The sequence below is a fragment of the Staurois parvus genome, unplaced genomic scaffold, assembly GCF_062004578.1.
Source record: "Staurois parvus isolate SC_StPar_1 unplaced genomic scaffold, SC_StPar_1.0 ptg000596l, whole genome shotgun sequence".
NCBI classification, from domain to species: Eukaryota; Metazoa; Chordata; class Amphibia; order Anura; family Ranidae; genus Staurois; species Staurois parvus.
This window is the reverse complement of record NW_028318392.1, coordinates 2,052,159-2,340,516: the sequence shown is the minus strand read 5'-3', so window position 1 is coordinate 2,340,516 and position 288,358 is coordinate 2,052,159. Positions and strand designations below refer to the sequence as shown.

The following is a 288,358-nucleotide window of genomic DNA, read 5'->3' as shown; positions in this document are numbered from 1 at the left end:
TACTTTTCTTCAGCAGGGACAGGGAAACTGGTCAGAGTTGATGGGCAGATGGATAGAGCCAAATACAGGGCAATCTTAGAAGAAAACCTGTTAGAGTCTGCAAAAGACTTGAGACTGCAGGTTCACCTTGCAGCAGGATAACAACCCTAAACATCCATCCAGAGCTGCAATGGAATGGTTTAGTTCAAAGCATATTCATGTGTTAGAATGGCCCAGTCAAAGTCCACACCTAAATCCAATTGAGAATCTGTGGCAGGACTTGAAAATTGCTGTTCACAGACACACACCATCCAATCTGACTGAGCTTGAGCTATTTTGCAAAGAAGAATGGGCAAAAATTTCACTCTCTAGATGTGCAAAGCTGGTAGAGACATCCCCAAAAAGACTTGCAGCTGTAATTCTATAAAGTATTGACTCAGGGGGGCTGAATACAAATGCACACCACACTTTTCACATAGCTATTTGTAAAAAAAAATTTGAAAACCATTTATCAATGTCCTTCCACTTCACAATTATGTGCCACTTTGTGTTGGTCTATCAAATACAATCCCAATAAAATACATTTACAATTTTGGTTGTAACATGACAACATGTGGAAAATGTCAAGGGGTTCTGAATAATTTTTTCAAGGCATTGTGTGTATATATATATATATATATATATATATATATATATATATAGTATTATATAGCGAATACTGATTACTCCCTTAGACATCACAATTAATGAGAGTCATTGACAGAGCAGCTACTACAGTATCCCTTAATGGCAATATAAACATACCAAAAGAGAAGAGAACAGAAACATTGTATTGCAGACAAAACAAAAAGCAGCTCCAGAGCAGCTTGCTATCCTGAGGATTTACCCCCCTTAGTGACCAGGCCTATTTTTATTATTCAGCGCTGCACAATTATCTCAACTGATAATTGCACGGTCATGCAATGCTGTACCCAAACGAAATTTACGTCCTTTTTTTCACACAAATAGAGCTTTCTTTCGGTGGTATTTGATCACCTGTGCGCATTTCATTTTTCGTGCTATAAACTAAAAAAGACTGAAAATTTTGAATAAAAACTATATTTATTACTTTCAGCTATAAAAAGTATATAGTAAACTCAAAGTTAGTTATAAATTTAGGCCAAAATGTATTCTGCTACATGTTTTTGGTAAAAAAATCCCAATAAGTGTATATTGATTGCTTTGTGTGACAGTTATAGCGTCTACAAACTATGGTATAGATACTGTAATTTACGCCATTTTTTTGCTACTAGTTTAACTGACAATTGCGCGGTCATGCAATACGGTACATAAATAAAATTTACGTCCATGTTTTCACAGAAATAGAGCTTTATTTCTGTGGTATTTGATTGCCTGTGTGCTTTTTATTTTTGGCGCTATAAACTAAAAAAGTTTTGAAAAAAAAATATTTTCTTATTTCTGTCATAAAAAATAGCCAAAAAACTCAAATTTCCTCATAAATTTAGGCCAAAATGTATTCTGCTACATGTTTTTGGTTAAAAAAAATCCCAATAAGTGTATATTGATGGCTGTGTGTGAAAGTTATAGCATCTACAAACTATGGTATAAATAATGGAATTTACACAGCTTTTACTTTCTGACTGCCTACCACATTTCTTGAGGTGCTAAAATACCGTATATACTCGAGTATAAGCCGACCCGAATATAAGCCGAGGTACCTAATTTTACCACAAAAAACTAGGAAAAACTATTGACTCGAGTATAAGCCGAGGGGGGAGGAATAGTGCCCCATTGTTGGTGTCAGTGGGGGGAGGAATAGTGCCCCATCGTTGGTGTCAGTGGGGGGAGGAATAGTGCCCCATCGTTGGTGTCAGTGGGGGGAGGAATAGTGCCCCATCGCTGGTGTCAGTGAGGGGAGGAATAGTGCCCCATCGTTGGTGTCAGTGGGGGGAGGAATAGTGCCCCATCGTTGGTGTCAGTGGGGGGAGGAATAGTGCTCCATTGTTGGTGTCAGTGGGGGGAGGAATAGTGCCCCATCGTTGGTGTCAGTGGGGGGAGGAATAGTGCTCCATCGTTGGTGTCAGTGGGGGGAGGAATAGTGCCCCATCGTTGGTGTCAGTGGGGGGAGGAATAGTGCCCCATCGTTGGTATTAGTGACACCAATGATTGGGCACTATTCCTCCCACTGACATTAATGATACTTACCTTGCTGACCCCTGCTCCAGCCTGGGCTCGCTCTCTCCCTCCCTCTCCCATGGTACACACTTACCGGTCAGATGTCTTCCTTCTCCGGCCGCTCTCCTCCTCTTCACTCGCTCGATCATCGCGGTGCCGCTCGGCTCCTCCTCTCCAAGCTCCACCTCCTCGTCGGTGATTGGGCGCCTGTGTGCCTCTCCTGAGCTACAGTTCCGGTGGCCAATCACCGGCGAGGATTGATCCCGGGGGTGTGTCCAGATGACAGGGACGGCATGTCATCTGCAGACGTTGACTCGAGTATAAGCCAGGGGGCCGTTTTTCAGCACAAAAAATGTGCTGAAAAACTCGGCTTATACTCGAGTATATACGGTACCAGGACAGTACCCCCTTTCGGAAAGTAGACACCCTAAGCTATCTGCTGAGAGGCATATTGAGTCCATGAAAGATTTATTTTTTTCCACAAGTTTTTGGAAAACGACAAAAACATTTTTTTTTTTACACAAAGTCGTCATTTAAATGATATATTTCTCACACATGCCATGGGTATATGTGGTTTTACACCCCAAAATACTTTTTTCTACTTCTACCGAGTATGGGGATACTTTTTGGGAGCCTAGCCACATACAGGTGCCTGAAATCCAATGACCACTTTGAAAGCCTGAAGATGCGTAACTTCCTCACTACCTATCACAGTTTCGGAGGCCCTGAAATGCCAGGATAGCACCAAACCCCCCCAAATGACCCCTTTTTGGAAAGTAGACACCCCACCCAAGGAATTAAAAAAGAGGCATGGAGAGTATTTTGCAGATCTCATTTTTTCTCACAAGGATTTGAAATATAAAAAAAGAAAAGAAAAAATATGTTTTTGTTTTCTTTCTTCATTTTCCAAAAACTTGTGGCAACAAACGAGATCTGCAAAATACTGACCATGCTTCTTATCAAATTCCTTGGGGTGTCTACTTTCCAAAAAGGGGTCATTTGGGGGGGTTTGGTGCTATCCTGGCATTTCAGGGCCTCCAAAACTGTGATAGGTAGTCAGGAAGTGTAATGAGGAAATAAAGCCCTTTAAAAGCCTGAAGGTGCTTATTGGATTTTGGGGTCTTGTACTTGGCTAGACTGCCAAAAAGTCTCTTACATGTGGTACCCGCATACTCGGGAGAAGTAGCTGAATGTATTTTGGGGAGTAATTCCACATATACTCATGGCATGTGTGAGCAATAAATCATTTACTTAATAATTTTGTGTAAAAAAAAATATAATTTTTTTGTTATTTTCCAAAAAGCTGTGTTAAAAAAATAAATTCTTCTATTGACTCAACATGCCTCTCAGCAAATAGTTTGGGGTGTCTACTTTCCAAAAAGGGGTTGTTTTGGGGGGTGGGGGCATTTTATGCCCAGCAATAGAAGTTTATGCCGCACATCATTCACTCTTCTAACCATCTGAAGACCAAGCCTTTTCTGACACTTTTTGTTCACATGAACAAAATCAGTATTTTTTGCTAGGAAATTACTTTGAACCCCCACACATTATATATTTTTTAAAGCAGGCACCCTAGTGAATAAAATGGTGGGTGCTGCAATTGTTTATGTCACATAGTACTCGCGCAGCGATTTTTCAAATGCTAATTTTTTTTTAAAAATACACTTTTTTTACTTTTAGTGCACAAAAACACAATTTATTGGCCAATTATTTGGTAAAGTATAAAAGATGATGGTATTCCCAGTAAATAGATACAAAACATGACATGCTTTAAAACTGCGCATGCCCCGTGCAATGGCGACAAATTGCATACATTTTTAATATCCATAAGCAACGCTTTATAGTCCTTTACAAGCTACCATTTTAAATTTACAGAGGAGGTCTAGAGCTAAAATTACTGCCCTTAATCTGACATTCATGGTGATACCTCACATGCATGGTGCAACCGCTGTTTACATACCGGCACGGGGGGGGCGAGAGTGCTATTTTTTTTTTTACGTTATCTAGATTTTTTAAAATTATTTTTACACTGTCTCTTTCATTTTTTTTTAATCACTTTTAATGCTATCACAGGGAATGCAAATATCCCCTGTAACGTCAATGGGCATTGTCATATATTCTTTTTTTTTAAATCTGGGGTCTATCAGACTCTAGATATCTCCTCTGCCCTTACATTACATAATCTCACCAAGATCTGTGTGATCAGATGCTTTCCCAATTTACAAATGGTGCTGTTTATATCCTGCGAAACTGAAGTGATGAAGCTTTCGATTTCTTAGACTATAGAGATGATTGGCACCATTCCGGTCTCCACTCAGCTCTATGGTCAGCTGGCAGAAACACCAGCTGCATTTTCAGGTTCCCCTGATGGAACGGAACTGCCCGAGAAGGCCGTGGAAGGCAGCGGGGGGGGGGGGGGGCATTGTCTCCCGCTGCTCCGCTGCTTTTAAAAGCAATCCTGCAGCTAATTAGCCACTAGGATTGCTTTTACATGAATGCCAATCGCCGGCTGAAAAAAACAATTCCAGAATGATGCCTGCAGCTGTAGGCATCATCCTGGTATAACCATTCAAAATCCAAAGATGTACCAGTATGTCGCTGGTCCTTGGGTATATATGCTGTTTTTTTTTTTTTTGTATGCAGCCTGTGGGCTGAATGAAAAGAAGAGAAGAAGTCTCTGCCAGAAAAAGTGCGTGGTATGCCCACCATTAGAATATGAATGGGCGGGTGGACTCATATGCTGCCAACAATAGTCTCAGAAAATGAAGTAGCTGCTAACACCCGGCTTTACTATGATGTATAAGAAACTGATAAGGAAAATGGTGTAGCGCTGTGTATACTGTGATATACTTAAAATAAATGGTGAAAATCAATAAAAGATGTGAATAAAAGTAACTTGGTTCAATTATTGGTGTGACACTGTGTATGATCAATAAAAAAGATGTGAATAAAAACAACTTAATTCAAATATATATGAAGTATGGAGTGTACCATGATTCAAACAAATAGAGAAAAATTGTGAATGCATAAATGTGACATGGAGACACTTAAAGTGAAATCAACAGTGACCAAATCATACACCACGACAATAGCAATATTAAATTATATATCGCAAAGTCCCAAGGATAAATCAAAAGTGCTAGATTTCAAATCTTCAACCATATATAATTTGTGTGCTCAAAGCTTGTGCCAATCTATTTGTCACCATCTGGCGTGCGCGCTCACCTCAAATATTTGACCCTCAAGGAGTCATAGTGCATAATGTATCACCGGACGATCCCAGGCAGGATGGATCTCTCCCTCTGGCTGGACACAGGGTCAGCTCCCACCGTAATTAATCACTAAATGGTCAAACACCTTTAAGGGAATCTTCAATGGCTCTAGACCGACGTGTTGCATCACGCTACCACAAGACTTCTTCAGGGCCCTGAAGAACCAAGTTACTTTTATTCACATCTGTTATTGATTTTCACCATTTATTTTACGTATATCACAGTATACACAGCGCTACACCATTTTCCTTATCACCATTAGAATATACCACCCTGCATCCACCCACTTCTAATGATGGGCACACATTAGGTCGCACGGTGACATATGTGCCAATTCCAAGATTGTACAAATGTCTAAATAGTGGCACGCTTGAATAAAAATTGTCTACGTATAAGTGGTATCCCATATGGAAAAAGGATGACACCAAGTCCCAAACTATCTTGCCACTGCTCCCCAAGTAGTCTGGGCATCCGGGGGTTTCCACGTGACTATCTTTTCCCTCTTAAATCCGAAACTTATATGTATAGCCTGTTGCCCTCTCACAGGTCTTATACATCTTGACCCCATATCTGGCATGCTTGCTCAGGAGAAATTGTTTGAATGCAATGCCAGAAAAATTAATGAAGGACTCATTTTTGCTAGGGAGTATATATATCTGCAAATTTTTGGTTAAGGTAGATTACAAGGAGACGAATTTTGTGGAGCCGATCAAATTCAGGGTCACCCCGAGGACGACAGAGTGTATTGTCATTGAAATGCATAAAACACATTATACTCTCATATCTATGCCTGGCCATAGCAGCAGAGAACACGGCATATGATAAATATGTGGAACAATACAACAGCAATTCATTTTTTTCAGTAATGCCCATGTTGAGGGTGGGGCCCCAAAAAAATTTTAATTCAGAAACTGTAATGGGTTTCCATGCGAATGGTCTCGCAAGTTTTGAATTTGGGTTGGCGACCAAAGATTGTTGTGCATATAAATTGCTTTGATCCACAATCAATGCATACAGCTCCAAAAAAATCAAGGGGAGTAGTTAAATTTGCTGTTTTCACCTGAATTCCGGGTTGGGCAGTGAATGGGGATAGTACGGGTGCTGCAGAATTTCTGGGCTGCCAATCGGGATTTGCAAGCACATCAGGAAGGATACTAGGACCTCTACGGGCCTGTGTGTGAATTCTTGGTGGGTGACTATTTTTGTGCTCGCCACCACACCAGCTTGTATTGCACTTATGGGACTCACCATGTCACCAAATGATGCTGCAGTGCTGGTATGTGAAAGACCAGGATGTACTAGGCCGCTAGTGCTTGCCAGTTTGCCAGGTAGAGCAGCACTAGTACTGGCACTTTGCTGCATTTGAGAGTCATCAAAATTTACTGGCAAGTGCTAGCAGAGATCAGTCCTGATTCTGCGAACACTGCGGTTCTGTGTGCAATGTATCAAGTGATAGTGACCTACTGACACTGCACTTGCTAGGGGAGAAGGGAGGGGGTAAGCGTAGGGGCTAAACGCAGGTGCTGGGGCTGATCCCGCTAACGCTGTGTTTTTGGGGACACTATACTAATGTGAACGCTGGTATAGTGCTGATTTAATCAAATATATTGATACATTAATTAGGAACTCAAAAAACAAAAAGTCCTATCACCCTCATAACAGTTGTGCTGTGAGTGATTTCAGAGGGACACGATCCTAACTTGGAATCAATAGACTAATAGCTGTTCCAGGCAAACCAATCAGTAAGGAAAACTCCCTCTGATGGATAGCTGTAGTCAGTCAAGAAATTATTTTGCAGGAGGAGGTCTGTGTGAAAACATAGATTATAAAGTTGAACAGACTCAGCATGGATGTTCACTCAGATGGTAATTAATCAACTTGTCTCAAATTGAAACCATCAATCCACTGCATCAGCGGATAGTTAGGCTGTATAGTGGGAAAATAATTCACTCTCAGAGGCTCATCCAGCAGAGACCATCAGGGGGCTGTCACCCTCATAAAGGTTGTGCTATAAGCAGGGGCGGACTGACCATTTGGAAACTTGGGCACTGCCTGAGGGCCAGTAGGAGGCCCCATGAGATGCCCCTGGTACCTTTTTCATAGGCTTTTTTGAGTTTGGGCAAGGACACAGGGGCCCCATGATCCCCTATTGCCTGGGGGCCCCAAGAGTTGTCAGTCCGCCCCTGGCTATAAGTAGCTTCAGACAGACAAAGTCCTGGCTTGGAATCAATAGACTGATAAGTGTTCCAGGCAACCCAAGCAATGGGGAAAACGCCCTCTGGCGTGTGACTGTAGTCATTCATTAATAATTTTACAGAAGGAGGTCTGTGTGAGGAACATGGATTGTGAATTTGAACAGACCAGCATGGAAGTTCATTCAGGTTGTGATTAAACAACTTGTCATCAATTGAAACCATCAATCCACCCCATCAGTGGATAGTTAGGCTGAATGGTGGGAAAGCAATCCACTCTCAGTGGCTGATCCAGCGGGGACCATTGGAGGGATCAGTTAGGTATAGTTCAAAATAAATCCCACTTACATTGCTGCTGTCACCGTGGTCCCGGTATAGTATGCACTAGGTCTCCACACTTCAGCCAAGAGAGGATCAACACTTATCCTATATCAAGTGGCAGACATCCTCTGGAGACAGGTGATCCCACATGGACAATCCAGCACTCCAAGTGCAAATGGCCCCAGAGCACTCCTTCCGGGTCAAGGCAATATCAGACCTCCATACATGCAGACTGACCGAATCCCGTAGAGGGTTGGCAGGCTATACTGGTGTAATTGGACATCAATACATGATCCCAGGGTATCCTAGGAAGAAGCTACTGTCGACGCATTTCACCCTTTCAACTTATACACAGGCTTTGTCAAGACCACTTGGGGGCAACCTACATTTTCAATTTATTTGCTCAGCCTCATAACAAGGCTACTTCAGCATTAGATGGTGCCCTTGAGAAGCTCAGCTGCTATCATTTACCCTGATTCAGGTTATACTTATTTAACTATTTAAAAACCACAAGTTTCAAGTCAATACATATTGGCCATTTTGGGAGCAAAGGAATGTCAGCATGGAAAAACAGATTGGCAAACATCAAACACACAGGAATAGCCCACATCTCCATCCCAATGCAGAGAGGCCATCCCTGCAGGGGCAAACCATCAACCAAATGACAGTTAATTACCCCATATTTTAAAAAATATCGAAAACATTTTCTAACTCAGAGCCTACCTAGAAAAAAACACACCTACATTCATCTCATTATTGAGGCCATTTGGGACCAAAGTTCCTAATCTATAGATCCAACGTTTTTCTTGCTGGAGGAGTACTTTATCAAAGTCGCTACTTCTAGCAGATAATTTTAGGGCAAAGAACCCCTTAACTTTAAAGCCCTCAGTTGAGCCAGAATGATTTTCTTTGAAATTAAGTGCTAGGGTGTTCACTTTTTCTCCCTGTTTTGGATCACTTTTACTCCTAATGGCTCTAAGATGTTCACCAATCTGGATACGCAGAGATCTTTTTGTCTTACCTATATAAAATGTACTGCAGGGCATTCAATCATATAGAGTACCCTCTCCATAGAGCAGTTGAAAAGCTCTTAATATCATACATTTTCACACATCCTAGTTTTCTCAACAAAGGAACATATGAAGCAATGTCCACATGGGAACATTCCAGTAATAGATGGTAACCAGCTGGATGAAGGAATTATAACAAATTCTGAATGTACCAAAATATATTTTAAATTACTCGCTCTTTTAGCTACCATGGAAGGTTTTGGGCCTACAATTTGGGCAATAACAGAATTAGAGGTCAAGAAATGCCAATGTTGGGAGAGTATAGATCTCACCCTCCCCCATTGGGAACCAAACCTCCTAATAAATCTCGTCAGACCCTGTTTTAGAATTTCACCTCTTCTGGAAGCTTTAGTGGACTGTTGGAATAAGGCTCCACATTCCCTTCTTATGACCTTTTTTTGCTACTTTCAAAGTCCTATGTGAATATTCCCCGTTCACAAAATCTTTAGTACATCTGATTGAACTCATGCCTAAAATACCTAGAATTGTGTACAGTTCTTCCTAATATGAAGGAACTGACCTACAGTAAAGCATGCGCACATCACTCCCATACTCAAAAAACCTCCTTGGACCCCACTGACCTGAACAACCTTAGACCCATCTCCCTGCTGCCATTCACTTCCACGCTCCTTGAGCGCTTAATCTACAATCGCCTAAGCTCCCATCCACCTTACCAACCGCTCCTCTTCTGCCACCCCCCTCTGTCATTCCCTCCACTGGCTCCCGATTGCCCAACGCATCAAATTCAAACTACTAACACTGACATAAAAAGCCATTCATAACGCTGCCCCAAACTACCTCACCGACCTGATACCCAAATACCACCCAACCCGTAATCTTTGCTCCTCACAAGACCTCCTACTTTCTAGCTCCCTGGTCTCCACCTCCCAAGCCCGACTGCAGGACTTCTCCAGGACTTCCCCCATCCTCTGGAACTCACTACCCCAATCCATCAGACTGTCACCTACCCTCCTCACCTTTTAGGCGCACCCTGAAAACTCATCTCTTCAGGGAAGCCTACCCCACCCTCACCTAACTGCCGATCTCCTCCACTCCTCCTACCACTCCATCCCCCACAGCCACTTCCTCCTGTGCCACTATCCCCTCCCTCCTAGATTGTAAGCTCAAAAGAGCAGGGCCCTCGAACCTCTTGTGTATTGTTTTGTTACTGTATTGTCTCATGTACTGTCCCCCACTATAATGTACAGCGCTGAACAAAGCTTTTGGCGCTATATAAATACTGTATAATAATACCATAAGGACATCTTCGATGTGCCTGAACCGTGTCAATGCATGGGTCAGGAACAGATGAGAATGGTATACTACGTCAAGCTCCCATTTCCCCAGATGCAGGCAGGCATAGGCTGGAGCCCACGGGGCACCCATTAACGTTCCTCTAATTTGTTGATAGTAGGTGCCCAGAAATTGAAAAAAGTTGTTATAAAGTTAAAAATCAAGTAGTTCTAGAATGAACTAATTTTGGGCCCCAAAATCGAAATAATTAGTATCAAGGAAGGAAGCAACAGCCAACAGACCACATTGATGGGGTATAGAAATGTAAAGCGATTCCACGTCAATCCCCACAAGAAGGGCCCCTGGGAAGATCTCTAATTCCTGTATCTTACAAAGGACATCTGTAGTATCCTGTACATAAGAGGGCAGCTATGTTACCATGTCCTTGATGAGATTGTCCAGGTATTGTTCCACGATTTCTAGTGGGCCATTTACTGCCAAAACAATTGGTCTACCTAGCAGTTTAGTTGAATTTTTATGAATCTTAGGGATAACGTAAAACGTCGGTATGTTAAATGTTTCTACTCTAATATAGTCAAAGAGCTTCTTAAAGAGTAAGCCCGCCTCCTTGCCTAGTTGTAATTTATAGTTAAGTTGGGAAACTAAATGTGGAAATGGATTTGGTGATCATTTCAGATAGGTTGAGTGGTCCCCCAGTTGTCTATGCACGTCTGCAACATAATCAAGATCATTTAGTAGTACAACATTACCACCCTTATCACTACTTTTTATCACAACATTATGTGCATTTTTAAGTTCATTAAGGGCTCTCCGTTCATCCCGCAAAAGATTATAATATATAATGTCCACCAAAAGCTGAAGTTTCACGTTTGGATAGACTTGGCCTTTAAACAATGTTCAGCTTACAACTGCCACAGGCTGAATAAAATTATTGGGCTGATTTACTACATTAACTGTGAACATCCAGTCATGTGTAGATGAAATAAACAGAGATTTTTTTGGAAACCTCAATTTCTTGATTCTCATTTAAAGCAGAATTTTATATATATATAAAATATTATCTATTATTCCAGGCAGCTAAACATATGTAGAATTTCATTGCACAATTTAAAGAAAGCAGTTTAATTTATTGCTGCATGGGTTTATACCCAGCTTATCTCTATTGGAACTGCAATTCAGTCTTAAAACCCCAAGGACTATTGCGTATTTCCTGTGCCTTATGATGATAACAGACAAATATGAATCAATGTTTGATAAATATAAATGCCATTGAATGTACTGTATGAAAGAAGTTGCTTTTATAACTCTTCATTCAGTGTATGGTCAGAGTTCACATGTGTATACTTAAGAAATTCTGAGATTACCAAGTTATGTAAGCGCTACTTTATTAAGGTGAATAGATTTGTTATTGCTGTTTACTGCATGCTGTAAAGATGGAATAGTTTTGTGACTAAGGGCCTGAAAATGAACAAGAATAGGCATAAATTACTATGGTTTGCTTACATTGCAAGATTTTGTAAGGAAAAACAAAAGAAAAACACACACATATATATATATATACACACACATGTATATATATATATACACTATAATGCCAGAAATATTGGGACACCCCTCCAAATCATCAGATTCAGGTGTTCCAATCACCTCCATGGCTACAGGTGTATAAAAGCAAGCACCTAGGCATGCAGACTGCATCTAAAAACATTTGTGAAAGAATGGATCACTCTCAGGAGCTCAGGGAATTCAAGTGCGGTACGGTGATAGGTTGCTGCCTGTGCAATAAGTCCATCCGTGACATTTCCATGCTAATAAATATTCCATGGTCAACTGTTAGTGGTATTATAACAAAGTGGAAGCAACTGGGAACAACAGCAACTCAGCCACGAAGTGGTAGGCCATGTAAAATGACAGTGCGGGGTCAGCGCATGCTGAAGCGCACAGTGCACAAAAGTTGCCAACTGTCTGCAGAGTCAATAGCGAAAGAGCTCCAAACTTCATGTGGCCTTCAAATTAGCACAACAGTGCATAGAGAGCTTGATGGAATGGGTTTCCATGGCCAAACAGTTGCATCCAAGCCTTGCATCACCAAGTGCAATGCAAAGTGGTCGGATGCAGTGGTGTAAAGCATGCTGCTACTGGACTCTAGAGCAGTGGAGATGTGTTCTCTGGAGTGACCAATCACACTTCTCTGTCTGGCAATCCGATGCACATGTCTGGGTTTGGCGGTTGCCAGGAGAACGATACTCGCCTGGCTGCACGGTGCCAAGCGTAAAGTTTGGTGAAGGGGGGATTATGGTATGGGGTTGTTTTTCAGGGGCTGGGCTTGGCCCCTTAGTTCCAGTGAAGGAAATTCTTAAGGCATCAGCATAGCAATACATTTAAGACAATTTCATGCTCCCAACTTTGTGGGAACAGTTTGGGGATGGCTTCTTCCTGTTCCAACATAACTGCGCACCAGTGCACAAAGCAAGGTTCATAAAAACATTGATGAGTATGTTTGGGGTGGAGGAACTTGACTGGCCTGCACAGAGTCCTGACGTCAACCCGATAGAACACCTTTTGGGATGAATTAGAGCGGAGACTGCGAGCCAGGCCTTCTTATCGGACATCAGTGCCTGACCTCACAGATGCGCTCTGGAAGAATGATCAAACATTCCCATAGAAACATTCCTAAACCTTGTGGACAGCCTTCTCAAAAGGGTTGAAGCTGTTATAGCTGCAAAGGGTGGGCCAACTCAATATTGAACCCTACGGACTAAGAGTGGGATGCCAATAATGTTCATGTGTGTGGAAAGGCAGGCGTCTCAATACTTTAGGCAATATAGTGTATATAGTGTCTAAGAGAGAAGGTTTTACCATTGGAAAGAGATCTCTTGTTCTCTTGTGTCTCAAAGAAGGAAGTAATAAAAAAATCTCCAGAGTGAGACACTCTAATCAAATAAAAAATAAACTTGTTAGAGATTTTAAGTTTTGGCTGTAGAGATGTACTGTAGTAGGAGACCATGTTCATTTTTAAACACACTTTTTTTCTAGCTTAGGTGACACATGTGTCCCACTAGCGTCCTCTAGCATGGGACTCCCCAAGTTCCAAGCATTTCACCTGCAACAGCCTGGAAGTGAGTCAGCCTGGGGTGACCAGGACTCAGGGCTCTCTTCCAACTCACTAAAGCCTTAATATAAGCGGACCATATTTTGACCACAGTGCTCAGGGTCGTTTCCTAGAAAAGCTCAGTTCTTGTAGAATATGCAATCAGGCTACATAAGGAAAGTCTTTTCTGAATGTTTACTTAAACAATGGTTTAAACATAACAGTTCAGCCATCTATGGAGGGATGATGGCACATGGTTTCAATAGTGGCAAATAGTTCACAGTAAATTTAGATTCACAGAGAAAATAATGAGATTTTCTTTTGGTGCTTAAATTCAAACATGTATACAAAACCTTTTTTTTAAATCCTTTTTATTTTTTTATGTACATATAGTGCTTGGAGGTGTCCGTCCACGTGTCCAAAAGGCAGGTACCAGTTCATGTTTGACCATTACTTTTATACATCCTATTTTTTATCGATGGAATCCCTAATGGATACCATAAAATAAATGTACATAAATGGTAGGGGAGAATGGGGCACCAACTCTGGAGTCTTGGTTCATGTACTGTAACCACATGGCGCTGTCCCTTTGCCCAGTCCCTCTGGTCTGGGGTTTGGCGAAAAAGTAATAAGTGGCACTTGGTGAAGCAGGCCAAAAGGGTGATGTCTGCTTAAGCACAGCCACAAGCTGGGCAGACTGGCCAAAGCAATATTTCTTTTTCTTTCATGCAGGTTTTGGTTGCTCCTTTCAGCTGCCATGCTGCTACATGTGCCATGGGTATGCGGGATATCTCTCTTAACAGCTCTATCAAGGTGCTCCTGGAATCCTGTCCAGCTTTTACAACTCTAAAACTACTCCCGTGTTGTAATACAGTCTTCATGTATTTGGCAACAACTACTGTACATCAGTAATCAGTAGAGATATATTATTCAATAAGTAGATGGCAGTGTTTATACGTTTGTAGCTCCATCTATGATAAACTCTATGTCTTTTCTCTAAAATAAAGTTCCTGTTTCCTTTTAGCAGAAAAGCACATGTGGATTGTGCACTGTCTTTTCTGTAGGGCTATATACAGAATCTCTAACAGGCTATGGGCCCAGACACTCAGTCATAGTCTGCTACAGCAAAAGATGTACAAGATACAGGAGTAGAAAAAAGACTTCAACGGAATAAAAGAAAATGGCCAGTAACACAGCTGCAACAAAGCTTTCATTTGCAAAACTGACCAGAACTACTAGTCTTGGAAATTCTAAATGAAAATGCTGCTAATAAGAGAAGGTATGTGGAAATATTCTGTAGGACTACATACAGAATCTCTAACACCCCATATGGAGAAGTGACATAGGGCTGACTTACTGCCTACATGGTACTTTATATCAGTGGTTCTCAACCTTCCTAACGCCGCAACCCTTTAATACAGTTCCTCATGTTGTGGTGACCCCCGACCATAAAATTATTTTCGATTGCACGGGTGGGGAGGAGCCTGAGCATGGCGCTGAACGGGAGATCAAGGTAGGACCTCCCATCACCAGGCTCCCCCAGCACTCCGTCAGCCTGTCTGCATGAAGGGATAGTTGAGAAGGAGAGAGGGTAACTTGCCTGCCATTTCTATCGGTGGAGTGCGGGGTGTCCTGGAGCCCGGTCCGCTCCCAACTTGCTGGTGGTGCGGTGGAGCGGGCTGGAGCTTAAGGGGCAGGAGGAGGTGTTGAGCCCTGGACAGCTGGAGCCCGTAAGACGCCAGGCGGCCATGTAACCAGCCGCAAAGTAGCACTGGGAGCAGGAGCTGCCGGCCGGTCTAAGGGAGATCCGCAACCCCGAACACGCCTCTCTCCCTCACTCCATAGACTGAACACTATAGGGGACTGCTGTGGTTGCTGAAATTTTGCTTTCTCATAGAGGACATTGTCTGGGACTCCTGTCATGTGAAATAAGATGAACCAGAGGGACCATCTCTTACAGCCCCCCTGTCGGTAAAAAACCTTCTGTTGCCACCCCCCAGAAGTGAGGGCTAGGAGAGTGAGTGAATATGACAGACTGTGATAAAAGTGATAAATATGATAATTTAAAAAATTAAGGCTGAAATAAACTTGGCTGGATAAAGGTTGGGGGGTTGCTGGTGAGAGTCACCTGTGAGATGGCAGTCCTCATGCGGGGTTAATGAGGGAGAGGGGAGGATAGAAGACAATAGTCAAAGGAGAAGAGGAGAAGGAAAGATAATAATTTGGAAGAGTTGATGATTGAATCCTTTTGATATTGAAAATATATCAAAATGAAGAACAAAGGACTAACGGCAGGTTGGTCAATCAAGAAATATATACCGGGACAGGACAAACAGACCCCTAAGAGGCAAATTGGATTAAAGGAAAAGAGTATGATAGAGAACAGCAGTGATGAGAGCTCCAGATTATGCTTGGGAATGTCTATTACAAGTCAAAATCTAGAAGAAGCAGATACCGAGAAAACTGGTGGGGTGGAGACTATAGAAGATCAAGATTCACACCTGCCAACTAAATTAGAAATAGCAGAAATGTTTAAAGGTTTGGAAAGATCTATAAAACAAATGGGAAATGGGAAAGTTACATATAGACTAGGGGCAGGTGCTATCTAGAGTGGAGGAGATGGAAATAAAAACAAATAAGCACGCCCAAGTGATACAGAATTTAGAAAAACAAATGGTGGAACTGAAAAAAGAACAAAGGAATCTGCTATACAAATTAGAAGAGCAGGAAATTAGTAATAGAAAAAGGATACGAGGATACGAGGTCTCCCTGAGATTTCCCATGGAGAAGACCTGAAGGAAACAATAGAGAAGATGTTTGATATCAAAATGGACAGATCTGCAGCAGAACCCTATAAAATTGATGGGGTGTATAGGGTAGGAAGATTATATCAAGAGGGTAGGAATAGAAAATTGAGAGATGTTATTGCTCAATTCCACCATTATAGTGATAAAGATGAGATTTGGAAGAGGATGAAGGGAAGAGCGGTTATAAAATGTGGAGAAATAAATATACAGATCTTTGCTGATCTGGCTGCAGAATCACTGTGTAGAAAGAAAATCTTGAAACCATTAGTAGAACAAATGAAGAAGCAGAACGTTCGATATAGCTGGGGGTTCTCAGCATGTTTAATCGGTTGGAATAATGGGCGCTCTGCAAGATTAAAGTATCCTGAAGAATTAAGAGACTTTTGTGAGAGACTTGAGTTGCAGAATATAGATGTTCCTGGGTGGGGAGTGGGGGAGGTGGAGAGGAGGAATATGGATAATGAAAGGTGGCAGGCAGTCTAGCAGGAAGGTGGAGAGAGGAGGGAGGTGGGATGGGGGGAAGAGGGGTGTAGTGGAGGGGAGGGGGTGAGCCTAATGGTGGGGGATTTGTTTTTTTTTTTCCTCTCTCCCCCCTGATTTTCTCCCCATCTCCTCTACTTTGGTTCCCTCCCCCTCTCTTCCATTTTTTTTCTCTTCCTTTTCTTCTTTCTTTCTCCTCTTTTTTTTTTTTTCTTGTAGGCTGGTCTGGTGGGACGTTGGGGGAGGGTAAACAGGATGTGGTGTTCAGGCGCAGGGCTCCACCCTACAATTGAATAAAAGGTGGGACTTGGACCACAAATGATTCATAGGCAAAAATATGGCCTAAAAAGGGAAGGGGGAGGATGGGGGGGATGGGATGGGAGGAAGGGAGGTGGGGATGGGAGGGAGGTTGGTAGGGAGGGAGAAGGATATGGGAGGAGGAGGGGTAGCCTTAGATTTTGCAGAACAGTAGGAGATATATTAGTCTGGAGAAAGTCTGGAGAACGAAGGAAAAGGAATAATGAAGAGAGGGTGAGAAAGGTGATTTCAATTTGTGTATGGATCCACAGATGGATGTGGCCTCTCTGGTGCAGAGAGATAGCAGTAGGTCTCTGAAAAACTTGAAAAAAATGTTATTTCAATGTCAACTTGTAGATATTTGGAGAATTAAGCATATGAAGGAAAGAGACTACACGTTCTACTCTCATGCACACGAGATGTATTCAAGACTGGATTACATACAGTTGGATCATAGACTTATTATGTCACTGGCATGGCCTGCAAATAGTCCAGACCTCAATCCAATTGAAAATCTATGGTGGAAATGAAAGAAAATGGTCCATGACAAGGCTCCAATCTGAAAAGCTGATCTGGCACCTGTAATAAGAGAAAGTTGGAGCTGGATTGATGAAGAATACTGTTTGTAAATCCATGCCTCAGAGAATTCAAGCTGTTATAAAAGCCAGAGGTGGTGCAATAAAGTACTAGTGCATCCTTCAAGCAGTGTATTCCCTTGTGTGAATGTATAGTTTCCTTGCAAATGGCTCTGAAATTACATTCATGGTTCTGCATAGTGATATATCCTTGACAGAGAATATGGCATTCAGTCTATCACCTTAAGTTCAGTAACACTGTTATATGGACGATAATATTTTCTTTAACAAGTTAATAAAAAGCTACACCAATGAAAAATAACTATACATTTTGAGCTACAGTAAGTACCAGTACAAGGGTGTGTACAATATTTGTAGTTTTATGATAGGTGTGCAGAAGTAGGATTTGTTTTATGCTATATAGAAATTAAAGTGAAATCACACTGTACTTATAGACAGGAAAAAGGTTATATAGTCCAGTGTTTGTCAACTCCAATCCTCAATTACCTCAAGCAGGTCATGTGTTTAAGATTTTCCTCACTAAGTACAACAGTGGTTCTTACTGATCCAGTCAGTATAGGTTAAATCACCCGTGTAAGAAAAAGAAAATCCTGAAGACTGTGCAACTCCCATCAGAACAGGCAGAATGTAGTATGTTTTGAACCTGGACTAGGTGAGACTGCTGGACTTCTGTCTGGGCACACCATGCAAGGCTGGATGGGAAAACAATGAGCAGCTCATTTCAGAATGAGATACCCTGTAAAAGGAAAAGAAGATCATGTTCTTGGTGTGAGAAAGGGAAAGCTGAGGTCTGGACAGGTCAAAACCAGTCTAAATCTAGGTGGATGTACAAACACAAAGATTAATATCAGAACTAAAAGCGTAGCCAGCTCATTAATCCTAAACATACATAAAAGTCAATGGAAGAAATTAATTAAAGAGAGAAATCTTTTGATAAAATCTTCATATCAGATGCTCCATCAAAAATCTAGTGATGAACTCGCTTTGCTGCCCTCTTCAGATAGGGGAAATCCTTATGTAAGCTACAACAAAGCATACAAAAACACTTCAATATTTTGGTGTTTTACTTTTACATGCATACAAAAATACTGCACATCAGCCTTGTGCATTACCATAAAACAACTTTATTGGAATGAAACACGGAAATATACTCACAAACATACACTAGTATTGGAACGCCTGCCTTAACATGCACATGAACTTTATTGGCATCCCAGTCTTAGTCCGTAGAGTTCAATATTGAGTTGGCCCATCCTTTGCAGCTATGACAGCTTCAACTCTTCTGGCAAGGATGTCCACAAGGTTTAGGAGTGTGTCTATGGGAATGTTTGACCATTCTTCCAGAAGTGCATTTGTGAGATCAGGCACTGATGTCAGACGAGAAGGCCTGGCTCGCAGTCTCCACTCTAATTCATCCCAAAGGTGTTCTATCAGATTGAGGTCAGGACTCTGTGCAGGTCAGTCAAGTTCCTCCACCCCAAACTCACTCAACCATGTCTTTATGGACCTTGGTTTGTGCACTGGTGTGCAGTTATGTAGGAACAGGAAGGGGCCATCCCCAAACTGTTCCCACAAAGTTGGGAGCATGAAATTGTAAAAAAAAGAAAATTGTCCAAAATGTATTGGTATGCTGACGCCTTAAGAGTTCCCTTCACTGGAACTAAGGCGCCAAGCCCAACCCCTGTAAAACAACCGCACACCATAATCCCTCCTCCACCAAACTTTAGACTTGGCACAATGCAATCATGCAAGTACCGTTTTCCTTGCAACTGCCAAACCCAGACTAGTCCATCAGATTGCCAGACAGAGAAGCGTGATTTGTCACTCCAGAGGACACATCTCCACTTCTATAGAGTCCAGTGGTGGCATGCTTCACACCATTGCATCTGACGCTTTGCATTGCACTTGGTGATGTAAAGCTTGGATGCAGTTGCTCTGGCACAAAAACCCATTCCATGAAGCTCTCTATGCATTCTCTATGCACTCTTGTTGTGCTAAACTGAAGGCCACATGAAGTTTAGAGGTCTTTAGCTATTGACTCTGCAGACAGTTGGTGACTTCTGTGCACTATGCGCTTCGGTATGTGCTGACCCCGCTCTGTCATTTTACGTGGCCTACCACTTCATGGCTGAGTTGCTGTTGTTCGCAGTTGCTCCCACTTTGTTATAATACCACTAACAGTTGGATGCAGTTGCTCTGGCACGGAAACCCATTCCATGAAGCTCTCTACACACTCTTGTGATAATCTGAAGGACACATGATGTTTGAAGGTCTTTAGTTATTGACACTGGAGACAGTTGGTGACTTCTGTGCACTTCAGTATACGCTGACCCCGCTCTATCATTTTACGTGGCCTACCACTTCATGGCTGAGTTACTGTTGTTCCCAGCTGTTTCCACTTTGTTATAATACCACTAACAGTTGACCATGGAATATTTAGTAGCAAGGAAATTTCATGGATGGACTTATTTCACAGATGGCAACCTATCACGGTACCACACTTGAATTCACTGAGCTCCTGAGAGTGTTTCACAAATGTTTGTAGAAGCAGTCTGCATGCCTAGGTGCTTGGTTTTATACACATGTGGCCATGGAGGTGATTGGAACACCTGAATCCAATGATTGGAGGGGTGTCCCAATACTTTTGACAAAATTGTGTACACTCACTGGCCACCTTATTAAGTACACCTGTTCAACTGCTTGCTAACACAAATTGCTAATCAGCCAATCACATGGCTGCAAATCAATGCGTTTAAGCATGCCAGGCATGTTTGCAATAAACAACATGAAGGCATGAATCCATCCTGCCTTGTATCAACTGTTCAGGCGGGTGGTGGTGGTGTAATGGTGTGGGGGACATTTTCTTGGCACTAGCAAGGTGTACCTAATAAAGTGGCCAGTGAGTGTATGTAAAAACAGAGCAAAACTCTGCACTGATTATTAGGGTTTTGCCCTGGAAACACATTAGCCTTGCTCCATGCGTATGGGCATCACCTATACATTGCATTGGAACGTAATAGTTGGATCATTGATGTGCCTGTGTTTACATATGTTTGTGAGTATATTTTCACGTTTCATTCCAGTAAAATGGTTTTATGGTGAAGCACCAGGCTAGAGTGCCCTCTACTTGTGTGTTTTGTTGTAGCTAAATTTATGTGGATTTAAAGGCAATCTGCCATCAAATACTGCCATTGATGACATCTCTGTCTGAAAGTGCTAGTTGCCATTGTAACCATCTTGCTTCAACACTTTTAGCCACTGACATAAAAGACTTTTGTTTTTTCTCTGACTTTTTGTTATTTGCACATTTGTTCTATGTGAGTTAAAGTATTACTAATCCCAGGACCCTGCATTCACTATATTTAGTCTCCTAAAGTACACAGAACATGGAAATGCAATTATTTTAGTAAATATAAACTGCTAAATACCTTTTTTCATCACCTTTTTGTCCTGTGACTTCTATCAGTGTCCAGCAGAGCACTGGTTAATGCTTGTAGGAGGAGTTTTCATTCTCCTCTGATTGTCCTATGTGGCTGCAGTACCCCCGACCCTCTGTCTGTACAGTTCTGATTAGCCCTGTTCTGATCACATGCACTCTCCCAAGAAAAAGAAAAACTCTCTAGCAATACACACCAAACTGTGCATATGCAGACGTCCCCTAGGGCTCTGTACTATCAGCAGATGGATTGGGGACTGTGGAAGAAGGGGAGGATCAGAGAAGACAGGATCAAAATCCTTTTTACACAATGTGGAGGACTAACCCCTTAGGTTCCACAGTGAGTATAAAAAGCATGATTTACTGCATATACAGACTGATTTTACTGTTGTGGGTTTAGTAACACTTTAATGCAGAAGAAATTAGAGCCAGAGAGTCTGTAAAACAACCAAACAACTAGCTTTTTTTTTTAGAAAGCAGCAAACTCATTATACTTACAAGACTGGATTATATTACAGACATTTCTTTTAATTGAGGAAGTAAGCAATCTTGGTTAGTATTTTAATGCATTGAGTATATGTGTGTGCTTGTGCACTTCTAAATCCTCACACACATACACTAAAGAAAATCATAACAGGGTATATATATATATATATATATATATATATATATTAAATAAATAAAATATATGTGTGTGTGTGTGTGTGTGTAGTAGGTATAGGAGAGGAGTGCAGACGATGTGATGGTGAAGATTAGGGGAGGAGTGCAAAAGGTATGTCTTCAGGCAGTGCATGTAGGAGAAAAATATGGAGGGTATAACAGGTACCAGCATATGTATGAGAAGAATTTGGAGGGCATGACAGTGAGTAGTAGGTACAGGAGGGGAGTGCAGGAATCACTAGGTATGATAAAGGAAGATAGGTGATAGAAGTGATGTGAAAGGGGTATGATGGACAGTATGTGCAGGAGGGGATGCAAAGGGTATGAGCATGTGCATAAGAGAAGTGTATAGGGATAGAGAGAGGACAGGTCTAGGAGAAGAGTGCAGAGGGTATGACAGGGAATAGTGGGTACAGGAGAAGAGTGCAATGGGTATGACAGCATTTGCAGGAGAGGAATATGGGGAGTATGAAGTCAAGCAGTATTTTCAGGTAAGGAATGCTGAACATATAACAATGGGCAGTCTGTGGATGTAGGGCCACTGGGCCAAATTTAGACTTTGGGGTCCCAGGGCACTTTAGGTTTAGGGGGCTCCTCATACACAGAGTTGGTTTACTTTCTCAATGACAGTCATACATTTTCAAAGTTAATGACACAACATCATTCTGAGGTCACGTGTGCAAACACACACACGATCATTGGCTACATTCCTAAGAGTGTGTGCTTCGCTTGAGCTGCCAAAATTCATTTTTTAAAGTGATACAACAAACCAGTCCTGAGTAAAAAAAATACATATGATTGTAGGCAATATATTATTTCCCAAGATACATTTAATAAAAGAAAGTACTTTTTATTATTATATATTTTATTTTTGTATTTTTATATTGTTAGATACGTTTTTGTATTGTTTTATATCATTTTTGTTTGGAGGGGGGCCCATTCTGTCAAGAGGGCCCAGGGCAGTTGTCCCTTTTTCCCCTTATAAATCTGGCACTGTGTGAAGGGCACACATATGGAAGGTATAATGGCTGGTATGATTGATTTAAAATTAGTTGATTATTGCACTTTTTGTTTCACTCACTACTTTAAAGTACTTAAAGATTTTTAAATGGTAAAACAAACAAAATAAGATGCCAATGCTCTTTTTCACAAACTTTTTTCTAAAATTGGCATCACATTCATTGAAAAAGATAAAAAAATAGATTTTTACATAATGTTATGCTAGCTGATACTATCACCACTAAGCTAGTTAACCTTAAACTTTGGTAATCTCTTTAGAAAATTAGAAAGGATTATTTCACATTATCTCCAGGATAAAATAAGACTACCTGAGGAAAGGACATCAAACCCAGGAATTTAAAAATCCAGATCCCTGTCATGTCACCATTATTATTATCAGATTACAAAAAGATAATAAAGTGGTGCATAATAAAACTGAAGATTTGGAAAGCAGGCCTTACTGTAATAATTTGAGGTTGTGGAAATTCTCTTGAAAGTGAAAGGTAATGCGTTTAATGACATTGACCACCTAAAAAAAACTACCCACTAATCTATTACAAAAAGATTGTATTCTGATGTCCATAAGCAGTTCATACATGTAAATGTTAGTATCCAGTATATAAAATGAATATAAGTGGTGCCAAGAAACTTACAATACAAGATGTAAATTATACCAGCTGCAACATAATACTAAGGTGCATCAAGATTCAAAATAAACAGACTGTGCTAGTAAAGAATATATAAATATATATAGTGAGTGTCCGTGACAAAAAAATATTTATATCTAAACCATATAACTCATATAAAGTCCCAAAAAAATGATGTATCAAAATCATATAAATCATATAAAAGTCCCAAAAAATATATAGTGATATTGATGGCAAAAAATTCAATTCAAAGGACGTCGATGACAAAACACGTAGGGCGGGGCTTGAGTGGTGTGACTTCAGCATGTTCCCAGTGGTCGGTACAGCGCATGTGCGATGAGGCTGGGTCTGTTTGCTTACATCTGATTATGCTGATTGTGCTGGTGTCGGCTGGGACACTGTTTTTTGTAAGTGTGATGAGTATTTAATAAAGTAACGATTTTAGAGGTACTGCACCATGAGCTTTTGTTCTATATATTCCGAGTGGCTATCCTAAGACTTTATGAAAAGGGTGGTGTTTCAATGAAGTGGATCCACAGAGTCACAGATTCTCCTGCAGAGTATTGCTCCAAAGGTAGTGGAGATCGCTTTCCAAGCCAAGCTTTATCTCAACATTCTACAGATCATTGCTCCCAGAGCAGAAAGCGCTTATGCTGATTTATAATATGATCAGCATATTGCTCTGGTGAGTTTATTCATTTTATTTGGTGGCGGATACACTTGGTGGATTTAATTTGAATTTTTTGCCATCAATATCACTATATATTTTTTGGGACTTTTATATGATTTATATGATTTTGATACATAATTTTTTGGGGACTTTATATGAGTTATATGGTTTAGATATATATTTTTTGTCACAGACACTCACTATATATATTTATATATTCTTTACTAGCTCAGTCTGTTTATTTTGAGTATCCAGTATATGATTTTTCTTTTATTTCATATGCCATTATTTATATATTTCTTCACACTCATATAGAAATCAAACTATTCATTAAAATTTACAATGGCTAGGACAATCTATAATACTATAAGAGTGCTTAAATCCTTCCTGACAAGTGTGCGCATGTACGCAGCCTCACTGAAGTGGATCATCTTTCATGGAGCTGTATATGTGTGTAAGTGTATCAGTACTGGCAGCATGCTACCAACAAAGAGATGTATAAAGATATAGCCGGCAAAACGATAATTTCTTCATGAACAATCTTTATTAGTACATCACAGAAATGATATGATCCATAAAAGCTAATGCGTTTCAGCCAAAACCTTCCTCAAAGCATACATAAGACAAATAAAATCCAAGTATATATAACAAAAACAGCCCCCTAATATAGGGGACGGTATCTTAATTAAAAACATTAATTGGTTAATTAATACCAGATTGAGATGAAAGCAAAGAAAACCAAACAGGCGTAGAAATCAGTCTCACTGATACAGGAAGCAGATATTTAAAATTATATAAAGTGCATACAGATATTCCAAATAAGGACAACTGAGACTTTGTTACACCTGCCACTATCAGAAGAGAAAATATAAGAAACTCAGTTATCAAAAACACATGCTTCTTCTCAAGAGATACATAATGTTTATTTCAGAAAAAGATTGATGCCCATCCTGCTATTTAGGCCAAAGGTAACCCTAGTTTTGAGTGTATGGATCCACCATACCTCACGCTGGAGTAAAATACAAGTATCACCCCCTCTTTTTGGATTTATCTGTTCAAGACCAAAAAAGAAAAAGAAACAAGATTACTTTGATGTACCTCTTTAAACTGTTTCAAAACATTAGAAATATTTTTGGCATGTGAATTATTGGTATCGTTGAAGTGCTCTGATATTCTAGTATGTAGGTAGCAAACAGTGCATCCCACGTATTGAACATGACAGGCACTACACCCAACAATTAAATCACTGATTTAGAATTGCAATTAATATAGCACTGCAGAGGTTATGTTTTTCCTGTTGAAAAGGAGGTTACCATTTTACTCTTCTTATGTCTTCTACATTGTCTACAAGCAGGGGTGTAGATAAGAGGGGGGTCAGGGGGGTCTGAAACCCCCACAGAGGAAAGTTGCCAACCATCCCTTATAGGGACAGTCTTTACAAAACAGTGGGCCCAATTTCAATCCAGTCACTTGTACAGTGTGCAAGGGGTATTTCTGATATCAGCCAAGGTCGGAGCACTGGTGGTCTGTCATGCAGCTGCCTGCACCTCCCCCTCCCTCCAGGCTGCTTCAGATTACATCGCTCCTCTGCCCAGAGGTCCCTTGGTTTTCTCCTCTTCCTTCACTGTGGCCGGCTAATTTTATTACAGGTGAGCTCCATTATCCCTGTTTCTCACTATCTTAAGCTGTCTTCACTGCACCCTCCCTAGCATCCTCCTTTCCATCTCAGCCACTGTCCCACCCTACTCCCTTTCATCCTCAGACACTTCCATCCATCTCTGCCTGTCACACTGCCCCTCTCTCTCTCTCTGATATTTTTAAACCATCGCTCCCTTCTCCCAGCCAGTTTGTTTGCCGACGTCTAGCATCTGATTTACAGCCTCTTCCCCACAGCCAGCCAGAATATTACTCTTGATGACAGTTTCTGGGCAATTCTCCCTCCAATTCCAAAGACATTTCACCTTCACACAGGTGTGTGTCCCAGGATCCCCCCAACACTGTCTCTTTACTTCCCAATGGAGATCACACCCTCTTCCCTCCCTGTCAGCCTTTTTGCTTTTATCATACTGTGGCTATTCCTTACCAGCTGACAGTATTCCCCATGCCCATCCCTCTTCAGTCCCCTTGATTCCCATCTATTTTCCTCTCCTCCCCCTTCCTTCAAACACAAATCCTCCCCTTTTTTTGTATCCCTATACAGACCAAGATCCCCTAGTTTCACTCCATTTCTTCTCCACTCATCCCCCCATCTGCTACCCACACCCCCTCTTTTTCCCCTCGCGTCCATGGTTCCCAGTCTCACCCCCCCCCCCAATTTCTTGCAGGTGGACAATTGCATGGTCATGCAACACTGTACCCATATGAGATTTCTATCCTTTTTTCACACATATAGAGCTTTTATTGGCAGCATTTAATCACCACCATTTTCATTTTGCTAAATAAAAAAATACCAAAAAAACTCACAGAACCCCCCCAGAAAAAAAATTATCTACAGCCCTGTCTACATGTGTTTGTTCCACATGGCTGGTATCCACTAATACGCAACCAATCACAGGATCGGCGAGGAGCCTGTGAACTGAATAAACTAGGTGATAACATATTACCTTACGTGGGAGCTTTTCTGCTGGAAAAATTGCAACCTTGTTTCAAAATATCATATAAAGCTCTATCTGCATACAAGATTGGCAAACAGTGTTTAATGATGCCAACAATCTGGTTATACTGCAAAGAGTATGTGGTAACAAAATGAATCTTACTATTTGGTTTGGATCTTCTTGTTCTACAATGACCTAACGATCTATTGATTAAATTATCACAATCCCTCCTCATAGCTGGCATTTTTCCTCGATCTATCAGCTGTTTGCTAAATCCCCGCTCCCTTAATCTATCAGAAACAATCATGCATTCTTTAGGAAAATCCAACTGAGTAGAACAATTTCTTCTTGCTCTGACAAATTCACCTATGGGTAATGCTTTAATTGTGAGCATGGGATGGCAGCTGGATCCAAGCAACAAAACATTACCAGAACTCTCCTTATATTCTGTAAGAGTCAAATCCAAATAATCTATACTCTCCGTATGAAAATTGTGTGAACTCCAGGTTCAGTCGATGCTTATTTAGATATAGAACTAATTTTTCCATCTCCAGGACAGAACCAGTCCTCACAAAGATCAAGTCATCAATGAAACATCAGTACCAAGAAATATGGGTCTTAAATGTATTTTCTTGGGAGAATAGAAAAATCTCCTCTCGCCAATCCATGAAAACCCCAAATCCACAATCTCAGAAAATTAGAATATTACATGCAATCAATAAAACAAGGATTGTACATAGAACAATATCTGACCTCTGAAAAGTATAAGCATGCATATGTACTCAGTACTTGGTTTGGGCCCCTTTTGCAGCAATTACCGCCTCAATGCGGCGTGGCATGGAAGTTATCAGCCTGTGGCACTGCTGAGGTGTTATGGAAGACCAGGATGCTTCAATATCGGCCTTCAGCTCTTCTGCATTGTTTGGTCTCATGTCTCTCATCTTTCTCTTGGCAATGCCCCATAGATTCTCTATGGGGTTCAGGTCAGGCGAGTTTGCTGGCCAATCAAGCATAGTAATCCCATAGTCATTGAACCAGGTTTTGGTGCTTTTGGCAGTGTGGGCAGGTGTCAAGTCCTGCTGGAAAATGAAGTCAGCATCCCCATAAAGCTCGTCTGCGGAAGGAAGCATGAAGTGCTCCAAAATCTCCTGGTAGATGGCTGTGTTGACCCTGGACTTAATGAAGCACAGCGGACCAACACCAGCAGATGACATGGCTCCCCAAATCAGCACAGACTGTGGAAACATCACACTGGACTTCAAGCATCTTGCAGTGTGTGCCTCTCCATTCTTCCTCCATACTCTGGCTCCTTTGTTTCCAAATGAGATGCAAAAGTTGCTCTCATCAGAAAAGAGGACTTTGGACTACTCAGCAACAGACCAGGTCTGTTTTTTTTTTAGCTCAGGTAAGACGCTTCTGACGTTGTTTGTTGTTCAGTAGCGGCTTGACAAGAGGAATATGACATTTGAAGCCCCAGTCCAGGATCCGTCTATGTGTGGTGGCTCTTGATGCACTGACTCCAGCCTCAGTCCACTCCTTGTGAAAGTCCCCAACACTTTTGAATGGCCTTTTCCTGACAATCCTCTCCAGGCTGCTGTCATCCCTGCTGCTTGTGCACCTTTTTCTTCCACACTTTTCCCTTCCACATAACTTTCTATTAATGTGCTTTGATACAGCACTTTGGGAACATCCAACTTCCTTTGCAATTACCTTTTGAGGCATATATCCATTCCCCTTTTTTCCAGCATGTTTTAATATCATTGAGTATAAAGAATATCAACAGTTCATAGAATTACGTGATTGTACGTAGACCATACATTTAGGTCTATATCAGGGGCAGACTGACTATTTGAAAACTCGGGCACTGCCAGAGGGCCCGGGGTCAGTAGGGGGCCCCATGAGATGCCCCTGGTACCTTTTTCATAGGGTTTTTTGAGTTTGGGCAAGGACACAGGGGCCCCATGATCCCCTATTGCCCGGGGGCCCCATGAGTTGTCAGTCCGCCCCTGGTCTACATATAATATATATTGCACTTTATATGCTGGTCTGCCACAAGCCCGTTTTAATAGCAATGGACATACTGAACACTAACATTCGGTACAATTTGGTCTTTTTACGTAGACCATAGACTAAGGTTTATATAAATTGTAAAATATATATGATATTTTGTGAGTTCACAACAGTTTGTTCAATATGGCATTTTATTGAGACAGTGTACTAAGATTGGTATACGATGTGTGCTGCATTTATATGGGTGATTACAGTATAGTGCCCTCATATGCATGTAACAACGCATCCACACATTTCACAAATGTTTGTAGAAACAGTCTGTATGCCTAGGTGCTTGATTTTATACACCTGTGGCCATGGAGGTGATTGGAATACATGAATCCAATGATTTGGAAGGATGTCCCAATACTTTTGGCAACATAGTGTATATTTTTCAACCAGTAGATGGCAGTGTTTATAAGTTGGTAACTGAAATCTGTGCTCTTTTCTCTAAAATACAGTGCTTCCAGAAAGTATTCACAGCGCTTAGCTTTTGCCACATTTTGTTATGTTACAGCCTTATTCCAAAATTATTAATTTATTTCAGGTACTTATATAGCACTGTCAATTTACGCAGCGCTTTACATATATATTGTACATTCACATCAGTCCCTAACCCTCAAGGGGCGTACAATCTAAGGTCCCTAACTCACATTCATATACAAGGGCCAATTTTAGACAGGATCCAATTAACCTACCAGCATGTCTTTGGAGTGTCGGAGGAAACCCACGCAGGCACAGGGAAAACATGCAAACCCCAGGCAGGAGGTGCCGTGGCTGGGATTCGAACCAACGACCCTAGTACTGCCAGGTGAAAGAAGTTTGTTTTGAAATCTTTGCAATTTATTAAAAATAAAAAACGAAAAAAAAAACCACATGTACATAAGTATTCACAGCCTTTGCCATGACACTCAAAATTGAGCTCTAGTGCATCCTGTTCCCACTGATCATCCTTGAGATGTTTCCACAACTTGATTGGAGTCCACCTGTGGGAAATTCAGTTGATTGGACATGAATAGGAAAGGCATAAACCTGTCTATATAAGGTCCCACAGTTACAAATGCATGTCAGAGCACAAACAAAGCCATGAAGTCCAAGGAATTGTCCGTAGACCTCCGAGACATGATTGTATCAAGGCATAGATCTGGGGAAGGGTACAGAAAAAGTTCTGCAGCATTGAAGGTCCCAATGAGCACAGTAGCCTCCATCATCCGTAAACAGAAGAAGTTTTGAACCACCAGGAATCTTCCTAGTGCGGGCTGCCCGGCCAAAATGAGCGATCGAGGGAGAAGGGCCTTAGCCAGGGAGGTAACCAAGCACCCGATGGTCACTCTGAAAGAGCTCCAGCATTTCTCTGTGGAGAGAGGAGAACCTTCCAGAACAACCACCATCTCTGCAGCACTCCACCAATCAGGCCTGTATGGTAGAGTGGCCAGATGGAAGCCACTCCTTAGTAAAAAGCAAATGGCAGCCTGCTTGGAGTTTGCCAAAAGGCACCTGAGGGACTTTCAGACCATGAGAAACAAAACTCTCTGGTCTGAGGAAACAAAGATTGAAATATTTGGCCTGAATGCAAAGCATCATGTCTGGAGGAAACCAGGCACCGTTCACCACCTGGCCAATACCATCCCTCAGTTAAGCATGGTGGTGGCATCATCATGCTGTGGGGATGTTTTTCAGTGGCAGGAACTGGGAGACTAGTCAGGATCAAAGGAAAGATGAAAGCAGCAATGTACAGAGACATCCTTGATGAAAACCTGTTCCAGAGTGCTCTGGACCTTAGACTGGGGCGACAGCCCACATAACAAAGGAGTGGCTATGGGCCAACTCTGTGAATGTTCTAGAGTGGCCCAGCCCGAGCCCAGGCTTGAACCCAATTTAACATCTCTGCAGAGATCTGAAAATGGCTGTGCACTGACGCTCCCCATCCAACCTGATGGAGCTTGAGAGGCACTGCAAAGAAGAATGGGAGAAATTGCCCAAAAATAGGTGTGCCAATCTTGCAGCATCATACTCAAAATGACTTGAGGATGTAATTGGTGCTAAAGGTGCTTCAACAAAGTATTGAGCAAAGGCTATGAATACTTATGTACATGTGTTTTTTTTTTTTTCGTTTTTTATTTTTAATAAATTGCAAAGATTTCAAAATGAACTTCTTTCACGTTGTCATTATGGGGTATTGTTTGTAGAATGTTGAGGAAAATTATGAATTTAATCCATTTTGGAATAAGGCTGTAACATAACAAAATGTGGCAAAAGTTAAGCGCTGTGAATACTTTCTGGATGCACTGTAAAGTTCCTGCCTCCTGTTAGTAGAGAAGCAGCAGATAAACACCTGTGGACTGTCTGTTCTGTAGGGCTATATACAGAATCTCTAACAGATTATGGGCCCAGACATCCAGTCATAGACAGCTACAGCAAATGAGTGCAAGATACAGCAACAGAAAAAAGACTGCAACAGAATAGAGGCAAAAATGGCTAGTAACTCAGCTGCAACAAAGATTTCATTTGCAAACCTGAACTACCAGTCTTGGAAAAATGTAAATTCTGCAAATAAGAGAAGGTATTGGGAAATGTATAAATGACGTCAGGCTAGAGCACCCTTCAGATGAGTGGATAGAGAAAGATAAAAAAGCTCAGGGCACAATCTCTCTTAGCATAAAAGGTGATCAAATCATACATATATGTAAGTACGAAACTGCTAAAGAAATGTGGGAAAGACTACAAAACGTACATGAAAGAGCTAATCTAAGCAATAAACTGTACTTGATTAGAAAGCAATGCCAAACCAAGGTGATGAAAGGTCAGGATATGCAGGATTACATAAGGCATACCTTGGAAATGGTTGAACGCCAGCGAGGTATAGGAGAAAAAAAATTAAAGATTTTCATGTCGCAATACTATTACTTAGTGGTTTACCAGAAAGATATGAAATGCTTGTCACAGCATTTGATGCACATCCAGATGATGAACTGACATTGAATTAAGTTAAGGACAATCTTGTGGATGAAAAGAAGCGTAAAACAGAAAGATGGTGACAGTACTTCTATCACAGAATCTACTTTAAAGACAAAAAATAGGAGTAAAAACAGTAATATGCAACAAGAAACACGTGAATGCTTTGTGTACAAGAAACAAGGTCATTTAAAATTAGCAGATTGCAGAATCAGGAAAGCTAGAATGCAAAAACAAACTAAACTACAAAAAGGCCAAAATTGTGAAGGAAGGAACAGAATTTTCTTCAGATAATGAATATGTTTTTCAATCCAAAAGTTGCACCTCATGTTTGCAGACACAGTGGGGTTTATTTACTAAAGCTGGAGAGTCCAAAATCAGACTCCCTTCTGCATAGAAACCAATCAGCTTCCAGGTTTCATTGCCAAAGCTTCATTGAACAAGCTGAGGTTAGAAGCTGATTGGTTTCTATGCAGAAGGGAGTCTGATTTTGGACTCTCCAGCTTTAGTAAATAAACCCCAGTGTGTTTATTCAGGACCTACAAGTCACATGACAAATGGTAGAAATTTCTTTATTCACCTTGGCCAGAGTAAAACAGAAAAAATCACAACAGCTAATGTGCAAATAATGGAATCAGAAGGAATAGGTGACGATTTTCTACTGTCCTATTTCCACCAGAAAGACATCTGTGAAAAATGTCCTGTATGTTCTTACTCTTGAAACTAATCTTTCATCAATGAAGAAGTTTACAAAACAAGGCAATGTAATGACCTTCCAAGATGGCAGTTGTGCCATCACAAAAGGGGATATGTTACTTGAAAGGCTAAACTTACAGATGAACTGTATCAGCTGAACTGAAATAAGGTGGTTAATACTGCCAAGAAGGAAAAACATTCAAACTGCATTCACACATGGCACAGATGCCTTGGGCACAGACGTCCTGACATAATAAAGAAATATGCAAGTGGAATAAAATTTAGTCCATCTGATCAAACAATGAAATGCACCAGCTGTTTAAAAGGAAAAAAGACAAGGAAAGCCTTTCCAAAGCAGAGTAACAGCAAAACTAAAAAACACTCTGGACTTAATTCATTCAGATCTTTGTGGTCCAATGGAAATATTCACTCCAGGAAAGAAGCAGTATTTTCTTGCTTTTATATATGATTACTCCAGTTATACTACACTATATCTGTTACACAACATAAATGAAGTACCAGAGAAACATGAACAGCATCTGGCTCAAGTAAGCAGCAAATTAGGCAAAATGCCAAGTGTATTGTGCACAGACAATGGAATCGATTATACAGGTGATAACACACAAGTGATTCTCAGAAAGCATGGCATAATATTTCAAACTTCTGTACCATACAATCCAGAATAAGAGAAAGTTGCAGAAAGAATGAACCATACACTATGTGTGAGTGGAAGAACCATGCTGTTTGATGCAGATATGCCAACCACATACTGGTGGGGACCGCATGCTATCTCCAAAATCGAGTACCCGGAAAACTATGTATGAACTGTGGAATGGAAAAGCCTCAAAAATTTTAACCATCTACCCATTTTTGGAAGCAAAGCCTATGTGCATATCCCAAAAGTAAAACATACACAATGGGATGCTTGCGCAAAGGAAGTTGTACTTGTGGGACACAGTGAAGGCATGAAAAAGGTAACTGTCAGGGCAGGAGCTGTGGAATGGACAGGCAGGCCTAATGGCAGGGTCAAGCATCGTCTGACGACAACCACCACCCACAGACCGGAGTCCCTCAGGGCGCAGAGTCTAAGCCCTAGGCTGCCCTTCACCAGGGCCCCTGATGGTGGGGATGGACTTGACGCAGCCAGGGACCAGGTCACGGCCCCCAAGAAACCCCAGCTGCAGTAATGGCCGCCGCCAATGGTATATAGCTGGTAGGAACCAAATAAGAACGATAGCGTAGTCGGACAGGCCGGGTCGATAACAGCGGGACAGACAGTACAGAACGGTAGACAAGAATACACAGGTCACAAGCTGGGTTCAGCAACGGGAAGTCAGATAAAGGGATAAGGCTGAGAATAGTCTAGACAAAGCCAAGTCATTTTCCAGGAGAGCCACGAGAGTAGAATAAGAGCTTGCAACAACACTATCAAACAGGACACGAATGCAAAGAGCAAGTGCATACAACAGGCTTAAATGTGCTCAACCACACCCCTCTGGGGGATGGACCGCAGAGGCCTGAAAGCATAAAAGGCTCCCACCATGTTTTGCAGAAACCCAAGATGGATGTCAGCACATGGAGCAGCATAACCTCTGGGAAAAGGTAGGACCTTGACAGTAACCAGCAGTACAAGCGTAACTATCCCTGAAAGTTCAGTGTGTTCAAAATTTCATGAACTAACACAAATGCTTCAAACTGAGGGAAATTCCACATCAGTGTCACGTGAAGATAAGCAACAAAATAGAAAAAAAAGAACCAGGTTACAAGAGATTTCAATCAGGAAATCCACCAGAAGCAATCCGAGTTAAACATCTGGCCTATGTTGCTCACATAGCATTAAAACCAGAGCCAGATTCATGGGATGAGATGCAAAGACATCAAACCTATGAGAAACAAAAGTGGATCAAGACTGGGATCCCGTGCATTAAAATAGTGAAGCGCTCCCAAATTATCTAAAAAATTATTCAATAAGTGAAGAATTACATAAACACTTCTAATAAATACCCATATACTATTAACTCATAATAGATCTGTGATAAAAATACCAAAATATACAATTCATAAAATATACCCAAATAACAGTGATAAAACCAATTGACATAATACTGCTGATTCATAAAAATGTGACAAATCGTGATACTTGTGACACAACTGAATATCAAAAAAAATATATAGTGATACTGCGATAAGTAAATACATATATCTGTGGTGAACCCTATAACAAATTTAGAAAAAATTGCTTCTTAGATCAAAAAAATATTTTTTATAAATAAATAAATAAGTAAACTCAGTGTTTCAAAAAAACTCAAATAATCCATGCAAAAAATGTGAAACACTCTGTGATCTTCACTTCTAGTGCTCAAGAAAGGAATCCTCCAACGGCAGAAATGCCTGCTCACCTCCCCTCCTCGACCCACACAGGGCCAAAAGGCAAAAAGGCTCTCCTTAAAGGCAATCCTTTCCTCCAGGCAACTCAGGCAGGAACCTCAGGACTTCCACTCCACCTCCTCTCACCACGTCATATAGGGCACAAACAGAAACTTCCCATAGTGTAAACAGTGTTACACTATGGGAAGTTTCTGTTTGTGCCCTATATGACGTGGTGAGAGGAGGTGGAGTGGAAGTCCTGAGGTTCCTGCCTGAGTTGCCTGGAGGAAAGGATTGCCTTTAAGGAGAGCCTTTTTGCCTTTTGGCCCTGTGTGGGTCGAGGAGGGGAGGTGAGCAGGCATTTCTGCCGTTGGAGGATTCCTTTCTTGAGCACTAGAAGTGAAGATCACAGAGTGTTTCACATTTTTTGCATGGATTATTTGAGTTTTTTTGAAACACTGAGTTTACTTATTTATTTATTTATAAAAAATATTTTTTTGATCTAAGAAGCAATTTTTTCTAAATTTGTTATAGGGTTCACCACAGATATATGTATTTACTTATCGCAGTATCACTATATATTTTTTTTGATATTCAGTTGTGTCACAAGTATCACGATTTGTCACATTTTTATGAATCAGCAGTATTATGTCAATTGGTTTTATCACTGTTATTTGGGTATATTTTATGAATTGTATATTTTGGTATTTTTATCACAGATCTATTATGAGTTAATAGTATATGGGTATTTATTAGAAGTGTTTATGTAATTCTTCACTTATTGAATAATTTTTTAGATAATTTGGGAGCGCTTCACTATTTTAATGCACGGTATTTTTTGACTTGTTGGTTGAGTTTGAGTGATTGCAGCTAGTAGATAGGGACCTACCCATATTAAGCGCAGGAGGATATCCCCCCTTATTTTTTGTTTGTAGTTACCATCTTACCTTTTGCAGCTAGTATGGAGATTTTCCGGTTTGTTGAAAATAGGATTATTAATTTAGAAGAAATTTTTAATCATACTGAATATGCCCCTATTAATGATCTGGACACCTTGTATAGGAAATTAGGGCACCTGATGGAAAAGAAGCTGTCTATTTGGTGGGATATGACCACCTTTGAAAAATATCTTAAGGACAGATTGGTGCCCAGGAGGTTTAGGTGGGATATTCCCATTTGTGACGGGTTAGATGATACAGAAGCAACTGAGGAATGGTTTGAGTTCTTCCATGAAAAGGGTTTAGAACTCATAAAATTTTTGCTTAAAAGGAAACAGAGGAAATTAAGGAACATAGAATCTCAAATAGGAGAGATTAAGCAAAAACTTGAAGTAATGAAAGATTCTGTGGATTTAGAACCATATAACAACAGGGTGAATAAAGACCTAGAGAAGCTTGATCAAGAGATTAAACATAGGAAAACAAAAAAATATCAGAGAGATTTTAACGATTTTAAAAAGGAACAAGTTTTTAAATGGCAGAGTTCCCCGGTTGAGACAGAGACTGCATCTAATAATACCACTCCAGTCAAAGAACAAAAGGTGGACACAAATAGATCCCTTCCAATGCCGCCTAAAACAGTTAGGAATAATGATGAGCAAAAGACTAACCATTATGGTCCATCATACCACACTCCCCATAATGGATGGAGGCAACAACCGAAAAATGGAGGACCTCCATATAATAATAAAAAACCCAAAGGAAAAAATGGAGGGAATGGGTGGAGACCCCAGTGGAATCCACAGTGGAATAGACCTAACAATTATCAGAGACCTGATTATTATGGTCCACCTAGACCTGAGTATTATCCGAACAAAATGTACAATTATTATCCAGAAAGAAGCCCGAGATTTTATCCACAAGAAAGATGGTATCCACCCAATGGAGATGGAAGAAGTCCGGTGGAAGTGTACAATAGATATGAGGTATTAGGAAACGAATTACCACAGAGAGATTTTTTAGACCGGAACAGGAGTCCAGAGGGAGTGAGATGGAAAAGCCCTCCAAAAGGAGGGGGTGCAGGGCAGGGTGGAAACAGCAAAAGAAAAAGAGAACAGTAGGAGAAGGGGTTTTCAATATCAGTGGATGTGATCTCACTAAAGAAGAGCTAATGGCTCTAGATAAGGGCTTAAAATATGCACCACCCAAAACAGCTAATAAGTTTGACATATATGTGGATACTCAAAAATTCGTTCGGAAATTGAACATAAAAAAATATTTCTTAGGGTTACCAGGGGCTAGGAGCAATATAGCTAGTGGTTCTAGTAGTGATATTTTGCACAGTCATTTTAGAAATAAGTCACTTTTTAATCCGCAGGTATCTAATAATCACTATACAGAGGTTTTTAAACGGATGGTCAATCATGATTTGGAGAGATTGATAATCCCAAAGGTGACAACTAACATTGGTATCCAAACAGGAATCAATAGGCTCTCCAAAAGAGACAATATTGTAATCAGACCTGCTGACAAAGGAGGTGGTATTGTAATTCTGTCTAAAGAATATTACTTGCAAGATCTAAATAAACAATTATCAGATACCACCACATACAAGGTTATTCCTAGGGATCCGACACTTTCATATAAAAAAGTTTTAACCAAGCTTGTACAAGAAGGAGAGAAGAAGGATTTTTTGAACAAAAAGGAGGCCAAATATCTGTTACCAGAGGTGTGTAGAATACCCATAATTTACACAATACCTAAAATACATAAGAATCTCAGTGAACCTCCAGGTAGACCGATAGTGAATGGGGTACAATCGGTCCTGGCTAGATTAGGCCAGTATGTGGATTTTTATCTGCAACCAGCAGTCAAAAGGACGAAAGCTTATTTAAGAGACACTAAGCATTTAATTCAGTTATTAGAGAAAATGGAGCTTAGTTCGGAAATTCTGTTGGCAAGTGCTGATGTGACATCTTTGTATACAATCATTGATCATGATGGGGCAGTAGAGGCAGCTACATGGGGGCTTAGAGAATATACCAATATAGGGTGGCCCCAAAGGAAGTACATAGTGAAGTGTTTGGAATATGGCCTCCAACATAATTATTTTTGGCACGATAAGACTTTTTTCCAACAAGTGAAAGGAGTCGCAATGGGGGCTAAATTCGCTCCCAGTGTGGCCAATCTATATATGGCCCACTGGGAGGAAGAGGCAATTTATAAACAGACTCCTGAGGAGCTTTTATTATACTCCAGATATATTGATGATGTCATTATCATATGGAAAGGCAGTAGTGAGTCACTTTTGGGATTCCTGAATAGAATGAATTCTAATAATAGGAATATACATTTTTCCTGGACATATGACAGTCATGAAGTTAATTTTTTAGATCTCAATATTAGAAATGAAGGAGGTAAAATCATCACTAAAACGTATTTCAAAGAGGTAGATAGGAATGGCTATATACCAACAGACAGCTGTCATTTCCCCCCATGGCTATATAATATTCCAAAGGGCCAATTGGTGAGATTGAAAAGGAACTGCTCAAGTCAGGAAGAATATATTAAACAAGCAAAAATGATTGGAAATAAATTTATGGCTAAAGGATATTCACAACAAGCACTTGAAAAAAGTATTAAAGAGGTTGGAAAAATAGAGAGAGAGTCATTGGTAGTGGATAAAAAGAAAGTTGATATTTTTGATGGACATATGGCCATAGTGTTGGACTATAATGTCCATTACAAGAAAATAGAGAAGATTTTTAGTAAATATTGGCCAATTTTAAAATCAGATCCCTTGTTGAATCCATTGTTAGGAAATGGTCCGAAATTTATTTATAGGAAAGCACCAACATTGAAAATGAAGTTGGCAAAAAGTATGTTGGATCCACCTGATAGAGAAAAGAAAGGCACGTTTCTTGACCAATCTGGTTTTTTCCCATGCAAACAGTGTTATGGGTGCAGGGAAACTAAAGGGAAAAATAGTAAACGGAAAACGTTTAAATGCAATATCGACGGCACTGAATTCAAGATCAAGGATTTTATTTCATGTCGTACAGAAGGTGTTGTATATGGTTTAGAATGTGAGTGTGGCCTGCAGTATATTGGAAGGACGAAGAGACCACTCTGGAAACGTATCAGGGAACATGTCCAAAATATAAAAAATGGTTTCCCAAAACATAGTGTGTCCAAACACTTCCTTAAACGACATAGTAAGGATCCGTCGGGTTTAAAATTTTGGGGAATTCAGAAATACACCAAACATTGGAGGGGAGGTAGTAAGGTCAAATCTTTAAGTCAAGCTGAGTCCCGATGGATCTATACTATGCGTACGCAGGCACCGTATGGATTAAATGTGGAATTTGATCTAAATTGTTTTATTAGTGACTTTTAATTTGGTTTTAGACTGTGCATTTATATATAAAAAAGTTTGTTTTAGAAAAATTCTTTTAATAATTTTAATATAATGTAGTGATTGATTACTGATATATGCTATGTATCCTGTATACTCGGATCATGGGCTTATTCACATGACTTATTAGGAATTCGTTTGGGTATTGTTGTTTTTTTCAATCATAGGTAAATGGTCGGATTGGGCGAAGTGAGGTGTGACCTAATTAACCATATATCTATTTGTTTTTATATATGGGATTTTTTAATAAACAAATAGGTTTTTTAGTTTTTTGTGAGGATTTAGAGGAATCAAGTTAGGGTTTGAATAAATGTTTCTATTGGAAATTATTAAATTGTATGGTCTATATGGTTTTATTGGTGTATATATATATATACCGGTATACTATTTTTAATATTAAAGGTAGCAATTTTATTAGATGGGAGTATCTATTTTTATATTCATGTAATTCATTGCTGGGTCTCATTTACCTTTAAATAATAATTTTCTTCTGCCCCCCTCTTTTTGGTATTGATTAACTAGTATTAAAGTTGGGGTATTTTGTGGGTTTTTAATATTAATATTATATTAAAAGATTAGTTACATTGTTTATATATGTTTTTCTGTGGGGAGTGGTAATAAGTATATGCCATATATATGATGGAAGCTGATGGCTCCTATTTATAGCACGGATTGAGTGCTGTAATAGGATGTCTTCTAGCAATGGGGATAGCAGTGAGGACTCCGGTAAAATGGCCGCCGGGAGTCCGCCCTTCAATTAGGTATAGTGGGCTGACTTTCCCATATATAAATGAATCATGGCTCTGGGGGGCGGTACCCTGATGAAGTCACGACGCACGTGACGCAACGCGTCGGAACGCCATTCCCAGCACGATATTACGTCACTTCCGGTCACGTGGGGACGTTTTTTGTCCGGACGCAGCGGCCATATTGGTTTCCCTCCCTGCATGAGAGTACACCCATGATGTGAGGTGAAAAAGCGCTGTATCCAAAGTTACCATGTGAGTTGGAAAGTTTGTTATGCCATATTATTTACAATAAACGGTGTTACACTATGGGAAGTTTCTGTTTGTGCCCTATATGACGTGGTGAGAGGAGGTGGAGTGGAAGTCCTGAGGTTCCTGCCTGAGTTGCCTGGAGGAAAGGATTGCCTTTAAGGAGAGCCTTTTTGCCTTTTGGCCCTGTGTGGGTCGAGGAGGGGAGGTGAGCAGGCATTTCTGCCGTTGGAGGATTCCTTTCTTGAGCACTAGAAGTGAAGATCACAGAGTGTTTCACATTTTTTGCATGGATTATTTGAGTTTTTTTGAAACACTGAGTTTACTTATTTATTTATTTATAAAAAATATTTTTTTGATCTAAGAAGCAATTTTTTCTAAATTTGTTATAGGGTTCACCACAGATATATGTATTTACTTATCGCAGTATCACTATATATTTTTTTTGATATTCAGTTGTGTCACAAGTATCACGATTTGTCACATTTTTATGAATCAGCAGTATTATGTCAATTGGTTTTATCACTGTTATTTGGGTATATTTTATGAATTGTATATTTTGGTATTTTTATCACAGATCTATTATGAGTTAATAGTATATGGGTATTTATTAGAAGTGTTTATGTAATTCTTCACTTATTGAATAATTTTTTAGATAATTTGGGAGCGCTTCACTATTTTAATGCACGGTATTTTTTGACTTGTTGGTTGAGTTTGAGTGATTGCAGCTAGTAGATAGGGACCTACCCATATTAAGCGCAGGAGGATATCCCCCCTTATTAAGACTGGGATCCGAAATGGGACCAAAATAAGGAGTAGTTGTTGAGTGGGGGTGTTGGAATACAGTGTTCATGTGTTTTGTCCAACAACTACAGATACAGATATATTCTTAAACCAGTAGATGGCAGTATTTATAAGTTTGGAGCTGATCTCTGTGGTAAACTCTGTCACACAAAGACACGAGACATCAGAGTCAGATATTACCTTCCTCTGCAAGCGCAGATGAATGAGAAGAGATGGGCTGGAACTCCACAGTGATCAGCAGCCACCAGCCGGCTTGCAGTACGGGACTGAGTCTGAGAGGAACACTGGAAGGAGCAGCAGCTCAGCTGCTACACTAGCCCCAGACAACCAGCATCTTCCTCAGTTCTCTCTTCCTCCCTTTTGCTGCCCCTCCCCTCAGCTGAAGGATCATTCATGATGTGGCGGCATCCCACACAGAGAGAGTGCCGACCTGTGCCGACCAGGCGCCCCTGGGTGGCACTACACTTCAAGCACCTGCCTAGTTTGCCTAGTGAAGGCCCTGGTTCCCACAACCGCTGCTGCAAACTTGCCAAATGCAGTCTTGGGGCCCATCTACCCTCTGTGAGAATGCAGTGCTGAGAACAAAGCAATGCTCACTGATGGCATCACTCGGCTCAAAGAAGATTATTGAGCAATACAAATGATACAACATGTCCTTACCTGGAGACGTCCATCTCTGACATGTTTCACCCTTATGGTCTTAATCATAGAGATTATCAACAATGATACTTTGGATTCTTAAATCCCAAATCTGAGCAGTGTTTATAGATAGCGATTGAAAGATATATTTACAGGTGTAAGGAGGCAGCTGAAGAACAGGGACAGGACATGCTACATATGCCCCTTGGGCATACAGTATGTAGCATGCCTGTGATACAAGAATGTTTATGTTCCTTGACTCCAGTCAGACCCCCAGGCTGAAGATGACTGACATGATTGCTCTTATCTATATACCACGGTATCTGCATACGCTTTGTCTATATGTCTGGATACCAGCCATATGAGCTACTAATAAAAAATGGTTAACCACCTTTTATTTTTACAGACAAGCAGGTGCTAGGTCTTAATTAAGGAACATAATAAGACAAAATTATTTGTATGTTTTCTTCAGGATCCAGAGATCACAAAGTGTGTACTCTGTGTGTGAAACAGCTCTTTTGGTGGCATGATATTTTGTTATTAAACATGTGCAGAACGAAAACATTTGTTTTGTTTCGATTAGTTACGTTAACTAACTTTTTTACATTCGTAACAAAATTAATTTTATTTAGTTTTGTTTTGTTTATTAATCTCAAACAGATTCAAATTTTTCCAATGAATGTGAAATATTCAAATCGAATTCGAATAGAACATAAAGAATCGATCTGAATTATTTTCTTCTTCTTCTTTTTCTATTTTCTATTCCATTCTATTCTATTGTGTTTTATTCTATTGTTTTATTTTATTTTCTATTCTGTTCTGTTTTATTCTATTCTTGTATTTTCTATTCTATTCTGTACTGTTTTACTCTATTCTATTATTTTCTTTTCTATTTCTTTATTTTCTATTTTATTTTATTCTATTCTTTTATTTTTTATTCTATTCTATTTTGCTCTGTTCCATTCAAATCTGTTATTTTTTTTTTCTATGCTACCCTATTCTTTTTTATTATATTCTATTCCTTTATTTTCAATTCTATTTTTTTATTTTCTATTCTATTTTTTTCTATTCTATTCTGTTTATTCTGTTCTAGTATTTTGAAAATTCAAATTTCGAAAGATAGCTATGTTCTAACACTAGTACACATAGTCTTTGAAGGAAATCAGCAATATGTTTATATTTCAAATTTGGTTTGGAATTTAGATTCTTTTTGAATTTGATTTGAATTTCAGACAAACTTTTATGTTGTTATTTCATAATTGCAGTTTGGATACATCTGAATCTCCAAATAACAAAATTTTTGTCCAAATTTCGATTCGGAATGAAACAAACCACACATTTATTTGTTATATACTTATAAACATCAAAAGGGTTTTCAGCTGTAGAAAGTCCATTTTTCTTTTCAAATGTTTTTGTATAATTTTAAGGAATTAAAGGAGGGGGAGAGCATTAGTGACCCCTACCTATGGGAATGGGTCAGACCCTGAGTGTCAGTTTAAAAAAAAAATGACAGTTTTAAATTGATTAGTTACTTACCTGTCTTGAAATGCAACCATTGGTCAGGAGTCTATAGCAGAGCCTATAAAAGGTGAAGAAGTCGTTAGTCGTTAGAAGCAGCAGTGACAGAGAAGAAGAACCACCCCTCCCTCTCTGATGTCGCGGCTTAATATTGTGTGGTTTTGTCCCTTCTAAGGAAGGGGACAGTTTTGGACAATCTATTGTTAGTTCGAGATGTAATGGCTGAACTAATCTTTAGGTTTAATTAACAGTTGGTTTTAGTTCTTTTATTAATTAAATTTTTTGATACATATTATATATATGTTAATACCAACAATAAAAGGGCCGCGGCCAATTCATACCATTTGTAAGGTTTGTTGTCTATTTTTTCATTAATGTTTGATAATTCAGGTTCTCTCTCCAGTCCCATTGTCTTTATTGTCCCAGAGTTAAATCACATTTAAACCTGTCCTAGAAAATAACTGAATCTAATTGGTGACAATGTGTGTGTTTTTGGAGATGGAAGCACCTCTCTGACCTACATCTAATACAGGAATGGGCAACTGTGGCCCTCCAGCTGTTGTAGAACTACAAGTCCCATGAGGCATTGCAAAACTGACAGTTACAAGCATGACTTCCAAAGGCAGAGGCATGATGGGACATGTAGTTCACCAACAGCTGAAGGGCCACAGTTGCCCACCCCTGATCTAGTATAATTTTGCCCTACGTTCTGGAGGGCCCTTCTACACAAATGGCATGTCAGCTGCTTAATTAATATTAGGCTGTTTTAGATTTGCTGAATCAGTTTGCATATGTAGCAAAAGTGATTCTCTGGCCTGGTGATATCCTCCTATGTAAATCATGAGAGATGCTGCTCACATGTATGCTGTCATGTAGTAGATATTTTAGCATTTTCATAATAAATCATTCAAATCAGAATTACAGAAATAGATCTCACAAATCAACTGTTAAAGCTGAACACAGAGACATATTTAGCAGTGGCGAGCAGCAGTAGAAGATAACAGTGCTTGGTTCAGCTTTTGTAATTTCTCCAAATATGGCAATCTATGGTGCAGTCACAGCCCTATGACTCTTTCCTATGAACACACTATAAATTACCAGTCAGAGCTGCACGGAGCAGGACTGCAGATGGATCCGTAGGTGATGCCATTGATCATCAATCTCAGTGAGGCAAAAGAAGGCAGCAGGTCATGGGCACTGCTGAGCACTGGACTGGATGCTAAAACTGCTATTTTTGTAACGTGTCTTTTAAAAGTAAATGCACAGAAACTTTGAAGTGTGTGCGCTGTTGTTCATTAGGACCATATAGGGAGTCTTTATTATTTGCTTAATACATTACATAACAACGTTGTCACGCTTTTTAATAAACCCATAGATTACATGGCAATATAAAAATGTTTCCGTGGCTAGGGTACTGAACATTTAACCATTCGTGTGTATGGCCAAGTTATAAAAGATCAGACCATTACCTGACACTGTTTAACACAGATAGGTAAACTTATGAACTTCTTAAAGTTTAAATAATAAAAAAGCACTGAAGTACAGAGCACAAGCTAACGATGCGCTTCGCTGCCTTTTAGTTGTGCTCTTTAACGTCACTGCTTGAGTAAAACTATCCATGCAGTAAATGTTTCTGGGGCAAAGTAACAAACTGGATGTGCTATAATTGCTTAATAAATGGTTTCTCTGATCTGTACTTAGCTATTATCCTTTCTAATTTTGAGTCCAGTTTTTTTTTTGCTTCTTCTTGTCAAATACAGGTGTTTATGGTATCTTTCCATTTACATTTACTGTAACAGACACTCTGATTGCTCTTTAGATCGAACAAATCTTTTTCCTTTAGTATAATGGAAAACTATGGCAATATTCAAGTATTTGTAGCGTACACTTTCTTTAATACATTGCATAAATAGATCACCCTCTAAAGCAGGGTTTCTCAACGAGGGGTCCATGGAACCCTAGGGTTCCTCCAGAGGTTGCCAGGGGTTCCCTGAGCAATGAGCAATTTTTGCCTCTCAGGCAAGTTCCCACTGACACCATTGATCTTTTTAGCTATCTGTAAGGGGGTAATTCTTCCCAATGATCACAAGTATAAGGAGCATTCTTACCTCTGACTATCACACTAATGTATCATGAATTGTAGATATAGTAATTTTTAGCAGGGGTTCCCTGAGACTGAAAAGTTATGTCAAGGGTTCTTCTACATTGAAAATGTTGAGAAAGGCTGCTCTAAAGGCTTACCTCCAGCCAAACAGTTTCTTGGTATTGGTATTTTTTGTTTTAGATACAATGGGGTAAAATAAGAAAAACAATTTGATCTGCTTTCTGGTCCCACTGTGATTAGATTTTTATACTTGCTTTATGTCTGGCATCCATCACCTGGACAGGAATTGAAAGAAGTCACCCTAGAGAGCAATGAAAACCTGCTAAACCCTACGAAAAAAACCCCGTTTGTTGATGGTAGCAAGCTGTCTACACATTCTGACAACTAAGCATTGATGGCTTACTCATACTACAAGCCAATTGCTCTGGAAATTCTGCATGCACGATTTGTTTTATATTCCTCAACTTAATGCCATGATGCATAGATGGGAAACTTGCTGGATTTGACCCAGCAATTCTGGAATTTAACTCCAGTTGGATCATTTACAGCACTGGAATTGCTATTATACAGTTGTGTTCAAAATAATAGCAGTGTGTTAAAAAAAAAGGGAATAAAGCTCAAAATCCTTCTAATAGCTTTTATTTCCATACACACAAATGCATTGGGAACACTACACATTGTATTCCAAATCAAAACATGAAGAAAAATATATCAAATGCGTGCTGTTCCTCTAAAAAAATTGAAGAAAAGTGAATATTAGACTGTTCAAAATAATAGCAGTGTTTGTATTCTTCTTTACAAACTCAAACATTCACTATATAAACTGAAAAATGTTTGAAGATTTTGCTTTCCTTTGAATCACTTAATTAATATTTAGTTGTATAAGCACTGTTTCTGAGAACTGCTGTACATCTGTGTTGCATGGAGTCAACCAACTTCTGGCACCTGTGAACAAGTATTCCAGCCCAGGATGATTGGACTACATTCCACAGTTCTTCTCTATTTCTTGGTTTTGCCTCAGAAACTGCATTTTTCATGTCACCCCACAAGTTTTCTATTGGATTAAGATCCGGGGATTGGGCTGGCCACTCCATAACGTCAATCTTGTTGGTCTGGAACCAAGATGTTGCACGTTTACTGGTGTGTTTGGGGTCGTTGTCTTGTTGGAACACCCGTTTCAAGGGCATTTCCTCTTCAGCATAAGGCAGCATGACCTCTTCAAGTATTCTGATGTATTCAAACTGATCCATGATCCTTGGTATGCGATAAATAGGCCTAACACCGTAGTATGAGAAACATCCCCATATCATGATGCTTGCTCAACCATTCTTCACTGTCTTCACAGTGTCCTGTGGCTTGAATTCAGTGTTTGGGGTCGTCTGACAAATTGTCTCTGGCCACTAGACCCAAAAAGAACAATCTTACTTTCATCAGTCCACAAAATATTTCTCTTTAGGCCAGTCAATGTGCTCTTTGGCAAATTGTAACCTCTTCAGCACGTCTTTTTTTCAACAGTGGGACTTTGCGGGGGCTTCTTGCAGATAGCTTGGCTTCACATAGGCGTTTTCTAATTGTAACAGTACTCACAGGTAACTTTACACCTTCTTTGATCTTCCTGGAGCTGATTGTTGGCTGAGTCCTTGCCATTTTGGCTATTCTTCTATCCATTCGTATGGTAGTTTTTTGCTTTCTTCCACGTGTTTCAGGTTTTGGTTACCATTTTAAAGCATTTGCGATCATTTTAGCTGAGCAGCCTATCATTTTCTGCACTTCTTTATATGTTTTCCCCTCTCCAATTAACTTTTTAATCAAGGTACGCTTTTCTGCTGAACAATGTCTGGAACGACCCATTTTCCTCAGAATTTCAGAGAGAAATGCACTGTAACCAGCATGGACAACATTTCCTGCCTTCCTTCCTTAAATAAGGGCAATAATTTCCACCTGTTTTTCAAAGAATGAATTACCTCACTAATAGAACTCCACACTGCTATTATTTTGAACATGTCCCTTTCAATTAGTGATTCAATTACACAGAATCAGCAGCATGCATGTCATGACTGTTGGGTCTGTTGGATTTCTATTACTCTGCTACACCTGCTAGTAAATTATTTGTCATGTAGAAATATAATTTCTACCAAAAACAGTGATTGATCAGGTTAGTGATGTCTGACTGCTATTATTTTGAACACAACTGTATATAAACAATGCAGGGAGTGTTTGTCACTTATTTGAGTCACATACCCTGCGATCTGCTGGTAAATACCAGGGGAGGCAGAGGGAGGGAGAGTAGGAGGAGGAGCTGTGCCTGTGCCAGATTCAGAGCATAGTGAACCAAGAGGAAGTGAGCTGCACCTTGAAGGGAACAAATGTCACCAGCAAGAGTAGGGACACCGGGGACTTACAATGTCTCCAGAGAGGAGCATGTTTGATCGTGTATGCATGTGAATGTATGTTGTATGCAATGTGTACAGTATGTGGCTCAAGTTTTAAGCCCCTCCCATTGTTACACACTATTTTGCCATACCTACCATTCATCTCAGCACACTAAGCATGCCACTATTAGCCCTGCCCCCCCCCCCCCATTCCGCACCCTACTCCATCCAACACACAAAGGGAATGCTAAAAAAAAGCCAGCCTCAAATTATGTTGGATAGAACCTCAACATTTTCAGTATTGGCAACACAACATTTCTAAGTAAACTTAAAGTGATTCCATTGTTAAAAGGTACGCTGTAAAGAAATAGTAATAATACTATAAATGTGTAAACCAGCCAAGAAGATTTGCAGGCATTCAAAAGAATTTTCTCTTTGATTCCTATAAACATCCTATTTTTAATCCTAACATTTAAATATGTTATGTCAAGTCTTTATAATCCCAGGGGAGATTAATATCTAAAGATCACGTAAAGTTCCATTCAAACACTGTTGTTGCCTTTTATGACCCCCCAAAAAATAAATAGTTTTTCAAAAATTAATAGTGTGCTCTGCTATTCACCAAAACTGTTCTCATAAGTTACATAGTCTCAACTGTTACCCTAAAAAGCACAAACAGTGTTGTTAAGCATAGCCAATTTCCAAGAAGAAGTGCTTGTGACTCCATCTCCACTCTCCTTCAGGGTCACATCAGCTGAAAATTCTTTAGCATCCAATTGTTCTTGGAGTGTCCGATACCTGCACTCACTACAGGGCACTGTGGTTCTTCCTTTTTAGGAGGCATCAGAAGCTAAAGGGCCCTTTCACACAGGCTTTCTGATCAGGTCCACCAGTCAGTTTTTTAAGGCAGACCCAGGGGTGGACTGACCATTTGGAAACTCGGGCACTGCCCGAGGGCCTGGGGTCAGTAGGGGGCCCCATTAGATGTCCCTTATACCTTTTTCATAGGCTTTTTTGAGTTTGGGCAAGGACACAGGGGCCCCATGATCCCCTATTGCCCGGGGGCCTCATGAGTTGTCAGTCCACCCCTGGGCAGACCTTATCAAAGCTCCATGCAACCCTTTGGACAGCCAGATGCCAACAGACTTGTGTCCATTTACATTTGACTACCTCCAAGTCCATCCAGGTCCAGAAAAAAAAATAAGCAGAAAAGGGCTGCATTTTCATTTTTGCAGACCTAAACATAATGGATCAGAGGTAGCTTGGTGTACACAGACAATGGAGTTCGTTTACACCCTGCCACACATAGAGCTGTCACTGGTCTGTCTGTGTCCGCTGGGCACAAATTGACTGGGCAAAGATGTAAAAAAACCTGACAGCCGGTCTATTTCAGCTCTGATTCAGTAGGTGATCTACTCATGGATCCCCAGGTGATTGGAGCAGACTCCACTCCATGTGAAAGGATCCAAAGCGGCTGATGTAGTTCTACAAGAGAGCAAATAATAGAGTCACTTGGAGTAGAACTAGTAAGTATTATTACTCCTTATTTGTATATGGCTTTTAATTTTTTTTTTTGCATTAAATGGATCCCATGATTTCAGAAACTCCTCCGCAGCTTGATATGTCCACCTTAAATCTGTTCCTCCCTTTCAGGAGAACTCATAGTACAAAAAAAACTTATGCTCTCAGACTTTTTCCATGTGAGGCAAAATTAGTGATGAACACATTTTCAAGCTGTCATCCAAAAGAAAGTTTTTTTCAATATTTTTGTTCAGGAGATTATGGGTGTTCTGGTGTTGCTTACTCCATTTGTTTTTTGTAGTCTATGCATGAACAATTAACAACCTGGATCATCTTAGGAAACATTTTTGGCACTTGTGTCATGGGTGATATCCTGCTTTGGGTATAATTTCCTGTTGTGCAGTATAATCTTGCAGCTAATCTTGGTAATAATTTATCCAAATGAATAAAGCATTACAGCCCAAATTTTTGTACATGGCCGAACTTTGGTAAGATCAGTTGAGCAACAATGATAATGTATTGGCCGACTCAGTTAAGCAACAGGAAAAATGGTTTGAGGTAAATAAATCATGAAGAGACCAAACCAGTCCAGCTAAAGCTTACATTAAGACACACAGATACTGTATTGCCTATATGAATGATATCAAAGCATTTTGAATATTTTGTCATAATAATAACTGGGTTAATTGACTCCAGGCATCATTCAGTCTCAAATAGGATTGACGATGGAGTGGAGTGTCTGCTGGGGATAGCATCAGAGAAGATCTGAGTATTGAAGGGAAAAGCTTGAATTGTGCTTAATATTTATTTATTTTATATATGCCTGGAACTGAGCCCAAAAATATTTAAAGTCAGCAGCTAAAAATACTGTAGCTGCTGACTTTTAAAATTAAGGCACTTACCTTTCCAGGGATCCAGTGGTGTCCTCACCCCCAGCCGACTCTTCAATCGGCTGTCGGGTGCTGGTGACGCCACCTTGACTAAGGGAATCACAGTTGGTTTCCTACTGCTCATTCGTGAAGCATGCTGTTCTGTGTGAATGGGCCGCAGTCCTCTGGGACCTGTGAAATGTCCCAGAGGGCTGCAGGGGAAAGGAGGGGGGGTCAAACTTCTAGCTCAGTAGGCCACTGTGAACTGAACAGGGAGTGAGAGCTTGTACCTGTTCTCCCCTCCCCCCAAAAGGTACCAAATGTGGCAATGGGGGGTGTGGGGGTGTGGGGGGTGGAGGCAGATAAATGGAGCTTCAACTTTTGTGTGGAACTCATAAACATGCTATAAACCATGGTTTATTCTTTAGAGAATCTGCAGTGCCAATGTTTCCTAAGTTGATCATCAGGGAACACTTTGTTTAAGGTTTATGATCTGAAGTGGAGGTTCTTTATTTGTAGCCTAAAATACATTTAAAAGTCAACAATATGTGTAAGCTGTGTTATCTGCCAAAAATATTTTCAGTTACTTCTCTGATACAGCCTGATTCTGACTTAATTTTCCTTTACTTCAGTTAAAGTACACTATATTGCCAAAAGTATTGGGACACCCCTCCAAATCATTGGATTGAGGTGTTCCAATCACCTCGATGGCCATAGGTGTATAAAATCAAGCTCCTAGGCATGCAGACTGCTTCTACAAACATTTGTGAAAGAATGGGTCGCTCTCAGGATGAATTCAAGCGTGATACCACAATAGCTTGCCACCTGTGCAATAAGACCATCCGTGAAATTTCCTTGCAACTAAATATTCCACGGTCAACTGTTAGGGGTATTATAATAAATTGAAAGCAGCTGGGAACAGCAACTCAGCCTCCAAGTTGTAGGCCACGCAAAATGACAGAGCAAGGTCAGCACATGCTAAAGTGCACAGTACAGAAAGTCCCCGACCTACGAATATTTGAGTTGCAAACTTTCACAGATTCGAACAGACCTTGCATTACAAACATTCGTAGATGTGAACAAATCGTGGAAGTAGCTCACGTGTCTGACGGACATTGTCACAGCTGCACATTGTCACAGTTGTGCTGCTGTGTGCTTACTGTACAGTGCAATAGTGTACTGTACAGACCCCAGGATGTCTGGAAGCAAGAGGAAAAGCAGTGGTGATGTGGAAGGGACTTCTAGGAAGCGCAAAGCAATAACCATGGAAACAAAAGTGAAAATAATTCAGAAATTGGACCAAGGCAAAAAGATGGTAGACATTGCTCGTTCTTATAACATGAATCATTCAACCAGTGGCACAATTCTAAAGAACAAGGCCAAGATCATGAAGTCTGCTGTGCCAATGAAGTCTACAATAATATCCAAAAAGTGTGGCAAAGTGATAGAGGAGATGGAGAAACTTCTCAGTGTTTGGATGCAGGATCAGCATCAGCATCGAGTCCCACGCAGCTTAATGCTTATGCAAGAAAAAGCTAAAAGCCTGTTTGAAGACTGGGTGAACAGTGTGCATCTTTTACCGCCAGCCATGGATGGTTTAACAGATTCGAGGCTAGAGCTAACCTTCACAACGTAAAAGTAAGTGGTGAGGCTGCAAGTGCAGATACCATAGCTGCCCAAGAATTTCCAGCAACAGATAAATTAGATAAATTATTGATGAAGGTGCTTATTTACCCCAACAAGTTTTTAACGTTGATGAGACAGGTCTGTACTAGAAGAGGATGCCAGAACAAAGTTACATCAGTAAAGAGGAAAAGGTAATGTCAGGCTTCAAAGCAGCAAAGGACAGACTTACTTTGTTGTTTGGTGGCAATGCTTCTGGTGATATGAAACTAAAGCCTCTTAGTTTACCATTCAGAGAATCCAAGAGCCCTCAAAAACATAGCCAAGGGCTCTCTACCTGTTGTGTGTAAGAGTACCTCCAAAGCCTGGGTTACACAGGCCATTTTCCAGGACTGTTTTTTCCACCACTCTATCCCAGAGATAGTTAAATATTGTCTGGAGAAAGATATCCCATTCAACATTCTGTTGCTGCTTGCACCAGGTCACCCCCAATTCATGGATGACTTTCATCCCAACATCAAAGTAGTGCATCTGCCACCGAATACTACGGCGCTCATCCTCCCTATGGACCAAGGAGTTATTGCGACTTTCAAAAAATATTATTTACGTCACACTTTTAATTACGTGACACTATTGATGAAACAAGAACAACCTTGTGACAAATTTGGAAAGACTATAACATGTACACGTGTCAGAGGAAAAGACGAGGAAGCCCGGGCAAATGCGCCAATGCGCAATATGGCCACGCCAATTCACGCAAAGAAGTGCGCATGTGCATAGGCGGGCGACACGTAATAAAACATTCCTGTGCACGAAAACACACCAGCACACGCAGGGTGCACTAATTGCTGACACTCAGTGGCCTTTATAAGGACTGCAGCTCTGCTCAGTGATTGCTGGATTATCGTCAGCCCCTCCTGTTCCTGTGTTCCTGAGTCTACTGCTGATTACCCATTACTGACCCGGCTTGATCCTGACCTTGTTCCTGTCTGCTGCTCTGCGTATCACCCCGGCTTGTTCCTGACCTTGTTCCTGTCTGCTGCTCTGTATATGACCCCAGCTTGATCCTGACCTTGCTCCTGTCTGCTGCTCTGTGTATGACCCCGGCTTGTTCCTGACCTTGTTCCTGTCTGCTGCTCTGTATATGACCCCAGCTTGATCCTGACCTTGCTCCTGTCTGCTACTCCTCTGTGTATGACCCTGGCTTGATCCTGACGTTGCTCCTGTCTGCTGTTCCATATTGATCCTGGCTCTGACTACTGACTACTCTTCCCATCCTCCAGGATCCACGTGTTCTCTGGAGAAACGCATCCTGCAACTAGAGCACCCACGGGTTCCATCTCATCAGGCATTTCCAAGCAGCAACATCACTGGCAACCCCTGCTTCTTTGGGCACTGCACCTCCTGTTTCCACCTCCAGGGGCGCACTGCACTTAGCCATAAGGGGAGCCCTCTCTCTATTTACAGCCTCCAGTCAGGTACATGACAGTATAATCCAGCCATAATGTCAGAGGCTGAGAGAGGTGTCTCTCCGATAGAGGCTCTGTGCCAGCAGGTTGCCGCCCTCACGCAAGCAGTCAAGAACCTACAAGAGGGCTATTTCCAATTAGAAGGTCGCCTGCAGAATCTTGCCACTCCTTCAGCTCCTGCTGACCAAAACGCACCCAGGGCACCCTCTGTATCTTCCGCTGCTGTTCAAGAAGGCCTTGCAGTCACTCCCACAGTAATGCTACCTCCGCCAGAGCCAAAAGTACCAGTCCCGGAACGCTTTTCTGGAGATCGTCGAAAGTTCAGGGCATTTAAAAACGCATGTCTGTTATATTTAGCACTTCAACCCAGAACTTTTTCTTTAGAGTCTGTGAAGGTGGGGTTCATCATCTCGCTACTTACGGATGAACCTCAGTACTGGGCACATCCCCTCCTGGAGCAAAAAAGCCCAGTTCTGAACTCTGTTACTACCTTTTTCAATGTCATGTCCCAACTATATGATGATCCCCAACGCATGGCCACAGCAGAAGCTGCCCTTCACTCCCTCCAACAAGGTCGTCGACCCGTGGAAGACTATATGGTTGAATTCCCGGTCAGATACCAGTATCGGGTTGGTCTCTCTGAAGGACTCAAAGACGAATTAGACGAGTCGAGCCTCTTACCTCCCTTGAAGGCCTCATCCAGTTGGTCATCCAGCTACACAGACTCAGGCCATCAAGAATTTCTCTGCTTCGACATCTTGTGCTCCCCCATGTTCCCGATTATCCTTGGAATACCGTGGCTTCGGGCCCATAACCCTTGTGGACTGGCCTACAGGAAAGATTTCCTTCTCCTCCATCTACTGTCTACAACATTGCTTTCCCCCTGAACTCACAGACTCTTCCAGTTGCCTGACCGTTCAAACAGTGCCCGACACCAGTCAAATTGTGCCCCCATCCTACTATGACTACCTAGATGTTTTTTGATAAACAGAAGGCCGACACGCTACCACCTCCTCGGCCATATGACTGTCTTATCAAACTCCTTCCCGGGGCAGAGATTCCCTTTGGGCGAATTTTTCCATTATCCGAAGTTGAGCTGCAGGCTCTACGAGTCTACATTGATGAGAGTCTTAAGAAGGGGTTCATTCGCCCCTCTTCTTCCCCTGCTGATGCTGGAATCTTCTTTATGGAAAAAAAGGATCACTCACTCAGGCCTTGTGTGGATTACCGGGGACTCAATAAAGTGACTATCAAAAGTCGTTATCCACTCCCTCTGGTCCCCAAGCTCTTCCAAAGATTCCGTGATGCTCGAATATTTACAAAACTGGATCTCCGGGGTGCCTACAACCTAGTCAGAATCCGCAAAGGAGATGAATGGAAGACAGCTTTTAGAACCTGCTTCAGGCACTTCGAGTACCTAGTTATGCCCTTCGGGTTGTGTAACGCTCCTGCAACCTTTCAACACCTCGTGAACGATATTTTCCAGGAATTTTTGGATCACTTCTTGATAGTTTACCTTGACGATATCCTTATCTTTTCTGCCACCCTGGAACTCCACCAAGTGCATGTCAAAAAATTCCTAGCTACCCTAAGACAGCATGGATTATATGGAAAGGCAGAGAAATGCGAATTTGAAAAACTATCAATCCAGTGCCTGGGCTTGATCATTTCCACTGATGGCATTTCTATGGACCCCCAAAAGGTAGCTGCCATCACCAACTGGCCGGCCCCCACCGATAAGAAAGGTATCCAAACATTTGTGGGCTTTGCCAATTTCTACAGGAGATTTATTCAGAACTTTTCCTTTATTATTGCTCCCATTACCCAATTAACTCAAATACATACCCAATTCCAGTGGTCTCTGGAAGCCCAAGGGGCCTTTGACAAGCTGAAGACTCTATTTACCTCTGCTCTGGTGCTACAGCACCCCAACCCGACTCTGCCCTTTGTCCTTGAGGTCGATGCCTCGGAGATTACCACAGGAGCGATCCTTTCACAACGTCAGGGGCCCAAGGCTCTCTTGCACCCAGTGGCCTTTTTCTCCCAAAAGATGAGTCAACCAGAGAAAAATTACGATGTGGGGGACCGCAAATTACTGGCCATTAAATCTGCATTGAAAGAGTGGCGCTACCTCTTGGAGGGCGCTGCTCACCCTATCATGGTTTTTACAGATCACAAGAACTTGGAATATCTTCGAACCGTAAAACGGATAAGACCAAGATAAGCTCGATGGGCCTTATTCTTTTCAAGGTTCAATTTTCATGTAACATACCGTCCAGGGTCTAAGAACGGGAAAGCAGATGCCCTGTCCCGTATGTTCCCAGACACTCCTCAAATAGCTGCTCCCAGTACTATTTTATCCCCACATAATTTCCTGCTCATTCAGCCTGATCTAAAAGCAGCAATTAAACAAGCTTCACTTTCATATGCCGGGTCTGAGAGGTTAGCCTTAAGGAAGCATGGGGATTTCTTGTGGCATGAGGTCAAGATCTTCATTCCTCAAGAAGTCAGGCAACAAATATTTAAGATATGCCATAACCACTTGCTTGCAGGTCACTTCGGGGTGCGGAGAACAACTGAACTTGTCCAAAGTTCCTTTTGGTTGCCCAACCTGAGACAGGACTGTAAAGAGTATGTTAACTCCTGCACAACTTGTCTACGCAATAAGGGCAGCCATACCCAAGCCTGGGGCTTGCTGAGACCCCTGCCAGTTCCTGTACAGCCTTGGAAGATGATTTCTATGGACTTCATTGTGGATTTACCTTCCCCTGAGGGATTCACCACCATCCTGGTGGTAGTGGATAGACTGTCCAAAATGGCTCACTTCCTGCCCATGGTGGGTACTCCTTCCACTACTGAAACTGCACAAATATTTATTAAGGAGATAGTAAGACTACACGGGATACCCAACAATATAGTTTCTGACAGGGGGGTACAATTTACATCCAAATTTTGGAGATCTTTGTGCAAAACCCTGAATATCGAAGTATGTCTCTCTTCTGCTTATCATCCACAGAGTAATCGGCAAATGGAGAAGACTAACCAAACTTTGGAGCAATACCTAAGATGCTTCTCCACTTTCTCTCAGGATAACTGGGCATCTCTTCTTCCCTGTGCAGAATATGCCTACAACAACTCTGTCCATGCTTCCACCAACCAGTCTCCTTTCTGGGCAAATTCATGGGAAAAAAGGACGTAAATTTAATTTGGGTACAGCGTTGCATGACCGCGAAATCATCAGTTAAAGTAATGCAGTGCCATAACGCAAAAAATGGCCTGGTCAGGAAGGGGTAAATCTTCAGGAGGGCAAGTGGTTAAGGTAACTGTTAAAGTAAACATTGTTTATGTACTGTACCACCGGTTTAAGGAAACTGTAAAAGTAAAAATAGTTTATTTACAGTATTTTTGTGTGTGTTTGGATTTTTTATGCTTTACATTGTATATTTGTGTCAAAAGTGTACAAGACTCACTTTGTCGGACTTACGAACGACTCCAATTTACGAGCGTTCTACCGGAACGGAACTCGTTCGTAAGTCGGGGACTTACTGTACAAAGAAGTCGCCCGACTGTCTGCAGAATCAATAGCTAAAGACCTCCAAACTTTGTGTGGCCTTTAGATTAGCACAACAGTGCATAGAGAGCATGCATCCAAGCCACCAAGTGCAATGCAAAGCGTTGGATGCAGTGGTGTAAAGCACGCCGCCACTGGACTCTAAAGCAGCGGGGATGTGTTCTCTGAAATGATGAATGCTTCTTTGTCTGGCAATCTGATGGATGGGTTTGGCGATTGCCAGGAGAATGGTACTGCATTGTGCCAAGTGTAAAGTTTGGTGGAGGGGGGATTATGGTGTGGTGCTGTTTTTCAGGGGTTGGGCTTGGCCCCTTAGTTCCAGTGAAGAGAACTCTTAAGGTGTCAGCATACCAAGACATTTTGGACAATTTCATGTTCCCAACTTTGTGGGAACAGTTTAGGGATGGCCCCTTCCTGTTCCAACATGATAGTGCACAAAGCAAGGTCCATAAAGACATGGATGAGTGAGTTTGGGGTGGAGGAATTTGACTGGCCTGCAGAGCCCTGATGTCAACCCGATAGAACACCTTTTGGGATGAATTAGAGCGGAGACTGCAAGCCAGGCCTTCTCATCCGACATCAGTACCTGATCTCACAAATGCGCTTCTGGAAGAATGGTCAAACATTCCCATAGACACACTCCTAAACTTTGTGGACAGCCTTCCCAGAATAATTGAAGCTGTTATAGCTGCAAAGGGTGGGCCAACTAATAATTGACCCCTATGGACTAAGACTAGGATGCCATTTAAAGTTCATGTGCGTATAAATTGAATTTATTCTCTCTTGAGAAGAGGAGATTAAGGGGGGATATGATCAACATACATACATCAGTGGTTCACCCTGAGATTATCACAGAGGACAAGGGGGCACTCTTTATGTCTGGAGGAAAAGACATTTAATCTAAAAACACGGAAAGGTTTCTTCACAGTAAGAGCTTTGAAAATGTGGAATAGATTCCCTCAAGAGTTGGTTCTGGCCAGCTCAGTGGATCAACAACACACTGATTAGGTCAGCCATGTGCTCTCCTCCCAAGTCAACCAGTCAACCAACTTCTAATATACTGTGCAGTATGATAAAATCTTATTGGGTTTAAGCATTCCCCTTTTCTTAGTAGTACATGAGGCTAATACTAGGGCATATTGAGGTGCTACTAAAAATACATTGTGGGACTTTTTTTATAAATACATAGCCATGTAAATTGTTTAGCCATGGGCCAAATTGGTTGTTTTTCAGGCTGGCTGGTAAGTGTTGCTGGGAAATTTTTTGTTTGTTTGCGATGAGCATGTGACAGTCTTCTGGTTCCAACACATACTGAGCTTTTCTTACAGCCTTATATTTGGTAGAAAATAGGTAGGTCTCTGTTTCTTTTGGGAAGGGGGGGTGGTTTGTGTGTGTTTTATTTATTTATATATTTATTTTGTTGTTTATCTTTTTTATTCTTTGTTTGTGGATACAGTCATTTATTAATCAAAAAAATATGAAAGTGAGCGCTAGATACAAAGCTGCTATGCGCCAATAAGTACCAAAGGACTCTGCAAAGAACATATGAGAAGGGGCGCAGCGCTAAAATACAATATAGCTAATATACATGCATATATAGCAAACAGAATAAGTGATATAAATGTGCCAAGAACTGTGCATAAAAGCAATATAAGTCCTTAAGTAATAGATGGTGACTCAAAAACGTGCGTCCTCCGGTGATCAAATTAATTGAATCATGCACTCACCAGATGCATAATTCAAATATGCATATAGATGATATCCCGATATCCAAGCGGAGTTATCTCAAAACCGGATAAGGTCATCGTCTGGGTACATCAGTCCGTCCAGGTTTCTCCTTATGGATCGTGTGTTTCCACACTAAAACACCTCTCAGCTGTCCCCCAGGTGGCTCTGCAAGTGATGGACTCAGCAGGGTCCCAAGAAAGAAAGCCAGGATGGTGTGATATCGTTTTAAATAAAAATTTAATGATCCAAAACAAAAACAAGGACTGCATATACAAAACTGACCATAAGGGTGTACAAAGATGGCCGCCGCTCCATGCGGTGGCGTGGTGTCTGGGGTATGCTGCTCTTACCCTGACGCGTTTCGTGCCAAATGCACGTATTCATAGGGAGTGTGTCAGCTAACCAGACATCTACTCCAAGCCCTGTATAAGTAGTGTATGGCAATCGCATAAGCGCGCCCGCCATTTTCCCGGCGCCCTCGCGCATGCGCAGAGCAGACATCGCTACGACGTCTGCATCATAGTCCAGCGCCATTTTGTTGTGGTCTTAACTATAACCACCGGCGGCTACGATACCAGCCGCAAACACAGCTGTGTGATGAACACGATGTCATTCCACCATAGTCCATAGCAGCTGTTAGCCATAATAATACACACAGGGCAGGAATAAAACACAAAGGATACAGTGAAGACACCCAATAGATCCATACCAAAAGGTTATTATGAAAACTTATAAACGGTAAACATATATATACAGATGAATCAACATCAATATATGTTAAATGTACGTATGTTGGTAAATGCATATTCCTTAAAAGTATGCCAAACATTACATGTTTATAAATAAAAAATTGCAAATAACTATGTCATAGTCATAAGGTGTCTCCAGTGTAGATATACAATAAAATACAATTTAAAATAATAACACAAAATACATAATATATAAAATCAAAAAACACCAATATACATGGAATACATATTATCCATACAGACGAAAATGCATAAGTAAATAGAGGCTCGCAATGACCAAGAACCACATCAAGGTAAACCACATGAATAAGTGTAATATATAATATATAATAAAAAATCCATAAATACAAGGTTGCACTGTATTTACAGTTAATAATGAATTAAAAATTAATGCGTTATTTAAAAAATATATATAAAAAAATAATTAGGTATCAAGCGTTAAGTAATATGTGAATTCTAATAATACTAATAGTTAACAATGAGCTCATCAAATGAATACTAATAAAAATCCAGTATAAATTAATATGGAATAAAATAGCAAAGAATGAGTGACTTAATTAGAGTAGATGAAAATGTGAAATGGCAACATATATAAATAAATTGCCAAAATTAGCTGTTATCAATAAAACTGTTAATGTCAAACGTTACATTATGCCCTTTAGGATAAAAAGTGTCTAATTCATAAATCCACTTGGATTCCTTCTGCGAGACTGATCTCTTTTTATTAGTGCCCCTCCAATGAGTCTTAACTATATCAATTCCAGCAAACGTCAGTGAAGTGGGGTCTTTGTTATGGAATAAACGATAATGTTTTGACAAGGAATGCTCCTTGTACCCCTTTTTAATATTACTGACATGTTCTCTTAAACGATCTTTTAATTTCCTCGTAGTTCTTCCAATATACTGTTTCCTACACGGGCACTGCAGTAAGTAGACCACAAATCTACTATTGCATGTGATGAAGCCATCAATATTATAACTTCTTCCTGTTACTGTTGAGTTGAAATTATCAATACTCTTTTTTCTAATTCCATTACATCTACAAATAATACATTTATTACAAGGAAAAAATCCTTTAAGCCCTGAAAAAAAGGAAAAACTGCTAGGGGGATTAACAACATTGGGGGCTATCTTGTCTCGCAATGTTGATGCCTTTCTAAATGTTATTTCAGACTACAGTATATCAGGCAAGAAATCAGTCAAAACAGGATCGGCTTTCAATATTTTCCAATTTGCCTTAATTATTTTGGAAACAGCCTTATGTTGAATTGAAAAGCCAGTTACAAATGGGCATATTTTCTGTTGTCTCTGCATATTAACTCCATATAGAATTGAATCTCTTTCCAAATTGGTTACCTCTTTAATAGTACTATCCAATTTATTTTCATCATATCCCTTTTCTAAGAAGCGATCTTTGAGGATGGAAGCTTGGAGAAGAAACGTATTCTTGTCAGTGCAGTTTCTCCTGATCCTCAAAAATTGGCTCTTAGGTATATTACTCAACCACATCGGATGGTGGCAACTATCAAGGGGGATGTAGCTATTTCTGTCAGTAACCTTAAAAAAGGTTTCAGTAACAATCCTCCCTTCATGATTATACAAAGTTAGATCCAGAAAGTGAATACTAACTGTACTATACTCAAATGTGAGCTTAATATTAAGTGTGTTGTAATTCAAAGTATTAAAAAAATTTAATAACGCTTGTTCCTCGCCATTCCAGATTAAAAATATATTGTCAATATATCGTCTGTAAAATAAAAGCTCTGGCCAATCTCTTCCATAAATAATGTCTTCCTCCCACCTAGACATGAAGAGATTGGCCAGGCTAGGAGCAAACTTTGCTCCCATTGCAACCCCCTTAGTCTGTAAATAAAACTGGTTGTTAAACCAAAAATAGTTCTTGGTCATCGTGAATTCCAACAACTCAAGAATAAAATCTTTCTGTAGAATCGGCATCTCATTAAAATCATCAAGGTAAAACCTTACTGCTTCCATACCATCTAGATGGTTAATATTAGTATACAACGATGTGACATCAGCAGTCACTAAAAAGGTATCATGTTTAATACTGATGTTATTAATATCCTGTAAAACCTGTTTCGTATCACGTAGATAAGAGGGGGTACTCGTGACTAGAGGTTGCAGAAAATGGTCGATGTATTCACCTGCTCTAGATCCAAGTGAACCAATGCCACTGATGATAGGTCTTCCTGGGGGATTAGTCATACTCTTATGTATTTTCGGTAAAATGTAGAGTATGGGTAATCTCGGTGCAGAGGGGCATAAAAAATCTTTCTCTTTTTTATTTATGATCTTATTATCATAACCTTTATTTAAAATGGTTTTCAATAATTTTTTATACGAATAAAGTGGATTTTTCGATAAAAGAGAATAGGTATCATTATCACTTAAAATATTATTAACTTCATTGATGTAGTCAGATTTAGATAAAACCACCACACCGCCCCCCTTATCTGCTGGTCTTATCACCAGATCTTTATTCTCCAACAGAGTATCCATAGCTTTCTTACAAACTACATTGGTTCTCGCTTTCTTTACTTCCAATGTGTTAAGGTCCTTTAGGACTGTATCACGAAAGGCATTAATATAAGTTAATGATTGCGCGGGAGGATTAAATAACGAAGCATTCCTCAAATGAGAATTAATGCTAGTACTTGAGGGATCGTTACGTATAATAGGGTTAGTCAAAAAATACTTTTTAAGGGTTAATTTTCTGACATATTTCCTAATATCAATGTAAGTTTGAAATTTACTCAAAGTTGCTGTGGGTGCAAATTTTAAGCCTTTGCCAAGAAGATTAAGTTCATCTGGTGATAATTCCGTTCTACTAAGGTTAAAAATGCCTACTTCATTTACATCTTTCTTTTTTTTTGGGTTTGTTGACCCTCTGGCCTCCTCTTTTTCCTCTCCGTGGGCACTCCTTTTCTGTGCCCGTCCTGGGCCTAAAAAAGGCTGCTGTATTTGTTTACCCTCATTTTTCTGATTACCAGAATGGGAGGGGCCAGTTTGTGGGGTTCTAGATTGTTCATAATAAGGTCTGAAACCAGGTTTTTTAAAATTGCGAACATTTTTTCTTTTATTCCCTGAAACGTAAGGTTTATAATGGTATTGGTAATAATTATCATTATCACCACCATTATAATAATAAGGCCTTGGATAATAATTATCTCTATGTTGTTGCCAATAGGGGTGCCAATTGTTACTTCGTGAGCCTATGTTATAATCAGCCATAGGATCCAAAGCATCATACCTGTTAGATGTAGGCACATTAAATTCTGTACGACGTAAATACAGTGCAACCTTGTATTTATGGATTTTTTATTATATATTATATATTACACTTATTCATGTGGTTTACCTTGATGTGGTTCTTGGTCATTGCGAGCCTCTATTTACTTATGCATTTTCGTCTGTATGGATAATATGTATTCCATGTATATTGGTGTTTTTTGATTTTATATATTATGTATTTTGTGTTATTATTTTAAATTGTATTTTATTGTATATCTACACTGGAGACACCTTATGACTATGACATAGTTATTTGCAATTTTTTATTTATAAACATGTAATGTTTGGCATACTTTTAAGGAATATGCATTTACCAACATACGTACATTTAACATATATTGATGTTGATTCATCTGTATATATATGTTTACCGTTTATAAGTTTTCATAATAACCGTTTTGGTATGGATCTATTGGGTGTCTTCACTGTATCCTTTGTGTTTTATTCCTGCCCTGTGTGTATTATTATGGCTAACAGCTGCTATGGACTATGGTGGAATGACATCGTGTTCATCACACAGCTGTGTTTGCGGCTGGTATCGTAGCAGCCGGTGGTTATAGTTAAGACCACAACAAAATGGCGCTGGACTATGATGCAGACGTCGTAGCGATGTCTGTTCTGCGCATGCGCGAGGGCGCCGGGAAAATGGCGGGCGCGCTTATGCGATTGCCATACACTACTTATACAGGGCTTGGAGTAGATGTCTGGTTAGCTGACACACTCCCTATGAATACGTGCATTTGGCACGAAACGCGTCAGGGTAAGAGCAGCATACCCCAGACACCACGCCACCGCATGGAGCGGCGGCCATCTTTGTACACCCTTATGGTCAGTTTTGTATATGCAGTCCTTGTTTTTGTTTTGGATCATTAAATTTTTATTTAAAACGATATCACACCATCCTGGCTTTCTTTCTTGGGACCCTGCTGAGTCCATCACTTGCAGAGCCACCTGGGGGACAGCTGAGAGGTGTTTTAGTGTGGAAACACACGATCCATAAGGAGAAACCTGGACGGACTGATGTACCCAGACGATGACCTTATCCGGTTTTGAGATAACTCCGCTTGGATATCGGGATATCATCTATATGCATATTTGAATTATGCATCTGGTGAGTGCATGATTCAATTAATTTGATCACCGGAGGACGCACGTTTTTGAGTCACCATCTATTACTTAAGGACTTATATTGCTTTTATGCACAGTTCTTGGCACATTTATATCACTTATTCTGTTTGCTATATATGCATGTACAGTCATTTATTGCTGCAGTTCTCATGGATCTTTGTCTGGCCTAGCCTGTTGGCTCCTTTTTGGCTCTGGCTTGAACAAGCTCCTGTATAATTTACACAAGTGTAGAGAATAATCCATAAAAGTAGTCAGCACCACTGTTGCTGCTTTTAAAAATCTTTGTTTATTGAGAAATCCATGGAGTACAGATTATGATACAGAAAAGTTGACCCATTTCAGCCTACACAGCTATAGTCACAACTATTATTACTATACAAAACCACAAAATAAATAGTGGCAAAAAACAAAAGCTCCACCTAGCAACTGTCTCATTAACAGATAATTACAGAGAGGGTACAGCTGATAAAGAAATTCACAGAGCCCATGTGAAAACCACATATATCCAAAAACACATGAGGAAAACAAAAATCAAATAATTATAATAAAAAATAATAAATTAAATTAAATATGACTAAATGACAGTATGTTTACAAAAATAACTGGGTGGTGTAGAAAGGGAAAAAGACTACACGAAAGACCATGGGAAGTGAAGGTATAAAAGAAATCAATGCAGATGTAGATCCAAATCCCATCTTAAATGTAAGCCCTGAGGGGCTCTCATTCTCTGCTTAAAAATTCACCATGCCTCCTAGTTAAGTTGTCACAAATCTTTGCTGTTGCTGTCTGGCCCTGCCTGTTGGCTCCTTCCTGTTTGACCTAGTACCTGTATAGTGTACACAAGTGTTTTTAACAATTCATCACAGGCTACATCCTTATATGCAACCCCAATGTCGATACTTGCACTGTGTCTTTTTATTTATGAGTCTTACCTTCAATGTCAAGTTTCTGGGGTTGTCCCTAAAGAAGAGTTTCAGTCTCAAAACACGCTGGGCATCGGAACCACACTTCTTGGATTCAGATATAGTTCCCCATACTGCTGTCATGTACAGGGGTTCTCGATATACCTATACAGTGAATGAGGCTATTGATTTACAATTCACTGATTCTTAGCCTGTGCTATATATATATATATATATATACATATATATATATATATATATATAAAATATGTTCAATAAAGTGATAATGTAATGCAGGCCATAGACGGGGAGAAAACCGGCCTTTTTTTTTTTAGAAAAACGAAAAATTGGTCGTTCAATCAGCCGAAGTTACCACCATTGTTAGAAAAAAGTCAGCTGATTTTCGTCCCGTCTATGGCGGGCAATTAATATAATAGCAGTGTCCCTGCAGGGAGGTCCGCTATATTTGACATTTAAAAGAAGAAGAAATAGAATATAAATAATAATAGGAAAAAGTTGCAACATTGTATCTATTTGTATCCATTTCGGATACAGATGTTTCTATTCGGATACAAATAGATACAATGTTGCAACCCTTATACTTATAAATGTCAAATATCATAGCGGAGCTCTGTGCAGGGACACTGCTATTAGATTTGATATTTCTAAGTACTGCGGTTGCAAACATTGTATCTATTTGTATGGATACCAATAGATACAGATGTTCTTCTTCTTTTTCTTTGGTTACGGCTCATGCACATTTTTTTAATTGGGAAAAAGATTGTCCAATTTGCCCATCATTGCCGTGAAAATCGGCTGATTGGCAAAATCAGCTGTTTTTTCCCCAACATGAATGATTAAAAAAATGTGTCAAAATCAAGAAAACCGGCCGACCAATTCAGCCACTAACGATCCGAAAATCGGCCGATTATTTTTTTGGACAAATTTTCGGCCAGTTTTCTCCCCGTCTTTGGCCTGCATTAGTTTATAATTGTATGTGTTGTTGCTTTTAAAATCCCTGCCACCCATTATCCTTTGAATTTGATCCTTTGTGGGGTGGGCACTAATATGATCTCTTTTTACACCATTCTTGTTTGATACATTGTTGGTGTATTCGGCTGGCAAACTGATTGATTGATTCTTTTCAGTGGTGGTAATTAGGAACAATACCATTCCAAGCATAAACAATAGCCAAATAAAACAGGTAGTTTAATCCATAGATTAAATGCAGGTATGCTATAATTTTAATGAACATGCAGCTGGTACAAACAATGAAAGAAGTTAAACATGAACTAAAAAATTTTTACAGTTAGGACATACAAGCATCACTGAGAGGACTGAAATAGTAAACCAAAAAGTTAATCATTTTATTGTTTCTTTTCTTGGACATCCGAATTGTTAAACATATTCGGAGGCAGTGAATAATTGGCCAAAGATGTTATTGATGTGTAAAGCTTCCTTCCTCTGTTGACTTTGAGTTTCTAGTTTACCAGTGTTCCAAGGATAATTGAACACACTTCCAAGATTGAAATCCCTGCCTAGATTGTACAACAAAAAAGAACACACGTCAGTGCATAACTGAGAGCTTGTTGGCAGGATATTCATCTGGAGGTACTTAGGCAAGCTCAAATGCTTGCTTGACTTGAGTGTTTTTATGTGAGCAGCAATCAAGTATTGAGCCAGAAGGTGGTCAGACGTGTGTGGTGTGTCCAACTGTTTTTGATGTCCAGATGCACTTTCAAGAGGGAGAGCATGCAGATGAGAGTTGGTTAGCGATAGCAGATTACTAAACTGTATGCTAGAGAAAATGAGCTCATCTGTCTGTTTGTGGAGTGTGGTAGGTGTTTTTGATGAAAATTATGAAAAAAAAAATAAATTAAACAGGCAATTTATAAATAAAATCCAGGGGCATACAATTATAGCTATAGCATACCAGGCACTTTTTCATGTCTACTTTATTGACAACAAAATTGTTTATAGAGCACAATAACTCATGCAGAAACTTACAGAATTTACTGAAGAAGTCTGTGGAGTGACTCATCCCTTTTCAGCACTGTTTAAATAGGGCTTATGTAGTTTTAATCTGAGAGAGTCAGTCATAAATGCTCCAGCACAAAGAAATAAAATTAAGGCTCCATGCACACTGGGTGTTTTGATAATGATGGTAATAGCTTAGCTGTGTAACGTCACTTAAAAACCTGAGTTTTTCGGCTTTTTTTTAGCGTTTTTGCATTAGCGTTTTGCGACATTTTAGCGGGTTTTTTTTACCAAAAGAAAAACATTTGGGGGGTAAAAAATGTCCAAAAATGCCGGTTTGCTGTGTTTTACCAAGTTTTTCAGCATTAGAGCATTTTTACAGCTTAAAAACTCCTCTAGAAACCCACTAGTCCTGGGTTTTTCTTCCAGCCAAAAAACGTCCCTGCCAAAAAATGTTGATTACAGTCTGTGTGTGTATGGACACATAGGATAACATGCTGGGGGGGTTTACTAGCTGTAGAAAAAAAATGTCAAAAGCCAATAACAGCAGCTGTAAAAACATCCAGTGTGCATGAGGACTAAAAACAAACTACAATGGACACAAAATTATAATAGCTTTTCTTTAAAATGATTTGTATAAGTCCCACATCTGATAAACTAGAATCATGGAAAATAGCAATGTCTTCAAACCTACAAAGAATTATGAAGGGTCATCATTTTGCATGAACATACTGACATTGAGGTGAAGATTTTATGAATGAATGTTGTGTCATAAACTATGGCAATATTGTGGTTATTTGCTGACTTTCAGTCAACTACAATTGTTTCTCCCATGCATCATGCTCTCTAAGGCAGTGTATTCCTTAAAAGCTGTTCAATTTATTCTTAAAGAAAAACTACAATTATTCCTTACTGACCAAAGTATTGTAAATAGGTGGGGAAAAAAAATCAAAACTTGGGCCCTGTACTGTTTTGGATGCCCCCCCTCTCCTAGGGCCACATGTCTTCCCTGCTGCTTGCTTTGTCTAACAAGGTGGGTGGGGGTGGAGAGATTGGGGTATTCTAGTTTTTGACGTCCTTAAGAGAAGAGGTTTGGGGGTCTCCCCCCCCCCTTTTTTTCTCTCCTCCTCAGGCCATGTCCCCTAGGGGGTTGATATATACAGTATCTCACAGAAGTGAGTACACCCCTCACATTTTTGTAAATATTGTATTATATCTTTTCATGTGACAACACTGAAAAAATTACACTTTTCTATAATGTAAAGTAGTGAGTGTACAGCTTATATAACAGTGTAAATTTGCTGTCCCCTCAAAATAACTCAACACACAGCCATTAATGTCTAAACCGCTGGCAACAAAAATGAGTACACCCCTAAGTGAAAATGTCCAAATTGGGCCCAAAGTGTCAATATTTTGTGTGGCCACCACTATTTTCCAGCACTGCCTTAACCCTCTTGGGCATGGAGTTCACCAGAGCTTCACAGGTTGCCACTGGAGTCCTCTTCCACTCCTCCATGACGACATCACGGAGATGGTGGATGTTAGAGACCTTGCACTCCTCCACCTTCCATTTGAGGATGCCCCACAGATGCTAAATAGGGTTTAGGTCTGGAGACATGCTTGGCCAGTCCATCACCTTTACCCTCAGCTTCTTTAGCAAGGCAGTGTTAGTCTTGGAGGTGTGTTTGGGGTCGTTATCATGTTGGAATACCGCCATGCGGCCCAGTCTTTGAAGGTAGGGGATTATGCTCTGCCTCAGTATGTCACAGTACATGTTGGCATTCATGGTTCCCTCAATGAACTGTAGCTCCCCAGTGCCGGCAGCACTCATGCAGCCCCAGACCATGACACTCCCACCACCATGCTTGACTGTAGCCAAGACACACTTGTCTTTGTACTCCTCACCTGGTTGCCGCCACACACGCTTGACACCATCTGACCCAAATAAGTTTATCTTGGTTTCATCAGACATGGTTCCAGTAATCCATGTCCTTAGTCTGCTTGTCTTCAGCAAACTGTTTGTGGACTTTCTTGTGCATCATCTTTAGAAGAGGCTTCCTTCTGGGACGACAGCCATGCAGACCAATTTGATGCAGTGTGCAGCATATGGTCTGAGCACTGATAGGCTGACTCCCCACCCCTTCAACCTCTGCAGCAATGCTGGCAGCACTCATACATCTATTTCCCAAAGACAACCTCTGGATATGACGCTGAGAACGTGCACTCAACGTCTTTGGTCGACCATGGCGAGGCCTGTTCTGAGTGGAACCTGTCCTGTTAAACCGTTGTATGGTCTTGGCCACTGTGCTGCAGCTCAGTTTCAGGGTCTTGGCAATATTTTTATAGCCTAGACCATCTTTATGTAGAGCAACAATTCTTTTTTTCAGATCCTCAGAGAGTTCTTTGCCATGAGGTGCCATGTTGAGCTTCCAGTGACCAGCATGAGAGACTAAGATTGATAACAACAAATTTAACACGCCTGCTCCCCATTCACACCTGAGACCTTGTAACACTAACGAGTCACATGACACCGGGGAGGGAAAATAGCTAATTGGGCCCAGTTTGGACATTTTCACTTAGGGGTGGACTCACTTTTGTTGCCAGCGGTTTAGACATTAAGGGCTGTGTGTTGAGTTATTTTGAGGGGACAGCAAATTTATACTGTTATACAATCTGTACACTCACTACTTTTATGTTGTAGCAAAGTGTCTTTTCTTCAGTGTTGTCACATGAAAAGATATAATAAAATATTTACAAAAATGTGAGGGGTGTACTCACTTCTGTGAGCTACTGTACATTGTCTTGTTAATGTGTTTTTATAATATATATTATTATTGTATTATATATTATATACATCCTTTTGTTGTTGCTTTGGCCATCCTCTTCATGTATATCCAAGCAAGGATCCTGAAGAAGCAAGCCGCGCAAAACGAGTTGATCCTATACGCTACTATAATGCTATAATACAACACATGTCGACATTGGATCTTATGATTATGTTTTTAATATGAAGGTTGCATTTTAATCTTATTTTGTAATACAAATGATTTTGTTTTTACGTATGATTTTATTCTGTAATCCCTCATTTCTGGCACAATTCAAAGTCCCACTCTTTTGTTCTGGGAATTTATTCCTTTGATTCCTGGTGATTTTCCAGAAGGGCTTGAACACCAGATTTATGGTCAGACAAAATGTGTTTTCACCCCTGATTTTCAGTGTTTGGTTACATGAAAGCAGTAAACATTTGTGGTAGAAATTTACAGTGTATCAGTGTATCAACACCCAAAATCGAAAATCTTATATTGCAGCTTACCAGTCCTTAGATGTGGTGGATGCATTAGTTTACTTTTTTCAGCCTTATTTTCTTTATCTTCACCTAGTTATCCTACCAGTTGCACACTTTCCATCCTTGAATGACAATGTTTACTCAATGTACTGTATTTATAAAGGAGCACTGTTATTATCATAGGTTGCTTTTCAGATTTTGACTACCTAGTGATCCGTCCAGTAGCATACTTTCTGTCCTTCAATGACAATGTTTACTCAACGTACTGTATCTATAAAAGAGCAGTGTTGTCATCATAGGCTGCTCTTCAGATTTTGACTACAAACTCCTCCCCCTCTGCTTATCTTCATAACAAAGGGAGGAGGCATTGTGTATTTCACAGCAGGTAGGTTAGAAAGCTGATAACATTGTTTGAGATTTCAGTTCGAGGTACATGATGTTATGATACTAGATTTCTATCAGTATCAACAAGTATTTTTTGTTCTTGCAGAAAATGTACCTAGTCTGAAAGAAGACAACTAATGCAGTCACTGCATCTTAAGACTTGTAAACTGAAATATATCAAATTTTTGTTCTTGGGTTTAGATAAACTTAAGGGCATTATAATTGCTCAGTGTATGGCCAAAATTAAGGAGAGTAGTATGTAACATCACAGTAGTTGCAGATATTTTATAGCATGCTGGAATTGTTGATCAATCTGCATCAAGGTTAGTAGGATATGCTGACCTACTAGAGGACAATTGCATGTCAGTGTCCAGAGCCATAACTCAGCAGGTAGCTGGAGAAACTAGGTAGTTTGAGACTATTTTTCTTGGTTCTGTTTAGTTGTTTTAGATCAAACCACATTACTATTTGTACTCGAACCAGGGGCGTACTGACAACTCATGTGGCCCCCGGGCAATAGGGGATCATGGGGCCCCTGTGTCCTTGCCCAAACTCAAAAAAGCCTATGAAAAAGGTACCAGGGACATCTCATGGGGCCCCCTACTGACCCCGGGCCCTCGGGCAGTGCCCGAGTTTCCAAATGGTCAGTCCGTCCCTGACTCGAACATTCTAAGAAGTGATTTCCTGGAAAAAGCTACAATTTAGCAAGTTAATGTGAACAGAATTCAAGTTACGTAATGTAGTATGCACATTTATACATCTTAATTTACTTGTGTTATTATCCACATTACTATAACTTGCAATAACCCCAAGCAAGAATTAAGGGAATTAATCAACTGCTCACTAAATTCCAAGTACTAACCTGAAACAATGCACACTTTGTACTAGAAAAAGTTAATCATGCAGACTTAAAAACACACGTTATTACAAAGAATGAATCTTTGTTCTAAAGTACGTTTTACAATGTAAAATTGAAACAGTTTTACTTACATATTACACCTCTTTCCTAATTTTTGTTTTTAGGAAGATTGGAAGTTTTGTATGTGTCTCAGCTAGTGCACTCAACAAAAGATGTATTTATTTCTTGATCTATTAATCTATTTCCTGTTACCTATACTAGTAGTGCTCCACAAGCATTATATTGTCCACATGGAGAACTTTTGAGTTACCATGGTGACCCTCATGACAAAGGTTTAAAACATTTGTTAAAATAATTATCTTTATTGTACAGTACAGGACACATGAATCAATTAATAGACCATGGGTTATATGCTGCCACCTTCAGGTGACTGAACACTGAAAAAAGCTTCATTGGGTCTGCCCCCAGTGTATCCATATATAATGTATCCATATAACCCCACCCACTCCATTAGACTCCAGTTTTTGGCTATTGTCCTTACATGATGGATGCCTTCTTCCATTGGAGAATATTTGCCTACTTACAGGACTTTGTACCTTCTCTGATTGACACTATCAACATCTGACTACTTACTGCCCTCAAGGCTCATTAGCACATTCCGATACCCTCATGTACATCTTGAGAACTGTACTTGGACCCCATGGCAGCAGAGCTGGCCTGTACCGTTTGCCTCAGGCACTAGATCCTAAATTTGGTGATCACCTTGGTACATGGTACAATGAGTGAATTAGCTGAAGGATGCTTTACAAGTCCTGGGTTGTGTTTCATTCCTATGGCACTCAGACCCTGAAGACTCCTTTGAGAATTTGGCCACTGTAATGGTCAAAGTCTGGATTAGAATGGGACCAGCGATGTGGACAAGGTAAGAAAAGGATCTACCTGTTTCCTTAGACATACTGGTTCCAAGCTATACACATCTTGGTATCCCTGTAGTGTACGCTACGTCCTTATTTTTAAAGACCTGCAGCAGTGCTATGCACACGATTGGTTTGTAAGGTACAGGCATAGGGGGGATTACACTGTTTGTGTCTTTCCCTGTTTTTATTGTCTTATAGGACAGGTTTTTATAGCATTTACCTATACCGCCTGTTGACTATATCACCTGTTACTGATTTCCTCTATGACACAGCCGTCAGAACTCAATCAGGGTCTGGGTTGCTGCGCTTCTCTTAGGAGACACTGAACCTTTCAGATCTAGTTCATTTTATTAGTACCCCACAGGGGATACCCCTTATCTAGCAATGGTTTATTGCAGGCACCTGGGAGTGGAAACACAGAACAGAGACAGTGGTAGGTCTGTTGCAAGCTCTGAGGAAACTAAATTCCTCTCAAATTATTAGTGGTTCCCTCATAGAGGCACACACCACCACACAACCTGTTTGGCATAATTTAGTGTCACTATGTCTACTCTTTTCCAGAAGCTTTCAATACTACTGGAATCTGAGGGGGCTACCAGATGCAAGCACTCATCTTCCCCATTTCCCTTGACTATACTCATGTTGTAAAACCAGAATGCTCATGCTCATGGGCAGGGCAGACACTAAAGAGGATGGAGACATTCTGGCAGGAGCAGTTCAAGATTTTTCATCACTGTGTATGGAAAATCTCACATGCCTTCTCTGAATGCACTATCTACTGTGGACTCTTTAATTGAAGCAGTATGTATTACTTTCTGGAAAGGTGTGTGTAACACTGCTCAGCCCCATGTACTCAAAATGCACAAAAAAGAGGGTTTTTGCCAGAAAGCTCTTGACTATTCTGGATTAGACAAGTAGGGCCTTTTACTACAATTGGCCTCACTTGGAGAGGTTATACCCCTTCCTGACAACTTCAAAGCTTTGTATCCCACAGAACTTGAATTTATAAAAAGACAGGCTGTCCCTGCTGTGGACCTGGTCATTCTCGCACTGAATGACCAATCCACAATTTCTATTGAAGGTAGCCTCTCCTTTAAAGATTCTGCAGATAAGCATTCTTCTCTTCTAAGGATCTGCTTTGTGCTGGCAGGCCCTTCCCTACAGCTGGTCATGGCCTCCTTAGCTGTTAACAAAACCATGGCAAAATGGGCTGGATAAATCCTTACTGATCATTTTCCTACTTTAGATGATCCTCATCTTTCTTCTAAGATTTAGCTCTTGCCTAAGCCCTTTTATTCTGTGGAGAATACTATTTGTCAAATTTCCAGAATGTCTTTCATTTCTGTGCAAAATGTTTCCGCTCAAAGCCTAAAAAACTGATCCCGCGCTTTGATAGCGAGCTTCTTTTTGGTAATGCTTTTATTAATTACATTGAGATGGCTACTGAAGGAAGGAGATTTAAATCCTATTAACCAAGATCAGAATTACTTCTGAAATCAATCTCCCCTACTTTAGATCCAATCACTTTTCTTAGACACCATTGACTACTGTGGGTTTTTCTGGTTGTGGAAAACCTTCTTTCTCTAAACCCATCAAGGCTACAAAAAAGTTTTCCTTACATAAAAAAGTCCATGCCATGTGCCAGAGGCTAGGTAGCTGTTTGATGCTTACCTCTACCTATAAAAAAGAAAAGTCTGAAACCTTTTCTCTCATTTTATTTTCTGGCGAAAGTGTACAATTATTTTCCATCAATGTCCTCTCTGCTCTCTTTCGATCTTGTCCCTTCCTGCTCACTGCTAGGTAAGAAAAATATTTCCCTAACCCTGCTTGACCCTATAGGCACAAGGGATGTTTGTCAAGACATTTTATATCCCACATAGGAAACCCTGTCTTCTCTTGGAAGCTGCACATAGCAGCATGTTTGGGTTGTCTGGCTGCATCTCTATTCTAGTACTTGGCCTCACACAAGGTCCCTTCAAACCTAGACCTTTTCTACTCTATAGTTAAACCTTGTGAGAGTAAAACCCTACCCTTATTGCTCCATTGCACCAGGAGATATCATCCCTGGTATCAGCCCTCAAAATACTGTTCTTTCCCTAATTCATTCACAGTTGCAGATCACAAGATCACTCTTCTTAACTAGAGGAGGCTATCCTGAACTACCTTCTTAAGCCCTTGACCTTAGAATTGGATGATTTATTACTATCCTGCATAGGACAGGTTACATCCCCCTTTTACCAAGGGTTCTTAGGTGATAACCTTTCATATACAGTACATGAATGGGTTATACAACATAGCAGCTCAGGCACTTATTGGCCTTTCTCAGCTTCTTCTTTAACTTGACACCCTTTCCAGGAGGATTTCCAATATCTCTAAATCTTGTAAGTCCCGAGCTGTCATATCCCATCCCTTTGGTTAGATACCCCTTCCCCCAAGGCCCTCTTGCATGCAGGGTATGTCGTCATGCTTGATGGTCCCTGCTAAGTTATTTCCACCTAGTGATTTCATGAGGAAGTTAATCCTATTTGCCTTTATATATCCTCTCTGTCACCTTAGCCCTTTCACCACCAGGGCACTTTATGCTGATAGTGGATTCTTCCTGTTTTCCTGTGTGGACTCCTGCAAGCGCTAAGCTAGCTTAGCTGAGCGTTGCCCTTTGGAAGTAAAGGTTTTCTTCTCTTGGATGCAGATCCACTTGCCTTTTATTAGCACCAACAGTGGTATTTTTCTTCTACTATTCTCCTCCTTCTTCTGCTTGAGAACAAGGGGTTGCATAAAAGCCTAACCTCAAGGTGCTTTACTTAAGTTCTTTTAACTTGGAAATTTCTGTTTCCCTACAAATTCCTGCCTCATCGAATGACATCTCCCTCAGGGATATAGGGGTCAGGCAATACATCTATGGCTACATGCCATGTCTCCCCTGAAACCTGCCTCCTTTTCTCTTGTCCCATTCAAGGAGATCCCCAAAGGAGGTTTCCTCCCTTTCTTTCTTCCCAGATGGGTAGTCATCCTTTTTAGAGGGGCTTAAACCCACTGGGAATGGGTCATCCCTATTTGAGCCCATCCTTCTGTTGAGGTAGGGCTCTGGTGCCTCTGTAGCCTGGAGAGTCTATGCTTCACATTCCTTTACACTATAATTAATAAGTAACTGTTGAACCTCTGCTATAGGTTGCTTCAGCAGCAACATGTTTTGACTATTGACATTTTGCTTGGGTCTGCTGACTCTGCTTGTCTTCAGTTGGGCCTGTTGCTAGTTTAGATGTTTTATTGCCTACCCCATGATTATTGCTTTGGGACTTCCCACAGTATATGAACCCTTTCCTGTGTCTTGTGCTGTATGATAAAGAGAGGAGGAATATTGACCTGTATATACCATGTCTTGCAGTACAGTACAGCACACTGGTCGGTCACTGTTCTTCGCTGTTATCCTATCATTGCTTGCTAACAAAACTGGAGTTTCAATGGATGGGCAATGTATGGATACAATAGATGTCCAATCACCAGAAGGTAGTGAAAAATACTGTCATGGTCTATGTCCTTGGATTCAAGTGATATCATTGGGCATACATGGTCATGTCAGTGATATCACTAAGGAGATCTGCCCCTTTGTTTATATCAGCTGTCATCCACCAGACTTGTGAGAGTGAAGCGATGGGACTAGTTGTGTGTTGTTGAGTGGTGTTTTGTATTCCCTTCTGTGGGCATATTGATTGACGTGGCTCTAAAAATGTGGGATTTTCTTTTACTTTCAGTTTTGATAATAGCAGGACAAATAGAGAGGGTGAATCTCATAACTGGAGCATATACAGCAATACAAATTGACTGGTGTTCCAATCCCTCTCCACTAGATCCAAAACTAAACAAAAAAAGGTTTTTCCTTTAGTTATACTTGGTAGTGCTAGCGATTTCAATACTACCCCATCATTAAGTCTCCCAACTGACTGTGTATGAAAAGGTAAAAAACAATTGTGTTGCTATACCATCATGAAATGGGTTGCATTGATTCTATAAGATGCAGTGATGCACTTTCAATCACATGGGCAATACACATCTGGTGAATAAAAAAGACCTACAGTAGGGTAATTGTTGTATGTAATCCATAGATCTAGTGGGGGGGAGTAGGGGGAAGGTCTGTACTGGAGAATTTTGGCTGGGAGAGAGAATTTTTTTGTACCCTATCTACTTACTTGTGCATTACATGTTCCTGACCCCTGCAATATTCATTATGTGCCCCTGACTCCTGCACTCTGTGTGTTATGAACTCCTGAGCCCTGCCTTGTTTACATTGAGCTGTGTATGTCATACTGCTGAGCACTACACTCCATAAGCTGGGATGTACAGTATGTTTTATACTCCTGACCAATTTAACCTTTATATTGTACAACGGTTGCTGGTTGCTAAACAGTTAACAACTATGTTGTTACCTTCTTCGAGGTAGGCTGTGTGCAGAAAAATATACGTAAGTCAAGAGTTTCAGTTATTACAAATGGTTGTTGTTAGGTTTCCACATCTTTTAGACCCTCACTTCTAGTACAGTACTAAAGGGATATTTTGGGTGAAAGGGCTGTGGAATATGTTACTGTATACAATGAGTTGGCTTAAGTTTTAGGTCCTTTCCACTGTTAGCAATTTTGCCACACTTACAATTCGTGATTCTGAACCCTCCCTTTGAAAAAAAATGATCTGCGCCCTCTTTTATGAATAGTGTGCAAGCTGGCTCTTTTAGCCTTTCTGCCCCTAGCCTTGGCATGTCCTGTGAGACTATTATGTCTGATCTTGTTAATATGACACTAAGGTTAACAAGTTGACTGGGGATGGGGGCACAGGAAAGTGGTCTAAGGCTGTAGGAAGTATATCAATGTGGCTCTGATTTAGGACAATTATATAATGGATCTGTAATATGTGACTATATGACCTTAATAAAATGATATGGTATCCCCCTAGGGATTTTTTATAAATACCTGCGTCTTAGACATATATTTAACTCTGCCATGGAATGACTTGTATATGCAGTAAAGCATGCTTGTTATACTCACTTTGGAACCTAAGGGGTTAATCCTCTGCATTGTGTAAAAAGGATGTTTGATCCTGTCTTCTTTTATCCTCCCCTTCTTCTAATGTCCCCAATCCATCTGCTGATAGAACAGACGCTTGGGGGCAAGCTGCACATGTTCAGTTTGGTGTGTATTGTTATAGAGTTTTCTTCTTGGGAGAGTGCATGTGATCAGCACAGGATCAATCAGTGCTGTCCAGACAGAGGGTCATTTTTTAAGCAGCCTCATAGGACAATCAGGGGAGAATGAAAACTCTTCCTACAAGCTTTAACCAATGCTCTGATGAACACTGATAGAAGTCACAAGACTACTCTAACTGCTAATGAGAAAAAGGTATTTAGCAGTTTATAGTTACTAAAATAATTGCATTTCCATGTTCTGTGTACTTTGGGAGACCAGATATAGTGAATGCAGAGTCCTGGGTTTAGTAACACTTTAAATTGTCCCTGATTGTGCCCTTGCAACATACAACATGATTTTCACCTCTCTTTTTGCTTGATTTTATTGTGCAAAAACAAAAAAGAGATGCTTTTTTTGTAGCATTTTTGTGTGGTTATATGCAAAGCTGATTTTGAATTGTAAAAGATGAAGGGATTTTTTTTTACAGAACTATGTGATATCTTGTATCTCCTCAGAACACCCACTGCACCCTTATAGGTTACTCTTATAGGACAGCAGAGGCTAGAAGGTTGTGATTGGTTGGGATAGGTTGATGGAATGGATCCTGCCCATGGAAGACAGGGAGCAGGAAAGGGGGAGCAGAGTGAGACCAAGGGGAGGCAAAGCTGCGTTGGAGAGAGAAGCACACAGGAAGACTTGAAGCGAAGGTGCAGGCTTGAAAGGGGAGATCCAGTTTCTGTTCTTTCCCCCTGACCTTCAGAAGATGTGCCAGTAGTGCAGAAGCATCTAAGAATGGAGTGACGTGTTTTTCAGGCATCATTACCCAGACAAGGTATAATGCAGCCTGGGTTTCATCCATCTCCATCTGGTCTGCTGAGACAGTTATTAGACAACAGACTGCTGTTAACAGGACATCCAATGGACATTTGAGTGGTGTATTGAACCTGTTTACTACTGCGGGACCTTATTGCTACCAGTGTAAATCTATTTAAAGTGGTCCTCCTCATCCCTCCATTTTCAGTCACCCCAGAATAGTTTGTGGGTGTTATTATTATTATACAAGATTTATATTGTGCCAACAGTTTGCTCAGCGCTTTACAATATAACAGAAGACAATACAGCAACAATACAGTTCAATACAAGAGGGTTAGGAGGGCCCTGCTGCTTGGAGCTTACAATCTAAGAATGTTTCCTCATTATTGGTAATCCTATTTAGCTTAAATGTATTTTTAATGAAAAGTTATCACAAGTTATAACATGGTTTAGGCACAGAGCAATACTATACTGATCTCTTGGATTACAAACACTTTTATTTGCACTGTAGGCAGACTTTACATTTATTACCCCACTGGCCAGTGTTTGGATAAAGCATTTTAGGTAGGCTGCATTGTTATCTGCTTTCTCTTATAATTCAGTGACATTTACCTTTGTGACTGCTGTTACTATTGTCAGTAGAACCATTCCGTTTTGCTCATCAAGTGTTTTCAGGTAGGACCCCTTCCCAGGCAGCTAGAGGAATTAATGGCATTAACCTTGATTCACGTAGAATTGTCCCTGTGTTTGATATTGGTTAACCCAGTCATTGCTAAAACTGTTTAATCAGTACATCCCTTTTAAGGCTTATTCGTGCTTAAATAAAGCGTATTTTATTGTTATATTGGATTTATTTAGTGTGATGAGATGTCAAATCCAGCTAGTGGGGTCACCACTGAGATTGGCAAGGGACCCAACAATTCATCAGCTCCGGAGTCAATAGTGCAGAAATAATGACCTTTGAGTGTCTTCATACTACATAGTGTTAGTAAAATGGACCGTCCTTTATCTAGCTGAAAAAACATGATTACAACATATCTTAAAAATCTTTAATAGTACACAGACTTATCTCACAAAATGATTTACATCAACATTTAGATAGGGATTTCTTATTAATGTTTAACTTCCATACAGCTCTTCTGATATGTTATTGACAAAGTCAACCACTTTTTTAAACATATTTTGATGACTTTTCCAGCAAATGTATATACTATTTTTTATCTACAGCATTTTATACAACATTGCATATAATACAGTAACACATACTCCAGAACAGACATATCACCAAGGCCACGAAATAATACTTGACCGTAAGCTAAAAGAGCCCAAAGGAACAATTCTTGTTACTTATGATAACCAATCACTTTCTGTCATTCGTTTAAGTTGACATACAAAAGGAGTTCAGAATGTTCACTCAATAAATTGTGCAAATATTCACCTAAATTACCCAAACCTGTGAAAAGCAAATTCCAGTTTACCAATTTCATCTGACTAGGTATTTGAGTGAAGTGGTTATACAGGGATAATGGCTGCACTTGCAGGCACCAACTTGGTATCAAAATGTACAGCTGGCAGTGGGCTATTAACAAATGCAAAACACTTCCTGCTCTCTTCCTGAAAAGAATAAGACTGCAATTGCAGCAAACAATCAATAGATGGCTATTTTATCAACACAATAATAATGTAATAGACAGTCCAGTACGTTAAGCTATCTCATATACAATTGGATCAGTTATAGAGATCACACTTTCAGTGCTTAGTTTGTGGAAACAGAACAACCAGGAAGAGTGATCTTGGCAGGCACAGCACATATAGTAGTCAACCAGCTAAGAGAGATGCTGTGTAACGAACTTGTGAAGCAGTCCAGTGCCATGCTGGTTGAATGGAACTGAAATACAATTGTGCTCAAAAGTTTGCACACCCTAGCAGAAATGGTGACATTTTGGCATTTATATTGAAAATATGACTGATCATGCCAAATAACTTTCTTTTATTTAAGAATATTGATCATATGAAGCCATTTATTATCACATAGTAGTTTGGCTCCCTTTTAAATCATAATGATAACAGAAATCACCCAAATGGCTCTGATAAATAGTTTACATACCCTGGAATATTTGGCCTTGGTACAGACACACAAGGTGATACACACAGGTTAAATTGGCAATTAAAGGTGTATTTCCCACATGTGACTTTTTAAATTGCTATTAGTGTCTGTGTACAAATAGACAGTGAGTTTGTTAGCTCTCATGTGGATGCACTGAGCAGGCTAGATACTGAGCCATGGGGAGCATAACAAGGTAAAGGAACTTTATAAAGATGGAAAAGGAAATTAAAAGAGATCGAAAGCCTTGAATATGCCAAACAGAACTTTTCAATCACTTATTAAGAAGTGGAAAGTTCTAGGATCTCTTGATATCAACTGCCAGAAGATTTGTTCAATATTCAAAGAAAAACCCACAGCAACCTCAGGAGAAATACAGGCTGCTTTGGAAAAAGACGAAGTGTGTTTTTTAAGGCGCAAAATACGATACTTGAACAAAAAATGATTTCCATAGTTGAGTTGCTAGAAAGAAGCAGTCATATAATGTCCTCCCACAACATGCCTTGCACGTGGGCGTGCAGCTGTGCTGCTGGTGCGATCTGTCACCTACTGTATCCACTGGACACAGCCAATGACAGATCACTGTACAGGCTGCTGTTGGTAGCATGTGATCAGTGTGAGCAATCACAGCAGGTCACATGACAATTGCTAACTTTGATTGGTCACAGTGATCACATGGTACAGACAGGGCCAATCACAGCCCATCTGTACCATGTGATTAGCTGTGGCCAATCACAGCTAATCACAACAATGCTTACTGAATAAATGGAAAGGACGCCGCACATGCGCAGTAGGAGCCGCGGGCGCGCCTCGGGCGGCCAATGACAGCCCGGGGGCGCGTCCTGGACGGCCAATGACAGTGCAGGGCGCAATATTTAAAGATGCCCTGCACTGTCACTAATCGCCGCAAGGTCTATCTGTGATCTTGAGTTCCTGTACCTGCATTTGACCCTGATTGACCCTGACTACGCTGCCTTCTCCTGTGCTTTGACCCGGATTGCCCTGACTACTCTGCCTTCTCCACTCCTGATCCCCGGCTTGTTTGACCTATCTGCGGACTGACTTATCCTGCTGACCCTGCGTGTGACCTGACTACTCTTTGCTTCCCGATTTTGTACCTCGCTTACCCCACGGGACCGCTGCTTGTGACCCATCCTGCTAGGTCCCGCCGTCCTCCTCACATCTGGCTCTCCCGGTACCTATACATCCCCGGAGGTTGCCTCTGCCACTGGTAGGCCTGCTCAGAGGTCGTGACCTGGCCCTGGTCTGTTACAAGTCCATCCCCACCATCAGGGGCCCTGGTGAAAGCACAGACCGGGACTTAGATTCCACGCTTTGGGTAGGTCTGTCCAGTGGACTGCCAGAGGCACCACCTGGCGGATCCTAACAGAATGTTAGCACAGATTGTTGCAAACTACATGCAGAAGTATCTCATCTCCCTCTGTAGGATTGACTGCTCCCAGCTCCACAGCCTACAGACACCACCAGCCCTCACGGCTGCTCTGAAGATCTCCCAGGACAAGCATAAAGGGTTAAGCACAGTTCTGTCCTTTGAAAGCTGGCTACACATGGCAGTCTTTCCCCTTGTGAATCCCTGGGTGTGCTGATGTACTCACTCTGTCCATCTTGCTTCCACTGCTCCCAGGCAATGATACTGTATAACCCATCATGCTGAATGGATCTTCCTGAACCAGCCCAAGTCCAGCCTGCAGGCAAAGCCCCCCCCAGACCTAGGGGACCTCCTTGGCCACCGACAGCCTCCTCAGCACTCCACCGTCACCCGACTCTCCCACCAGCATGGCTCTGTCATATTTGTGGGCTAGTCATACCACACTACCAGGGCCTCCAAACCTGGGATTGGTCAGACTCCCATAAACATGCAGATTTAGATCTCCATCCCTCCCACCCACTGGCTTCCAGAAGCTTCCATAGTCCTCTAGAACCAGGTGGAGGTCAACCAGCCTGTCTTGCAGTAACCCAAACTAATTACAGGCTCACACAATTATCATGAGTCATACCATAGTAAATGTTACTTACACTAACACTAGAGGGTGCTACATTAGTAACTCCAGACATCTAGTAGTGTTTTAGCTGCCGGTGACTTACAGTTCATCACTGTGTGCTAATAACAGTCAGTGTGGCATGTCATATACATGCATTAAAAAAAACAATGCCTTATAATTCTAAATACAGTATAACTAGACCTATTAGCAGGCAGGGGAATGAGCACATCATTTACAGTAAATATCCGTACATAAAATGAAAGCTTTACACGGAAGTAATAATTCAACAATGAATAATTTTCAATATTTGTGGTTTTTTTTAAACTATAACCTTTGTCATTTACTTTAACTGCTGTACTGTATTGAAGGTTTATGGCCATGTACCAATGTGCTGTAGAGCAGTTTCCTTTCCTGCTTACGCAGTTTATGAAACATTCTACCACAACTGAGTGATGACTGAGTGTTTTTCACTGAGATGTCAAAGAGTAACTGTGCAGATTAGCATAATCTCATTTTTACAGACAAAAACAGGGCCATATCCCTCTATAATCTGCTTAATCATATCTTGTTTGCAATAACAGATTATGTTTGAAAGACCTTGTGCTTTGTAGTAATTAGTTGTATGTTCTTTTTGCAAATAGTACTTTTTACATTTAACCGTTCTTTCACTTGTGTAAATGCATTGGGTAGCTCATTTCTTCATCAATAAAAGTGAGTGAAATTTGAAGGTCCTCTTTAATCTAAATTTGATTGTAAACTCTGAGATGCTTAAAACATTTGTAAAGGATATACTGTACAAATATATATATATATATATATATATATATATATATATAAATTTTAAATATGTTATTAAACATGGTATTGCATAGAGCAACCCCTAACCTCTTATTCTCAGGACTTCTGCTGGCTCTCTGGGCTCCTCTGTGTGCCACCATAGGAAGCTGCTGCTTCCTATGGGGATGCAGCTGTGGCTCGCTCCCAAACCAGGCTGTCTGCATCTATTGACACACACAGAGCTGCTCAGCCCCGCCCCCTGCTCTCTGCAAACAAGATTTGATTGACAGCAGTAGGAGCCAATGGCTCCTGTTGCTGCCTCTGTGAGCAGAGAGAGAGAGAAGAGAACCCCTGCAGACAAACACAGTGCTGGACTCAGGTAAATGTAAGGGTGATGAGGGAGCGAAAAAAATTACTGGGACATTTTTTACCTTAATGCAGAGAATGCATTAATGTAAAAATTGTTGAGCCTTTGGAACCACTTTAATTGTTTAGTACTTAAAAGCTAAGTTCACCTTTAGGAGCATGTTACATGTTACACCCATATTTAGAGTGTAACATGTAACATGCTCCTATAATCATGCCTCTTAGTCTGTGACAGCGGGAAGGGGATCTGCTCTTGTACCCGCTTTCAATTTTTGAAAACAGTGTCACTGTTCACAAAGCTCTGCGCGACAGACTTTGAGAGTTTGAATGGGTTGCCAGCACTCTCATAGTTAATTTATTCTTCCTCTAATTTTGTACCTGAAAGCCCTTTTAGCACAATGCACACAAAGCTAGAGGAAGACTGCAGATCTGCTGATCACGGGTGCAATGCTATGCAGGCTCCAGTAAAAGAAAAACAATGCAAATTGTTTACCTGCAAAAATATGTGCATTTTTTTTTGTTTAGTAAAACAGCAAAAAAACTTTGTTTTTGGCTTAAACCCCTGACAACTGACACTCCCCAGCTAGAACAGCCCTGGGATATGCGCAGGCCATCAATGTCTTTGTGTAAATTGTGGTCTTGCTGGTCCTTCATTACTGCACTTGATGGTGTTAGAGATGAAGCCTAACCAAATCTTTGGGTTGTGGCTCTGTGGGACCAATTATCCATTCTGGAACTGACATGCAGACATAGCTGCATTGCATTAGTCTACTGTAGCCCTTTTGTTAGTAATCTATAGATCCTGGTATGCGTCTGCATGTCATGCAGGAACACACACTAAAGGTTCCGTGGTACGTTTCACATGCACAGATCTGCTGAAAAAACTAGTCACTTAAAAAAATGTATACCTAATGCCTGTCTACAGACTCTTTATTGAGCAATGTGTCTTTGTTAATGCAAAGGATTTTCAAGAATTGAAGGTAAATAAACATGAAGGAAAAGTGAACATACTGTTTATAGCACAGCTGCATTGATTGCTGGGTGGTGTAGCTCGTTTCACTTGTTGCTTGAAACTGCTGTATACATTGACCTTTCCTTATCTATTTATTCTATGTTCTGTAACCATAAAAGCATGCAAATTGTTAGAAAAGTATTCAATACTAAAGAGTACTAAATATGAGATCCCATATTCATCTGACAGAAGAATTTATACTACTGTTTATGTTGCATCAGTTCCGTCCAGTCTGATAGCAGGTTGTATACCACCTCCCTTCTTAAATCCTTCACAGATTTATTAGATGTATCTATGCAAATTATTATATGAATACTAACAGACGCCCTTAACCAGGCCATAAATTTTGCAATTTTCTTTCTTTCAACAACAGGTTGAAGGAAAGAAAATTGCTTGATTCCCCCATCAACACTGAGGGGGTGCCTTCCCACCAGCAAAATACAATGATCACTGCCAGCAGTGATTGTACAAACAATATCTGACAGGCTGGGCTGGTTGTATTGAAGTTGATGGATTTACTTCAGTACAACCAGCCTGCCCATAAATAGGTCGAAATTTGGCTGGTTCCTGCTGAACCGGCTGAATTTCAATTAATCTATGGCTAATTTAAGAAAATAATAGGCAGTTATCTACAGCAACCAGAATCTGCCCTTACTAGCCTTCCCAAACCATGCATGGAGAAGAGCTATTTACTGACTTTGCTATCAATTAAAAACAGTACTATAGGATTTTTCTTCAGATCACTGCTCAAATAATACTATTACATATGTGAATAAATTAAAAAAAATAAATAAAAACTGATATCACTAAATGTATAGTACTATTAGAAACTCATATCCCATGTGTGCTAAACTCCAAAAAATGCTGCTGCTTTAAATTATATATAATATTCACATAACCTGAATCATCAATACACCCAGTTAAGGCAACGCAAATACAAATAAAGTGCTGTAGTGTAATAACATACATACATAAATGATCCAAATAAATAAATAAAAAAGTAAAATTCATAGAAGTGAAAACCAAAAGTGTGCTGTGAATTCCATATATAAGTCCATCACATAGCTGTGTGTAAGTCCTCCTTTTCAAATAACCACCATGTGACTGAAAAACCTTCCAGAAATGTTAGCAATCAGCAAAATTGAACTCCAGTGACACCACGTGCTCCAAACAGATCACTCCCAATCCAGTGGAACTCACCAGATATTATGGCTTATCTAACATTGATAAGCAACAGCGCTTGTGGGTAATATAACTCACAATTTTTAGGGGTGCACCGAAATTTCAGTGTCCAAAACGTTTCGGCTGAAAACACCCCTATCGGCCATCGGCTGATATGAAAAAAAGCACCAATACAGGTTCCAAAAAAAACCCAGGCCCCTCGCCGCTGCCGCCCCTTGCCGTCACTCTCCCCTGCCGCCACCGGCCGCCACTTGGTATTTCTCAGCCTTACCTGAGAAACCACCGAACGATCCCAGTGCTGGGAATAGAGATTAGTGAAGGAAAGATGGCCTCCACTCATCTCTATGCCCTTGGAGGACCGGAACGATGTCACTTCCGGTACCGGCACCTTGTAAACAAGGCCATTTTTTTTTATAGCACTAGATCAATGCTTTTTTTGATCTAATGCTTTACATTGTAGGAGAGATGTGGGGTCTTACTGACTCCATATCTCTCCATAAAGAGGACCTGTCACTAATTATTTCTATCACAAGGGATGCATGCATCTTTGACTAGAATTTCCAGGTCTAGAAACTGAATACACTTAGTGTCAAAATTCCAAGTAAAATTAATATTCTTGTCATTACTATTCAGTTTATTTAGAAATTCCTGTAACTTTATTTCATCTCCTTCCCATATCATAAATATATCATCAATATACCTTTTAAAAACTCTAAGTTCTGTTGGAGAATGTTGATAAATAGCCTCTTCCTCCCATTGGGCCATGAATATATTAGCTATGCTGGGAGCAAAACGTGCTCCCATGGCTACACCTTTGATTTGCTTAAAGAAAGTATTATCATGCCAAAAATAATTATGTGTAAGGCAAAATTCAAGAGATTCAATAATAAATTTCTGTTGTTTCCATGTCAAGTTGCTAAATTCTCTTAATCCCCAGGTTACTGCTGCAAGAGCAGCTTCATGATTTATAATCGTGTACAGAGATGACACATCTCCACTTACCAAAATCAAATTATTCTCATACTTAAATCCTTCTAATACCTGAATCAGATGTTTAGTATCTCTGAGAAAGGACTTAGTACTTTTAACCAAAGATCGTAGATGAATATCTATATATTGTCCTGTTCTTACTAAAATGGATTGAATACCATTGATAATAGGTAGAGATGAGCGAATCGAACCTGGCGAAGTGGAATTCGTTTCGAATATCAGGAAAAATTCGATTCGCATCGAATCCGAATTTTAGCAAACTTCGGGTGCACGAATCAAATTTTTCCCGATCAGCCGGCAAAAGTGTCACTGCAGAGAGCACCGCTATTTCTGACAGTTCTGACAGTTCATTTACAGCGGTTGAAACATTGTATCTATTTGTTTCCATTTAGGATACAGATGTTTTTATTCGGAAATAAATAGATACAATGTTTCAACCGCTGTAAATGTGAAGGAACTGTCAGAGAACTGTCAGAAATAGCGGAGCTCTCTGCAGATACACTTTTTGCTGTACTTTAATTCTTCTTCTTTTCATTCTTCTTCTTCTTTTCATTCTTCTTCTTCTTCTTTTCATTCTTCTTTTCATTCTTCTTCTTCTTTTCATTCTTCTTCTTCTTCTTCTTCTTTTCATTCTTCTTTTCATTCTTCTTCTTCTTCTTTTCATTCTTCTTCTTCTTTTCATTCTTCTTTTCATTCTTCTTCTTCTTCTTTTCATTCTTCTTTTCATTCTTCTTCTTCTTCTTTTCATTCTTCTTCTTTTCATTCTTCTTCTTCTTCTTTTCATTCTTCTTCTTTTCATTCTTCTTTTCATTCTTCTTCTTCTTCTTTTCATTCTCCTTCTTCTTCTTTTCATTCTTCTTTTCATTCTTCTTCTTTTCATTCTTCTTCTTTTCATTCTTCTTTTCATTCTTCTTCTTCTTCTTTTCATTCTTCTTTTCATTCTTCTCATTCTTCTTTTCATTCTTCTTTTCATTCTTCTTCTCATTCTTCTTTTCATTCTTCTTCTTCTTCTTTTCATTCTTCTTCTTCTTCTTTTCATTCTTCTTTTCATTCTTCTCATTCTTCTTTTCATTCTTCTTCTCATTCTTCTTTTCATTCTTCTTCTTCTTCTTTTCATTCTTCTTCTTCTTCATTTCATTCTTCTTTTCATTCTTCTTCTTCTTCTTTTCATTCTTCTTTTCATTCTTCTTCTTCTTCTTTTCATTCTTCTTCTTCTTCTTTTCATTCTTCTTTTCATTCTTCTCATTCTTCTTTTCATTCTTCTTCTTCTTCTTTTCATTCTTCTTCTTCTACTTTTCATTCTTCTTTTCATTCTTCTCATTCTTCTTTTCATTCTTCTTCTCATTCTTCTTCTTCTTCTTTTCATTCTTCTTCTTCTTTTCATTCTTCTTCTTCTTTTCATTCTTCTTTTCATTCTTCTTCTTCTTCTTTTCATTCTTCTTTTCATTCTTCTTCTTCTTCTTTTCATTCTTCTTCTTTTCATTCTTCTTTTCATTCTTCTTCTTCTTCTTTTCATTCTTCTTTTCATTCTTCTTCTTCTTCTTTCCATTCTTCTTCTTCTTCTTTTCATTCTTCTTCTCATTCTTCTTTTCATTCTTCTTCTTCTTCTTTTCATTCTTCTTTTCATTCTGCTTCTTCTTCTTTTCATTCTTCTTCTTCTTCTTTTCATTCTTCTTTTCATTCTTCTTCTTCTTCTTTTCATTCTTCTTCTTCTTCTTTTCATTCTTCTTTTCATTCTTCTTCTTCTTTTCATTCTTCTTCTTCTTCTTTTCATTCTTCTTCTTCTTCTTTTCATTCTTCTCATTCTTCTTTTCATTCTTCTTCTTCTTCTTCTTTTCATTCTTCTTCTTCTTCTTTTCATTCTTCTTCTTTTCATTCTTCTTTTCATTTTTCTTCTTCTTCTTTTCATTCTTCTTCTTCTTCTTTTCATTCTTCTTTTCATTCTTCTTCTTCTTCTTCTTCGTCGTGCCCCGTGACTGCCCAAATGAGTGAAGTGTGCGGTGATTCTAAGATCGACGGCACTCATCTGCATGTCATACTGACTGACAGTATTATTTCTCTTCCCCAGCAGACTCCAAGGGCATTTAAATTAAAGGTACAGTGTTCTGCACTAATATAAAGGCTCTCTGAAGCCTAGAAACCCTTTTAATAAGTTAAATTCGCGGCGAATAAATTCGCATCGAATCGAATTTCTCCCGCAAATTCGGCGAATCAGCCGAATCGAATTTTTGAATAATTCGCTCATCTCTAATAATAGGTCTTCCCGGCGGATTAACAGCATTTTTATGAATTTTTGGTATAGTGTATATCAATGGTATTCTGCATGCTTCTGGTACAAGATATTTAGCTTCTTTTTTTATTAAGGATATTATTTTTTACTCCTTTCTTCACTATTTTCTCTAATTCCTTCTTATATTTGATAGTCAGATCTTTGTTCAATTTTTGATATGTCATATGATCAGCTAGTTGCGCTTGTAGTTCGTTCAGATAATAATTTTTGGCTAGGACTACGTCTCCACCCTTGTCTGCCAGTCTTATGATGATGTCGCCCCGTTTAGATAATTTCTTAAGACCGATTTGTAATCCTAAATTCCTTGATTTTTTAGGTGCATGTAATTTAGTATAATGTAGTTTAAAGTGCCCCCATGCTCGCACGTAGTGGTGAACGCATACGTAGGCCACGCCCACATATGTAAATGGTATTCAAATCACACAAGTGAGGTATAACCACGTATGACGGAGCAAGAGCAATAATTCTAGCACTAGACCTCCTCTGTAACTTTACACTGCTAACCTGTAGAAATTTTTAAAACATCACCCATGGAGATTTTAAGTACCATAGTTTGACACCATTCCATGAGCAATTTTAAAGCGTGACATGTTCGGTATCTATTTACTTGCCGTAACATCTTCTTTCATATTTTACAAAAAAATTGAGGTATATATTGTGTTTTTGTTTGTTTTTTTAATCAAAGTGTATTTTGTTCCAAAAAATATATATTAATTTTTAAAAACTGCCCATTTCAGTTTCAGTTTTCGGCCAATTGCATCTTAAATTTTCGTTTTCGGGACCAGACTTTTCTTTTTGTGCACCACTAATGATTATAGTTCTTCCTCCATAATGGCTGTGCCCATCAGTAATCACATGCTCATGTAATGGTAGGAAATCCTCTATAAAGATCACTCCGCCACAGGAAAGGCAATAAGGAAAAGCCAATAGCGTAATAACCTCTAAAAAACTATTATAACACAAGTAACATACTCGCAAAAGTATTGTTATTGCATGCCCAATATATTCCCGCAAATGGTGTGGTGTAATGCGTTTGCAGTGTCTCACTCGACCATTCTCGCTAACCGCCTAGCGTCGAGCGAGACACTGCAAACGTGATACACCACACCATTTCAATATTGATGTTGGGCATGCAATAACTATAACTTTGTGAGTATGTTACTGGTTTTAAAATATACATTTTTTTTTTTTTGCAGTATTACGCTATTGGCTTTTCCTTATTTCCTTTCCTGTGGCAGAGTGATCTTTATAGAGGATTTCCTACAATTACATGAGCATTTGATTACTAATGGGCACAGCCATTATGGAGGAAGAAGTATAATCGTGAGTGATATTCACCACAAGCGCTGTGGCTTATCAATGTTAGATAAGCCATAATATCTTATGAGTGCCACTGGATTGGGGGTGATCTGTTTGGAGCACGTGGTGTCACTGGAGTGGAGTTTTACTGATTGCTGACACTTGTGGACGGTTTATTCAATCACATGGTGGTTAGTTGAAAAGAAGGACTTACACACAGTTATATGGTGGCCTTATATATGGAATTCACAGCAAACTTTTGGTTTTCACTTCTATGAATTGGTCTTTTATTTATTTATTTGGATCATTTATGTATACATGTTATAGCACTAGAGCATTTGTACTTGTGCTGCCTATACTGGGTGTTTTAATGATTCAGGTTCTGTGGGATTACCTTTACTTAACCAGACCTTTGTTCTGAGCTGTCTATAGGTTAAAAAACAAACAGCTTTATTGCTACATAAACTGAATGGGTTAGCATAGTTGTGTTGTAGATATAAACTGTATTTTAAAAAACAGCTTTCTTTTCATTCCAATTGAAATGAAGGTATGCTTATGTCACACTTCAAAACAAGTGATTGTGTAATGCTTGAACATGGCTGGTGAATATGTGTTAGTTGTGTAGCCACAGGAAGTATAACTTGGAATGCTGCTTTCCCATGGTTAATGAATATCACACATACGGCTGTCTTCAATCATTATCCAAAGGGCAGGTGTCATTGTGCCATATAAAACTGCTGGATGAGAGGGAGCAGTAGACACTTGCAGCATCCAATCATGGAGATGAAAACAAATGTGTACACAATACTCCGATTCTCGCTCCTTGTGTTGGGCTTCTCTCTTGTCTGCCTTGGAGCTTTCTTTATATCTTCTAGCTACTCCTGTAACTGCAGACATGAAACAGTTGTGGCATACACGCTCATGCCACTCGGATTTCTGCTTCTCCTGAGTGGGATTTTTTGGAGCACTTATCATGAGGCCAACCACAAGAGTCTCTTCCAAACCATGATTAGACGAATTCATAGCCAGCAGCAAGTACATATTGAGACAGTAGACAGGTATAGTATTTAGTTTCACTTTTAACTCTCAATTTTTGATGTCACTGCAGAATACCTTTGCAACGCATAGCATGCATTTAAAAAGTAAAGCATGTATAAAAAAAGAGAAAATAAAAACTGACTACACAGCATTGTCAAAATAGTGCATAGACCAAAAACTGCATAACGTCATTTATCTCTTTGCACCTGGAATGATTAGTAGTAATTAATAGTAGAGTGTGCTTTGGGTGATGCTCAAGCACTTGGCCCTACTCCTTTTGCCATTCATATTCATGCAGGATAACATTCATTTACAGCAAATTTGTACCCAACTGATTGCAAAAGATGTTTTAATATACCTCTTCATATATTTTGCAATAATTCTGTTTGCACCAATGAACTTAAATGGAGGGAGAGCCATTTTACCATGGGTTTGAGGATGCTATTTCTATCACAATTTATCAGTAGTGATACAAGATATGTGAACAGCACAATGTTTAATTCATGGAAATTGTACCTAGATAATGTACATGTATGAGCAGACCGGAGTTGAATTGAACAGAACACTTGTACTTAACCCAGTGCATTCTTTGGTCAAATTGTACAAGTTCATGAATAGGTGATGGTTCCTTCTACATCAGTCAGTTGGATTGTAGCAGTTATTTTCAGTTCATAATTGTAGGAATTTAAGGCAAGCTGAAAATGTGTGATAATTTAAAGAATAACTTTCAGTCACTGCAATCTATAAATAGAACATTGCTATATATTAGGAATGTGTCATGAGCTCTGGTTTGCAGTTAGCACCTTAAATGTTGATAATGTGATTAATTAGGGGGAACATTAAAGGGAACCTGTCAGGGCAGTTGTAAATTGTAGACTTCTGTAAACAATGCTAACTCTTTGACATTACATGTTGCAGAGGTGTGTTCTGACATGGAAATAGCACTACTTACAGGAGTTGATCAAAGCCAGCCTTTAATGCTTCATAAGAGCCAGAGGTGTGTCAAGTCAAGTAACAACCAGACAGATTCTCTTTAATAAATGCTTGCTGGGCTTGGGTAGAAAATAACAGCTTCTTCTCTTATGCCATTGCTTAATTTGTATGATATATTCCTGTACCAGTTTTAAAAATCTGTTTGTCTTACCTTTCATGAGTTAGTGTCACCAACTTGGCTTACTTTTGTTTTCCAGGCCAGATTTCTACCCTCCATCATATGAAACAGCTCTTCATCATACTGTCCTGCATCCCAGTGCACATTCTTGTATTTATGTGGGTGAACAAGGATTCAACATACCTCCTCCTCTGTACACAGAGACAACCATGGATGTTGTGGATGAAACCTTTTTATGTGAAGACCCCCCACCCTCATACGAAATGTCAGTGCAGACTCATGCCTCTGATGCTGAAGATAATTCTGCAAGTGTGCCAGAGACTGAAAATATCACTAGTTTGGAGACAAATGACTGAGCCTGGAGATCTGAAAAAGAGTGATAGTAATTGATGTTGACCATGTACAATGGTACGTGTCAGCAATTATAGCTAAGCATTACAGAATGCATAAATACAGAAGGTGAGGCTTGTGCTGGCAGTTCTCTATAGCTGTGCAGTGTGATGTACTATGAGTTTGTAGAGTTCATTGACTAACACAAATGAGAGGCTACCCAGGTATCCACATCAAAGTACCATCCTCTGTAAAGCAGATTGTTATGTATTTATCTGCATGGTTTACAAAATAAGACCTCTGGTTTCCAGATATAGGCATATATCATGTAATCCACTGGCCTGAACTGGAAATAGTCTGTGTTAATGTCAAGGGCTCTCAAAGTGAAGGAGAATCTGTATTTTGTCAGTGTTTGTAAAAGGAATAGAAATGCAATGGTTTACCTTTATGCATTTTATCTTGGCCATACAAATAGGACTAAAAATGGGCCATACAACAAGGACTAAAAATGGGCCATACAAACAGGACTAAAAATGTTGTGCTTTAGATCCATGCAAAGATGTCTGCATTTTATATGTGTGTTTTTGTGATACTGGTGTAAGAATGATGGAAACACTATGTTTTACTTATTTCTAACAAGAGTTTTAATACTACACACTGGGATGTTTTGTGACAGTATTACATGCATTTTTCTTGTAATCCCAGTGCAACACAATACTTGGCATTTAATACTGGCTACTGTCATCCAGCCAGTAAGTCTGTATCCAGCAGAAAGTCTTGTTTGTTGCATATTACTTTGTTTATTTGTATGTTTTGACTGTCTTAGCTTTTTCATATTTTTGTTGATCTATTATGTTATTTTTGGGGCATATTTGTAAAATAAATATTGAACTAAAGCTTATACGGTATATTTCACTTATTTAAAAGATGGGTTATTAGAAGATAAATTGATAACGCTGCCTGTTTTAAACCCTAAAAAGCTGCACCACCGCACGGCCTCATTCAGTTCAGTACTGCCCACCAAAGGTGACAGGGGAATACTTTTTGCCATGCTGTGATGCAAAGCATTATGGCCACAGCCTGTGTGCTGCCTTTATTGCTGTCCTTGCAACTTAATGGGGAGCTGGTAAAAAACTATGTTTTTACCACCCCCATCCTGTTTGCTATATCTGTGATTTTTACATAAATACATTGCCATCTCAGATTATAGTAGGACTACAGTATATGGTACAGATGAGCTTAAATTTAGTAGATATAATAATTACTGGTAGAACCTTCATATCAAATAATGATTTTGTAATAGAATATTTTTAGAATTCATATGCTTAAACAATGCTATCTAATAGTCTATTTTGAGGGAGAGTGTACCCAGATATGATATTTCTAAAAAAGAGGGGAACCTAGAGACTTGATTCTGCCCCTGGCATGTCTTGACTACTCTAGCTGTGAAATCTTATTGCTATAATTCCTGTCTCTTACATCCACTCAATAAAATTTTTGATTCCACCACCATGCAAAATACTTTCAGTTGCATGATGTATGTGGGATTTTATACATAAACTGCCCATTTTAAATCCCTTCACAGCATTTTAATGGGATTTAAATAAGGGCTTTGGCTCTAATGTTTGCCTGTTGAAATATGTTGAAGAAGACAACAGTTTTTCATGGCTTGGTGTGAATGTCACTGTGATATAACCATATCACATAGCTGAAAAAGGGACCCCATTCATTAATGGTCAGTAGTGATGAGCCAAACCTATAACATAACATAAACCTATGCATAGGTTCACTAAACATTAATAAAGTTCGGGTTTCAAATCTGAACCCCTTTGAACTCCATTGTCAGAAATCTAAAATGCAAGGTGGCCTTGCGGCTTCATGCTTTTACCATGGGTGTTGTTGTCTTTGCTGTAATAGTTACAGAATGTAACTGAGGACCTTACCGATGTGGGTGATGGTATTGTATGGGTTAACATTGGGTGGTCTGATTCAAGTGGTGTTGAGGAACTGGTGGCCAACTGGGGATAATGCTGGAAAGACAAAGGTGGTCTTGTAGACAAGGATGACCAGAGCACAGTGTTGTTGTGGGTTAGGATGCTGGGTAAGGGTGGCCATGGAACTATTGCAGAAGAGGATGGTATTGTGGGTAAGAGTGACCAGTAGAGGGTGGGTGTTCTGGGTAAGGGTAGTTGTGGTCAAAGATAGCCAGCTACGGGTGGTATTGGAGGTAAGGTTGACAAAGGGTTGAGTTATGTGTTCGTGACCTTTTTAAGGTTAGAGTATTTCCAGGTAAAGATGGTATTGGGGATGTAGTATGTGGGGAACGGCTCCATGTGATGGTCCTGCACAACAAAATGGTTTTAAGGCCCAAGACAGAAGAGCCCGAAAACTTCTGCTTTTTCTTGCATAGAGTGACTGACCTATCCAGCCACACAATGCAGAGGCTGTAATTACCTGGCTTACAAAGCCTGCATCATCACATTCTCTTCCCCAGACAGCATGGCACACTGTGGATAAAGTATACACCTGACCTCAAAATCTGCTATTGATTTTTTCTGCAGATTGTTGACCACTAGTCTGACATCCATTCAGTAAAAGTCTGACATTAGTCTGACATCCTTTCAGTAAAATTCTTGAACGCTCCATTTCCATGCAAAATACCTTAAGTTAGGATGTATGTGGGATTCTCTGCATGAACTGCCCATTTTAAATCCATCAACAACATTGTTATGGGTTTCAAATAAGAGCTTTAGCAATGCATTGACTCTAATGTTTGCCTATTGAAATGTGTTTAAAAAGACAAAAGATTTCAATGGCCTAGTGTGAATGGCATCCTTATTGAATTACCCTTTATGTCACTCACATATGCATACAACATAGAGGGAAATGCCCCATTTGCATTACTGGTCAGTAATGATGAGCCAAACATACTCAGGTTGGCACTCTGGGTAAGTGTGGCCAGAGGTGGGGCTATAGTAAAGGTGGTCACAGAGCCACAGAAACATTTTAATGGGTTTCAAATAAGGGCTTTGACAAGCAACTGAGTCTAATATTTGCCTTTTGAAGTGTTGAAAAAGACACCAGATTCCAATGGCCTGGGGTGAATGGTATCCTTATTGAATCAACTCTTATATTTCACTGTCACATAAGCATACCACATAAAGGGAAAAGGGGCCCCATTCATTACTGGTCAGTAATGATGAGCCAATCACACTTAAGTTGGTGTTGTGGGTATGTGTGCCCAGAGGTGCGTGTGTAAGGTAAAGGTGGTTACAGAGCCATAGCAGATGAGGGTACGGGGGGGGGGGTAAGGGTGACCTCAGAGCCAAGAGAGAGTGCTGATGTGGCTAAAGATAGCCAGCTGTGGTGGTGTTGGTGTAAGGCTGGAAAAGGGCTGGATGATGTATGATTGACCTTTTAAGCTGAGGGTGTTTCCATGTGTAGATGGTATCGAGGACAGCTGGGTGTGGATGTAGTATATGAAGACTAGCTCTGCATGATGGTCCTGTATGACAAAGTGGTTTTAGGGCCACACATATCAGAGGCCTGACAAATCTGTAATTCCTTGGTTTTCCTTGGTTAAAGTGGCTGACCTATCCAGCTGCAGAATAGGCAATAGGATAGGTAGTTTTTGCCCAGCAGTCTCTGTCATCCACTCAGTGAAATTTTTGTCTTCTCCATACAAAATGTCTTCATTTGCATGGTGTATGTGGTGTTCTTTGCATGAACTGCCTGTTTTAATTTTTAATTGCTCCATATTAATGGAATTCACATAACGGCTTTGACTAGGCTTTTACTCTAATGTTTACCTATTCAAATACAATATGCTGAAAAAGATGTCAGCTTTCAATGGCCTGGTGTGAATGGTGTCCTTAGTAAATTCATCCTAATATGTCACTGTCACAAAACCATGCTACATAATGGGAAAAGGAGTTCCATTCAGTAGTGGTCAGTAGTGATGAGCCAAATGTCTTTGAAGTTTGAGTGCTGAATCAGAATCCAAGTGAAGTCATTAGGAGACAAATCTTAGAAATCAATAATGGCAATCTACTCAGCAAATAGGCTGAGGAACGTCAAACAAGTGGTATGGGGGCTGAACACTGTCCTTGGGAATATGCTGCTTCCTTAACAACTATTGACATGGGAAGAAGGAAGCTGTCATAAAGCATAGAGGCATAAAACCTGCCTGGCTGAGTTGTCACCATCTTGCTGGATTTAGCACATTAACATGTTTAGTTCAAGGGGGGCTACCAACAAACTACAGTGGGATTAAAGCAGGACCTGCAACTATTTCTTTTTTTGTGGGCAGGGAATGAGTGGCACTCCAGTGCGCCACTGTTACTGAAGCAGAGTCATATACAAATCTCTTTGTAGTGGATTGCTACAGTCATGTCAAAATTTCTCTAAAAGATGATGCACTTATTTTTTCTGCCCCTTCTTCTCTTCTCCAGCTCTTTCGTAATAAATAACATTTACTCAAAACCCCTCTGTTTAAATATCTTTGAAGTGCAGTTTTCCCACTGTCACGCGGCCTTTGTCCCAAAAGCCTCTGAATTATTAAATGTACTATCTGCAAACACACACTCAGGCCTTTATTTATTGCAATGGGAAGTCTAGGGGTTGACTTACTAAAGGCAAACAGGCTGTTCACTTTGCAAGGGAATTTTCCATTAGCTTAGTGAATGTAGTGGAAACTCACTTTGCAAAGAATATCCAATCACGTGCAAGTATTTTTGCTTTCACATGATTGGATAATGGAAGTCAGCAAAGATTTACCTCATTCAGTAAGCTAAGGGAAAATTTTCTGCACAGTGAACAGCCTATTTGACTTTAGTAAATAAAAAATAGGCTGCTTTTCAGTGAAGAGAATAGAGGTTGTGGCACAACTGGAGCTCTGCAAAATTCAGAAAATTTTGAAGGTCGTGCATGCAAAGCAGGATGCACAATACAGATCCTTGTAGGGTGTGTTCCATTTAATTATGACCTAATGTGAATGTGCTAGGGGAAGGGATAGAAAAATAATAAGTACATTAAAAAATCATTTATAAATTAAGGTAAATACTGTACTTATAAGTAAAAATGTGCTCCCTAAATGTACACAATACTTTCCCTTTAAATTAACAGTGAAAATATTACGCAAGCTGATTTTATTTTACTTTATTGGCATGTAATTAGAGTTTTAAATGAACCACTGAAAAAGTGAATGTCCCTCATTCTTGCAAAAGTAATATTCTAAATGACAATAAATGCAGTTAGAATGGATACTATAAAATATAGCCTTGAAGCACAAAATCCATCTTGATAATTAACTGGGTGAAACAAACCTACTGTATCTACAAACTGATTATATAAATGGAATTCAGTAGAATATGCAGAACGTGAGATGCAGCAGCAACCTAACAAGGGTGTGCACTGCTTTCCACTTACCGTACATGGCGACATTCTCATACTTACATCATGCCACCAAATATTGATGATAAAGAAGTTCTAAAGACACTGGGACTATATATATATATATATACAGTGGGGATCGAAAGTTTGGGCACCCCAGCTAAAAATTTGTATTAATGTGCATAAAGAAGCCAAGGAAAGATGGAAAAATCTCCAAAAGGCATCAAATTACAGATTAGACATTCTTATAATATGTCAACAAAAGTTAGATTTTATTTCCATCATTTACACTTTCAAAATAACAGAAAACAAAAAAATGGCGTATGCAAAAGTTTGGGCACCCTGCAGAGTTTATAGCACGCACTGCCCCCTTTGCCAAGCTGAGACCTGCCAGTGTCATGGATTGTTCTCAATCATCGTCTGGGAAGACCAGGTGATATCAAGCTCAAAGGTTTTAAATGCCCAGACTCATCTGACCTTGCCCCAACAATCAGCACCATGGGTTCTTCTAAGCTGTTGTCTAGAAAACTGAAACTGAAAATAGTTGACGCTTACAAAGCTGGAGAAGGCTATAAGAAGATAGCAAAGTGTTTTCAGATGTCAATATCCTCTGTTCGGAATGTAATTAGGAAATGGCAGTCATCAGGAACAGTGGAAGTTAAAGCAACATCTGGAAGACCAAGAAAAATATCAGACAGAACAGCTCGCAGGATTGTGAGAAAAACAATTCAAAACCCACGTTTGACTGCGCGATCCCTCCAGAAAGATCTGGCAGACACTGGAGTTGTGGTACACTATTCCACTATAAAGAGATACTTGTACAAATATGGTCTTCATGGAAGAGTCATCAGAAGAAAACCTCTTCTACGTCCTCACCACAAAAATCATCGTTTGAACTTTGCAAATGAACATATAGACAAGCCTGATGCATTTTGGAAACAAGTTCTGTGGACCGATGAGGTTAAAATGGAACTTTTTGGCCGGAATGAGCAAAGGTACGTTTGGAGAAGAAGGGGCACAGAATTTAATGAAAAGAACCTCTGTTCAACTGTTAAGCATGGGGTTGGATCAATCATGCTTTGGGGTTGTGTTGCAGCCAGTGGCACAGGGAACATCTCACGAGTAGAAAGAAAAATGGATTCAATAAAATTTCAGCAAATTGTGGATGGTAACTTGATGCCATCTGTGAAAAAGCTGAAGTTAAAGAGAGGATGGCTTCTACAAATGGATAATGATCCTAAACACACCTCGAAATCCACGGGGGATTACATCAAGAGGCGTAAACTGAAGGTTTTGCCATGGCCTTCACAATCTCCTGACCTCAACATAATTGAAAATCTATGGATAGACCTTAAAAGAGCAGTGCGTGACAGACAGCCCAGAAATCTCAAAGAACTGGAAGACTTTTGTAAGGAAGAATGCGCAAAGATACCTCAAACAAGAATTGAAAGACTCTTGGCTGGCTACAAAAAGCCTTTACAAGCTGTGATACTTGCCAAAGGGGGCAGTACAAGATATTAACTCTGCAGGGTGCCCAAACTTTTGCAGACGCCATTTTTTTGTTTTCTGTTATTTTGAAAGTGTAAATGATGGAAATAAAATCTAATTTTTGTTGACATATTATAAGAATGTCTAATCTGTAATTTGATCCCTTTTGGAGATTTTTCCATCTTTCCTTGGCTTCTTTATGCACATTAATACAAATTTTTAGCTGGGGTGCCCAAACTTTCGATCCCCACTGTATATATATATATATATATATATATATATATGCACAGGTGAAACTCGAAAAATTAGAATATCGTGCAAAAGTTCATTTATTTCAGTAATGCAACTTAAAAGGTGAAACTAATATATGAGATAGACTCATTACATGTAAAGCAAGATAGTTCAAGCAACTTTTACATCTCATTTGGAAACCAAGGATTCAGAGTATGGAGGAAGAATGGAGAGGCACACACTGCAAGATGCTTGAAGTCCAGTGTGAAGTTTCCACAGTCTGTGTTGATTTGGGGAGCCATGTCATCTGCTGGTGTTGGTCCACTGTGCTTCATTAAGTCCAGGGTCAACGCAGCCATCTACCAGGAGATTTTGGAGCACTTCATACTTCCTTCCGCAGACGAGCTTTATGGGGATGCTGACTTTATTTTCCAGCAGGACTTGGCACCTGCCCACACTGCCAAAAGCACAAAAACCTGGTTCAATGACCGTGGGATTACTGTGCTTTATTGGCCAGCAAACTTGCCTGACCTGAATCCCATAGAGAATCTATAGGGCATTGCCAAGAGAAAGATGAGAGACATGAGACCGAACAATGCAGAAGAGCTGAAGGCCGCTTCCTGGTCTTCCATAACACCTCAGCAGTGCCACAGGCTGATAGCTTCCATGCCACGCCACATTGCTGCAAAAGGGGCCCAAACCAAGTACTGAGTACATATGCATGCTTCTACTTTTCAGAGGTCCGATATTGTTCTATGTACAATCCTTATTTTATTGATTGCATGTAATATTCTAATTTTCTGAGATTGTGGATTTGGGGTTGAGGAAAATGCTCAAGACAATTGTCAACTGGACAAATTACCTCAATTTCTCCTCAATTCCTCTTCTGTTGACAACTCAGAATTTAGGATTTTCCCTCACTTTCAGTATTGGTGACAGTGGTTACTAGGACCACTAGTGACTCTGCCTAGCAAGACACAGAAAGCAATAAAAAAATTACCATCTGGGAATTTGCTAAAATACTTATGAAGAGTCATATCCAAACAGAGTATACATATTAACATAAATGTTCTGCTTTATTGAATGCATCAAAACTTTATAAAGCACAAGTTGACCATTTATTAAGAAAAAAACTCCACCTCCCTTCCATAGACCCCCTAAATACACTATGCTGAGCTATGTCTCCTGCAGAACCTTACTTACCTCCTCCAATGGCAGAAATCTGTTGTATTGTCTACAGCTCAGTCAGTAAAATCTAATTCTGGGCTGCCCACATGAGGTGTTGCTTCTGCAGTGAGAATATAATCCTCAGCTGGTAGAGAGAGACACAATACATTCACTCCGAAAGGCGTCATGTGATTCTTTTTGGTAAAAAACATTGCTAGAATACAATTTTGAGAGCAGATATTTGATCTGCTTTCAATGCAGAGACATTCTTCAATTGTACAACCTACTAAACAAGATAAAGGAGAGATAGATTTATGTTTCCTAAACAATTCACAGATTGGAATTTACTTAGTTACGTTTAGTTATTAAAGCATTTATTGATTAAGTTGGTTAAGATGCCAGCTTTCAGAAGGCCATGGATAACTTCTTCAGGCTTTTTACTGAACAATACTCTAACAGTGTTTCCTGAGCAATAGCCCTCGGAACATTTCCTACACCCTCTTTTTTCCTAAAGCTCTTGTTCAACTAATAACTAGTGCATTATTGCAGAATGAGCTCCACCAAAATCTTTCCTATACATATGGAAACAGGATGCTTCCCTATAGATTGTGTTATATAAATAACGTCCTACCTTTCTGTTGTTGAGGGTCTGCAGGATCTTTTCCCCAGAGATCTTGATCTCCACTTCTTGCCTCTGCTCATCTTTATTGATCCAACCAGATGCTTAAATATGGTTGTTTGAGCTTGGTAGCCACAGATAGGGTTGCCACCTCATCCCCCCAAATCTTTCCTGTACATATGGAAACAGGATGCTTCCATATAGATTGTGCTATATGAATAACGTCCTACCTTTTTGTTGTTGAGGGTCTGAAGGATCTTTTCCCCAGAGATCTTGATCTCCACTTCTAGGCTCTACCCATCTTTATTGATTTGACCAGATGCTTAAATATGGTTGTTTGAGCTGGGTATCCAGCTAGGGTTGCCACCTAATCCCTTTAAAACTGAACAGATATTAATTACACAGGTTCGGAGGCTAATTTAATTCAGATAAGGCACTAAGTGAGTTTAATTGCCACCTTAATCAGCCACAGAACCTGTGTAATTAATATGTGTTTGGTTTTAAAGGGATGAGGTGGCAACCCTATATCCAGCACTGCTCTTTCTGCTACCCTCTGTCCCACACTTAGTATGTGAAATTGCCTCCTCCACATTACATAACATGCCTCCATAATTCACCTCGGGCACCTGGAAAGACAATGTGACTTTCTTATTACTTGTTGCCTAATTTAGACACTGAGCTAAGCACATGCTGGAGAACAGGCAGTCAACACAGAATAGGTACACATGCACTGCATGGCCAGAGGTGGCTGCAAAGAGGTGAGGTGAGCTCAATGACTAAACAAAGCAGCAGACGTCCTTGTGTTCACATTGAATCCCCCTCCCGCACACACACACTTTCCCAGCTCTATTGGTGGATTTCTGTATAAATGTCCAATGACAACTTGAGGGAAACAATATTGCCTTGTCCCCTCAATTCTGCTACCCAGGGCACTAGCCCATGGGTGACATTATATATGGCCCTGCACACACTTAGGGGCCATGTCACATGTGAAACTATATAGAAAAGATAGAAAACAGCTACATACAGTACCTTCCTGGTTATTTCTCTGGCAGTTTCTTTCATGCAACAGAGTTGTTGCTACAGCTAGCTACAGCGTTTAGCTAATAAAACTCAGAAACTTTACTATTTATTGGTCATCAGCAATTACACTGGACAATGTGAATACCTGCTGAACCCGAGCGCTCCATTGCTTAGTGACAGTTAAAAGTCACTAGAATTACTGGAAATGACTGCAAATCAATTTTTCCAAGCAACAAAAAATTAAAGAACATGATTACAACATCAATTATATGATATGGTCTTCAGCGTTTCATGTAGAAAGCACACTGTTGTAATTAGTTGTAAGTAAGGATTTGTTTAGAATATGCTGATTATTATTAGCAGTGATCTTCAATTGAAATTCACACCTTAAACCGCTAAAGCTGGCCATACATTTCAGAAGCTGTCAGAACACCCATATAGCGACTGCAGCTGTTTGGGTGCAGCCACTACTCGGCAGTCTTTTCCACCAGCTTCTTTTGATTTTTTTGTTTGAAGCTTGCTGGGCTGGGGGGGGGGGGGGATAAACACGGTTACCCACACAGTTAATTTTGGCATCAAATTTTGATTTAGTTTTAGTCATAGTATTTTGACTAAAATGCCATTTTAGTTTTAGTCGGATTTTAGTTTTGAATTGTTTTAGTAGTTTAGCTGTAATTTACTCGACTAAAATAGTGTTAATTTAGTTGACGAAAATATGTTCATCAACAAAATTAACACTGGTTCCCCTTAACCTGAATTTCAGCTAAGTCCAAGGAATCAGGATGAAACTTGAGCTATGTATGACCAGCTTTACTTCTACCAAGAAGCTGCTGGATAATAGGAATACAAGCTACACTGGACAATTTCAAACATCATACTTTATTAAAATGATCAGATTAAACAAGTCCACCACCATTAAATGTTTTTTTTCTATATTTACAGCACACTACCATCCACTTGAGAAAGTATTGTTGGCAGGCAAAATTCCACTTTAGCTTTACAGGTATGAACAGGGGCCTTTTTGCCTCTGAAGTTTCAAAATGTCTTCATTATTTAGATTCGAAAGAAAGAGGAATTGATCAGTTTAAAAAATAGTAAACACAGCGATTTATCACAGTGATACAAACATTAAATACAGTAATGTGCATATCTGTGTTGAGTATTCATTTCTCAGTCAATGGCTGGCGTGTCACCCAAAGTGTCAATTTTGTGTAGAGTTCAAAATGCTGTTACTACATGGATCTGTCTTCAACAAAAGTGAAAAAGTGACTTAAACATTACAAGACCAACACCTTTACCTAGTACTAATAAATGTCTGTGTTCATCTTTTTGGTTAACCAGAAATGAACCTTGTGTATTTAAAAGTTTATGTGATGTGTATATTAGTGCTAATGGGAACCAGTAGCATATTCCTTTACTCTGCTACTTATCCTAGAAAAAATACAGCTAAAATTTGATTGGCTGATTGGATAACACTGACACTTTTTTTTTTTTTTATAAACAAGGCTCATTATCTAACTAAAGGGTACATGATTACCTCCATTTAGTATCTATGAGGAACATGAAACATGATTAGAAATTCTTCTGGGAATAAGTGTTTACTGAAAAATAATGTAGGTTATGTAACAAAACAGTAATAATCTCTCCCATTCAAACACACTTGTCTTTTGGCCCTGGGTGATTTCTGTAGGATGTGTTCAAGTGATAACTGTAGGTCCTTTCCGGCCAGTCCTCTCATGAATCTGGGAGAGCTTCAAAGCAATAGCTATAAGGGGACCCAGGACAGCCTATGGAAAGAATAGAATAACATTAATATTGTAGCCCAAAACAATGAAAATTGTACTACTGGGATGCCCCCCAAACCTTTATCAGTTGGATTAGCATGTGGATAGATGTGCAAGGCAGACGGGATCAGGCTTGCCATGTGTTAGTTGTCTTCAACAAAATGATGGCCATATGCACACAGACACCGACCCACGTTGCATAAATTTGACTGAGATGGTTAAAAGATGGTTCTGCTCCTGTTCTTCACATGAAGAGAACTCCTCAGATGTATTTAGCTCTTTTTGGGGCAGCAATGATTAGACCTCCAAAAAGCATGAAGAGAGTCTGAGTTCTCTACAGGTGGAGAACAGGAGCTGAAGCCATCTTTTACCCATCTCGTTCACATTTATGCAACAGAGAATTGGTGTCTGTGTGCTGATGGCCACCATTTTGTTGAACATTAATACTGCGTCCTTTTTTAGAACATAACTATCTAGTGCTTCTAATAGGATATTAGTAATCATATACTTTATTGATACATAAAGATTAAAATACAGCCCTGCTGGAAAAGCTGACATGTTTCAGTCCAAAACTACCTTAGTCATAGCTATGTGTTTTTTACACTGGATCTTTCCGTGATATGGACTATCTATTACTAGTATCCTATTGGAAGTGAGCTAGCAGATTCTACACACACCTTCCAAGCCAAAACTAGAAGCTTACACAGGGCTAGGACTCTCTCCCTTTCCCCATGTTGCAGCAGTGTTTGCCTATGCAGCCAAACGCCAGCCCTTGGAAGGAACGGGAATAAGTCACATGTTGCCCCATACCCAGCAAGTGCTGGGTATTTTTTTACACTCCCAATGGATAACCAAGAAGCGGGGTGTGGGGGTCATAGGGAAGGTAAGTATGTGCTGCTTGTGGGGCTGCCATTAAAATGGACCTGACGTAGGATCTGTGATTTTCCTACTCTACCCAAGAATAAAAAAAAATATTGCAGCCTTTACAAAATCAAATATTCATGTGTATTCCCCACAATGTAACCTTGATAACATCAATAAAACAAATTATTGAGATGTAAGCAAGCAATTCTATCGTTATGATGATCTTTTAGGATGGGCAGAAACATAAACTACTGAAAGAAAATCTAGCAACTGTGTCTAGTATTTAGGAAGCTAGTGAGTGATTCTTCTAACTAAAGCTGAACAAGTCAAATTTGATGAATAACTACAGGTATGGACACAATACATTCTACCTATTGACAGTTCTAATACAATAAAAATAATTTGTGTAGGGAATGGCTATTTAACAGTTAGGCTGCCATCCAGCCAGTTATAATCACACATACTGTACATTACCAAAAATTTGAACATGAGGTTTATTTATATTAGCTTAGTGTCACAGATAGCATTATGCATATCTCAGATATCTTAGTCTTGGTTATTTATGAATTTCAGTAAAAAATTTCCTTTTGGGTAGCTTAATTTCCTTGAGCTTTTGCAACACTTTCTGTAAGAAGGTAAATTAGAATGCCTGTTTACAAAGGTTATAGCATGTGGCCTTTATTAAGCAGGATCATTTCAAGGAGAGCAAAGCCAATGGGTTAGGGTGCAACTGTTTCCAGCATATGGGTGGAGAAGCACTTGTGGTTGCATGGCTGGCAGACACAGCAAGATACTGAAACAGTTAGTGGTTGTACAGGTGTAGCAGTTGGCTGGAGCAGCCACGATCTGATTTAATTTGTTGGTTGTCATGCTGAAATGTGCAATCTGTGAAAAAGGCAAACAAATGTATAACTAGACTTTAATAATGGCATATCTGCAAAGAAGAATTGGGATATTTACTTCTCCTGCTGCCTGCACAACTTGACACCACTCCACTAAAGAGTAATGCCTCGGTGAAGTCTCTTCCAAAACTGAGACTTCCAGCATTGTTGATATTTTGTGTTCCCTGGTTCCTTCCATTCACAGGTTGAAAGGAATCAGTGTTCAAAGGAGAAGTAGGGACTTAGAAAAAATAAACATACATACTCACCTCTATGCTGCAGCATTGGTCTGATGCTGCAGCTGTCCCCTGCTGGCTGTAAGCCTGAGAATTGAGCAATCACATGACTCCTGGTTGCTCAGTTCTCAGTCCACTCATTGCTCAGAGCAGTGACTGTCTGCATTGGCCATACTTCTATTTACTGCTGAACTCTAGATATGATTTTATTGCAAAGTTACATAGCTCAAGCTTGGATCAATTTGAGTAATTGACAGTCACTGTAGGAGGCTGGCAGCAGAAAAGATCACAGCTGCCACTGGCCAGCATGTTGTGGTATCATTATCAAAAAGGTGCTGATATTCCTTACTGATCTGGGAAACAGTGGTGCATGTAAGCAATTGTATAGGCTGGGGATAATGATACTAAATTTCGAACATTGTCAAAGCTTATATGCTATGGCAATGCCATGGAGGCACGTTAACAAGAAAAAAAGTACAATGGGGAGAGGGTGCCTTTAATTCTTTAATCACTTGACCTCCAGAAGATTTACCACCTTTCATGACCAGGCCATTTTTTGCCATATGGCACTGTGTTACTTTAACTGACAATTGCATTGTCAGGCAATGCTGTACATAAATGAAATTGACATTTTTTTTCAATATGTAATTTTTTCCCCACAAATAGAGCTTTTTGTTGGTGGTATTTGATCACCAATGGGTTTTTTATTATGCTATAAATGAAAAAAGACCGACAATTTAAAAAAAAAAAAATTTTTTTTACTTTCTAAAATAAAACATTCAATAAAAAAAATAAAATTCTTTTAAATGTCTTCATAAATTTAGGCCAATTTGTATTCTGCTACATATTTATGTTAAAAAAAATCTCAATAAGCGCATATTGATTGGTTTGTGCAAAAGTTATAGCATCTACCAACTATGGTATATATACTGGAATTTTTATTTATTTATTGTTTTTATACTTTTACTTGTTATACTTTTATGCTTGTTTACATAGGCAGAGCTGTGTGCTGTCTCTCTCCTAGCGGTACATGCTGATCGACTTCTGCTGTGACTAATCACAGTAGAAGCAGCGCACTGGGAGCACTTGCGCTCCCCCTAAATCAGAAAGTGCAAAATCATGTACAGTATATATACAACTGCTATAAGGCAGTCGGGAACTGGTTAATGTGACTTTGAATGTGATATGTAAAAAACACAGATCTTTTTAGTTGCATAATTGGGAGATGCTTTTAAACTGTATGTGGTGTTATGGCACAGCACAAAATCACGTGGTGGCATCTGGTGTAGTTAATTTTTTTACTATTACATTTAGCTACAGCAGTAGCATCTCAGTCTGATTATTTTCAAGGCTTTTTAAGGTAGTTTTGGCTGTGACACCTGTTTTTTTTACTAAGCAGTAATAGGCCTGAATTGACCGGTGGAAGTAGCAACCACAGTAGGTCTAAGAATATGTTCGCACAGATGATTTGATTTGATATGCATGGCAATTACTTTTTGTGTAAACAGCCTGTCACTGAAGTATATAGGATCGGCTCCTGCAGCTAGCCGCTCACAGGTGGCAAAATCAGCTGCGGGAATCAGCAGATTTCTGCTGCTGCCATTTGCACTGTGCCACATCACTGATGCAAATGTAGCCTAAAAGCTATAGGAAAGTTTAAAAAAATAAAGCTAAAACCCTCAACGTGGTACACATTGGCCAATAACACAACAGTTCTTTTTAGGACTACCTTTTTGTGTGAAACAGAAACAGTTGTAATCTAGTTGCTGACTGGGTTTATATCTTTTACTTCAAGTTTTTATTTTTTGCTAGGACTATTGTTTTAAATTTGGAGTGCCAGTGTACACGTGTTGCCGACACAGGCAAGGCTGCACTTTGCTTGCAGCATGTCACTGTATTCTTGTGTATAGCTGCCAATACATTTAGGCAATGCAATTAAGCATACCACCTTAGTAAAAATGTCAGGTAGGCCTAAGAAGCAGAGGTAGTAGGGGGAGAGCTGATTCCACAGGATAAAGTAGTGGTTGGGCAGCACTATCTAGAGACAAGGTATGTTTACCTTTTCTCAGAGTGGTGATACAGCTACAGCACACACAGGAGGTAGTTGAGTGTTCTGACAAAGCCTTTCTCTTCTTCCTTCTCCTAGGTGCAGAGTGGCCAGTTATTTGAAACTGCTGCTAATACACCCTCTTCTTCCTCCTCCTCTTCTACTAATGCCACCATAGTCCCACAAAAAAGCAATGAGGAGTTGGCAGAATTGTTACATGATCACTGGCCGGTGGGGTTTTTTATGCTCAAATGTCTCTGCAAGGACCCCAGGATTCAGTTAATCAAAGCGTGGGACAATTATTGGGTGAAGACCCTCTCAGTTCCCTGATAAAAGGGTAAAATTACTAATCTACTGCCACCATCCCAGAGGGGACAAAAAATATGGCATTGTCACGTACCTAATGGAGATGGAATGGAAGATAAGACTTCTCTTACACCTATTGTCTAACATACCTGGTAGTGGTGATAGTGGATGTGAGGACACAGTGTGGCATGAGGGCCAGTGTTGTAGGCAGCATGTGTTCAGATGGCAGGAGAGTAGTCAGGACACAAGCCATCAACCACTGGGCAACAAGGTACCGAATCAGAAGGCAGAGAGTGTCAGGATACAGGCCAAATTAGCAACACCCAGGCAGCAAGGTACAGGAACATGAAGCATAGGCAGTGAAAGGATACAGGCCAAAGTCAGTTAAGAGGAAGGCAGAAAGTGTCAAATCAGAAGGCAGGAAGCAGAGCCCAAAACACAAGCTGAGGTACACAAGGATCTAAAGACAGGTCCAAAGCAAGTTGTTATGTACAGGATGCAGAAGTAGCAGGTCAGGTTGTGGATTATTCAGGAACTACTCCAACTTATATGGGCCTTTTGGCCAATAGGTTACTTGCCCTTCCCAAGAGTGAAGCCCTGAAATTCAAAGTAACACTTGTCATCACCCATCCCACTGTCTCCAATAAAAATTTTCCCATGCTAGGTTTTTGCTGGAGTGGAAAAAAAAGTTCCCAGAGCTCCCAGACAAGCAGAACCTGCATGCCAGCTTGGCTCTGCCTCCACACCAGCTAAGAAAAACAGCTCCCTTCTTCTAGTTTATAGCATGTTCCAAACCGAAATAAGCTACTTTGTCACCATTTATAAAAGGCCTGTGAAAAAAGCTGAATTATAGGTGTGGACACATTGCACTAAAAGTCGAAGGAACTAAAAGGATAGGGTCCAGAGTCTACAGCAAAATACAAATCTGTATAAAAAAAAAAACACTACTGTTTTATAGGCTACGGCAGACCTCCCCTACTAAGAAGGATATGTATATATGAACCAAAAATTACCAGTAGGAAAAAAGTAAAAGTAGAACCATTACTCGTTAGACATATTTATTAGCAATTCTATTGCTGGTGATGATGAATATTAGTCAGCAGCAGCAGAGCAGCAGGCTTTCTTGTTTTCTAGGCACAGACTCCTTACTAGGTTAAAACAGCACAGACTCAGTCACATGCAGTCCACACAAAAGATACCATTTCAACAGGGTGCTCCCCCCATTCATTTAGTCCTGTTTACAAAAAAGGCTGTCTTGCCAAATTGTCCTGTTGGCTTGCTTTGCTCCCCCCAACCACTGCACCACTAGGCCCATTGCCAGCCACTAACACTTCTCCCCCTCCCATTACAGTAGCCAGTGCCACCCATCAGCCCATCACAGTCAAGTTTCTCAGCTCCTCAACAAAACATCTCTTTGCCACTGAGTCAGTCTCTGAGTCAGAGTATACTGACAAACATCTCAACATCACCAACATGTGAAGTCTATTAGAGGAGTAACAATGCAATGCACTCACAAATGATCTAAAGGCAAAACTTTTTTTTTAGCTTTGGATACAGTGCAAAGGGAATAGAACCCCTGTCAGTTTTTATTGTGACCTGTGCCCCCATTGGGGAGATTCATCCTGGCTAATTGTTCTGTTTACCATTATCATTGAAAGTGAAAGAAAAGAAAATACCACATTATGGGTTGTCCCAAGAAAAGTAATAAAGGGGAAATGTTCCAATGTGGACACTAATTCTGGTGACCTGGGGTCCCTAAAGGATTCCTTTAATTTGCAGGGATTTCATCTCACTTCCTATTCAGCTATAGGACAGGAAGTGATGGGCAATCTCCAAAATGGGTCACAGATGGTGGAAAAAATTCTGACCGTGGTTATAACCCTCCTATGCTCTGTCCAAAATTAAACAAAAAGTTTGCCTTTAGTTCTACTTTAATGCGAGTGTTAATATTAAATCCCATACTCATGCGCGCCATCCTTCCTCTCTGTCAGCAGCAAGGTTACTTTGTCCCAGCCACCTATCTCTACCAGCTTTTGAATCCTCACTGGCTGGTACCAGCACATTCTGGATGCCCTCTCATGACTCTGTGGATGTTGACTCACAGAGCACTATGCCTGACTCACAGAAAGTATAGGAATCCCAGGAATTTTAAAGGAAGCCATAGATGATACCATTTTCTTTCCTTCCATCATGGGTAGAAGAAAAGAAAATCACTTGATTCCCCCTTCAACACAGTCAGTGTTGATAGGGGAATCCCTCCTGCAGTACCATTGTTTTCTGCTAATGGGAAGCCTTACATGCTGGCAGAACATAATGATAACTGCTGGCAGCTATAGCCACCGGCAGTGATCGCATGCAAAAAATACGACAGGCTGGTTGCACTGACAACCAGCCTAACCATAGATGGATGGAATTTCAGCCGGTCCCCGAGGAACCAGCTGGGATTCAATCCATCTATGGCCGACTTAAAATTCTGATAATAAACTTGCAACCAGATCATAATTCTGGCATTGCCAGGTCAATACCAGCAAGTTTCCTGGTATGCCTATGAAGTTTGTCAGAAGCATTTCCCAATCACAGATTAAGCCCATTTTCAGTATGGCTGATATGATATCTCCTTTCTATAGTGAGCTGGCTGATTTATCCTTTATTGGCCCTAAGCAGAGAGGCCAGTGCATTATGGTTGCAAAGAATTCAGTCTAGTGAATTCCTGCATTAATTTGCAGGTACTGTGAACCAGGGGCGTATCTGCCGTGAGGCAAACAAGGCATCTGCCTTGGGAAGCACTTTTCAGAGGGGCGACACCGCCCCCAGGCAGAAGGGAGCAGTGCTGTTGCTGCAAAGGGCTGTGCTTGGCCAGGGGGGCGTGCTTGGGTGGGTTCGTGTGTGTGCTCGGCGGCGAGGATGGGTGAGGAGACAGAGAACCTGTCAGCCATGGAGCCGGCTGGAGAGGGGGGCCGGGCGACACATAGAGGACCGTGCATTTCTCGTTTGCTCTATGTGCCGCCAGTCACCTCCCCTATCCATCTCCTGCATACGGTCAGCTACTGTATGCTCCCCCATGGCCACCCCCCCTCCCTCCAGCACTGCAGGGGATCTGTCAGCATATGCAGTCCCCAGTGCTGACAGTCCCCCCCCTTCCCCTCACACAGACGGGAGAGGAAAGAGAAAGCTGCCCCTCCTCCTCCCGTCCTCTCCTCCTGTGTCTGCCCCGCCCACACTTCCAACCAGCCTTGTGTATTCTCTCTCTCCCCCTCTCTCTCTTCCTTTCTCTCTCTCCCCCCCTCTCTCTCTCTTCCCCCCTCCCTCTCTCTCTTCCCCCCTCTCTCTTCCCCCCCTCTCGTTCTCTCTCTCCCTCCCCCTCTCTCTTCTCTCCCCCCTCCCCCCTCTCCCCCTCTCTCTCTTCCCCCTCCCCCCTTCTCTCTCTCCCTCTCTCTCTTCCTCCCTCTCCCCCTTCTCTCCTTTTCTCTCCCCCCCTCTCTCCCCCCTTCCTCTCTCTCGCTTCCCCCCTCTCTCTCCCCTCTCTCTTCTCTCTCCCCTCCCCCTCTCTCACTCCTCTCTCTCTTCCCCCATCTCTCTCTTTCTCTTCCCCCCCTCTCTCTCTCTTCCCCCCCTCTCCCTATCCCTCTAACCCCCCTCTCCCCCTTCTCTCTCTCCCTCCCTCTCTCTCCCTTCTCTCTCTTCCCCTCTCTCTCCCTCTCTCTCTTCCTCTATCCCTCCTCCCTCTCCCCCTCGCTCTCATCCTTTCTTGCTCCCCCCTCTCTCTCTTCCCCCCCCCCCCTCTCTTCTCTCCCTCCCTCCCTCCCTCCCCTCTTTTTCCCTCCCTCCTCTCTTTCCCCCCTCTCTCCCTCTCTTCTCTCACTTTCCCTCTCTTCTCTTTCTCCCCCCTCTCTCTCTCTCTTCCCTCTCTCTCTCACTCTCCCTCTCTCTCCCCCTCTCCCTCTCATCTCCCTCCTCCTCTCTTTCTCCCCCTCTCTCTCTCCCTCCCTACCCCCTCTCTTTCTCCCTCCCTCCTCTCTCTCTCCTCCTCTCTTCTCTCTCCCTTCCCTCTTCTCTCCCCTCTCTGTTCTCTCTCTCTTCCTCCCTCTCTTTCTCTTCCCTCCCTCTCTTCCCCCTCTCTCCCCCTTCTCTCTCCTCTCCCTCTCTCCCCCCTCTCTCTCTCCTCTCTTTCTCTCTCTCTCTTCTCTCTCTCCCATCTCTCTCCTCCACCCTCTCTCTCTCTTCTCATCTCTCTAACCTCTCTCCCCCTCTCTCCCCCTCCCCTCTTTCTCCCCCCCCCTCCGCTCTCCCCCCTCCTCTCTCTCTCTCCCCCTCCCTCCTCTCCCATCTCTCCCCCTCCTCCCCCTCTCTCTCTCCTCTCTCTCTCCCCCCCTCTCTCTCTTCCCTCTCCCTCCCTCCTCTCTCCCCCTCCCTCATCTCTCCCCCCCTCCTTCCCTCCCCCCTCTCTCCCCCTCCCCCTCTCTCTCCCCTCTCCCCCTCTCTATCTCCCTCCTCTCTCTCTTCTCTCTCCTCTCCCCCCCTCTCTCCCCTCTCCCTCTCTCTCCCCCTCCTCTCTCTCCCTCTTTCCTCTCTCCCTCCTCTCTCTCCTTCCCTCCTCTCTCTCTCTCTCTGATTGGTGTTAGTGGGAGGAATAGTGCCCCATCATTAGTGCCAGTGTGGGAGGAATAGTGCCCCATCATTGGTGTCAGTATGGAAGTAATAGTACCCCATTGTTGGTGTCAGTGGGAGGAATAGTGCCCCATCATTAGTGCTAGTGTGGGAGGAATAGTGCCCCATCATTGGTGTCAGTGGGAGGAAGTGCCTCATCATTAGTGCCAGTGTGGGAGGAATAGTGCCCCATCATTGGTGTCAGTGTGGAAGTAATAGTACCCCATCGTTGGTGTCAGTGGTAGGAATAGTGCCCCATCATTAGTGTCAGTGTGGGAGGAATAGTGCCCCAACATTGGTGTCAGTGAGAGGAAGTGCCCCATCATTAGTGCCAGTGTGGGAGGAATAGTGCCCCATCATTGGTGTCAGTGTGGGAGGAATTGTGCCCCATCACTGGTGTCAGTGTGGAAGTAATAGTACCCCATCATTGGTGTCAGTGGGAGGAATAGTGCCCCATTGTTGGTGTCAGTGGGAGGAATAGTGCCCCATTATTGATGTCAGTGGGTGGAATAGCGTCCCATCGTTGTCAGTGGGTGAAGCTCTAATAGGAAGAGGTGGAGCCTAAATAGGAAGGGGTGGGGTTTACAGATGAAGGGGTGGATCTTAAAAAGGTAGTGGTGGGGCAAATTTAGATGAGGGGGGGTGCCCGATTTTAGTCTTGCCTAGGGCAGCACAAAACCAAAATACACCACTGCTGTGAACCTCAAACCCATGGTAGTGGCAAACCCAAATCCCACCATTGAGCAGAAAGCATAGCTTATATCTTCAAAGTGTATATTGTTTGGTTTCACTTTTACCAAAAGAAGCCTCCATAGAACATTTGAATAGGTTTGTTTTTTAACATTTGCTGTGCATTGAATAAAATGCCTGAAATGGTGTTTAATATGCAATATATAAAATTGTTACACATTCTAACAAGTTGGGAAACATACTAAAATTGCATTTGTTCTGTAATCTTTTAATCAGTATTCAGAATCCCCATCCCTTCAATAAAAGCTTTTAGCCATCCCATAATAAGATATAACAACACGAGACAGCTGTATCCTCTAACGGATATTAAAGGAAATTTCGTTTACCTGCCAACATTCATGATACCGAGCTTACAATTGTTCTAAGTCAGACAAGAGTGTAATTATATGTCTCAATGATGACATTTATTACTGCTTAAAGTCTTTATCTGTTCTTATCTTATACTGCAGCTGAGTTCAGACCTTTGGTATATGACCCAATAATCCGCATTTTGGCAAGTCCTTTATCCAACATTCATTTTGTAGGACAGCAGTATGTACTTATTGCCTTTATGAATACAGAATAAGTAATTAAAATATAATTCTCTCGAAATGTAGTCAGTTATCTTGTTTTTGCACTTTTGCCTGTATTTCTGTAATTTTTCACCTACCTCCTCTTACTTGTCTACAGAAGACTGATAATTCTAATTGCCAGATGCGGTTATTGTCTACATATCTGGAGAGATTTCCACTCACTTGTGTCTATGGGACTGGATGTAAAGGGAAATCTAGCCAATAGGACATATCATAAACAAACCTAATAAAGCTTTTAACCATTCCCTACTGTATTCAATCCATTCAAAACTTATGATATACTTTAATGCTTTTAAAACTGCAAAATCCATAAATATAATATATATGTAACACCCTGCCATAATACTGTTTGTAGGATGTTAAATGGACACAAGATGGCAGTGTCCTGCAGCCCAGTCCCAAACTTCGTGGGATTCATAGGCTGATTGCAGGACTTCACTATCCGACATGGAGCTAATAAACTACTACATGAAGAGCAGTTGTTAGGAGAAGATTGTGCGGGATGCCGGAGGTCCCAGCTGGGCCAGGCCGCAGAAAGTGGAGGAGAGAGGAAGAGTTGCTGACCGCTGACACCACTGACAAGTTTGGCGAACAGCTCTGTGAGTGGACGAGCTGGAGTGCTGGTGTCCAGAGTGATCTCTGAAGGAGGAACCACCAGGAAACAGGGGCCCCTGTCTACACAGAGAATTTCCGCCACCTGAATAAAGGCTACAGATCAGGTGAGAGAGTTCCATACTCAAGCCATCTAAGTTGTACATGACATTACCAAATCCAGTTACTTACTACTGAGCCTGACTACTTTAGTTTTTCAAGTTATACATGTTAACCTCCCTAGCGGTCTGATTATGTCCATATTTCTGTGCTCAAAGCGGTAAATATTTTGCATGGAAATATGTAGTTTTTTTATTGCAGGCCTGTAATTTTTAGGAATAACTCACTGAAATCTGTCCGAACAAGAGTCTAGTAAACATCCCGGGTATGATAAAATTTGAAACACAAAATCATAAAATATAATATAATAAATAATCATAAAAAATAATAATAATATAATAATAATAATACATTTAATTCAATAATATAATCAGACCAAAAACACTGAAATTTGAAAAATAGCGCCAAGTTCGCACATCACTGAGCAAAGTCGCAAAATCGTTTTCAGTGTCTGATGATGAATTTCCCCACAAATCATTATCACTCAATTCTGCAAGTGGTTCTGATTTACTATCGCTGTTTTCTAGCTGGTCTAAAACCGCTTTTGACATAAAGAGACGCTTTTTGGATGCCATGGACTTTTCTCAGTTTCAAGGCAGAAAAAACAGTAAAATGCAGGCAGGGCACAGGACAAGCACTCGGGACAAAATGTATGTGAAATGCTTTGATACAGTAATGTTTTACTATGAGATTTTAGTGTATTTAGTGAATGTAACTTTTTTAAATATTTAAATTTTCCACCGGTTCCGGCCCCCGTACGTCCCGACGCTCACAGGGACCGGAACCCTGAAGACAGATGCAGGCATCGGCCGGAGGAGATGGCCGGGGATGCTGCAGGGGGAACATCGCGGGAGTGCAGGAAAGGTAAGTGAAACAGGGAATCCCAGAGCAATGCTGCAGGGCAATCCCAAGTATAGCTCAGGGTTACCGCTTTTGGCACTGATAATTAACCCTGAGCTACACTTGAGAATACCGCCAGGGAGGTTAAGGCCCAAGTTGTTCGGCCTATTAGTTATTACATTCCCAGCATATCCAATCACAAGGGTCCACTGCACGATCTACCCTCTGCAGGCCCAACTTGTTTGTTACTTCCATTACAGTTTGCCCATTTGCCAAGATGTTCCTCCACTGCTGCAGTTTACTACTGTGGCTCAAGGAAGAACCAATTTCTACAGAAGTGTGTTTTGCCCATATTTAATCTCTGCAAAATCCTACATCCCACCCTGTGTGTGCTAAAAGGTTTACTATTTAAATGAAACATCAGGTAAGGGGGCAGCACCCTTCCTTTGTTTTTACCCTCTATTAGGAAATTATACCCTGTGCCTCAAGGAGGATTTGAATCCTTATGACCAACTAGGGTCCCATCAAGTGCGCAAAAGATCAGACACTGCAGTTAAAAAGACATTAGTCTATGTAAATGAAGAGCTCTTCTTTTCCTTAGAATTAGCCCTCAGCCACAGAGCCCAAAGTGAGTTAGCCGCTCCGCTTTGAGTTTTTTTTTTACTTACTGGGGAAGAAACCTCTCAGGATGGGGGCGATCATTTAAATTCTGAATTGCAGGACCTCTAGAACTGATTAAGATTGTGCTGTGTTGTGACCTTTACCTGAAGTTGCTAGGGTGACAGCTGTTATGTTATGCACATATTTTTTCTGTTGCTTTACTGTGCCTACATTTGATCTCAATACAACCAAAATATCAGTTCACTCTAAATTGTGTGTGTGTATATTTCATGGTTGCAACCCGAGGATCTTCTGGCCAGAGGTTTAAGCAAGGGTTGGGCTTCAGGGGTTGGGCTTCCAGAGCAAGGTCAAGAAAGACAGGGAACGTGAAAATTACTCCTGAGGCCCCTAAGGGGGAGGTGCTATATACAGTATATATAGTATACTATATATATCAGCTACCACATCTGGGGACTGGTAAGATGCAATATGTAAGCTCCAAGCAGCAGGGCCCTCCTATCCCTCTTGTATTGAACTGTATTGTTGCTGTATTGTCTCCCTGTATATTGTAAAGCGCTATAGAGCAAACTGTTGGCGCTATATAAATCCTGTATAATAATAATATGTATACAGTATATATATGAGTATATATAAAACTCCACAGATGAGCAGCATTGTCAAGGCAGCTCAAAAGTTACCCCCTTTAGCTGCAGAGGGTATACACATGCTGCAGCCATGATACTTTGCATCATGGCTGGTGCAAGAATAATACCCTGTGTTGCTTCTGATGTGTGCAGTGCTTGCTGAATGCAACCTATACAAGTAAATGGGGCCACAATGCAAGCACCCTGCAACCATATGCAATGCATGCGGTTCAGGTTGTCAAAAACAGGCTGTGTGCTGGTGCTCACTCCTTTGTCACCTTTTTTCTCTTAATGTCAGGAAAACTTGTCAGACGTGACTCGTGCTGATAGGAGAGGAATGAAGCAGCAGCCAGAAATGGCACTTAGTGCTCTTAATTGAGACAATTACACAGGTATATGTTTTGTTCATCAAATTTCATGCCTGAACGTTACAACCACTTTAAATGCTTGTCTAGTCTATGGGAGGAGGCAGGGCTGGAGCTATCAGTAGCCAAACTAGGCAGCCACCTAGGGTGCACTGCTGCCTAGTGTGCAGCCATGGCTGCTGGTTTCCCTACTCTCTGCCATGGCCAGATCTAGGGGGTGCTTGGGTGGGCTATGCCCCCCCAAATTTCAGTTGTGCCCCCTCAGGCCCATCTTTCGATGGATGCTGTACCGGACCTCTGAGTGCCTTCCCCCATCCCCACACTCATGGCTGGGACAAAGCCTTCAAAGGAAAAATGATAGGAGAGAGGTGGGAGGTGCGGGCTATGCTCTCCTCTGTCAGTGGAGCGATTCTCCATGAAGCAGATGACACAGGATCGCTGTTACGTCGGCATGTTTGATTCCTTCCCTGGCACCCTGCTGTGAGAGATGAGCGGTCATTGCAGGAGATAGGGAGTGGGGTAATCCAACTGTGTACAGCCAGATCCAAGAGCAATTGTGTGTCAATTGCTATATGGAGGATCACTCCATTGACAGGAGGAAGAGCACAGCACAACCCACACCTCTACCTGGTTTCCAGCCTGTAAGTTGGTGAGGGGGTCGCTCGCAGGCTGGGGGAACTGTACACAATGAATGGGGGGGGGGGTAACAATCATTTGTGCTGAAATGAGAGGTTTGTACAGGAGGGGGTGGGGGCTACTTGAGCTGGGAAGGGTAATGGGAATGATGGGGGGGGGGGGGGATTTGTGCTAGGAGAAATAATTGGGGGATATGTGCTAGGATTAGGAGGGAGGTTTGGGGGAAGGGGGGGTTAGCAGGGATTTGTGCTGGGGAGGGGGATTTGGGTAAATTGGGAGAATTTTAAGCTGTGAAGGGTCCTTTGGAGGGGTTTTAGCTAGAGGAGGGATTTGGGGGAATTTGTCCTAGGTGGTGGGTTTGAAGGAAGCGGATTGGTGCTGGGGGGGGTAGAGGGAATTCATGTTAGAAGGGGGGATTGAGGGGGTGTTTGCGCTATGAGAGGGGATTGGGGGAATTTGTGTTAGGAGGAGGGATTGGGGGGGAATTTGTGTTCAGAGTGGGGTTGAGGGGGATTGGACTAGGAGGGCGGATTGGGGGGGAATTTGTGCTAGGAGAGGGGATGGGGGGGGTTGTGCTAGAAGGGAGGATTGGGGGAGGGAATTGTGCTTAAAGGGTGGATGGGGGGGGTTGTGGTAAGAGAGGGGATTTGTGCTAAGAGAGGGGATTGGGGAACATTAGAGGTAATTTGTGCTGGGGGGAGGAGGTTTTGCTAGGAGGGGGGATTTGGGTGGGGAGGAAGGATTTGTCCTGGGAAAGACAGGTAATTTGGGTAATTTGTAGGGGGTTGTGCTATGAGGAGGGATTTAGGGGGATTTGAGCTAGGAGGCGAGGTTGTGGGGTGTTATGCTAGGAAGAGGGGATTTGTGCTAGTAAGCGGGATTGTGGGAATTTATGCTAGGAGGGGGATTTGGAGGAGAGGATTTGTGTTAGGGTGGAAAATTTAAGGGGAAAGAGGATGTGTGCTTGGGGGGTGAAATAGAACTACAGGTGAAGTTTTATATTTTGTGGGGATGAGGGGGTGCAAGTAGCTGGTCTTGCCTAGGGCGCAAAATAGTCTAACACTGGCCCTGGGGGAGGAGTGTGTAAAGTAGGGAATACTTACCTTATTCATCACTCCCCTAACAGCTGGAGCTCTTCAATGTACCACTCTAGCCCTGGAATGTTGAAGGACCCTTGATGTCAACAAGGAAGTGGCTGCATGACTGGCGCAGAGGACTAGCACAAGGACTGATCATCTATCCAAGTACCACTGGGAAGAAAGCCTTCAGGAAGGGGGATTAAGATAATCATTTCTTGTCTTTATACCCACTGTTGCATCAACAACAAGCACTGGACCCATGCTATATGGGGGGGCACACAAAATGTATTTTTAAAGGCTGACCAGAATTCAGCTTTAATTAAGGTAGGCCTTGAGTGTATACACACTTCAGTTTCTGAAACATTGTCATTCATTTTAGTAACCCACCCAGAATCATATTATAGCAAACAATGAAAGCCGGTATCTAAAATAGAATGTCATCAATGTAAATACAGCATCTTTGGGTTGTATGTAGGAATCCACTTAGGGAGCAGCAGGGCTTGCGATTGACTCTCACACCTCTGGTAATAACTTACTTCTACAGTATTTACTGTATGCTTCTGTATTTATCTAGTATAGAACTAGTTATATCTCATGCAAAGCTAACCATTTGTAAAAAAACACAGTAACAAAACAACATGCTCTTTTTCCCCTAAAACATGTCATAAGTTCATTTATTAACCACTTATTTCATGTCACAGAAAAGCATAACAAGTAATGTGGATAAGAAAGAGTCCAAAGGGCTTCTTAGCTATAGCTGCTGTTACTGTGATTGGAAGAAAATGGCAAGCAGCTTGTCAATTTATGAGCGGCAGAAATAGTAAACATGGGAGACACATTCCACACTAAAATGGTGTATTGTAAATCACCAACATTAACCACTTGCTCTCCTGGGGATTCACCCCCCCCCCCCTCCTGACCAGGCCATTTTTTGCGCTACGGCGCTGTTACTTTGACTGACAATTGAGCAGTCATGCAACACTGCACCCAAATGAAATTTAAATCTTTTTTTTCCCACAAATTGAGCTTTCTTTTTGTGGTATTTGATTGCCTGTGCATTTTTAATTTTTTGTGCTATAAAAAAAAAGACCGACAATTTTAAGAAAAAAAACAGTATTTTTGACTTTTTGCTATTAAACATGTCCAGTAAAAAAATTTAAAAATCAAATTTCGTCATAAATTTCTGCCAAAATGTATTCTGCTACATGTCTTTGCTAAAACAAAATCCCAATACATGTAAATGAATTGGTTTACGTGAAAGTTATAGGTTTTACAAATGGTGGTATATATACTGGGATTTTTTTCAGCAATTTATAGCGGGACTGCGGTGGACATTCTGACACTGGGGGAAACTGACTTGGTGTCACTGACATCCCCAGTGACACCAATACATTAATCAGTGCTAAATAAAAAGCACTGACTCTGAACTAATGGCACTGGGCAGGAAGGGGTTAACATGAGGGGCGATCAAAGGGTTAACTGTGTGCTGGGAGTGTTATACTAGGGGGCGATGTCAGTGTGCTTCCCTGTAATCACACTGCTTTGGATATCTATGCTGTGCACAGCCATCCAAAGCAGTGTGCCCAAGCTGAAAAGGAGGAGAACTGTTAGTAAACGAAACAGTCCTCCTCCCCGTCGGAGATCCTCGATAATCACCGGGCGCAAGCAAGTAATCACTGGCCAGGACCCGATGATTGACAGTTGCGGCCCGCACGCCCCCTACCCAGAAATGCTAAATCACATATATATATGTGATTTGCGCACCCGTGCTGCCCTGTAGAAGTATTTCTGCTATAGGGCAGTCGGGAATATTAACCTCCCTAGCGGTCTGATTATGTCCACAATTCTGTGCTCAAAGCAGTACATTTTTTTGCATGGAAAAATTTATCTTTTTTATTGTAGGAGTCTATTAAACATCCCGGGTATGATAAAATTTTAAACATGAAATCATAAATTATAATTTAATAATCAGAAAAAATATTAATATAATAGTAATAAATTTGATTCAATAATATAATCAAACCAAAAACACTGAAATTTGAAATATAGCGCCAAGTTTACACATCACTGAGCAAAGTCGCAAAATCGTTTTCAGTGTCTGATGATGAATTTCCCCACGAATCATTATCACTCAATTCTGCAAGTATTTCTAATTTACTATCGCTGTTCTCTAGCTGGTCTAAAACCGCTTTGACATAAAGGGAAGCTTTTTGGACGCCATGGACGTTTCTCAGTTTCCAGGCAGAAAGAACAGTACAAATGCAGGCAGGGCACAGGACAAAGCACTAGGGACAAATGTATGTGAAATGGTTTGATACAGCAATGTTTTACTATGTGATTTTAGTGTATTTAGTGAATGTCACTTTTTGTCAAATTTCCCACCAGTTCCGTCCCCTGTATGTCCCGACGTCTCAGGGGACGGAACCCAGAAGACAGATGCTGGCATCCGCCGGAGGACCTTACAGGGAACACTGCAGGGGGGACATCGTGGGAGCGCAGGACAAGGTAAGAGAAGAACAGATCCCGGAGCAGCGCCACATGGTTAGCCCGAGTGTAGCTCGGGGTTACCGCTTTTAGTACTGAAACTTTACCCTGAGCTACATTCGGGAATACCGCCAGGAAGGCTACACACATCACTGAGACTTCAGTAAAGCAAGATAGATACAAATTATGTAATATAAGGAAATAAGGAAAAAGGAATGTAACCTGTCCGATATCATACATTTGACATTTGTGGGGGGGGGGGGGGGTGAGCCACAGCTCTGTGTGTGAATGGACACAGGGAGCACCGTGTGCCCCTATAGCAGGCTGCTTGCTGTGGGGGCACCCGACAGGAGGGAGGGGCCAGGAGCGCAAGTGGGGGACCCGAGAAGAGGAGGATCCAGGCTGCTCTGTGCAAAACCACTGCACACAGCAGGTAAGTATAGACATGTTTTGTTATTCTTAAATATTGAATTGACTCCCTTCAATAAGAGGGGCACTCCATCAACCAAAAAATGGGAAATAAGTGCACTGCAAACATCTAGAAGAATACAATCAAATATATATTGTATTTATTACTCATATAAACAGAGTAAAAGCAAAGTTTTTGCTTAAATACCTCTATTAATCTGTGGTTATAAACCTAGTACCTAATACAAAACCCCATAAGCTTGATTTACCAAAACTGGTGAGTGCAAAATCTGGTGCAACCCTGCATAAACCAATTAGCTTTCAGCTTTTTTTGTGTTAAAGCTTAATTGAACAAGCTGAAGTTAGAAGTTCATTGGCCACCATGCACAGCTGCACCAGATTTTGCACTTTCCAGTTTTAGTAAAACAACTCCCATGTGTTAACAGATAAATAAACACATGCTAAGGATGTTTTACACATGGTATACGCTCCTCTATCCACTAGGGATCTATTACCACCTTTACATTTGAGATACTTTCTCTTTTAAGGTTGGGTGAAGTAAACAACCATCATAGGCAAGTTTGTTCCCCCTAATCAGGGAAAATATAGGCTGTGCGCTGCTGTTACTAATAGCCAAAATAATTCAGTTCCTCCTAAGGCTTGGTTCACATATATACATTTTGTGTTTGATGCTTTCTACAGTGCTTTTTAGCGTTTTTCTACACCTGTTTTTTTACGCGTTTGTGATGCGTTTTTTACGCGTTTGTACCACGTTTTGCATTTTGTTCAGATTTCTGATTTTTTTTTTTAAGTGGGATTTTCTTTTTGTCGCTGGGCAGAATAAAAATGCAAAACACTGCAAAAACTCACTACCATGCATTTCAGCAGCTTCTCCATTGAACTATATTGTAGCAAAAATGGTACTTTTTGCTTTTAAAAAAGTCCCTGAGCCTTTCCAGAAACGCAGCAGATCAAGAAGCATAGATGTGAACATGTTCCATAGGAAACCATGGTAAATAGACTTCAGTGCATTTCTGCAAAAAGCAAAAAAAATACATTGGTTGTAACGGAGCTTTAAGGGTAAGTACATAAATTACCCTGGGGACCATACATATCCCTTGGTATAAATGCAAGAATGTATCACTCATGTGTATAGACTTGCAAATAAATTGTCATATTGTCTCAAGTTGGAAAATGATTTTACACTGCTACTTAGTTTCATATAACGTATGTTCTTAAAGTGGTTCTAAAGGCTCAAGGTTTTTTACATTCATGTATTCTATGGATGAAGGTAAAAAACCTTCTCTGTGCAGCATCCCCCTCAGCCCCCTCTAACACTCACCTAAGCCCCCTCTCAATCCAGCAATGTGCACTGGAGTCTGGGCTAATTTTGGGACTCCCTTCCTCATTGGCTCCCACTGCCGTCAATCACAGCCAGTGAGCCAATGAGAAGAGGGGGGGGGGCGAGCCTCAGCTCTGTGTGTGAATGGACACACAGAGCAGCGGGTGTCCCCATAGCAAGCTGCTTTCTGTGGGGCCACCCAACAAGTGGGGGGGGGGGGCCAGGAGAGCAAGTGGGGGACCCGAGGAGGACCCAGGCTGCTCTGTGCAAAACCACTGCACACAGCAGGTAATTATAGACATGTTTTGCTATTATTTTTTTTTAAATAAGCCTTTAGAATCACTTACAGTTGTGCCCATATACAATTTATCCACCTGGCTATGTTTTGAAGTAATGGAGTCTGGAAGCCTGGTTGCTACTGGAGATTTAACCATAAACCTTTCTCCCTTTGAGCCAGAGCAATAAAACTTCAAAAATCCTAAAGTGGCTGGCGCTTTTCCTTTGTCATGTAACGCTCTACACTGTGGCCATAGATCCACCCTGAGGTAATGCTAGCCTTCTCCTTCCTGGAAGTGAGTCCACTCTCTCTCTCCCCATGCAGGACAGGTGCTACCTTTGCATCTTCTATTACACATCCAATACAGATATATGGAAAGATTTAATCCACGGTCATATCAGAACTAATGACATATGCATAGTTGAGGTAATTGCCATTAGCTTTCAAACGGGTCGATCAAAATGAAGTCTTTTTCCATAAGCATTAGAGACTTCCTAACTATGTTCATTTAGCAATTGTCTAGATAGCTATCACAACAATTTATTAACCACTCCTTCTCATGCATGCTGGAGTTACATCGTCTAGACACTCAACTCCATTCTGGGCATCTCACAGATGCCAGGAGTGGGCTTGGAGAGAGCGCTGCACTGTGAATGAGCTGCTGTAACATTGTTAGGACAAAGAACAACTGTTGTCACCATCCAGATACCCACCCTGAGAATTGATATGTAGCAGTTACCAGAGGGCATGTAGACAGAAAGGGGTTTATTTACTAGAGCTAGAGAGTGCAAAATTATAATAATAATAATAATAATAATAATAATGTAGGCAGAAAGGGGTTTATTTACTAAAGCTGTAGAGTGCAAAATTATAATAATAATAATAACAATAATAATAATGTAGACAGAAAGAGGTTTATTTACTAAAGCTGGAGAGTGCAAAATAATATTAATAATAATAATAATAATAATAATAATAAAGTAGACAGAGAGGGGTTTGTTTGCTAGAGCTGGAGAGTGCAAAATAATAATAATAATAATAATAATAATGTAGACAGAAAGAGGTTTATTTAATAAAGCTGGAGAGTGCAAAATAATATTAATAATAATAATAATAATAATAATAAAGTAGACAGAAAGGGGTTTGTTTGCTAGAGCTGGAGAGTGCAAAATAATAATAATAATAATAATAATGTAGACAGAAAGAGGTTTATTTAATAAAGCTGGAGAGTGCAAAATAATATTAATAATAATAATAAAGTAGACAGAAAGGGGTTTGTTTGCTAGAGCTGGAGAGTGCAAAATAATAATAATAATAATAATATTAAAGTAGACAGAAAGGGGTTTGTTTGCTAGAGCTGGAGAGTGCAAAATTATAATAATAATAACAATAATAAAGTAGACAGAAAGGGGTTTGCTTGCTAGAGCTGGAGAGTGCAAAATAATATTAATAATAATAATAAAGTAGACAGAAAGGGGTTTGTTTGCTAGAGCTGGAGAGTGCAAAATTATAATAATAATAACAATAATAAAGTAGACAGAAAGGGGTTTGCTTGCTAGAGCTGGAGAGTGCAAAATAATATTAATAATAATAATAAAGTAGACAGAAAGGGGTTTGTTTGCTAGAGCTGGAGAGTGCAAAATTATAATAATAATAATAATATAGACAGAAAGGGGTTTATTTACTAAAGCTGGAGAGTGCAAAATAATAATAATAATAGTAATAATAATAATAATGTAGACAGAAAGTGGTTTATTTCCTAAAACTGGAGAGTACAAAATAATAATAATAATAATAATAGTAATAATAATAATAATGTAGACAGAAAGTGGTTTATTTACTAAAGCTGGAGAGTACAAAATAATAATAATAATAATGTAGACAGTAAGGGGTTTATTTACTAGAGCTGGAGATAATAACTGCTTTCCGACCACCCTATAGCAGAAATACTGCTACAGGGCGGCACGGGTGCGTAAAATCACATATATATAAGTGATTTTGCATTTCCGTGTAGGGGGCGGGGGCGCGCACGCGCCCTACCCGTGCTGCCATTCACGGCCGCAGCTGTAAATCACTGGGTCCCAGCCGGTGATTACTCGCCGACGCCCGGTGATTGCCGAGCATCTCCGACAGGGAGTAGAACTGTTTGTAAACAAAACAGTTCTCCTCCCTGTTAGCTCGTGCACACTGCTTTGGATGGCTGTGCACAGCACAGCCATCCAAAGCAGTGTGCTTACAGTGAAGCACACAGATACAGCACTTAGTAAAACCGCACACAGTTAACCCTTTGTTCTCCTCTTATGTTAACCCCTTCCTGCCCAGTGCCCTTTAGTACAGTATCAGTGCTTTTTTTTTTAGCATTGATCACTGTATTGACGTCACTGGAGATGTCAGTGACACAAAGTCAGTTCCCCCCAGTGTCAGAATGCCGCCGTAGTCCCGCTATAAGTCGCTGTTCGCCGCCATTACTAGTAAAAATTAAAAAATAAATAATTCCAGTATATATGCAGACATTTATAGACCCTATATCTTTCATGTAAACAAATAAATTTACAGGTATTGGGATTTTTTTTAGCAAAGACATGTAGCAGAATACATTTTGGTATAAATTTATGACGAAATTTGATTTTTTAATTTTTTTTACTGGACATATTTAATAGCAAAAAGTCAAAAATATTGTTTTTTTTCTCAAAATAGTCAGCCTTTTTTCTTTTATAGCGCAAAAAATAAAAAACGTACAGGCGTACCATTGAGAGAAAGCTCAATTTGTGGTAAAAAAAGGATGGAAATTTAATCTGGGTGCGGCGTTGCATGACTGTGCAATTGTCAGTTAAAGTAACACAGTGCCGTAAGACAAAAAATGGCCTGGTCAGGAAGGGGGGTAAATCCTCAGGAGGGCAAGTGGATAACAATAGTAATAATAATAATAATGTAGACAGAAAGGGGTTTATTTACTAAAGCTGGAGAGTGCAAAATCAGGCTCACTTCTGCGTAGAAACCAATCAACTTCCAGGTTTTATTGCCAAAGCTTAATTGAACAAGCTGAGGTTAGAAGCGGATTGGTTTCTATGCAGAAGTGAGTCTGATTTTGCACTCTCCAGCTTTAGTACATAAACCCCAAAGTGGCTTCAAATAGGTTGCAGGAAATAAGCAGTATCAATGTGCAGCAAAGGATGTAAAAAAAATTATGAAAACAGGATTTTATTAAAGTATATGTAAACCCTCACCTTGTAAAACAACCCATTCAGTTTAAAATAGAAATGAAAAGCAAATCATTTGTGTATACATATAAAAAACATTATAGACACATGTTCCCCTTTTACAGGTGATCACATACCCTCTGTTCTCAGCTGCATAACAAAGGAAGCAATACAAAGAGAACAGGATACTTTTTTATACAAGTACATAGTACAGCAGGCATATCAGGAATATGAAATGTTGGTTTACATACTCTTTACAAAGAAATATGCCACATTTTACTAAAACAGTGCTTTAGCAAATTAAATGTCTTTCTGTTTACATTGACTTTAAAGGCAATAAAATATTGTTATGAACATTTGCAATATTAATATTTACTGACGCATGTAAGCGTATAGTGAACATTCAGCTACCCACAATTTGGCATGCTCAAGGACAGAAGTAACCTTAATTGTTCAAGTATACAGTTCATGAAAAGTGCACGGTATTTCCCCCTTTTGGTAAACAGAAAAAGTGAAGGTGGTGCTAAAAGCAATTAACCGGCAATCACTCTTCAGTCATAACTTTTAGTAGCAGATCAGGAATCTGATTGGATGTTACAGACAACACCTACATGTTTTCTTCCCTCTACTTGCTATAAACCCTAGTATAGTTAAATAGTGGGTATGCGCCATTAGTACTCTGAAAACACGTCATATTTGTTGTTCACACAAGACACCACTATGAATGATTTTGCTGCTGCTGTGTTTCAGGGGGTTATTTTTGTAACAAGTATTAACATTATAATGTTCCCATAGAAGTTCATACATCCCAGTTCAATGGCTTCTAGAAATCATTGATTGAACATGGAAGCTGGTAATGAATAACTTTATTTTCCTAATGATTCCTTAAGTGGCGTCAGCTGTAACAATTACTCAAAGATGTTCCGTTCCAGTGTTTGTATTGTATCATGTACAAAAAATCTTCACGTGTTCTCAGTTTCTCGGATTGCATTGAACTGCACCTGCTTTACAGATGGAAACATTCTGTCACGTCACATGTCCTCTATTCATCTGTGTGACATTGTTTTTTAAAATACTTTTAGCAGGTATGAATTTACATTGTTAGAGTTTCATCCAAATTTGGATTCCTATAGCAGACTCCCGCTGCAAGAAGACAGGCTCTTTTCTTGGAAACCTATCTGCCTGCTCACTGGGGTTGATTTACTAAAACTGGAGAGTGCAAAATCTGGTGCAGCTCTGCATAGAAACCAATCAGCTTGCAGGTGTTTTCATCAAATACTGCCACAGGGTGGCAGGGCTGCACAAAATCACATATATATATATATATATATACGTGATTTTGCATTTCCATGTAGGGAAGGCAGCCTCAGCTGTCGATCACTGGGTCCCGGTTAGTGATTCCCCACTGGCACCCGGTGATTGCCTAGTATCACTAACAGGGGAGAGGTCTGTATGTACACAATACAGATCTCTCCCCTGTCAGCTCCTGTGTGAGATGGGGAAACAGCTCTCATTGTTTGAACACTGTGTGGAAGTAAATTGATGTTTTGACTGACATTCTGCGGTTTAGCCACAAGATGTCACTGTTTTTCTAACACAGGCTCAGACTGCATAGATATTTGTATATTCATGAAGAGGTGGAGTTTTCACAGAGAGTTGGAGTTGAGGAAACAGGAGGAGGAGACAGGAGCCATGTTCTGGAGAATGCTAAATGAAGGGGCCGTGTGAGCTTCAGCTGGGTGAAGCTGATGAGATTGCTGCCAGGAAGCTGATGAGATTTCTGCCAGGAAGCTGATGAGAGCAGAGGAACAACGCAGCATACACTGCAATATCGCAGGCCTGTTGGAGAGACATTTGTTCTGTTCAGAGTCACCAGCGGATGCAAAGCAGACCTGGTTCGGTAAGATCGTGCACGCATCTCATTTCAGTGTTGGCGCCTATAGACTGCGACCAGGCCTATAAGTTAGTGTCTCTGTTTGTGTTAGGCCACAAGTGTTGTTACTGATTATTGGAAGGACTCCACAACTTAAAGTGACATTTCACATTGGAGAGCTGATAAAATCCTACAAACTCAAGCCAGACTGGCGTTTTGCTCAGAAGGAATACTCAGGCACGTGCTACAGGACCAGTTATGGGAGGGGGAATACTGTAGATTTATGTAAGATTGTAAGCTGTTGTGCTGCACCGCAGGCTAGCCCATACCGTACACCCATACACTGATTCTTGCTCTTTTAGGGTAATAACAGGTAAGGTGTGGCAGCTTAGTTGTGCCCACCAGTAGGTAAATTACTTCACTTTCTACCTTCATCCATCAGAAGGCGCTGTGCTGTGCAGCACAAGGGTCTCAGCCTTTGGGCTGGGTGTATGTAAATTTATTGTATGTTTCCAGCATTTGTGCTTGTGTTTATTTGCCACATCTAAGTAAAATTCTGTTGTGGCAAAAGCTGGTGTTGAGGTTGCTTTCCTCATTCGTGACTTCACTGTATCCTGGGGAGCCCACCCCGGTACATGGCTTACACCTGCACACTGCGTTGTATTGCTCTGCATAGCTACAGCACACTGCTTTGTATTGCTCTACAAAGCAGAGCAATACAAAGCAATGTGCATACACAGTGAAACACATAGCACACATATTAAAACAGCACATAGCACACAATTAACCCTTTGATTGCCACAGATGTTAACCCCTTGCTGCCCAGTGTCATTAGTACAGTGTCAGTGCTTTTTATTAGCACTGATCACTGTATTAGTGTCACTGGAGATGTCAGTGACAGTTAGTCAGTTCTCCCCAATGTCAGAATGCCCGCCGCAGTCCCACAGTCCCGCTATAAGTCACTGTTTGCTACCATTACTAGTATAAAACAAAAAAAAAATCCAGTATATATACAGTCATTTGTAGATGCTATAACTTTCACGTAAACCAATTAATTTACACGTATTGGGTATTTTTTTTAGCAGACATGTAGCAGAATACATTTTGGCCTACATTTATGATGAAATTTGATTTTCTAATTTTTTTTACTGGACATGTTTAATAACAAAAAGTCAAAAATATAGTTTTTTTCTCAAAATTGTCGGTATTTTTTTGTTTATAGAGCAAAAAATAAAAACCGCAGAGGCGATCAAATACCATCAAAAGAAAGCTCCATTTTTGGAAAAGAAAGGACAAACATTTAATTTGCGAGCAGTGTTGCATGACTGCGCAATTTCCAGTTAAAGCAACGCAGTGCTATATCGCAAAAAATTGCCTGGTCAGGAAGGGGGGTAAATTCTCTGGAGGGCAAGTGGTAAATTGAACAAGATGAAGATAGAAGCCGGATGGTTGCTATGCACAGCTGCACCAGATTTAGTAAATAAAGCCCACAGTGTTTATTGGAATGTACACTGAGGTGCACAAGTGCAGCTCAGTTTACATTCTGGCACAGTGCCTGTGTGCTGGGATGACTGCACTCCTTTGCATGCGCAGTAGTAACATCTCCTGAAAGAAGCCAGGTAGAAAATGCAGGTGTCAGTGAGGGATGTCAGACCACTGAAATAAAGGTAAGTATAGCAGCATTTAGCTCCTCTAAGCACAGCCACTAACATGACCCATACCTGGCAGCCTGCAGTGCATACTGCCGGGAGAGGGTTGGAAATGATACTTGCCGATCACATGTGAAAGCTGTATTTTGACAGCATGCTGCTTTGCATGATGACACCCTTGGTACATGTTCTGGTCCCATGTATTATGCAATCATTATTTTAATAAAACTTAATAATAGAATGTGCTAGAAAGGAAGAGTATTATCTGCTCTACAGGCCCCTTTTAACTGTACAAGCAACAAACCAGGGAAAGCAGGGATAGTTTTATGTTTTTTGACCTGTAGTGAATCTTCTGACTACTCCAACATTCCAGACATGACCTGAAGAAAGAACTAACTAAGAAATAAAATGATAAGTTCCCAAGTATTGAAGTTTAGTGTTGTCCCCCTTACCCTGCTGTCCTAGTCACTGCCTCACCTTATTGCGAATACAGTTCTGCAATTTGTTACTCTCAGCTCCCTTTGATGTTACCAGAGGAAGGCACTTAGGGCCTAGAGTGTCTCCTTTTGATGCTATTACTGTATGTAGAGGCACTAATATCCAGAGCTTCAGTGTTGCAGCTTTCTCAAACTGGTCTTGGATGGGAAAGATATTTCCCTCTATTTGGCTTGTGGTCCCTTTAAAGGAGAATTCAGGAGACATTTTTGAGTACCCAAGGGGTCACACCCATGCAGGGTGAAGGGAAGTCTAGTTGGAGAAAAGCGGACTCATATACAGTTCCCGCAAGATTGCTAAGTCCTCATGTGGGACAGAATTTGAAGGCCTAGAGAGACTTTGGATGGGAAGGAGCCTCCATGATTACAGGGACATTGGTCTGAAAAAGGGTTTACCCATCTGCATGAGAGTCCAAAAAGGAGCAAGAAAAAAACAGCAGGTGCCTGTTAAGTGGAAAGGAGTAGTTCACAACTATGAGCATCCGATCAGCTGATTCTGCAAATTGTGTCATCAGTCCCATTGCAGCGATCCATGGTGGCATTAAGATGGGGGAGGATTTAAAAGAGTTTGAAGCCCTAGGACAGTTTACAGACATACAGCAGCTGATCTGTTTTTTATACCATGAGTCTGTTATGAATTTTATATCAATTACACTGTACTGAGTGCATATATTGTTGGTGTTGGTGGTAGATTTATGTAAGGAGGAAATGCAAAGGAGAAAATACTCTGGCTTTTTTTTTTACAGGGGTAGCAGACTTTACTGCCCTCTGAAATGCAACACTGCACATCTGTTTTTTTTACCCCCAGGGGAATTTATCCTGTCCCAAGGAGGATTTTACATTGAAATACCTTGCCACAACCACCATAACCATAGTGTGCTGCATTCCCATTTAGTTCAACATGCAAGTTTGACAGGCATTGCTATGTGCTGGGTTAAATTGCTGCATAGCAAAATGAAACATTGTGGCAATGTGTACTCCCCCTTATTGGCTTCCATATAAATTTGGATGTGGATGGTAAAAACATGGATCAGCTGCCTGGTTTTACCACCCCTCCATGGCCAGTATGAACAAACCCTTTGAGAGCTGGGAGTAACTTGAGAGTCTTGAAAGTTGTGTAGCACCTAGCATGCTCAACTTTGAGTACTTCCAGGTTCAGAGCCGTCAGATCTTGGCTGCTCTGGCTAAGGTAGAAGCTGATCGAGCACAGTCACAGTCAACTGAATGCAGTGGTGATGTTAGGAGTCTAATAGCACCCAGGTTGTCTCATTAAAAGGAACCTGCTATCTGTTATTAAATGGCAATGGGCAGCACAGTGGCTAAATGGTTAGCACTTCCACCTGGCAATACTAGGGGCGTTGGTTTGAATCCCAGCCACGGAACCACCTGCCTGGAGTTTGCATGTTCTCCCTGTTTCTGCGTGGGTTTCCTCAGGGAACTCCGGTTTCCTCCCACACTCCAAAGACATGCTGGTAGGTTAATTGGATTCTGTCTAAATTGGCCCTAGTATGTGAATGTATGAATGTGAGTTAGGGACCTTAGATTGCACGCCCCTTGAGGGTTAGGGACTGATGTGAATGTACAATATATATGTAAAGTGCTGCGTAAATTGACGGCGCTATATAAGTACCTGAATTAAATTAAATTAATAAAAAAAATTAAAATGTAATAAAATTAATTTTAAAATCTTCCCAAAAATGTTATGAATCTTAGTTTCTATGTACACGCACAAACAAACAAACACTCATGTTGGGTTTTCATTGGCACAAAAATTATAGCACCACACATTTTACATAGCATTGCACATTCCAGAGTGAAACAATAATTCTAGGGCCAATGTTCAATGTTAATTCTATAGTAATGAGCTGCAAAGGCAATTTTGGGTACCAAAGTTGTTCACTATTTTCTAGGCACACACAATTTTAAGGCTTGACATATTTGGCATCTACTGTATTTATTCAACACAGCCTCATCTTTGATATTTTACAAACAATAGGTATCATATTGTGTCTGTGAGTGTTTGAATTCATTTGAGTGTATTTTTTACTAAAAATATCATTTTGATCAAAAGTAGCGCAAATATTTCAATTGCCACCATTTTATTCTACGCGGTCTTTGCTTTCAAAAAAATAATGTTTTGGGGTTTTAAGTAATTTTCAGGCCTTAAATGTGCATTTTATCATGTGTGCAAAATGATGAAAGAATTAATCCAGCACTGAAGGGTTAAACCATATGTACTAAATTTGCCCACCATAAATCAGCTAATTTAGCATAATGAATGAAGATTATATGATACAGTCTTATAGAGAGGTAAAAAGAATGACTATTTACCTGTGGCTCCTTATTGTGTTTGCTTGGATCTTTTTCATAGCTTTCAGCATAAATTCGCAGAGTGGTTCCCACAAAGCCTGATGCACTGAGTCGAAATATAATCCTTGATCCATCTGCAAATATAATTCTGAGTCCCTAGAAAGCAAAAGCACAGTATACATTACATTAGGCAGAATGATATTTTATACCCATGGAGGCTTTGTAACAGGTTATGTTAATTTCTTTGAATGAATCAAAAGTTGTATTTTTTCTAGATTTCAACAAATAACATCCATTGGAAGAAACATGTTGGGAAGAGTTCATAAAGCTGGCCATGCACGATTCCATTTTTTTTTTCAGCTTATGGGCTGAAAAAAAAGTCAGCAGCTAAAAATACTGTAGCTGCTAACTTTTAATAAAAAGACACTTACCAGCCCAAAGATCAAGCACTGTCTTTGCTAGTATTTGGGTCCCCAGCGCTGCCATGTTGACCGTGGAAAGCTGATTGTGACTTCCTGCTGGCTCACAGCAGGCTCCCCAATTGCACTGTAATTTTTGAATGGTCCTGCAGCCTCCTGGGACCTGTAATGTGTCCCAGGAGACTGCGGGTGGGGAGGGGGGGGGGGGCTGAACATCCAATCTGGTCACCTAGACACGCTGAGTGGAAGTGTGGGCAGGTGCCTGTCAAACATAGCTACCTGCTCCTTAAAAAAAAAAAAAGTTTACAATGAGGAGAGATGAGGGGAGGAGGAGGATAAGTGGAACTTCCCTTTTCAGGTGAAGTTCCTCTTTAAGGATACAGTCTGCCACTAGCATTGTCAAAGCAGTCTCCCCTATAACTTTTAACCTGGTGATCCTGCTGTTATTTTCAACTTCCTGTAACAGACAGAGCTATACAGAAAAAGTGGAACCTAAAGGGCTGAGACAAACCATTTAAAGTCAACAGGGGTGCTTACAATGCTCACCTTTTATTCATTTCTAGAAAAAAAAAGCTTTTTCCCAATGGGAAAAAAACGTTTGCTGCACTTGCTTAAAACGTGTTAGCTGGAATTAGGCTTTAATTTTACTTTAAATCTACTGGTCCATCTACCACACTACTGTCTCCAGACAGTGCTGCTCTCCAAAGGTGTCTCTGTTACTCCTCCATAGATAGAGGGGACACTCTATAACAGGAATTATGTTACTGGCAAGATTACCAGGTGAACAAAACCAGAAAATGAATGCAATATGGACATTTATAGATTGGTATGCTCAAATATATAACATTTTTGTTTTTGGGTTTAGATATGTTTTAAGTACTAGTTTATTGTCATGACTATACATGAGAATTTTATTTCTGGCACTGGCAATTCTAACTGATATACAGTAGATGGCAATGTCTGTCTTTCTAATAAACAGCTAGACGCACTTGCTGGGGAGGGAAGCAAAAACAAAATCTGAGTAGGTAGAGTTAAAGCCCCACTACATGTTAAAATGGATAAAGAGGAGAACATAGGGAGTATCCAGGCCCGGACTGGCCATAGGGCACACTGGACATTTGCACGATTGGCCGCAGCCACCTGGATAGGAGAGGCAGCCAGGCGGCACAAAGAGGACCGTGCATTTCTTGTCCTTCCCAGCCCCTCCTATCCATCTCTTGCGTGCCGTGGGCTCCTGTATGTTCTCCCCACGGCCACCCCCCCCATCTCTTGCACCACTGCGGGGGATGTTTCAGAATAAACTGCCCCCAGTGCTGCCCCCAGTTCCCTGCCCACCACAGACAGGAGAGAAGAGAGACAGCTGGTTCTGACCCTCCTCCTCCCATCCTCTCCTCCTCTGTCTGCCCCACCCACACTCTCCGCCAGCCTTGTATCTTCTCTCCCCTCTTCTTCTTTCCTTCTCTCTTTCTTTCTCTCTCTCTGTCCTTTCTTTTTTTCTCCTTATTTCTCTCTCTTTCTTTCTTTTTCTCTCTGTCTCCTGTTTCTCTCCTCTCTTTCCTTCCTTCTTTCTTTCTTTCTTTCTTTCTTTCTTTTTCTCTCTGTCTCCTGTTTCTCTCCTTTCTTTATCCTTCCTTCTTTCTTTCTTTCTTTCTTTCTTTCTTTCTTTCTTTCTTTCTTTCTTTCTTTCTTTCTTTCTTTTTCTCTCTGTCTCCTGTTTCTCTCCTTTCTTTCTCCTTCCTTCCTTCTTTCTTTCTTTCTTTCTTTCTTTCTTTCTTTCTTTCTTTCTTTCTTTCTTTCTTTCTTTCTTTCTTTCTTTCCTTTCTTTCTTTCTTTCTTTCTTTCTTTCTCCTGTGTCTCTCATTTCTTTCATTCTGTACTATTAAAACCAACTTAGCAAAGGTGCCTCTCATATTTATATGTTCACAAGTTTACTTTAAATAAACCCTTTAGGCTCCCATATAGACATTTAAAGTAAACCTATCAGCAACAAAAAGTTTAAAACTAAACATATAATGAAAAATGCATAAACAGAAATTTCCTCGAATGAAAACTGTGTTACAGCTTTCAGGAGATCCAGGGATACAGGCACCTGTATCTTGTTATATGCAGATACAAATCCATTACTAATCCATTGCTAATAATTTTGCCTGAGGTAGAATCTGGTTTTGTCAGACCACAACAGGAAATTAGAAGCTGACAAATCAATAGGTATTTTTCTGTACTTGCAGGGTCTTCAAAGGAAAAAACATGGGAAAATTTACATGGACTGCATAGATGTACTTCATGTTTTTTTCATCATTCTTCCCTGACATACACTTTAAATGTGGGACAGTTATACACATTCCTATGTTGAGATTCCGTTTAGTTGGAAGTAATAATACTGCCAAAACAAACATAAAAAAATGTTTGCACAAAAAAACTTGAGCCATTTACTATCCATAGATGTCCTCCTGGGACACCACAGCTTTTTTCAATAAAGAGTTTAAATTCTTAAAATGGTTGTAAACTGTAAATTTTTCTAATGCCCCTCCCTGCATTATTATGCCATAATGTGGTAGTATTGCACCGCATAATAGTAGCAGAGTCTCTAAATGCTGCATAGTGTCGCTCTTGTCAACCTCTGTATCCCCAGCTGCTGCATAGTGTTGCTCTTGTGTACCCCTGTATCTCCAACTGCTGCATGGTGTCACTCTTGTGTACCCTTGTATCTCCAACTGCTGCATAGTGTCGCCCTTGTGTACCCCTGTATCCCCAAATGCTGCATAGTGTCGCTCTTGTTGACCCCTGTATCTTCAACTGCTGCACAGTGTCGCTCTTGTGTATCACTGTACCTCCAACTGCTGCATAGTGTCGCCCTTGTGTACCCCTGTATCTCAAACTGCTGCATAGTGTTGCTATTATGTACCCTTGTATCCCCAACTGCTGCATAGTGTAACTCAAGTTTACCATTATATCCCCAACTGCTGCATAGTGTTGCTCAAGTGTATCCCTATACCTCCAACTGCTGCATAGTGTTGCTCTTGTGTACCCCTGTATCTCCAACTGCTGCATGGTGTCACTCTTGTGTACCCCTGTATCTCCAACTGCTGCATGGTGTCACTCTTGTGTACCCTTGTATCTCCAACTGCTGCATAGTGTCGCCCTTGTGTACCCCTGTATCCCCAACTGCTGCATAGTGTCGCTATTGTGTACCCCTGTATCTTCAACTACTGCAGTGTCGCTCTTGTGTACCCCTGTACATCCAACTGCTGCATAGTGTCACTATTGTATACCCCTGTATCTCCAACTGCTGCATAGTGTTGCTCTGATGTACCCTTGTATCCCCAACTGCTGCAAAGTGTCACTATTGTGTACCCCTGTATCTCCAACTGCTGTATAGTGTCACTCTTGTGAACCCTTGTATCTCCAACTGCTGCATAGTGTCGCCCTTGTGTACCCCTGTATCCCCAACTGCTGCATTGTGTTGCTCTTGTGTACCTCTGTATCTTCAACTGCTGCACAGTGTCATTCTTGTGTATCACTGTACCTCCAACTGCTGCATAGTGTTGCTATTATGTACCCTTGTATCCCCAACTGCTACATAGTGTCACTCAAGTTTACCATTATATCCCCAACTGCAGCATAGTGTTGCTCGAGTGTATCCCTGTACCTCCAACTGCTGCATAGTGTCGCCCTTGTGTACACCTGTATCTCAAACTGCTGCATAGTGTTGCTATTATGTACCCTTGTATCCCCAACTGCTGCATAGTGTCACTCAAGTTTACCATTATATCCCCAACTGCTGCATAGTGTTGCTCAAGTGTATCCCTATACCTCCAACTGCTGCATAGTGTTGCTCTTGTGTACCCCTGTATCTCCAACTGCTGCATGGTGTCACTCTTGTGTACCCTTGTATCTCCAACTGCTGCATAGTGTCGCCCTTGTGTACCCCTGTATCCCCAACTGCTGCATAGTGTCGCTATTGTGTACCCCTGTATCTTCAACTACTGCAGTGTCGCTCTTGTGTACCCCTGTACATCCAACTGCTGCATAGTGTCACTATTGTATACCCCTGTATCTCCAACTGCTGCATAGTGTTGCTCTGATGTACCCTTGTATCCCCAACTGCTGCAAAGTGTCACTATTGTGTACCCCTGTATCTCCAACTGCTGTATAGTGTCACTCTTGTGAACCCTTGTATCTCCAACTGCTGCATAGTGTCGCCCTTGTGTACCCCTGTATCCCCAACTGCTGCATTGTGTTGCTCTTGTGTACCTCTGTATCTTCAACTGCTGCACAGTGTCATTCTTGTGTATCACTGTACCTCCAACTGCTGCATAGTGTTGCTATTATGTACCCTTGTATCCCCAACTGCTACATAGTGTCACTCAAGTTTACCATTATATCCCCAACTGCAGCATAGTGTTGCTCGAGTGTATCCCTGTACCTCCAACTGCTGCATAGTGTCGCCCTTGTGTACACCTGTATCTCAAACTGCTGCATAGTGTTGCTATTATGTACCCTTGTATCCCCAACTGCTGCATAGTGTCACTCAAGTTTACCATTATATCCCCAACTGCTGCATAGTGTTGCTCAAGTGTATCCCTATACCTCCAACTGCTGCATAGTGTTGCTCTTGTGTACCCCTGTATCTCCAACTGCTGCATGGTGTCACTCTTGTGTACCCTTGTATCTCCAACTGCTGCATAGTGTCGCCCTTGTGTACCCCTGTATCCCCAACTGCTGCATAGTGTCGCTCTTGTGTACCCCTGTATCTTCAACTACTGCAGTGTCGCTCTTGTGTACCCCTGTACATCCAACTGCTGCATAGTGTCACTATTGTATACCCCTGTATCTCCAACTGCTGCATAGTGTTGCTCTGATGTACCCTTGTATCCCCAACTGCTGCAAAGTGTCACTATTGTGTACCCCTGTATCTCCAACTGCTGCATAGTGTCACTCAAGTTTACCATTATATCCACAACTGCTGCATAGTGTTGCTCGAGTGTATCCCTGTACCTCCAACTGCTGCATAGTGTTGCTCTTGTGTACCCCTGTATCCCCAACTGCTGCATTGTGTTGCTCTTGTGTACCTCTGTATTTTCAACTGCTGCACAGTGTCATTCTTGTGTATCACTGTACCTCCAACTGCTGCATAGTGTTGCTATTATGTACCCTTGTATCCCCAACTGCTGCATAGTGTCACTCAAGTTTACCATTATATCCACAACTGCTGCATAGTGTCACTCAAGTTTACCATTATATCCACAACTGCTGCATAGTGTTGCTCGAGTGTATCCCTGTACCTCCAACTGCTGCATAGTGTTGCTCTTGTGTACCCCTGTATCCCCAACTGCTGCATAGTGTCACTCTTGTGTACCCCTGTATCTTCAACTGCTGCACAGTGTCGCTCTTGTGTATCACTGTACCTCCAACTGCTGCATAGTGTCGCTCTTGTGTACCATTGTATCCTCAACTGCTGCATAGTTTTGCTCTTGTGTACCCGTGTATTCCCAACTGCTGCATAGTGTCACTATTGTGTACCCCTGTATCTCCAACTGCTGCATAGTGTTGGTCAAGTGTACCCTTGTATTCCCAACTGCTACATAGTGTCACTCAAGTGTACCCCTGTATCCCCAACTGCTGCATAGTGTCATTCTTGTGAAACCCTGTATATTCAACTGCTGCATAGTGTTTCTTTTGTGTATCTCTGTACCTCCAACTGCTGCATAGTGTCACTATTGTGTACCATTATATCCCCAACTGCCGCATAGTGTTCCTCTTGTGTATCTCTGTACCTCCAACTGCTGCATAGTGTCACTCAAGTGTACTATTATATCCCCAACTGCTGTATAGTGTTGCTCAAGTGTACCCTTGTATTCGCAACTACTGCATAGTGTCACTATTGTGTACCCCTGTATCTCCAACTGCTGCATAGTGTTGGTCAAGTGTACCCTTGTATTCCCAACTGCTACATAGTGTCACTCAAGTGTACCCCTGTATCCCCAACTGCTGCATAGTGTCATTCTTGTGAAACCCTGTATATTCAACTGCTGCATAGTGTTTCTTTTGTGTATCTCTGTACCTCCAACTGCTGCATAGTGTCACTATTGTGTACCATTATATCCCCAACTGCCGCATAGTGTTCCTCTTGTGTATCTCTGTACCTCCAACTGCTGCATAGTGTCACTCAAGTGTACTATTATATCCCCAACTGCTGTATAGTGTTGCTCAAGTGTACCCTTGTATTCGCAACTACTGCATAGTGTCACTATTGTGTACCTCTGTATCTCCAACTGCTGCATAGTGTCCCTACTATATACCCCTGTATTTCCAACTGCTACATAGAGCGGCTCTTGTGTACCCCTCTGTCTCCAGTGTACCCCTCTGTCTCCAACTGCTGCATAATGTTGCTCCTGTGTACCCCTGTATCTCCAACTTCTACATAGTGTGGCTGCTGCACATTTTCGTTCCTGTGTACCCCTTTATCTCCAAGCACTGCATAGTGTTGCCCTTGTGTACCCCTATATCTCCAATAGCTGCAAGGTGTTGCTCTTGAGTACCCCGGTATCTCAAAATACTGAATAGTGTCACTCTCGTCTATTCCTGCTATCTCCATCTGCTGCATATTTCCGCTATTGTGTACCCCTGTATCTCCAACTGCTGCATAATGTCACTCTTGTGTTTCCCTGTATCTCCAACTGCTGCATAGTGTTGCTCTTGTGTACCCTTGTATCTACAGCTGCTGCATAATGTTGCTCTTGTGTACCCCTGTCCATCCAAGTGCAAATCCGTGTCACAACATGGTGAATGAAAATCTCAAAAGAAAGAATGAAAATCCCAAAGAAATAATCTGTGAATCCCTAGATTGACAGAAGATGTCCGCTCACCTTATTTTGTGGACCTTTAAATGTATTTCTTTATTGTTAGAGCAGTAAAAATGTGGAACTCCTTCCCCCAGGAAGTGGTACTGCCCGAGAGTGTCAACAACTTTTAGATGCGTCAGAAAGCAGAACATACAGGGCTATGGTAATACGTGCCACTAATAGGAGATAAAGAATTAATTTAGTTGATTTCATGGGAATGTCAGCGGGCTGCAAATGAAATAAAGCTACTTCCGGTGATCTACGAATGTTAATTCCTGTTACCGAGTAAATGATGTTAAACATTTGGATCCAAAATCTATTTACTACTGGACATTTCCACCAGATATGGAGCATAGTGCCCTCTTGTCCGCAATTTCGAAAGCAATTAGGTGATACTGGTGGAAACATTTTAGCAAGGCGTGTAGGAACTAGATACCGGCAAAGTAGTGTTTTATAATTGGATTCGATAAGAGCAGTATTAATCTAAATCTTTGACAGAATATGGGCCATATTCCACCAAATGTCCAGGTCTAGTGAGCTATTCAAATCCCTTTACCATTGAGTCATGTAAGATCATTTAGTAAGTGGATCGACAAGTGAAGCATAGATAATGGACAAACAACCTCTCATCATCCCAGTAGCCCCACAGGAGATCTCTAGAGAGTGTGCAAGGTTCTACGAGTAATTTGAGTTTACTAGTAATAAAAGATATAAGTTGATGGTAGCGGAACAATTCACTGGAGGGCATCTGATAATTTGTCAAAAAGCATTGGAGAGAACGAGGACGAAGTCCATCCAGGAAATCTCCAATACGCAGTAAACCCTTATTCATCCACCATTGAAATGCAGATGGTGATAAGCCAGGAACAAACTCAGGGTTATAAAAAACTGGAGCTAATGGGGTATGTAGAGAGCAGAGAGGTTTGTGTGCCCGCCATCTATCCCACACCATTAATGATTAGGACAATGTAGGACACAGGATAGGAGGACGCTTAAACTGTTTTTTAAATTTCTTTAGTTACTTCCTAGTTTCCATGCCTAGGCAAATTATGTCATAATCTCAAGAGTCTTCAGGAAAATAGGAGGGGCTTTCTCAGCTAAGCACACCCTCCTGCTTGTATGTGTATCTGTAAGGGCAAACGGATTCCAGGAAATAATTGCTACATGAATCATCTGCCCTTACTCAAGATGGCCACAACCAGAAATGCTAGGAGGGCTGTTTTTCTAAGTGATTTCTCAGCAAAATAACATATGGAGACAAGGATGGATGGGTGAGTTTGCTTTGAATATTAAAAATGTATTAAATAGTGCTTTTTTCGGGCACAGGTCCTCCAATTTAGAACATGGGTGAGCACAACAATGATCCCCTTTCTCTAGGGGTTGAGCTATTGTATTGTTTACAGTTTGGTTATATGTTAACTGGCATAATGACAGTTCCTTGCCAAATTGTTTAATGTGTTCACTTTAGATGCATTTGATCTGCGTCTACATTTGTTCAATGTACATTTTCTTATGCATCTATTATTTGCCGATGTGACATTTTGGATGTGGTCACCTGTATTTAGAATATTTCTCTGTGAATGTACCTTTATTTGCATATACTCAATAAAAGCGAGTTTTAAAAAAAATTGTGCTTTTGGTTTGGGGTGCTCAGATACAGTGTAGTCCCGCTTTAAATATCAGTAATATCAGATTTTTATCAGCCTCCTTTTCAGGTGGAAACTCGGGCCTTGGGCATACTGTCAGCCCAAACGTCATTGCTGGCCACACTAACTGATGCAGTGTGAGAGAATTGGAAAATGCAAAAAGTACAGTGCCAGGGGGTCACTAGTCTTGGACGACTCTTAAACATTTTAAATATTTATCTGTGTATTTTCATTTCTAAGATATTCTCTATGAGCATTGGGTGCGTCTGGAAAAGACCTCCTAAGGAGGTCCATGTGGAAAAGATTGCTCCTATGTTATTTGTGCAGCTATAGCCCATAGAGGAATCATTTAGCAAAAAATGTTCTTACTGGTGGTTGATCCAGGAATTTCTTATCTACAGTGAGTCAACAGTTTGATTTTTTTTCCTACAAGCTGTGTTTCGTGTAGATGCTTTGGGGATTTAATTTGCCAGGCATCCCACATTGCTCTAATGTCTGGCTTATTTAGGCTGGTTGGCAGAGCTTCCAACTAAAATACAGTTGGAATAGATGCCTTTTGAGGGAGGTAAATTGTTTAGCATGACCTTAGAAACTTTAATTCACATGATTTTTGGCAATAAGAGTACCTTGTTCGCCCCTGAAGAAAAAGGCTGTTCTTTTTGCCACATTTAGGTCTAATGTTCTGAGAATAAGAAAAATCTCATGTTCATAGGAAGAACTGAGCCACAAAACAAACAAAAAAATCTGAAGATAAGACAACTTTGCTGTCAAGTAGACCCCACAATAAAACATGCCTATTTGCATCCCATATGAAAAACTTAACAGCGTTATTTACGTTTCTCAGTAGAAGGGCAACAATACCAGTTTGTGGCTCTGCCTTTTGGTCTTTTCAAGGCACCTTGGATATTCACCAGGGTACTAGCCCCAATCTTAGCTCTTTTGAGAATAAAGGGGATCCTGATTGTAGGGTACCTGGACAGCCTGTTAGAAGAACAGTCGAGGCACAGATTGGTCACAAACATTCAGGGGACACTGCAGGTACTGCAGAAATTCAGGTAGCTCTTGAATCTTCAAAAATCAGTGTTGGTCCCCACACAACACTTGGAGTATCTAGGCTTTTCAATGGAAATGGTTCAAAACAGGGTGTTTGTGAGGCTGCGTTTGTTCCCTGGTGCAGGTTTGCAAAGGACATCATTGCCCACCAAATGTTTTTGCTTTAGGGCACTGTGTCTGATAAGAGCCACTTTCAAAGTGGTACCATATGCTCAGTTTTACACCAAGAGGTTGCAGTGCTACATTCTGTCAGCGTTCGACAAATGGCTACAGTCCCTAGATTACTAAGTAATGTCTCTGGATGCCTCTGGATTGTTGGATTCTCAGCTTGAAGCTTGAGCAAAGGAAGTCATTCCTATGAGTTCATTGGGAGATTTTATCTATGGATGCCAGTCTGATGGGCCAGTGTACAGTTTGGAGGTCCCTGATGATTTAGGGTAAATGGTAGTCAAGGGAGGCTTAACGTCTGATCATCATACTGGAACTAGGAGCAATTTGTTAATCATTACAATGCTGGCCTTTCAGCTTCAGGTCATTTTGTTGGGCTCTAATTGTATAATGCAACCCCCAAAGCATACATGAATCTTCAGGGAGGTATAAGGAGTCATGAGGTGAACACCAAGACATTCTACATTCTGTCTTGGATGGAGCATTATGTTCTGGCACTCTCAGCAGTACACATTCCTGGGGTGAAGAATTAGAAGGTGTACTTTTTAAGTCTCCAGCAGCAAGGAAATGGTTCTTACATCCATAAATATTTCAGCAGATATGTCACACATGGAGACTCCAGATTTGGAGCTGCTTACTTCCAGATTCAACAACAAACTGAACAGATTTGTAGCCAGAACAAGAGTTACAAGGATTTTAATTGTGGACACACTAGTAAATGCATGGAATCAGTTTCATTTGATATGCATCTTTCCTCCCATTGGATTACTGCTGTCTTTACTGAGCTTACCAATCTAGTACTTGGACATAACCAGATGAGTGGTGGAGCTCCATGGGCTCCTCCATCACATTCAGGCCTACTTTCAGAAGGGCTAATACTACATTCTACTTTACAATCACTAGCTTTGATGGGCTGGCTGTTGAAACCAAGGTCTGAAGAGACTGTGGACTTTTGCACTTCATCTATTATTGAGGTTAGAAAGCTGTCTTCTTGCAGGGAATACCATCACACATGGAAAGCATATATTGAGTGATGTGATGAGAAGGGATTATATCCTAGAAAATATGCAGTGAAGCACAACTTGGGGTTTCTCCAATCAGGTTTGAATCATTCTTTGGTTCTAAACACTATAAGAGACCAGATTTTGGCTTTATCTATACTTTACCAGAAACTGTTGGCTTTGCATTTGCTAGTAAGAACATCCATGCATGGGGTGGGACTCCTGGTGTATGTAAACCTTTTGCACCATTGGACCTGAACCTAGTATTAGCGGCTCTTCAACATTCTCCTTTTGAACCTGTGGGTAGTATCTCTCTCTGATGGTCTCTTTCTGGTGGTAATTTTTTTGGCCCGAAGAGTATCTGAATTGGCAGCCTTGTTTTGTAAAGTGGCATTCTTGGTTCCAAACTAAGATAAGGTTGTCCTAAGGTCTAAGCAGTCGTTTTTGTCTAAAGTTATATCGTCTTTTCATAGTAATCAAGATATTGTCTTATCTTCTTTTTGTCCACACTCTAAATAACCAAAAGCAGTCTCTTTATATTATTTAGTTGTAGTTCGAGTTATAAGGGCATAACAACAGTGCTTTTGTGTAGGTTGTACTCATGGTTTATTTTACTAAATGGATTGTTAAAGAGTTAAGCTGACTTTCACTCTATTGATCAATCTCTTGTTAGATGGATCAGGAAGGTTATTATTCAGGCTTATAAACTGCAAGGGGAAGTTCATCCTTTCCCAGTAAAAGTGCATTTTACGATGGGCATAAGCACTTATTACATATTTCAACATTGGACCAGTCCACCTTTCACTTTGAGTGTCAAAGTCTATTCACCTAAAGGTGGCAGTATATAACCCAATAGTAATGATTAGAAAGTACTGTGTCCTGTGATGTGTTTTAAGAAAAGGATTTTCCAGGTAAGGCAAAAATCTTGGGTTTTCTTTTACTCTATCCTGTAAAGTTTACTAAGACTAGAAGAAATGTGAATATATCCTTTTCTCTTAATCTGAATACATATTATAATAATTAGCTGTTCAGATAACAGGAATGCTATGCTTAAGATGGAAGTGAGCATATTTAAACATAAGAGTTTAAACCCTAGCAACAGTAGGAGTGATAAGTTTCCACATCCTGATATGCCAAGAAAAACAGTTACAGCTAGAAAGAAATAGACATGCTTTTTAAGAGGTTTTTGATAAAAAATAAAGAGTTGATTATTGAAAACAGGCTAAAAAGGCCTGTACATTAATACTTGTTCCCTAGTATTGGCATTAAAGTGATCACAAACAGTTGAAGGAAATCTGTGTAATTAAACTGCCCACCCCAGGTCCCCTTACTTTATTATCAGGAGCCACACTGCTCAAAGCATACCATAAGATTTTGAAGTTGTTGTGGCCAATAAAGTCAAATTGAAATATCAGCTTAAAGTGTAATTTCACCTTTGACAAAAAGCACACTATACTATAGGTAACTAAGCACAATGTGCAGAACCTACCTTCCAGTCAGGGCTCCCTTTCAGTTTAAAGAGTGCAGTTCAAAATCACTTTTTAAAAAAGCCCTCTTAAAATCTTCTGCAGCCTGCAATGGCTCCATCTCAGGTTGTTGTATGGATGAAGCAGTTGTATGGATGAAGCAGCCGTCGGGACCAGCGCCCCCCTAATACCATGGGAGGGAGTGCTCTTTTGTGCTACTGATGAACAGGATGGCACTCCCTCACATGACACTAGGGTTCTGCTTTTTCAGTGAGAAGAGAACAGTGACTGTCAGTCCCCGGCTCTCTGCTCCGCCCCTCCAGCACTCACTGGAGCTCGGGGCTGTGGAGGGAGCGGGAGTAGCTGGCTAAGGCTCTCAGCGACTTGCTAAGAGTTTGAGCCAGCTGCTGGTCAGGAATCTAGGGGGATCCCGAATTCAAGTCAGGATCTCTCCAGACCCTGGACCAGCTCAGTGATGTCAGCTGACAGCAGGCTTTAGCCAGTTGTCTGCTGAAAACGGGTAACAGGAGTGCAGAACACAGTGCACTCCTGTGATCCATAGGAGAAGTATAGCCCAAAGAGCTTTGGCCCTATTTCTCCTTTAAATACTGAAACTGAATGTTAAATTGAACATCAAGAAACCCTCTACCCAATGACTAGCTGAGATGGCATGTCACCCTGGATGATATTGCACATCAAGTAAACTACATATGTGCTTTCAGCATAGTTGGAATGGTTAAGTTGTGGCACAGGTTCTGAAACTTAACACGCAGGTATTACATGATCTGCCTCTACCTACCTAAAGTAAACCTAAGAAAATAGGAAAAACTTGAAGCTGCCATTACTGCCCTCCTTTCGAAAATATTAAGTTTCCTTAACTGAAATATATGGGCAGCTTGGTGCAATCAGAAAAATTTCAGAGGTTAGTTTCTTTATACCTACTCCCAGCCAGTATTTTACAGTAAAAAAAGTGAAACCAAGGGTTAGCTTTACAACCTGGAAACTAGCATTTTCAGAAGGAAAGTTAAGCAAGTAATGGTAGCCTCCATTTTTCTCTTATGCCAAATTCCTGCTGTGCAGGGAATTACAAGCAACTAAAGCTAAAGACGTATCCAAAAATATACTACTTTTGTTTCATCTGTTTTGTATACCTGCCTGAGTATTAGCTTTAATCACAAAATTAGGAAAAATTGGTCTGCGCTCATTTCAAATACCCAGTCTTCTTCACCCATGTGAAGCAGAATCCCTATTTTTTTCTAAATTCCCCTGCACATGATTGGAGGTTTGAAGTGACACACATTCATTTCACCTCACTACAAACTGTAGTAAATCAGGCATACTGTGAGAGAAAGTAAAAAAAAAATCAAAATTAAATATAAAAATTGTTGTATTTATTGGTGTATTACATAATTTTCTCAGCAATAGACATCGCTAAGAAGATAAGAAATATGAGCATTTTAAAACAGGCATGACCTTTTTGACAAGTAATGTATTTATAGTGTTGCCCACACACACACCAGTGCTTTACTAAAGGGATGTGACATCTGATATTTTGCTACAGGGCTTGAAAGCTTGCAAAGACCACAACTGAGTATACATGAAGAAGATATCTTAAAATCATGTTAGACTCTGCTGCTAAACACAGACCAGAATGACATCCAGAAACCATTTATCAATTGTAGGTAATAAATAAGCACACTTGTCTTCTAGGAACAATTCTAGAAACAGCTAGGACCTATCGGTCTGCAGCTGAGGGTCATACTGGAGTGCTCATCTACACTGTAAAAGTAAAAAATAATTATTTTTCTTCCACAATAGGTAACTTCTCTGGAGACTGTTAATGTACAGGTTATAGCTTGTAATAGGTTAAAGGATGCCTTGGCTTCAGAATTTTTTAAATAATATACCTGAACAAGCATGCAGGAACAGCAATCTGAACTCCTGCAGAAGCAAATATTGTCTACATCAGTGGCCTCCAAACTGTGGCCCAAGGGACGGATGTGGCCCTTTGCTTGCCCTTATGTGGCCCTTGGGGCACTATTATATTGGAAGAAAAAGACCATTATGGACTTTATAGGCACTACAACAATGATTAATAAAAGAATATCACTTTATTATACATAGATATGCGTAAAATAATACATACAATTATAAAATTTCTACAGAGTATATACTACCCCTGTAACATACAATAATGTATAATCAGTGCAGATCCATGTACTGCTAATAGGTCCCAGAATGAAAAATATACCATAACTCGGCAAAAAGTAAGAGAGGGTACTCTGTTAGTGGTAAATGTAGTAGCTCGATATGTTTCACGATAATATCGTTTCTTCGGGAGCTGTGAGAAGACTTCTTAAAGTACATGCATCTGCACGAGGACTATGGAGGGGAGCATTCGGCCATCCCATGAGGGGCCAATCAATGAGGGGATCCCCACAAAAACAAAGGGGCAAACGACATGCCCCAGGACAATATTTGCATACAATAAATCAGAGACCCTAGGTGAGCTCCTAATGGTGGCAGTATAATAATGTTCTTTTTGGGATAGCCTGGTGATTTGGAATATGGCCCTTCCATACAGCTCACATTCCCCAGCCAATCACGTATCAATCTGTTTACAGATGCAGAAGTGCATTGACTGTGAGAGATCTTAAAACCGCCAAGGTGTAAAGAACGCCACCACCACATCGTACAAGGGGTCCCAGAATATGCTAGAAATGTGTAGCGCCATAGCCTATGGTGGTGGCGCTACACATTTCTAGGCTATTCTGGGTCCTGTTGTATGACGTGGTAGTGGCGTTCTTTATTCTAAATTCAATTGGTGATTGAAGGGTATAAATACGCTCTTCAATACGGCGGATTGTGTACTTCCTGAACACGATCTATTGGTCGAAACTAGTCGAGGGCTTATGACACAACTTCCGCTGATGTCACTTCTGGTATTTGGAACACATGCTGGAATGCGGCGGCCATCTTAATTCCCATTCATAATATACAAAGATGAATACACCTAGTGCCAGGAAAGGCACTTTTTTTGTGAGTGGCATTTCTATTGTTTGACCCCATATTAAAGTTTTATACAGTTTTACACTATGGGATGTCTGGTTTTGTTTTGATTTATGCTGAAAATGTGAAATACTGCCTGTGGAGGAGAAGAGTTGCCTAACATCGATGCAGATCTAGTGGAAAGTTATTGGTTACTACCAGCAACCACGGTTATAAGGGCGAAGGAATATCGGCCATCAGGACCAGATAGTCCCAAAAAGCGAGTGTGACTTACCTAGAGATAGGTGGTCATGAAATGACGGTGAGTTTACATCTATGTGGGGCACCAGTGTGAACACAGTGAAGCACTTTCATTTCAGTATGGACTATCACCATTAAAGATACAGCACCGTTGTGCCAATTATTCACATGTTGGGACTGAATATTAATATTTTATTTGTATTTTGCTCAGTGTTATCACTTTAAAGATTGCACAGTTTATTTTGTCAATTTGTGACCTTAGCGTGGTCCAATTTTGAAATATATAAGATTTTGTGTTTAGAAATTCACATTTATGACTGCTGCTATATAGGTATTTTATATATAGTTAATTCTTTCACATATATGTTAATTTTTTTCTAAGCACAACAGTACCCCCTTTTATCTTTTAAACATATTTACACTTTTTGTGTAAGTGTAGCCTGCGCAGAGGATTAAATGAATAAATTGGTTGCTGCTAGTAATACCACAAATGTGTGTTAGTAGACAATTGTGTGAATAGACCATAAGTAATTGCTGCGCTGCCTCTAGTGAGTGAATATACCACCCTATATACGTGTTAGTCACCCACAAAACATACGTATTCCTCTATACCATAGGTCTAAACAAGATGTGCCCCTTCTTCCCAGTAACTTAATGCATCCCTTTGTTGAGGAGAAAATCATTATATGTAAATACCCTGCGTGCTTCAACCAACAAGTGTACCAAATGAGTGAAATAAATAAAAAATGAAACCATAAATATAAATATAGTGCACTTGTATACAAAATATTTCACTTGTATACAAATAATAGTAAGTCCCAATCAGCGTTCAACCATTTAAAGTTCCAACATGAAATAATATCCCCATCCACATCCAGTGTAAAACTAGGTAATACAGTGATTAATCTTATCCATAAAATTCTTTGCCCTGGAGGGGAAGCACTAAGTGGAGCACTTAACACAAAGAACTTTATGGATAAGAAGATTATTCACTGTATCACCTAGTTTAAGCCTGGGTTCACATATATGCGGTGCGGTACATTGCATGTGATTCACACAGGAACCGCACTGCATTACTGTGCAAATCACATGCGATTTTTATGCAGAGTGATTGGAGTCATACATTTTGTATGGCTCTATTCGCACTGCACCCGCACCAAAAACGTGCAGGATCCTTTTTTTGGTCCGCACTAGAATCGGATTGCAAGGGTATTCATACCCATGGGATCCGATTCTGCACATCGTACCACGTTTTGCGGATCGCTTTTCAGGTGCTGTTAACTTAACATACACACCCGCAGCGGTTCGCATGAACGGGGTGCAATTCTGATGCGGTGCGGAATTTGCCCTGAAAACGCTGTGAATTCCGCACCGCATCAGCGTGAACCAGGGCTTACATTGGATGTGGATGGGGATATTATTTCATGTTGGAACTTTAAATGGTTGAACACTGATTGGGACTTACTGTTATTTGTATACAAGTGCACTATATTTATAGTTTGATGGTTTCATTGTTTATTTATTTCACTCATTTGGTACACTTGTTGGTTGAAGCACGCAGGGCATTTACATGTAATGATTTTTTCCCAACATAGGGATGCATTAAGTCACTGGGAAGGAGGGACACATCTTTTTTAGACTTACTGTATGGTATAGAGGAATATGTAAGTTTTGTTGGTCACTAACACGTATATAGGGTGGTATATTCACTCATTAGAGGCAGCGCAGCAATTATTTATAGCCTACACTTTTGTTTTTACCTTTCTGTTATATTTAAGAAGGTAGAACTTTGTGGATTTTAATAGCAGTCACCACACTCTCTAACATGCTAGGTTTGGGACGCTGTATGCAGTCCTGGTTATCTGTTTTTCAACTTTACAGTTTTCTCATATCTTTTAACAGAAGGGGGGCTTTGGATACTGTTAGGGAGACATTTAATGTTTTCCCAGAAATAAAATATGTTCATTTCTCAAGGGATACTATGGAAAAAAGTATCTCCATCGTCAACTTCCTGAATAAAGTTTTTCCTAGTTATGTTTATAAGTTGACAATTTTTCAATTTGATCTTAATAGAAGTTAGTGCTAATATTTTATGGTATTTTTTGTATGGGTATATTTTACAAAAAATAATATTACTTCAGATTTGTAAAACTCATCAGAAAAGGTACTCAGTCAGATAGGCACTGCAATAACAGCCTCCTTTTTCATAGTGTTTCCTCCAGTTACAGCAGTTGTGCAGGGTATCTAACTATAACTGCACAGTCTAATAGGTGCCGAAGTTAGAACCAGCGCATTGTGAAATCAGCACTCAGTGACTGTACTTGTCCAACGTTCCTTGTCCTTCTCTGCAATACAAGTTTGTGTGAGGACACTTCTGCTGAGGAGTATGGCTGTTGCCTAGATATGCCAACACAGAGTACTTGAGAAAGGACAAAAAGCAGCATTTTATCTGGGATAAAAGATTATTCTAAAACATTCCTAAGGCTGCTTTCACACTGAACCGTTTTTCTTCTGCGTTTGTGTTAAAAAAAACACACAAAAAACATTTGACCATGTATTCCTATGGAACTCTCCACACTGATCCATTGCAGGTCTGGTGCATTTTTTAAAAATCAAATAGAAAATGCACCCGCGTAGCGTTTTTGGTGCGATTTTTGAGTCACATGTCCTGTAAAAAATGCACCGCAAACACAGTAAAAACGCAAATGCATATGCTTTTTTGCCAAATTTCAGTGTGAAAGAAGCCTAAAGGAAAATTAGGCAAAAATCATAACATGCAGGAATTCAGAACAGCACAAGAAGTACATGGGGCTCAACTGGGACTTTCCTTAACCCATGTATTTTTTTTCCTGTGGGAAAGCTACATTCTTCCAGACTCACTCCTACTATGCAATAGAAAAAATCTTCAGCATTTAGCATTGTACTCAACAGAAGTTGGGTCTGATACTGAGAAGGCTGGGCTTTCTCTTCCTCTCACCTTAACCACTTGCCTACAGGGCACTTATACCCTCTTCCTGCCCAGGCCAATTTTCAGCTTTCAGCGCTGTCATACTTTGAATGACAATTGCATTGTCATGCAACACTGCACCCATATGAAATGTTTATCTTTCTTTTTCACACAAATAGAGCTTTGGTTTGGTGGTATTTAATCGCCACTGGGTTTTACATTTTTTGCACTATAAACAAACAAAGAGCAAATTTGAAAAAAAAAAAGGTTTTCTTTTTTTTTTTTTATAAAATTTTGAAAACAGGTAATTCTTCTCCTTCAATGATGTGCATTGATGAGGCTGCACTGATGGGCACTGATAGGCAGCACTAATGGGCACTGATGAGGTGGCACTGATGAGGTGGCACAGATAGGCAGCACTGATAGGCTGATGAGGTGGCATTGGTGGGCATTGATGAGGAGGCACTGATATGCAGCAATGATGGTCACTGATAGGCAGCACTGATGGGCACTGATAGGCAGCACTGATAGGCAGCACTGATGGGCGGCGCTGACTGACAGCACACTGACAGTTCTGACTGGGAGCACTGACTGGCAGCATTGACTGGCAACACTGCGTGGCGGCACTGCTAGGCACTGATGGGCACAACTACTGGGCAGCACTGATGGGTGGCACTGCTGGGGGGCACTGATTGGTGCCACTGCTGGGCACTGATGCATGGCACTGCCGGGCACTGGTGGGAGGCACTGATGGGCACTGGTGGGTGGCACTGATCATCAGTGCCCTGATCATCAGTGCCGATCTGCTCTGTGACAGCTGCTGGTTATCGGCAGTACTTCCCTCACACTGTGACAGCGTGAGGAAAGTGCTGCCGATAAAGGGCAACTGTATTTACGCCATGATCTGCTGTGTTATTGGACACAGCTGATCACATGGTAAAAGGCTGCTGTGATTGGCCTTTTATCTCATTATGTGATCGCTGGGTACGTGCCACTGAGGGCACGTTCTGGGAGGATGTCATTAGACTCCCTCCCAGAACTGGATAACTGCACTTTAGCCATCATTCGGCTATAGCATGGTTAGCAAGTGGTTAAACTGGGAACCCGAAGCCAAATTGTTTTTTTTTAAATGGTGTACTCCCCCCCAAAATCATGTTAAAGATTTGGACCTACCTGTTTCTTTGCTACAGTTCCATCCACGGGGTCCACATATTCAAAGCTGTCAGCTTTCTCTACACTGTACACGTTGCTCCCCACAGCAAACTGCTGATTGGTAAAAGACTTCTCTGTTATTGTGGTCTCCAAGTCCTTCATGATAAAAAATGCTGTTCTGGGTTCTAGACCATCATAGTCAAATCTGTTATGGAACAAAATATCTTTTGTCAATATACATTATAAGTAAAATAGCATTTGCATTTTAGAGTTTTCATTATTTATAGTACTGTATATCACATTTTCTGGCCTTTCCTTTTCAAGTTTAATTATAGAGTTCAACACAAAATTGAGGTACACTACTAACATTTGAAACCGCATTTAATTATTTTTATTAAAAATGTTGCTTTAGTGATTATTTTTAAATCTTCTACATCCAAAGATGGGATTGTGGTGACCCCTTATTTGTAGTTTCACATTAAGTATGACCTTTTATTATGGAAATACATAGGCTCTGATTGCCAACTCTAAATATTAGTGTTTTAATTGGTTAGCTGACATAGGTTTGTAATTTGATAAGGATCACAACCATTAAGTAACACTGCAAAGCTGGAAGCAGTTCCTGTGGAAATATTGCTGCCCTAATTACAAATTATATATAGACACGAGGTTCATTAAAAAGGATTTTGGACGTTACTGTAACATCCTTTTCTTGGCGTACAGTATAGGACACAGATTCCTTTAATCATAAACCTTGGATTATATGCAGCCATCTTCAGGTGATTGGACACTGGCAAACAGAATTGTGGGGCAGCCACTATAACCCCTTCCCACCCCTCAGTTTTTCAGCAAGCCATAGGAGGACCGCCCAGGACAGAGGATAGGGTGTCCTGTATTGTGCCACATGAACATGATTTTGTAGGTAATTAAAAAAAGCTTTATTTCGTAATTGTACAATACAGGAAACCTGCTTTTTTATCAAAGACCCTGATACATCCCCAAGCAAGTAGCAAAATGGAGCAGAAAACAACAACACTGCGGACATAGAGTGGTGAGGAGGCAGGGAGAGAATTCCAGACAGGACACTACATCCCAGTCCCAAAAATCCAAAATGCCCTAAGTCCAGGTAGCCAAGAAGGGCAACAGACATCTCCCCACTTGTAGAAGTGGGGGCACCCTACAATTGCGAGGAGGGCTTGGCACGAGACTTGGCTCAATTGGATGTCCAGGACTTATAAAGGAATTGAGAGGAAGACTTGGCTTGGGAGCAGAGGTCTGGATGGGACAATAGGAACTCTTCTGAAATCTGGGAGGAGCCATAGATTGCATGGCCACACTCAAAAGTTCAAAGGGGGCTTTAAAGAGGGCCTGCAAAATTGTGTCCACAGGGATTTTAAAGACTAGGATGTCCTCAGCAGAACTGTTAGAGATTTATTGCGGCAAACCCACCCTGGAACTTTCCACTTCTTGTGGTAAGGCAGACTATACATAATTAATTTTTTTTAGTTCAACCAGCGGGTTGAAAAAATGAATCTCTTGCTCCATCCACACATTCGATGTGGATGGGGGAATCCTTCCTGCTAAGCTTTTGTATTCTGCCTACAGGGAGTCTTCCCTGCTAGCAGAATACAATGATCAGTGCTGCTATCTGTAGCCGGCAGCACTGATCGTTCTTGAAAAACACAACAGGCTGGTTTTTACACAAGTTGATCAATAGACTGACTTGTTTACAGCCAGCTATCATAAACGTGGATTGAAATTCAGCCAGTCCCTGCTGAACTGGCCAAATTTTGATCCATGTATGGTCAACTTAAGAGGGTACTGCTGACCAAAACGCTTGGGATGAGAGTATGAAGGCCATGGCTTATATACTGTACTAGCAGGCGGACTGGAAAAGTCCTAGTAAACTTTTTGGATTTGGGTAGAGATCGTATATGGGCTACATTAGGCCCCAAATAGGTAGTTTCAATTTCAAACAAGTGCACTTATGTTATATAAGCACAACTATGGGGAGATTTACTAACACTGAAGCATGCAAAATCTGGTGCAGCTCTACACAGAAACCAATCAGCTTCCATGTTTTATTGTAAAAGCATAATTGAACAAGCTGAAGTTAGGAGCTGATTGGCTACCATGCACAGCTGCACCAGACTGATTACTCCCGTTTTAGTAAATCCCCCTCTATATGTATTTTATTATTTTTTTAATAGTATTCAGTACTACACCATTGGATTAAATTTTATGTTTTATCTTTCCCACATTGAGTGGGAAGTATATAGAGGAAAGTATTTATGGGGGATGGAGTTGAAATGATGGAAAATTGATCCTTTATGAAATAATTGGGCATTGCTATCAGACTGTTTTTCAAAAACGTGCATCTCACTTTAATTTGAGGTCCATCTCACCTGGTGAGCTCATTTGATGTGAAGTTCAGAACACACACAATGCTGTGGAAACCTGGTTAAGGGCTTGTTCACACAATACTGCTGCTCCTCAGAAAAGGGATTCATGGTGGATCTCTTTTCAGAGGGCAGCATTTGACAGATGATAGATATTTTACCTCCTTACCACCTGTTTTAACCCTAAAAATGCCAACCCAGCACTCCACAAACACATGCATTACACATGCAGCTTCAAGGCATTTGCAACGCAGTCCCATTTACTTGAATGGATCACATTTGGTGGCAGTACCACATGCCAAATGCCACATGCCCTTTTCTTTTTGTGAAGCTGGAAAACAAAGCTTTGCAGCTGCAGCATATGTACAGCCCTGAGTGGCTGCATTTCTGTGTATGGGTGGGCAGTCAGTAGGCAGTAAAACTGTGGTTCAGTCACCTGCTTTTACTGATCTCTGGCTGCCTGTCTGAATGAGCTGTAAAAAGTAGTGGATCCATTTCTAAGGCCATTCTTTGTGTGGTGAATGAAACACAGATACACAGGAAAATCATGGACTCTGTAACACTGCATATATTTGAATTTTAGCACTGGTTTTGAGTATGGATAATACTATATTTATTTTCACAATATAAGGGTGGCTTATAAGAAGTGTTGATTTGTTGCACAGTACAGCTGTGGGGGATATATTATAAGTACTCACACTGCCCACCCAGCTGTGCTATAGAAGCAGGGACCCAAGGTTCAGGGACTACCCCCTCAAATGGGGCCATTTTTCATTTATGTGGTGAGGTCTGAGTACAGCTCCAGAGACTGCTGCTGCTAAGGGATACCTCTCCAGAAGCTACAGGAGATAGTTGGGCTGTTGTAGGTGCAGCTGGGTTTAGAAAGGGATCCCCTAGTGTGAAGATCAGCAAGGAATTGTCTAGTATTCAGGGTGAAATTAAGAACCAGAAACCTGTTCTCAGCAGAGAGACGTCATCCATCACCTAAAGATGCTACAAAAAAAAAATGAAGATTGCTGGAAGCAGTAGGGGTTATATGGGCTGTTCTACAATTCTGTTTGCCAGAGTTCAAGACCCTAAAGTTAGTTGCAAATAACCTAGGGTCCATGATTAATGGAGTACTATACAATTAATTATGCTTACAGGTCACAGAGTACGGGCTCATTCGCACAGGCAAAAATGCTGGGTTTAGATGCACACATCGTATAGTACTGCATGTGTCTAAATGCAGCACTATAGTATATAGTATAATATATAGTATATATTAGTATGCATATACTGTATATATACAGTATATACACTATATAGCCAAAAGTATTGGGACGCCTGTCTTTACACACACTTGAACTTTAATGGCATCCCAGTCTTAGTCTGTAGGGTTCAATATTGAGTTGGCCCACCCTTTGCAGCTATAACAGCTTCAACTCTTCTGGGAAGGCTGTCCACAAGGTTTAGGAGTGTGTCTATGGGAATGTTTGATCATTCTTCCAGAAGCGCATTTGTGAGGTTAGGCACTGATGTCGGATGAGAAGGCCTGGCTCGCATTCTCCACTCTATTTCATCCCAAAGGTATTCTATCGAGTTGAGATCAGGACTCAGGCCAGTGCAGGCCAGTCAAGCCACCTCAGATTCGCTCATCTATGTCGTTATGAACCTTGCTTTGTGCACTGGTGCACAGTCATGTTGGAACAGGAAGGGGCCATCCCCAAACTGTTCCCACAAAGTTGAGAGCATGAAATTGTCAAAAATGTCTTGGTATGCTGATGCCTTAAGAGTTCCCTTCACTGGAACTAAGGGGCCAAGCTCAACCCCTGAAAAAAAAACCCACACCATAATGCCCCCTCCACCAAACTTTACACTTGGCACAATGTAGTCAGGCAAGTACCATTCTCCTGGCACCCGCCAAACCCAGACACGTCCATTCTTTCACAAATGTTTGTAGAAGCAGTCTGCATGCCCAGGTGCTTGATTATATACACCTGTGGCCATTGAGGTGTTTGGAACACCTGAATCCAATGATTTGGAGGAGTGTCCAAATACTTTTGGCAGTACAGTGTATATCTATCTATCCATCTATCTGTACATACACACTACATACAATATATATATATCTATATATATATGTATATATATATATATATATATATATATATATACACATGTGTATATATATACACATAGATCTATAGGCAAAAATGTGCACCATGTTTAGACGTACACAAAAAAGCAGGACACAGCTGGATCCTCAGCTGTACAAATCTGCACATTGTATGCATATATGTGCAGTAATATGTGTATACAAATGTAAATGCTCACACACACACACGTACGTATAAGCCATTAAAAGAATTGTATGCATCTAAATTTGAGTACTTAAGGTGTGTATTTTACGCAGGATTTACTGCTAGCTCTGCCAGCATGAACCTGCATTCCAAGAAGACAATATCCTGTGTGACAGAAGCCTTAGCCATTGTCAGGTACATAATGTCAATGCAATGAAACAGTTTTTGCCTTAGATCTGGCTACTGAGAACACAATTCTCTTAAGAACTACAAGCAACAAAATATCCCTGAAATATTGTTTTGTATTATAAAGCCAAATGACTGTTGATACTATGTCAGCTATAAAACTAATATATGTTGAAACACCACTTTATTAGTGCTTTAGTTTACCAGAGGTATGGTTAAATGTATTGTTAGATGAAATTATATACTGTACAATAATAATACCATCGTTCTACTTATATAATATTACTGGCACTATAGAGATGATCTGGATCTTATTATAATTTGACTAAAAACTTGTACACATTTGACTAAAAACACATGAAATTCCTATATATGAGAGTGGTGCAGCTTTTATATATAGAATTGTTTTTGAGTGGTGTTATATTAGTAGGCTCCAATGTCCAGAACACTTTACAGTCTGCAAAGGAACACCTAAGTTTACCCATTGTGGAGATGTCTGCACTGCTGCAGTGACAACTATTAATGATCTGTTATGTCTGTCACCACAGAGGGATGCTTCATAAGCTGTTAGCAGCTGCCATGTATAGGTGACACTCAGGGATTTTCTGACCTTTAGCTCCAACTAAAGTTGAATACTGGGGCTTAACAATCTATCAGGTGAGTAAAGGCAAGAAAAGCATGATATTTCCTCTTTATTTCAATACCCTTTAAAAATACATTACCAGGGTCATCCTGGTCCAGGATGCATGGAACTACCTGCCATATCCAATAGCCATCTCAATAGTAACATTGCTTAACATAGGGAGGCTTCTGATCTTGATTATAGCTGGGAGTCAGATATTCAATAAATATAAGTAGGAGTATTGACTTAAAGTGGTGGAAAACAGCATTTGTGGCTCAAGCACCATACAGTCTAGGTCCTGATGACCATATAATCTTCCACAGATGATGCCCTTGGATTTTGGCTACATTCACACGAGTGATTAGGGGTGGTGTGAATTGTAGTGGTAGTTCCTTCTGTGGCTGTCAGTGGTACTCAGCGGCTCTCAGCGGGTAGGTGCAGCAGCCGGTCCTTTTCACTATAATGACAAGTTGCCGGCAGCCATGGCTATTTGCCTCTCTGTACACAGCCAGCAATTACCTGCAGTGATGGCAGCTGGATGCCCCTCCCTGCTGAGAGCAGCTGACAGCTACAGAAAGCACTGTCGCTACAATTTTCACCAGCCCTAATTGCTGGTGTGAATATAGCCTTAAAGTTCTTAAAAAACACAAATACATTTTGCTATGATTTGACACATTCCAGAAGCTGCATAAGAATTATAGTTGAATTAAAGGGATTAGCAATCACATATTCATGTTTGCTTATGCCTCTCACTATAGTACAGTTTCTAGAACAAAAACAATGTGGGAAAACCATTTGTTCTGGATTTACTCTGAGGAATTTGAAATGACTATGGTATAACTAGCAGACCATTAATACTGTGGTATAAGTGGCACACCAGTAAGACTGGCCTGCATCCCAATCTTAGTCTGATATAATGATGTAAAAAAAAAGGGGAAGACAAATATTAGAGATGAAACAACATAAAAAATTGTTGCCTATTTATTGTATTCTCTGTACCATGAGGGCCTGATATTAAACAGAATAGCGCTTAGGTTGGAAAAGCTTAAGAACAAAGAATATGCTAAAGGTAAATAAACTGTTCATTTTGCAAGGGAATTTGCCCAAGAGCTTAGTGAATGTAGTGGAGTTTTACTTTTCAAAGAATACCCAATCATAAGCAACACAAGTTTAATTGGGCAATGGAAGTCAGCAGATACTTTAGAATATCCTCCCCATCACCACCACCTTTTCCTTCTATATTTCCCTGTTCATTTCTGTTTTTGCCATGTAATTTTTGGGGTGTGGGGAACAAGGTGGGGGCTGGGGGTTAGAAGTAGATGGCTAGAGAAAAGGCTCCAGGAACTGAACAAGTCCCATTTTTTTACAAAATGCTAAAATATTCAAAATAAGTGATCAGTTATTTTACTACTGGTAGAATAAAACTAAATATTTACCTGCAGTAAAAATGGCGCCCAAACTTTGTCCAGTGTTCTTTTACGATTTCTTCTACACCTTGCTTTCGAGCTGCCAAAATTGAGAGCCATACTAACACAGCCCAGAGTCCATCCTTTTCTCGAAGGTGATCTGAACCTGAATGAGAAAACATTACAAACCCATTTTAGAGCCTTGCACAGAATGCATTTTTAGTTTGAAGTTTGTAAATCCTAGCTATGTGTGTATATGTATATATATATACTGTATATACTGTATATTTACACACATATAAATCTCATAACACACACTTACGATACACCCCAACAAAGGTTATAACCCTTCCCCACCCTAGCCGAACCTCCAAACTAGAATGGCCTGAAGTGGTCCTGGAGGCTGTCCTGCCTGTCAGTGGAGGAAGCTGTGCCAAGATTGAGACCCAGGAGGAGAACCTTTCTGAAGAAAGCCAGGACGAAAGCTGATTTTCTTGCAGGAGCCTGGTGACTCTCGTGGACAGGATTCATGGAAACCTAGGAAACTGTACAGCAGGCATTGGACCCAGCACAGAGAGAGAAGTCTTTTACCAGCTTAAGAAGTTATCTATACTGTTGCTGGTTAGGCTCTTTACACTGTGTATCTGGAAATGAATCTTGAGAAGTTTGTAATTGTTACTCTGCATCCCTAACCCTTCCTCCTTGTGCATTATGAGCAATAAAACTTAATTAAAAAAGACAGAAAGTGACTGGCACCCAGTGTTCTTTCAGTCCCCTATTTTACCCATGGACTCAACCCTGAGGTGAAATGCTTGCCCTCCCTCTCTCGGGGGGTACTGCACCTGCTCCTGGTGGTCAGGGGGGTGCTACAAACAGTATGTCTCACTGAAAGTACAGTATGCTTTATCATTAATGATCATCTTTCCTGGCCAGCACAAAGAAAGCCCTTTCTCCTATTTTATTGAATGTGTGTATTCAATGTATTCAAATAATGGCTGGAACTTATCTGGAATGCTTTGAAACAACTGTATGGGATGAGCACACTGTAGATGATATCACCACTGCTCCCAGGCCTCTCTCTGCTCTAAAGTTGGCACTATGCATCACAAATAGCACATCTCAGACATTCTCCATGTGCTTCTACAGAATTGGAAGAGTATCTGAAAATATGAATTCAGCTCCAAGACACGCTGCCAAAGTGCTGTTCTGGGAAATTCTGCCTTAGATAGTTTCTAGCCTATCTGGCCTTTTATAGCAGAAGAATTGCTTTTATTTACAAGCCAAAGCAAAAATGTGATGCTGTTAAAAACCGTGCTGTCTTGTTCTGTAGGCATGCAGCTGGTTTAGATTAGCTGTTCGAATAAAGTGAAAGTTTTGTTTGTATACACATAACAATGTGTATATCTATACATATCTAAGCAATTGACATTTACTTTATAAGGACATTAATGAGAGCCTGTATTATAATGACTTTCAATTTTTCCATCTGAACATAATTTGATCTAACACATGGCTTTGTTTACACTGATTGCTTACGTTGCCATTTGATCAAACTTACCTCATGAGAAAAATGAGACTTGCGATCATTAAAAAAAAAAGAAAACCTTTTAAAATATGTTAGCCACATTAAGTCTATATTGATGTTTTGTTGGTGCATTAATATAATTAAAAAAAAAAGAGGATATAGAACTTTCATACATATACCTATGCCTAATTTATTGGCACAGTCTTAGTCCACCAAAGGTGGGGCTTAGTAAATTGTGATGTGATTATCAGGACTGGGTAGGATGCGGAATTAAATCTCATATTTTCCTATACATTTGGAAAATGTTTGGGAATTATGGTTTCACCATCTAAACACAGACTTAGGTTTGAATCATTGCTTTTAAAATTGGAATGTTTTAGATTTTGCTTCTCATTATTAAGGCATTTATCTGACAAAACCAAAATTGTGTAGCATGATTTATTCAAACCAAAGCTACAAAATATTATATAGAGTCCTGCAAGTAGAACTTAATCTTAGTATAAAGAAATAGAAGAGTTCAAAATGTTAATAAACATTTATAAGAGTGGTACATCCAATTTACATTTTATATATATTTTTTATGCATACAAAAAATTCAATCAAAGTATGCAGTGGTACATGAGTGAAGCAAGACAAGATTGAAGTAGACAAAAAATGCATATATTCCATGTGCATGAAGTTCAGGTTCAGTTGCATTAGGAATATGCACCAAGAGAGATTTGTCGTATCTAGCTTTTGGTATTGGGGCGAGGTGAAGAAAGCAGTTTGCAGAGTTTAAACCAAGGTCAATGTCTATTGGCTTATGTGGTACTGAAGAGTAACTCTGGTCCCATTGCATCTCCAACACCTATCCGTGGCACTGCAAAAGATATGGGAGGGAACCAAGGGGGTCCTGTACTGCTTCATGAGTTTATAGTTTATTTCAGGATATTTGTTATGGTCAATCTAGTCAATATGCTTTGGGGAGAAGGAGATGTTACAGTTTGCTAAAAAAAATTGGTGAGATGTAGAGTGAAGATTGTGTGTGGGAGAAGTGAAAGAAATTCTTTCTGTGCTTGAATCAGAACAAGGGGGGAAGGTATCTACCAACTTGAAGAAGAGGTAAAATTGTGCACCTGGAAACAATTATGACCTACCCTTAGTTTAAATGTTTATCATGGTCACTGGGAGGGAAATGTGGTTGACCAGTCAAGGGTGACATGCAAGAGGGTTAATGTAAAATCTGTGATATCCACTTCTGAGAAATATTTCAAAATACCTTGAGGGTGGAACTTATAAGTAGGTGATTCAGTAAAAAGGAGAGTGTTGATTCTCCAGCTCCGGGTGCACCTAGTGTAGGGAATGGTGCCAAAGTTTGTGATCCTGGCGACAGCACCTATCAAGTATTCCTATAGATGAGTGGCAGTGTAGTCTAAAAGTGGGTCCAGGAAGCCAATGCCTCCCTTTGATTTAGGCAGGAGTAGGAAATCTTTTGTGATACAAGGTGGGTTGCCCATCTAAAATTATTTAATAAAATCCATGCATAGTGTTTTTAGTAAGTTCTGAGGGATAGCAACTGTGAAATTTAGTAAATGATAGATATTGTATCTACTGAACCACATGAGTAATTTTTTTTTTTAGTTCAAAATTCTGCCTGATCTTATGTAGGAAAGGAGTAAAGTTGGGAGCTGGATTTTGAGAGAGGTCAGCATGTATTTGTGTGCCCAGATATGTGATTGTTGATGGCACCCTTTTGTATGGAAAAAATTGCCAAGTAAGTCAGGCAACATTCAGTGCCTCCAGTCTGCAATTTTTTGCAGTTGGAGAAAGCCTGAAGTTTCTCTAGAAAAATGGGGAGCAAAGTGGGAAGTTGGGCCAGGTAATATAGTAAATCATTGGCATAAGTTGCTACAGCTGTAACAGTTTTAATACTACTAACCTCTCCTAAAGGATACAGTGTTTGATCAGCTGGCCTCATGTTAAAGGACCAAGGCTTTCTACCCATTACCACCTCCCACATTCTCAATGCCCTAAAACTGAATCCACTGTTGTACTAGCCTGTCCACAACTCTGGGCTCTATCGGGACAGCGAGGTGATAGGGGTCATGACTGATTGTCCATCACTATCTGAGGAGTCAATATCTGGGATTGTCTGCATGCACTTATGGCTTTCTGCTACAGCTCAGTTGCTACAGCACTAGAACCCTGAGGGAGCTTGAAACTGTGGATTACTAAATGTCAGTAGGATTTTACAGCATTTTAGGTTGTAGGGCAATGGCAAATGGAAATTAGATTTAGCACTGTTTTGCATTGGGTCTGCTTTAACTTTATTGCAGGTTAATTGCACAATTTAGATATTGCTTTTGTTTATATTGTTTGTCGTCAAAAATGGAATGCTGCTCAGCTAAAATACTTTACCTGTGCCAAAACTCTCTTCTCCACAAAGTGAACACCGCCCAGAGTCCATTAAATTTGCAAAATATTTCCAGCCAGTTGGAATTTCATACACTGGGACTTTCATTGATTTTGCAACTCTGCAACAGAAAGTCAGATAATCAATGAATATGCTTAGAAAATATTATTATGTACTTCAGTTGGGTGGCAATATTCTATTTAGTTTACTTATGTCTTGGAGGGAAGCTTGAGCTGAATGGTCCAAGCTTCAGATCCACAGAGAACGGCTTTTACCATAATTATATAGTAAACAAATTGAAGTAACTGGCAGCAGAGGGTCAATGATGATGGATAATCCTTGCAGATTTTGGTGTGAATGTTGCTGTTTATGAATATATGTGCTTTAATTATGAATATATTTACTGGTACTTTAAAATGTTATATAATTTTTGATAATCAGCACACCTTTATTAAAAATGCGATTACAACAGGTTTCCATGTTAACACTTGGATGCCCTCTCCCTTACTAAAAGTCCATAGCTAGAGATTCATTTTTAGGTTCTCCAGCTAAATACACTGTTGTGCAGTAAACCTAAAACTTATTTATGTTTTTACATTAATTTACTGCAGCTTTGAAGTGCATTTTAAAATAAAGTAATGTGTGGTTTTTTTTTTTTAGTTTTGTATTATTTCTGAGTTTGATGTTTTGTTTTTCTACCATATGTTAGAATTTTCCTTCCATTTAAAAGCTGCTTTCTGTTTGTGCTTATGCAAACTTATTGCATATGCATGCTCAAAAATTAATTAATAAAATGCCCATGTATAGAGAGATAAATTAAATAGATATATGAAAGTAAACCACAAACAACATACAGTATATGGCTGCGGTGGCTTCACAGAAAAAGGGGCCTAACACTTTAGCTTTATCTGCATCATCCAACTTCTTGTCTTCCCTATTGATATTCCCTAGGAACCATACCAATAATAGTAGAAAAAGACTGCAATGAAATATATCTGAACAATTTGTTAACGTGTCTCATAAATATCATAAGGCATGCTGTGCTCAGATTTTAACACATTCACACTGTAACAGTTTAAAGCATGAACCATAATATGATTGTATCTCCCTGCCCTAGGCTGGATAAATCTATTTTTTGGCTCTGCTGTACTCAGTTGAGCAACAAATTATTTTCTAGGCCTGGTCAGGTCTTCCTACCCTGGTGGTTTATTGCTCCCTCCTGCCTCTGGAAGAAGATTCCAGAAATAGAGTAGGAAGGTTAGCCACTGGCATATGAATATTTATCTGACCTTAGCCAAACCCTAGGTGGTTGGCCCAGAAGGTGTGTCAAGGGAGATGATAAATCTTTGGGAGAGTCGGTTCATCTCTCACTGTCCTGGGGCCTCTGCCCCCTGGAAGGCAGCCTGTATTACTGAAGAGCTGTTGTTTTCAGGCCTCGGCATGTGCTTGGCTGAGAGCCTGAAGGAAGCTGACATGGAGAAGGACCCCTTTTACTGAAGAGTGCCACAGGGAAGCTGGTTGGGGAGCTACTGTATCTCAGAACATTGTGAGTAGGACTTTTTGCCTAAAACTCTAGGTGTGCTTGTGCTTTGAGTGTTAGATGCCAAAGATTGCTACAAGGACTGTGACTGCTCTTACAGAGTTGCAGACAAGATGGCTGTCCCATCTATATCCAGCAATATTTAAGGCTGCTACTAAAGAACTTTGCTCACATCTATTCTCTAATGCCGGCATGTGCTTTGGAGTGCTCTGCACTCTCATCTCTCAACCCTCCTGTGTTCAAGTACTGCAATAATAATTCAGAAAGTCACCCTTAGACTGAGCCCATGTTTACCGGTGTGCTCTGAAATTGGTATCTGGGCTTGACAGTCACTGAACAGGTAAGGGAGACCTTGCATTATTTCCAGCAGTCCCTTTGGGGGTGACTGCTACACGATCTTGCAAAATAAATATACTCAGAGGCTGTCCATCATAGTGGGCTCTGCAGTTTAGCCTTCTTTGTCAAGGGGTTGCAACAAGGTTGGTGCTTAACAGTAAGTGACCATTGCGGCCAGTAAAGGTATGTTATTCAGTGGAAAAACCATTTATCATAAAAAAGGTATTTTCATAATACTGACCAAAACTGGATGCCTAGAAAGCTGGCATTAGAATTAGACCATCCATACAAGCTAAGATGGTATAGCCACAATATACAGAGTTCAACCACTAAACAGACATGTAAGGTTTGATGGCTCTTCAGTAGCCACCTTTCTATAGATTGTACACTTGTTCTCCCTCACATTCTACTAAACTGAAAGCTTTGAGAAAAAACGTTTTCAATCTGATCAGTTGCTAAGTGTCAGTACTACCATTTTTTGCTTAAAGTGGTTGTAAACCCTTACATACACCCAGTGAAGTGACTGGCCTCAGATGATACACAGAGATGAAACAATTACATAAGTTGTACCTGTTTATGTGTAGTATTCTCTACAGCCATTCAAAGTCCAGAATTTATAAAGCATGTCTGAGAGTTCATAAAAAAGGGGGCGGAGAGCTTAAGTCACACTCTGAAGAGCTCAGTAAGGAGAACTCTGAGAGCTGATTGGAGGGAAGGGACACGCCCCCTTCACACAGACCCTTTATGTCACCATTTTTCTCTTGGTGTCTTGGTGGAAAACCTGTCAGAATTGATTCATGCAGATAGCAGAGGAATAAAGCAACAGACAGAAATGACAGTTAGTGCTCTTAATTAAGACAAATACACACTATATAGGGATATGCTTTGTTCATATTTCATGTCTGAGGTTTACAACTACTGTACTTTAAGACACAAATGTGGCCATATATTTGGTTCTTCTAGAAATATCAGTTGTAGCCTACTATGTTTCTCCCTGACTGTAAATCAAGGAGTTTTTTTGTAATAATATCCTTGCATGGAATCACATAATTTTTTCCTTCATGTAACATTCACATGCAAATGGTTTTGAATGCAAAATTCAGGATTTGTGAAAAAATATATTATGATTACAATGCTACTAAAATTGTTCTTTAGTGGGCATACTAATTGTTAATCCCTGCTGGAGATTAAAATTTGTATACATTTTATAGTGTGTATCCCAGCAGCCTTGCTCTTCTCATCAGAGTCTCCAAATGAGCAAAGATCTTTGGTTATTCAGTATTTTACCTAATAAAGAATCAACAAAGACAATCACAACTAGTATGCACCTAATGCTTAATCTTAGGAGCATGTGAAAAAAAGAATACTACATTATAGATAAAAAATAATATATATAAAGTCTTGCTAATAGAAAGTCACCATTAAACTTATTTCTATGTAGTGCTAATACCTTAACATGAAGAATGAGGAAAGAACAAACAGAGGGGACACAGGCCTAGTGCAATACCATAAAAAATGTTTAATAAGAAATAAAGTAGGTGTTGTACTCACAAACGACAATATAGTCAAGGTACTTCATAAAAGAACAGCTGGGTCAACACCGCGCTAACAGTCCGCAATAGGGAGTGTAAACATCCAATAGGCTAACGCGTTTCGAGGACTTGCCTCTTCCTCAAAGCCAACTGACCAAATGTCTGCTCCCTCTTTTATATGCTCACTACTAGTTGAACCAAAGGTCACATGGGCCGTCCTGGACACTCCCCTATGCAGGTGGAGGGGTTACAGGGGAAATTGACATAGTATAAGTAAACACAAAAGATCTATAAAAATATATAAATATATATGTATAAATAAAATCTTTGAAACTAGTGACAATCATGAAATCATAAGAACCATAAGAAGTGTGCAAATAAAAAATAAATAAGTAAAAAATTACACACATATATATATATAAAAAACCTTCACTGGTGATGCACTGCACTGCTCACATTTAAATAAATGAATGGATGGAAGAACGACACTACGATGCTGCCTAGTGCTCCGCTTGCCATAGACAACCATGGGACATGGAATTAATGAAGAATGAACTATATATGGGGACAAAGGAGATAAATCAGCAGTTACTCATATGGACGTGTTACACACACACACACATATTTGCACGCATGTGGTCCAGGGAGCTCTCTCCGGGCACTGATTTCTCGTCATACAGGTGCTTGTTCCATTACACCTTTGACATCCATATATAATTCTTATATATATAATACACATACATATCTTTTACACATTTATTTTATAGATATATATATATATTTTTTAATTATTTTTTTAAATTATTATTATTATTATTTACTAGTTTCTTATTTATTTTATATTTCTTATGATTCCATGTTTATGCATACACACGTATACCATACATTATACCAATTTTACCAGATATTATATTATATTGTAACAATACTTATTTCATTTTATTTTATTTAAATTTTGTAAACCATATTAAGAAGTTTTTTGCAATGTTTTATAATAATATTTATGTTTATACCAGTGATTTATCTCTTTTGTCCCCGTATATAGTATCGCATATGTACATCCATCCTTGGTGCACTGCATTGCCACACATGCTTTAGTTTCATCACGTATGACTATACTGGAATAATGGTACACACCCTTTAGGCTGCATTTCTATAAATTAAGAAGTGTCACTGCTGGGTTCCAGATCTACTCTCTTCATTAAATCCATGGCACTAGGCAGCATCGTAGTGTCGTTCTTCCATCCATTCATTTATTTAAATACGAGCAGTGCAGTGCATCACCAGTGAAGGATTTTTATATATATGTGTGTAATTTTTTACTTATTTATTTTTTATTTGCACACTTCTTATGGTTCTTATGATTTTATGATTGTCACTAGTTTCAAAGATTTTATTTATACATATATATTTATATATTTTTATAGATCTTTTGTGTTTACTTATACTCTGTCAATTGCCCCTGTGACTCCTCCACCTGCATAGGGGAGTGTCTAGGACGGCCCATGTGACCTTTGGTTCAACTAGTAGTGAGCATATAAAAGAGGGAGCAGACATTTGGTCAGTTGGCTCTGAGGAAGAGGAAAGTCCTCGAAACGCGTCAGCCTATTGGATGTCTACACTCCCTATTGCAGACTGTTACTCAGCGCGGTGTTGACTAAGCTGTTCTTTTATGAAGTACCTTGACTATATTGTCGTTTGTGAGTACAACACCTACTTTATTTCTTATTAAACATTTTTTATGGTAATGCACTTGGCCTGTGCGCCCTCTGTTTGTTCTTTCCTCATTCAGTATATTTGGATTTCCCTGGTCTATTGAGGGCAGCAAGGTGTGCATGTTCCAGGACATTCTTAATGTGGTTGTAGCCTGCATCGAGTCCATCCCTAAGCACAGGAGTATTTGTCTTTGCTGGTACCTTAACATGAAGCCCTGTATTTGTTTCTGTTATGTCTGTGCAGACAATACATACATTTGTATTTCAAAATTCAAATTCAATAAACATTATTGAAATATAAATTCTAAATGCTAAAGTCATCCTTGCCAACTGTTCTGCCTCCAGCATGGAAATGTATTATGCCTGATCTACCTGCAATATCAAATTTGAGTTATTAAAAATTGCCATAATTCTGAGAGAAAGGAAAGAGATGCATTTTGGGAACTCAGACTCCATCTTAGAAACTGGAAGAGAAGGAGCCAGCTATCAGAGCACATGTTGGACTAAAATGTGCATCCTTTGGCATCTTCTAAAGGCAGCATCGCTGGTGAAAATCACTTATTGCTATCTATACTAAATATTCATTGTGTTTTCCTGTATATTTTATATATTGATTGTATGTATTTTCCTAATAGTTTCACCCATACTGTTTTGTTAATAAAGCTTCAAGATTAAACTCAGTCTGGCTTATTGCCGAATAGGAGGGTTTAGATGCTTGTCGAGCTACACACAGGGAAAGTTGTAGCAAGGACAGAACACCAACTGTATCAGATCCTCTGGGGCAGTCCTATTACACTTTGTAGAATGGTAGCAGAGTGCTGAGTGCTTGAACGCTCTGTACTCCAGCACCTGACCCTGCAAATTATGCTTGTGGAGTGATCTCCTTCTTCACAGTGACAGCATAGTTCAGGTCGGAAGTAAAGCAGCCCATAGATTATGAAATTTTCTATCCTTCCATGGTTCCTGCTGAACCAGCTGAAGACATGCAAAACAGTAACACAGGAATGTGTAATGAAGTAAGTTAACACTGGGTTGCATATATTAAATCTAGAGAGTGCAAAATCTGGCGCAGCTGTGCAGGGTAGCCAATCAGCTTCTAACTTCAGCTTGTTCAATTAAGCTTTGACAAAAAAAACCTGGAAGCTGATTGGTTGTTTCTATCAGAGCTGCACCAGATTTTGCACTCTCCAGTTAAATCAACCCCATTGAACACCAGTGCAAACATAGGTTTTATTCTTGCTTCCACTGACACCAACAAAATGGGATTAATTTTGCTCTAACAGACACACTGACATCAATGATGTTGGGTTTATTTTCCTTGTACTGATAACAAAGATTGGGTTTATTTTAACATTAACTGACATCAACAGTAAGGGGTTTACTTTATCCCACAGACATTAGTGATATGGGTTTTTTTCCTTCCACTGATAATAAAGATGGGGCTTATTTTAACATTCACCGATATCAACAATAGGGGGTTTATTTTATCTACAGTTGCAAGAAAAAGTATGTGAACCCCTTGGGATTACGTGGAGTTTTGCATGAATTGGGCATAAAATGTGCTCTGAACATCATCTAAGTCACAACAATAGAAGAACACAGTCTGCTGAACATAATACTACACAAACATTAGATGTTGCCATGGTTTAATTGCACATAACATGTAAACATTCACAGTGCAGGGAGGAAAAAGTATGTGAGGCCCTAGCTTAATGACTTCTCCCAGAGCTAATTGGAGCCAGGAGTGAGCCAACCTTGACTCCAATCAGTGTGATGATATTGGATGTGTTGCTGACAGCTGTCCTGCCCTTAAAAAACACACACCCGTTTTGGGTTTACTGGTTTCAAGAAGCACTGTCTGATGTGAACCATGCCTCGCAGAAAAGAGCTCTCAAAAGACCTACGATCAAGATTTGTTGACTTGCATGAAGCTGGAAAGGGTTACAAAAGTATCTCCAAAAGCCTTGATGTTCATGTGTCCACGGTAAGACAGACTGTCTACAAATGGAGAAAGTTTAGCACTGTTGCTACTCTCCCTAGGCATGGTCGTCCTGTAAAAATGACTGCAAGAGCACAGCGCAGAATGCTGCATGAGGTAAACAAGAATCCCAGAGTGTCAGCTAAAGACCTACAGAAATCTCTGGCACATGCTAACATTTTTGTTGACACATCTACAATAAGGAAAACATTAAACAAGAATGGAGTACATGGGAGGACACCACGGAGGAAGCCATTGCTGTCCAAAAAGAATATTGCAGCACATTTGAAGTTTGCAAAAGAGCACCTGGATGTTCCACAGCACTACTGGCAAAATATACTGTGGACAGATGAAACCAAGATTGAGTTGTTTGGGAAGAACACACAACACTATGTGTGGAGAAAAAAAGGCACAGCACACCAACATCAAAACCTCATCCCCACTGTAAAACATGGCGGAGGGAGCAACATGGTTTGGGGCTGCTTTGCTGCCTCATTTCCTGGACGGATTGTTGTCATTGATGGGAAAATGAATTCCAGAGTTTATCAAGACATTTTTCAGGAAAACGTACGACCATCTGTCCGCCAACTGAAGCTCCGCAGAGGATGGGTGATGCAACAGGACAATGACCCAAAGCATACAAGTAATTCAACAAAACAATGGCTGCAACAGCACAGAATACGCCTTCTGGAGTGGCCCAGTCAGAGTCCTGACCTCAACCCGATTGAAATGCTGTGGCATGAAATTAAGGGAGCGATTCACACCAGACATCCTAAGAATATTGCTACACTGAAACAGTTTTGTGAAGAGGAGTGGTCCAAAATTACTCCAGATCGTTGTGCAGGTCTGATCTGCAACTACAGGAAATGTTTCGTTGAGGTTATTGCTGCCAAAGGAGGGTCAACCTTTTACTAAGTCCAAAGGTTCACATACTTTTTCCTCCCTGCACTGTGAATGTTTACATGTTATGTGCAATTAAACCATGGCAACATCTAATGTTTGTGTAGTATTATGTTCAGCAGACTGTGTTCTTCTATTGTTGTGACTTAGATGACGTTCAGAGCATATTTTATGCCCAATTCATGCAAAACTCCACGTAATCCCAAGGGGTTCACATACTTTTTCTTGCAACTGTAAATGATACCAATGATAAGTTTTTTTCTTCCTTCTGTGATGCCTGATGAGGCTTATTTTACCATTCATGACACCAAGGGGCTTATTTTACCTTTAACTCACACAAATGATGGGGCTTATTTTACTTTCACCAATACACCAACAATAAGGCCTATTTTATGTCCACTGACAAGAATGGTGAGATATATATTTTTTTCCTACTGACAAGATGGAAACGATTATACTACCATTCACTTTATTAATGAGGTATTTTTTTATGAACACTGACATCAACAAGGGAGCTTATTTACTGCAACAGACACCGGTAATATGGAGTTTATTTTACTACAATTTACACCAACAATAATGGGGCTTATTTTTACTAGCACTCACACCAAGATCATTCACTGAGATCATTGATGTGGCTTTTTTCCTCCCACTGACACCAACGATGGGGCTTATTTTAAACCACTAATATCAATTGTGGGTCTTATTTTACTACCAAACACCAACAATGGGACTTGTTTATTCACACTTTCTCTTCAGTGTTCCTCAAGCCCTACTTTGTCTAAAAATAGCAAAGCCTAAGGAGCAGCATTACAAGCCATATGCCATGAAGTGACACCCACTTCTTTGACCACACCCAGTTTTTAGCCACTCCCCCAACACACAGTGCAGCACATTTTTCTTTTGGACTCTTCAAGGTAATTATTTTCAAATGTTTGAAACCATGTAAAGCAATTTTAACATCCAAAATTAACCTTTTCCCCTAGTGAAAGAATTGTATAGACCCAGTATTAATTCAAGATAAACATTTTAGGCTAGAATGAAGCATGAAGGTGTTTTTAATAAAAACTACAGACATTCCAAACATCTGAACCTTTTACACTGATAAATTAAATGTTATTATCACATGTGATAGCGTAGGTTCATGCCCTATATGTTGAGGGGTCTTGGCCAAAGAATTTACTCCTCTGTATAAAGTAATGGGTTTCTGCTAAGAAGATAGATAAGAAAAGGCTAGTGCATAAAAATAATGGAGCTCTAGCAATTGGGAATATACAGCATTACGAATGAATGTGATTTTGAGTTCTTCTAGAGATTTACATCTGGATCCACCATTTGTTTTGACAGCGGCTTTCACATGCTGGGATAACAATTACAGCAGAGCTAATCTTTTTCTTCCAACAGTTCTCTGACAAACAAGAAATCATTTGGTGGCATTTTTTGTTTTGATTAAGCTTGGCTTGTGCAAGTAAGGACAGTTGTACTTTGCTATACCTACTTGAAATATCATGTTATTTTACCAGCACGTCGCACCCCATGAACCTTATTCAAGCAAGGATATTACAATAAATAAAGCCACATGTGGAAATAAAAGATGATTTCCTCTCATTTTAAAACTTCCTTCCCATTGCTGGTCTGTTTCACTCAGATTAAGTGCAAACTGTTTGATGATTAAATAAAACCATGTAAGAGCAGTTGAAAGCACTTAGATACACTTACTGGTTTAATGACTTTTAGAAAACCGTGACATAAGTTTTTTATTTAAAAGGAAGATCTATAGTTCTATACTGCATCTTTTCAAATGTTGTGTCAGTTTTTATGTGTATTTTGTGCCTGACTGTACAGGCTTGCAGAACAAATGAATAATTATATTGATTTCTTTTATTACTATTACAACACCTATTACTACTACTACTGTGACAATTGCTACATCTTCTACTAGTAGTATTGTTCTTTTACAATTTCTACTTGTAATGATACAAAAAAATAAGGCTCCATTCAAGCAGCATTGACACCAGTCATTTGTGCAACCCCCGAACTGTGTGTAGGCAGCCTACAGAGGTGGATGCAGAAGCAGCAGCTGCATTGACACAACTGCATGTCGCAATATGGCATGCATGCAGGAGTGGATGCACAGATCCGAACCCAGGTGCATTAACAAACCTGCCCGCAGGCCTGCATGCAGCAGGTGTCAACACCCATTTGAATGAAGCCTAATTTATAGCAAAAGAATGTTTAAAAAAAGTTTACATTTTTATTTTTATTTCTTAATCTTGACCTTAATAAAAAAATAAAATATATACAAAACTGCTGTACATTTATAAATGTTAATACCCTTAACATCACAATGCATGCAAGTCAGGCCAATACCTAGAGGTGCCGGTGCAGAAACCACCCAAACCTTCATCAGAATGCATTCAAGTCAGGCCAATACCTAGAGGTGCTGGTGCAGCAGCCACCCAAACCTTGCCTTTGTGGTTAATCTCAGGCTGCAGAGACAGGAAAATATTTGGTATATACTGTATGTATATATATATATGTGAATATGCCCCTATATTTTGAGGATTTGGGCAAATCATGTGTAGATTTTGATGAACCCACATTTAGCATTGCATCTTCTTGAAATCTATAGGGAGCAAATCCTATTAGTAAATTCTGGTCATTATCAGGGCTAATAAGCAAGCTATTGTTTAAAAAAAAAACAAAAAACATGGGAAGATAGGGAACATGGGGAACTTGTACCAATGCTATTTTTTTTAAAAATACTCTACTGCAGTGAGAGTCCTTTTCAAGGGACTTTGAGGGCAACATAGAAAAAGCAGAAATTCTTTAAAATGCAGGCGTGGGAAAGTCTTAGCAGTGAGCTTGGTTTACATAGAGCAGCAGCACCACAATCCAATTGCAGCACCACAATTCCAAAAGTGTAAGAAAGCATTTTTTCAGATAGTTTTAGTAGCAACATGGATTTTCATCCAACAGTAATAGGTCTGCTTAGCTGGTAGATAGAATTTTTTCAGTTATTTACTGAGGATGTCCCTGTTTTTAGGACTCATGTACAGGTGAAACTTGAAAAATTAGAATATCGTGCAAAAGTTCATTTATTTCAGTAATGCAACTTAAAAGGTGAAACTAATATATGAGATAGACTCATTACATGCAGAGCAAGATAGTTCAAGCAGTGATTTGTCATAATTGTGATGATTATGGCTTACAGCTCATGAAAACCCCAAATCCACAATCTCAGAAAATTAGAATATTGTGAAAAGGTGCAATATTCTAGGCTCAAAGTGTCCCACTCTAATCAGCTAATTAAGCCATAACACCTGCAAAGGGTTCCTGAGCCTTTAAATGGTCTCTCAGTCTGGTTCAGCAGGAATCACAATCATAGGAAAGACTGCTGACTTGACAGTTGTGCAGAAAACCATCATTGACACCGTCCATAAGGAGGGAAAGCCTCAAAAGGTAATTGCAAAAGAAGTTGGATGTTCCCAAAGTGCTGTATCAAAGCACATTAATATAAAGTTATGTGGAAGGGAAAAGTGTGGAAGAAAAAGGTGCACAAGCAGCAGGGATGACCGCAGCCTGGAGAGGATTGTCAGGAAAAGGCCATTCAAAAGTGTTGGGGACTTTCACAAGGAGTGTACTGAGACTGGAGTCAGTGCATCAAGAGCCACCACACGCAGACGGATCCTGGACATGGACTTCAAATGTCGTATTCCTCTTGTCAAGCAGCTCCTGAACAACAAACAATGTCAGAAGCGTCTTACCTGGGCTAAAGAAAAACAGACCTGGTCTGTTGCTCAGTGGTCCAAAGTCCTCTTTTCTGATGAGAGCAACTTTTGCATCTCATTTGGAAACCAAGGACCCAGAGTATGGAGGAAGAATAGAGGCACACACTGCAAGATGCTTGAAGTCCGGTGTGAAGCTTCCACAGTCTGTGTTGATTTGGGGAGCCATGTCATCTGCTGGTGTTGGTCCACTGTGCTTCATTAAGTCCAGGGTCAACGCAGCCGTCTACGAGGAGATTTTGGAGCACTTCATGCTTCCTTCCGCAGACGAGCTTTATGGGGATGCTGACTTCATTTTCCAGCAGGACTTGGCACCTGCCCACACTGCCAAAAGCACCAAAACCTGGTTCAATGACCATGGGATTACTGTGCTTGATTGGCCAGCAAACTCGACTGACCTGAACCCCATAGAGAATCTATGGGGCATTGCCAAGAGAAAGATGAGAGACATGAGACCGAACAATGCAGAAGAGCTGAAGGCCGCTATTGAAGCTTCCTGGTCTTCCATAACACCTCAGCAGTGCCACAGGCTGATAGCTTCCATGCCACGCCACATTGAGGCAGTAATTGCTGCAAAAGGGGCCCAAACCAAGTACTGAGTATCTATGCATGCTTATACTTTTCAGAGGTCCAATATTGTTCTATGTACAATCCTTGTTTTATTGATTGCATGTAATATTCTAATTTTCTGAGATTGTGGATTTGGGGTTTTCATGAGCTGTAAACCATAATCATCACAATTATGACAAATCACGGCTTGAACTATCTTGCTTTGCATGTAATGAGTTTATCTCATATATTAGTTTCACCTTTTAAGTTGCATTACTGAAATAAATGAACTTTTGCACGATATTCTAATTTTTCGAGTTTCACCTGTACATTGTAGCTCCTAAACTGACTCTCCCTAATGTTTTCCTATGTGTCCATGTACACAATGTCATTTACAGTCGTTTACAGGCAGTTGAGTTTACAGTTGTTTTTTTGAACGCACCAAACTTCAGGAGTAGATTTTACCGGCGTTTCAAACGCCAAATGCTTGTACATGCGTGTAAATGCTTGTAAATGCTTGTAAATGCGGTTAACCGCATATATAAGCATTTGCGTTTAGAAGCGTTTTTTAACTGTTCCATATCCAGAGCCTTTGTTCATCAGCAGCGTATTCCATGTATTCAAATGGACCCAGTACACCAGCGCAGGCAGTTCAAGGTTTCGTGTGAAAGAAAAGATGGTAGAACGTGCCTCATTATGCTCATGATGGGATCCATAGTGAATACAACCAGAAAAGACAGGTCATCTCAACACATATACTGCTCTCTCTGCTTCTGCTCTCTCTATTCCTCTCAAAAAATCTGAAATAGTAAATTTTTTACTACTAAAGGGCATTCTGAGCATTTGGGAGGGTCTCCTGAGGTTATCTTTTAAAAAAGCTTCTAAACACAAACGCATATAAACGCGCATAAACGCGGTATTCAAAAGTGGCTAAACTGACGTTTTTTAACCTACGTTTTCCAGCAGTCAGTTTCCATCGTTCAGAAGAGTTTTCCAAACGTCCTGTGTACATGAGCCCTTATTGATGTAAAACTGTCCTGCAGCTGGCCAATTTCTATTAAAATCTCATTAAGAATTAATAGACTTCATAAGATAAAGCAGTTTAAAATATGGCCTGCAGCAGGGCAGCCTCCATGAGCAAAACTAGGCTGAAATGAACTAGAGATACAGGGCAAAGGCATAGCCACATTAAAAGGATACATTCACCTTTAGTAACGTTACATGTTGCATCCATATTTACAGTGTAATATGTAACATGTTATTATCTGAGCAGCCCCCACACCTCCAAAGCACCCACTGTCACAATTTAAAAAAAAACATTCACAGAGTTCTGTGAATGGGAGAACTGCAACTACTGTCGGCTAACAGCTTGTAGTTCTCAATGAAATACCAGGGCGTTGACGAGTGCTCTAGGTAGTTTATTGATCCTTCCTGTCATTCAGTAACTGCCAGCCCATATGAAGGGCAGGCACACAGTCACCATGACAGTCTGCAGGAGCCTAAGATTGCCCCCGTGATTTGCAATGCTTCACAGGCTTCTAATAAAAATAATAATAAATGCACAAGATGTGCATTTATTTATTTTATTTTTAAGATGAACTTATCCTTTAATATATCCTCAAATTAAATGAAAACCTGCGGGATTCACTGCAAATCCGGTCACGGGAATCTGAATCTCACTGATGTAGGTATTTGTAATTACCATAATTTAAAGCCTGAAGAAGGAAGTTTATTTGCTAAGGCAGTGCGCAATAAACCCTTTTAGCTAATTATATTTCAGATTGCAGCTAAAAATGAATTTAGTTTGGTTTTTGCTGACTGCAGATTAGAGATATGGATACTGAATAATGAGACGTGTGTGCTCGAGTGCAGATCCCATTGGTGATATGGGATTAAATCTGACTTGTTTGAGTGATCTGGTATACCATCACAACAAAACTGGAGTTTTCCTACATATTATTATTTAATAATCAATAATTAGAAACATATTACTGTATATTGATAAGCAGGCGTTTGAAGGGTGTTTTTAAAGCTCCTCAAACGCATATGAAAATGATACACATGTCAGCACACAGTTACATAGTTACATAGTTAGTCTGGCTGAAAAAAGACAAAGTCCATCCAGTTCAACCATAAAAAAAAAAAGTTATAATCCTATACCCACAGTTGATCCAGAGGAAGGCAAAAAAACCCTCAAAGCATGATCCAATTTGCTCCTGCAGGGGAAAACATTCCTTCCTGATCCCCCAAGAGGCAATCGGATATTCCCTGGATCAACTTTACCTATAAATGTTAGTATCCAGTTATATTCTGTGTATCTAAGAAAGAATCCAGGCCTTTTTTTAAGCAATCCACTGAGCTGGCCAGAACCAACAGAACACACTGAAGTGTTAGCGTTGCATCAAAATTGACGCCTCAAGTTGAGTTGGGAGGAGTTGAAGCCTTTCAATGCCTCCCATTCAGGTCTATGGTGACTCTCTTCAAACACCTGGCAGGCATTTGTGAGGTGTTTGCAAGCCGTTTGCGGGCCATTAATACCATTAAGTTCATTATAGGCATTTGTGGTGCGGTTTTAACACTTGTAAAATGTCTATAAAACGCCTTAAAACCGCGCATAGGATGCTTGGGGAGCTTTTTTAATGCTTGTAAAATGCCTAACACCTGTCTAACATTATAGGGGCATTTGGGAAGAAGTCAAGTGTGAACAAGCCCTTAGTCTGGTACCAATAAAGTCTCAATCAAGGTTATGGATTTTTTACCTTTCCGGGGAACATTTTCCACATTGCATGAAATGTTCTTGCACAAAAAGAATCATTTCTGTAGTGTTGTACACTAAATGAACTATAGGAACCAATAGTGGAAAAAATGTACACAAATGACACATGATGTAGTAATACCAAGTACTTAATAAATTAATATGTCTTCATGTAGTGAGACAAATTCACAGTGGACCTGCATCTGTATATGCAAATGATTTGCAAATCCTCCCTTGTGTGGTTCACTTCCCATTGTCTTTGTTACTGAAGCTGGCTGGGGTTTCATAGTTGACATGCCTAGTCTGAGAATGAGTGCATTATTTCTCTGTTTTTGTTGTTACTTTCCCATCACTTAGCAACCCTTAACTAATTTACAATGAGTAGCACTTAATAAAGGGCAGGCTACTGTACCATATTGTTTTCCCATAGCGTGTGCTACTTAACATGTGACCCCCAGGTGCAGAGATGTTACTGTTATTAAAACAATGACATCTGCAGCTTGGTCTCTAAAGGACACTTGCTGTTGAATGTTTGTGACTAGTATTATTTCTTTGTGTTCTTTTAAGACAAAGGACAAGATGTTACAATATTTTGGCAGCAAAAGAAGGACTATATATAACTGTGTCATTAATGTTAATTGAGCACCTGCATCATTAGTTACCAAACAAAACAAAGCTAGCAAAGTTCATTTTCAATTATAATTTTATTAGCATTGAACAAACAAAATGAGAGCTTAACTACATAAAGATATTAAAGCTCACTTTTTAATCCTATTAAATAGTCAGAGAAAAAAAAAACCTAGAGGACAGTGGGGAAATGCAGGCTGACATTGCTGATCCATATTCTCAGGAATCATGCTGATCCAGTAGCTTTGAATCCTTCTTCATATAAACTAAACTGATCCCTAGTCCCTTCCATCCCTTCTCAAATATTAGAAAAAACCCCAAACGCCATTTTGTTCTGGCGTAACTTAACCCTCTGCTAGGTCTTTTCTGCTTGTGAAGATAAGTGATCCAGTGATGCTATTTAGTTTTATTGCCACCTCTTGTCATGACTCCAGCATACTGCTGGAGTCTCTTGGAGTGTATGAGGACCCCACCAATGGACAGCCACTTGGAAATGCCCAAGTCACATATGTAGTGGCATTGACACCTGAAGAAGGATATTCCCTCTCTGCAGTCCAGAAGAAAGAAGACTCAGAACCCAGCTTATATGACCATGGAATTATCTGAATATTTAGGGGTTTAAGATTTAAAAAACAAAAAAACTTTTAATTTGGAAAGGGTGGAATGAGGGGGGGGGGTGTACAAGTGCAGAATCCAGAGTTAAGTTTTAAGTAAAGAAACAAACATCAGAAGGGTGCAGTTTAGCTCATAGCATCTAAACAAATTTACACTGCTATTTGCCTTAGAAACTGAAATTATATGCTTGAACTAGAAAAGCTGCAATTTCTGGGGAAATTGTGTGAAGTGTTCTTGCCTCCACCAGTAGTCTACAACTCACACTCTAGCTTTTGTCACTCTGCTGCCTGCTCACACACCTGGGTTCCTATGGCAACTCACTCTACAGCAAGGGCAGAGAAGAGCGGTTAAAAATAAACTGCTCCAACTTGCTCACTTCACTGGCGGTTGCCATATTCAAACGGTTGTACTTTAAAAATTATAAATCCTACACCGAAGGGCTTTATATTGTGAGAATCACAAGACCCAGACCTACATTTTTATACATAGTATATCTCTGAAATAATAAAAATGAAGGCACAGTCACAGTTTAGAAATTGCCCTTCGAATGTGAGGTGGCTAGAGTGGAGTTTCAATGAATGTCAATGGGCGGTGTGAGTTGCAAACAAATGGTCATATTGTGAAAACTATCAGGACTATGGCTTAGCCGTGGACATTTTTAGTGGCAGCAGGGATAGCTGAATGTTTTGATATAAGATTTTTGTAGGTGGGCTTGAAAATGAGGGAGTGATGGCAGTTTAGAAATCATGTCCTGATTTTTCAGCTCACACTCTAGTTTTTGTCAGCTCCCACTCATGAACCATTTGGCAAAACATTCCACAAAGTAATAGCACACCAATCGGGAACAATCTGCACGTTTCGGTATATTACTGTCAATGTAGTGTAAAAACTGTGGGAGGAGTTAGGGTGATAAATTTGGCTATAATAATAAGAATATATATGTGAGATAACAGTAAGTGGTCTTGCCATGCAAGAACACTTAATTATCAAAATCAACAAAGCATACAGTAGAAAGGAGCAAAACATTGACCTAGGTGAATACAAAAAAGGCCAATGACATTGGCCTAGGTTGAATACAAAAAAGGCACAAGAGTCTATGAAATATGCAGGGATCACAGCACAGAAGTCACATCTTTATACTGTGAGAAAAATGACAGAAGAGCTCATGGAATGTGGCCTCATGTTTCTGTAACCAATAAACTACCAACTAATAGTGATCGAATGGTAACAGGGAAGATACAATATGGTAGATATGGTAGATTTGGAGAGGAATAACATAAATCAAAAGACAAAAGGCATTAGGATGAAAACTAAACAAAGCTTAGAAAGAGGAGAAGGAGGGGATGGAAGGTGAAAGGGAGCAGAAGAACACATGGAGAAGTGCGAAAATTGAAGGAAGTCGCTGCGAGTCAAACTGCTGGTTAGCCTTTAAGAGAAGTTATAGAGTAAATTATCTATCTATCTATCTACTGTATCTATCTATCTATCTATCTATCTATCTATCTATCTATCTATCTATCTATCCATTCAGTCGTATCCGACCCTTGGCAATTGCGTGGACCGTCACTCATAACCGACTTTTTCCATGAATTCTCTTAGCAATTATTTTACAGGGTAGGTACATTATAGGGGGCCCAAATCTTAAGAAATTTGTCATGGGTAGCTGATAGATTGCTAAATAAAGTTCTTGTTAGTCATAAAACCATGAAGATGGGTTTTTTACCCCATGGAAGGGAAAGCATTGCAATTTCTCTGCTGAGGCCATAGTTTGTTTTGAAGCTAGTATGGTAAACATAATCAATTTGTGTTGGTATTTAAATAAACTGTCTATCTGATCATGTACCAGAGCTATCCATGGGTTATTATTATTATACAGTATTTATATAGCGCCAACAGTTTTCTCAGCGCTGTACATTATAATGGGAGACAGTACACGAGACAGCACAGTAACAATACAATAATACACGAGGGGTTTGAGGGCCCTGCTCCTTGGAGCTTACAATCTAAGAGGGAGGGGATAGTGGTACAGGAGGAAATAGCTGTGGGGGATGGAGTGGTAGGAAGAGTGGAGGAGATCAGCAATTAGGTGAGGGTGGGGTAGGCTTCCCTGAAGAGATGGGTTTTCAGGGTGCGCCTAAAGGTGAGGAGGGTAGGTGAAAGTCTGATGGATTGGGGTAGTGAGTTCCAGAGGACTGGGGAAGCCCTGGAGAAGTCCTGGAGACGGGCATGGGAGGAGGAGACCAGGGAACTAGAGAGTAGGAGGTCTTGTGAGGAGTGGAGAGTATGTATTGGCTTGCCTTGTATTCTCATATGGAATATGGTATGTATGAAACAAAATACTTTAGATTACAATGTGGTGATGAAGGGACGTGTACACCAAATATACTCAACATTGCTAACCTCTTTGTCACCCTGAAAGAACTTATTGGAAGCAATGTGATAAAAATGAGCTATTAGAAACCAATATGTTTGCATTTTACAGTATATGGAAACTCCTGAGAAGTAATGTTGAATAAAAATGCTCTACTAGACACACTCTATTAGACAGAACAAGATGCCAATGTGTTAACATTACTTCTCAGGAGGTGGCATACAAGATGCTAAGGCAGTTGGATAAAAATTAGCTACTTTGGATGGGGTCAGATACCAACGTGTTATCCACTTGTTCACCAACTCTTGAGATGTAATGTTATAGTTAGCACATTATATGCCGACTCCCGAGAGATGTCCAGCCATAACTGCGAACAGTGCTGGTTTTAGAGGGAGGGAAATCCAAGAGCCATTTATTAGCATAAAGTGAGGAAGTGAAATGAGATCAGCTCTATGGGTACTTATAGTAGTAATTAGTTTGGTGGAGCAAAGTTCATCAGAACAAATGTGTTCAAATTAGTAAGACGTTCACGGTAAGAGGTCAAGTTTTTAAAGATTTTTTTCGGCTTTGTTTTGATTTTACTGGCTAGGTTTTAGTTTTACATCGTTTATTTGTAAAATGCTATTTTGCTATAGAAACAATTAAAACAGTTATATAAAATACTGACTGTTCAAGAATTGCCAGGTGTGAGATCCTCCAATCGCTTCTGTGAAAGCTCCTTGACTAATGTTCTACGTTTGACTATTAAGTTACAATTCATCTGTAAAGTATCTACTCCACATTTTATTTATTGCGTTTCATAGATCAATGTCATCTAATGTAATGGAAAATCAATTTATGGCTCTCAGAGGATCTTTTCCTTTTTCAGAAAAAAGAAACCACAAGTTACCATATTGTGTTTTTTTTCTCACTAAAGCTGACATATGTCATCTTTAGAGGGTTTTCCCATAAAGCTGTAGTTCCTATATTTAAAATTATTTTTCATTAGAGAGGAGTGTACTAATTAGTCCAAACAGAAATTTCACCTTGATAATGCCAAATCAATCAGTGGGGAGTTCTGCAAACTTGTGTTGGGTAACATAAACATGTTTGCTCCAATTTTAATTCTTGATTTTTGTTTGAAGGTTTTCCTTTGCATAAATGTGTACTCTCTTGTTTCTTCTAGAGCTTTCCCACAGCCAGTCAGGTGGGGTTGTGTCATTATCTGAGTGTCAGTATATTTCAGTTCTTACAGGTGCCTCATTTTTCAGAGTCACATTCACAATCATATACTCAGGCCCACTCATTGTCCTCACTGTCAGAAAACAATCTTTTTGCTGATTATCAGGGCTCCCTACAAGCAATGAGTAAATTTATTATTTAGTACTTATATAGCATCGACAGTTTACACAGAATTTTACATATATACAGTATTGTACATTCACATCAGTACCTGTCCTCAAGGAGCTTACAATCTAAGGTCCCTAACTTACATTCATACATACACATACCAGGGCCAATTTAGACAGGATCCAATTCAACTATCAGCATGTCTTTGATCGCTTCTCGGCCTTTTGACTAAGATCAAGTGTAGTATCTGTTCTTATCAGCATGTCTTTGGAGTGTGGGAGGAAACCGGAGTACCTGGAGGAAACCCACGCAGGCACATGGAGAACAAGCAAACTCCAGGCAGGTGGTGCCATGGTTGGGATTCATACCAACGACCTTAGTACTGCCAGACGGAAGTGCTAACCATTTAGCAACTGTGCTGCTATGCGTAACAAAGTGTCGTCTGCATAGAGAGAAATTTTATCCTCCCTATCTCCCCATCGGAACCCCACTATATCCAGAGATTCTCGAACCATAACTACCACAGTCTCTAATGCCAAAGCAGAAAGTAAGGGTGAGAGGGGGCACCCTTGCCTGGTCCCACGGTGTAGGGGGAAGGCCTCTGAAAGAGTGTTATTGATTTTAATTCTTGCCATTGGGGCAGCATAAAGCAGTTGAATATAGAAAATAAAGGGGGAACCCAACTTAAATTCATGACAACAAAAAAAACAGCGCAAACAAAAAACCTCCAAATATACAATATATAAGTGAACAAACAATAAATCAAATGTCCATGTAAATAAAAGTCCTTATTCCCAGTGAGATGAATGTGTAAATTATTCAAAATATGCTTCCACCTTCCACCACGTGATAAATAATATCAACCGCACTCACCAGATAAAGGTGAGTAATGAGGCTTATAGGATATAAGGGATCCTATACCCCCTCCAAAAAGATCAAATCTTCTTTTCCACCCTGAATGGATATATTGCTTGCCTTCACCTTACTCCTCCATGAGCTCCTCAATGGTGCAAAGAAAAAGAAACTACATAGTGTAATACTGCCAAATTGGTATTAAATGTAAAGACAAAACCAGGTCACTCACATGATAGAATAAAATAGAAAGCCTTGTTTAATAGCCTTAAATGGCTTAAATGTATCCACGCTCCAAAGTTTGAAAACAGGGATCTCACGATTCTGTTGAGTTGAAGAGGATGAAACAGCCTTCCACCTCTAAGATGGCCACTTGGAACGCACCCCCCGGCGTGCGTTCCAATCACCGGAAATGACGTGAACCAGAATGACGGCGGACTGGAAGTGCGTCAATGCGTTTTGCCCCCCCCCCCCACAGGGCGTTCTCAAGTCTTGTGTTCTCAAAGTTCACTTGTAAAGGAATTTGCACTTTGCAAGGGAATTTGCCCCAAAGCTTAGTGAATGTGGAAAAGTTTCACTCTGCAAAGAATACCCAGAGTCATGTGCAAGGAAAAAAAAAACACAACATTTCTAGCTTGCATATGATTGGATGATGGAAGTCAGCAGCGTTTATTCTTATTCACCAAGCACTTGGGCAAATTCATTTGCAATGCGCAACTTCCCTTGCAAAGTAAACAGCCTATTTGCATGAGTAAATCAACCCCATTGCATGTGCCTTTTTTTCTGTCCTGCCATTTGCCTCAGACCACTATCAGCTGAATACTGTTTCAATACTTACAGAAAATATTAGCTGTCAAGTTGTGGAAACATGGGCCAAAAGAAACCATCATTTTAATTTACCAGTGCAAAAGCACTGTAGCGCCTTCTTGAATTCTGAAATTGATGGAAATTTTGATTGCAGTGTAGGTACCTTTTGTTTTGAGAAGGCTCTACTGTGCTTTGCGTTGGTAACCAATTTTTGTACATTGTGATGATGATAGCAAAAAGCTTGTAAACCAGAAGTTATGCATATGCATTTGTCCCAGGAGGATCTACATGGATCCTCTCACTATCCTAAAATAAAGAATAAACCCCATATTTGGGGATTTTTAATAGAGGTGAGACATGTAGACACCTTCTCTTTTAAATAGTTCCTACTTTACTTTGCACTGGTATAGTGAAACTAAGAGCTAATACATAGAAGCCATTTTTTCTATTCTGCACATCAGCTTTGCATCCAGAACTGCTGATGTGCATCCAGAACTGCACTTCAGCAGTTCAGGATGCAAAGCAGCCCCAAGAGCCCAAAAGGGAGATTTACATGATTCCACCCACTATCCTAAAATGGGAAATACACCAATAATATTTGGGATTTGTGATAAATATGAAACATGTAAGCACCTGCTTTAATAAAAATGTTCTATTGTGCTCAACACTTAAAACAAACTTTTCTTCTGGAAAAATGAAAACTAACCATAGTACTGTAAATCAGGCACACTCCGGTGCCTTACATACCTATCAATGTGCTTTGGATCAGTCCAAAGTGCACTGATATGAAAATATTGAGAGATGCCCATTAGTGACCAGTGCTTAGAGGAACAGCAGACAAACAGGTCAGAAAACCTGCAATGATCATTGTTCTTCACTAAGATAGGCGGTTGTCTGCCTGCACTATTCTCCTGCTCGCCCCTTTTCCTGAAGCAAACCTTGCAAGTTAATAGAGTACCAGGGGTGGACTGACCATTTGGAAACTCGGCACTGCCCGAGGGCCCGAGATCAGTAGGGGGCCCCATGAGATGCCCCTGGTAACTTTTTCATAGGCTTTTTTGAGTTTGGGCAAGGACACAGGGGCCCCATGATCCCCTATTGCCCGGGGGCCCCATGAGTTGTCAGTCCGCCCCTGTAGAGTACTCAGCAGTTCCTGAAAAATATGTTGCTCTTAGCGTGATTGGATGACAGCCACCCATTCCATCTGTTTTTATTCAGAAAATATATGATGAATTAATGTCAGTGCGGAGCTCCCATTCCTGCCTGGCCAGCTGCTCTCACAGGGTTAAGCGGGTTAGAAAATCTTCCTCCTTTACTACTGTTCCAGCAGCAGCCAGGGCCATACATTTCCATCTCCACCCTTTTAATTTACATGAACAGGTATACTTTACAAAGAAGAGTGCAGCTGTTCATTAAACCTCCAGCCAATTCTTGAGCCTGAGGATGGTTGAGCCCAATATACACATCCAAATGCTTCTAAGATCTATGCTAAGTTTAAGTTTATATCTATTCAAAATAATAAGGGCTGTTTGTTCCCTTCTTTTGAGTAAACAAAGTCTGCTCTGGTTCTGGGAAGCAGTATTGTCATTGCGGGGTAGTTCCCATCCAAATGAAGGTCCTCAGCTTTCATCAGCTGTGTGGATGTTGGAGCAAGTAGAAGCAGATGTTTCCTGTCAGCAGCTGATTTATCCTCAACATAAGCGTAAGTGTATTCAGCATATTTCAGGCACCCAATATTTCATTAGCTGACCTTTGAAACATCTTATCTAAATCATCCTTTAATCCCATGTTGCATTTGTTAGCACACTAATCTCTGTAACCCTCCTAGGTTACAGAAACTGCAGATTGTGGGTCCTTATACTATGCAAACAGGCTTGTCCATAGACAAAGCATTTCTTTTTTTTTTTCTTAAATGTTTAATCTTGAATCAGAATTGTTTTGTATGCAACTCTCTACATATCACATTAGCACTGCTGATAATAGAAATGTAATTCTTTTGGCCACTTTCTGCCAAGTTAGTGATTTTGTAACATAATATTGTCAGCTTTCTGTCATATTAGTGATTTTTTTCACAAAATTTTTGCCACTTTCTATCATGTTAGTGAATTTTTTCACATAATTTTGTCCACTTTCCACGCTGTTAGTGATTTTTCATTTAATTATTTTGCATTACAAAGGACAACAAAATATAATAGCTTTAGATGTGATTTATGACATTTCCTACACCTGTAAATATCACTTTAATACAGTCTCAATCAGGGGCGGACTGACAACTCATGGGGCCCCCAGGGAAATGGGGATCATGGGGCCCCTGTGTTCTTGCCAAAACTCAAAAAAGCCTATGAAAAAGGTACCAGGGGCATCTCATGGGGCCCCCACTGACCCCCGGCCCTCGGGCAGTGCCCGAGTTTCCAAATGGTCAGTCCGCTCCTGGTCTCAATAATTCCCAGTATAAGAAGTCTTTAGTACTTATGAAGTAATTTTGCATCGCAGCCTCTGTAGACCAAAGCTCTTCTTCTGTATATGAACTATGCTATACATGTGAGTTATGGCTGCTCTTACTTTAATTTGAATATATGCTCAATAAACTGTTCACTCTGACAAATAACAGATGCCATGTTGTATATTTACTTGTTTCAAAGGAAGCAATCAAGTGTAAAATACAAGCATTATTCAGTGACTCTATCAGGAAATTCTTTAGGAAATCACATACTAGTTATAAAACATCAGTTTCTAAGTACTGGACTTTAGGAATAATTAGTTTTTTATTAGTTTTCGGTTAAACAAAAACAACAATTTGGAAGGCAAAGACGACAATATAACAAAATATGGTAGCAAAAGAGAATCATCAATATCACAGCATTTAGTGGCAATGGATGAATGATTCCATCTGTACATTCATGTTTCATGTAATGTGTAAAAATGAAAAATACAATATAAAAAAAACCCATGCTAGCATCCTTTGCATTGGTGTCATTGGACTTTCAAGAGAGATTGCAGTTCTAAGATGATGCTACTTGTTTCAAGTAATGTGCAAAAATAAAAAATAAAATACAAAAAAACCCCTTGCTAGCATCCTTTGCATTGGTGTCATTGTTCTATCAAGAGAGATTGCAGTTCTAAGATGACGCTACTTATGTGACAGGTTATGTAAAGAGTGATAAAAGGGGTTATGTTAGAGTTAAAACAAGAAAATAGGGCAGCACAGTGGCTTAGTGGTTAGCAGTTCTGCCTGGCAGTACTAGGGTCGTTGGTTTGAATCCCAGCCACGGCACCACCTGCCTGGAGTTTGTATGTTCTGCCTGTGTGGGTTTCCTCCAGGTACTCTGGTTTCCTCCCACACTCCAAAGACATGCTGGTAGGTAAATTGGATCCTGTCTAAATTGTCCCTAGTATGTGTATGTATGAATGTTAGTTAGGGACCTTAGATTGTACACCCCTTGAGCATTAGGGACTGATGTGAATGTGTAATATATATGTAAAGTGCTGTGTAAATAGAAGGTGCTATATAAGTACCTGAAATAAATAAAATAAGAAAATGGAAACGTGCCCCTTACATTGGGTGTCAATGAAGTGCTTGCTTACATTGATAGGGAATATAGTGACTACTTACAAGATAAGCCAGAAGGTCCACCTTATACTAATGGTCTGGAAATAATTACCTACATTTGCAGTCAGTGGGAAAAATACCTACCTTACCTTGTATATAAGATAAATTGAAAATGAAAACACTGGTAGTGTAAGTTACTAAAGCAGAGGATACCTAGATGATTTTGCATTAATTTATTTGACCCAATTGGTTAGCAAAGGCACTGCAATGCTATCAGCAACCTGTTTATAATGGCTTTCAAAGAAATAGCCTTTTCAGAGATAAATGTAGCCTGCTTTTATTAATTATGGTACTTATATAGCATCATCAATTTACACATATATATTGTACATTCACATCAGTCCCTAACCCCCAAAGAGCACACAATCTAAGGTCCCTAACTCACATTCATACATACACATACCAGGGCCAATTTAGACAGGAGCCAATTAACCTACCTGCATGTCTTTGGAGTTTGGGAGGAAACCAGAATACCCAGAGGAAACCCACACAGGCACAGGGAGAACATGCAAACTCCAGGCAGGTGGTGCTATAGGTTGGGATTTGAACCAACATCCCTAGTACTACCAGGTAGAAGTGCTAACCATTTAGCCACTGTGCTGCCCAGCTTTTGCTTTCGTTAAAGATTCACATGGCTGGTTGTGTCACCATCTTAAAGAAAATTCCTTTTCTATTTTTACTAAATCACATTAGGTCTGATGGTGTAAAATTATTGGCAAAAAAACAGAAAAACAACATATTTATATATTGCTTTTTATTGTTTTTATCTTGGTGAAAATATGATAAAAATCACAAAGGATATTTCCCAAATAACTTTATAATTAGTCAGAACTACTATTATTTCTAATGAAATGATGTACAGCATTTTAGAATTATCCATATCAGCATTATATATAATATAGTCAGACTCTTCTCCCTATCGGTTTTCAGTGTTTTTAAGGTTAAGCTTTCTATACATATGTTAGATTGCAAAGCTTATGCTTGTTAATACAAAATAAACTGACCTTAAGACCATTTTTCATGGCCAGTGACTATTAGTTTTTGTGTACATACCCTACATGTATAAACTAATCCACTGCCATAAAGCATGTAATTGTTTAATCATTTCTTGCATAATGCTGCAAGAATAAAATGGTTAGTACAGCATGATCATACAAACAACTATCACATTAAACAATATGTACAAATACATATCTGAAATAAATCTCTGCATTAACTACTGTAAATATTAAAAAATAAAATAAGCCTATCGCTGTAGACATCAAACCAGAATTGTAAAAGGTTTACATGGAATTGTAATTTTCAGTACTACCAATAACAATTTCTATAGTTCATGTGTATTCTCTTACCTTAAAAACAGGAAAGGAATTTGGCAGCAGGCCGTATTCATAAGAGAAACATATGAGGAAGAAAGTTATCATTGTATGTGCATTCTGGTGCAGATATCATGGGCAACCTGGTTATGACCTACTTATCTGCAAGATATTTCATGTGCGACTGCGACAACTGTGCTGGAAAGTGAAATGTCACTATTCGCACAACATTTCATGCTATTTATGCCATTAGTGCAGTTTCTGTGCCAAATGTCGCTCCACTTCCTTAAACTGAACCTCTCCAAAACCGAGGTTTCTTGTCTTCCCCCCAGCCCGGACACCACCCCCCATTGACTTCTCCATCACATCGAACAACGCTACTATCAAACCCGCCCCGCAGGCCAGAGTACTTGGTGTCATTCTGGACTCCAACCTATCCTTCCAGCTCCAAGTCCAATCTTTAACAAACTCGTGCAGACTCCACCTCCGCAACATCGCCAAAATCCGTACGTTCCTAACTCCAGAAACCACTAAACAGCTCAACCACTCCCTCATCATATCACGACTCGACTACTGCAACTCCCTCCTCACTGACCTGCCTCGCCGCTGGCTATCCCCGCTTCAGTCCATCCTGAATACGGCTGCCAGACTCATTCACCTTTCCAACCGCTCCGTTTCCGCCACTCCCCTCTGCCAATCCCTCCACTGGCTTCCGATTGCGCAACGGATCAAATTCAAAATCCTAACACTGACATACAAAGCTGTCCACCATACTGCCCCGAACTACATCACTGACCTAATATCCAAGTACCGCCCAGCACACACACTCCGCTCCTCACAAGACCTCCTTCTCTCTAGTTCCCTGGTCTCCTCCTCCCATGCCCGCCTCCAGGACTTCTCCAGGGTGTCACCCATCCTCTGGAACTCCCTGCCCCAACCCATCAGATTATCACCTACTCTCCTCTCCTTTAGGCGCACCATGAAAACCCATGTCTTCAGGGAAGCCTACCCCACCCCCTGCTAACTTGCCGACCTCCTCCACTCTTCCTACCACTCCATCCCCCACAGCTATCTCCTCCTGTACCACTATCCCCTCCCTCCTAGATTGTAAGCTCGAAAGAGCAGGGCCCTCAATCCCCTCATGTTTTGCATTGTATTGGTATTGTTTTTTCACATGTTCTGTCCCCCTTTGTAATGTACAGCGCTGAGCAAACTATTGGCGCTTTATAAATACTGTATAATAATAATAATAATAAAATGTAAGAAAGCTGTGCGCCAAATTTAAATGCACCTTTTTTTGCACACACTGCACCAATACTGACCAGGCAGATTCTTGTAACCGTTATTATACTTGTTATAGTATAAATAATGTGATTGAAAACAGTCTTGCATAATTGTTCTAATATTTGTGACTTATACATGAATACATTTATCTGTAACAAATAAAAAATGTGCAAATTTTGTGGAAATTTTTGTTGGGGGTTTTGTTTGTTTTTATATACAGTAGATAACTATGGAATATATTTATAAAAAAAATTTAAAAGCTATTAATCTTGTGAAACTGCATATACATTGGTTCTGTATGAATAAGGGCAAAATCAAATGTTATTGGGTTGAATTCCTTCATTCAGTTGCACACATTTATCCTCTGTTTGTAAGGGTTATAAATGCTTTCCTAATAAAATCCTCTAGCAATTCCATCACTTCAGACTTGTACTCGTCGAAGGTCCAGCCATACTTTCACTCCTGTTGCCCCCACCACTCTGACTGTGCTAGCTGTTGTGAAGCAGATGTTGCAGGGACTGTTGTACCAATTTGTACTTCATGCCATGTGTATTGTAGCAATTTACACCATTTAAATAACTTTGGAGCAATTTGCGAAATTTTTTGTTCCAAAATTACCCTTCACTGTGATATTTCACCTTCACCACTTCCATATAACTGTCTTACGCCAGTGTTAAAAAAAGATTTAAAGGTATCTAATTCACTTTTGTGGTATGGCTTAAAGTGATATTAAACCCAAACCCAAAAATGTAATATTTTGCAGCTTACCAATCGTTGGATGTGGTGGCTGCATCAGTTTTTGTTTTAGATTTTTTTCCCCTCTGTTTTCACCTGGTTATCTGGCCAGTAATACACCTCCTTTATTAGACCTCATGCACACTGCAGCTAAGAAATACCAGTTTTACAGGCGTTTGATATTTTTTTCCTCCCTCTGAGCACCCCTCTATGTTAGCCTATGTGTTCATGCATACATAGACCTTTACAAGCATTTAGAGGTAAGAGTGTTTGGGGGCAAAAATCTAAACGTACCAAAATCGTGTTCATAAGAGGAGCTTTTGGGCAGAAAATATGCCCCACATGCCTAAACATGTGTAAACTAGCCTAAATGCACCTAAACGCTAGGCTGGTTTATCGCTTGAGCGTTCATTCATTTAAATGAGCAGAATAAATTAATATTTTTTTTTGTTTACAAACGATTTTATTGTACAAGAGTAGACAGTAGAACAACAGCACATTTTAAAAGTGATATTGTCAGCAAAAACAAGGCACTTTTGAAAAGTACAATACATAAAGGTATATTAACATAACAAAGAAGATAAGAAAAAAAAGAGGAAGTTACAAGTGCATGCAGTACATAAACGACAAAATAGGTTAGGTGATACACCTGTCAATAGTACATGCCAGCCAACTTTTACTGGGGATGTTATTAAGCATGTAATAAGTGTCTGCAATCTCTCCATGACTCCCATTTTTTATCGTATAAGTGCAGCTTATCCAGTAGGGTATAATGAATGCGTTCTATAAGCATTATAGTGTCAATTCTGTGTAAAACGGAGTCTAAGGGTACAACATTGGACCTCCAATGTAGGGCAATAGACCATAAAGTGGCAATACATAATGTGTGTATCAATCTCAGATTGGCATCAGAGACCCCTGGGATATGGGCCCCCAACAAACAGGTCTGCATGGACAATCGTATCGGGGCGCCCGACAATAAGGTAGCGACCTCAGAAATCCTACGCCAGATCAAAGATATGGTCGGGCAATCCCAAAATATATGAACCAAAGTACCCGTGCAGTCACAGCCCCGAAAACATAGAGGGGACGTTTGTGGAAACAGTACATGTAGTCTTGACGGGGTATAATACCATCTGGTTAGAACTTTAAGGGCCGTCTCACGAACCGAAAGAGATCTAGAGCTCTTGCATATATTATCCACCATGGAATCCCAATCCTCATCCGAAAAAGTGACGCCACAATCCTCCTCCCATTTTCGTCTGTACAAAGGGGGAGCATGAAAAAGACAGATCAAAAATTGGTGATAAAGATTTGAGATAAGACCCCTACCCCTGGGAGAGTCACGGCTGACACGTTCAAAAAAGGAAATCGGAGAGGATGGGGCAAGGCCAAAGTGCGCTTTAAAAAAGTGCCTAATCTGTCTATAACGAAGGTACTCGCGAAGAGGAACATCAAACAACACGCGCAGCATATCAAAGGTAATATAAGATCCTCCTCTTTGGAAATCAGACAATCTGATAAAAGATCGATCATACCACCAACGAAACATATGAGGGGAAGAAAAGGCTACAACAAAAGTAGGATCCCCAAAAAATGACACACCTGGGGGAATAGAAGATACTAAACCCAATTTAGATTTGTGTTTGGACCAAAGCGTCAGTGAGTGAGTCACTATGGAGTTATAAAAAACAGTCGATCGGGGGGAGATGTTAGACCATAAAATTCCCGGTAAATAAAAAGGGCGTATCGACTGAGACTCAAACTTGATCCACGGGATTTGAGAGTTAATAGTAGCCCATTGTGACAATTGCGCAAAGCGAGCCGAGAGATAATATAGCCAAAAGTTAGGAAGACCGAGACCTCCCGACCGTTGCGAGCGATACAAAATGGATGAGGCAAAACGTGGATGCTTATTTCCCCAAATAAAATTATTAATAGTCCGCTGAAAATGATCCAAAAAGGTTTTTGAGACCAGAACTGGAAGTGCTCTAAAAAGATAAAGCAATTTGGGCAAAATATTCATTTTAACCGCCGTGACTCTACCCAGAAAGGAGATATGATAACCGTGCCAGATCTTCAGTAGAGTAGAGAGACGCGATACACATGGTGGATAATTAGCCGCAAATATATCCGAGTATCTGGGAGTGAGGTTAATCCCCAGATAGGATATCCTGTCCTTGACCCAGCGAAATGGGAAAGAACTACGGAGAGATGCACTTAGGGAGTCAGGAACATTAACAGGCATGACCACAGATTTGGTAAAATTAACGGTGAGACCTGACACTTTGGCAAAATCGTTCAATACAGCACACAAGTTAGGTAAAGAAGTCAACGGGTTAGTAATAAAAAGCATAACATCATCAGCATACATGCTCAATTTAAAATGTGAAACTAATAATGAATAGCCAGAAATATCCGAATGTGATTTAATCGCCAATGCCAAAGGTTCCAACACCAGCGCAAATAAAAGGGGTGAAAGAGGACAGCCCTGGCGGGTACCTCTACCCAATGTAAAGAAGTCAGAGTTACAGCCAGGAAGCCTAATTCTCGTTTTAGGAGAGTCATACAGGGCATGTATGCCTGCCAAAAACCCCTCACTAAAGCCCATTTTCTGTAGCAAGGAGAACAAGTAGGGCCAAAGAACACTATCAAAGGCCTTGTTTATATCCAAACTCATCAACAGAACCTCTTTGGAATGTAAATTGGCGTCTTGAATAACATTTAGAGTGAGACGAATGTTATCTGTAATAAATCTGTCGGGAATAAAACCCGACTGGTCTGGAGAGACCAAAGAGGAGATAATAGGGGCCAACCGGTCCGCCAAAATACGGCTAAATATCTTTAGATCATTATTCATGACTGAGATTGGTCTATAGTTTTGTGGCAAACAGTGGTCCTTCTGTGGCTTGGGTATTAGAGACATGTTAGCCAATAACATCTCCTCAGGGAACTTACCCCCCTGCAAAACATCATTAAATAAAGTTATCAAGTATGGAGCCAATGTAGAGGCAAAATGTTTATAATAGCTAGCGGTAAATCCGTCAGGACCCGGCGCAGTAGAGCGCTTGAGCGCGCCTATCGCACATGTTATTTCCTCTAAAGTACAGGGGGCATTAAGAGTGACAATCTGAGAGGGTGTAAGGGCAGGGAGGGGTATAGAGTCCAGCCAAGAGTCCGACAGAGGGACAGAATCCGACTGCGGAGGAGCTAGTAGTTTTGAATAAAAATGTTCGAAAATACCCAAGACTTCCTGAGGTAGAGATGAGATAGCACCCGAATTTGTGCGTAATTTATACACATGTGGGGGGCGCAGAGAGTGGTTCAACTTCCTTGCGAACATGGTAGATGCCGAGTTACTATGTAATAGGAATGAGGCCTTCGACCAGCGAAGGGCCTTTTCAGTTTTTTGGGAAAGCAGGGCATTCAGTTCCAAGCGCTTTTGGGACAGTAGCTGTTTATTAAGCAGAGATGGATTAGCGACATGGCTTCTATAGTGTGCTTCTAATTCTCGGGTTAGAAGTAGTATTTGCTGCCAACGTTTTCTATTTCTGGATGAGGCCATGGAGATAAGTCGGCCTCGTAGGACCGCCTTGTGGGCTACCCAGAGTGTGGCTGGGGAAATATCAGGGGTTAAATTAGATTGAAAATATTCCTGAATAGATGTAACCACTTCCTGGCGAGAGTCGATATCGGTTAGCATAGAATCATTAAGTCTCCAAGAGAAAGGAGTAGGTGCCAATCCCACAAATGTGATAGATAAGGCCACAATACTGTGATCCGACCAGGGGCTCAAATGAATGCAAGCTACCTTAGAATTAGCTAGTAAAATTGGGGTACAATATATATAGTCTAATCTAGCATAAGAGTCATGTGGATGGGAATAAAATGTGTAATCCCTGGCTCCGGTGTTGTGCGCTCTCCAGGCATCCACCAACTGGAGGGTATCTAATTTCTTAGTAAGGGATTTTGGAAAAGCCTGGGAAGAATGCGAGGGGGAACTACGGTCCAAAAGAGGATTTGCCACCAGATTAAAATCCCCACCCACCAAGAGATGAGGGGACAAAAACCTATCCAGAGTACCAAAAAATTTTGAAAAAAAGGTAGCTTGAGCTGAATTCGGTGCATATACATTAGCAATAGTAAGTTCTCGACCTGAAAGGGTGCCTTTAAGAATGATAAACCTACTGTCCGGATCACGATACACATGTTGAACCTCAAAGGGGAATGAATTATGTAGAAAGATGGCTACGCCCCTACTCTTGGAGGAATGCAGGGTATAATACCCCTGCCTATAAGATCTATGAAAATATGTCGGGTGTTTTGCAGCTGCAAAATGTGTTTCCTGTAATAAGATAATCTTGGCTCCCAGTCGTTTATATTGAAGAAAGGCCGTTTTGCGCTTGTTTGGCGAATTGAAACCCTGGACATTATGCGAAATACATTGAATTACCATAGTAAACAGAGCTTATTACTATCATCATAAAAGTATACATTACAAAGATATCCCCTAAAATTAATTGGCTAGACATAGAGATCCGCAGGTCTATAGCAAACAGACGTACAGGTGGCAGAACCAACCCAGGGGACCCCCCGGCCCCAAGATGGGGGCCATGATGTCCATAGACCGACACAACACAATCCTCATGCACTAAAGTGTTGAAAAAAGAGAAGACAAAAAACAATAGAGAGGAGATTTGAAGAGCTCCTACAAATAAGGTAACTAAAGAACATGGATCAGGCTGAAAATTTGTCATACCTGATAAAACAAAAAGTTCAAATATTAAGGGGCCAAATGGGCCCAAACCCTGTCTCCCTAAAACATGGAAAACGGAACTGCCACCCCTCAATCGGGCAGCGACACTTCCGGCCATGTCAGGAGGCAGGGTGGGGTAACGTGTCAAAGAGTTGTGGAACCATAAACCAATGGGCGCAATTAAGAGGGACCAAAGACCCTTGTTATACCTTAACTCGTCCAGCTATCAATGCAAGGCACACATATATTACTCAGGATTATAAAATTAACATAGCAGTAACCATAGAAATACACATCCTGACAGCGTAAGATGTAAGAAACAAAATCCCTGTGTCTCAATTCTCGGTAAAGTCATAAAAGACAATAGGCAAGACCAAGGACTGTCAAACAATAGGTAATAGGCAAGTGAAAATGGACCTATCAACCCGGATCCTGTCTGACTCTCCTTCTATCTCTGCGTGGAGATGGGGTATGCCAAATGGGAGAGACACGAGGGGTGGAGGGTGGACGTTGAGGTGATGGGGCATCCGCTAGGCCCAGTTTGGCCAAGATTGCTCTACCTTCAGAAGGAGATGTAGCTATATATGTGCTCCCATTATGTGGAACAATCAACTTAAAGGGAAAGCCCCATTTGTAGCGAATACGAGCTGAGAACAGGACCGTTGTGACTTCTTTCATTTTTCTACATAAATTAATATTTTGGCCAATGAAGTGATTGAACACCCAAACACTTGACGTGGCTGAACGTGTCTAAATGCGGCTTCAGGTGCATTTTTAATGCTGCTTTTTTCCTGCCAAAAGAAAGATGTTCAGAAGAGCTGGGCAAATGCCCAGTAAGCATAAGGCCTTAAAGTGCCTGTACTCCGGATGAAGGAGCACTGGGGCACCTTTGGACAGCAGCATTGTCAGTCTAGGGTGGGGGTCAGCAACCAGTAGATTGCGATCTACCTGTAGATCGCGGCCAGGTGACTTGGAGATCATGGTCTAGGCTTGCTGACCTGCCATCACAGAGAATCAGAGTGTAATACAGAGGGACTACTTGTAAAGTTGGTCCTGTAGAAGGGAGCAAGAGCCACATAAGCCGATGTCTCCTCTGTAATGCTGCCTCCTGTCTCATGTGGAGTGATGCCAATTGCACCTCACCTCTCATCCTGGCTAGCGGTCTCCAGAGTGGTGCCAGCAGCAGTTAAAAAAGAAGAGATCTTCAGGTCAGTGTGAAAGCAATCGGCATAATAGTATGGGGCTGCTTTCAAACTGATGTGCTGTGGTTTACCAACACTGCAGGTGCAATGCAGTGTACTTGCAGCTTTCCTGTGGGTTTGCTGTACTTAGCTTTAGACTTCTCTTATATCCAGCAGGTGCGGTGCACTTACTGAAATCGCACCAAAACTCCTGAATGCAGGACGTTTGGTGCAATATATACAGGTGTATATATATATATATATATATATATATATATATAAATAGAATAGATATTATAATAGAAAAGAAGTCCATAGCTAAGCACAGCAAACCCACAGGAAAGCTGCAGGTACACTGCACTGCACCCGTGCAGTGTGGGTAAACCGCAGCACATCAGTGTGAACGCAGCCCCATACTATTATACCCAGCATATTGCTAGAAGAATAGAAGTGTATGGCAAAGCGCAGCTAACCCTGAAAAGTCACAGATGCACTTCGCTTCATCTTCAGTGCAGGGAAACCGCAGCATATCAGCTTTTTAGGGGGCTTAGAACAGTAAGGGTTCATTTACATTTGCAGTTTGGTTGGTGGTGAAACCCCATGGTTAAGATGCGCTTTTACCACCCTCGTCTCAACCGCACCCCCTTTAGCTGCAGTGGCCAAGGGTGCACACATGTCGTAGCCACAGCAGGAGTTATACGCCCTGACATGGTTGGTGGGTGTAGCACCTGCCACGTATAACCCATTCAAGTGAATAAGGCCGCTCTGCAAGTGCCCTGCAACCTTGTGCAGTACAGCAAACAAGGGGTTAAAGCAGGCAGTGTTGTATTGCTTTCTCACCACCTGCTTTAACCCCTTGGACCCCACAAAAGCATGCAGCTGCAGAGAGCTTGCAGAGTGGCTCCATTTATTTGAATGGATTGCAATTGTCAGGTGTAGCACACAACAAAAACAACAGGGGGTTTAATTCCTGCTGCGGCATGTGTATACATTTGGTTGCTTGCTCACCAGCTAAAGGGAGTAGGGATTGGGGGTGGTAAAATTATGACTCAAAAGCAGGGTTTTACCACCCATCAACTTTACATGTGAACGAGCCCTTAGGGTGCCGCTGCCGAATGCAATTAAAAGCTCATTCACAAGTGTAGCAGGCACTGCTGCTCCACTGAAAAGAGATCCAATTGTGTTTGACAGCTGGTGAGGAGGCAATATTTTGCATCCTCGCCACTTGATTTAAACCCATGATTTCTGTGCATGATTTATGTACATGACTGCAACACAGTAGTACAGCAATTATAGGTTTAAATCAAGTGTGAGGAGGTGACACTGTGCCGGTGATCTTTGACTTCTCCCATGTTGTTCAGGTAGATCTCCACCTCTTTAAGGTTGCCTACCCCCCGGTCTAGGGGGAGGGGAGTCTTAGATGCACTAGAAGATTTAGGTACACTAACAGATTGAAGTCAAACTCCAACTCACACTGCAGGTATACAAGGAGTTACAGCAACAGTTTTTTTTCCTTTTGGGATAAATATTTTATCTATATAAATAAAATCTGAGTGTAAGCACCTCTGTCAGTGGTAAATGGTTTGTCTCAACCCTCTAACTACTACATTTTCAGTGCATCTTTTTCTATTGAAAAAGCAACAGACTTGCTGCCAGATCACCAGGTGAAAATAAAGGAAAGAACACCTCAAAAAGAAAACTAATGCAGCCATCACATCTAAGAATTGATAAGCTGCAATATAACAAATGTTTGCTTTTGGGTTTAAAGTGATACTAAACAGAGAAGAGTTAATTGCCATAATTCATTCACATAAATCAAATATATCATGTCACTGTATTTTTTTTAATCTTCTAAGTACCTTATTTCTGTAGCGCTGTTGTGTGGTCACAAGACCTTTCCCTGTTCTTTGGCATCTGCCGGGAAAGATCCTTGGGAGGATCTTTTATTACTCTGCTAATGTATGCTCTCTACTGTCTGTGTCAACACAGCCCTGATTGGTGCTGTGCCATTCGACAAAAAAAAAAACTGTTTCAGAAGAGTAATTTAAATTAAATTATAAATATCAAAAAACTGCTCCCTATAACTCTTTATTGAACATCAATTGTGTAATTTTTTTGCATTAATATGATGTAGGGGAAGTAAAAAATGATTGGCACTAGCTTTCAAGCTTTCATTTTGTTCAGATGGCATCTCCATCTTGTTTTTACTTTACTGTTATTAGCAATTACATTTGATATATAGTAATTAATACTGATTTATATTAAATGTAAGCTGTTTTGCGAGTTTCTTATCGAATGTAATCAATCAGCATGCTATGTCCCACCCCCATAGTGTTTAGCAAGGATGACATGGAGAAGGAGGGTGGGAGGGAGGGGAGTATCATTTACTATTGTGTATACACCCACATGTATAGTCATGTGGGCAGCACAGATAAGAAAAAGGAGGAAATTAAGAGCTTAGAAGGGAGCTGAAATTAAAGCATGCTCAGTAGAGGACACCAGCTGGTCTATACAATTTCAGGCTGCAATGAGGACATAAAGAAGATAGGAGATACAGCTGAAGGCAGTATAAACCAGGTATATTACACAAAACAAATTCTTTAGTGGCTTTGTGAGTATGTTAAATTGCTTGTAATGAGAGTTTGTCATAACCTGGATCTAATTACACTTTAATACCACTTTATTGTGACCATTAGCAAAAGAACAACATCTGTTATACCTCACTGAATGTGTTCATTGGTCCTTTTTTTAATGCAGGCATTTTTTAGCTTTGACGTAAACAGTGACAATTGTATATGTCTATACTTTGTGACTGCATTTGTTATCCTGGTGTATTCTTTAATACAACATTGTAAATTGATTTCTTGTAGTCTATCAAAAATAAAAAATAAATAAAGCCACATCTGCATAAACACTGTATATAAGCATCCACACAGAGAGAGACTTTAACATCTAAATGAAGGACTACTGTTTTTCCACCCATTCAAAAAGCTCCACTATACATGCTGCATAATCCTGTTACCAAACCAAATTATATTTTTATCCCCATGCCTTTAAAAATTGGCCCTGGTCCAGATTTGACAGTCCACATCCACACAGTCCACAATTTAATAAAGTCAATTGCTCTCAAACTTCCACAGGAATCTCTTGTTCTTAGTCCGTAAAACAATTCACATTCTCACACCACCCTTAACCACCCACAGGGGAGGAAATATGAGCTTTTTTATGATGCTGGATTGTAAAGTTCAATATCCATACACCAGTTAACAAAGGGACAGGGAGAGATCTGTCACAAAATTGCCTCAACACATTATGGTGCTGTGAGTTGTAATGTAAATACATCGCCATGGTGCATTGGGATGATGTTCAAAATGAATGGCCCTGCAATGTGTCAACATGTGTAACATGTGTTGACATGCATTGCATTATTGTGGGCGTTAAAACCTATAACACAACATTTTCTCATGAGGTACTGGAGATAAAAATGTGCAAGGCATTTTACGATTCCTTCTCTATCCTTTAACATAAAGGATATTTATGCCGTAAGTAGAAGCAAAAGATAAATAAATAAATAAATAAAAACATACCCTGAAATTGAGCCATATTTTTTCTTTTTTGTGAAATGATCCTCTGTTTATTACAAATACCCAATCTTGTGCATTGGAATTTTAAAACATACTAGTTCCCCAACACACATATTGGGGCTCATTTCAGCAATTGAAAATTATTCCTTTAGTAAATCAAAACTGTAGAGCTATAGTTATTAACTTACAAAGCATAAGGGATCACAGTTGTGGCCTCTGACATCACTAAAGAACCACACATAATATTCAGTATATGTAATGCTAGAAAATATGAAAGGTATAAAAGAGCTTTACGTGTCCCTAAAAACAAACATCAAAAGTCAAACTCTAGGCAATAGGCAAAAAGAAAAAAGAAAGTTAAAAATATATATCTTTACTAACATAACTACAATCCTAAACCATATTCCCTAAATAAAAATAATTAAAACAATCATATCCCCTGTAAGAACTGTTGAAAAGAACTTTAAACTAACAAACAAACAATAGGCAAACAAGAACTATAATCAAAATGGTATATAACAATAAGAAAAAAAAAACAATAACCTATAGAAATATTCAACGTAAAAAGTATTGTTGAACACAAAAATCACAAACCCCAAAAGAAAAATGGACTAGACATACGTTCCTATCCAAAGAAGATCATAGAGAATACCAATATAAAAGTGCATTGAAACAACATAATGAGATAATGTGGAATAAGAATTAATCAGACTCAGACAACGCCTAGAGTAAATTGGCCTAATGAATGCTGGAGCCCCAGTAGAGCTAGACATTGCATATATGTCAGTCCCAGGATGAAAGATTGGGTCACAGTAATGAACAGATCAACCAGGCCTACATACGGTAATATTCCTTCAACTGGTGCATTTTGCGTCTCACAGAACAAGGTTAAGCAAGATGGACCTCTTCTGTTATGCACATCACTATATGCATAGATAATGCACCCATAGAGACACACTCCAAGATATTGAGTGATAATCAGTGAAATAGCCACACATAGACATGGAAATATGAATGTCAAAATAATCACAATCCTGTATCACTCCTTGTGCAGCACATATACTGTATATTGGGCCAAATGACCCCAAATGGATCAGCACTTAGACCTCCATATGTAGTTAAATCTATATAATGAAGCTATATTATGATACACAGCAATCTGCTAGTATTGAAGGAACACACATGTCCTGTTGAATAAATAGAGCAACAATATGTAGGTCAAAGAGCTAGGAGAGGCCTCATGACACAAAATGTAGATATACCATATATCATCTGAATGTATAAAAGTGGTAATCCAACAAAACGACACATTCAGCACCAGAATAACCCATGTGATCAAAGTCAGTTGATAATTATCAAGGTCAAGGTGATTTATTGATTTTTGGGGGCTTTTGTCCCCTTTAGGGGAATTTCTTTGAAACTGGGAATTGGTTCTCCTAAAGAGCTATTTACCCTCCCCTCATATTTATGTTAGAGAATACAGACAGAGACTGCAAACACACTAGAGGAAATAATGGACAGAGACTGCAGATGAGCTAAAGGCTGGAGACTGGAGACATGCTGCAGTTAATTTTGAGAGACTGGGGGCATTGTTCTCGGCTAGTAGAGATCACTACTAGTACCCTTTACAATTCAAGAGTCTATGTCCAGCTCTTTGGTGAAATCATACTGATGGACAGCTCGTACCTTTTACCATGTACTGTTTGTATACTACTAAATTTAAAAAAAAAACATGAATTATATTTTTACAAGTTCTTTATTCCAGACAATTTTACCCTATGTGATCATTTTTGTTGCTAGATTTTTTATGTTATGTATTTAGTTTTTTGTTGATAGTTTTGTCTAAAGAAAACCTGTAACAAACAAACTGGCCTTACTCCCTTACTCCAATAACATCATCCTTCACCAAACTTTATTGTTCCAGGACAAAATCATAGGAAGTCTGCCCAGATTAGGAGTCACTCTGATAGGTGTCACCCAGAAAGGGCATAAGCATAGAGATTAAGTGTGCAGATTTCTCTCATTACAGGTATACTTTAATCATCTAGATGACACATAGGCACCAGGACAAATGTTGACATTTCTGCTACTGTTCTAAAAGAACTTAATACTATACTAATAAACTCTTTATATAATAAATTGCACTGGTCATATAAAGATGCCCACATTAGTATTAGTGTACATGTTAACAAAACAGTGCAACTTTTTTTAACCATAAATATAATTGCAACTTCTGTGGTAATACATATGTCTTTTTTGTCATCTCTGTAACAATATGCATTGGTTACCAACCTGTCTATGGCTGTACTTGTTGGCATACTTCTCCCAAAACCTCGAACTCCCATTTGCCGAAAGTAGGGTATACAGGAGAGGTTGGCAGCAATTACTGCTAAGGAATCAGAAGGGTTCACGAAGAATCCATTTTGTCCTAAAATCATGTATCTGTCCTGAAACATGTATAAATGAAATTCTTTAAAGCAATGTAATAATGATTTGTTAGCTATTAACCAGCATTGCATCAACTTTCAAATAAATGTACTACCAATATATGTACATTCAGTACTTTCACGTCTAAATAAAGACTACTTTTACAGCTAACCCACTATCTGTTCATTAGCCTGAAAATAAATATAATCTTAATCCTACTGATAACCCAAACTAACATTGTTGTTGCCACTTATCCTGCTTTATCATCCTTCGCATCCTTTTTTGGTATTATTTTTCTTGGATCATAAATAAGCTTGTATGGGAAGAGTAGATTCTGATAAATAGTTTTGGTCACTCAAGACTCCCTCTTAGGCTTCATGCATGCAGGAAATGTTTTACTGCAGCTTTTAGGGGCGTCAGGCATTTTTTTCCCTGCTTCCAAACACCCCGCCATGTTAGCCTTTGTGTCCATGCACACATAAACTTTCAGCAGCTTTTAGAGGCAGGAAAAAAAAGCCCACTGGCAGTACGTCCTGGAGCAGCAGTATTTTGGCAGAAAAAACGATTGACACATGTAAACGTGTCTAAACACGTCTACACTTGTGTTAACGCTAGGCGCATTTAGCACTTGAGCATTAATTCATTTCAATGGCCAGACAAAATTATTATTCTGGCAAATTAAATGCATTAACCCTCAGGCACCTGATGCCTGTAAAAGCACCTAACACTTGTAAAAGCGTTAGACACTTTTTCAAGCTTCAGGCGTTTTTTTCTGCAAAAACGCTGCTGCCAGAGGGAAGGCTTCTAGGAGAGTTAAAAAAAACGTCCTGTGTGGATTTAACTTCATAGATTCGTATATCAGGGTTAGGTTGATGGATGAAAATGTATAGGGCAAATTCCCACTACTGCCTCAAATTTCTTGCAAGATGTTTTTTCCTAGGCCACATTCTCTCCACTTTATGTAAGGTTAAAGTGGAGCTCCATCCAAAGGAGAAGTTCCACTTTAAGGCCCGATTTTGACAGTTACCCGTTACGACTTCCGCTGCAATTGCCTAGGCGATCAGAAGTGCAAGTTGTTCTCCTTCCCCGTAGTCATCCAGGAAATGTGACAGGTCCCAGAAGACTAAAGGACCATTCACAAGGCGCACACTTATGATGGCAGCGTGAGAGGACAGATGGTGAAACCAGTTGCGGTGAGGACACTGCTGGATCGAGTGACAGGTGAGTGTCTATTTCTTAAAAGTCAGCAGCTACAGTTTTGTAGCTGCTGACTTTTATTTTTTTACATTTTGAATGGAGCACTGCTTTAAAGGCTACCCATAGACATAGGTGAGCATCCTGAGTATTTGGATAATTGTGAGTTAAACGTTTGCTGCTCTAAAAAATATTGTTTGTGCCAAAAATCTTTTTGATGCAAACATCATCTAAAAAATTGTGGAGTTAGATATTTTACTTTGAAAACCATTTTTTTTATTTATTTAAGAAGTTATCAGAACACAGAAAGAAAAATCCATGATTAATAAAGATTACAGTTATTCAACGCTTCCTAAACAGAAAGTGTGAGCTGCAATTTTTTTTATTTTAGCTGTTTTATGTTGAACCCAATATCTCTTCAGTTGTTTTTAGATAATGGAATGATCGTACACAGAACACTTGCAAAATTCCTGTACCTAGAAGCACCACTTCAATAATACAAAGCATCATCACGTGTATTTTGAAAATACAAAATTTTGGCAAAAATTTGTAAAAGAACAATTTTTCATACATCATTTTTACAAACTATTGTCCTCAAGTCCAACTAAAGTTATTGTTTGCCACATGAGTAATCTAACTCATTAACTCACTTATCCATATCCTTTTTTAATTCTGAGATATCTAATAACTATGAAAAACATTATTAAATATGGAGGTTCAATACTTGTGCTGTATATTGTACTGCAGTCAGTTTAAACCATTTAAAGTAGTCAGTCTCTCTCTTATTTGGTCCTTTTCCATTTTCTTTAACTTGATTAGGTCTTTATCAATACTTGATTACATCTTTAGTCCTGTTATACATTACCTTTACTACACCCAGTGTGGTTCATGCATGGGCAAAGTATTCATTTGCATTTTGCTAAATGTGAGCTTTCTATGTAGTGTGCACTATAGGCAGTATTGGGGTAGCTCCCAGGTACGTTTGTTTTTAATTAGGTTTGTGCTTACATAAGTCCATCTCTTATTGCTCTAATTGCTTTCAGTAAGACTGCCATTGAGTAGAACTCCATGTTATACCAGTTCCTTGATGCAACAATGCAGTGTCCAATTATATTTACAATTGTATGCATCTAAGACCTCTCTTAAAATTTGAACATTAGACAGTTCTTCTTTGCTAAGGTGTGTGTTTGGGAACTTTTATTATTTGCAAGCATGGTAAATAACAAGACAAAATCCACGTACACATACTAACTACTTTAAAATGCATATAAATATTTTAAATGAATACTTGCATTAATTGGTGTTTCTTAGTACAATAGATCCAAGAAGAACATGAAATGCCACTACAGGAGTGTTTCCTGTTTTTGTTAACCTTAAGCAAAGACTTGACATTTCTGCTGTAATTGTTCCCTTTCTGTATTCAATTTAGGAGTGTAAAAACAGTGCAGTACCCAGGAACTCCCAAATGTGATGTGCTTTTCAGCTTTCTTATTTGTCCTCCTTGCCACATACAAGCTGGAATTCATACTTTCTCCAATACATCTTTTCTTCTCTCCCCCAAGTTAAACTGTGCACACCCAGAGTTTTAAGAATGCAAAACTTTTATCCTGTACATGGCTTCTTTTCATGTGCTACTTATCCTTTAATCTTCCATTTGGAGAATAGTTGTTGGCCTTCTGTCATAAGCACTAAACGCTTAGAATCTGGCACCTGCATCAGTCAGCTCCACAATAGGAATCTTTATCTACACCACTATACTCTTCCTCATAATTAAAGTTGAACTTTGGAACTTCCGACACAAATATATATATATATATATATATATATATATATATATATGTAATCAAAAGTTTTTGGACACCTGACCATCACACCTACAATATACGAGTTTGTTAAATATGCCATTCCAAAACCATGGGCATTGATATACAACTGAATAACACTTTGAGGCTATAACAGGTTCCACTGGAAAGTGTGTCTGTGGGAATTTGACCCATTTAGTAAAAAGAGCACTTGTGAGGTCTAGTACTGATGTTGAATGAGAAGGTCTGGCATGCAATAGAGTATATCCCAAAGATTTTCAATAGGGTTGAGGTCAAGGCTCTGTGAAGGCAACTCAGGTTCCTCCACTCCAAGCTCATCAACCCATATCATTTTGGACCTGACCTTTCGGCACAGTCACATCCTAAAACTATCATCACAAGGTTGGAAGCACCCAGTTGTTTAATATTTCTTTGTATGCTGTAACATTAACAAGAACCTTCATTGGAAAGACTTGCACTCAATAATTAAGAGGGGATGTCATATAATTTTTGCCATATACTGTAGTATGTGAGATTATCAGGTGTCCACAAACTTTTAATCATATAGTGTGTATATATATATATATATATATATATATATATAATTGGATTTGCCTTCTATGTCCTTGGCTGCACTGGTTACCACTGAAACACCCCTTTCCAAAGCTAAGCCAGCCTCTTTTCATATACAGAAACCACTGTCTGGCAGCTTGGTGGTCAAACTCCCTAGACACTATAGGGGCCAAATCAAAATGTGAGTTTTTTTAGTGCGCGATCAGAGGAGGATGAAGTCACGTGGTGCGTGACGATACATTAGGGGAGGAGCCAGGTGACGCTAGAGCCGGAACGCCATCAGCATAGTAGGAGACACAGCTCAGTGTATTGTTACAGCTTTACCACTACTTTTATACTGCAGTTTTATTACTGTTACCATGTGAATATGATTTCAATTAATTTTTAATGAGTTTCAACATACGTGCTGCACTATGGTTGCTTTATATGGTTGTTGAGTTCCACCTATAGAGCCAGTTATACTACTAAAAGGTCCCTTTGGAGGATACAGTGAGCATACATGAGGGGAGGATTATTCATAGAAGAGAGATCTTTATTTTATCCCCGCTGGGAGGGGAGATGCCTGTTAGACCTGTTCCTTATACGGGTCCATACATGAAGGTGAGGGTCCACCCATATCATATGTTCACCGTGATGGTGTTTACTATTTGAAGACTTACAGATTGTGGGCTCGCTCTCCAGTAGAAACGTGTTTTTTTTCCATCAAGATTTGCTGAAGAGTTGTTTTTTCCTTCATTTTCTTCCTTTTGGACTTTTAAGTTTACGTTTCACATATGTGGTTTTGGATTTTTTGTTATGGTTTTCATGCTTATGTTTTTGGAGCAGCGCAACACTACACACTAGTTATAGATAGATAGATAGATAGATAGAAAGATAGATAAAGAAAAATAGATAAAGAAAGAAAAATATATTACATTTAATAAGGATGTGAAGGAGGCCTTTCAATATAGGAAGTTCCCCCAGACTATGCAATTACTATGTATCCCAGAATAGTGTAGTGATGTCAGAAACTAACTGTGGTCCCAGCAACACAAAATGCTGGCTGAGATAGCAGCAAGCTCTGAATGCATGAAATACTTACTCCGTCAGCATCAAATGCAGCTCCAAATCCATGTTCCCCTCCCTTCATAACCTCCAGAAGCCCAGTGGCATATGTTAAGTTAGGGTCAGGATACTGCCCACCAAAATCTTCAAGGGGGACACAGTTGACTGCAGAGTTGGCAGGTGCTCCTAATTCATCACACAAAATTCGTCGGACATATGGACCCATTACTGGAAGAAAGATGACACAATGTACATTCTTGACTAAGACAGTGCTTAGCGGCTGGTGGCACAGTTCAACACATAAGCTTAATACCCATAACGTGTCAGAATTCAATTCCACTGAGCTAACAAGATCTGTTATTTTTGTATATGGACACTCAGGAGCCAAGCTCTAATAGCCAAGGGCTTTCAGCAAAATACCATTCTATTGGCAGTCACTAGGTAGGGTGAAATACATCTCTTCTTTTCCTTACCTTTATATTTTAAATCTTTTTTTGGGAATGCTGATGATGTGCCCACAGCAACTTTAGTCCATTAAGGGTAACGTAATATGTTCAAGCTAATTATCAAAAAACAGGATATAGTAATTATTTACTAAAATATATATTCTAAATATGTTACTCTTATTTGCTGAGAAATTTTACAATGATTAAGTGATATAATATTTTTATAATAAGTATGAGATATGCTAGTACTGCATATATTTGGTTTGTAGAGTAGTGACATAATTTTATTTAGAGAATAGTGATGTTATCCTTGTTCAAATTTGGCTTGCAGGTGGAAGACAATGGCTGCTGTTATATCACATAACATTGTCTGGCAATCATATCTGTATGTCAGAAGGTATACAAGGACAGCAGTGTTTCAAAGCATCCAAATGTCATTCAAAGATTAAACATGAAGTGCAAGTTGATGTCCTTACAGTTTCAACCTGTAGCTGAACTGTGTAAGTTATTTGCAACAGGACTGTATATGCTGCTACTGAAATAAGTTGTGCCACCCATCTGCTCCCTCTCCCATTCACAAAATTTATATTACCACACTCCCACAATGTATAACGTTCTGTGAATGGAGCAGCAGCAGTTGAATGACAGGATCTCCTCTGCTCAGAGAGTGATACATTGTGAGAGAGTAGTAATATGAGAATGGAAAAGAGAGCAGAAGGGGGTGGGTGGAAAGGACAACATTTCTTAGTAACAGTGGCTGCTGTTAACCTTCACAGCACCAGAAGGCAGCTGCTCAGGGCAGTATCCCATGGCTGGGAAGGAGATATTGCAGGGATGATTTTTACCAGAAGCAGGTAAAAGGATACACGCCATTATATACACTAATGTGTTTGGAGATGTATCCCCCCTCCCACACACCTAAAAAAATATCAGTCTCCAGCTTTAACAAAATTATTTACTTAATCTATTGAAGTAAGCGATTTGTTCATTTATTCAGAATAATTTTACATTTTTTTGCGTAGTGTGTATGGCTGGTGATTGAAGTAGTTGGTAGCTGTTTCTGATTGTTTTCTGATCAGCAGAGGATTTCTTGTGGATTAATCACCCTGTTCTCTGAACGACTGTTTACACTATCTATTTCCAATAGATGATCACTTACAAAGAATTATTTTATTTTACTATTTGGAGAATTATTTTAACCATTATCTTTCATTTGTACGCATTATAATCTAATGTCAGTGTGGCCATTGTCATTTATTTTCCTTTTGTTGACTCTTAACTGAACTTGTTTTGAATCTTTGAAAAGCCTTTTGTAGAAAGAAAAAAAAAATAGCCTTTGCCAACCTATCCCTTTTTGTCAGGAAATTCCCTTTGCCCACTCTTATCTCAAGGAAATTAAATTCTATTGTTTGTTAAAAATTACACAATCAGTGAGACTAAAAAGCTTTTTGCACAAACAATCTATGAAGTATTATTCCTAATCCACTTTCTTCAGGATCAGACGCCAATCATTTATTGCCTATGGATCTTAAAGCTCAGTACAAAGGATCAGAAAATCGTATGCAAAATACCGCTTTCAAAGTGATCATAAGATAATCTGATGGTTAGTACACAGCTTTTGTCCAAAATTATTAGACAAGGGACAAAACATGAACATTTTTCTCGTACGATACCAGATCGTACAATTTTCATTTAATCAGTACACTTTTTGTCCGAAAATAGAACACATTACAATACAATACATTACATCACTTTCAAATTTTTATTCTGTCATACAAGAATTTTCGCAATTTTAGTAACCTTCTCACTTTCGATATGAGACTATCATGCAACCCCCCCCCAAAAAAAAAAACAATCATCCGTCTGATATTCTCGTCATGTTTACGGGGCCTCATTCTCTTCCTTATAAAACACAAATGTCCCAGTAAAAATGTTTTGTAATAATGCTAACACGTACAAAATTTAGATAGCATAAGAGGGCAAGTACTTTAACAACAGTCATCAAATGGAAAACATTGCTTTGCGTGTAAATACAGAGGGGTTTACTTACAGAGTAGAGGTTGTTCACCTAGAAAAGCTTGCAAATAAGGTGGAGCTGTGCTCACTTTTAATTTTTTTGTTCCACAAAGTTTATTGAGAAAAATTCAAAACATATAAATGGTATAAATTGTACAATGTAATACAATGTGCCAAAGAAAAACACGGTAAAACACAAATCGCACATGCCAAACAATAAGAAATACGCAGGCGAACAAAATAATAAAGCCATCTCGTGTCACCTGTAACAATAATGAAGTTGAACTTGGAAAAAAAAAACACGAGAACACAGCAAAAAAAAAAAAAAAGAAGGCAAACACCAATCATAATCACCACATAGCATACAAAATATCACCAAACGAGCAGGATCATTTATTTGCACCCCCAGATATCTTTTATCGTAGAGTAGCAGAGTAGGGGGGAAGGGGATAAAGCTAAAGGTGCTGGGCTTCTGGTGCAAGGAAGAAGTTGCGAAAATATAGAAAGCTCTGTGTTATCCATGAGGAGCAGCAAAGGTACCACTCAAAGGTAGCCAACGCATATGAAAATAACTCCGTGGAATGGGAGAGGCACATGTGCAAGTGTAATCCGGGTGTGAGATTAGGTTGCCTATGGACAGCAGAATAAACGTATGTATAGAGGAAAAAAAAAGGGAAAAATGAAGTGGAGAAGATGTGAAAAACAGCAAAGACAGTAATGGCAGGTACAGGGCACAATGAGGAAGGAGTCGGGAGAAAAGAAAAAATAAAAAATGGCGAGAAGCTGGAAAGCCAAAGAAGGAAGAAAAAAAAGTGTAGAAAAAAAAAAAAAAAAAAGGGGGGGGGGGGGGTAAGGGTCAAAGGGGAAGGAGACTAAGGGGGGGGGGCGGTATGGATAGACATGTCATATAGGTGGAAGCTCCAAAGACAGAGCTGGTGTGCTCATCCCCTAGGGGATAGAGACATAAAGCAGACAATCGGGCACCAGGGAAAAGGAGTGTCTCACTACCTGATCAGTGAAAGGGATATAATAGAAAAGTGTTATCGACAGCCTAGCAAGGGTCGAGGAGTCAATACAATACAGAGTGTAATACAAAGCCGCAGGTCTGGCTCAGAGTCAGGTAGAAAGACCCATGATGGAGTGGTATTCGTGGGTCGTTCGGAAGTGAATCCAACACGACCTAGTATGGGAGAATTTAGTCGGGTTATCTTGGGAGGAAGCAATCAGCTCCTCCATCTCTGCAATTCTTCCCAGACGAGTGAACCAATCTTTTATTGAGGGGGGTTGAGTAGATCTCCAAAGCACAGGAAGACAGAGTCTAGCAGCATTAATCATATGCATAGCTAACGATCGGAAGTATAGACGTTTGGGGAGCGGTGTATGGCGGAGGAGAAATTGGGCCGGGGAGAAATCGAGAGGTAAAGTGGACACTGACGAGGTTATACGGTGGACTTCCTGCCAGAAGGGCAGGGCGATAGGACAGGACCACCAAATATGGAGAAGGGACCCATCAGGTGCTCCACATCTCCAACAATTATTGGGTAGAGAAGGGTTAAAACGATGAGTTCTGGAAGGGGTAATGTACCAACGGGAAGCTAGCTTGTATCCGTTTTCTTGGGTCGATACATTCAGCGAACATTTGTGGGAGTATGTAAAAATTTGGTCCCAATCTGAGGAAGAAAAATCTATATCAAGGTCTCTCCTCCAAGCTCGGCAAGCGGGGAGCGAGTTAGGATTCCCATCACCGGTGAGAAGGAGGTACATGGATGAGATTAGATGCCGCTGGGGTTCAGCCTTAGAACAAATTGATTCAAAGGGGGTGAGAGGACGAGTCCATTTGTGGCGGTGAGCAGAGGATGTGAGAAAATGCCTGATTTGAAGGTAGGCCCAAAAGGGGAAGGTACGATCTTTTATGGTGCTCGCCAAAGAGGAGTAGGATTTCAATTGGCCTTTATGAAAAAAGTGTTCCGCTTTCACCTGGTCATACGGCCAATGTTCCGACAGGAAGGCCTTGTGCATACCCGGAGGGAAGTCCGGGTTTAAGCAAAGGGAGGTTAAAGGGTTGGGGGCATCCGAGATGGAGGCCGACTTGCATGTCAAGCGGAAGATGCTCAAGGTAGGACCAATCAGTGGATGAGTGAGAAGGGCCTGGGGGGTATGTTTCGTCAAGAGCCACGGGATCGAAGCTATAGGAGAAGGAGAGAAGGAGTTTTCGAGATGCACCCAGTCTTTGGTAGTCGAATGAATATTCCAATCTATAATTCTGCAAAGATGGCAGGCCCAATGATATTGCCTGAGGTCTGGGAGCCCAATCCCACCCCTGGATTTGGGGAGAACCAATTGGCAGAAAGATATGCGCGGACGCTTGTGGTTCCAAAGGAAGAAGGAGCACATTCTCCTACATGAAGCGAAAAAGGCGGGTGGCAATTGGATAGGTAAGGTTTGAAATAAATAGAGGAGGCGGGGGAGAATGTTCATTTTTAATATAGCAGCTTTGCCGAACCAGGAAAAGCATGGTCGATGCCATTTAGTGAGATCTTCCTGAATGGATTTAAGTGCTGGGATAAAGTTTTTTACGTAAAGGTCAGAGAGGTCGCACGTAAGCTGAATGCCCAGGTAAGTGAGAGTCTCACTGTCCCATCTAAACGGGAACTGTGATTGGCAAAATGAGACTACATCAGAAGGGAGGGTGACATTGAGGGCATATGACTTTGAATGGTTGATTCTAAGGTTCGACATGTATTGAAAAAGTGAGAAATCTTTAAGCAAATTGAACAAGGTGGTCCGAGGTTCCGTTAGAAACAGCAAAATGTCATCCGCATAGGCGGCGAGTTTATACTCTTGAGCCAGTGCGGAAACGCCCTTAATATCTGGGTTGGAACGGAGTTTACGCAGCAGTGGCTCTAATGATAGCACAAAGAGGAGAGGAGAAAGGGGGCAGCCCTGGCGCGTGCCATTGCCGAGAGAGAAATGGTTCGATAAATGGCCATTCACCCGAACCTGTGCCATGGGTCCAGAATACAAGGTCATGATGAAATTAAGCATGTGTTCTCTCAAACCAATCGCCTGAAGGGTTGCCCTCAAATAATCCCAGGACACTCTGTCAAAGGCCTTCTCAGCGTCCAAAGAGAGAAGGAACCCAGGATTCTTTGATGTGCGAAGCCAATGGATAAGGTTGAGGGCCTTGATAGTATTGTCTCTCGCTTCCCTGCCAGGGATGAAACCCACTTGATCGAGGTTAATCAAAGAAGGGAGTAAGGGGAGGAGACGGTTGGCCAGAATTTTAGCATAAAGTTTCACGTCTACATTCAGAAGGGAGATGGGCCTATAACACTGTTCAACAGGTAAAAAGTTTTGGGCATAAAATTAGCTAATCTTACATAATTTTGGGGTGCTGAAAACGAAAATGACCCTAAAAAATGTTGATTGGCTCTAGTTTCCATGATATATTCACCCATCTAATGACGTAAGCCATTCAAAATTATGATGCAACTTCAGCTGCATATTGCGCAATTGATACTGGTGACCAATAGAAAATTGCATGTATACTGAGATGATGCAATATTAGCCTTTAATTGCATCACTTCACTGCATAAAAGCTGCAGTATCTGTAGCTGATTGTAGTTCGACAGCGTCTTTACATTTCGTTTTATGCTTATATAGGCTACTCAGTAATGCCTTGAACTTGTGTGAATAAAGCAGATAATTTCTGCTATATCTGCGGTGAAATAACTTTTATCTCACAAAAAAGGAGGATAACAGGAATGATTAAGAAAGCCTACAACTTGTATTTTGGCTGCAAGATAGGAGACCAGGACAAGAGCTGGGCACCACATATATGCTGCAATTCTTGTGGGACGGCACTGGAGCAATGGTTGAATGGAAAAAAGGCATCTATGCCTTTCGCTGTGCCAATGATTTGGAGAGAGCCAACAGATCATGTTAGTAATTGTTACTTTTGTATGGTGCCTCCAATTGTAAAAGGGCTAAATAAGAAGAAAAAGTTATATGTGCACTATCCAAATATTCCATCGGCAATACGTCCAGTTCCTCATGGAGAGGGGCTACCAATTCCTAAAGCACCAAAATCCTTCGTGGTTGAGTCAAGTGAGGAAGAACCTGAAGCGTGTAGTCACGTGCAGTTGTAAGAGATAGCCCTTTCCTCGAATACAAGAGAAAAGCCAAGAGAAGCAAAACCGGCACAAACTGAAGACAAAACTAGTGAGAATCCTAAGTATTAAAATGATTCAACTTAGCTTATGGCTATAATTTTTCTTGGTAATCCTATGCAATATATTATGCCATTTAGGCTTTGTTATGTAGTCAATATCACTTGCTTTATATTTGTGGAAAGACATCTATCTATATAATTATTGTGCATTATGTAGTCATTACGCCTATAGTAGAAAACTTTCCGTTTACAGAAAAACTAGAGCCAATTGACAAATTTCATTGTTATATTTGAACTCAGAATGTGAAATTCATTAAGAAATGGATCCTTTTGTTTCCAAAACTGGCAAAAAATAAAAATTTGTTGAACAGTGTAATTGGAAACCAAAGTTGCATCCATATCTCCTTTGGGTATGACAGTGATGTGCGCTTCTAGAAGGAGATGACACGGCACAGGGAGTGAAGAGAAAGTGTTGAAAGCCGAGAGGAAAGGGTTGGACAAGACGGTTAAAAACTCCTTGTAATATACCGCAGACAGGCCATCAGGGCCCGGGCTTTTACCAGACTTCATTTGTTTGACGGCCCGCGACAGTTCCTCTGCCGTGATATTTTGCTCCAGTTCCAGGGCGGATGTCTCAGAAAGTGCAGAAGGGCTATAAAGATGAAGAAAGTCCGAGATCACCGTAGCTCTGAGTTTGTTGGTTTCAGGTGGGGGACGTTCCGGAGGGAGGTTATATAATGCCTTATAATACTGCTCAAAATGAGAAGCAATGTCAGCATTAGTGGTGGCAAAAGAACCGTCTGGACCCCTGATTTTGTGGATTGTTAAGCTCGACTTTTTCGCTTGAAGGGATCTGGCAAGGAATCTCCCGCTTTTGTTCGCAAACTCATAAAATAATTTTTGAGACAAGACATATCTACGTTTAGCCACCTTGCCCAGTTCGGTCAAAAGCTGCGTGCGAGTGTTTGTGAGTTCAGTCAAGGTAGAAGCCGCTTGACTGTGTTTGTGAACTCTTTCCAAAAACTGGATGCGCTCCATAAGTGGACGCAAATGTGCTTGTCTCTCCCTTTTACGCTTCGTAGCCATGGCTATGAGAACCGCGCGAATTACGCATTTATGTGCCTCCCATTGCGTCAAGGAGGAGGTATCTGAAGTCTGGTTGGTCGCGAAGTAATCTACCAATTGGGAGCGGAGCTCAGCTTCGTTTGTTGGGTCGGAAAGAAGAGAGGCGTCCAATCTCCAAATCTTAGAGCGGGAGTGTTTTTCAGGAAAACGCAACGTCATGGTTATGGGATGGTGATCCGATAGGACCATTGGTTCAATGGAGGTGTCATGAAGAAATGGCAGATCCACTTGCGAGAGAAAAATGTAGTCAATTCTGGAGTACTTATTGTGTGGAGGAGAAAAGAATGTATAATCTTTAACGTTCGGGTGTAGGATTCGCCAAGAATCGTGAAGTTGTAAATCCTGGAGTTGTGTGCGGATCTGTCTTAGGGATATGTATGGTAAAAATGAACTGCCCGAGGAGGAATCCAGTAAGGGGCATAAAGGGACATTAAGGTCTCCCCCCAAGATCAGTACACCCGACTGAAAAGAAGAAAGAGAGGTGGAGATTGAGCGGAAGAAGGGAACCTGCTTGGTATTGGGCGCATATAAATTTGCCAGTGTAATGGGTCTGTTGGCAAAAGTGCCTTTTAGAAACAGGAACCTACCTTCTGAGTCAGGGAGCGACTCCGTGATAGTTAAAGGGAGATGTTTTGCAATCAAGATGGCGACACCTTTTGATTTGGCATGAGGGTTAGGGGCATGATAGACTGTCGGACAACGTGAGTTAAAGAGCTTGGGAATGACATCCTGTCTAAAATGCGTTTCCTGAAGGAAAACGATATCCGCTCTTTGTTTAGATAAGTAGGAGAGCAGAATGGAGCGTTTTTCAGGCGTGTTCAAACCCTTCACATTAAGAGATAGAACTTTTAGTGATAAGTGTCCTGACAACGATTTGGGAGAAGACATGTCCAAAGAGGTATGTGAAAGCAACCTAAAAAGAAGGAACACGGGGTACTAAAAGGATGGGAATAGGATTGAGGGGGGGGGGGGGGAGAAAAAAAAAAATTTAAAGAGATAAATGAAAGAAAAATAAAAGAAAAGAAAAGAAAAATAAGAAAGGGGAAAGGAGGAGAGTAGATACAGGTAAGAAAAAAAAACAGAACTACCAGCGGGAGGAGTAGACCAGCTAATCCACCTAGATATATAAGAAAAGGGGAGAAGAGAAAGGAAGAGAAGATGGGGGGGGGGTTAAGGGGTAACAGAAAAGAGAAAGGAGGCAGTAAAAACAGCCGGCAAGAGTCAGTAAAAGCTCTCCGAGCTTACTGTGTGGGGAACGCAGTGGGTCGAAACCCAAAATAAAAAAGAGGCACGCCGTACGGAAGACCTTAAAAAGTGCAGGGAATGGAGAGGTAGGGCGAGGATAGGGCATGCACAGAGAGGGACTACACCCAGCCGGCGAGGGAGATGTATCAACCCTCACCTGGTAGGGCGTATGGCTCAGGATTTAGCGAGAAATTGGGGTCAAGAACAGAACGGTAGCCTGCGCTAGGAGGGAAGTGAGGGAAGTGAGGGAAGTGAGACAGGCAACAAGCCATTTCAATGGTTGGGAGATACCCATATGAACAGAGCACTACGTAGGAATTCGAAAGCGGAAATATGGTGTCACGAGTATACCGTGGTGGAACTACTAGGAGTGTCGTCCTCAAAGGTATGGCTTCATAGAACGGTCAGACCGCCCTCTCCTCAGGGAGAGAACAGGCAGTGTCTCACAACACATGAAGTCATAAATTATTGGCAGAGGAACAGTAAGGCATGACATGTGCAAAAAAAACATACAGCTCAAATATCGCATATCAAAAAAACACAATATACTGAATTGAAAACAACTAATATGACAGAACGACCCCCCCCCGGCCTGGACTCTCAAGGTACTCCTGGACTCGAGCAGCACCTCATATCAGATAGGAGGAAATGCGTGGGGAGGGAAGAAGAAGGCACAGGCAGAGTACCTACATTGGAGCCTCATCAGAGGTACTCATTAGTATGTAGAGGGTGGAAAAGGATACAGAGCGGGATGGGAGAGACCGATTTCTGCTAGGAGTCTCCATCCGGAGAGCTTGTTGAGGTGATGCTCGTTCACAGGTGCACAGTAACAATGTGAAGGTAAAAAAAAAAAAAAAAAAAAAATTTTAAGCAAAGGTTTCCCCCCCCCCACCCCTCCCAATCCAAACTCAGCAACCCGCTCATCAGAGTACGTGAAAAAGGATAACTGGTGCTGAGGAACTCATCCTCTTCATCCTCTCCTAACTCGGTCTTCTGGAAACGGTGCAAAGCGAGTTGAATACGATGCGTGTGGGGGGACATAAAGTCCTTCAGTGGCGAACCCGATATCCTCGGAGGTCCCCAGGATAGGCTCGGAGTCAGCTGTGCAGGAGATGGAAGAGGATCGGAGCCCTCCGGAGTCCACCCGGGGTCTCTAGATGGCAATAGACCTATCAGAGGTGTCATGGAGGAGGTTGGGCACTAAATTGGTATTAGATCCGATATTCCCGTTGCGAAGCGACAGCGGTGGTGCAGAAAATGGGCAGGTAGAAGGGAGGAACTTATTGGAATATTCTGTGCCAAACAATCGTTAAGGGTCAAGAATCGTAGGGATGAGATCTCAGTGGCCCCAGATGCATAGGGCTGCCTGTGTGCAAGAGTACCAATGAGTCCAGTCCAGATCATGTGGAGGGAAGATCCCAGGATGATAGATCAGAAAGCTCCATAGGTAAGGCGAAATGGGACAAGGATTTTGCAGACAAAGTCCGAAGAGTGGCTGAATGGATCCTGAGCAGTGAAACCAGCGGTAGTGTACAGTAAATTAAGGAAATCAGGACAGAGTTTAGAGAAGGGTCTCTAAGCTTCATGACGAGGCCTGCGATGAGCAGGAGAGAAGGTCGGGCTGGTTATGCTGGTAGAGCCACCGGCTGGAAGTCTCGGCGGGGTTGCGGGAACCAATCGGCGTCGGCGAGAGCCAGGGCCCTGCCATTCCATATCACTTGGTGTCGGTCCGGATTCCGGAACACCTGGGAGACGCATATTGCTGTACCAATCGGGGAGGTCGATTAGTGGGATATCTAGGGAAGTACAGAAATTAGGCAGATCCTCCGGAACTCGCAGGTAGGCTGTGCGCCCCTGCGCCTGTGCGGAAAGACAAAATGGGAAACGCCACCTATATGATATGTTATGGGAACGGAGTGCATCCAATAGGGGGCGAAGTTCCCGTCTTTGTTGCAGAGTAAGATTGGAGAGATCCTGGAATAAATGTATTTCTGACCCCTGATATAAGAGACGCCTTCTGTCCCTGGTGCGCCTGAGGATGTCCTCTTTAATTGGGAAGCTGACTAGGCAACATATTACATCTCTCGGGGGATCAGAATCTCTACCCCTGGGACGGAGTGCTCTGTGTGCCCGTTCCAACTCTATAGGTGTGGCCGGTGGGCGACCTAGTAGGTCATTAAAGATCGCCACAACCGTTGTAGAGATGTCGTTCGGTTCCACAGATTCTGGCAAACCACGGAGTCGAATGTTATGTCTGCGTCCACGGTTATCCAAATCCTCTATTTGTCTGTAGAATTCACGGATATGTGATGCGTGTGAGACTGTTGTCTGCTGTATGTCTGCTATGGCATCTGCATTAGTGCGGTTAGCAATTTCCACTCCCTCCAGCCTTGTGCCCAAGGAAAGCAGGTCATTTCGCAGGTCACTGAGGGCGGTGGTGAGTGTGACTTTAATGTCTGCAGCCACCGCCTGAAGATCTCTGAGAGACACTGCCTGGGAATCAGAGGAGAGATCATGCTGCGGGACTGCATCTGTGACATTCTCAGTGTCACTACTGTGAGCACAGGAGGAGGGGGGGGGAGAGAAGGAAGCTGCATGGGACCTGTCCCTCTGCTGGGAGCGGAACAGCTCCTGTATATGCCGCGATTGCGGCTGAGTAAGGACCCGTGGGGAACGGGAACGGGAACCGGGTGTGTTCCGGTCTGTTTTCCCCATGGTTATGTGCCCCTGCCTCACCCGATCCTCGGTGCAGTGTGAGGAGAAGTCTTCGGCCGGCGGGAGCTCCTGGCTTAAGCGGCCATTCCGGACTGCGGCAGACCACGCCCCCCGTGCTCACTTTTAATACCCAATGATAAAAAAGTCCTTTTTTAATTTTTTTTTTATTTTCTCCTGCATATAATTGCAAACATTGTTTGATTGTTTGCAGAAGTGTACAAATACCAGGAGAGGGATCATGATCATACCTATACTTAAAAAGGTGCTTCAGTTATATGTGTGAAAGTTAGAAGTCAGCAACTACACAAATTGTAGCTACTGACTTAAAAGAGGATCTCATCAGTCTAGGGATCCTCACCTGAGCCGGTTTCTTCATCAGTCTTCAGTCCTTGGTGCCAGCATTTTAACTGTGGGCAGCCAGCTGTGACTCCTTGTGGCTGAGTTATCTGAATATTCTGAGAACTGTGATGTGACCCAGAAGGCTGTGGACAGGTAAGGAAGAGGAGAACCTCCACTCGGATCTGATCTGAGTGCAAGTGGGAGTAGGTACCTGTCAAAACCAGGTACCAAACCCCCTAAAAGAATCAAATCTAAATGTTGCAAAGGAGGGAGAGAAGGGGAGGAAGAGCAGAACTTCCCCTTTTTGGTGAAGTTCTGCTTATAGGTGATAGTAGCCTCATTAATGCACTTGAAACAGCACAATTGAATACAGTTGATGATACTTTTTTTATTTGTGCTAACAAATTCATTTTCAGAAAAAGCCTTCAGGGTATATCACCATTTTCTAAGGTCACTGCTTGGCCCTTAGAGGAAGCTTGTCCTGAAAATGTAACTGGGCAGACAGTAATCAACTGGATGGTATCAATACAGAGATAATAGGTCTACAAAAAATCTAGTGCAATTTTCTAATGCATCTACATTTGAGGAATGGGATAAGAGCAGCATTGAAAAAAATGGGTAATTATTGGTTAATTATGAGACCTGATCTTATCATTAAGAAGTCATCAAAGTTTGACTTGGACAGGAATAGCTATCTACAAGGAAACATCCTTAAATGGAAGGGAAAAAGGAATAATCACATCACAGAGGATGAAGGAGAAGGACAAGAGGAGATACTTCCCAAATAGGAAGAAGAGCCCACCTTTACCTTGTGCATACAAAGTCCCACACAGAGACATTGAATTAGAGAACAATTTCAGATAGCTGGTAGTTAGCAAGAGAAACACATGAAACAACTTTGGGAGCTAGACCCGAACAACCATCTGCATTGTCTGTTTAGAAATGAACAGCCTCCAGAGAATTACAAGCAAAAAGAAAACACACAGGATGGGGTCAAAGAGATACAAAGAGGATTCAGAAGAGAAGAATTCTAGAGAATGATTATTCCATTAATAAGATATGTATTCTTTCCAGCTCTAGGTTTATGGAGGTTGAGCTCTCTTTATTGAGATAAGGGTTAAAAGTTTCCGCCTCCTGACCCCCCAAAATAAGTTGTTCATTAATCTGAATTATTTTATAAGAGATTTTATGAAGTAATATATGTTGAAAGGATATTTATTTACAATTTATTACAGGTACGTTTATGGCGCAGTCAATTTAGGCAGTGCTTTACACACATATAGGTATATTGTACATTCACATGAGGATACTAAAACAATTTAGGGAACTCATGTATGACTGAAAATGTGTACTTTTTGGCTCAAAAAATTTTGGAAGAATTGTGGGAGGAAGATCACTATGAGGGAAGGGAGATTGTTTAGCATTTCATGATAGTATATATTAGGAGACATAAAAGCCCTATTGGATCAGGCACTTATGGAAGAGGTAATAAAAAAAATAGTATAAATTACAGTTTAAATTGTTTCCCTTGACACTGCTTTTTTACCACATTCCCAAGATGAGTGCAGGAACCAACTGAAAGGCCCATAGGAAATGGGCATATATAACCTGATAAACAATTTAGTATGCTATATTGAGCATTTTTATACAGAATCAAGTAGTTCAATTTTCCTGTTCTGATACAGACCCTGTCATATGCTTTACATTTTGTTCCAATATAAATGATAATCAGGATCTAAATGACAGGTGGATGAATACACTCCAGACAGCGTGATCAGCAACTGCAAGAAGTCAGGTCAGGCGGCAAATCAAATAGTGTGGTCAGTACCAAACTGAGATCAGTTCGAATGGGCAGATGAAAGAGAAGAGAATGCCAGTGTAGTGATTTTATCATAAGCTCAGAATACTTGGCTTGTGATGTTTAATTAGTGGGCCACCCTTGGCTCATGCCAACAGGGCCGGTGCTAGACTATTTTGTACCCTAGGCAAGACCAGCTACTTGCACCCTCCCCCACCCAAAAAAAATAAAACTTGAAATAAAACTTAAAAATAAAATAAAACTCCACATGGAGCTAATCCTTGCCAAAGTTAGCTCCACGTGGAAACTGATTGGGGAGCTGGGAGGAAGTGATGTTGTGCGCAGAATGGCTTGCGCAGCATCTCATTGGCTGGATACCTCTTGTTCACAGATTGGCTGAAGTTTGCAGGAGACGGCTTCATCTACAGCTAATATCATCCAAACCTGTCTGGGGACAGTGACACCAGGACCCAGAAGTGACATTTTACACATTGCTACTGGGTCATTAACAGGAAGGAGAGATCAGTAAACAGGTGTATTGCAGCGGGGGTTTTATACAATACCCCTCCACTATTGCCATACTACGGTGGCAGCGCTGTTGCTGAATAATGGGGAGTGGTTGAGGGACAGTAAAAGTGTGGCTCAGCTGCACATTTTTAATGTTCCTCGAATACAAGTGTAAATAAGATCCAACTGGAAGCATCTCACTGTGCTTATGTGATGGCCATCATTATCATGATGATGATCACACAGTACAGAAGGTGCTGTACAGTATGTCTGTCTATACACAGCATTTGGCTGTCTCTCTGTCTGTGCCTCAGAAAACAGAAATTGTGAGCTTGCCTGTGCACAGGGTTCCCAGTGCTGCCTGTGCCCTCGGCCACCTCTCTGTTGAATCGCCTCCCACCGCCAGGCTACAGCCTTGTCTTCCGTCCTCTTCAGCAGAGGAAGGGATAATCACTCCGTCAGTGAACAAATCACTCCACCAGTGAACAAATCACTCCACCAGTGAACGAATCACTCCACCAGTGAACGAATCACTCCGCCAGTGAATGAATCACTCCACCAGTGAACGAATCCCTCTGCCAGTGAAAGAATCCCTCCGCCAGTGAACGAATCACTCCGCCAGTGAACGAATCAATCCACCAGTGAACGAATCACTCCACCAGTGAACGAATCACTCCACCAGTGAACGAATCACTCTGCCAGTGAACAAATCACTCCACCAGTGAACGAATCCCTCTGCCAGTGAACGAATCCCTCTGCCAGTGAACGAATCACTCCGCCAGTGAACGAATCACTCCGCCAGTGAACGAATCACTCCGCCAGTGAACGAATCACTCCACCAGTGAACGAATCACTCCGCCAGTGAACAAATCACTCCGTCAGTGAACTAATCACTCCGCCAGTGAACGAATCACTCCACCAGTGAACGATTCACTCCACCAGTGAACGAATAACTCCACCAGTGAACGAATCACTCCGCCAGTGAACGAATCACTCCGCCAGTTAACTAATCACTCCACCAGTGAACGAATCACTCCACCAGTGAAAGAATCACTCCGCCAGTGAACGAATCACTCCGCCAGTGAACGAATCACTCCACCAGTGAACTAATCACTCCACCAGTGAAAGAATCACTCCACCAGTGAAAGAATTATTCCCCCAGTAAACGAATCACTCCACCACTGAACGAATCACTCCACCAGTGAACAAATCACTCCGCTAGTGAAAGAATCACTCCGCCAGTGAAAGAATAACTCCGCCAGTAAATGAATCACTCCGCCAGTGAAAGAATCACTCCGCCAGTGAACGAATCACTCTGCCAGTGAATGAATCACTCCGCCAGTGAAAGAATCACTCCGCCAGTGAACGAATCACTCCGCCAGTGAAAGAATCACTCCGCCAGTGAACGAATCACTCCACCAGTGAACGAATCACTCCGCCAGTGAAATAATCACTCCGCCAGGGAAAGGCTGTGAGCAGTCACAGCCAGCCGCCACTGATCAGCATTACTAAACAGAGATAAAGTGTGGTGCGCTGTCCTTTTAAAATAACAAACAGATGGCCTACCCTGTACATATTAAATAATAAATATACACCGTATGCTCAAACATCTATAAAGTAAACATCAGTCATCTCCCAAGTCCTTGAGTGACATTCAATCCTTCATGATAAAAACTCTTCCTTAAAGTGTCTCAGTGTCCACAAAGTAGTAATTCACACCTATAAGTGCAATGCTTGCACACCTTACAGCTCGACCTACACACTATATGGGTCAAATGCGCTGTAATTAACAGTAGTTGCAAGTCAGCCTCTGACTCTTACTAGCTACTTCCTATGAGATTATCTGCACTGAGATCAGCCCTTGTGGCTTCCAATGTAGATGTAGCTCGAAAAGAGGAAACAATATCTCGTAGTACACGAGTCACTCCGTAGTACACGAATCACTCCGCCAGTGAACGATTCACTCCACCAGTGAACGAATAACTCCACCAGTGAACGAATCACTCCGCCAGTGAACGAATCACTCCGCCAGTTAACTAATCACTCCACCAGTGAACGAATCACTCCACCAGTGAAAGAATCACTCCGCCAGTGAACGAATCACTCCGCCAGTGAACGAATCACTCCACCAGTGAACTAATCACTCCACCAGTGAAAGAATCACTCCACCAGTGAAAGAATTATTCCCCCAGTAAACGAATCACTCCACCACTGAACGAATCACTCCACCAGTGAACAAATCACTCCGCTAGTGAAAGAATCACTCCGCCAGTGAAAGAATAACTCCGCCAGTAAATGAATCACTCCGCCAGTGAAAGAATCACTCCGCCAGTGAACGAATCACTCTGCCAGTGAACGAATCACTCCGCCAGTGAAAGAATCACTCCGCCAGTGAACGAATCACTCCGCCAGTGAAAGAATCACTCCGCCAGTGAACGAATCACTCCACCAGTGAACGAATCACTCCGCCAGTGAAATAATCACTCCGCCAGGGAAAGGCTGTGAGCAGTCACAGCCAGCCGCCACTGATCAGCATTACTAAACAGAGATAAAGTGTGGTGCGCTGTCCTTTTAAAATAACAAACAGATGGCCTACCCTGTACATATTAAATAATAAATATACACCGTATGCTCAAACATCTATAAAGTAAACATCAGTCATCTCCCAAGTCCTTGAGTGACATTCAATCCTTCATGATAAAAACTCTTCCTTAAAGTGTCTCAGTGTCCACAAAGTAGTAATTCACACCTATAAGTGCAATGCTTGCACACCTTACAGCTCGACCTACACACTATATGGGTCAAATGCGCTGTAATTAACAGTAGTTGCAAGTCAGCCTCTGACTCTTACTAGCTACTTCCTATGAGATTATCTGCACTGAGATCAGCCCTTGTGGCTTCCAATGTAGATGTAGCTCGAAAAGAGGAAACAATATCTCGTAGTACAACACCACATATATAAATTCAAAATTAATAACAATAAACTATATGCACTCACAATGATATCAAAAACAAAGTGCCCTGATCAAGTGCTCAGGTGTTCATATAAAGTCATTCAAAATGATACGTCCCTAATAGTGCTCAGATGTCCAACACAAATTCCCATCACCTCTGTGTGCAATAAACGCTCAACTTCATCTATGACCTACAACATGATAGGTCACAAGCGCTTTGTGTTGATCACTTTTTGCAGATCTACTTCCATCCTTTCGCAGCTACTTCAGCTGTACTGTCTCTTTAAGAGACCGGATTCTGCTATCATCAATGGGATATTAGTAACTTCAAAGAGGAAAGAGTGCTTCATAGTGCAACCCCCCATTGTCAATAAATAGCTTTTATTACGCACATTATACACTCACGTGATAAAACATACTGTATAAAAGAGCAGCGTTCCAATCACCAAAATGGCTTCTCTCACCACACTCCCAGAAGTGACATCACTGGCTCCGCGTGACATGTTGCGTCACTGGTCACATGACTTTCTCGGTACCCCGGTACCACACAAACCAGAAGTGCAATGAGAGAAGCCATTTTGGTGATTGGACCACTGCTCTTTTATATGTTTTGTAATATGAGTGTTTTATACGTAATAAAAGCTGTTTACTGATTATGCAGGGTTGCACTATGAAGTACTCTTTCACTAGATTTTACTTTATAGATTTTTTAGCATATGGTGTATATTTATTATTCAATGTGTACAGGGTAGAAAGGGACAGCGCGCCACACTGTATCACTGCTAGTAGTGTGGGAGTACACTGCATTAGTGTTTGCAGCAGTCCATGTGTTCAATCTTTTTTCCTTTTTTTACACTATTTCTATATAAGTTAGTGATTATTTATATGTTTATTTCTATTTCTGGTCTGTTTTAGCAGTGCATGAGTGTTTTATCTATTATTATTCACTGATAGGCATGCGCCCGAAATTAAAAAAGAGTCCCTCTGCTCTTCGCCTTCTTGGCCCCTCTGATGAACTGGTGGGACCCAGGAAAAATATAATTAATGTTACAGCAGGGCCGCCTGTACTGTCCTATTGGCGGCCCTGGTGCCTAGCTTGACTAGTACTTGCACCAGCCCTGCATGCCAGACAGCTAAAAGGTTCTACTTCACCTCTTTCTATATGTAGCTTTGTTAGTACAGTTAGAGAGTCTAGGAGCTACATTGTGGGCTTTGTGGAGGAAGATAGGGATGGAGCAGGAATTAGCCTGAGCATACTCTTACTGATGCTACTGACAAGGTGGATACAATATAGATCTATTTATGTAGCAATTTAATTTATCTTTTTATTGTAATTATGCATGCAATGATTTTTTTTGTAATCGGGTATTCGTTTTTACTGATTGCTCTTGACTTGGTATAAGATGATGGCAAAATTATATTTTAAAAATGTATTCTGTGAACCATTCACATAATAATAGGCTTTCTGTGAAAGGAGAGGAGGGTGGATAAATGACAATAAACAATAAACAAAGAGCAGCAATTCTGGTGGCATATAATCCATGGGAATTCACTTGTGGTTACACAGGACATTTTAATAATAGATCTGTTTTAACACGATGTCATCTTAACTAACATTTACTTTACAAGGTAACCATCCACTTTGCTAGGTGAACAGTCTGTGCTCTGCTAAAAGATAAAAATACTGTAACTAATATGATATGATTATCATCTTCAATCTCTCCCTCTCTACTGGTGCATTCCCCTCCCCCTTAAAGCACGCGCACATCACTCCCATACTCAAAAAACCCTCCCTGGACCCCACCGACCTGAGCAAACTTAGACCCATCTCCCTGCTGCCATTTACATCCAAACTCCTCGAGCGCTTAGTCTGCGATCGCCTAAGCTCCCACCTCAATGACAACAACCTCCTTGATCCACTACAGTCTGGCTTCTGTCCCGTATACTCCACCAAAACCGCCCTACTCAAAATCACTAATGATCTGCTAACCACTAAAGCTAATGGCCATTACTCTGTCCTCCTACTCCTCGACCTCTCCGCGGCCTTCGACACAGTTGACCACCCCCTCCTCCTTAATAAACTATACTTCCTTGGCATCAGAGACTCCGCTCTCTCCTGGCTCTCCTATCTATCCCAACGCTCCTTCAGCATTACCTATAACGCTGCCACCTCCTCCTCTCTCCCCCACTCTGTTGTGGTCCCCCAAGGCTCTGTCCTCAGGCCCCTTCTCTTCTCCATCTACACCTCCTCCCTTGGCCAACTGATACACTCCCACGACTTCAACTACCACCTCTACGCCAATGACACGCAAATCTACCTCTCTACCCCTCAACTCACCCCTTCAGTCTCCGCCAGAATCACCTGCCTACTGAACGACATTAGACTGGATGTCACTCCACTTTCGCAAATTAAACCTTTCCAAAACCGAGCTCCTAATTTTCCCCCCCAGCTCGCACCCCCCCCCCTCTCTATCACGACCAACAACGCCACCATCAGTCCCACCCCGCAAGCCAAAGTCCTAGGTGTCACTCTAGACTCAAATCTGTCCTTCCAACCCCATGTCCAATCGCTGGCAAACTCATGCAGGCTCCACCTTCGCAACATCTCCAAAATACATCCGTTCCTAACCCCAGACACTACTAAACAACTCATTCACTCCCTTATTATCTCACGCCTGGACTACTGCAACTCTCTCCTCACCGACCTACCTCATCACAGACTATCCCCGCTTCAGTCTATCCTGAGCTCAGCAGCCAGACTCATCCACCTTACCAACCGCTCTGCATCTGCCACCCCCCTCTGTCATTCCCTCCATTGGCTTCCAATTGCCCAACGCATTAAATTCAAACTACTAACATTGACGTACAAAGCCATTCATAACACTGCCCCAAACTACCTCACCAACCTGATACCCAAATACCACCCAGAACGTACCCTTCACTCATCACAAGACCTCCTACTTTCTAGCTCCCTGGTCTCCTCCTCCCATGCCCGACTGCAGGACTTCTCCAGGACTTCCCCCATCCTCTGGAACTCACTACCCCAATCCATCAGACTGTCACCTACCCTCCTCACCTTTAGGCACACCCTGAAAACCCATCTCTTCAAGGAAGCCTACCCCACCCTCACCTAACAGCCAATCTCCTCCACTCCTCCTTCCACTCCATCCCCCTCAGCCACTTCCTCCTGTACCACTATCCCCTAGATTGTAAGTTCGAAATAGCAGGGCCCTTGAACCTCTCGTATATTGTTTTGTTACTGTATTGTCTCATGTACTGTCCCCAACTATATTGTACAGCGCTGAGCAAACTTTTTGGCGATATATAAATACTGTATAATAATAATAATCTGATTATGTTTGTTCTAAGAGACTCTGGTAACGATTGTGATGTAAGTGGGGCACTTCAAATTTTAACAGAGACCCCTCACTGATTTATCTTAAAATTAGACTTGCCTCCATTCATGGCGTCAATTCTTATCTTCAGTTGGTTGGGTCCAGTAAGCAAGCTTTTTATAGCATTAAAGTCAAAAAGTGTTCTGAGTAAATTGAGGTATACCTCCACTGAATCCACCACTTCAACTAGAAAACATAAGAATATTACATGCAATAAAGCAATTTATAAATACAAAATAAATAAAGCTGTACAAGTAAAAATGTCTATATGCAAAATATGGTAAGCCATAGAGGCCACATTTATTACTGCCATATTAGTGTGATTTTTGGCTGGGTGCTATTGGTTATTCAATGGACATTGCCCATTGATAAAACACCATACATTCTCATTGACTAGTTGCATATTTTTGTATTCCTTAGGGACTACTAAAATGTCAAGTGTTTTCAGACTTTCAGGCAATTCACTGAGCTGTGTGAATTAGTAACATTCCAGAGAACCCCAACTAATTACTTCTCATGGAAGTCTGTAAATAGAACTGGAAAGCCTACAGATAATGGGACTAAAGGAAACATTGGTCTGCTGTGTTTTTACCCTGGTAAACGTGCTGGGAAGAACAATCAACCTACCACAGGATCCAAAAGTATTTCAAACAACTTTCTATGAAAAAGTGCTTTCCGTCATTAAAACGGAGTTCCAGACATTTTTTTTCTTCCCTGAAAGACAGTGCCCACCCTCTTCACAGTTCTTTTGGCAATATATAATTTTTTTTCCCCCCTAAAGACCTTTTTTTGTTTTGTAAAGCGCTCCGCAAACTGTTATCGATATGTAAATCCTATATAATAATAATAATAATTCCTGTCTCCACTTTTGGCCCTGGCCTCCTTGGCGATTTCATCGATAGACATTCCTTAGGGCTTCAGGGATATCGGCATAATCTATCCCAGGAGTCCTAGGGAATCCTTAATAGCGAAATCTTGTGTTATTACAAAAACGGGTCGTGACACGATCACAATTCCGGGAGGAAGAGCAGACTCTCTTCAGGACACCACCAGCACTGTTTATGTAAGCTGCGATGATTGACGGTTGTCTCAGCAACGGGGTGGCAACTTCCGCCTGCACCACCATTGCTATGGCAACCATCAATACACAGAAAGCGCCACGCCTTCTTCACACTGCGCGGACGCAAGATCGGGAAGTGGATGCTGGGTGGCCAGCTGCACAATTTCCTGGAAGAATGTATGAGCGGGCTTCAGGTGTCCTCACTCAAGATGAAAGGTTTCGGAATATGAGCGTCCAGTAAGTAATTTTTTTAATAAAAGGAGCACAAAGAATTACAAGTACAGTTGATCTCAAATTCCAAGGCATAAGCTCTCATGGGGTTGCTTTAAAAAAAATAAATTAAATGGCCGAAACTCCGCTTTAAGAGTTGGTTCACACCGGTGTGACTTGGCATGCGATTTGACAGTTTCAAGTTGTGCCCTATTGCAACTTGAAACTGTGATGTTGCACTGACATGCGGACCTTCAGATGCCCTCACTCAAGATGAAAGCTTTCAGAATATGAGGGTGCAGTAAGTAATTTTTTTTAAATAAAAGGAACACAAAGGATTACAACTACAGTTGATCTCAAATTGCATGGCATAAGCTGCCACTCTCACGGGGTTGCTTTAAAAAAAAATAAAAAAATTAAATGGCCAAAACTCCGCTTTAAGACTTGGTTCACACCAGTGACTTTACATGCGATTTGACAGTTTGAAGTCACGTCCTATTGCAACTTGAGACTGTGAAGTCGCAGTGACATGAGACTTTGAAATAGTGCAATTTCAAGTGAAGTCGCACAGTTTCAAAGACAGATCCAATGTGAACCAGGGCTAATTGAATTTGGCAATGCATGTGTGCAGTACAGCTTTATATGGAACCCATTTATTCATTTATGGTAGATTATTTATTTCAGGTACTTATATAGCGCCGTCAATTTACGCAGCGCTTTACATATATATTGTACATTCACATCAGTCCCTAACCCTCAACAAGTGCACAATCTAAGGTCCCTAACTCACATTCATATACAAGGGACAATTTTACACAGGATCCAATTAACCTACCAGCATGTCTTTGGAGTGTGGGAGGAAACTGGAGTACCCTGAGGAAACCCACGCAGGCACAGGGAGAACATGCAAAACTCCAGGCAGGAGGTGCTGTGGCTGGGATTCCAACCAACGACCCTAGTACTGCCAGGCAGAAGTGCTAACCATTTAGCCACTGTGCTGCCCAGGTGGTAGATGTGCATTATTGTAGAATATTACATTGTACATTGAATGCCCTCAGTTGGAAAATGTGATCTCACTTGTTTAACATGCCAGGAAGACAATAAACATGTATTCAATATGTACAATAGTAAATATTAAACTTTAGCAATTTCGTAATGGTACAACCTGGGAAAAGGATGTTTGTACCTCTAAATGGCTTAAATTTATTTTCCAGGTCAAACTCCTGTCTTCCCACCCTTGAGAGGTCAACACGCAGGTCAGGACAAATAGCATACTCTTCTATAGTTTTACTGATCTGAAAAATTTTGTCTGTTACAGTATCAGGAGCAGGACCTGAAATATATAAACGAAAGATAAATAAAAACATTTTAGCAACATAGCATAAATGTCCCTAGATGAAATCCGAACAATAAGCAGAAGTAAGATGTGATTTAAAAGGTAAGATGTAAAGCAAGCCGACGATCCTCGCAGGATCGATCGGATCCATCCTGCGGGGATCGTCGGCTTTCTTTACAACTTACCTTTTCTTGGAACGGGTCCGGTGTCACCCCGTATAGGTTGCATACCGACAATCCTACGGGGATCATCTGCATGCAATCTACACGGGGTGACACCGAACCCGCTCAAAGAAAAGGTAAGTTGTAAAGAAAGCCAACGATCCCCGCAGAATGGATCGGATCTGTGGATTGAGCATAATGGATCGTCAGAGGGGGTGTTATTAAGTGTTACCGCACCGGGTGACCCCCAACCCTAGGGTCGCCTCTGGTAAGGACTAGCATAAAGAAATAAAACCCACAAAGATATACAATATGTACAACATTTGAAGCATTAAACATCTGTTTGGAACAATAATTGCATGATTTAGTGGATTATCAACATGCTGTCAGCTACATAAAAGCTGAAAATGTATTTTACAATGCATCAATGTAAAAATAATATAGCAAAATTCTCTTCCAGGGAAATCCTTGGCACATGTAAGTTATTATTCACAATTCAATATTCTAAGAAGCCGACCTGCATTCTGTAAGAACATTCATAGATGTACTCTAGTGGTTAGTTTTCTATGTATAATCTAGTCATTCAAAGAAATCACCAACAGATTACAAAAACAAGAAAAAGTTATTTGTTATAAGGTTGGGACATGACACTTTAAAGGCCCCTTGTATACCATTTCTGCCATAAGCACAGCAGAACATGTCAGAATAAATTCATACTTTTCAAGTATATGATGTCATCATTCCTGAGATCTATCATTTAGTAAAGACCTCTAAACTAAAATAGAATATTCAGTGTCCAGCAGGATTTCTATAGCAATCATGCTTTTATTTACTTTTCTATCCATGAAGTCCTGTGTTCCATTTGCGCTCACCACACATGTAGCACCCCTATAGTTAGACAGGGGGAGCTAGCTAAGTTTTTAGTTAGAGGCTGGATAGCAACCTGATATGAGTCGGCCTGGGATGTGTCAGCCAGGTAACTTTAGGTCAGGGCTGAGGGCTCTGCAGGTAAGTACCATGATACCTCCCCCTGCTCTAGAACCTTGAGAAGTTTCTAAAAGGCATAGGGTTGGGGAGAAGAGGGGCCCATCTGAATACTCAGGGGACTCTGACCAATCCCCAAGCAGGAGGCTTGGTGTGGGGTTAGACCAGCCCCTAAGTATGGGAGCCTGATCAGGAAGTGGCCAGTGTCGGGTGGAAGATGGTGTAAGAAGGCTGGAGTGTGCAGCCTGGGAGGGGGCCCAGGGAGGGGCCTACCTGCTGGTAGAAGCTGGAAAGGAGGATCTCTCAGCTTCAACCATCCCCTGAGAGAGGACAGACTGGGAAGCAGGGAAGAAGCCAGACCAGCATATGGCCTAAACAGCCACCAACACACAAGCTTACAGGAGAGGGCTGAGTGAATAATCCTGCACCCCCTGGGCCAGATAAGGGAAGAGGGCAGTCAGGTGGCAAACCCAACTAACTCCTCATCTCGAGCTGCTTTACTGTGCAAGCTTCTGAGTCCCCTTGCTCAGGGATTCCCTCAGGTAGCTGGGTGAAGAGGAGGATTCATGTGGGGTCTGAGGATGTAAACCAGAAGGGCTGGAGAGCTCTTCAGAGGAGAGACTTTTATTCTCTTTATCCACATCTGTATAGTTACTAAGGAGGTTGTCCACAAGTTTCTACAGTTCCTTGGGCATCCCGTACACCCCTCAACTCTTCGATACCCCTTAATAAAACTACAAAAAACAAGCTCAAGGATTGTTTACTGTCTCCAGTGTGCAGTGGTGGTAGAAAATGTGTGTTGCTTGGCTGTGCAGGACTATAAGGGAACCCAAAAATTCAGCAACTCCTAAGTTGCTATTAGTAAACAAGAGCAAAAGAGTAGAAGTAGGAGTTTGTTTTTTTGGCATCTATTGAGCTCATTAGCCATTCAGCTCACCAAAGTCAAGGGGCGGCCAACTTAAACTACATATAGATGCATCTCAATAAATTAGAATATCATCAAAAAGTTAATATATTTCAAACCTATCTACTTACTGTGTAATCTACTGAACCAGACTGAGAGACCATTTAAAGGCTCAGGAAACCTTTACAGGTGATTTGAGTTTATTAGCTGATTAGAGTGTAACACCACGAGTCAACAAAATTTACCTTTTTCACAATATTCTAATTTTCTGAGATACTGAATTTTGGGTTATTACTAGCAGTAAGCCCTAATCATCAAAATTAAAAGAAAGACATTATTGAAATATATCACTCAGTGTGAAATGAATCTATATAATATATGAGTTTCACTTTTTTAACTGAATTACTGAAATAAATTATCTTTTTTTATTATATTCTAATTTATTGAGATGCACCTGTATAAATCCCATACACATTACCGCACATTTGTTTTGGGATCTATGGAAACATGGAATAACCTTTTACTTTAAACACTGGCCCGATACCTATGAGTTTGCATAAATTTATTTTAATAATATAAATGTATAAAGAAAAAAATGGCAAATCAGCAAGCTTCAAATGAAAAAAGCTATGGAGCTATAGGAAGAATTGTAGAAAGATAGTAAGTAAACCATGTCATCTATAGTAAACTACATCATGTCATCTATAATGACATATCCTTGAGTTCCTAATGTTCCTCTATGCATCTCTTGTTGTGGCAATAAATCACTGGTGAAAATATAACGGTAAAATGTATATTTTCTGTATATATCGGCTTTTTTCCCTGCAGTTTTGGTCCAAACAAAAGCAAAACAAAATCCCCAGGCAACTCTTGAAAATTTTACAACTCAGGAAGAAAATAAAAAACAAATTTCTCATCCCACATGAGAAGTGAGATCAATTGCCTAGCTCAAAATGTTGACATATTATTTCTCAATTTTAACTGTGGATATAATTAGAGATGAGCGAATCGAACATGGCGAAGTGGAATTCGTTTCGAATATTGGGAAAAATCCGAAAATTAGCAGACTTCGGATGCGCGAATCGAAATTTTCCAAAAATGGCGGCGACATGTGTGGCGACGGAGCAGGGATCTCTGGGAAGGCGCGCAGACAAGGCGCGCTGACCCATAATGCATTCATTCATGACATGTGATCGCATTAGCCAATCAGCAGCCAGCCAGCCAGCACTGTGTAATGGTTGAGCTATAAATTGCGGCCATCTTAGAATTCTCCATTAGCCTCCGGTCATTCAAGAGAGACAGACCTCTCTGTATTAGGGACAGAGATAGGGCCAAAGAGACTTTAGGGCCACAGAATCGTTACTTAGGGACACAGAATTGTTACTCAGGGACACAGAATTGTTACTCAGGGACACAGAACTGTTACTCAGGGACACAGAATTGTTACTCAGGGACACAGAACTGTTACTCAGGGACACAGAATTATTACTCAGGGACAGACACAGAATTGTTACTGAGGGACACAGAATTGTTACTGAGGGACACAGAATTGTTACTCAGGAACAGACACAGAATTGTTACTGAGGGACACAGAATTGTTACTGAGGGACACAGAATTGTTACTGAGGGACAGAATTGTTACTCAGGGACACAGAATTGTTACTCAGGGACACAGAATTGTTACTCAGGGACACAGAACTGCTACTCAGGGACACAGAATTGTTACTCAGGGACAGACACAGAATTGTTACTGAGGGACACAGAATTGTTACTCAGGGAAAGACACAGAATTGCTACTGAGGGACACAGAATTGTTACTGAGGGACACAGAATTGTTACTCAGGGACACAGAATTGTTACTCAGGGACACAGAACTGTTACTCAGGGACACAGAATTGTTACTCAGGGACAGACACAGAATTGTTACTCAGGGACAGACACAGAATTGTTACTGAGGGACACAGAATTGTTACTGAGGGACACAGAATTGTTACTGAGGGACACAGAATTGTTACTCAGGGACAGACACAGAATTGTTACTGAGGGACACAGAATTGTTACTGAGGGACACAGAATTGTTACTGAGGGACACAGAATTGTTACTCAGGGACACAGAACTGTTACTCAGGGACACAGAATTGTTACTCAGGGACACAGAACTGTTACTCAGGGACACAGAATTGTTACTCAGGGACAGACACAGAATTGTTACTGAGGGACACAGAATTGTTACTGAGGGACACAGAATTGTTACTCAGGGACAGACACAGAATTGTTACTGAGGGACACAGAATTGTTACTCTGGGACACAGAATTGTTACTCAGGGACACAGAATTGTTACTCAGGGACACAGAACTGTTACTCAGGGACACAGAATTGGTACTCAGGGACACAGAATTGTTACTCAGGGACACAGAATTGTTACTTAGGGACAGGCACAGAATTGTTACTGAGGGACACAGAATTGTTACTGAGGGACACAGAATTGTTACTCAGGGACAGACACAGAATTGTTACTCAGGGAAACAGAATTGTTACTCAGGGACACAGAATTGTTAATGAGGGACACAGAATCGTTACTCAGGGACACAGAATTGTTACTCAGGGACACAGAATTGTTACTCAGGGACACAGAACTGTTACTCAGGGACACAGAATTGTTACTCAGGGACAGACACAGAATTGTTACTGAGGGACACAGAATTGTTACTGAGGGACACAGAATTGTTACTGAGGGACACAGAATTGTTACTCAGGGACAGACACAGAATTGTTACTGAGGGACACAGAATTGTTACTGAGGGACACAGAATTGTTACTCAGGGACACAGAACTGTTACTCAGGGACACAGAATTGTTACTCAGGGACACAGAACTGTTACTCAGGGACACAGAATTGTTACTCAGGGACAGACACAGAATTGTTACTGAGGGACACAGAATTGTTACTGAGGGACACAGAATTGTTACTCAGGGACAGACACAGAATTGTTACTGAGGGACACAGAATTGTTACTCTGGGACACAGAATTGTTACTCAGGGACACAGAATTGTTACTCAGGGACACAGAACTGTTACTCAGGGACACAGAATTGGTACTCAGGGACACAGAATTGTTACTCAGGGACACAGAATTGTTACTTAGGGACAGGCACAGAATTGTTACTGAGGGACACAGAATTGTTACTGAGGGACACAGAATTGTTACTCAGGGACAGACACAGAATTGTTACTCAGGGACACAGAATTGTTACTCAGGGACACAGAATTGTTAATGAGGGACACAGAATCGTTACTCAGGGACACAGAATTGTTACTCAGGGACACAGAATTGTTACTCAGGGACACAGAACTGTTACTCAGGGACACAGAATTGTTACTAGGGACAGACACAGAATTGTTACTGAGGGACACAGAATTGTTAATGAGGGACACAGAATTGTTACTCAGGGACAGACACAGAACTGTTACTGAGGGACACAGAATTGTTACTGAGGGACACAGAATTGTTACTCAGGGACAGACACAAAATTGTTACTCAGGGACACAGAATCGTTACTCAGGGACACAGAATCGTTGAATTAAAGAGTATGTCAGACAACACGCAGAGGAGTGGCAGAGGAGGCAATGTTTCAGGAGCAAGCAGACGTGGCAGCAGAGGAAGGGGTCAAGGCAGCACTAGTCGCAGCCAGAGGCCAGTGTTCCCGGTGTCATCCAGCGGTCGTGTCTCCACCGACAACCCTGCCGTCATCGATTGGTTGGCTCGGTCGTCTTCCTCTTCCCAGGTCACCTCTGACACCTACAGCCAACGGTCGGTGGGTACGTCAGACACAACCGTTAGTTGGCATGGCCCGGGAGCAAGCCCACTGAAATCACGTGTCCTCTACCTGCCCCTGTCCTTTGGTGTTCCCTCACCAAGCAAAGTATCGCATGCTGTGGGCTCAGCCCCACTGTACAGTGAGGAAGAGCTAACAGAGGGCGGTCAGGAACGGGGGGAGACATCCGCCTCTTCAGCAGCCAGGCGAAGAAGTACTGGCGAGGAGAGTGGCTCGGTAGCCGGTCTAGAGACAGGTCTGTCTCCTGACCCACACGCAGCCGAGGGGGCTAGTAGTGAGGCGGAGACCCTAATTGATGATGATGAGGCTGATCGCACTTGGCAGCCTCGTCGTCATCAGGCTATTGCTTCCGCATCATCAGGAGAAGAGGGTGGCAGCTTGGCAGCGAGCAAAACAGTTGGTGGGTTGCCCAGGAGGCAGCCGGGTCGCAGTGCTGGTGTGTTCCATTTTTTGTCATAGGGTGCTGGCAGATTACGGGCCTCCCATAGCTGCTGCCAGGCCCCTAATCTGCCATGGGCCCCTGTACCGCCTCCTCATGCTGCTGCCAGGTCCACAGTGTCTCATGCCATGTGCCACTTTCAGGTCTCCTCACACTGCTGGTGTGTTCCATTTTTTGTCATAGGGTGCTGGCAGATTACGGGCCTCCCATTGCTGCTGCCAGGCCCGTAATCTGCCATGGGCCCCTGTACCGCCTCCTCATGCTGCTGCCAGGTCCAGAGTGTCTCATGGGTCCCTGTACGGCCTCCCATTGCTGCTGTCTCCATCGCCACACTCTGCCATGTGCCACTTTCAGGTCTCTTCACACTGCTGGTGGGTTCCATTTTGTCATAGGGTGCTGGCAGATTACGGGCCTCCCATTGCTGCTGCCAGGCCCGTAATCTGCCATGGGCCCCCGTACCGCCTCCTCATGCTGCTGCCAGGTCCAGAGTGTGTCATGGGTCCCTGTACGGCCTCCCATTGCTGCTGTCTCCATCGCCACACTCTGCCATGTGCCACTTTCAGGTCTCCTCACACTGCTGGTGGGTTCCATTTTGTCATAGGGTGCTGGCAGATTACGGGCCTCCCATTGCTGCTGCCAGGCCCGTAATCTGCCATGGGCCCCCGTACCGCCTCCTCATGCTGCTGCCAGGTCCAGAGTGTGTCATGGGTCCCTGTATGGCCTCCCATTGCTGCTGTCTCCATCGCCACACTCTGCCATGTGCCACTTTCAGGTCTCCTCACACTGCTGGTGGGTTCCATTTTGTCATAGGGTGCTGGCAGATTACGGGCCTCCCATTGCTGCTGCCAGGCCTGTAATCTGCCATGGGCCCCCGTACCGCCTCCTCATGCTGCTGCCAGGTCCAGAGTGTGTCATGGGTCCCTGTACGGCCTCCCATTGCTGCTGTCTCCATCGCCACACTCTGCCATGTGCCACTTTCAGGTCTCCTCACACTGCTGGTGGGTTCCATTTTGTCATAGGGTGCTGGCAGATTACGGGCCTCCCATTGCTGCTGCCAGGCCCGTAATCTGCCATGGGCCCCCGTACCGCCTCCTCATGCTGCTGCCAGGTCCAGAGTGTCTCATGGGTCCCTGTACGGCCTCCCATTGCTGCTGTCTCCATCGCCACACTCTGCCATGTGCCACTTTCAGGTCTCCTCACACTGCTGGTGGGTTCCATTTTGTCATAGGGTGCTGGCAGATTACGGGCCTCCCATTGCTGCTGCCAGGCCCGTAATCTGCCATGGGCCCCCGTACCGCCTCCTCATGCTGCTGCCAGGTCCAGAGTCTCTCATGGGTCCCTGTACGGCCTCCCATTGCTGCTGTCTCCATCGCCACACTCTGCCATGTGCCACTTTCAGGTCTCCTCACACTGCTGGTGGGTTCCATTTTGTCATAGGGTGCTGGCAGATTACGGGCCTCCCATTGCTGCTGCCAGGCCCATAATCTGCCATGGGCCCCCGTACCGCCTCCTCATGCTGCTGCCAGGTTCAGAGTGTGTCATGGGTCCCTGTACGGCCTCCCATTGCTGCTGTCTCCATCGCCACACTCTGCCATGTGCCACTTTCAGGTCTCCTCACACTGCTGGTGGGTTCCATTTTGTCATAGGGTGCTGGCAGATTACGGGCCTCCCATTGCTGCTGCCAGGCCCGTAATCTGCCATGGGCCCCCGTACCGCCTCCTCATGCTGCTGCCAGGTCCAGAGTGTCTCATGGGTCCCTGTACGGCCTCCCATTGCTGCTGTCTCCATCGCCACACTCTGCCATGTGCCACTTTCAGGTCTCCTCACACTGCTGGTGGGTTCCATTTTGTCATAGGGTGCTGGCAGATTACGGGCCTCCCATTGCTGCTGCCAGGCCCGTAATCTGCCATGGGCCCCCGTACCGCCTCCTCATGCTGCTGCCAGGTCCAGAGTCTCTCATGGGTCCCTGTACGGCCTCCCATTGCTGCTGTCTCCATCGCCACACTCTGCCATGTGCCACTTTCAGGTCTCCTCACACTGTTGGTGGGTTCCATTTTGTCATAGGGTGCTGTATGGCCTCCCATTGCTGCTGCCTCCACCGCCACACTGTGGCTCCACACTCTGGTTTTGGCCCCGTGACTGCCCAAATGAGTGAAGTGTGCGGTGTTTCTAAGATCGACGGCACTCATCTGCATGTCATACTGACTGACAGTATTATTTCTCTTCCCCAGCAGACTTCAAGGGCATTTAAATTAAAGGTACAGTGTTCTGCACTAATATAAAGGCTCTCTGAAGCCTAGAAACACCCTTTTTATAAGTTAAATTCGCAGCGAATATATTCGACTCGAATCGAATTTATTCCGCGAATTCGCCGGATCAGCCGAATCGAATTTTTGAATACTTCGCTCATCTCTAGATATAATGATACTGTTGTTGAAAATGTTCATTACCCTTACTCAAAGTGACCATGTCACAACTAATTAGATTGTTTTCACCTGCTGCGACGTGTAAAAGAATATGTTGTATGCTAACTTGCTCGACTCTTGGCAATGCTGTGCTGTAGTTCCTCCTGTTGACCCTGACATCACTACAGGCACAAGAACACATGGGGGCCACCCTGCTGGAACTACAATACTCTGGTAGGAATTAGAAATGTGCTTCCCACAGCAGCTGGGTCTGAGGCCACAAGCTGTTAGACTCATGTCTGACTGCCCACATGTTGTTTCTGACAAGGGTTTCTCACCTGGCTGCTATTCACATGCCCCGCTACATTTTCCTCCAAGAACCCAGGGAGTTAAGAGAAAAGGAGTTAAAGGGGTCTTAACCCACATCTGAGCATGGCGAAAATGGCCTCTCTGCTACAATACTCTGGTAGGAATTAGAAACACGCTTCCCACAGTAACTGGTCTGTCAGAGATATTGCATACTGTTAGGCTCCTGTCCATCTGCCCTTATGCTGATTCTGACTATGGAGGGCCTCTCACCTTGCTGCAGATAATATACCCAGCTACATCTGCCTTATCAAGTGGGTCCTCTCTGAGCTGCTGATGAAAAGAAGCAGAGAAACCTATTTTCCCAGGGTATACATAGAGGGGCATCTGCCTCTGAGGGTGGTGAGTAAATGGGCTCACTGCTACAAATCTCTAATTCCTAGAATAATATAACTATTATTGCAAAAATATTGTACTCTGGTGTCTGTGTAAAATAATACATGTAATGATCAAATTCAATATATTTATATATTTATTCCTTTTTTCATAGCCAATGTATAAAACAAAAATAACAGTGACACTAGACTGGGAAAAAAAAGTATGTTGTTGTAACTGCTCAAACCCACCTAGCATTGTAGTTTGTCCTAACTCCCATCACTTTTGCAACAAAAAACATAATGAATATTGTGATTAAATGTTTATGACATACGGATATCAAACTACAACATTTTCTACAAAAGTAGTTATTTTATTTCAAATAGTAATTCTAATGCAATAATTAGACTGCCTACAAGTGACCTATACAAGCAATTAGACATAGGGATTGGTTTACTAAATAAAGGGCTGTTCAGTTTGCATGGGAAGTTATACTTTGCAAGGGAATTTGCCCCAGAGGTTAGTGAATGATGAGAGGCTCTGCTAACATCCATCATTCAGTCATGTACAAGCAAAAATACTGTTTTTTAAATTTGAGTTGTATGTGATTGGTTTTTCTTTTTGAAGTAAAAATTCACTTAATTTACTAAGCTCTGGGAAAAATTCTCTTGCAAAATGAACAGCCTATTTGCCTTCAGTAAGCTAACCCCACAATGTAAGATGTGAATTTAATACCTCCATTGGCAACATTAAACTTGATTCCAAAGTCTCCACCAGGCCCACCAGGATTGTGGCTAGCTGTCAGAACAATTCCACCAATTGCCTTGATTTTCCGAATGATGCAGGACACAGCAGGAGTAGACAACAATCCATTCTGACCAATGACTAATCGTCCAATCTAAAGTCAACCAGAAAAAACAGAATTAGGGATAAATTACACAGTTCTACCAGCACCATTGGAAAAAGCTAGAAGTTTTATAACCGGTAAGTCTTAACACCTTATCTGATTACTTCTTGCAGAGTATCAGTATGTCCCATTTCCACATGTAAGCTAAATCCAAAGTTAGCTTTCTTATTTTCTAAAAACACAATAATGAATAAAGGCGTGTGTTCAAAACAAAAAAAGACAATCTGTGTAAATTAACAAAGCAATTCCAACGGAACCACAACAAACTAAAAAAAATTTGTTATAGTTCAAAAATGTGCATATCCCCACACCACAGGTTAAACTGAAAGAAGAAAGCCTTTGAATGCCAATCTCCTAGGTAGTCCTCTTCGCCACTAATGCTTATACCGGTATGTGAATTGCACACTCAACAGAAAATTTTGGCTATAACGAATGTTTTTATGGTTTCTTGTGGTTCCGTAAGATTTGCTTTGTTAATTTACACAAATGGGCTTTTTATTGTTTTGAGCAAGCACCCTTATTCTTAATTGTGTTCTTACATTAGTGGTTTACACCTATTAGGGGCAGCTACTCTTATTCTACCACTTTGGTGTTATCACTTTTGTTGGAATAGGATTTGTCCAAAAAATTAATTCGCAATAGATTTATAACATATATTGTATAGTTAAGTAGACGCCACAATATTGGTTTTTGTATACGTTTCTTATTTTTTAGATCAAGCATCACTAAATGGCAGACCGCAGACTGAACCACCATTCTATCTGGACCCGTGAACACGCCATTTAGGACCCATGGACACAGATTGCTGCTTTCCCCTTACCCCAGGAGTGGAGAGCATTTTGTGTGGGAGCGGCTGGTGTTAAGCTTTTATGTTAACCAGCAGGTGATTGGAGGCAGGGCAGTCCTAGCAGCCAATCACCAGGTGGTTAATAAAAAAAGTTAACCCTGGCAGCTTTCACCGTACTCCGTTCAATGCTGTGCTGTGCTGTGCCTCCCACACTCAATACAGAAATGTTCTGCCTCCTGCTCTCTGCTCTGTTTAAGGTAGGTAAGTGAAGGAGGCAGAGGATGTGTGGGGGGGAATGATGTGAATAGGGCAGTGCTGTGTGGGATGCAGTGTTGTATGTCAAGAGGGCAGAGCACACAACTGCGTGTGTGTGATGTAAAGGGGGGGTGGGGCAGTGCTTTATGTAAAAGGGAGGCATTGCTGTGGTGGGGGGGTAAAATGTGAAGAGGGGGAGTGCTGTGGGGGGGGGTTGATGTAAAAGGGGACAATGCTGTGGGGGGGGGGATGTGAGGAGGGCAGTGCAGAGGGCAGAGCATACTATTGTGGGGGGGATGATGTGAGAAAGGGGCAGTGGTTTGGGGGGTGCAGGAGATTGCAAATGGGGGGCAGTGCTGTGGGGTGGGTGTTTGATTTGGGCAGGGCAGAGCACACTACTGTTGGGGAGGTAGCAACAGCTGCTACTGACAATTGGGTTATACTTCCCTATGAATAGACTTTTGCATCAATCCTGTTGTGGGTTATGATTAAGGGCTGAGGTTAGCGCGATACGCATGAACCTTTTTTTTCCCCCATAGTACAGTATGGTGTTTTTAAGCTGATTTTCTATACAATAAAGCGGATATATGCTATAGTGCGACCTTCCAGACTTTCCTTTGATCTACAACACAGGTGTCTAAACTTGGCCAGCACACACGCTGAAGGGTTGTGGAGTGTGGAAGTGGTGGGCCTACCTGGAGCAGTGCTACCTTTTCTTTCTACTGTTGGGGAAAGATTTGTGATGTGAGAGGGGGGCAGAAGTGTGGGGGGATATTAAAAGGGGGGGCAGTACTGTGGGGGGGTTGTAAAGAAGGGGGCAGTGTTGTGGCGGGGATGCGAAGGGGGCACAGATCTACTGGGGGGTGGTGTAAAGGCAGAGGACATTACTGTGGGGGAGGGATGTAAAGGAGGCAAAAGAGAGTACTGTGGGTCAGGGGTGATGATTTGAAGGGGGTCTGAGGACTATTGTAAATAAATGGGGTGTGTGATGTGAAGGGGGTTCAGTACACTATTGCAAAGGGGGGGGTTGGGGTGATGTGCAGGGGAGCCTGAGAACACTACTGTAAAGGGAAAACTGATGGGAAGTTGGGGAACTGTGATGTGTGGGGGCCTGAGGACACTAATGTAAGGGATTGTGATATAGGAGGAAAGGGCTGAAAAAAATGCGGTTCGGACCTCTGCTGGAAGACAATTTTACCAGTCAATACCCTTGTTCTAGGTAATGTGGGTACTTTCAAACAAATGTTTGTGAACGTTGTGAATGTACCTTCTTTACATAAAACAGCACTTGCATCTTACAAATTAATTACCCTTACATGAGGTTGACTCAAACCTGTCGTTAGTGAGCATAATGATGACAACAAAGGATTTCAATGAGTGGGGAAAATGTAAGAGCCAACTAGCTGGCAACTATGGAAAGTTGCATGGTTTTTTTTTTGAGGAGCTACACATCTATATCCAATATTACATTTAAAGATTAATACTTTTGTATCCATGTATTCGAGCCCTACTATAAAAGGGTAGAAATTGTTCAAAGCTTCTAAAAGGAAGGATTAACCAAAATGTTAAGCTATGCTCTGCACCGAGGTTATACCAAGAGCTCTAATATCATAGCTCATTATTCATTTTTATTTTGTGCCATTATATCAAACACTAGGGGGTCTATTTATAAATGTCTCCACACAAAATGTACACACATTTAACTCAAGATTCTAATTTGTGTAGTTTTTTTAAACCATTTTTGGATCCTGGATGAAATTTGTGTGAACCTTGTGAAAAATTCTTATAAATAGACCACTAGGATTAATGGGCTAAAGATTTAGTTGATAGTTATAACAAAAGCATATAAGTGTATTTATCAATCTATATAAGCATAAAAGAATATCTATCAAAGTAAAATGTCTGGCATATGTTTAAAAAGAAAGGTAGTGGTACAAGGGCTCTGGACATGGATTGTCACAGGTTGTCAAAATGTGGACAAAGTCATTACTTGAGCTCAATTGGCCTGTACTCAGCAGCACATCACAAGAACAGGGACCGATCCCCAGGAGAGGGCATTCACCCAAGTTAAGAAATCCAAGAGTAATACGTCAAAGAGAGCTCCAGATAAAAGATATTTAGGAGTCCAAAGTTTTTATTGTTCAACTCAAAATAACTCAAAACCCAGTTCCACGCAATTGAGAAAAAAAATGAAGTCTCATCGGGTTCTTGCATCTCAACCTGGAATACTCAAAGCTGTCCCCAAGACTTGCTGCTTCCCATCCCGAGGAGAAGACTGTGCTGGTATAAGGAGGATTGGAGAAGGTGATAACCCCAGGAGGGGAATTAGGAGATCCTTAGAGAGCTGGTCAGGATATCTATTCATGAGCAGCTGCACAAGGGGATAAAGGAGAGAACAGGAGAACCACTATAGATCCACACCTACCTTCTGGAACAGCCTGTATAAGAGTATCATCCCATCCCATCAATCCTGGAAGGATTAAAAGCGTATTTGCCTGGATTTATTCAGGCAAATATTAAGGTGAGCGCATAGGGAGACCACTAAGCACTCGGCGAGAGGGAATAATGAATCCACCAGCACATTGCACTTTATTTTGAAAGACTTTTGATATATTAATTTTACTATATGCACGTGCACAATTTTATATGCTTTTGCACAATATAAATGGAATGATCACATTAGATCAGAGGGGCACTTATTTAGATTGTATGTATTTGAATTTAATTGTATTTTTCACAGTCACAATCAATTTAGGATTGATTGTTATCAGTCACATGTATGAAGGTTCTTGATTTATATATATATATATATATATATATATATATATATATATATATATATATATATAATTTGCTTGATTCACTAGTCATAGTGATTCACCATTAATTTATTATTGCTATTTGTATTTTATTTAATTACTGTATTTATTGGTCACAGAGATTTATGAATTGTTTTAGATAAATATTCATGTACCTCTAGAGGTAGAGATTTATATACTAGTAAATAGGAGCCCCACACATGAATGGTTTCAGGATGCTTTACTGCTGGCAGGACACAGGACTGATGGTAGAGCTCACCTTTTCTTCTCTGGACAAGGTTTTATCTGGATGCCCCAAACAATCAGAAAGGGGATTCATCAGAGAAAATGACTTTATCCCAGTCCTCGGCAGTCCAGTCCCTGTACCTTTTGCAGAATATCATTCTGTCCTTGATGTTTTTCCTGGAGAGGAGTGGCTTCACTGCTGCCCTTCTTGACACCAGGCCATCCTCCAAAAGTCTTTGCCTCCGTGTGCTTGCAGATACACTCACACCTGCCTGCTGCCATTCCTGAACAAGCTCTGCACTGGTGGTACCCCTATCCCTCAGCTGCATCAACTTTAGGAGATGGTCCTAGAACTTGCTGGACTTTCTTGGGTCCCATGAAGCCTTCTTCACAACAATTGAACCTATCTCCTTGAAGTTCTTGATGATCTGATAAATTGTTTATTTAGGTGCAATCTTAGTAGCAGCAATATCCTTGCCTGTGAATCCGTTTTTGTGCAAAGCAATGATGACTGCACGTGTTTCCTTGCAGGTAACCATGGGTAACAGAGGAAGAACAATGAATTCAAGCACCACCCTCATTTTAAAGCTTCCAGTCTGTTATTCTAACTCAATCAGCATGACAAAGTGATCTCCAGCCTTGTCCTTGTCAACACTGACACCTGTGGTAATGAGAGAATCATTAGATCATTAGATCAAAAAGGGGGGGTATGAAGGCTAACGCGTTTCGAAGGGTGCTCCCTTCTTCATCAGAGCTGGGTTTGGCAGATAGAAACTTCAGTATGGCAGAGTTCCCATGGCAAGGAGATATTCAGCCACTGAGTGTCAGTATTACAGCAGTTCAGCCTGTTTAGTGGCTGAACTGCTGTAATACTGACACTCAGTGGCTGAATATCTCCTTGCCATGGGAACTCTGCCATACTGAAGTTTCTATCTGCCAAACCCAGCTCTGATGAAGAAGGGAGCACCCTTCGAAACGCGTTAGCCTTCATACCCCCCCTTTTTGATCTACCTGTAACCCTGTTTGGATTATGGTTACTTATGCCTGTTATACAATCATTTTGTGAGTATATTTCCTTATTAATAAAATTAGTCACTATTTATTGAGGTAATGCACAAGGTTTGTGCGTTCTTTCTTTCATCTTCCTCTACAGCAGAGGGCCTGAGCCAGAGGTGGCGAAACTGAGTTCCACCAAGTTCCAGCTGAAAAAAAAAACATGAATACATAAATCATAATTCCTGATTTTATTCTTTGCAGATCCTACGAATCTTACTGATCCACATGCACGTATTTATGATAATCCTAAAGTGATTATTCATCCAACAGAAAGGAACTGTCTTGGGCATAGTAAGAACTGGCTGTTTGTATAATTATCCGTATGATGGCAAGCCTTGCTAAGATTCAGTGCTCTAGGGGTGGAGCTCTGGAGGTTCTTCATCATGCTGCTCATACTTCTTTTATCTGTGAAAATTTGAAATGAAAGACGTGATAGGGAATATACGCTAATAAGAGGAGATCAAGAGGAGATCAACAGAAGAGTTAGGTGGCTCTAGATTCACAGTGGTTCTTTTTGATGGAGTGTCTAATCTTTCCAAGAAATAAAATCAAGAGGAGCACATAAGAATGCTTCCTATATTCTTCTGCCTAGCTGCCCTCACCTTAAAGCATTGCTAACCAAATATACTGCATTCCTTTATTCCTGAATGTGAACTACATATACAGTATAACATGGGCATAAACTCAGAGATAATACTAACTGCACACCAAAACAAGTAACACATCAAACTTTAATCTCTTGTCTATACAGATCTTGGCCATGCAGTATATAAGCAATGCCGGCAGCTTGGTCTTATCTTTTATGGCCTAAGCTGATGCTGTGCAACTGCTTAGGGCTTACAGACTCAACAGAAGAACTATATTTTGTCCAGGCTCAATCATTGCAGTTGTTACAACATTGAAATGAAATCCATTTTACCCGTTGACCTAGTGCTAGGTTTGCACTATTGTGTCTAGAGATGAGCGAATCGAACCAGGCGAACCGGAATTCGATACGAATTTCAGGAAAAATTAGATTCGCGTCGAATCCGAATATTTGCCTACTTCGGGTGCGCGAATCGGATTTTTCCCGATCAGCCGGCAAAAGTGTCCCTGCAGAGAGCTCCGCTATTTCTGACAGTTCTCTGACAGAAGGAACACATGTACAGCGGTTGAAACATTGTATCTATTAGTTTCCATTTAGGATACAGATGTTTCAACCGCTGTACATGTGAAGAAGCTGTCAGAGAACTGTCAGAAATAGAGGAACTCTGCACATACACTTTTTGCCTGTTTGGAATTCTTATTTTCATCCTACTTCTTCTTCTTCTACTTCTTCATCCTCATCCTCAGAAGAAGAAGAAGAGGATGAGGATGAAGAAGAAGAAGAAGAAGTAGGATGAAAATAAGAATAATTCCAAGCCGGCAAAAAGTGTATGTGCAGAGTTCCTCTATTCTGCAGATACACTTAGAGGAGCTCTGCAGATACACTTAGAGGAGCTCTGCACATACACTTTTTGCCGGCTTGGAATTAATCTTATTTTCATCCTACTTCTTCTTCTTCTTCATCCTCATCCTCAGAAGAAGAAGAGGATGAGGATGAAGAAGAAGAAGTAGGATGAAAATAAGAATAATTCCAAGCCGGCAAAAAGTGTATGTGCAGAGTTCCTCTATTCTGAAGATACACTTAGAGGAGCTCTGCAGATACACTTAGAGGAGCTCTGCACATACACTTTTTGCCGGCTTGGAATTAATCTTATTTTCATCCTACTTCTTCTTCTTCTTCTTCATCCTCAGAAGAAGAGGATGAGGATGAAGAATAAGAAGTAGGATGAAAATAAGAATAATTCCAAGCCGGCAAAAAGTGTATGTGCAGAGTTCCTCTATTCTGCAGATACACTTAGAGGAGCTCTGCAGATACACTTAGAGGAGCTCTGCAGATACACTTAGAGGAGCTCTGCACATACACTTTTTGCCGGCTTGGAATTAATCTTATTTTCATCCTACTTCTTCTTCTTCTTCATCCTCATCCTCAGAAGAAGAAGAAGAGGATGAGGATGAAGAAGAAGAAGAAGAAGTAGGATGAAAATAAGAATAATTCCAAGCTGGCAAAAAGTGTATGTGCAGAGTTCCTCTATTCTGCAGATACACTTAGAGGAGCTCTGCAGATACACTTAGAGGAGCTCTGCACATACACTTAGAGGAGCTCTGCACATACACTTTTTGCCGGCTTGGAATTAATCTTATTTTCATCCTACTTCTTCTTCTTCTTCTTCTTCTTCATCCTCATCCTCAGAAGAAGAAGAAGAGGATGAGGATGAAGAAGAAGAAGTAGGATGAAAATAAGAATAATTCCAAGCCGGCAAAAAGTGTATGTGCAGAGTTCCTCTATTCTGCAGATACACTTAGAGGAGCTCTGCAGATACACTTAGAGGAGCTCTGCACATACACTTTTTGCCGGCTTGGAATTAATCTTATTTTCATCCTTCTTCTTCTTCTTCATCCTCATCCTCAGAAGAAGAAGAAGAGGATGAAGAAGAAGAAGAAGAAGAAGTAGGATGAAAATAAGAATAATTCCAAGCCGGCAAAAAGTGTATGTGCAGAGTTCCTCTATTCTGCAGATACACTTAGAGGAGCTCTGCAGATACACTTAGAGGAGCTCTGCACATACACTTTTTGCCGGCTTGGAATTAATCTTATTTTCATCCTACTTCTTCTTCTTCTTCTTCTTCATCCTCAGAAGAAGAAGAAGAGGATGAGGATGAAGAAGAAGAAGAAGTAGGATGAAAATAAGAATAATTCCAAGCCGGCAAAAAGTGTATGTGCAGAGTTCCTCTATTCTGCAGATACACTTAGAGGAGCTCTGCAGATACACTTAGAGGAGCTCTGCACATACACTTTTTGCCGGCTTGGAATTAATCTTATTTTCATCCTACTTCTTCTTCTTCTTCTTCATCCTCATCCTCAGAAGAAGAAGAAGAGGATGAGGATGAAGAAGAAGTAGGATGAAAATAAGAATAATTCCAAGCCGGCAAAAAGTGTATCTGCAGAGCTCCTCTAAGTGTATCTGCAGAATGTCATTTTTGGAAACAAATAGATACAATGTTTCAATCGCTGTATGGAGTGAATGTCCCAGAACTGTCAGAAATAGACTATTTATGACAGTTCTGGGACATTCCCTCCATACAGCGGTTGAAACCGCTGTATGGAGTGAATGTCCCACAACTGTCAGAAATAGACTATTTCTGACAGTTCTGGGACATTCACTCCATACAGCGGTTTCAACCGCTGTATGGAGTGAATGTCCCACAACTGTCAGAAATAGACTATTTCTGACAGTTCTGGGACATTCCCTCCATACAGCGGTTGAAACATTGTATCTATTTGTTTCCATAAATGGATCCATTTATGGAAACAAATAGATACAATGTTTCAACCGCTGTATGGAGTGAATGTCCCAGAACTGTCAGAAATAGACTATTTATGACAGTTCTGGGACATTCCCTCCATACAGCGGTTGAAACCGCTGTATGGAGTGAATGTCCCACAACTGTCAGAAATAGACTATTTCTGACAGTTCTGGGACATTCCCTCCATACAGCGGTTGAAACCGCTGTATGGAGTGAATGTCCCACAACTGTCAGAAATAGACTATTTATGACAGTTCTGGGACATTCCCTCCATACAGCGGTTGAAACCGCTGTATGGAGGGAATGTCCCAGAACTGTCAGAAATAGACTATTTCTGACATTTCTGGGACATTCACTCCATACATGTCCCAGAACTGTCAGAAATAGACTATTTCTGACAGTTCTGGGACATTCCCTCAATACAGCGGTTGAAACCGCTGTATGGAGTGAATGTCACAGAACTGTCAGAAATAGACAGAAACTGTCACAGAACTGTCCTTCTTCTCATCCTTCTCCTTCTTCTCATCCTTCTTCTCATCCTTCTCCTTCTTCTCATCCTTCTCCTTCTTCTCATCCTTCTCCTTCTTCTCATCCTTCTTCTCATCCTTCTCCTTCTTCTCATCCTTCTTCTCATCCTTCTCCTTCTCCTCCTTCTCCTTCTTCTCATCCTTCTTCTCATCCTTCTCCTTCTTCTCATCCTTCTCCTTCTCCTTCTTCTCATCCTTCTCCTTCTCCTTCTTCTCATCCTTCTCCTTCTCCTTCTTCTCATCCTTCTCCTTCTCCTCCTTCTCCTTCTCCTTCTTCTCATCCTTCTCCTTCTTCTCATCCTTCTCCTTCTCCTTCTTCTCATCCTTCTCCTTCTCCTTCTCCTTCCTCATCTCCAAGGGCATTTAAATTAAAGGTACAGTGTTCTGCACTAATTTAAAGGCTCTCTGAAGCCTAGAAACCCTTTTTATAAGTTAACTTCGTAGCGAATTAATTCGCATCGAATCGAATTTCTTCCTGGAATTCACCGAATCAGCCGAATCGAATTTTTGAAAAATTCGCTCATCTCTAATTGTGTCTTTAATGAGCAGTGCCTTTTGGCTGTGGGAATAGCAGCTGTTCCCGCACCTGCAGTTAAAATGTGTTGCTCTTTAGAGATGAGCGGGGCTGCCATTCATTCTTAATGGCTTTTAAAACCTCAGCGCGTGTGCAAGAACCACAGGGAAATCTTGCCTCTGCAGTTTAGAAATGGTGCTGGAACATTTTTTCTGTGTGAATGCAGGCACAGCAGCCCATTCAAATGAATGAGCTGCTGTACCTATGCAAATGCAACCAGCAAACCTATAACAATATGAACCTAGCCTCAGGGTCAGTTCACACCATGCCCGCACATGAATTGCACAGGAACTCAAAACACACTCTGCTTGCAATCTGCAGTGGGTGTCAATAGAAAGCCAATGACACCCCAAAAGCAGATCGCCAATGTAGTGCATTTGCCCACACCTGCCTCCACTGTATCACATAGTATCCGGTTGCGATCTGGTTGCAGTGTGTTTTAGCCCTGGTTCACACTGATGTGGTTCAGGAAACACAGTGAATCCTGTGCGTTTCTCATATCACAATCACACTGTGTTCTGCGATCTGCTGTGGGTGTTGATTAAAAGTTAATGACACCCCAAAAGCAGGTCACAAATGCAGTGTGTTTGCCTTAACCACATTCAATGGGTTTGAACACCTATTCAATCCGATTCCAGAGTGGCTAAAAAAAAAGGTGCCTGTAGCTTTTTGATGAAGATGTGGTGCAATTTAAGCCACCAAAAATGAATGGGCTCAAACCACACCACACAGAATCGCATGTGATTTCACAGTGAACCTAGGCTTAAAAAGTAGTGCATGCACTACTTTTGCTGTGGTGTGATTTTAGCTCATTCAAAATGTAAATATAAATTGCTCAGGAAATGCACAGCGTGATCCTGTGCGATTCATGTCTGGGCATGGTGTGAGCTGGTCCTAAGACTAGAGAGACAGAATGGTGCAACTTCAGGCACATCTAGGAATTTTGCAACCTTCATCAATATATAGTGTATGACATAGGTAATTATGCCAAGCCAGAATCCAGTGGTATCACCTTTTGTACAAACTGGTTTGGGTAATGCAAATATAACAATTCATGCTGTTCACAGTCTAACCTACAGGTATATAAGGTCATGCCCCTTGTTGACCCCAAGCTTCTCTTTGCCAGCACAAATTGGCCTTCTTTAGTTTTGCAAATACCTAGGGAATAGAGCAGTGAATAGTCTCACAGAACTTCAGCAGTTTCACTGATGTTATTGCCCCATGACAAATTTCTTAGGTGATTCAGAAGAGGAAACCATTTAAATTAAGACTAACCTTGGCTGGGGGGCACACACATAGCTTGGGTTTTTTCAATAAGTGGGTATTTTTATCTAAATGGGCGTACTTCAACTATGCCATATGATTTCTGCTTGCTGATTGGTTGTTAGAGGATATTGCACATCCTTACTGCTCAGTGATTGGTTGCAAGAGGTTTCTGAACATCCTTACATCTCACTGATTGGTGGCTAGAGGTTACTGCACATCATTACTGGTCTCTGGTTGGTTGCTAGAGGTTACTGCACATCATTACCATTCACCCATTGGTTGCTAGAGGTTACTGCACATCCTTACCACTCACTGATAGGTTACTAGAGGTTACAGCATTTAATTACATCTTACTGATTGGTTGCTGAAGGTTAAAGCACATCATCTGCTCACTGCTTGCACACCATGGACTGAGAAGGTTAGGGGACCCACCAATAGACAGAAAACTCCTAGGACTCCTGGGATCATGGGCAGTGCTGGGGGGGGGAGGGTGTGATCAATGGCAGTGCTGGGGGGAGGGTTGATGGGATCAGTGGCAGTAGTGCGGAGGATGGGATAGGTGGCAGTGCTGGGGGAATGGGAAGAGTCACAGTGCTGATGAGGGGATGGGATCAGTGGCAGTGCTTGAGGGTATGGGATCAATGGCAGTGCTTGGGGTGGCTGGGATCAGTGGCAGTGCTGGATGGGAGGTGACATTTCTACACCAACCACCAATGTTTGAGGGAATTAAAACTGATGACCAATGGAATGGGGAATTTGTACCGACCACCAATGTAATAAAGAATTTGCACTGACATCCAATGTAATGGACCACCAGCAGAGGTGTTGATGGCTGGAACCTTGGGGGGGGCATAATATACATATGAATGTTGCTGCTATTTACACATTGAATGACACATTGCAGCCGCTATTTACATATAAATGCCGCTGTTATTTGCATGTGAATACTGACACAGTCTGTACAAGTGAGTCATCTGTACCTGGCAATATGACAGAGCTGAACAGCATAAGTGACAGCACTTCACACTTGACTTCCAGGGACAAGGGAATGTAAACCAGTAAAGTTTGCAAGTATGGGACAGCTGCTTTGGGCCCCACAACAAAGACTGGGCTCAGGGCAGCTGCCCCTTTTGCCCCTCCCTAAAGATGGCCCTGACTGCACTCAACAACTCCTGCTAATTCTAAACAAACATGCTAATAAAACTTTCAGGATGCTGGGACATGTCCCTTTTTATAAATCATACTCCCATATTACCTAACTCCCCCTAGCTTCTCCTAACCTCTGGAGATATATACCCAAATCCCGGTCCTCATTATTTAACTGTGGCCAATGCAACCATCATCCCACACCCTCTGGCAGCAGCCGCAATCCACATATTTTAGTTTCTAATCCTCTTCTTCTTAAAACCAGCCTCCCCTTCTCTTGTGCTCTTTCTGTAGCAAACTCGCCTCAGTCCACAACCTATTTATCACTAACTCCTTTCATTTACTTGCTGTTACTGAAACCTGGCTTCAGGAATCTGACACTGCTTCTCCCACTTCCCATTTCCATGGTGGCTTTCTCTGTACTTACTCCCCCAGACCCAGTGGACACCCTGTTAACACTAACACCCTGCTGCTTCTAAACTTCCCAGTTTAACCTCCTCTTTTGAGCTGAAGCAATGGATAGATGCTCCTACTCACTCTGATGGCATCTCCCTCAACCTTGTTTTTTTGCTGCTTATACACACCGTGCAACCTCTCCAACAATTATTTTCCTCTCTCTGATCACTACCTTATTCATTTCACTATCTCCCTGTTTTCCACCTCCTATCCCTCCAACCACACAGTAACCTGTAGAAACCTTCGCCATCCTTAATTCTTCTCTTCTCTAAATCTTTACTCTGCTACTGACGACCTCTCTGACAAAATCCCATCCCTGCCCTGCCCAAACTTGCCCACTTTTGTCTACAACAGTTCACTATCATCCTCCCTGGACATGCTCGACCCCTCTCACTACACACAGAATCAGGCCCTGACTCCTACATCCTTTTGCAAATAGATGACACCAGACATCTCAAAAAATGTAGCCGTGCTCTTGAGCGTTTGTGGCGTATGATTAAGTCTCAGAAATATAAATCTGCTCTCCAAAATACAATTCCTGTCTCCAAACTTCCAAGCAGACCTATTTTATCACTCCCATTAACACCCTCTCATCCAGTCCCTGTCAGCTCTTCTCTACCTTTCTAACTTTCTACTTCACCCTCCACTGCCTCTGCCCACTAATTCACTCACTGCCCAGTAGATCACCAAACACTTCCAAAAAATAACTGGACTCTGAACTCTCCTTTCGGCCCCACATCCAAACACTGTCCAAAGCTTGCCACATCAACCAATGCCATATCTCCAAAATGCACTCCATCCTAACCAATAATACCACAAAGCTTCTAGTTCACTCCTTACTTATCTCCCCCACAGTTATTAACTTTTGTATCACTTGACCCTTTTTTTATTGAATTGTATTGTAACTGTACTGTCTGACCTCATGTTCTAAGCTGCTCCACAAACTGTTGGGCCAATATACCGTATTTTGCGCTCCATAAGACGCACTTTTTTCCCCCCCAAAAATGGGGGAAAATGTCTGTGCGTCTTTTGAAGTGACTGGCCTGATATTCCCCCCGTCGCCACCGCTGTGTTAGAATACAGGGCCGGCCACGCGGCTCTACTGTGCACGAGACCCTGCTCCTCAGTCCTACCTGTTCCTCGGTCCAGCGGTGTCCTGCTTTCACCAGCCGTCTTCTCTCCATGGTGCATCTTCAGTGTGGACAGCTGGCTGTGACAGCTTGCAGCTTCACAGCCGGGTGCCCGCTGCGCATGTGCGAGAAGCGCTGCGCTTTGTGAATGGCCCATAGTCTTCTGGGACGTGTCCCACAAGACTACAGGGAGGGAGGGGGGGAGGACAACTCCATGGAAGTGGGAGCGGGTACCTGTCAAATTCGGGTACCAGCTCCCCAAAGGTCTGCAGTCTCTGGTCATCTCCTGTACAATGTCCGCAGTCTCTGATCATCTTCTGTACTATGTCCGCAGTCTCTGGTTATCTCCTGTACTATGTCTCCAGTCTCTGGTCATCTCCTGTAGTATGTCCGCAGTCTCTGGCCATCTCCTGTAGTATGTCCGTAGTCTCTGGTCATCTTCTGTACTATGTCCGCAGTCTCTGGTCATCTCCTGTACTATGTCTGCAGTCTCTGGCCATCTCCTGTAGTATGTCTGCAGACTCTGGTCATTTCCTGTACTATGTCTGCAGTCCATTGGTTCAGAATATTTTTTTTCTTGTTTCCTCCTCTAAAATCTAGGTGCGTCTTATGGTCAGGTGCATCTTATGGAGCGAAAAATACGGTAAATCCTGTATAATAATAATAACCTACAGGAAAATTATGGTAATAAATCACGAATAAGAACAATAGGAGTGAAATTGTTTTCAAACTTGTGAATACCCTGAAAAAGAAGAATATTAATGCTTACCTTTACTAACCCTAACACACACAGCCATGATTACAGGGCTTTATTTATCAACAAAACCATGTGCTCACCATGTCAATGTTGATCTTTGTTAAAATTGAGGAGCAGAGATGGGCCCTATCCTTAAGTTCATACTTATGATAACAGGGATTTTGTTTATTAACAAACACATTTAAAAACAAGACGTTAGCATTAGGGTTAAGGTCATTCTCTGTTAACATCATTTATCAAGCTAAGGAGGGGCCATTATTGGCCACAAGAAGAGGTCCACCTTAACTTTGCCTTCCACGTTGGCTTCAGTCTGAATGGTGAATATCACTGTTATGATAGTTAATGATTTCACCAAAATTTTGACAGAGTGACTCATCCCTAGGGACTACCAAAAGACAATGCTGTATGCTGATACATGTATTTGCTAAAGAATATCTTAGTAGATACCAGTTGTTTGGATTTCCTTTCCTGTCAATATAAACATGAAGACAAAGGTTTAAATAAATGCCATTTGGAAAGTTATTTTGCAGATATTTCATTGTGTAACTATGCTAAACTTACTGTGGTAATTTATCTAAATTTTAAAGTAGTAAATAACATTTGCTGACTACAATCTCAGGAAATAATTTTAACCGCTTGCCCTCCTGAGGATTTACCCTCCTTCATGACCAGGCCATGTTTTGAGTTACGGCACAGCATTACTTTAACTGACAATTGCGCGGTCATGCAACACTGCACCCAAATGAAATTTACATCCTTTTTTCCCACAAATTGAGCTTTCTTTCAGTGGTTTTTGATCGCAAAAAACAACAATTTTGAGAAAAAAACAATATTTTGGACTTTTGTCCATTAAACATGTCCAATAAAAAAATGTAAAAAATCAAATTTCGTTATAAATTTAGGCTAAAATGTATTCTGCTACATGTCTTTGCTATAAAAAAAATCCCAATACGTGTAAATCAATGTTTTGAGTTACGGCACAGCATTACTTTAACTGACAATTGCGCGGTCATGCAACACTGCACCCAAATTAAATTTACATCCTTTGTTCCCACAAATTGAGCTTTCTTTCAGTGGTTTTTGATCGCAAAAAACAACAATTTTGAGAAAAAAACAATATTTTGGACTTTTTGCTATTAAACATGTCTAATAAAAAAATGTAAAAAATCAAATTTCGTTATAAATTTAGGCTAAAATGTATTCTGCTACATGTCTTTGCTATAAAAAATCCCAATACGTGTAAATCAATTGGTTTACGTGAAAGTTATAGCGTCTACAAATGGCAGTAATGGCGGCGATCAGCGACTTTTAACGGGACTGCAGAGAATATTCTGACACGGGGGGGAAATAACTTGGTGTCACTGACACCCCAGTGACACCAATACAGTGTACAGTGCTAATAAAAAAAGCACTGACACTGTACTAATGACACTGGGCAGGAAGGGATTAATGTGAGTGGTGATCAAAGGTTACTGTGCACAGCCATCCCAAGCAGTGTGCTTGAGCTGACAGGAAGGAAGATTGTAAACAAAACAAAATAATCTTCCTCCCAGTTGGAGATGCTTGGTAATCACCGGGCGCTGACGGGTAATTACCGGACCCAGTGATTGACATCCGCAGATATGAATGACAGCGCAGGTAGGGCACGCACGCAGCTTGTTCACATTCACACCCCCTACCCCGAAATGCAGAATGACGTATATATACGTGATCCTGCGCACAGGTGCTGCCCTATAGCAGTATACCTGCTATAGGGCGGTCTTTAAGCAGTTAACTTGCAATGCTTTCTAAACAAAATTTTATTGTTTGCAATGTGCCTTTGAACTTGTTATCAATTTAACTACTCCAAAAAGGGTTAATTCCTTAGCACAGCCCCTTCCTCCTTGTACGTCATAGTCATCTCCTATTCTGGGAGTTACTGTCTGTGCTAGCCCAGCTCCTCTGTCCCCTCTTCTCATCTCTCTACATTACCTTTTTATGTAGCAGCTGAGAGAAGAGCAATGGGCAACACTACAGAGTGCCACTTGAGTGACAGTTCTTAGTCTGCTGGGGCTGCTGACATCACATCCAAGATGGCTGCTTCCAGCAGCAGTATCAGAGGTTTTTGGTGTCTACATAAGGGAAGCTTTACAAGTAAATAACATGGATAAAATATGCTAAATGGCCATATACACGTATAAGAAGATTGTTGATAAAATGTAAACACAGAAGCCAGCAAGAGCTTCTGCAATCCATATCTTTTGCCTTGCTCTGCTTTAGATGACCTCATCGGTCAGAGCCATGGAGTAAGTGAGTAATGAAAGACTTCCTCTGCTGGCTTCTGTGTTTACAAGTGACAGCAGCAATCAGGTGAGCTGTCTGCATAGCAGGTTCTGCACTGATGGATGTCTAGATGGGGCCAGGCAGCACAGTTTAACTGCTTATAGGTGGAAGAGACAGGTAAGGATAGGAGCTCTTTATTCCCCTATCTCTCTTCCTTTGATGCAATCTCTCTTCCCTGGGGCACTGACTGAGCCCCACTCCCCAGGCTCGGGCCTCATAGCAGCTGTGTGGGCTGCTATGGTAGTAGTTCTACCAATGTTGCTAATCCTCCTTGACACAATGACAAGATTTTTGGATGAGAATATTCGTAAGAAAAATCGTACGAAAATTCTTTGAACATTTGATGAATGGACAAATGTCATTCGAAAATTGTCCTTTGCTTCTAACATTCGATTTTAAAATGGAATGTCATTTCTGAACGATAACCACATACACAGGCCAAAAATTAGTTTGATCGAGAAGGATTTTCCTTCTTGTCCCTTCGAATTTTCCCATCCCTGCTGTTGAAAACAAACATTGATTTGACCCCACTAACGATTAGAAAATCAAACGAATATTCTTGAAACGAAAATTCTTAAACGAAAATCTATATGTGTATGTCCAGCTACAGACCCTAATATCGCATATTTTTGAGACTCTGGCTTTTTTTTGTACAGAACTACAAACCTCAGCTTTCTTTAGTTTTTAGCTGAGGGGACACTGAGATTTTTACAGCCCATGGAAAGAATTCATAGGCATGAGCCTTGCACAACAAAATATATAGGATGTTGGACTGCCCTTTGTTTTTATATCACAGTATTACACATATTATGACACTACAGAGTTGCATGAAAACATTGAAAACCAAAAAGAATACTCCATGTTGTACACATTTAATATTTGGAATGTATTACACACATATTTATTATCTGCACTGTAATTGTAAAAGATGTTTGCCAATATTAGCATTGTTTATGTTATAGGAAAATTAAGAATTGTATTGGACTATTAAAAGATGAAAAGTACCTTAAAGTGGTTGTAAAGGCTCAAGTTTTTTATCTTTATGCGTTCTATGCATAAACGTATAAAACATTCCGGGTGCAGCTCCCCCCCCCAATACTTACCGGAGTCCCATTGCACTCCAGTGATGTGTACGAGAGCCTCGGCTCTCTGGGCTCTCTCCCTCCTCATTGGCTGAGATAGCAGTGGGAGCCATTGGATCCAATGAGGAGGAGGCTGGGTCATGGCTTTGTGTGTGAATGGACATGCAGAGCAGTGGCTCGAGAGTGAGCCTGCTTGGGTGCCCCCATAGCAAGCTGTTTGCTCTGGGGGCATTAGGCAGGAGCGGAGACCCGAGAAAAGGAGGATTGGGGCTGCTCTGTGCAAAACCACTCCACAGAGCAGGTAGGTATGGCGTTTCTTATTTTATTTTTTTTTTAATTGCCTTTAATATCACCTTAAGCTGACCATGCACTAGTATTAATGTATTAAAAATGTTTGCTTTAGGACTTTTGTTCAATTTTATAATCGTTAGTGCGATCAAATCAACATTCATTTTTGACTGTACTGATGATAAATTTGAAGGATGGAAAGTTTTTCTCAAAAAAGATTCTAATAGCAAACATTTTTAAAGTACTTTTGAAAGACATTTGTCATGTCATTGAATGTATTGAGGATAATTTTCATGCAATTGTTCTTAAAAACATCCATTTGAAAACCTATGAGTGTATGACCAGCTTTAGGCATGCTATGTATGCCCCAAAAAAGCTTCACTGAAGTACACAGGGTATACTTAGCATGCCCTGTCCCTTCCCCTTGCTGCCGCTCCTCCTAGACAATTCCAGGCTATCAAAATGATAGTCAAGACTTGCTGCATATGCAGTATCTCACAGAAGTGAGTACACCCCTCACATTTTTGTAAATATTTTATTAAATCTTTTCATGTGACAACATTGAAGAAATAACACTTTGCTACAATGTAAAGCAGTGAGTGTACAGCTTGTATAACATGTAAATTTGCTGTCCCCTCAAAATAACTCAACACACAGCCATTAATGTCTAAACCGCTGTCAGTGCTCAGACCATACACTGCACACTGCATCAAATTGGTCTGCATGGCTGTCGTCCCAGAAGGAAGCCTCTTCTAAAGATGACGCACAAGAAAGCCCGCAAACAGTTTGCTGAAGACAAGCAGACTAAGGACATGGATTACTGGAGCCATGTCCTGTGGTCAGATGAGACCAAGATAAACCTATTTGGGTCAGATTGTGTCAAGCGTGTGTGGCGGCAACCAGGTGAGGAGTACAAAGACAAGTGTGTCTTGCCTACAGTCAAGCATGGTGGTGGGAGTGGGCTGCATGAGTGCTGCCGGAACTGGGGAGCTACAGTTCATTGAGGGAACCATGAATGCCAACATATACTGTGACATACTGAAGCAGAGAATGATCCCCTGCCTGCAGGGCAGTATTCCAACATAACAACCCCAAACACACTTCCAAGACGACCACTGCCTTGCTAAAGAAGCTGAGGGTAAAGGTGATGGACTAGCCAAGCATGTCTCCAGACCAAAAACCCTACTGAGCATCTGTGGAGCATCCTCAAATGGAAGGTGGAGGAGTGCAAGGCCTCTGACATCCACCAGCTCTGTGATGTCATCATGGAGGAGTGGAAGAGGACTCCAATGGTAACCTGTGAAGCTCTGCTGAACTCCATGCCCAAGAGGCTTAAGGCAGTGCTGGAAAATAATGGTGGCCACACAAAATATTGACACCTTGGGCCCAATTTGAACATTTTCACTTAGGGGTGTACTCACTTTTGTTGCCAGCAGTTTAGACATTAATGGCTGTGTGTTGAGTTATTTTGAGGGGACAGCAAATTTACGCTGTTATGCAAGCTGTTCACTCACTACTTTACATTGTAGCAAAGTGTCATTTCTTCAGTGTTGTCACATGAAAAGATAGAATCAAATATGTACAAAAATGTAAGGGGTGTATTCTCTTCTGGAAGATATTGTAAATACAGCAGCCCACTCTAGGCACTCTATGCAAAACAGAGATCTTCTGAGCATGGGTTATATACACTTTGGTTGGACTTTGGTTTCATAAATACAAAGTAACTTTACTGTTACTTTGCATTTCCTCTGTTTCATTCATTTGCAAATCAAAGGGAAAAACTGATGTAAAAAAAAGGTTCTAGTTAACCCTAATCAACTTTCCTCCCTTCTTCTCTCCCTAGCTATTCATTTTCTAATGACTTTTTATTTCTATTTTTTAATCATTATTATTTAAAATTGGTAAATTTTTTGTTATTTTGGGGTCAATTCTCAAACGGTTGCTGCATGCGATAACACTATCACGTGACTCATTTGTATAAATTATTGCATGCGGTAACAAAATGTCCAATTCACAAAAAAAAAATGATTCCATGGTATTTAACGCAAAATTAAAAATGTGTCGGTAAATACCGCAAAAAAAAGTTAAGTCCAAGTCACAAACAGAACAGAACGTAAAAAAAAGATTCGATATTTATCACCAGGGTTTTGCTGGAGGTATCACATGCAGTATTTTTTCAGATGCAGTGAAGGGATCCCCCCAACCCCTAGGGGTCTGGTATGGATATTAAGGGGAATGCCTGCACACCTTTGTGGGGTTCCCCCAAAATCCATAACAGACCTAAGGGCCGTTTTTTTGGGGTTTTTTTTTTTATTTTGGTGTGGGTTTTTCCTTAAAATCCATACCAGACCCAAAGCACCTGTTATGGATGGGGTGAAGCCCTACACTTTCTTTAATTATTTGTAATGGCTGGCCTGTTTTATTTACATTCAGCTGTCAGTGGGACACCGGCTGGCAGCTGATGAGTCATCTGTTGTTAAGGATGCTGCGGCTGGCTTCCTTAACAACCAGCTACCGTGCAATAAATTACCGCATGGAAATATGGTGTAATTACCGCAATAATGATATTTTACAGCATGAGTTATTTACCACAAAATTCTTAGTGAATTGCACATTTGCAAAAAATTTACTTCATGCGTTATTTTAACGCATTTTTTTCAGTTATTATTTAACTCTTAGTGAATTGACCCCATTGCTCGTTATTTTTTTAATGTGACACATTAAAAAATGCAGATAAGGGACATAAAGGTGCAAGAGCTAAAGTGACTAAAGTCAACTTTACTTAGCTTTAAATTTTTAAATCTTAACGTCCTGACTCCTGACTAAAAAAAGAGGGCTCAATATGCACACTTTCACCTTTATAACTCAGAAAGGCTTTTCTGTTTTACTTTGTTACTGAGGTCTCCTTCCCATGACTTTGTTCAGTATCATGCAGATTAGCAGATTTTTATAGACCATGTAACAAGATCAGTAGGAGGGCAGTAAGTGCATCAGTCTTACAGTTAGGTCCATATATATTTGGACACAGGCACAATTTTAGTTTTTTTTTCAGCTATTTACCAAAACATATTCAAGCTATAGTTATATAATGGATATGAGCTGAAAGTGCACACTCTCAGGTTTAATTTGAGGGTATGTACTACCACATTGAAGGAAGGGTTTAGGAATTACAGCTCTTAAGAGTAGCCATCCATCCTTGTTCAAGGGACCAAAAGTAATTGGACAATTGAATCAAAAGCTGTTTCATGGCCAGGTGTGGGCTACTCCTTTGTTATTTTTTCATCAATTAAGCAGGTAAAAGGTCGAGTTGATTCTAAGTGTGGTATTTGCATTTGGAATCTATTGCTGTCAACCTACATCATGCAGTCAAAGGAGTTGTCCATGACCATGTCCAGTGAAACAGGCCATTGTAAGGCTTCAAAAACAAAACAAATCCATCAGAGAAATAGCAGCAACATTAGGAGTGGCCAAATCAACAGTTTGGTACATTGTGAGGAAAGAAGAATTCACTGGTGAGCTCAGCAACATAAAAAGGCATGGACGTCCATGGAAGACAACAGTGGTGGTGTCAGCCACCGCCTGGCGGTATCTCTAGCTGCCCATAGCACGGGGTTCCTCAGGGCGCGGGGTCTAAGTCTCAATCTGCTTGTTCACCAGGGTCCCTGATGGTGGGGATGGACTTGGAGCAGACTGAGACCAGGTCGCGACCTCTGAGTACGTCCGGCTATGGTAGAGGGTACCGTCAGAGGTGTGCGAGGAATAGGGCCTGATGTGAAGAGGCTGGCAGGCCTGGCAGCAGGGACTGATCCGTGCGGGATGGATGGATGGACGGACACCGTAAGGTATGGCGTAGTCAGGCGGACCAGGTCGGTAACGTGCGGGCAGCGAGGTACCAGAGGAGCAGATAGAGAATGGTCAGGTCAAGCCAAGTTCAGCAACGGGAGAGCAATCGTAAGGGGCAGGCAGGAGAGTGGTCAGGACGAGCCAGGGATCAAGCAATGGACGGTCAGCAGGGTCAGGATCAAGCAGAGGTCGGCAACAGGGAAGCTTCACTAACAGAACACAGGAACAGATTAATAAGACCAAACGGCAATGTACATACCTCCTGGCTCGCTTAAATAGCACGCCCTGCGCTGTCATTGGTGCCAGGCGCGTCCGCGATCACGAGTGCACATGAGCGGCCTTCGCTGTTGCCGAGATCGCCCAGGTCCTGCCGCTCGCCGGTTAGTGCGCGTCGGTGTTCTGCGCATACGCCGCCCGGCGTATCGCCGCGAAGCCCTGGGTCCCTGACAGGTGGATGATCGCAAGATCCTCTCTATGGTAAAGAAAAACCCATTCACAACATCCAGACAAGTGAAGGACACTCTCCAGGAGGTGGGCATATCATTGTCAAAGTCTACAATCAAGAGAAGACTTCACAAGAGCAAATACAGAGGGCTCTCCACAAGGTGCAAACCATTAATAAGCCTGAAGAATAGAAAAGCCAGATTAGACTTTGCCAGAAAACATCTAAAAAAGCCAGACCAGTTCTGGAAAAGAATTCTTTGGACGGATGAAACTAAGTCTTATCTGTACCAGAATGACGGGAAGAAAAAAGTGTGGAGAAGGCTTGGAACAGTTCATGATCCAAAAGCACACAATGTCATCTGTAAAATATGGTAGAGGCAGTGTGGCTTCCAGTGGCACTGGGTCATTGGTGCTTATTGATGATGTGACAGAAGACAGAAGCAGCCGGATGAATTCTGCAGTGTTTAGAGATATACTGTAAGCCAAGATTCAGCCAAATGCAGCAAAGTTGATTGGACAGATGGACAACAACTCAAAACACACTGAAGGAAAAGAAGTGAAATATTCTGCAATGGTCGAGTCAATCACCTGATCTCAACCCAATTGAGCATGCATTTCACTTGCTGAAGGCAAAACTAGAGGCAGAAAGACCCACAAAGAATAACTAAAGACAGCTGCAGTTAGAACCTGGAAAAGCATCAGAAAGGAGGAAACCCAGTCTTTGGTAAAGTCCATGGGTTCCAGACTTCAGGCAGTCATTGCCAGTAAAGGATTCTCAACAAAATATTAAAAATGAACTTTTTATTTATGATTATATTCATTTGTCCAATTACATTTGAGCCCCTGAAAATGAAGGGACTGTGTATAAAAATGGTTGCAGTTCCTAAAATTTGTACTTGATATTTATGTTCAACCCCTTGAATTAAAGCTGAAAGTCTGCACTTCAAATTTATTTGGATTGTTTCATTTTAATTTATTCTGGTAGCATAAAGAGCCTAAAGTATTAAAATTATGCCTGTGTCCAAATATACATGGACCTAACTGTATATGCTAGAGGCAGCAAGGTTGGTGTTCTAGTACAGGGCTGTCCAACTGATGGCCCTCAGGTGGCCAATGGGACCTTCTTTTCAGGCTTTGCTTTTCAGCTCCCAGCACTGTAGATTATCCAAGAGTGACCTGCTGTTTGATGGCGAGAGGATAATTTTGACTCCAAGTACAGAGGCAAAGCAGCAGCCCGGAAGCATATGATCAGATAAGTAAACACTGAACACTAATGTTCTCATAGAACCTTATTTTACTCCCACTGTCATCAGCAATACGAGACTTGTTCTTGCTTTAACATATGATATACAAATTATTTACCATATATAAAAAACTAGAAAGTTTTGTCTGGAGTGAGACTTGAAACATTAGTATTTTTAAAAATATTATTTTTGTCCAAATGACAGTACAATGACCAGACCATTAGCATGTAATGTTTCCTATGACTGAGCTACTATGAAGATATAAAGTCTTGCCAGTCATTAACCAACCATTCTGGAAAAGTTTTATTCCATTTAAACTGAACTATTTTTTAAATAAACTACGATTCACTCATGCTATTGTTACACATACACGCACTCAACACCACTTTAGAAACCATATAGGAATTCTAGTTCCAATGAGACTATCAAGGTATGCTGAAGTCTGTATATATGAAAGTCACAAAGAGAACAGCATGGGATTCCAAAACAATAAACTTTGAGTTATTTCTGGCCATTATGAGTATATTGGTAAAATAAATAAACTTGTTCAATGGTACACAAAAGTATACTATGCCAGAAGAGCAATTACAGAGCTTCAAAGCTAGAAGCCAGATTATAATTGGAGTTGATTACCAAATATATAATAGTCCAACAACAGAGTTCCAATTACTGTGTCAGCCACACTGTCAATGTTATAATAAATGTGATTCTTGTGAGCTACTATGGTGTGTACTGTGCGTGAGAAATTATTAAGTAAATGTGTGTATAAAGAAATCAACAGGTTATTGAAATATCATCGTGTGTTTGGTATTAATTGCAGTGAAATAAATCAATTACGCTTATTTCTTATTTAGAAAAAAAAAGACCTCAATATAGAGGATATATTTAAAGGAGAGGAGCACACAGACACAAATATCACAAATGTATTTCGGAAATTAGGGCATATAATGGATAAAAAAATCAACACATGGTGGGATATCATCACCATGGAAAAATATATTTAGGATAAAGTGATCCCAAGGAAACTCAGATGGGAGATACCCATTAATGATGGCTTGTTAGAAGAAGATGATATACATGAGTGATACAATTTCTTTAGTGAAAAGGGTATGGAGGTATTACAATTCCTAATAAAAAGAAAACAAATGAAAATTAGAAAAATTGAAGCACAAATTATTGAGTACAAAGATAAAGTAGAATCACTTAACCTCCCTGGCGGTATGATTATTTCAGATTTTTGGTGCTGAAAGCAGTACCATTTTTTTGCATGGAAATATGTATTTTTTTAATTGTAGGCCTGTAATTTTTAGGAAAAACTCACTGAAATCTGTCCGAACAAGAGTCTAGTAAACATAAACATATGATAAAATTTGAAACGCAAAATCATAAATTATAATTTAATAAATAATCATAAAAATAATATAAAAATAATAAAAAAATTAATTCAATAATATAATCAAACCAAAAACACTGAAATTTGAAATATAGCGCCAAGTTTGCACATTGCTGAGCTCAGTCGCAAAATCGTTTTCCGTGTCTGATGACGAATTTCCCCCACGAATCATTATCACTCAATTCTGCAAGTGGTTCTGATTTACTATCGCTGTTCTCTAGCCGGTCTAAAACCGCTTTTGACCTAAAGGGACACTTTTTGGACGACATGGACATTTCTCAGTTTCCAGGCAGAAAGAACAGACAAAATGCAGGCAGGGCGCAGAACACAGCACTAGGGACAATATGTATGTGAAATTGGTTGAGACAGCAATGTTTTACTATGTAAAATGTAAAAAAAAAAAAAAGACATTTTTTAAAATTTTTAAATTTCCCGCCGCCGGCGGCGCCCGTACGTCCCGACATCACAGGGACAGGACACAGAAGCCGGATGCCGGCATCGGCCGGAGGAGATGGCCAGGGACGCTGCAGGAGACACATCGCGGGAGCGCAGGGTAAGGTAAGTGAAGAACAAATGCCGGAGCAGTGCCGCATGGTATTCCCGAGTGTAGCTCGGGGTTACCGCTCTTGGTACTGAAATGTTACCCCGAGCTACACTCGGGAATACCGCTAAGGAGGTTAAAGAACAATCAGAATTTGGAATATTAATGAATGAACTATATAAAAATGTACAGAAGAAAGATTTAGAAAATAAAAATGAGAAAAAGAAAAAATACCAACGAGTAATTCAGGATTACCAACAGAAACAAGTGTTTAAATGGCAAATAAACTTAGTGAATAATGAATTAAAATCAACAGAATCAACACTGGAAAAAAACACAGCCAGCAACTTATCCCCCAAAAAAGAAAATTTGGGGTTTTTAAAACTCCCATACACCATACACCTAGAAATGAGCAGAGAAGATAAACACCAATATTATAATGAATACACATCTCAGCAATACAGGAGGGGTAATAATAATTGGAAGCCTAATTCAGCTCCTTATAGAACACCATCATACTATCCACCTCAAGGTGGGAGGCCACCATATAACAACCAATATAGAGGATATCAACCCAGGGCACATCAGGAATATCAAAACTATGGGAGATATGGAGCATATGGCCATGCCAATCAGGGGTATGGCCATCACAAACCAAAACCACAAAGGCCACAATATTACAAGAAACCCACTTACAAACCTTACTCAGTACCGCTTCACAACAGATATTCACCCCTAGCATCAGAAGAACCAGAATCCCCCATCCCTAATCCTTTTTTAGGGTGAAGCCAACCCCCCCCCCCCCCAAGAGAGGGGAGAACCCAGGGAAAGACCAATAAAAGAGGCTGCAGAGGAGGAAGAGGGAAACAACAAAAAAGGGATTAACAGGAGAGGGCATTTTCAACTTGAGTGGCGTACCCCTTACAAAATAAGGAATTTACACTCTAGATAAGGGGTTAAAATTTGCACCCACTCAAAATTTAAATAAGTTTGATACTTATATTGGCATTCAGAAATTAGTAAGGAATTTTCATATTAAAAAGTATTATGCCCAGAATCCCAGTTTAATCCCCGCTAACACCAGAGAGCAGGAAGGTACATATCACACTACTTTAAAAACTAAATATACTTTCAACCCCAATATCACAGACAATAGGTATGTAGACATGTTTAGAAAATTGGTTATTGAGGATTTAGAGGCTTTACAGATTAAAAAATACAAAGAAATAGGAGACCTTAAAAAAGGAATGAAATCACTCAAGGAAAGAAAGGATATAGTCATCCACCCAGCAGATAAAGGTGGAGGCATGGTAATACTCTCCAGGGAGTACTATGAATCAACTATGAATGATATGCTTAATGATACCAATACATACAGCAAACTTAATAATAAGCCCACTAAAGCATACAAAAAAGAATTGTTAAAGCTAGTCCAGTATGGAAGAAAAAAAGGTATACTAAATAATAAAGAAGAGAAGTACCTTGTACCATCTACGTGCAAATTACCTATCATTTATATGGTTCCTAAAATACATAAAGACATTAATAAACCACCAGGAAGGCCCATCATAAATGGAATTAACCATGAAGGAGCCATTGAGGTAGCAAAGTGGGCCCTCAATAAATATTCCCAACTACCATTGAAACACCAAAGATTTGTCATAAAATGATTAAGATTTTGTTTACCTCATAATTATTTTTGGTATAAAGATGAATATTTTTTGGAGTGGCAATGGGCGCTAAGTTTGCCACCATCTATTACAGCATTTCCACACATACCACAATAAGGACGCTGGTCATTTGCAATTTTGGGGCATTGAAAACATATTAGTCACTGGAGAGGGGACAACAAAATCAGAGAATTAAGCAAAAAATAATCCAGATGGATTCATGAGATGAAGAGTCTAGCTCCAAAGGGCCTCAACAAGGAATTTGATCTATCCTGTTTCATTAGCAATTATTAAAATATATTCTACCTCCATGCATATCAGTATTACACCTTTTTTAGAATAATCAATTTAATGTCTACAATTACTTATATTTTATTCATACTCAGTAGTGGTAGTAGATCTGGTCATCCACCTCTGGGTATTATGATTATAATATTTTAAAATTTCAAATATACAATCTTGTCGATTATTATAGTATATATTCCTCTCATTTAATCATAGGAACATTTTAACATAGCATAGGCCCAGAAAGAAGTATTGGTCTGATGTATTATTTATTTTAGAACAATTTAAAAAATGTTTTTTTTTAAATCTTTCTTTTGCACAGTCAATTTAACTTTTCATCTTTGCATCAAATAATAAATCTTTATCTTTATTAGGATAATATTCAAGTATGGTGCCCAAAGGTAATTTTTCAATTAGCAACATTATGGTTAGAGATGAGCGAAGTATTCAAAAATTCGATTCGACCGATTCGGCGAATTCGTGGAAAAATTTCGATTCGAGTCAAATATATTCGCTGCGAATTTAACTTATAAAAGGGTGTTTCTAGGCTTCAGAGAGACTTTATATTAGTGCAGAACACTGTACCTTTAATTTAAATGCCCTTGGAGTCTGCTGGGGAAGAGAAATAATACTGACAGTCAGTATGACATGCAGATGAGTGCCGTCGATCTTAGAATCACCACACACTTCACTCATTTGGGCAGTCACGGGGCCAAAACCAGAGTGTGGAGCCACAGTGTGGCGGTGGAGGCAGCAGCAATGGGAGGCCATACAGCACCCTATGACAAAAATGGAAACCACCAGCAGTGTGAGGAGACCTGAAAGTGGCACATGGCAGAGTGTGGCGATGGAGACAGCAGCAATGGGAGGCCGTACAGGGACCCATGACACACTCTGGACCTGGCAGCAGCATGACGAGGCGGTACAGGGGCCCATGACAGATTACGGGCCTGGCAGCAGCATGAGGAGTTGGTACGGGGGCCCATGGCAGATTACGGGCCTGGCAGCAGCAATGGGAGGCCGTACAGGGACCCATGACACACTCTGGACCTGGCAGCAGCATGAGGAGGCGGTACAGGGGCGCATGACAGATTACGAGCCTGGCAGCAGCAACTTGGACAGGAGGACGTTCAGCTTCTGCACCGTCGGGTGCGTGCTCGCAAACTGTTGTCTCTTGGAAACGGATTCCAAGAAAGACTGCTGACGGAATCCGTGAAGAGGAGTAGCAGGAGAAGGAGCATCTGAACGAGCGGAATATGCCAACAAGCGACAACAGGGGCCCATGACAGATTACGGGCCTGGCAGCAGCATGAGGAGTCGGTACGGGGGCCCATGGCAGATTAGGGGCCTGGCAGCAGCTATGGGAGGCCCGTAATCTGCCAGCACCCTATGACAAAAAATGGAACCCACCAGCAGTGTGAGGAGACCTGAAAGTGGCACATGGCAGAGTGTGGCGATGGAGACAGCAGCAATGGGAGGCCGTACAGGGACCCATGAGAGACTCTGGACCTGGCAGCAGCATGAGGAGGCGGTATAGGGGCCCATGGCAGATTACGGGCCTGGCAGCAGCAATGGGAGGCCCGTAATCTGCCAGCACCCTATGTCAAAAAATTCAACACACCAGCAGTGTGTGAGGAGACCTGAAAGTGGCACATGGCAGAGTGTGGCGATGGAGACAGCAGCAATGGGAGGCCGAACAGGGACCCATGAGAGACTCTGGACCTGGCAGCAGCATGAGGAGGCGGTATAGGGGCCCATGGCAGATTAGGGGCCTGGCAGCAGCTATAGGAGGCCCGTAATCTGCCAGCACCCTATGTCAAAAAATTGAACACACCAGCAGTGTGAGGAGACGTGAAAGTGGCACATGGCATGAGACACTGTGGACCTGGCAGCAGCATGAGGAGGCGGTACAGGGGCCCATGGCAGATTAGGGGCCTGGCAGCAGCTATGGGAGGCCCGTAATCTGCCAGCACCCAATGTCAAAAAATTCAACACACCAGCAGTGTGAGGAGACCTGAAAGTGGCACATGGCAGAGTGTGGCGATGGAGACAACAGCAATGGGAGGCCGTACAGGGACCCATGACAGACTCTGGACTTGGCAGCAGCATGAGGAGGCGGTATAGGGGCCCATGGCAGATTAGGGGCCTGGCAGCAGCTATGGGAGGCCCGTAATCTGCCAGCACCCTATGTCAAAAAATTCAACACACCAGCAGTGTGAGGAGACCTGAAAGTGGCACATGGCAGAGTGTGGCGATGGAGACAGCAGCAATGGGAGGCCGTACAGGGACCCATGACAGACTCTGGACTTGGCAGCAGCATGAGGAGGCGGTATAGGGGCCCATGGCAGATTAGGGGCCTGGCAGCAGCTATGGGAGGCCCGTAATCTGCCAGCACCCTATGACAAAAAATGGAACACACCAGCAGTGTGTGAGGAGACCTGAAAGTGGCACATGGCAGAGTGTGGCGATGGAGACAACCCACCGACTGTTTTGCTCGCTGCCAAGCTGCCACCCTCTTCTCCTGATGATGCGGAAGCAATAGCCTGATGACGACGAGGCTGCCAAGTGCGATCAGCCTCATCATCATCAATTAGGGTCTCCGCCTCACTACTAGCCCCCTCGGCTGCGTGTGGGTCAGGAGACAGACCTGTCTCTAGACCGGCTACCGAGCCACTCTCCTCGCCACTACTTCTTCTTCGCCTGGCTGCTGAAGAGGCGGATGTCTCCCCCCGTTCCTGACCGCCCTCTGTTAGCTCTTCCTCACTGTACTGGATGACACCGGGAGCACTGGCCTCTGGCTGCGAATAGTGCTGCCTCGACCCCTTCCTCTGCTGCCACGTCTGCTCGCTCCTAAAACATTGCCTCCTCTGCCACTCCTCTGCATGTTGTCTGACATACTCTTTAATTCAACGATTCTGTGTCCCTGAGTAACAATTCTGTGTCTGTCCCTGAGTAACAATTCTGTGTCCCTGAGTAACGTTTCTGTGGCCCTAAGTAACAGTTCTGTGGCCCTCAGTAACAATTCTGTGTCCCTCAGTAACAATTCTGTGTCCCTCAGTAACAATTCTGTGTCTGTCCCTGAGTAACAATTCTGTGTCTGTCCCTGAGTAACAATTCTGTGTCCCTGAGTAACAATTCTGTGTCCCTCAGTAACAATTCTGTGTCCCTCAGTAACAATTCTGTGTCCCTCAGTAAGAATTCTGTGTCCCTGAGTAACAATTCTGTGTCTGTCCCTGAGTAACAATTCTGTGTCTGTCCCTGAGTAACAATTCTGTGTCCCTAAGTAACGTTTCTGTTGCCCTAAGTAACATTTCTGTGGCCCTAAGTAACGTTTCTGTGGCCCTAAGTAACGATTCTGTGGCCCTCAGTAACAATTCTGTGTCCCTCAGTAACAATTCTGTGTCCCTGAGTAACAATTCTGTCTGTCCCTGAGTAAGAATTCTGTGTCTGTCACTGATTAACAATTCTGTGTCCCTGAGTAATGTTTCTGTGGCCCTAAGTAACAGTTCTGTGGCCCTCAGTAACAATTCTGTGTCCCTCAGTAACAATTCTGTGTCCCTCAGTAACAATTCTGTGTCTGTCCCTGAGTAACAATTCTGTGTCTGTCCCTGAGTAACAATTCTGTGTCCCTGAGTAACGTTTCTGTGGCCCTAAGTAACAGTTCTGTGGCCCTCAGTAACAATTCTGTGTCCCTCAGTAACAATTCTGTGTCTGTCCCTGAGTAACAATTCTGTGTCTGTCCCTGAGTAACAATTCTGTGTCCCTCAGTAACAATTCTGTGTCCCTCAGTAACAATTCTGTGTCCCTCAGTAACAATTCTGTGTCCCTGAGTAACAATTCTGTGTCTGTCCCTGAGTAACAATTCTGTGTCTGTCCCTGATTAACAATTCTGTGTCCCTGAGTAACGTTTCTGTGGCCCTAAGTAACAGTTCTGTGGCCCTCAGTAACAATTCTGTGTCCCTCAGTAACAATTCTGTGTCCCTCAGTAACAATTATGTGTCCCTGAGTAACAATTCTGTCTGTCCCTGAGTAAGAATTCTGTGTCTGTCCCTGATTAACATTTCTGTGTCCCTGAGTAACGTTTCTGTGGCCCTAAGTAACAGTTCTGTGGCCCTCAGTAACAATTCTGTGTCCCTCAGTAACAATTCTGTGTCTGTCCCTGAGTAACAATTCTGTGTCTGTCCCTGAGTAACAATTCTGTGTCCCTGAGTAACGTTTCTGTGGCCCTAAGTAACAGTTCTGTGGCCCTCAGTAACAATTCTGTGTCCCTGAGTAACAATTCTGTGTCTGTCCCTGAGTAACAATTCTGTGTCCCTCAGTAACAATTCTGTGTCCCTCAGTAACAATTCTGTGTCCCTGAGTAACAATTCTGTGTCCCTCAGTAACAATTCTGTGTCCCTCAGTAACAATTCTGTGTCCCTGAGTAACAATTCTGTGTCCCTGAGTAACAATTCTGTGTCTGTCCCTCAGTAAGAATTCTGTGTCTGTCCCTGAGTAACAATTCTGTGGCCCTAAGTAACGTTTCTGTGGCCCTAAGTAACGATTCTGTGGCCCTAAGTAACGTTTCTGTGGCCCTAAGTAACGTTTCTGTGGCTCTAAGTAACGGTTCTGTGTCCCTCAGTAACAATTCTGTATCCCTCAGTAACAATTCTGTGTCTGTCCCTAAGTAACAATTCTGTGGCCCTAAGTAAAGTTTCTGTGGCCCTAAGTAACGTTTCTGTGTCCCTAAGTAACGATTCTGTGGCCCTAAGTAACGATTCTGTGGCCCTAAGTAATGTTTCTGTAGCCCTAAGTAACGTTTCTGTAGCCCTAAGTAACGGTTCTGTGGCCCTAAGTAACGGTTCTGTGGCCCTCAGTAACAATTCTGTGGCCCTCAGTAACAATTCTGTGTCTGTCCCTAAGTAACAATTCTGTGGCCCTAAGTAACGTTTCTGTGGCCCTAAGTAACGTTTCTGTGGTCCTAAGTAACGTTTCTGTGGCCCTAAGTAACGATTCTGTGGCCCTAAGTAACGTTTCTGTGTCCCTCAGTAACAATTCTGTGTCTGTCCCTAAGTAACGTTTCTGTGGCCCTAAGTAACGGTTCTGTGGCCCTAAGTAACGGTTCTGTGGCCCTCAGTAACAATTCTGTGTCCCTCAATAACAATTCTGTGTCTGTCCCTAAGTAACAATTCTGTGGCCCTAAGTAACGTTTCTGTGGCCCTAAGTAACGGTTCTGTGGCCCTCAGTAACAATTCTGTGTCCCTCAATAACAATTCTGTGTCTGTCCCTAAGTAACAATTCTGTGGCCCTAAGTAACGATTCTGTGGCCCTCAGTAACAAATCTGTGTCCCTCAGTAACAATTCTGTGTCTGTCCCTAAGTAACAATTCTGTGGCCCTAAGTAACGTTTCTGTGGCCCTAAGTAACGATTCTGTGGCCCTCAGTAACAAATCTGTGTCCCTCACTAACAATTCTGTGTCTGTCCCTAAGTAACAATTCTGTGGCCCTAAGTAACGATTCTGTGGCCCTCAGTAACAATTCTGTGTCTGTCCCTAAGTAACAATTCTGTGGCCCTAAGTAACGTTTCTGTGGCCCTAAGTAACGATTCTGTGGCCCTCAGTAACAAATCTGTGTCCCTCAGTAACAATTCTGTGTCTGTCCCTAAGTAACAATTCTGTGGCCCTAAGTAACGATTCTGTGGCCCTCAGTAACAAATCTGTGTCCCTCAGTAACAATTCTGTGTCTGTCCCTAAGTAACAATTCTGTGGCCCTAAGTAACGTTTCTGTGGCCCTAAGTAACGATTCTGTGGCCCTCGGTAATAATTCTGTATCCCTCAGTAACAATTCTGTCTGTCCCTGAGTAACAATTCTGTGTCCCTAAGTAACGTTTCTGTGGCCCTAACTAACGATTCTGTGGCCCTAAGTAAACGTTTCTGTGGCCCTAAGTAACGATTCTGTGGCCCTAACTTACGTTTCTCTGTCCCTAAGTAACGTTTCTGTGTCCCTAACTCTCTCCCTGCATACAGCCAGGTCTGCCTCTGTTGAATGACTGGAGGCAAATGGAGAATTCTAAAATGGCCGCTATTTATAGCTCGACCATTACACTGTGCTGGCTGGCTGGCTGCTGATTGGCTAATGTCATGAATGAATGCATTATGGGTCAGCGTGTCTTGTCTGCGCGCCTTCCCAGACATCCCCGCTCCGTCGCCGCACATGTCGCCGCCATTTTAGGAAAAATTTCGATTCGCGCATCCGAAGTCTGCTTATTTTCGGATTCGACGCGAATCGAAATTTTCCTAATATTCGAAACGAATTCCACTTCGCCTACTTCGATTCGCTCATCTCTAATTATGGTAGCAGTGGTAGTAGATATAGGTATCCAGTTATAGGCAGAATGTAGACATCATTTAATATTATACTTTATTACGTAGCGGTACTTATTATAGGATATAGTACTTTTACATAGGGATATATATTATTACCGATAATTTCGCACATCTGCAATTTTGAATATTGATTATGTATTTTAAATAATTAATTTTATATTTTTTAATATTGTTCATAATTTATTTTTATATATATATCTTTCCAAATATGTAAAATATGTTAAATAATATGCATTTCCTGCAAGTGTACTCCACACATAGACAGTACAAAACGTTTTTAGATGATTTTATTTCCCCTAGATAAATAAACTGTGCCAACTGTGGGTTTATAAAATACCCTTAATAGGGTTTATGTATCCACTGGCTAAACATCCAAATTGTTAAGCATTCAGTAATAAATAATATTCCCCCTTTGGGAATATAGAGGCAGAGAGTGGAGGAGCAGAGAGTGATGGCAATGCAGCTGATCCATCCCGGAGCTCGGATGGATCTGTCACACTGCATTCCAGTCACATGAACTCCGATCACTAAGATATGAATCCGGGCCCCAAACAACTGTGTAAAAGACAATAAAACAACATTAAAGCAGAGGCGGCTCTAGGCTTTGTGAGGCCTTAGGCAAAACTTAGACATGAGGCCCCACTTACGCCCATAATGGGAAAAATAATTCAAGCAATAAAAATGGCTGCAGAAAGATGCATGAATCTAGTAGACGAAGAGCCTTCCTGGAATGCTATGGTATAATGGAGGCAGCCTCCCTCCTTGTACAGCTCAAAGCACACAGGCAATCAGCACCACTTCAAGGGCACCCTCCTCACCCATCAGACACATGCAGCCAATACAACATCTGGGACCCAGAAAGGTGACAACCCCTTCAGAAATTTCCCCTGTGCCCATGGAAAATGGTGAGAGGGTGTCACTGAGTCATTCCACATCCGCAGAGGAAGGAGAGTGGGGTGATCCCAGCACAGAGAGAGAGGAGACAAAGAGGGGAGAGAGAGGGTGAGAGAGAGAGGAGGGGAGGGAGAGAGATAGGGGGAGAGGGAGGACAAAGAGAGAGAGGGTGAAATATAGGGGGGAAGGTGAGAGAGGGAAAGGGAGGGGGTGAGAAAGAGGGAGAGAAAGAGAGTTATTGAGAGAGGGGGAGGGGGAGAGATAGGAGAGAAGAGGGGGAGAGAAACAAGGGAAAAAAGAGACAGGGAGAGAGAGAGGAAGATGGAGGGAAAGAGAGGGAGGAAGGGAGGGGGAGAGAGAGGGAGGGGAGAGAGAGGGAGGGAAGGAGAGAGAGAGGGAGGGAGTGGGAGAGAGAGGGAGGGAGTGGGAGAGAGAGGGAGGGAGGGGGGAGAGAGAGGGAGGGAGAGAGAAAGAGAAGAGGGGAAGGGAGAGAGAGAGAGGGAGGGAGAGAGAGGGAGAGAAAGAGAGAGAGGGAGGGAGAGAAAGAGAGATGGAGAGGCGGGCCCTTGCAGTAAAAATCTCTTCCTTGTGCACATTATCCAGATTACCTTCTCCTGCTTAGTTCTGCTTTGTCTCTGCCCCTTCTTGGTTTCCACGGCAGATTGGTTCTTTCTCCACAGGACTCCAGCATAGCTCCAATCTTTTCTCAAAAGTGGTGAGCTTGAGAAGAGCAGGTTACAACAGCGCCCACTGGTTCAGTAATCAGCCGGAGGATCAACAGCTGCTGCTTCTACAGTGACACTGTCACTGTGACAGTGCAGGAGGGGGGAATCTGCAGGGGTCCCATAGCCAAAGACAGCACAGTTCACTGTGCACCCGACCCACTCCAAGCCACAGAGTCCCGGCTGGGAAGCAGGGGGAGGCAAAGCCACTCAGGGAGGCTGAGGACAGGTGGTGACAGCCCAACTGGCAGTTGGAACAGAAGATACTGCCTCCCGCTGGACTGCCCTGCTCATTCAGCGGACTCCTGAGCCCTGCTGCAGTGCTAAAAACTGAGGTAATGCATTAGGCAAATTTGACAGCTGTAGGGTCCCTGTGAGCGCGAGGCCTTAGGCAACCACCAAATTTGACAAAATAAAGAGCTGCCTCTGCATTAAAGTAGAATGATGGCCTCCTGTTAAGCAATTAATTGTAAGTTGTGTTGTTGCAAAGAACATTGTGTGATTTGCAAACTTGTAGCTCATCACTCAGCACCTGGTCACAACCAGCCCTGCCCACATCTTTGTGGAATGACAGCACAGCCTGTTGCTGAAACATTCCTGCTATGAGCTGCAGTGTTTGGGAGGGGAAACTTGTGGCACTTGAAGGAGGATTTGGATCACCCTGGGGAGGTAAAGGTTTTTAACTTCATGAGGTTTGTGCATCACATCATCAAAGGAGTTTGAAGTTCTTTGGACTTAGACATGTGCGCTTCATATCGTTACGAATCGAAATTCAAACAAAATGTTCGTTATTCCTAGATTAGGATGTGTCCGAATTTCCAAATCACAATAGTATCACATTTCAATGAATCTAAAATAAATTATAGCAAAACTAATGATCTGATGGAAACATTTTGCAAAAATACAGTAAAGTATAAAAGTGATATAAGATTCTGATTCCTATTTAGGCTGTTTTATAGAAAAGAATAGAATAGAATAAAACAGAACAGAATAGAATAGGATATAATAAAACAGAATAGAACAAAATTGAAAAGAACTGAATAGAATAGAAAATAAAGTAATAGAGTAGAATAGAAAATAAAAGAATAGGAAAAATAGAACAGAGTAGAATAAAATAGAACAAATATACCTGTCTTCGAAAATGAGAAATTTCGATTCAATTTGAAAATAACGAATAAACAAAACTAATCTGAATATACTATACGAATCAAGAAAATGAATCATTCTAATGCAGCACAACGTTATTAACTTGATCATTTTGTAATTTTTTTGTGAGTTCATGATAATGCACATGCACCTGACACTTTATTATTTATTTAGATAGATTGTAGGCAGCGCTGTCCTTTCAAACAAACTTTTCAATCAATGCATTATAACCTGCACCAAGTGTACTATTCCATGACATTAATTCTGTTGTTCCCAGTGGCAGAGGAACTGAGGATACACAGGTTGCACACATTTGTAGGCTTTCTTTAAAATCTCTCTGATCATCACTGCACTGTATTACCATTGTGTCAAATCACTTGATGAAGAAGTGCAATGATGGTACATATAGTATATGCTTAGCAATATCACATGCAATTAGGTTACACATAAAAAGCCAGGTAAGGGGGAAGGTTCAGGAAGCTATGTAGGATTTGAGGTTGAATATTGCTGTTTTGGGTGCAGGGCACCAAGGATTTGAGAATGGCATGTTGAATGGAAGGGTCACAATGTGTGTGAAGAAGTACAGGAGCTAATAGATTGTAAGGTATTCACTGTGTCACACTGCTTTGTATTTACCATACCCAGTTTAACAGCTGTAAACCTAAAAGACAACCAAAAGGGGGTGGAAGGGGGTACCACCAGTCCTCCTGTATGGGGCCCAGACCAACAGGGGGGCCCAGGCAACTGGGTGAATTGGATGTGGGCAGGGAGGGTGATTGGCATGGCTGGGGGGCAATTACTGGAACTGATCCCCTGGCTCTCTCTGCAGCAGCTGAAAGCAGGCTTCTCCTTTCCCTCCTGCTGGCTCTCAGCTGCTGTAGAGAGAGCCATACAGGGGATTGGTTTCAGTAATTGCCCATCACCCTCCCTGTGCACCATACGTTTCCCCCCTGCTGCCCAGGTCCCCATGTGTGCCCACCCCTGACAGTTTCTCTCCTCTTTTTTCCACAGGCGACTGCAAGCACACAATAGGATCCTTCAGAATGGAGAGTGGGGGAATAGACCAGTAAATATGTCATGTTTACTAGCTCCTTCCTGTCCTGAATGAACACAATGAGTGATCGGTACTAATCGCTCACTGCGTTCATTCATAACTGAAGCATAGTAAGCTTTGTTTTTCTTTTGGGGGGCCCTGTCAGGTTGGCTGTATGGGGCCATGTGGTTTCTAACAGCAGCCCTGTGTGTGGAATATAGGTGGAGTTATAGAAGGCCATTCACACTTGTTCACTTTCTTGTAGTAAAATGTTTAATGCATAAAAATGTGTTTCAAAGAGAAATAGGATTACTAGTGCAGTACATAATGTGCTCTTTGCATCACGGAACCACAACTAAAAATCAAACAAGGTCAAGATATTTATCTTACGCTCCATCCTCAGTGGCTTAAACTAAGAGTGACATTACAGGATCCTGAGAAAGCTAAGGATCTTAAATGCTGCACAGTTCTGAAGTGCATTCTTGCAAGATTTTGGACCGACCCGTAGCTTCTTAACCATGCCTTAATTTTTCAAGCAAGGTCTATCTTAAACATATTAAACTATAGCCAGGCTCATATTCATATTCCACACACAATTTAGGATATGATTATGGTTCGCTAATATAAATGAATGCAGTAGGGGTTCTAGCCTTTCTAAAGTAGGTATGCATTTTTAGCCTGTAGCGCTTAACTTCCCTTCCCTAAATAATGTCTCTGATACTGGTTGGTAAGGAAAATATGGTTATGCAGCAGCCTCATCTGCCCATATAATGAATTATATTGAAACAGATGAATTTATCTCACATGATCAAAAGGATTATCTCAGGAGTAGAATAACCAAACAGTGGCAGTTTGCACTGTTGGCACTTTTGCTCTTGCTAGGGTGACCTGGGTAATATAATTCTATGACCATCTTAGAAACTAGGTGCATTAGCAGCCATAGCAACATAATATGCTGATCACAGTGGACTGTTACAAACAGGCACAATGTAGCTTCACAGTGAACGATATCATTAACGGTATGTAGATGACATTCTTCCAAGTGCTATAATGGTGTTGATTGCAGTAAGCAATTTAAAAATAAGGATTTTCATTTACTGGGGGGATATGTGGTCAATAATAATGGCGTTTTAGCCCTGTTTCCAATCCATTAACTGATTGGTCCCTGAAAATATACATATTGCACATACCAGCATATGATGTACAATATTAGGCTACCTTAAACTCTAGATATAGAAGGGCATCCAGCACACGTTTTACAGGCTCTGTTAGCCTAGTACTATCAGTGCTCTACCAGCAGGACCCAAGATGTAATGTAATGATTTGAAATCATTAGACTAAGGAAAGCAAGGCATGATGCAATGCCTGATAGATAAGCAGAAGTGTGTACGGAGCCATTTGACTTAGTACATCGCTTCAGACCTTGTAGTAGGGTGCCTAGCAGGTCATGCAACACATAACAATTCCCTAATTCTGAGGCATATGTGAACGTAGCTATAATATTAAGCTGATTTATAAGGTCACAATACAAAGCCACTCACTTAAAGCCAAATTCTAGACAATTAGCTGAATACTGTACACAGTTGAAATAAGATAGAGGGACTGTTTTGTCTGTCTGAGGATGTGTAGTTCTGTGTAGCCAGTGTTTTGATCCAGACACCTATACTATCCTGTAAATGAACAAATCCTAGGCATCCATTGCCATAGTAGCATAGCTTGTTTAAAAACACCAATCAAAAGCCCTCGAAGACTGCTGATTGGGCAATGAAGAACAGTAGCAGCATGTTGATGAGGCCATCTCTCGGCTCACACTGCTCTCTCCTCCTGTCAGCACATATTTAGGGTTCATGTACACTGCAGTTGATAAACTGACGTTCAGGAGCTTTTCTGCAATTTTTTCAGTAGCCCCTGAACTCTCCCTAATGTTTTCCTATGTGTCCATGTACACATAGTCCTTACAGGCAGTTGAGTTTACAGTCGTTTTTTTTAACGCACCAAACTTGCATTCAAGAATAGATTTTACCCGAATAGATTTTCAAACACTTGTAAACGTGTAAATGTGGTTAATTGCGTTTATAAGCATTTGCGTTTAGAAGCATTTTTTTTAACTGTTCCATGTCCAGATCCTGTCCAGAGCCTTTTTTCATCATCAGAAATGTATGCAAAGCGTTTTCCAGGTACTCAAAATGACCTAGCACACCAGCGCAGTCAGTTCCAGGTTTCACGTGAAGGAAAAAATGGTAGAACGTGCTGTATCATGCTCATGATGGGATCCATAGTGAATACAACCAGAAAAGACCGGTAATCTCAACACATACTGATCTCTCTGCTTCTGCTCTCTCTATTCCTCTCAAAATGTCTGAAATAGTTAATTGTTTTTCAGAGCATTCTGGGCATTTGGGAGAGTCTCCTGATGTTATCTTTTAAAAACACTTCTAAATGCAAATGCTCATAAACGTGCATAAATGTGGTATGTAAACGCAGCTAAACTAATGTTTTTTAACCTACGTTTTCCAGCAGTCAGTTTCCATCATTCAGAAGAGTTTTCCAAACGCCCCGTGTACATGAACCCTTACTCTAAGCATACCTTGAGTAGCTCCTAGCGCTGACCCTCCCACTCCCAGCCTTACTTCTCCTATACAGGGGGAATAGAAGAATCTGAAGTCAAGACAGTACAGTTTACATTTCAAAGTACATTAAATGATTGATGAAAACTCATCTACAATAGTAGGAGTTTTTTATCTGCCCATAGCTCAGTGAACATTCAACCAATCTGTAGCATTACCACTTTACATATTGACCGATATACAAGAATCCTTTGGATAACACAATAATTCCACAAAACTAAAATGCTTATCCAGCTTTCAATATTTACATATTTTAGTAAAAATAAAGAGCAGCCCTTTAAAGGTTAAGTCCATGTTTCATAACACGTTACATGTTACACCCATATTCAGGGTGTAACATAAAACATGTTATGAATGTACCGGCCCCCACTCCCTCCACTGTGTTCTATGAATGAGAAACTAGTGCCTTAGTGGCTGTCGGCTTGTAGTTCTGAATGAACTACCACGGCACTATGGAGCGCTGAGGTAGTTCCTTGAGTCTTCCTGTCAGTATGTTTGCTTGCCTGTACATTCCGTATGGGCAAGCAGATATACTGACAGATCTGCAGGAGACCTGCATGACACCAGCGTTCTGCTGATCGCTGGTGCAATGTTTCAGAGGCTCCTGCAGCAAAAAATAATACATGCACATTGTTTTACCTGCAAAAAAATGTGCATTTATTATTTTTTAACAAAAGGTGAACCTATCCTTTAAAGTCTAGCTCCAGGAAATAATAAAATTGTCCCATGTAGTGAGGCTGCACCCTCACTGCAAGGGTTAACTGTTTATTTAGGTCTAGGTGGCATGGAAAAGTAGATTTACTTTCCTGACCCTTGGCTCCTCAGTGCTGCTGGACTGGTCTCCTCAGTGTCTTCACCCCCATGTTCCAGCAGTCTAAGGTTGTGATGTCATCAAGATCAATGTAGGGTCCATAGCCCTGTGCTGAAGAACAGTCCACCACTGGCTCATGGGGGAGCTTCATCTGTTAGGGGAGCAGAGGATCCGGTAAGTAAACATGCTTTTACTCTCCCTTAGACCTTAACGATCAGTTGACCTTTGCAGTGTGGGCAAAGCCCTGCTGCAAGGCAGGATTTTCAGATATAGGCTTTAATTGTTGTAAAAATATAAGTTAGCAAATCTAGTGCTTCTTACAGGCACAACATACAGGCATATATGTTGTTACAACAGCAGACAAGCTGTTGGTGCTCTAATGGTCACCATACACATTTTTTATTTTATTATCGATCATTGTGTGATTAGATCAAAATGATCCATGTTGCTAAAATATCAATCACTTTGCATTGATCGGCAGCACTAAGATTTGGTCATCAATTTGAATGTATTTCAATAAGATTATGACATTGTATGTTGAAAACAGAGATGCAATCAATAACTTATGATCATATCTTCCAATTATTGAGGGAAATTCACTTCCCAGTGTGTAGCATATCGATTGAATGGGTTGTATGGGCTGTAGACTATAGACTGAACATACCTATTAGAATAGAGTGGCATAAAAAAAATTGATTATTTGCTGAAGCGTGTATGGTGACCATAAGAGTTCAGGTAGGTGGGCTCTGCTTCTGGACACTGACTTTTGAAATCAAATGCAATGCTACACCAATGCATCTCTTTAGGCAAAATCTGGTGCAGCTCTGCATAGAAACCAATCAACTTCTAGGTTGAATTGTCAAACCTAATTTAACAAACTGAAGTTAGAAGCTGATTGGCTACCATGCACCACTGCACCAGATTCTGATGATCCAGTTTTAGTAAATCCCCCCATAAGCATTTGTTCTAAACATAGTAGCTACATTTTGAATCAGTAAAACCTGGCGAAGGTGCAAGCACAGTGGCTGTGTTTGATCTGTTTTTGCCTACGACTAAAGATCTCTTGCAGCAATAGATTTAAAAAGGGTTGGTCACATCCTAAGAAATGTCAAGCAGAGCGGGTAAATTGTGGTCATCCCCACTGCACATAGTGAATTAAAATCTACAGTGATTAAAGCACACATCAAAGTCAAATACAGACAAATAAAGCATATCTACACTGTCCTGAACAATAATAAACTAAGAAGAAAAGTGCTATTGATCACAGCAAACATGCTCTATCTTACCCCATTAGCTGCTGCCATCTGTACAATGATCTCTGTAGCAGTCTTATTGAAGTACCTGCCATCACTGCCCACCACCATGGTGCAGCCTTGGCGGTCCCGAAGATCTATAGAGGACAGCACGCTTTGGATGAAGTTCTGCAGATAGTTCCTTTTACTTTCAAACACTGATGTTGGCTTTCTAAAGCCATTGTTCCCTGGCTTCTGGTCATCATAGGGGACTGTCTGGACTGTAACTACAGGAATAGGATTTACTTCCATGATCTCCCTTTCAGTGTATCCTTGTCTTTTTCTCTACTCCACTCTTGTACAAAAGAAATAACACAAGCCAACTGTCAGAAAAATAAAGGGGATCCCGAGAGAGAGGGACAAATTCAGCTCCTCCCTGCCTAAACTTCCACTGCAGCAAATTGTTTCCTCTGAACTCCTGATAGTCCTGGAAATCTCACTCCTCGAGTTTGCCAAGTGTTTCCTCTTGTCACTGTCTATCAGAGCAGTATAAATCCAGTAGTGAATACTTTGTTTAGGTTATAGAGGCATAAGATCCAGTGTGTCTTCTATCTTCTTTCTGAACTTTAGTGAAGTCTTCTTTAAGTGTGTCAGACTGTAGATCACTGAGTGATGATGAGCCTCCAAACTTCAGTACAAACCCTCTACAGTTACTGTCTACCTCCTCCCTAGCCTTATCCCTCACATCACCCTCCCTCTCCTGAATCATGAGCCTGTACAATGCATAACAAATGTAAGTCTTTGATACAAGGACAAGGCTTTGCCAAAAAAACTGGGAGGGCTAAACCTTTGCAATCAACAGAAGCCTGTGCCAAAAATAGCCCCGTAAAAAACCAAGCTGAGAATTGTTGTCCTTTGGCTGTGTAACTGGATGCTGTTTTGTATGCTCAAACATTTGTTCAAGGGGATCAAACCCTGTCAGTCTTTACGCAGAACACATTTCATACACTATAATTACATTAAACAAATCAAGCATGCGAATATGAGAACTGTACAAACTGGTCAGAAACCATTTTCTCTTGAGGTTGCTTGCAAATTGTTTGCCAATAATTACATTTTAAGTTATCAGTCACAGGATGGTTTTAAATTTGGGAGCTGCTAAATTACCGACATATTTAGAGCATGATTTACTAAGGCTATGCTGGTACTCATTTGACACCTGCCTACAAGTCTCCATACACTGTGTGTGTTAGGTAGCAATTAAAACAAATTTGCAAGCAGTAGAAAATTGGCAATTTTTGGCATTTTCTTTTGCTAAAAAGAAAGCTGAAATCTAATCAGATGTTAAAAAATGACATGTGCCTCTTCCCTATAACCCTTGCATATTTAGGATCTATCGCTAGTTTAGTCTAGAGTAGATGTAATAGAAAGAAATATTTACCTTATTTCTTGGTCCTGTAGGCTTCCTCCCTACCAGTCCCGGTATGGACGAACAGTCTCACAAAGCCGTTTCTCTTCTATAGTTATGTTGCCTGCCCTGTAGCCACTGGTTCTAAATTGTGCATGGTTATGTTAAGGACCCAGCCACATTCTAGAATGGGTGTGAAAAAGCTTGGAGTGTTGGCTGCTGTGAGACCAAGGAATAATGCAAGTGACCGCTTGACTAAATGAGTGGTAGAACCTGAATATACGATGGGAAGAAGGAGGAAGATGTTTTTAACTTTTTTTTAAAACTGTTTATCTTTTGTTAACCAGGTGAAGATGACACTTTAAGTATGAATGTTTCACATTTCCATATCCAGCCCACAGGTGGAGCTCTGTTTTGAGGTGTTTTGTCTAAAGCCTATTATTTACAGAGCTAAATAGCTCAAGCACTTATAAGTAAAAGAGTCAAGTGAGCAACCTATTTATTTATTTATTTATTTCAGGTACTTATATAGCACCATCAATTTACGTAGCGCTTTACATATATATTGTACATTCACATCAGCAGTCCCTAACCCTTAACCTCCCTTCCTGCTCTGTTCAGATGGGGCAATAAAGTTTCAATCAGGTGCAGAGAGTCTGAAGGCAAACAGCTTCTGTTGTGCTCTCTCTCTAAAAAAAAAAATGACTCTGTGAATCCTGTGTCCAATTAGTTGAGAGTGGACACAGAAACCTGTCTGTATGGAAGTGAACTTCCTGGCTGTGCTGCATGGAAAAGGTAAATAATTAGTCTGGCTGAAAAAAGATAAAAGTCCATCCAGTTCAACCATTAAAAAAAAAAGTTATAATCCTATACCCACAGTTGATCCAGAGGAAGACAAAAATACCCAGCAAAGCATGATCCAATTTGCTCCTGCAGGGAAATAAAATTCCTTCCTGATCTCCCGAGAGGCAATCTGATATTCCCTGGATCAACTTTACCTATAAATGTTAGTATCCAGTTATATTCTGTGTATCTAAGGTATATGATGTACTAAAAATCTAAAAACTGCTGACCAGAATTGTGAATAATTTTGCAGGCCAGTTTGCATATGCATATTTAAACTGTAGATTTTGTTGCTTGCTCAGAGATCAGTTTCAATATACCCAAAAGTAATGCTTCTTTTATTTATTAAGTTATGTTCAGTACATAGTTAATAAGGTTAAAAAAAACATTTTAAATTCAACCTCTTACAACTCCTGCAGCTTTAACTGAGCAATTAGTGTTGATTATACCACACAGAACGAAGAAAATTAGTCTTTAGTAATTCTAGCTCTAGACATTATTAGTTGCAAGAAAATCATTATGTTCTTTAAATTCCGTTATTCTGTTTGCCATTGCTAATATGATAAGGCTTTCCACAGCTTACCCACTCTTACTGTACAAACACGATCTTTCTAACAGATATCACGTTATCCTTTGTACAGTCCTACACATACAGTACATATGGCATAGCTTTATACTGGCGTTAAATAGATGTAAATACATCATCTCTGCCAATAATGCTACCCTCAGAGGAGCCGCTAAATTGTTTTGTGATTTCTCTGCACACCTGAAGACGACGTACTTCGCTCACCCAGCACCTACCAACACACTTTGAGGTATCTTTGAGAATTTATTAGGCCAAGCATAGGCTAAAAGCAGAAGGGACTAGCAGGTGTACTTACAGTATCAACAATTAAGAAGACTAAGACAGGTTAAACACCTGCAGTATTCTGAATAACAGTAATTAACAGAACTGAACTGCATTTACCTAGAAACAGGATATAAAGACAGTCCTAACTTACAATTACAGTCCACATTTTGTCACACTGACCAGTGACTGATGAAAAACAAAAACAAATGTTGGACAGCAAAGATGGGGTCGTTGAAGACAGCAC

General features: G+C 41.0%; 3 protein-coding genes and 1 non-coding gene across 4 annotated transcripts; 3 read left to right on the top strand and 1 right to left on the bottom strand.

Moving 5' to 3' along the window:
• The first annotated feature begins 35,568 nt into the window (after nucleotides 1-35,568).
• Nucleotides 35,569-42,678, top strand: LOC149449920 (uncharacterized). The gene is made up of 2 exons (XM_089692577.1): nucleotides 35,569-36,186; nucleotides 42,664-42,678. The coding sequence occupies exons 1-2, from the start codon at nucleotides 35,569-35,571 to the stop codon at nucleotides 42,676-42,678; spliced, it is 633 nt and encodes a 210-aa protein (XP_089548703.1).
• Nucleotides 42,679-90,472: 47,794 nt separating this feature from the next.
• On the top strand, nucleotides 90,473-93,077 carry LOC149449919 (transmembrane protein 252-like). The gene is made up of 2 exons (XM_089692574.1): nucleotides 90,473-90,755; nucleotides 91,926-93,077. Exons 1-2 carry the CDS (start codon nucleotides 90,475-90,477, stop codon nucleotides 92,200-92,202), a joined length of 558 nt encoding a protein of 185 aa, XP_089548700.1. The 5' UTR covers nucleotides 90,473-90,474; the 3' UTR covers nucleotides 92,203-93,077.
• Nucleotides 93,078-102,955: 9,878 nt separating this feature from the next.
• PGM5 (phosphoglucomutase 5) lies at nucleotides 102,956-285,778 on the bottom strand. Its single transcript, XM_089692598.1, has 11 exons — nucleotides 285,068-285,778; nucleotides 242,514-242,676; nucleotides 232,217-232,363; nucleotides 229,821-229,946; nucleotides 209,087-209,277; nucleotides 204,302-204,456; nucleotides 163,858-163,973; nucleotides 159,966-160,101; nucleotides 153,062-153,245; nucleotides 133,116-133,250; nucleotides 102,956-103,882 (listed from the first exon to the last, which is right to left on the bottom strand). Exons 1-11 carry the CDS (start codon nucleotides 285,323-285,325, stop codon nucleotides 103,793-103,795), a joined length of 1,701 nt encoding a protein of 566 aa, XP_089548724.1. The 5' UTR covers nucleotides 285,326-285,778; the 3' UTR covers nucleotides 102,956-103,792.
• LOC149449918 (U2 spliceosomal RNA) lies at nucleotides 184,096-184,294 on the top strand. The gene has a single exon (XR_016315348.1). It is a non-coding gene; the product is annotated as a U2 spliceosomal RNA (small nuclear RNA).
• Nucleotides 285,779-288,358: the final 2,580 nt, after the last annotated feature.

Excerpts from the sequence above, each read along its gene's own strand:
- LOC149449920 (XM_089692577.1), top strand. The coding sequence starts at position 35,569 with ATGGAGATTTTCCGGTTTGTTGAAAATAGGATTATTAATTTAGAAGAA.
- LOC149449919 (XM_089692574.1), top strand. The coding sequence starts at position 90,475 with ATGGAGATGAAAACAAATGTGTACACAATACTCCGATTCTCGCTCCTT. Across the intron at positions 90,756-91,925 it reads CATATTGAGACAGTAGACAG|GCCAGATTTCTACCCTCCAT; the intron begins GTATAGTATTTA and ends TTTGTTTTCCAG.
- PGM5 (XM_089692598.1), bottom strand. The coding sequence starts at position 285,325 with ATGGAAGTAAATCCTATTCCTGTAGTTACAGTCCAGACAGTCCCCTAT. Across the intron at positions 232,364-242,513 it reads GTTTAATGTTGCCAATGGAG|GTCCTGCTCCTGATACTGTA; the intron begins GTATTAAATTCA and ends TATATATTTCAG. Across the intron at positions 163,974-204,301 it reads ACAAGTACAGCCATAGACAG|AGTTGCAAAATCAATGAAAG; the intron begins GTTGGTAACCAA and ends TTTCTGTTGCAG.